We start from the raw sequence: 283,000 nt of genomic DNA on the forward strand, positions 1-283,000 counted from the left end.
CCCACCAACAGTGCAAGAAGTTTCCCTTTTCTCCATGCCCTCTCCAGCATTTGTTATTTGTAGACTTTTTCATGACAGCCATTCTGACAGGTGTGAGGTGATACCTCATTGTAGTTTTGATTAAGCAAGAAGGTTCTTGATGAAAGGGGTAGGACAAAGTCCTGTGGTCTGCTATGAAATGGGCCTTAGGCCAGCCTCAAGTGGACTTTGACTCCTGGAGGGACAGAATATCTGTTCTCCAAGCTGCTATCATCTATAAAATCTGATCGAGCTGCTGGAAGGGGCCACCAACAACTTTTAATGAATTTCATCCTTCAGTTGAATTCAAACCATAGGCATTGTTTCTAGGGTGTTGGTAAGAACTGGTTGCCATGTTCCTTTTTGGTCCATTTATTTGTATCAGCATACACATTATTTATCGGTACTGGGTATTATAAAGAGCATGGGTTTTGGTATCAGATCAGTGTGGCTTTGAGGAAATTGTAACCACTTTGTGCTTTAGTTTCTTCATTTGTTAAACTGAAGTAAAATCATCTAATTCAAGGGATGGTTGTGAGGATTATGTGAGTCAGGAACTATGAAATTACCCAGAATATTCTGCATATTAGGCACTCAATACACATTCTATTTATTTTATTAACACCAACAATAACATGAATGATTCATTTATTAAGTGCCTATTGTGTATGTGCCAGGCGCTGTGCTAGCTTCTACATAAACAGCTGTTCACGTGTCCGTGTTTTAGTATCTGAGAACCACGGAAAACATCTTTACAAATAGATGCTTAATTCTGGCTTTGTGAATTAATGTGGGCTACTTTTCCCACTTAATAGAAACTTGCTGAGTGTCTGGCAAAGGGCTTGGATGGGGGGACAGTGCCAGCAGAAAGTGAATCAATGGCCCTAATTTGGTGATGGTTTCCACTTCCTTCTTTCTTCATTAAAATTCAATTTAATGAGTTTTCTCCACTTTTTTCATACTTTACCTGCCAACTCTGTCTGAGAACATCTGGTATCTCAGAACTGTAAATCTTGAAAGTCCTTAACATTCTCCCTCTCTGAATCATGCTACCTTTGAGACTAGTAGTAGTTTAAATGCCAGCCAGCCACTTACTGGCTGTGTGACCTTGAATAAGTCACTTCCATCTTCTAAACTTCACTTTCCTCATTTATGAAATGAGTATATTAACAAAACCCACTTCATAGGTTTGTTGTGAGGATTGAATGAGACAATGCACGCAAATTGTTTAACATGGTATCTGGCACATAGTAATCAATACATGTTAACTATTTTCGTTAATTCATTCATTCAGTGGGTGTTTATTAAGTGCTAGAAATAAGCTTGGCACTGTGCTTTCCAAAATCTTCCAATTTCACTGGGAAACCAAGACAATATATAACCTGTGAGAACCCTCATATACTGTTGATGGGAATTTAAGTTGGAAAACAGTATGGAGATTCCTCAAAAAATTAAAAATATAACTACCATACAATCCAGCAATTCCACTTCTGGTTATTTAACTGAAGAAAACAAAACACTAATTCAAAAAGATATATGCATTCCTATGTTCATTGCAGCATTATTTACAGTAGCCAAATAAGGAAGCAACCTAAATGCCCATCAACAGATGGATAAAGAGAGGTGGTGTGTGTATATGTATATATATCATGGAATACTATTCAGTCATAAAAACATGAAATTTTGCCATTTGGGACAACATGGATGGACCTTGAGGGTATTACGCTAAGTGAAATAAGTCAGACAGAGAAAGACAAATACCATATGATTTTACTCATATGTGGGATATATTAAAAAATAATAATAATAAATGAGCAAGCCAAACTAAACAAAAGCAAGCACATAGATACAGAGACCAGTGTAATGGTTACCATTGGGAAGGGGGTGGGGGGAGGGCAAAATGGGTAAAGAAGGTCAACTGTATGGTGATGGATGGAAACTAAACTTTTGGTGGAAAGCATGATATAGTGTATACAGAAGTAGAAATATAATGTTGTACAGATGAAACGTATACAATGTTATAAACCAACATTACCTCAATTTAAGAAAAAGATATAACTTATGAAATGTTAAATAAAAAGCTGAATGTGATCCATGACAAACAAAACAAGACAAGATCAGAGGGGACTTCCCTGGTGGTCCAATGTAGGGGACACGGGTGCAATCCCTGGTCTGGGAACTAAGATCCCACATGCTGTGGGACAACTAAGCCACACTAAGCCACCACAACTACTGCGCTCGTGCGCCTCAGCGAGAGAGCCCGTGTGCCACAGACTACAGAGCCCCCGTGCCCTGGAGCCCACATGCCACAACTAGAGAGAGAAAACCTTCATGCCACAACTAAAGAGAAGCCCACCTGCAACAAAGATCCCGCATGCCAAAACTAAGAACTGACACAGCCAAAAAATAAAGAAAAAAATAAATTAAAAAATAAAAAGACAGGGTCAGAGGAGGAAGAGGTAACTGTGGCCCAGAGCAGTATTTTTTAAACTTTCCTGGCTTGAGTTTAATTTCCATCAAACCTTAGAGCCTTTTTATCAGGTCACAATTTGAAAACCAGTGGATGAGAGTGAATAAGATGTGGTTATATAGAGGGGAAGGGACAGGTAGTAATGGAAGAACAGCAGGCTGGGACAGGTCGTGAAGGCCTTGATATGCTCAGACAGAGAATTTGGTCTTGACTGCTTTGGGGAAGGTCCAAATCCAGGGTCTCTTAGCCATCTTTCCCACTACCTAACAATGGCAAACAGCCACTACCACTCTGTCCACTCTCTATAAACCCAACCTTGTCTCTACTGACAAGAAAAAGGAAAAAGAAAACTCAATGCCCACCCACCCAAGCTAGGCCTGTGGGAAGTGTCTTTGAAAATGAGATTGCAGTCCGGACATCTGGAGCAAACTAGGAGGCTCTATTTATTGTATAAAAATTGCTGAACATACTTTTCTTTTCCTTAACCCTAAGTAAAGCTACCCTAGGGTTTCATGTCAGTGGTTTTGAATTTTATTAAACAAAATAAGTATTTAGTTCCTGCTTGATTGAAGTTTGGTGGGCTTTCCAGAATTTTTTTTTCTCCATAACTCTCCCCTTTCTTCTCTGTTTTATCAGGGTTCTTGATTGTAAGTAGAAGAAACCAACTACAGCTAACCTAATCAAACAAAGAAACCAAAAGAAAATTTATTGAAAGGATGTTGGTGTGGCAGGGGGAGCTCCCCAAATCAAGAGGAGGTTAGAGGATCAGGCTTGGAAGATGATATGAATCTTCTTCAATCTTCCAATATGATAAGGGTTCCAGGGGCCACCAAGAAACACGCAACGTTCTTCCAGCAGAAACAGTATGGCTTGGACACTGTGGGTGAGGCTAAGCATTGTCAAGACTACAGTGACGAGATACTAATCATCCCTGTCTCTTGGTCAGTTGCTCCAGATTCTTCGTCCTAGGAATGGGAGTAGAGGGGGAGAAGATCTCTATTCTTCAACTTCTCTAGCTGAGGCAAGATACTTTGTACCAGTATCTCCATCTTAGGAGATCTCCCTTCAAATAGGAAGAGAATGAATGGTGGTCAGCCAACAAGTAAGCTAACAAGCAAAGCAATGGTCTATAGCTTCTCCCACACAATGTTTTTCAAACGGCAGTTGATAACACATTATTGAGTTGTGAGATTAATTTCGTGGATGTTGAATTACATTGACTGATTTTCAAATATTAGACAAGTCTTACATTTCTGAGATAAAGTCTAGCTGGTCATAATGTATTATCCTTTTTTTCATATTATCGGACTCAAATTGTTAAAATTTGGTTTGGAATCTTTGCATCTAGGTTCATGAGGGATATTGTTCTGTAGCTTTCTTTCCTTGTACCAACTTTAGTAGTGCTGTTCTCATAAAATAAGTTTAGAAGGTTTCCCTCCTCTTCAATATTCTGGAAGGGTTTGGGTAGAATATATGTTATTTCTTCTTTAAATGTTTGGTAGAATTCACCAGCAAAGCAATCTGGGCTTAGAATTTCCTTGTGGGAAGGGTTTTAACCACAAATTCAATTTTGTTAATAGATATAGTGCTGTTCATGTTATCTATTTCTTCTTGAGTGAGTTTTCACAGAATGTGTCTTTCATCTAAGGTGTTGACTTTTTAGGAATAAAGTTGTTCATAACATTCCCTTACTTTCCTTTTAATATCTATATTGATGTCAACTCTTTCATTAATTGGTAATTTGTCTCAATTGGTAATTAATTGGTAATTTGGTGTTAGATCCAACTTTTGCCTGTGGATATCCAGTTTTCCTAGCAGCATTTATTGAAAAGACTGTCCTTTCCCCATTGATTGATCTTGGCAATAATCTTTTGACCGTGTATGCAAGGATTTATTTTTGGGATCTCTCTATTCTATTCAACTGATCTCTATGTCTGTCTTATGGCAGTACCACACTGCTTTTGTTTTTGTTTTTTTGCCTTATGATTATGGACTAGAAATTGTTATGAACTTGGGTAAATATTTTGGAATAATTGCTGAAAAGTCTTTTAATATCCTAACATTTTATATTTTTAGTACCACACTGTTTTGATTACTATAGCTTTGTAGTAAAATTTGAAATCAGGAACTGTGAGTCCTCTAGCTTTGTTCCACTTTTTCAACATTGTTTTAGCTATTTGGGTCCCTTGAGATTCCATATGAATTTTAGGACTTTTAAAAAAATCTCTAGATCCTCTCTGGGTAGTATTAACATCTTAAGAATATTAAGTCTTCCAATCATGTTGGGAAAATTGGATAACAACATGCAAAGCAGTGAAACTGGACCCCCATTTTATACCATTCACAAAAAGTAACTCAAGATGGATTAAAGAAATAAATGTAAGACCTGAAACTATAAAATGGCTAGAAAAAAAACATAGAGGAGACTTCCCCAGTGGTCCAGTAGTTAAGACTCCACGCTTCCAATGCAGGGGGCACTGGTTCAATCGCTGGTCAGGGAAATGAGATCCCATATGCAGTGCAGCCATGCAGTGCAGCCAAAACAACAACAAAAAGCCATAGAGGAAAAGCTCCTTGACATTGGTTTGGCAATTATTTTTTTGGATATGACACCAAAAACATAGGCAAAAAAAGCAAAAGTAAACAAGCAGTACTACATCAAAATAAAAATCCTCTGGGCAGCAAAAGAAACCATCAACAAAATGAAAAGGTACCTTACCAAATGGGAGAAAATATTTGCAAACCATATATCTGATAAGGGGTTAATATCTAAAATATATAAAGAACTCATACAACTCAATAGCAAAAAAACAAATAATCTGATTAAAAATAGGCAAAAGGGGGCTTCCCTGGTGGCACAGTGGTTAAGAATCTGCTTGCCAATGCAGGGGACACGGGTTCGAGCCCTGGTCCGGGAAGATCCCACATGCCGCGGAGCAACTAAGCCCGTGCACCACAACTACTGAGCCTGTGCCCTAGAGTCTGTGAGCCACAACTACTGAAGCCTGACCTCCTACAGCCTGTGCTCCACAACGAAGAGTAGCCCCTGCTCACCGTAACTAGAGAAAGCCCACACACAGCAACAAAGACCCAATGCAGCCAAAAAAAAAAAAAAAATAGGCAAAGGATCTGAACAGGCTATTTTTCCAAAGAAGATATACAAATGGGCAACAAGTACACAAAAATGTGCTCAACATTACTAATCATCAGAGAAATGCAAATCAAAACCACAATGAGATATCACCCCACACCTGTTAGAATGGTTATCATAAAAAAGATAAGAGATAACAAATATTGGTAAGGATGTGGAGAAAAGGGAACACTTTTACCCCGCTGGTGGGAATATAAATTGGTGCAGCCATTATGGAAAATAGTATGAAAGTTCCTCAAAAATTTAAAAATAGAACTACCAGATGATCTAGCAATCCCATTTCTGGGTATATATCCATAGGAAATAAAATTAATGTCTTGAAGAGATATCTGAACCCCATGTTCAATGCAGCATTATTCACAATAACCAAGATATATAAACAACCTAAGTGTCCATCATCAGATGAATGGATAAAGGTGTTATATATATCATAGATATATGAATATTATTCAGCCATAAAAGAAGGAAAAAGGAAATTCTGCCATTTGGGGCAACATGGATGAACCCAGAGAGCATTAGGTATGCTACGTTAAATGCATCATACAAAGGAAGAAAGACATACTGTATGATCTCACTTATATGTGAAATCTAAAAAAAGAAAAGAAAAGAAAGTCAAACTCAAAAACAGAGAGTAGAATGGTGTTTGCCAGAGGTGGGAGATGGGGGAAATGGGGACGTGTTGGTCAAAGGATACAAACTTTCAGTTACAAGATGAGTAAGTTTTGAGGATCTAATATTCAGCATGGTGACTATAGTTAATAATAATGTATGGTATAATTGATATTTGCTAAGAGAGTGGCTCCTAAAGCATTCTCACCAAATGGAAAAAAAAAGTAACTATGTGAGGTGATGGATTTGTTAATAAACTTGAGTTTGGTAATCATTTCACAATGTGTACTTGTATCAAATCATCACGTTGTACACTTTAAATATATACAAATTTATTTGTCAATTATATCTCAATAAAGCTGGAAAGGGGGAAGAAAAGAGCTGACACCTGGAGATTGGATCTGTTAAATCTCAGTGCCAACACTTGATAGAACCTTAGTAAATATTCCTGGAATGAAGGATGGGATCCCCAGTGGTAGCTTGAGGACTCCAACATGTATTTGGTGACTGGATGGGGTTTCTTTCAAATGTGACCAGAAGGAATTTCTGAAAAGTTGCCAGCTATTCAAATGACCTGTAAGGTATCTCTCACTTTGAGAATTCCATGATTCCACATTTCAAGTGATGGAAATTGGACTTATTTACACAATGCTGAGATTCTTCTTACATAATGTGCTTTGACTTGCATGACTTCATGAAAGAGAGAACTTCATGAAAGAGAGAACTTCATGAAAAGAGAATTGCTGCCTTGCAGAGAATAGGCAGAAAATTTTCAATATTTCTTAGGGGAAATCTGCAAATGAGAGAAGAAAATGAAAAAAAAAAGCATTTCAGATACAGAAAAAAGAAGACATCCAAAAATGTTCAGTGAAGAGTTAATATGGTAGTTAACTATTCTCAAATTTAGGAAGCTCATTTTTTCAAATAAATATCTGAAGAAAAAAAATATATTGTCTTCCAGTCCATGAACACAGGATATGTTTCTATTTATGTTTTCTTCAATTTCTTTCAGCAATGTTTTAACTTTTGTTTTGTTTCTTTTTTTTAATTGAGGTATAATTGACATATGACATTATATTAGTTTCACATGTAATGAATTCAATATTTGTATATTGTATTTTGCATATTTATATACATAATGTGTACATATATACACATTTGTATACATAATGACAATATTTATGTAATGTATATTGTAAATTGTATATTTGTATACATAATGACTCAATATTTGTATATACTGTGAAATGATTACCACAATAAGTCTAGTTACCAACTGTTGCCATACATAGTTACAAAATTCTTTTTTCTTTTGATGAGAAGCAACGTTTTGTTTTGAAAGATATTTTCACTTGGTATGGAATCTAAGTTGACAATTTTTTCCAGTACATTAAAGATGTTCCTCTACTGTCTTCTCACTTGCAATGTTTCTCATGAAAAACCTGTTGTCGGGCTTCCCTGGTGGTGCAGTGGTTGAGAGCCTGCCGATGCAGGGGACACAGGTTTGTGCCCCGGTCCGGGAAGATCCCACATGCTGCGGAGCGGCTGGGCCCGTGAGCCATGGCAGCTGAGCCTGCACATCCGGAGCCTGTGCTCTGCAACGGGAGAGGCTGCAACAGTGAGAGGCCCACGTACCGCAAAAAAAGAACCCCAAAAACCTGTTGTCTTCCTTATTTTTTGTTTTTCCATATACAACATGTCTTTTTTTCCCTCTGGTTGTGTTTAAGATTTTCTCTTTATCACTGGTTTTGAGCAATTTGATTATGATGTAGTACCTTGGTGTAGTTATCTTTGTCTTTCTTGTGATTGAGGTTAGTAGAGTTTTTGTATCTGTAAGCTTATAGTTTTAATCAAATTTGGAAAATTTGGGGCCATTATTTCTTCAAATGTTTTTTCTCTTCCCACGTCTATTCTCCTTCACCTATCCAATTACATGTGTATTAGGCCACCTGAAGTAGTCCCACAGCTTACTGATGCACCGTCATTTTTTAAAAATTCCTTACTCTCTTTGTGTTTAATTCTGAATAGTTTCTATTGCTGTGATAGTCAGCTTCTAAAATGGCTCCCAATGATTCCCACTTCCTGCTTTTATATTTTGGTGTAATCACTTCCCCTTGAGTGTGGGCTAGAACTAATGGTTTGCATTTAATGAATAGAATAAGTCAAAAGTGGTGGGATGTCTTTCGTAAGATTAGATTATAGAAGACTGACTTCTGTCTTGCTCTCACTCTCTCTTTCTGGCCCTTCTTGCCAGACATACAATTATTATGTCTTCAAGTTTGCAAATTTTTTTCTTCTGCAGTGTCTCTTCTGCTATTAATTCCATTCAGTGTATTTTTCTAGTTTCTCATATATTTCCTTATATGAGTACAAACTCATTTCCCTTATAAATCAATGTGTTACAATCAGTTACTTTCACTGTTTATTCTAATGCAAAAAATGTCCCACTTTGGCCAATGGGAGCCCCTTCCAGCTGGCTTATATTTCTTTTGACATGCCTCTATTATTATTATTTTTTTTTAGTACTTCATTGCCTTTTTTTAAAATAAATTTCTTTCTTATTTTTTGGATGCGTTGGGTCTTCCTTGCTGTGCTTGGGCTTTCTCTAGTTGCGGCAAGCGGGTGCTACTCCTGTTGCAGTGCGCAGGCTTCTCATCGCGGTGGCTTCCCTTGTTGCGGAGCATGGGCTCTAGGTGCACGGGCTTCAGTAGTTGTGGCTCGCGGGCTTCAGTAGTCATGGCTCACAGGATCTAGAGCACAGGTTCAGTAGTTGTGGTGCACAGGCTTAGTTGCTCTGCAGCATGTGGGATCTTCCCGGACCAGGGCTACAACCCGTGTCCCTTGCATTGGCAGGCAGATTCTTAACCACTGTGTCCCCAGGGAAGTCCCTACTTCATTGCTTTTCAAAAGCACAATAAGATTTTTCAGGCTTATCTTGTTCTTTTCTTGCCACAGCGTTGGAATCAACCATTTCTTGAAGGAGCCCCAGCTCTTTTACTGGACAATGGTATTTAGAAGCCAAGATCTGTATGTGCACAGGTATACACACACACACACACACACACACACACACACACACACTTATTTCTATATTTATTTCTATACCTAGCCATGTATATATTTACACTCTGTGTGGTAGGTTGAATATTGACTCCAGATATTCTGAATATGTTCCCTTACCTTGTAAAAGGAAATTTGCTGATGTCATTAAGTTAAGGATGTTGAGATAAGGATACTTCTTGGATTATTTGGGTAGACCCAATATAAGCACAAATGTTTTTACAAGAGGGTAACAGAGGGAGATTTGACTACAGAAAAAAGAGATGTGATAATGGAACCAGAGGTCAGGGTGATGCACTTTGAAGATGGAAGAATGAGACCAAGACAAGGAAAGTAGGCAGCCTCTAGACGCTGAAAAAAGCAAGGAAACAGATTTTTCCCCTGAAGTCTCCCAAAGGAATGCAGCCCTGCTGACACCTTGATTTTAGACTTTTGACCTCCAGAGCTATAAGAGAATAAATATATGTTGTTTTAAAGCCATTAAGTTTGTGGTAATTTGTTACAGCAGGAAATTAATACACTACAAGTTCATATCAATATGTCCAAGTCAAATCCAGTGCCACAAGATTCATTCTAGTCTTATCCTTTTCCTTGTTTTTAACTCCCTTCTCTGACTGTGAGAAACCTCACTCCCTTCATCCTTAATCTTCCTGTACATAGCCAAATGCACTCTCTGCTATCACCATTTCTTTCTGAACAGATTCCCTTCTCAACCCACACATAACAATGTGGATGAATCTCACGAACAATATGTTGAACAAAAGAAATCAGATACCAAAGAATATAAATGGCTTGATTCCTTTTAAATGCAGCTCAAGAATAGGACATAATGGTGATACAAGTCAGAATAATGTTACTTCTGGGGTCAGGGTGTAGGCTGGGAAGTGGCCTGAGGAATTATGCAAGTGTTCCATGTCTCAATCCAGGCATTGATTACACAAGTACATACATACTTAAAAATTCATCAAGCTGTTCACTTATGATTAGGACTTTTTTTAAAAGCCAACCACCATGTTTCTTTTCAGAAGCATGTTCTGTTTATAGAAGGTGGATGTATTTTATTACAGAGTCTTCCTGAAGATTTTGCAACATTCAAAACTCTAATCAATCAAGAATATTCTGAGAAAGTCTAGTAGCAATCTCAGTTTACCAGTTAGAGTCAGAAATCATGTGGCAATGGTTAAGTACACTTTGAAATTCCCTCTACCCGCCATCTTTAAAATTATGTCATCCTTAACAATTTTTATTTGGAGATTATATTACATAAAATTTTGCCCACAAGGTGAGACTTTATAAATGCTTTTATATTTTGCCACCTCAAATGTGTATAATTCAATGTTGAAAATGAGCGAAGAATATTTTTAACATCTTTATTGGAGTATAATTGCTTTACATTGATGTGTTAGTTTCTGCTTTATAACAAAGTGTATCAGCTATATGTATACATGTATCCTCATATCTCCTCCCTCTTGCGTCTCCCTCCCACCCTCCCTATCCCACCCCTCTAGGTGGTCACAAAGCACCGAGCTGATCTCCCTGTGCTCTGTGGCTGCTTCCCACTAGCTATCTATTTTACATTTGGTAGTGTACATATTTCCATGCCACTCTCTCACTTCATCCCAGCTTACCCTTCCCCCTCCCCATGTCCTCAAGTCCTTTCTCCACGTCTGTGTCTTTATTCCTGTCCTGCCCCTATGTTCTTCAGAACCAATTTTTTTAAGATTCCATATATATGTGTTAGCATACAGTATTTGTTTTTCTCTTTCTGACTTACTTCACTCTGTATGACAGACTCTAGGTCCATCCACCTCACTATAAGTAACTCAATTTCGTTTCTTTTTATGGCTGAGTAATATTCCATTGTATATCTGTGCCACATCTTCTTTATCCATTCATCTGTAGATGGACGCTTAGGTTTCTTCCATGCCCTGGCTATTGTAAATAGAGCTGCAATGAACATTGTGGTACATGACTCTTTTTGAACTATGGGCTTCTCAGGGTATATGCCCAGTAGTGGGATTGCTGGGTCATAGGGTAGTTCTATTTTTAGTGTTTTAAGGAACCTCCATACTGTTCTCCATAGTGGCTGTATCAATTTACATTCCCACCAACAGTGCAAGAGGGTTCCCTTTTCTCCACACTCTCTCCAGCATTTATTGTTTGTAGATTTTTTGATGATGGCCATTATGACTGGTATGATACCTCACTGTAGTTTTGATTTGCATCCATCTAATGATTAGTGATGTTGAGCATCCTTACATGTGTTTGTTGGAAATCTGTATCTCTTCTTTGGAGAAATGTCTATTTAGGTCTTCTGCCCATTTTTGGATTGGGTTGTTTGTTTTTTGGATATTGACCTGTTTGTAAATTTTGGAGATTAATCCTTTGTCAGTTGCTTCATTTGCAAATATTTTCTTCCATTCTGAGGGTTGTCCTTTCGTCTTGTTTATGGTTTCCTTTGAGCAAAGAGTTTGAATAAAGATTTCTCCAAAGAAGATATACCAGTGATAAATAAGCACCAAACAAAAGGTGCTCAACATCACTAATCATTAGGGAAATACAAATCAAAACCATAATGAGATACCCCTTCACATTTATGAAGATGGCTATAATTAAAAAGACAGATAATAACAAGTTTTGATGAGGATGTAGAGAAATTGGAATCTTCATACATTGCTGGTGGGAATGTGCAGCCACTTTGTATAACAGCTCGGCAGTTCCTCAAAAAGCTAAATATAGAGTTATCATATGACCCAACAAGTCCACTCCTAGGTATGTACCAAGAGAACTGAAAATATATGTCTACACAAAAACTTGTACATGAATGTTCATAGCAGTAGTATTCAAAATTGCCAAAAATTAGAAATAAACCAGATTTCCATCAACTTATGAATGGGCAAACAAAATGTGATATATCCATACAATGGAATATTATTTGGCCATAAAATGGAATGAAATACTGATTCACACTACAGCATGGGTGAACCTTGAAAAACATTATGTTAAGTGAAAGAAGCCAGACATAATATATCACATATTGCATGGTTCCATTCATATGAAATATCCAGAATAGCCAAATCCATAGACACACCTCTGTATTTTTTTGGTCAAGAAAAATATGCATGTTTGAGATTTCCCATCAGCATTACCGATATACTTCATACTTTTCAACGGTGACATGGCAATCCATTATACAGCTCTGTGGTAATTTATATAATCAGTTCTCTGTTAATAAAAACATGGTTTCTCCCTGTGTGTGAGTGTATATTTTTGTGTACCTCTACAAATGTGAAGAGGTTATTGAGCAATCTGAACACAGGGGGACCAACATGAAATGTTTCCTTCTACATTTAATGTTTTTGATTAGCTCCAATCTCCTTCCCTTCCCTTACATGATATCACGTGGGCATCATCACTGGTTTTCTAGCCAATTTTATATCATATCATGTTCAATCCAGTCTTGTCCTACTTGCAAACTTCAATCCCATTTCAGATTCAGAGCACGTTTTCCCTTGCCCCTCAGCTCAGGCATATCCGGTGGCCAGTGGGTCTTGAACTCTGTCTGTCCTTCAGTCCTTCTCCCCTAATGCTTCTGATTTCTCCAGAATAGGGGCAGTGTGATGTGGTGATTAGAGGAAAGGGATATGGTGATATAGTGTTAGTGGGGCAGATTTGGCCTCTTCTGTCCTCTGTCTGATAGCCATCCAAGTGCCTCATAGGCTCTTACACGTGTCACCCCTCACAAGTGTAATATTCTCCAGCTGGCTTCGCTCAGTTCTTACTTTTGCCTCCTGACCCTAATGGGTCTTTTTCCAATTATTATTATTGTTATTGTTGTTGTTCATAGAATAGGAAATATTAGAGTGAATGAATGTAGAATGTCGAAGTATTATTTCGCACAAATCTTGTGTCAGTGTGCGTGTATGGATGGATTACAGTGTAAAAAGTATGTGTGATCGGGCTTCCCTGGTGGCACAGCGGTTGAGAGTCCGCCTGCCAATGCAGGGGACACGGGTTTGTGCCCTGGTCCGGGAAGATCCCACATGCCGTGGAGCGGCTGGGCCCATGAGCCATGGCCGCTGAGCCTGCACGTCTGGAGCCTGTGCTCCGCAACGGGAGAGGCCGCAACAGTGAGAGGCCCGCGTACCGCAAAAATAAAAAAAAAAAAAAGTATGTGTGATCTAAGAAGTTGGGAAGCCACTCTTCTGAAAAGTTCATCTTGTGTGGTGGGAAGAGTAGAGCACTGAGTTTCTGCTCTGAGCCCTGCTCTGAGCTTGCTGGGGACCTGGAGCACCTGCCTGCTTCTCTCTGCACCTCATGCTCCTTTCCTAGCCAATAAGGGCATTGGACTCTCACGTTCCTTCCAGCTCTTCCTTTTTGTGACAACAGTAACAGCTAACCCCCAGCAAACACTTACAGTGTGCCAGGCACTGTTCTAAATACTTTCTGTGGGGACTTCCCTGGTGGTCCAGTAGTTAAGAATCCACCTTCCAATACAGTGGATGCGGGTTCGATCCCTGGTCAGGGATCCATGGAGCAACTAAGCCCGTGCACCACAACTACTGAGCCCACACGCCACAACTAGAGAGAAGCCTCTGCACCCAGCGGAAGATCCCTCTTGCCACAACTAAGACCCAACATAGCCATAAATAAATAAATAAATAAATAAATAAATAAATGTATGTGAAAGAGAAACCTTTCTGTGCATCAAGTAATTGAATTCTCACCATAGTTCTGTGATGTATGTGATTTTATTATCATCCCTATTTACAAATGAGGAAACTGAGACCCAGAGAAGTAAAGTGGCAGAGCAGGAATTTGGACCCAAGCTTGTTTGGCTCTAGAAGCCACATTCATAATCAGTACTGCTCCCAGTATCCATCTCTGAGTCAGTGGGGCTACACGGCCTTTCCGGCTTCTTTTGAAGGGGAGATGGCAGACTTCCCTGGCCACTCACTCAGTGAGTTTCCAGGAAATTGGGGCTTAGTCACCCTTCTTTGCCGAGTTCACTTGGAGCACACAGACTGGTGTGACATTCGAAGTGTTAGGTTCTGGCTTCCTCGGGTCCCTCCTACATTTCCTCTTATCTCATCAAGGGCATAGTTTTATAAACACCAGATTCCCTTTGTCCTCTTTTGTCAGTCTCTCCCATCAGTTCTCTCTCAACAGAGCTCTCTGCTATCTCTTCCTTCCCAATATTAGTTTAATATTCTTCACATCCAAGGACTTTCTATCCTGACACATAAGAGAGAAATCAGTGTTGGTTTTTCTTTTATTATTATCTCTGGCCAATAATCAATACTAAATTTCCCCCTTTGGGCCATGCCATTCAAAACAAAGTCCAACACACTTTCCATCTCTTGGTGAGTTCTAAGAATTACTGATAGGAACAGTGTGGAATCTGCTTGGTTTCCCGTTCCCAAAGCCCTCCTCTTTCCATAGTTCCCCCTGGAGCCACTTGAACCACAATCTATAGGCCCAGTGAGCTCTGCCCCATCAATGGGGCCAATCTTGCCCTCCAGTGATTTAAGGGCCTCTAATTCAAAGCTCAAGTTGAAGAAAGGTCCTGCCATAACACTGTGGTGATGACTTTTACCTTCGTCCTGAGTTCAAGCCTCCATTGTCTTTCTCTGTTCTGATTCTGGCCTATTGGTCTTGAGCTTCTGTTTGGGCCTTGATAATCCTCTGTAACTGGGAATCTGTTCTGTTCTTTCAAGTCCTTTTCCTCCCCCCTCACGGGAATTGGAATGCTCCAATGGCTGTGGCCTTGAAACCTTGTGACTTACTTCCCTGATGTTGCCTGCCCAGCTGCATCTCTGAATACCAGCTCCTTCTAGAGTTCCCAGTGCCCTGTTGAACACACCTGTCAGGAAATCCCAAGCCTTGGTAACTTGAAATTTTCTCCACATGCTGTAATTAGCCCTTCTGTCTAGACTGTTATATGAAAGGACAGGGGCCAAGTAGATGTTCCTACTTCCTTGAGAGACTGTGTTTACACTAAGACTTTGTTCAACGTGTGGTCCCTAGACCAGCAATACCAGCAGGGTCTCGGTACCCCAGGCCTACTAGGTGGGAATCTGCATTTTTAAAAAAAGATTTGTCCTAGGGCTATCAGCTGATCCACTAGCAATAAATCAAGTCAATGAAACAACATTTAAGTGTCTTTTACTCATAGGATCATTTACTCCAATGGAGTTTAAGCTCCAGGAAGGGCAGAAAATCCATGTCTCTTGTTCACTGCTGTATTTCCAGTGTCTAGAACTGTGCTTGGCAGAGGGTAAGTGCTCAATAAATGTTGAAGGAATGAACAAATGAATGGATGAGAGGATGACTTTTTACCAACTAGGTGGCCTTGAAAATGTTGCTTAAATTCTCTGAGCCTCATCATTTTATTCATCTGAAAATTGATTCATATCCCTGCTTCCAGGTATGAGGATCAGGCATAAAAAGCAAGTGCAGAACTGTCAATATTTCTTCCGATACAAAAGGCTATTCTTCCCTGAGATGTGGATCTGTTTTGTTTTGGGGTGAGCATTTCTTTTCAGCTGCTTTGCCTAAGTATTATTGAGAACTTGTTCTATATGGAAGAGTCTTGGTAGAGAGATTTATTCATCCAGTCACTCATTCATTTAGAAAATATTCATTGAGCTTTTGCATGGGGAACTCTGGTCTGAAGGGCCAGGTGTGACGCCTCTGCATGCAGCATCCTGTGAGCCAGTGAAACTAGACTAAGCACAAAGGAAAGAAAAATGTAAATAGCTCTCGATTGGCTGCTGCATCAGGACAGCAGAGAGCAACAATCGCTGTGGGCTGCTTTTCCATCCATTGGCTCATAGTCAGAATCACAGAAGCACAAAACAAATCAGCCGAGACCTTCAAGATGGTGGAGAAGTAAGAGGTGGAGATCACCTCCCTCCCCACAAATACATCAGAAATACATCTACATGTGGAACAACTCCTACAGAACACCAACTGAACACTGGCAGAAGGCCTCAGACCTCCCAAAAGGCAAGAAACTCCCCACATACCTGGGTAGGGCAAAAGAAAAAGCAGAGACGAAAGAATAGGGATGGGACCTGCACCAGTGAGAGGGAGCCTTGAAGGAGGAAGGTTTCCACACACTAGGAAGCCCCTTCGTGGGCGGAGACTGTGGGTGGCAGAGGGGGAAAGCTTCGGAGCCACGGAGGAGAGCGCAGCAACAGGGGTGCGGAGGGCAAAGTGGAGAGATTCCCGCACAGAGGATCGGTGCCGACCAGCACTCACCAGCCCGAGAGGCTTGTCTACTCACCCGCCGGGGCGGGCGGGGGATGGGAGCTGAGGCTCGGGCTTCAGAGCTTAGATCCCAGGGAGAGGATTGGGGTTGGCCGCGTGAACACAGCCTGAAGGGGGCTAGTGCGCCACAGCTAGCCGTGAGGGAGTCCAGGAAAAAGTCTGGAACTGCCAAAGAGACAAGAGAGCATTGCTTCGGGGTGCGCGAGGAGAGGGGATTCAGAGCACCACCTAAAGGAGCTCCAGACACGGGCGCGAGCTGCGGCTATCAGCATGGACCCCAGAGACGGGCATGAGTCACTAAGGCTGCTGCTGCCGCCACCAAGAAGCCTGTGCGCAAGCACAGGTCACTATCCACACCTCCCATCCTGAGAGCCTGTGCAGCCCGCCACTGCCAGGGTCCCGTGATCCAGGGACAACTTCCCCGGGAGAGCGCACGGCACGCCTCGGGCTGGTGCAATGTCACGCCGGCCTCTGCCTCTGCAGGCTCACCCCGCATCTGTACCCCTCCCTCCCCCCGGCCTGAGTGAGCCAGAGCCCCCGAAGCAGCTGCTCCTTTAACCCCGTCCTATCTGAGCGAAGAACAGACGCCCTCCGGCGACCTACATGCAGAGGCGGGGCCAAATCCAAAGCTGAGACCCGGGAGCTGTGAGAACAAAGAAGGGAAAAGGAAATCTCTCCCAGCAGCCTCAGAAGCAGCAGATTAAAGCTTCACAATCAACTTGATGTACCCTGCATCTGTGGAATACATGAATAGACAACGAATCATCCCAAAATTGAGGCAGTGGACTTTGGGAGCAACTGTAGACTTGGGGTTTGCTGTACGCAACTGACTGGTTTCTGGTTTTATGTTTATCTTAGTTTAGTATTTAGAGTTTATTATCATTGGTGGATTTATTTATTGATTTGGTTACTCTCTTCCTTTTTATATATATACAGATATATTTTTTCCTTTTTCTCTTTTTGTGAGTGTGTATGTGTATGTTTGTTTGTGTGATTTTATCCGTATAGCTTTGCTTTTACCATTTGTCTTAAGCTTCTGTCTGTCCTTTTTTTTTTTCTTTTTTTCAGTATAGTTTTTAGCACTTTTATCATAGGTGGATTTGTTTTTTGGTCTGGTTGCTATCTTCTTTCTTTCTTTTTTTAATTCCTTTTTAATTTTTTTATTTTTAATACATTTTTTAACCTTTTATTTTAATAACTTTATTTCTTTTCTTTTCTTTTTTTCTTTCTTTCTTTCATTTTTTCTCCCTTTTCTTCTGAGGCGTGTGGCTGACAGGGTCTTGGCGCTCCAGCTGGGTGTCAGGCCTGTGCCTCTGAGGTGCGAGAGCAAAGTTCAGGACATTGGTCCGCCAGAGACCTCCCAGCTCCACATAATACCAAATGGCAAAAGCTCTCCCAGCGATCTCCATCTCAACGTTAAGACCCAGCTCCACTCAACAGCCAGCAAGCTACAGCACTGGACACTCTATGCCAAAAAACTAGCAAGACAGGAACACAATGCCACCCATTAGCAGAGAGGCTGCCTAAAATCATACTAAGTTCACAGACACTCCAAAACACACCACCAGACGCAGTCCTGCCGACCAGAAAGACAAGATCCAGTCTCATCCACCAGAACACAAGCACCAGTCTCCTCCACCAGGAAGCCTACACAACCCACTGACCAAATCATACCCACTGGTGGCAAACACCATAAAAAATGGTAACTATGAACCTGCAGCCTGCGAAAAGGAGACTGCAAACACAGTAAGTTAAGCAAAATGAGAAGACAGAGAAATATGCAGCAGAGGAAGGAACAAGGTAAAAACCCACCAGACCAAATAAATGAAGAGGAAATGGGCAGTATACCTGAAAAAGAATTCAGAGTAATGATAGTAAACATGATCTAAAATCTTGGAAATAGAATGGAGAAAATATAAGAAACATTTAACAAGGACCAAGAAGAACTAAAGAGTAAACAAACAATGAGGAACAGCACAATAAATGAAAATAAATACTCTAGAAGGAATCAATAGCAGAATAACTGAGGCAGAAGAACGGATAAGTGACCTGGAAGATAAAATAGTGAAAATAACTACTGCAGAGCAGAATAAAGAAAAAAGAATGAAAAGAATAGAGGACAGTCTCAGAGACCTCTGGGACAACATTAAACGCAGCAACATTCAAATTATAGGGGTCCCAGAAGAAGAAGAGAAAAAGAAAGGGAGTGAGAAAATATTTGAAGAGATTATATTGAAAACTTCCCTAATATGGGAAAGGAAATAGTTAATCAAGTCCAGGAAGTGCAGAGAGTCCCATACAGGATAAATACAAGGAAAAACACGCAAAGACACGTATTAATTAAACTATGAAAAATTCAATACAAAGAAAAAATATTCAAAGCAGCAAGGGAAAAACAACAAATAACACACAAGGGAATCCCCATAAGGTTAACAGCTGATCTCTCAGCAGAAACTCTTCAAGCCAGGAGGGAGTGGCAAGACATATTTAAAATGATGAAAAGGAAAAACCTACAACCAAGATGACTCTACCCAGCAAGGATCTCATTCGGATTCGACGGAGAAATTAAAACCTTTAGAAACAACCAAAAGTTAAGAAAATTCAGCACCACCAAACCAGCTTTACAACAAATGCTAAAGGAACTTCTCTAGGCAGGAAACACAAGAGAAGGAAAAGGCCTACAATAACAAACCCAAAACAATTAAGAAAATGGTAATAGGAACATACATATCAATAACTACCTTAAATGTGAATGGATTAAATGCTCCAACCAAAAGACACAGACTAGCTGAATGGATACAAAAACAATACCCGTATATATTCTGTCTACAAGAGACCCACTTCAGACCTAGGAACACATACAGACTGAAAGTGAAGGGATGGAAAAAGATATTCCATGTAAATTGAAATCAAAATAAAGCTGGAGTAGAAATTCTCAGATCAGACAAAATAGACTTTAACATAAAGACTATAACAAGAGACAAAGAAGGACACTACATAGTGATCAAGGGATGAATCCAAGAACAAGATATAACGATTGTAAATATTTATGCACCCAATATGGGAGTACCTCAATACATAAGGCAAATGTTAACAGCCATAAAAGGGGAAATCGACAGTAACACAGTCATAGTAGGGGACTTGAACACCCCACTTTCACCAATGGACAGATCATCCAAAATGAAAATAAATAAGGAAACACAAGCTTTAAGTGATACATTAAACAAGATGGACTTAATTGATATTTATAGGACATTCCATCCAAAAACAACAGAATACACTTTCTTCTCAAGTGCTCATGGGACATTCTCCAGGACAGATCATATCCTGGGTCACAAATCAAGCCTTGGTAAATTTAAGAAAATTGAAATCATATCAAGCATCCTTTCCGACCACAAGGCTATGAGACTAGCTAGCAATTACAGGAAAAAATCTCTAAAAAATATAAACACATGGAGGCTAAACAATGCACTACTTAATAATAAGAGATCACTGAAGAAATCAAAGAGGAAATCAAAAAATACCTAGAGACAAATGACAATGAAAACACGATGACCCAAAACCTATGGGATTCAGCAAAAGCAGTTCTAAGAGGGAAGTTTATAGCAATACAACCCTACCTCAAGAAACAAGAAGCATCTCAAATAAACAACCTAAAGTTACACCTAAAGCAATTAGAGAAAGAAGAACAGAAAAACCTCAAGTTAGCAGAAGGAAAGAAATCATAAAGATCAGATCAGAAATAAAAGAAAAAGAAATGAAGGAAATGACAGCAAAGATCAATAAAACTAAAAGCTGGTTCTTTGAGAAGATATACAAAATTGATAAATTATTAGCCAAACTCATCAAGAAAAAAAGGGAGAAGACTCAAATCAATAGAATTAGAAATGAAAAAGAAGTAACAACTGACACTGCAGAAATGCAAAGGATCATGAGAGATTACTACAAGCAACTCTATGCCAATAAAATGGACAACCTGGAAGAAATGGACAAATTCTTAGAAAAACACAACCTTCCGAGACTGAACCACAAAGAAATAGAAAATATAAACGGACCAATCACAAACACTGAAATTGAGACTGTGATTAAAAATCTTCCAAGAAACAAAAGCCCAGGGCTAGATGGCTTCACAGGCGAATTCTATCAAACATTTAGAGAAGAGCTAACACCTATCCTTCTCAAACACTTCCAAAATATAGCAGAGGGAGGAACAGTCCCAAACTCATTCTATGAGGCCACCATCACCCTGATAACAAAACCAGATAAAGATGCCACAAAGAAAGAAAACTACAGGCCAATATCACTGAAGAACACAGATGCAAAAATCCTCAACAGGGGCTTCCCTGGTGGCACGGTGGTTGAGTGTCTGCCTGCCGATGCAGGGGAAGCGGGTTCGAGCCCCGCTCTGGGAGGATGCCATATCCCACAGAGCGGCTGGGCTCATGAGCCATGGCCACTGAGCCTGCGTGTCCAGAACCTGAGCTCCACAACGGGAGAGGACACAACAGTGAGAGGTCCGTGTATGCCCCCCCAAAAAATACCTCAACAAAATACTAACAAACAGAATCCAACAGCACATTAAAAGGATCATGCGCCATGATCAAGTGGGGTTTACCCCAGGAATGCAAGGATTCTTCAGTATATGCAAATCAATCAATGTGATACACCATAATAACAAACTGAAGGAGAAAAACCATATGATCATCTCAATACATGCAGAAAAAGCTTTAGACAAAATTCAACACCCATTTATGATAAAAAACCCTCCAGAAAGTAGGCATAGAGGGAACTTACCTCAACATAATAAAGACCATGTATGACAAACCCACAACCAACATCGTTCTCAGTGGTGAAAAACTGAAAGCATTTCCACTAAGATCAGGAACAAGACAATGCTGCCCACTCTCACCACTCTTATTCAACATAGTTTTGGAAGATTTAGCCACAGCAATCAGAGGAGAAAAAGAAACAAAAGGAATCCAAATCGGAAAAGAAGAAATAATGCTGTCACCGTTTGCAGATGACATGACACTATACATAGAGAACCCTAAAGATGCTACCAGAAAACTACTAATGCTAATCAATGAATTTAGTAAAGTAGCAGAATACAAAGTTAATGCACAGAATCTCTTGCATTCCTATACATGAAAGATGTAAATCTGAAAGAGAAATTAAGGAAACACTCCCATTTACCATGCAACAAAAAGAATAAAATACCCAGGAATAAACCTACCTAAGGAGAGAAAAGACTTGTATGAAGAAAGCTGTAAGACACTGATGAAAGTAGTTAAAGTTGATACAAACAGATGGAGAGATATACCATGTTCTTGTATTGGAAGAATCAACATTGTGAAAATGACTGTACTACCTAAAGCAATCTACAGATTCAATGCAATCCCTATCAAACTACCAATGGCATGTTTCACAGAACTAGATCAAAAATTTTTCACAATTTATATGGAAACACAAAAGACCCCTAATAGCCAAAGCAATGTTGAGAAAGAAAAATTGAGCTGGAGGAATCAGGCTCCTGGACTTTAGACTATAGTACAAAGCTACAGTAATCAAGACAGTATGGCACTGGCACAAAAACAGAAATATAGATCGATGGAACAGGGTAGAAAGCCCAGAGATAAACCCATGTACCTATGGTCAACTAATCTATGACAAAGGAGGCAAGGATATAAAGTAGAGAAAAGACAGTCTCTTCAATAAGTGTTGCTGGGAAAACTGGACAGCTACATGTAAAAGAATGAAATTAGAACACTCCCTAACACCGTACACAAAAATAAACTCAAAATGGATTAAAGGCCTAAATGTAAGACTGGACACTGTAAAACTCTTAGAGGAAAACATAGGAAGAACACTCTTTGACACAAATCACAGCAAGATTTTTTTTGACCCACCTCCTAGAGAAATGGAAATAAAAACAAAAATAAACAACTGGGACCTAATGAAACTTAAAACCTTTTGCACAGCAACGGAAACCATAAACAAGACAAAAAGACAATCCCCAGAGTGGGAGAAAATATTTGCTAATGAAGCAACTGACAAAGGATTAATCTCCAAAATTTACAAGCAGCTCATGCAGCTCAATATCCAAAAAACAAACAACCCAATCCAAAAATGAGCAGAAGACCTAAATAGACATTTCTCCAAAGAAGATATACAGATTGCCAACAAACAGATGAAAGGATGCTCAACATCACTAATCATTAGAGAAATGCAAATCAACACTACAGTGAGGTATCACCTCATACCAGTCAGAATGGCCATCATCAAAAAGTCTACAAACAATAAATGCTGGAGAGGGTGTGGAGAAAAGGGAACCCTCTTGCACTGTTGGTGGGAATGTAAATTGATACAGCCACTATGGAGAACAGTATGGAGGTTCCTTAAAACACTAAAAATAGAACTACCCTATGACCCAGCAATCCCAGTACTGGGCATATACCCTGAGAAAACCATAATTCAAAAAGAGTCATATACCACAATATTCCTTGCGGCTCTACTGACAATAGTCAGGACATGGAAGCAACCTAAGTGCCCATTGACAGATGAATGGATAAAGAAGATGTGGCACAGATATACAATGGAATATTACTCAGCCATAAAAAGTAACGAAATTGAGTTATTTGTAGTGAGGTGGATGGACCTAGAGACTGTCATAGAGAGTGAAGTAAGTGAGAAAGAGAAAAGCAAATATAGTATGCTAACACATCTAAAAAAAGAAAGCTTCTGAAGCACCTAGGGTCAGGACAGGAATAAAGACACAGACGTAGAGAATGGACTTGAGGACACAGGGAGGGGGAAACGTAAGCTGGGATGAAGTGAGAGAGTGACATGGACATATATACACTACCAAGTGTAAAATAGATAGCTAGTGAGAAGCAGCCACATAGCACAGGGAGATCAGCTCCTGCTTTGTGACCACCTAGAGAGGTGGGATAGGGAGGGTGTGAGGGAGAGGCAAGAGGGAGGAGATATGGGGATTTATGTATATGTATAGGTGATTCACTTTGTTATAAAGCGGAAACTAACACACCATTGTAAAGCAATTATACTCCAATAAAGATGTTTAAAAAAGAAAAGAAAAAAAGAGAAAATATTCATTGAATATTATGTGCCAGGCTTCATTCCTAGTGCTAATGAGTAGAGCAGTGGATAAAGCAAAGTCCCTGCTCCCAAGAAGTTTACATTGGGAAGAGACAGACATGAATCAAATAAAATTGTAATGTAGCAGATGTTCATATTTGTTGAGAGAAACAGTGAGTAAGCATTCTCTGAGGAGATAGCATTTGTGCAGATACCTTCAGGAAACAAGGGGGCGATCCATGTGGTTGTCCGGGGAGAGAGTTTTCCAGGCAGAGGGGCAGCCAGTGCAATGGCCCAAAAGTGGGAACATGTGTGGCATGAAGGAGGAGGGAGGGTTCATCTCTTTAGAATGCTGATGAAACGTCAAGCAAAATGAGGACTGAGAACTGACCATTTGATTTGACAACACAGAAGTTCATTTGTGACCTTGAGAGGAGCTATTTTGATGGAGTGATAGAGATAAATGTCTAGTTGAAGATGATTCGAGAGAGAAGCAGAGAGGAATTAGAGACAGTGAATATAGACAGCTCTTTCAAGGAATTTTGTTGTAATGGGAAGAGGAGAGGTGGGACGGAAGCTGGAGAGGGATGTGGGGTGAATGGAGGACTTTACTTGGTAGATACAGCAGCATGTAGAGAGGAAGATATTATTGATGTGAGAGGTGAGAATTCCTGGAGTGGTCTTCTTAAGCAGGTGAGAGATGAGTTTAAGGGCACGAGTGGAGCTAGTAAGGGAAGGAGCCAGGATTAACCAGCTGTCCCTTACTTCAGAGCCTCTTACACTCAACCATCATGCTACAGTGCTACTCAGACAACACCCATTAGGTAGCGCCAGGCACTTGGCTCTGTTCTTTTCATCACATACTCAGGCAACTGCCTTACTTGGGATTCAAGCCACCATTTCGACTTGCCTTTGATAAGGGAAACAATTAAATCTATGAAGCATGATAGCTTCAGCTTCTTTTCTGATTGCCTAAAAGCCCTCCCTTCCCCCTTCTGATTTCGTTTGTCACTACAGGAAGGAAAGGGACTCCATAAAAGAAGCCACTTGACAGCTCGGTCTTATGTGTAATACTGGTCTAATGGGCAGAGAAGACCATTTCTCTCCCTTCCATTGTTCCTCTCTCATCCTCTACAGACCTCTAACGTTGCTCTCACTGGTGGTTATAGCAATCTAAGAAGCAATAGTCATTTTTGTAGGTGTTTTTCACCTGCCCAGAGGAATAGGCAAGAATCCTGTCAGGTGAGCCTGAGGAGGGTGGGAAGCAGGGAAATGGCAGAGCAACTGTGCTTCTCTGTAGGGTTGGAGAATAGCCAAGGAAGTCCCCTTAACACAGGCAAGCTCCCCATCCACTAGCCACAAGGCAGCCAGATTCAGATGTGTTACTCTGTGGGCTATTTGGGTGGCTGGGATGTGTCACCCCAGAGATGGAAGCCAACCCAGAGCGGGAGGTGACAAAGATGAGAGATTGATGACGATATCTGCTGAGTTTCCAAGTCAGGTGACACTAGTTGAACATTTTTAGGATGAGTTTTAAAGTTAGTATGATTTTCTGGGACAGGGGAAAAGGAGAGATGGAAGGAGACAGGGTAAGGAAGAGAAAGAAGATCAAAGTAAGAAGGGAGGAGCAGTGAAAGACCTCTGGAGGGGCGTCAGGAGGAATAGGAAGTGAAAACCCAGGCTTGTCCTGCTTAATGGTAGTTATTGGGCCCCTTTAGCCACAGGTGCTGGCTATAACAAAATAGCATTTCCGCCCTCCCTCCTCCCCCCAGCTTGCACAAACACACACTTCAATGTGAAGCTTATGACTTTGAATGTTTATATCAGAACAGGAAGAAAAACCAGAAGTCATTTTTCTGCTCTAAATCTAAGTTATTCTTCTTGTCCTCTTCCTAAGTGTGTGGGGCCTTTGATCCAATATAGTACCAACCATCTGCTTCTAAGAACCACCTTGGCCGGTCGCCACTAAAAATGCCATATATTAGGGACGTTGTGTAGTGCGGTTGCAGCACAGTATTATGTTATTTATTTTTTAATCTAATCCTCTGCCTTTAGATGCTGGAAATGAGAACTAGTCAGACTTTAATCTCTCCAGGGATGCTTTCTTTCCAGGCAAGCCTGGTCTGTCTTCTATAGAAAACAGGATGAAATCCAATCTTTGGATGATGTGATGGGGATGGAAAGAGAGAGAGAGGGAGAAAGAGAGAGAGAAGGAGAAAGAGACAGAGAGGGAGAGAGGCCGATAGGGCTGGGAGAGGCCCAAAGGACGCAAATGGCCCTAGAAGGCTGATAGATCCTTTTTATTTTTATTTTTTTTTAAAGAATCACCATTTGGGGGATATCCCTTCTGTTTAGGGTTGACCTGACCATCCCAATCAGATTATATGACTGCTTTAGTTATTGCGGTGGACACAACTGAGGGGAAAACATCACGTTGAGGGTCACGAAAGAGAATAAGCAACACCATGAGAAGTAGCTCATTCTTCTCTCTATATTTTTTGTTTTCATTTTTCTTCTTTTACCTTTAATCAATTGAATATTAATAAGGTCTTGGTTTCTGCACTCAGAATCAGAGTTTCTTTGATCTTTGAGGGAAACAGAAGTGTTTGGACCTGATTTTCCACTGATCTCTTTCTCTGAGGAACTCCAGACTGAATCCTATATATTAAGATCTTCTTTTCTTTTCTGTTTAAAAGTTACACTTTATTTTGGGATAATTGCAGATTCACATGCAGTTGTAAGAAATGATACAGAGAGACCCTGGGTACCCTCTATCCAGTTATGTTTGCTTTTTGAAAAAAACTTTATTGAGATATGATTGACATACAAAAAAACTGTACATATTTAATGTATGCAACTTGATGACTTCGGAGATAAGTACACACTTGTGAAATCATCACCACGATCAATGCCATAAATATAACCATCACCTCCAAAAGCTTCCTCCTACCCTCTTGATTTATTTATTTTGGGGGAGATAAGAACACAACATAAGACCTACCCTTTCTTTTTTAATAAATTTATTATTTATTTATTTTTTGGCTGTGTTGGGTCTTTGTTGCTGTGCACGGGCTTTCTCTAGTTGTGGTGAGAGGGGGCTACTCTTCGTTGCAGTACGCGGGCTTCTCATTGCGGCGGCTTCTCTTGTTGCAGAGCATGGACTCTAGGGTACACGGGCTTCAGTAGTTGTGGTGTGTGGGCTCAGTAGTTGTGGCTCGCGGGCTCTAGAGCACAGGCTCAGTAGTTGTGGCACACGGGCTTAATTGCTCCCCAGCATATGGGATCTTCCCAGACCAGGGCTTGAACCCATGTCCCCTGCATTGGAAGGCAGATTCTTAACCACTGTGCCACCAGGGAAGTCCCAAGACCTATCCTTTTGGCAAATGTTCACATATACAATACAGGCACTATGTATTAACTGTAGGCACTATGCTGTACTATATTCATTTTTAAAAGTCCGATTAGATTTTTCTTTAGTGGATCCCTTCACTCTTCATCTGCATGATTAAGTTCATATAACATTGTGCTGTACACACCTCTGAAGAACCAGGAAATGCTAAGTCAGAGATGGCCCATTCCAAAGGGGAAAACAGAAAGCTTCCATCTGAGTCTCATGTGGTCACTGCATCTTATTATTCACCTGCCTTAATGACAAATTGTACTTTTCTCTACATATAGTTCCTGTAAATTTCTAAGCCAGAGTAAAGGAAATATCAAATATGGAAAGGAAGAGAATCCATACTTGTGCTGTGGACTAATAGTGTATCATGAGTTGTATGGGTCACGTGCACATCATGCTGGGTATCTCTAACAGGGGAAGGAGGGCATCTGGAGGTGAAATCTGAATGAAAGAATAGGTGGAGAGTTGATGAAGAGAAGGGATGGAGGCAAGGAGCAGGAGGTGGCCCTGAAGTTAAGGCTCTGCCACAAAGGGTAGCTCCAAATGGGGGAGGCTCTGGAAAGAGGCTGGGCTGCATGGGGATAAACTAAGAATCTGAGTATAAAACGTTCATTTTTGGAACCCCTGGTGTAGATAAGCGATTAGCATGCTAGGGGCCAATCCAAGGGCAAAATGGGGTCTCCTCTCTCTTATTCCTTTGTTCTTTCTGTCTGTCTGTTTCCTTAGAAACAAATCCATCAATATCTGGAGAACCCCATCCAAGAGGGAACTGCTCTGAAGATATTCAATCCCCAAGTGTTTTGAAAGCAGATGCCAGTTATGCCAAATGAGTCCTTGAAAGAGCTAAATCACTTCCTGATTTGAAGCAGCAAGTAAAAAGCCTACCAATCTTTAATGGTAGAAGGTATTACCAAGTGCTCAGAAGATTAAAATATTGTGATCACAAGGCTGAGGTCCTGGGCTCAAACCCTATGTGGCTCATTTGCTTCTTGACTCCCCAGTTCCAAACAGTAGTGACTGTGCCCCTGTCCAAAAATGAGTCCTCCAGACCTAGACGGTCATTTTGCAAGAACAAGCCACAGGTCCTATAAAACTCTGGGCAAGAGGGAGGGTGGTGTGGAGTGTAGCTGGTCAGGCTCTGCATTTCGACAGAGCTGGCTTGCAAACTTGCCCTTCTTATTTCCTCCTTATTACCAGTGGAAACTTAAGCCAATTACTTATCCTCTCTCTCTCTCTAAGCCTTGGTTTCCCCACAGGGTTGTGATAATTTAGCACATAACTACTCAATAAATGATGGCTGCTACTATTTTTATTATCACCAATAGCGTTACAATTCTCAGTGTAGATTGAGATCTAAGTGTAAATTAGGAAGTTGATTGCTACTGCCACACTTCCCCTCAAGAATTCTCAGAAGAGATGCAAATTCACCTGGCCCTGGTCACTGTTTAACCTGCTCCAAGAGAGGGTGCTCTTATCAGTACCCCTTAGTAATTTCAAGTAAAATGAAATCAATCTCCTATCCTTAATCTGACTCCACTGCTGGAACAGTGATTCAAAGCTCGTGGGCCTACCCAGGAGGGATGGACAGAATAGCTTTATCTTCTCTGTAACAGGGAGGGAGGAGATAGTGCACTGATTGCTTATCTTACAGAGTACCAGGTTAGGGTAGGGGATTGCATAGAGCTAGGATGAATGCAGCAACAGCTCTCAGAATCCCCCGGAGGTTCCTGAGATTGCTTTCCAAAACTGCTTTTAGCATATTGATTTCTGACAGCTCTGCACTTCAGGAAAAGAGCAACTACAAACTGCCAGCTTGCCCACATCTCCAAATCAATCGCACATGCTTGATTTTCTTTCTTTCCTTTTGTCTTCCTCCCCTGCAGCAAAGTGTGTGGTTTCTAATAACACTCCTGCAATGTTGTGGTGGGACAGGATGTCAGTTTCACCTGAGGCTACAGAAGTAAAAGGGTATTCTAGTCCACAGAAAATCGGCCCACTTGACCAACTTGGGATAGATTTGATTTCTGCTTTAGGATTAAAACATGAATATCTGGAATTGAAAAAGGGGAAAAACCCTAAAGCGAACAGTTATTGAGTGGCTTACTTACCAGACAGCATGTTAGCTACTTTCCATATGTATTACCTCATTGATCCTCACAACCACCCTGCAAGGTGGATACTTTGAATAGCATAACACATATGAGGAAAAAGGCTCTGAGAGGTTAAGTCACTTGCCTGGAGTTGCAAAGGCTCATCAAGGAACGATGGCAAGGAATTGAACCCATGTCTCTCTGATTTCAAGCCTGATTTGTTTGTTTACTTGATTATTCAAATATCGATTCATGAAATAAAGTCAATACTTATTTTTATATTAATTTCAGCATCAGGGACTTAAAATATTTCTCGCACTATTCAACTTCTGCAAAAAAAAAGGGAAGTGCGTTTATGCATTCTAATGTCCGAAATATACATTGTGAAATGTTAGCTGTAAATTACGTGTTTGTACATATTACCTCACACAGAGTGGCCCTCAATACATGTTTACTAAAATGAATGATAAGAGAGCCCACCTGGCTGAGGGGTCAGCAGCCATTTTACACTATGGATTCTGGTCTCAAGAGCCAGGTGTGAGGCCTCTGCCCATGGCACCAAATGAGCGAGTGAAACTAGAAAACACAAAGGGAAAGAAAAGGGAGAATTCTTTGTAAAATATGAAGAAGGAAAACTTCTTGATCCAACAGACTGGAAAACTAACTCAAAGAACAGACTGAAGAAGTTTTGAAGTCATGTGGCTGACAGGGTCTTGGTGCTCCAGCCGGGTGTCAGGCCTGAGCCTCTGAGTGGGAGAGCCGAGTTCAGGACATTGGACAACCAGAGACCTCCCAGATCCACGTAATGTCAATTGGCAAGAGCTCTCCCAGAGCTCTCCGTCTCAACACTTAAACCTGGTTCCACTCAACCACCAGCAAGCTACATTGCTGGACACCCTATGCCAAAAAACTAGCAAGACAGGAACACAACCCCACCCATTAGCAGAGAGGCTGCCTAAAATCATACTAAGTTCACAGACACTCCAAAACACAGCACTGGACGCAGTCCTACCCACCAGAAAGACAAGATCCAGCCTCATCTACCAGAACACAAGCAGCCATCCCCTCCACCAGGAAGCCTACACAACCCACTGAACAAACCTTACCCACTGGGGGCAAACACCAAAAACAATGGGAACTACAAACCAGCAGCCTATGAAAAGGAGACCCCAAACACAGTAAGTTAAGGAAAATGAGAAGACAGAGAAATAAGCAGAAGATGAAGGAACAAGGGAAAAACCCACCAGACCAAACAAGTGAAGAGGAAATGGGCAGTCTACCAGAAAAAAAGAATTCAGAGTAATGATAGTAAAGATGATCCAAAATCTTGGAAATAGAATGGAGAAAATACAAGAAATATTTAACAAGGACCTAGAAGAACTAAAGGGCAAACAAACAATGATGAACAACACAATAAATGAAATTAAAAATCCTCTAGAAGGAATCAATAGCAGAATAACTGAAGCAGAAGAACGGATAAGTGGCTTGGAAAATAAAAGAGTAGAAATACCTACCACAGAGCAGAAAAAAGAAAAAAAGATTGAAAAGAATTGAGGACAGTCTCAGAGACATCTGGGACAACATTAAACATACGAACATTCGAATTATATGGGTCCCAGAAGAAGAAGAGAAAAAGAAAGGGAGTGAGAAAATATTTGAGGAGATTATAGTTGAAAACTTCCCTAATATGGGGAAGGAAATAGTCAATCAAGTCCAGGAAGCACAAAGAGTTGCATACAGGATAAATCCAAGGAGAAACAATGCCAAGACACATATCAATCAAATTATCAAATATTAAATACAAAGAAAAAATATTAAAAGCAGCAAGGGAAAAACAACAAGTAACATACAAGGAAATCCCCATAAGGTTAACAGCTGAACTTTCAGCAGAAAATCTGCAAGCCAGAAGGGAGTGGCAAGACATATTTAAAGTGAAGAAAGGGAAAAACCTACAACCAAGACTACACTACCCGGCAAGGATCTCAGATTCAACGGAGAAATTAAAACCTTTAGAGACAAACAAAAGCTAAGAGAATTCAGCACCACAAAACCAGCTTTACAACAAATGCTAAAGGAACTTCTCTAGGCAGGAAACACAAGAGAAGGAAAAGACCTACAATAACAAACCCAAAACAATTAAGAAAATGGTAGTAGGAACATATATATCAATAATTACCTTAAATGTGAATGGATTAAATGCTCCAACCAAAAGACATAGACTGGCTGAATGGATACAAAAACAAGACTCATATTTATGCTGTCTACAAGAGACCCACTTCAGACCTAGGGACACATACAGACTGAAAGTGAGGGGATGGAAAAAGATATTCCATGCAAATGGAAATCAAAATAAAGCTGGAGTAGCAATTCTCAGATCAGACAAAATAGACTTTAAAATAAAGACTATTATAAGAGCCAAAGAAGCACACTACATAATGATCATGGGATCAAACCAAGAAGAAGATATAACAATTGTAAATATGTATGCACCCAGTATAGGAGCACCTCAATACATAAGGCAAATGCTAACAGCCATAAAAGGGGAAATCGACAGTAACAAAATCATAGTAGGGGACTTTAACACCCCACTTTCACCAGTGGAAAGATCATCCAAAATGAAAATAAATAAGGAAACATAAGCTTCAAACATAAGCTTTAAGCTTTAAAACAAAGCATTAAACAAGATAGACTTAATTGATATTTAAAGGACATTCCATCCAAAAACAACAGAATACACTCTCTTCTTATGTGCTCATGAAACATTCTCCAGAATAAATCATATCTTGGGTCACAAGTCAAGCCATGGTAAATTTAAGAAAATTGAAATCATATCAAGTATCTTTTCCGACCTCAACTCTATAAGACTAGATACCAATTACAGGAAAAAAACTGTAAAAAATACAAACACATGGAGGCTAAACAATACATTACTTAATAACCGAGAGAGCACTGAGGAAATCAAAAAATACCTAGAAACAAATGACAATGAAAACACGATGACCCAAAACCTATGGGATGCAGCAAAAGCACTTTTAAGAGAGAAGTTTATAGCAATACAATCCTACCTCAAGAAACAAGAAAAACCTCAAATAAACAACCGAACCTTACACCTAAAGCAATTAGAGAAAGAAGAACAAAAGAACCCCAAGTTAGCAGAAGGAAAGAAATCATAAAGATCAGATCAGAAATAAATGAAAAAGAAATGAAGGAAACGATAGCAAAGATCAATAAAACTAAAAGCTGGTTCTTTGAGAAGATAAACAAAATTGATAAATTATTAGCCAGACTCATCAAGAAAAAAAGGGAGAAGACTGAAATCATTAGAATTAGAAATGGAAAAGGAGAAGTAACAACTGACACTGCAGAAATACAAGTATCATGAGTGATTACTACAAGCAGCTATATGCCAATAAAATGGACAAACTGGAGAAATGGACAAATTCTTAGAAAATCACACCCTTCAGAGATTGAACCAGGAAGAAATAGAAAATATAAACAGACCAATCACAAGCACTGAAATTGAAACTGTGATTAAAAATCTTCCAACAAACAAACGCCCAGGACCAGATGGCTTCACAGGCGAATTCTATCAAACATTTAGAGAAGAGATAACACCTATCCTTCTCAACTTCCTCCAAAATATAGCAGAGGGAGGAACACTCCCAAACTCATTCTACGAGGCCACCATCACACTGGTACCAAAACCAAAGGTGTTACAAAAAAAGAAAATGACAGACCAATATCACTGATGAACACAGATGCAAAAATCCTCAACAAAATACTAGCAAACAGAATCCATCAGCACATTAAAAGGATCATACATCATGATCAAGTGGGGTTTATCCCAAGAATGCAAGGATTCTTCAGTATATGCAAATCAATCAATGTGATACACCATATTAACAAACTGAAGGAGAAAACCATATGATCATCTCATTAGATGCATAAAAATCTTTCAACAAAATTCAACACCCATTTATGATAAAAAAAAAACTCTCCAGAAAGCAGGCATAGAGGGGACTTACCTCAAGATTATAAAGGCCATATATGACAAACCCACAGGCAACATCATTTTCAATGGTGAAAAACTGAAACCATTTCCACTAAGATCAGGAACGAGAAAAGGTTGCCCACGCTCACCACTATTATTCAAAAGAGTTTTGGAAGTTTTAGCCACCACTATCAGAGACGAAAAAGAACTAAAAGGAATCTAAATCAGAAAAGAAGAAGTAAAGCTGTCACTCTTTGCAGATGACATGATATTATACATAGAGAATCCTAAAGATGCTACCAGAAAACTACTAGAGCTAATCAACGAATTTGGTAAAGTAGCAGGATACAAAATTAATGCACCGAAAGCTCTTGCCTTCCTATACATGAATGATGAAAAATCTGAAATAGAAATTAAGGAAACACTCCCATTTACCATTGCAACAAAAAGAATAAAATACCCAGGAATAAACCTCCCTAAGGAGACAAAAGACCTGTATGCAGAAAACTATAAGACACTGATGAAAGAAATTAAAGATAATACAGACAGATGGAGAGATACACCATGTTCTTGGATTGGAAGAATCAGCATTGTGAAAATGACTGTACTACCCAAAGCAATCTACAGATTCAATGCAATCCCTATCAAACTACCAATGGCATTTTTCACAGAACTAGAACAAAAAATTTCACAATTTGTGTGGAAACACAGAAGACCCTGACTAGCCAAAGCAATCTTGTGAAAGAAAAACGAAGCTCGAGGAATCAGGCTCCTGAACTTCAGACCATACTACAAAGCTACAGTAATCAAGAGAGTATGGTACTGGCACAAAAACAGAAATATAGATCAATGGAACAGGATAGAAAGCCCAGAGATAAACCCATGCAGCTAAGGTCAACTAATCTATGACAAAGGAAGCAAGGATGTACAGTAGAGAAAAGACAGTCTTTTCAATAAGTGTTGCTGGGAAAACTGGACAGCTACATGTAAAAGAATGAAATTAGAACGCTTCCTAACACCATACACAAAAATAAACTCAAAATGGATTAAAGACCTAAATGTAAGGCCAGGCACAATAAAACTCTTAGAGGAAAACATAGGCCGAATATTCTATGACATAAATCACAGCAAGATCCTTTTTGACCCACCTCCTAGAGAAATGGAAAAAAACCCCAAAAATATACAAATGGGACCTAATGAAGCTTAAAAGCTTTTTCACAGCAAAGGAAACCATAAACAAAACAAAAAGACAACCCTCAGAATAGGAGAAAATATTTTCAAATGAATCAACGGACAAGGGATTAATCTCCAAAATATGCAAGCAACTCATGCAGCTCAATATCAAAAAAAAAAAAAAAAAAACCAACCCAATCCAAAAATGAGCAGAAGACCTAAATAGACATTTCTCCAAAGAAGAGATACAGGTTGCTAACAAACACATGAAAGGATGTTCAACATCACTAATCATTAGAGAAATGCAAATCAAAACTACAATGAGGTATCACCTCACACCTGTCCGAATGGTCATCATCAAAAAGTCTACAAACAATATATTCTGGAGAGGGTATGGAGAAAAGGGAACCCTCTTGCACTGTTGGTGGGAATGTAAATTGATGCAGCCACTATGGAGAACAGTATGGAGGTTCCTTAAAAAACTAAAAACAGAACTACCCTATGAGCCAGCAATCCCACTACTGGGCATATACCCTGAGAAAACCATAATTCAAAAAGAGTCATGTACTAAAATGTTCATTGCAGCTCTATTTACAATAGCCAGGACATGGAAGCAACCTAAGTGTCCTTTGACAGATGAATGGATAAAGAAGATATGGCACAGATATACAATGGAATATTACTCAGCCATAAAAAGAAACAAAATTGAGTTATTTGTAGTGAGGTGGATGGACCTAGAGTCTGTCATACAGAGTGAAGTAAGTCAGAAAGAGAAAAATAAATACCGTATGCTAACACATATACATGGAATCTAAAAAAAAAAAGTTCTGAAGCAGGGGCAGGACAGGAATAAAGATGCAGACTTTGATAATGGACTTGAGGACACAGGGAGGGGCAAGGGTAATCTGAGATGAAATGAGAGAGTGGCATGGACATATATACACTACTAAATGTAAAATAGATAGCTAGTGGGAAGCAGCCACATAGCACAGGGAGATCAGCTCAGTGCTTGTTGACCACCTAGAGGGGTGGGATAGGGAGGGTGGGAGGGAAGCTCAAGGGGGAGAGGATAGGGGGATAATGTATACATACAGCTGATTCACTTCGTTATACAGCAGCAACTAACAGCAATGTAAAGCAATTATACTCCAATAATGATGCTTAAAAAAACGTATTACAAAGGACGTGAGGAAATACAACCAGTAGATATGAGCCTCCCTCAGGAAGATGCTGGGTCTGCCATCTTCCATGCACCTGGGACTAGCTTAGCCTGGAATCAACCAGCTTATGTCTCTATTCAATGGAGCAATTTCTTCTTTCCTGCATCGTGGCATAGAAAGAGACAAATGAGCTAGATAGTCAGGATTCCAAACTGCAGCCCATATTTTTAAGGCCTGTTTTTTCACACCAACATTCCTGATTTTTTTTAAGGACTATTAAAGCTAGAAGGGAATTTAGCGATGAGTGACTGAAATCCTTTCGGATTCCAAAAGAGAAAGTAGAGCCCCAGAGAGAAGGAGTGACTAGCCCAAGCTCATCAAATTCAACCCAGGTTTCCTGGCTGCTAGTTCTCTCCTGTGCTTTGAACTATATGACATTTCTGCCAGCCAGCCTTTCCCAGACTGTGTCAAGGACAGAGCAAGCAACCCAAGTCCTGAAGAGTTCCCTGCTCTGCCCAGTATGCCACCGCAAGTTTTTGGCTCTGCCTGAGCCTGTGACATTTAACCACAGACCTTACTTGGAACCCCTGGAAAAAAGACAACTACCTGACTGCTTCATGATTTAAATAGCCGAATAATGCCAAATTGAATTTCTGGTGACACAGTAAGTGGTAACTTAGGACTACAAGCCAAGAAAACATTTTTCCACTGATAGCCAATTAAAGGAATTAAGGCAAAGTTTAAATTTGGAAGCTGGAGGAGTAATTTGTTAATCTTGAACTTTTTCTTCAGCTTGGCTTGGGCTTTCTAGATGATAAATAAAAGGTTTAAGAATGTCAGTTCTGTTCATTTAGTTTACCCCAAAGCAAAGACCTTTTTCGTGTGTGCTGTTCCTAAAATTTTTCTTTCTTTTCTTGGTGTGTACCTGATATATGTACTTCTAACTGGCTTCCCTTGTAAAAGCATGACTTTCCCATTATTTAAGATTTAATGATGGCAATAATCTTTTGAATTTATAGATCAGCCAGATTGCAGAACACCTCAGGTGTATATTCTTTTTTAAATTAATTGATTAATTAATTAATTTAGGCCATGCTGTGTGGCATGCAGGATCTTAGTTCCCTGACCAAAGATCAAACCCTTGCCCCCTGCATTGGAAGCACAGTGTCTTAGCCACGGGACCACCAGGGAAGTCCCCTCAGGTGTATATTCTTATTTGTCCTGTACATATACTTGTGAAAGAAGGAGAGTTTGGAATTTGTACCTTTCTGCCAAATATGAGGAAACCAAAGGGTGAAGTCGGTTAGGTAGGAAGTCAAGGACACAAGGCTAGAACCTGGATCATTTTTGTCTCTGAACACAGTGTTTTTCTCAACTAGTGGGTCAGGTCTCTTATGAAGCGATCCAGTGGAGAGCAAGTGAAAATTGCTGCTAGAGGGGATCAAAGTAGTTTAGAAGTTAGGGAGCCAAACAACAAAGCAAACAATCAAAGAAAAAAATCCATCAGATACTAAGGAACCATATCAAAAAGTTAGCTTGATGTCTGGAGACTCCAGGAGACTTACAAATAAAGTCCAAAGGTCAAAGTTCAAGGTTATAGAAAGGAAACCCTTAAAATAAAGCCAGGAAATAGAGTGCAAGGATTGTGATTCTCTGCCTTTCACAGCCCTGATGAAAGAACTCTGCACATTGTGAGAGTTGGAGTTATTGTTGCCTCATGCTGGAGACCCTGAACAGATAGAGAGTAAAGCTGTGTCCATATGACTAAACCCATTCAAAATAGTTGTATTGTTTCTACCATGAGAAGAAGGGCTAGCACATAGAAATGGACTTAGAAAATCTAGAAATTTGGAATTGCCTACAAAAATAAAGTAGCTGAACACAAGAGGCTGGCATTAGCTTGGGGTGGAAGGATGACGGAAGGAGAGAGAGAGAGTAGCTGTGTCCAATTTGTGTTATTTGGGGATCAGCCATGGCATTCTGGGCTCAGTTCTGATGGGGAGTAGAGGGGAATATAAGGACTTTATTAAACTTTCCTAAGGTGGGGTTGCATCAGAAATGCCCTCCCCACCTCCCACCAAATGTTAATTAATGTTATTTGAGACCTTTCCAAAACTGGGAGGACTGGAAATCTTCCTGGGGCTCCTGGAGTCCAGAGGCCAATTTCTTTGTAGTATATACCTCTCTCTGACTCCAGGAAGCTGGCTTCTACTGCTTCCCAGATTGTATGAGGTTAATGTGTCTTGAACAGTTCAGTAGAAATACAACACGGGGGCCCCACTGTTAATATCAGCAGTGTGAAGATGGCTGGGAACTATAGTGACAGGGGTAGAGAAGGGGCTTCCCAGTTACAACAGTTCCCAGCTTGGCAATGAAAGCCGTGAGCCCTGGTGGGTCCCAAGTGTAATTGGTTTGGCATCTCCTATACTCTTAGTATTTATTTCCTGACATAAGAAGCGATCTGATGAACCTCACAGACAGAAGGGTAAGCAAAATAAGCCAGATACAATAAAGTACATGTTTATGATTCTACTTATATGGCATTCAAATTTAAGCAAAACTAATCTATGATGATAGAAATAACAACAATGGTTGCCTCTGAGGGTGGGGATTGACTGGGTGTGGGACATCAAGATCTGAGTGGTGATTATAGGGGTGTATACATTTGTCAAACTCATGGAGCTGTACACTTAAGACTAATAATGCATCTTAGTGTATGTAAGTTAACTCTCAATAAAAAAAAAAAGAGAACATTTCAAAAGCAATGATCTCTTCATGGACAACCAGCTCGTCTATCAAGAGCATTTGCCTATGCTTCCCCAGTGACATGACTGGCTGCCAGGCAATAGTGTATATGGGTTCAGGCTTTGGGGTGAACAGATCTAGGGTGAAATCCAGCTTTGACACTTATAGGCAGTATGACTTGAGACTCTAGTTTCTCATCTGTAAAATGAGGGTCATAATAATAGTACCTATCTCTCAGGTTTGTCTATCATGAGGCTTAAATGAGATACTGTATACCACTTACTGGTGTTTCATCAGCCTTAGTTAGATATTCTTGCTGTAGTGACCAGATGCATAGTAGTTCTCCACTTTAATTTAAAAAAAAAAGAAAAAAAAACATACTAAGGCCCTATTTCCAGAACTTCTGATTGCATTGGTCTGGAGTGGGCCCCCAGATTCAGTATTTTTAAAAAGCTACTCAGTTGATTCTTAAGTGTAGCTGTTACTGAACTCAAGTTCATGTGCACAATGCACAGTGAAGCCAAACAAACTGAAACATTGGGTTTTGAGCAGAGAAAATTTATTGCAGGGCCAAGCAAGGAGAACAGGTGGGTCATGCTCAAAAAACCCAAACTCCTCAATGGCTTTTGGGGAGAAGTTTTTAATAGGCAAAATTTGAGGTGAGGACCGCAGGGTATGTGACTTTCTTCTGATTGGTTGGTGGTGAGGTAACAGGGTGGTGCTCCAGGAATCTTGTGCTCAGCCTGAAGTTACCATCCTCCACCTGGGTGGGGGGCCTTAGTTCCTGCACAAGAGCTCGAAGATATTGTCATGTGTATCCCTTGGGGAGGAGCCAGGAGGCTGCACTATAGTTTCTTGATTGTTCCTCTTTAGTTTCTGCATCCCCTCCCTTCACTGATTAGCAACTATTTAAATCTGCCCTTTGGTATTCATGAAGGTCTAGGAGGCTGAAGACTTTTTCCTGCAAACAAGAAACAGGGAACACGGAAAGGCTTCTGTACCTTGGAGAGCCCCACAGGGTCCTGCTTGGTTTCATGGACAGAGCTGACAACCACTGGCCTAGATTCATTCACAGCTCCAATTAAACACCACCACTTCCTCCATGAAGAACTTCCTGTCAATTCCTGCTCTAGATGTTTTCTCTCTTCTCTGAATTTTTTTCAAAACTGAGGTATAACTGGTATGTGGTAAAGTGCAAAACTCTCAAGTTTGGGGGTCTATGAATGTTCACATATGTGTGCACCCATGTAACAGCACCCAGATCAAGAAACAAGCATTGCCTACACTCTGGAAGACTTCCTTCACCTTCCCTGTCAGTGCCCCCCAAGAAGAACTGCTGTAGGAGAGGAAAAATAACGTTCCCTCTCCCCTTCTAGGTTCCTGTCTGAGATTCCCTTGCAATAAGACAGATCAACAGGAGAAAAACAAACAGACATTTAATAACATGTATACCTCCTGTATATGTTTCTGGACTGAACTTTGGGTCTGCTCACCCACTGCACAGCAAAGCCAATTTACTGACACCAGGTTGTGAAGGAAAGTCCAGCTTTTATTGCAGGCAACAAGCAAGGAGTATGGGTGGCTCATGCTCAAAAGACCTGAACTGCCCAAAGGCTTTCAGAGAAGGGATTTTAAGGAAAGGGTTGCCTCAAAGGCAACATTTGAGGGGAAGGCTGCAGGATGCATGACTTTCTTCTGATTGGTTGGTGATGAGATAACAGGGTGATGTTTCTGGAATCTTAATCATCAACCTTCTGGTTCCAACCAGTCTGGGGTCTATGTGCTTGTATTCAGTAAGTAGTCACCATCCTCCACCTGAGTGTGTGTGTGTGTGTGTGTGTGTGTGTCTTAGTTCCTGCAGAAAACTCAAAGATATATGTCAGATTGTTATGTATATCTCTTGAGGAGGAACTAGGACTCTGTTTTATCACTGAACTATTGTCATTACTTTTCTTGTTTACCTGCTTTTTCTTTGTTTCTGCATTCCCTCACTGAAACCGAGCAGGACCCTTTGAGGCCCTCCTGGGTACAAATCCTTTCTGTGTCTCCCATTTCTTATTTGTTGGTAAAAGACTTCAGCCTTTATAACTTCCCTGAGTACCAAAGGGCAGGTTTAAACAGTTGCTAATCAGAGAAGTAAGGGAATGTATAAACAAAGGAGGAGCAATTAAGGAACAATAGTGCAGGGTCCTTGTTCCTCCTCAAGGAACATACATAACAATATCTTTGCGTTTGAGTTCTTCTGCAGGAACTAAGGCCCCCCCGCCCAGGTGGAGGATGGTAACTTCAGGCTGAGCACAAGATTTCTGGAGCACCACCCTGTTACTTCACCACCAACCAATCTAGAAGAAAGCCACACACCCTGCAGCCCTCACCCCAAATTTTGCCTATTAAGAACTTCTCCCCAAGAATCTTCAGGGAGTTTGAGTTTTTTTGAGCATGAGCCACCTGTTCTCCTTGCTTGGCCCTGCAATAAACCTTTCTCTGCTCCAAACTCTGACATTTCTGTTTGTTTGGCCTCACTGTGTGCTGGGCGCATGAACTTGTTAGTAACTGCTTGAGTCTGCTCTTTGGAACTCAGGGAAGGCCTAGGAGACTAAAGTCCTTTTCTACAAACAAGAAATGGGGCCACGGAGGGACTTTTGTACTGGGGAGGGCCCCGCAGGGTCCTGCTCAGTTTCAGTCCCCCCATTTCTTTGATACTCCTCAATCCTGAGGGGAACAGGGGGCAGGACAGGAAAGGGAATAAAGTTTTGGATAGAAAGGATAATCATAAACTCAGCATGGAAACAGTTTTAGGGAGACTCAGTTTTGTATACAGTACATGGGAGAGACCCAGGAAAACTGAGTAACTCCCTGAAAGGGCACAAGCCACCACCTTAACTACCATCTTATAAAGACAAGTGATGTTGAGGGTGGAGGGAGCCAGCTATTCAAGGTGAGTGACCAGGAAAACCACAGTAAACAAGGGTAAAGTTGTTATGCAGATTTAAATTGTAGCCTCCTCTGCTGATAAGAGTTTCTAGAGAGCTTCTAGAGTTTTCTTCTCTTCCTTGGACAGAGAGGGAGACACACTTAAAAATGGAGATTTCCCTTATAAATGTAAATATCTCTTACAAAAGGGTAAGTTCTCCTATGTCAGCTGTTTCTTAAAAATAATCAGTCTACAATAATCCTTATGCCAACTAGGCATATTCTGGGGTGACAGATTCTGGTCCCCTTTACCGCTGTGAGTTTTTCCTGGTGTTGAACTACTGAATTCTTACCCTCATTGCCTGTGCAGCTCACTTGAAATATGCAAGATTTGCTCTGGTGGCAGCAGCTCTTACCTGCTTGGTTTGTATTTATACCTCCCTCCTGTATTGTTATCCAGGCTTCTTTGTTTATTTGTCATGTCTCCCTAGCTAGATCTTAAGCTCCTTGAAGGCAGAGATGGCCTACAAGTCTAGGATATTACTATGCAATATGTAATTTTGTAGTAGAGGCTCAGTAAATATTTGTGGAATGAACGTTAGTGTTGAATGAATGAGCGGGAAAAAAGAAGCAGTAACCAGATAGTCAGATCAAGACAAAGGCTTCTCTCTTCCTTCTCCCCCATACACACAGTTTATTTTTACTGATAACATTTTATATAATATGGGGATTGTGCATTGTTTTTTGCTTGTGGGCGATCATGCACGCATTCGACTTTCAGGTTAGGTTGTGCGTAGAAGGACAGGAGTGGATTCAAAGAATATGAACTGCAGGAGGAGAAAGGGTCAGATGGCCAAGTCAATGAGTAAGCTTGCTCTGGCCCGTGCTGTTGAACCCCCAATTCTAGCCCTCGCTCTGCCACAAACTTGTGTGATCTTAGGCAAGTCACTACACCTTTCTGAGCTGCTCGTCCGTGGTATGACAGAGGTAATAATTGGACTCTTTGCATTCCATAGGAGGTCAGCTGAGTTTATAGCTGGGAAGGTACTTTGGACAAAAGAATTTAGGGTACCGTCTCAACAGGCAGAAAGGTGGCTAGGATCACCAAGCCAGTTAGATCAGATTTCTGCCTTAAGGTTCAAACATGACTTGGATGAAAGGCAGCAAGGCTGAGTTCCCAGAATCATAGAATCTTAGAGCCGACAGGCATCTTAGAAACCATTCCAGTCCACCCCACTCATTTTACCTGAGTACATGGAGTCACGGAGAGATGACTTTCCCCAAGGTCCCAGTTCCCTTTTCACTGCGCTTCAAGGTTCTACTTAAAAAACCAAGTTCATGTGCTCTTGTTACGGTTTGGAGACAAGAAGCCAATGGCCTGTTGTCCCAGCAAGGAAATGATCAGGACATTTGTCTGGAGCTTATGAGTTTCCAAAATCTGACCCACCATTTCAGCTCAATCATTGTTTGCCTTTTACCTATGGGGACAACACTCCCCCAGTGTCTGTGCGTAGCGCCTACTATGTTTGCCACTCTGCTAGGTGCTGAGGGGGGTTTAGAAAAGATGAAGACCCATCCCTGCTGTCAAAGATCTGAGTGTGGGAGACAGAACTAACAATGAGAGAACAATGGAAGGCAGTATGTGATTCAGAATAAAATGAGTAGTGCAGGCAATAACTGCTGCTGAAGTTCAGAGGAGGGAGAGAGCTCTGGGAGCTGGAGGTGGGGGGTAGGGAGAGTGCAATTTCACGTGGGCTTTGAAGGCTGGGTAGGATTGTTTATGCAGATGTAGGGGAGGGCACTGAATGTGAGTGTGTCTGCACCCATGCAGGCCTGCCAGCGCAGATGCAGACCTGGATGAGGATAACTAACGAATAGCATTTATCGAGCACTTCTTATGCACCAGATACTACATAATGTGCTGCATAATTCAACTCATTTTAAACGTGCATAATCCTAGGAATTAGATAATAGATCACTGATAACCCTTCGGTTGAGAGGTGGAAACTGAGGCCCAGAGAGGTAAATTGCCCAAGGTGACATAGCAAGTAAATGGCATACTTAGAATGAGAATCCTGGTCGTCAAAACACTTGGCTATTCTACACTTGGCAAGAGAGGAATTTGTACCTCAGGTGAGGAAGTTGGCCTGGCTACAGTCACTAAAGACAGTCATCTTGCAAACACAGGACCCTCTAGGCCAGATTCCCAAGGAAGTTCTGCATGGATTAATGAAGCCTTTTGCTGAGTGCTATAACCTCATTCTTACTTCCTTGAAGATAGGAACTTGAGGTCTCAGGCTGCAGTCATTGCCAGGAGCTCCACAGCTTTATCCTTAATGTTATGGAGCAGAGGATTTAACAAAACACCTACACTGAGCCGCTGAGTCAATCCTCATTTGTTGTTGTTCTTTATTAATTAGCACCTGAAGAGCATCAGGTCTATGGCTGGTGCCGTACAAAGCTTGGAATTAGACAAGGTTACCTGGCTCTGAGGCTACGTGGGGAAAACCAGACTTGGAAGGGATGGGAGGACAGTGGCCTGATAATACAGTAGATTGTATTTTATGTTTTGAGTCTGGCTTGCAGCCAACACCAGAAAGTGTTTCCCAGGCGAGGTGCCTAACTGTGCTTTTCTGGATATTCTCTTTTTTTGAGTTTTCAATAAATATTAAACCAACACGAGGTAGATTCTTAAAAGATCTTTTTCCCGTTTCCTTGCCCAAAGAAAAGCAAACCACAGTCTATGGGTAGGAAGCAGCAGGGAAGAGGGGCTCCTGTTTCAATCAGCAGCCCTTATCCAGTTCTGGGGCCCCTGCACACCCACACCGTCCTGGCAGGCCTTTCCGTGGCAGGTCTCTCAGCCAAGTGCAGGTTGGGAAACAGCTGCTCCGTCGCAGAGAGGGAGGAGGGAAAGAGGTCAGGGGAAGCTTCTTTTCCTCCAGCTAGAATACGATTGAGCTCGAAGGCGTGGCAGGAGAAAGGGGAGACAGAGGGCCTGGAGAGGGAGTGGCAGCGGTGGGCCGTGTGTCCGGAGGTTAGAAGGAGAAACGCTGGAGCGGAGCACGAGGGGGAAGGGCCGGGCAAAGTAGAAAAAGAAGCCTCGTCCTAGTACTGGAGAGTAGGGCTGTGGCTAGAAAGGTGGGAGAAGACGCCTTCCTGGCTCCGCCCGAGTCTGCTATTTCAGGGCGGACTGGAGGAGAGGCGAACAGTAGAAGGTCACACCCAGCAGACCCCCCCAAAGCCAAGCTTAACCAGCTGCTCATCACTAGACAGGCTCATCCATTCCCCCAAGAACTTAGCGAGGGCCGGCTAGGCGCCTACTAGGTGCCCGGTGTACAAAGAAATGCCCTGGAGAACCGGGTCGCAGGAGGTGGAGTCGGTCCAAACGGCTTCGCGGAGGAGGCGAATTCCGTAGACGGTGGTGAAAGAAGGTGGCCGTGCACGCGTGCAGGCTCGGCGAGTGCCGGACGCGAGGCAGGCCGGGGAGGAGGGGAAGGAGGCGGGGATTGAGCCCGGGGGAGGGAGGGGAGGGAGAGGCGCAAAGAGGGAGGGTGGGAGGTGTGAAGGGTGGGAGCGGCAGGGGGAACGAGGGAGGCGGGAGAGGGGAGGAGGCGAGGCGGGGTGGCCGCGGCCCGAGGGGCCGAGCCGAAGCGGAGGGGGCGGCGGCGGCGGCGGCGGCGGCGGCGGCGGCGGCGGCGGCGAGGGGGAGGAGAGAGGGAGGGGAAGAAGGAGGAAGCAAGCGCGGCGGCTGCAGGGGGAGGAAGACGGGGAGGAGGAGCCGTGCGCGGCAGCCGCGGCAGCCGCCGGGGGAGCCGAGTGCCAGGGCGCGGGGAGCGCGGGGATCCAAGCGGGTGCCCAGCTGGAGCCGCAGGCCGACTGCCGGTGAGTGGAGCCCCGAAGGGCGCGGCTGTCAGTCCCTGGGGCCGGGCGGGAGGCACGGGAAGATGCGGCGCCGGGATGGAGGGAGGGGGCCGGCTGGAGCCCAGCCCCCGGCTGGCCCGGCCTCCCGCCCGCCTTCCCTCCCTCCCTTCCTCCCTCCCTCCCGGCTTCCTCCCGCCGCTGCCCGCGTGAAGGGGGCAGGTCCCGGGCGGGCCGCGGGCTGGGGGAGGTGCTGCCCGGAGGGCGGGCGTCTGGGCCGGGGGGTGGAGCTGGGGGCTCGGGGGTGTACCCGGGGGCGGGAGGCTGGACAGGGACGGCTCTAAATTGGCTCGGAGGGGCCAGTCGGCGGCGAAGTTGCTCGCTGCGGGCAGAGACGGCCACGCGGTTGCAGGAGTAAGCGATCCCCCTGTGGCGAGTGCTTGAGACGAGGAGTCCGGCGTCCCCGCCAGCCCCGTCGCCCTCCCCGCCTGCCCGGCCCCGCCAGCTCCCCTCCTGGCCTCCGCGTGTCCCCTCGCCGTCGCCCCCGGTTCGCTCCCGCCGCGCTGCCGGGTCCCCTCGGCCCTCTCCCTGACCCTCCCGGCCTCCGACTTCCCCTGACCCCTGCTTGCTTCGCCACTGCCCCTGTTCTCCTTTTCTTCCCTCGCTAGTTACCCCTCCCCGCCTCGTAAATTCCCGATGCAATTGCCTCTTTGAGACCTTTTTTTTTTTCCTCTCCTTCCTTTTAGATTGGCCAACGGCTCGTTTCCACCCTGCCTCGTTGGTGGCCACTGGAGAAGCGCGGGGGGCTCCCCAGACAGCCGTGGGGAGAAGTTAGAGCCAGCACTTTGCCCCGGGCCTCGCGTGTAGCTTCCCGTCCCCTGCTCTAGGTGCCCTGGTGTCCGGAGGGGGGTGCGGGTGCGGGGGTGTGCCCTCCGTACATGTCCCACCACCCGGGCCACCCTCTGGGCTTGTGTTCCATCTCGCTCTTGCTTCCTGCACGGTGGTCGAGGGGAACCACTTTGCATCATGTCCCGGTATAGCTACCAAAGTCTCCTGGACTGGCTCTATGGGGGCGTGGACCCCAGCTTTGCAGGCAATGGGGGCCCCGACTGTGCTGCCTTCCTCTCTTGGCAGCAGCGGCTGCTGGAAAGTGTGGTGGTCCTGACCCTGGCCCTGTTGGAGATCCTGGTGGCCCTGCGGCACATCCTGAGGCAGACGAAGGAGGACGGTAGGGGTGGCCGTGGCTGCCAGCCAGAGCAGGTGACCCAGCGGCCAGAGGAAGGCAAAGAGAGCCTGAGCAAGAATCTGCTCTTAGTAGCCCTGTGCCTGACCTTCGGGGTGGAGGTGGGCTTTAAGTTCGCCACCAAGACCGTCATCTACCTGCTCAACCCCTGTCACCTGGTCACCATGATGCATGTGAGTCTGTTGACTTCCCCCCCACCCCACCCCGGGCAGCCTCAGCCATCAGAGTCATTTGTGTGCTCAGGACACTTGGCAGTGTAGAGCAACTCATCCCTGCGGGAAGTGGGACCCTCACAAATGATTTTCCAACGAGGCAGTTTGTGTGCGGATTTCAGATGTGGCTCTCTTCTACCTTTGCACAATGCGTCAGCTCCACGGTGGAGGTGGGCACTAGGAAAGACTAGCACTCAGGCCACGACCCCTCCCCTCCCAGGCCTGCCCTGGTCTTTCACAAGCAGGAAGTCCAGCCCCAGCCAGGTGCCCTTTCTGAATCACCTGTGGGGGACCATGGCCCAGTCCCCCATTACCTCTGCCACAGTTAATTTCCCAGAGGCCTGGTGACATTCTTTTCTGGAGGTGGTCGCATAAGGTTACTGGTCTCCACTGTCGTACTTTGGGGAAATCCTTTTACGGGTTTCTCTTAATGACTCTTTCATTTGGGAGTTTACGCTCTTAGGGTGAGGTCTGCCTTTGAGTTCTGCGGTGTTGGAGCGGCACCAAGCTCCTACTAACTGCACTCTGAAGCCGACCCCAGGCAGACTCATGAACTTTTCTCTGTCCATGGTGAGAGGGTATTTATTTCCTGCAGACCTCTCCATCTTACCACTTTTATTCTCTGTCCTGAGGTCACGGTCCAGGGGTGCCCAGGCAGCTGATTTCTTTACCTCCCATTAGCGGCGCTAAGAAAAACAAATGAGATTGAAAAGGAAAGTTGCCAGATGCATAAAAATAATCTGGGTGAGGACTAAGAGCGAGACTGCCTTTCTGTACTCAGCCTGTGTAGAGAGATGTTCTAAAACTATAAAATCATGGAGGAGGAGGAAGAGGAGAAAGGGGAAAAAAATCTTTTTTAGATTTCAGGCTGTGGAAAACCTGGTGTGTTTTATCCAGGGACGGTTTTGAAACCTGTCATTAGCATCTTCATTGCTTTTATATTTGTAGAAGGTTATTCTCAGGAGCCTTGTGATAACCCTGTGTGGGGCAGGAGGTCGAGATGCTTATCTCCGTTTTAAAGGCCTGGTGGAGCCCAAGGATGGGAGGTCGCTCGCCTGCAGCCAAAAGATGAATTAGCTTTCCGGGTTGGAAAGGTAATCCACCCTCTTTGGGGCTGAGGAATGGCAGGGCAGTCTCTGGGGAGAAGCCCATGCTGATCGGCATGGCACCGCCTACTTGTGGCTGGCATGCTTGCTAGCTCTGTGTTCTAGGACTCCTTTGATGGCAGGTTCCTGGCCTCAGTTTCCCAGTCTGTAAAATGTGAATGACCACAAACCCCTTCCAGTCTTGCAGATGTGGCAAGGAGGTGTAGACAACTTTGGAATAAAGCATCTGTTATGGATGGGGTGGCTATAAGCATCCAGCAGGGTTGGAGTGGGTAGCATTTTCCAAAGAGGACTTCTTGGGAAGTGATGCCATTCACAGGAAACCCAGGGCTCTCCCAGCTAGACCTTCTGTGTAAATTTGAGCCCGTCCTCTTTCTTTCTTTTTTTTGATGAATGGGCTTTTTGTTAATGAAAGGAAACAACGCATCTCAGCCGCTGCTATGTGAGGCTCTTGGGACAGGAGAGCTTTTTTTTGGATGGCAGGTGGTGAGGGTCAGAGGGTGCCTTTTCTACAAAGGGGTCTTGAGGCCTCTGACAACCACATACGTAGAAGGTCAACAAAGAACTAAATTCAGCCTGACTGGGGCTGCTGCTGGTGTGATTACATCAAACCTGGCAGCACCACGTTTTTTTTTAAATAAAGTTATTTATTTATTTAGGGCTGTGTTGGGTCTTCGTTGCTGCGCATGGGCTTTCCTCTAGCTGCGGCGAGCGGGGGCTACTCTTCGTTGCAGTGCGCGGGCTTCTCACTGCGGTGGCTTCTCTTGTTGTGGAGCACGGGCTCTAGGCGCGCAGGCTTCAGTAGCTGTGGCACGCGGGCTCAGTAGTTGTGGCTCATGGGCTCTAGAGTGCAGGCTCAGTAGTTGTGGTGCACGGGCTTAGTTGCTCCACGGCATGTGGGATCTTCCCAGACCAGGTCTCGAACCTGTGTCCCCGGCATTGGCAGGCGAATTCTTAACCACTGTGCCACCAGGGAAGGACAGCACCACGGTTTTTTTTTTTTTTTTTTTTTTGTGGTACGCGGGCCTCTCACTGTTGTGGCCTCTCCCGTTACGGAGCACAGGCTCCGGATGCGCAGGCTCAGCAGCCATGGCTCACGGGCCCAGCCGCTCCGCGGCATATGGGATCCTCCCAGACTGGGGCACGAACCCGTATCCCCTGCATCGGCAGGCGGACTCTCAACCACTGCGCCACCAGGGAGGCCCAGCACCACGGTTTTTAGTGCAGAGGGCTTTAGAGGCTTTTAGAAGACGCTGGAGACTTCGTTCTGGCATTAATTAGTTGTGTGACTTTGGGGAAGGTACTTTTCCTGGGTCTCAGTTCTCCCAGCTGCAAAACGAGGCAGAGTTGCATTCCTAGCTCTTGACAGCCTGTGTTCTGTGATTCTTTTCTCCATAAGCAGAGTCCGGGGATGCCACAGAGAGCTATTCTAGAAATGCTTTTGGCCTCCTTTACGATTTCAGGTGGCCTTGTTCATCTTCTCATCTTCGTTCATCTTTTGCTTCCTGTGTCTTCCCTGTAAAGTACACATGACCAGGCCACCCTTAGGGACACACGTAGATGACGTTGGCACTCGGGGCTGACAGCTGCAGAGAGATAGATGTTTGGGGAACTAGGGACTGATTCCTGTTACTTGTGCTTTTGCTGTTGTCCTCTGCTTAGCTTAAACTCTGAAGCTAGAGGGTGGGGAGAAAGAACAGAGTCAGGCTGAGGAATTCTTGAGCCAGAGCAGGATTGTACTGCTTTGTCCTTTACTCCTAAGTCACTGCTTTCTGTCATTTAAATAGTAACTTCCGGCCTAGTGGGGGACTTAGCCTGTGATGAATCCAACATTCTATACCTTACCTGTGGCTCTTCCTGGGAAGCAGAGACGTATGGATTTTTAAAAGTTCATGTGAGTCCTTAAAAGAAATTTAACAACAGATGGTTGGAAACACTTTTCTGACTCGGTTACAGCAATGACTAATGATAGTAAGTATGGTTAGTAATACTTTACATTTATCTAGCTCTTAACTGTTTATGAGACACTTTCACATGCATTATCTTCTTTAGGGTTATGCTAGATAAGCTTGAGCCTGGAGAGAGGTTGTTAAAATGTTTCCTGTGACTGTGTGTATTCCACAGGGGAGATGTTGAGTACAAAGAAATGCTTTGGCAAGTGAATTAGCTGAGTTAGGCCATATTATGGCAGTGAATTCTGTGGAGTTCAGAGGTCCCAATAAGGAAAGGGAGACATTAGCTGAAATGAAAGCGGGAGCTTAGCAGAGACATTTCTGATGTGTGTCTCTCAACAGGCCGACTCAATTATGGCTTTATAGAAAGGCCTTGTTCCTCAGAGCCAGTGTAAGTTTGTAACAAGGACAGTATTGCTTTAGGCCAGGAAATGGAAGAGTTGGAGGGAAAGTGGTTAGTCTCCTTATCTCCCATTTTTCAGTCTGTAAAATATTTATTTCCAAGGCCTTGTTACACAGACCCTCATCATAGCCATGCTGCCTTTGGGTCACCGCCAGCTTTAGAAGCATAAGGAAGGGCAGTTCTTGTATCTGAGGTCTGTTCTGGATTAATATTCCTGCTGTCTGGTTTCTTTTTGGCCTCATCTGATACCTCAAGGGCCCTGGAACCGGGGTCTGGAGGAGGTTTGTATGATTACAGCAGCACCTTCTCACATCTGAACTCAAGCCGGTGATGCTTGAGCGTTCTCGGGATCAGCAAGCACCAGGATTAACGCACTGTTATTAAACCCCTTGCTGAATATCAGTGGTGTTTACCCATTGCACCAGTAAGTATTTCTTCAAGTGTGGCTAGTCCCCTTGTGCATATTATTTTGGCAGGTATGGGTTACAGGGAATGAATTTACTGACTGATTATGCTGTTTACCAAAAAAATCACCCAGCAAGTTAGTGGCAGAGGTGGCTTTAGAACCAAGCTGCCACAGTGGGAATTGGGGCTTTAGCAGGAAGAGATTCTCATAGCTATTTAAGTCCGAAAATCTACAAGTTCTTAGCAGAAGGGTTAAAATGCCAGACAGTTTGACTGATTGTGTCCATAAAGACTGGTGGCCTTTTATCTCCTTTGCATCCAGTTATATTGTCTCTGTCTTAGGAACTTAACGAAAAGATCAAATTTTGGATGTCTTGTCTAATTGTCCACTTCCGGTTGGTTCTGTATGTGTCTGTGTCAATATCTCCTTATTGGGCGCTGAACTGAGTGGGGCACAGCATATGGTGTTTAACCCTCCGTGTCTCTGTGCATAAGGCAGGCTGGATCTCAGCTGGACATTTGCCAAATAATAATTGATGCTATTGACCCCGGAGCACCAAGCCTCTGGTTTTTAGCCTGTAATACCTAGTGAGCCCCATCCTTTTTTCAGAGTTGCCATTGCTATTTTATTTTTCTGTCTTTACGATATATTAGAAGGCTGACTTCCACCAAATATGGCTAACCTGCTTTTGGCTCACTGTTTATTTTCCTACTTCTTCCCTCTTTGCTGAAAGCGTAGAATGGCACATATTCAAAATGGCCCTGAGCTTTTCGTGACACCTTTTGGAGCTCACGGAATATACACGGGTGTATTCCATTTGCTCTGTGATGGATTTGTTTTATAGAAAACCTGATAAATATGAGAACTAGGCTTTTTGTCCCCCGCCTCCTTGACTTCAGACCAACCACACCTCCTCATCCCCATCTGTTGTCTGGAGTGCTGATAACTGCTCCTGCTTGCAACTGACGTTGGTGGGGAATGGGTACAATGAGGGATCCAGCCATCTGCTGACGGGTTATCAGATGGACTGTGTCCTGTGTCATCAGTCCAGGGGGACACAAGGGGATAATGTTTATATGGGCCCCAGCGGTGAGGCATGACATTCCTTTTTAGTTTGTTGTATTTTTCCCCCAAGGAAATTTGCAGAGAATTTTTCCATCTTTCATAATTACAGTCTTTGGGGGGGGGTGTCCATTATAAAGGGAAGTGGTGTGGATTGGTGGATTAAACAACCCACAGACAGCCCTGGGATTTAAAATTATGATGCTAGTTTTGCTCGTGGCTTGCCAGGGAACCTGAGCAAATTATTTAACCTTTTCCTAACTCCATCTTCTTCATGAAACGGGCCACATGGAAACAAAGCATTTTAATCCTCTGAATAACTCTGTGGTCACTTAAACAGAGATTCCAGGTACAGGTGATCAGAGCTGGACGATGACAAATAGATTTTTACCTCCGGCTCAGAAACTGACAAACCTCAACACCTTTTCACCTTTCTTGATAGCTATTAGAATCCATTCCTCTAATCATTTCTGCTGCTTTTCTCTGGATCCTTGCCCGTGCCTGCATACCCTTCTCATGCACAGCCTATAAAACTGGGTGCTGTGACCAGAGGTCCAGCCTACACCCAGCAGAGGGGAAAGCTTTCCTTCTCAGCCTTTTCTCACCATGCACTTGTTAATACAACCCAGCGTGGAGCTTGCTATTAAGTAACAGTATGTGGCTGGCTCCTACTTGGGGTGATCCACAGGATCCCTGGATTTTTGTCCCTTTGCCATAGATGTGTCTCCCTCATCGCTTTCTTCGTGGGATCTGTCGTGAGTTCCTCCCCTCTGCACCCCTGAAGAGTCTCCTCTGTGAAACTTTCCTGTTGACCTTGACTCCACAGTTATTCCACTCATTCCAGTAACAGTTTTTGTCCTCTTTTCCTGACCCTCTGAATATTCCTCAGACTATTTGGCTCTTTAACATATGCCTTTGTATACATGTAGGTAATTCAGTGAGTGTTCGACTGGGTTGCTTGTTTTTGCATGTTTGTTCATTCTCCACCATTAGTGTAAACACTTTTCTTTAAGGAAAGGAGTAGTGTTTTGTTTTGTTTTGTTTCTTCCCTCTGTAACTCCCTGCAGAGCTTAATACAATACATGCACATTAATTTTTTAATGTGTGCCTGGATAATGCTGGCTGACTGACTGACTGACAGAGCTGACTGTTTTCTTCCGCTTTTTCATTTTCCCTCTGGTGGTTCTGTCTGTGTTCCCTTGAGGTCTCCTGGGCACTGTTCCTATGTCTCCTGTACCCATTAAGAGAATCTCCTGTCTGTTTTTTGAAATAGCCAGAGGAGAGAGGTGGTTTTGCCTCCAGCTCACACATCTTTTGGTTCCATCACAAAGAGCTGGTCATTAGGAACTGCAGCCCATTCTCTGCCCCAAGTATCTGCTCCCTTTCATTGCTGTGAGGAAATTACGCTGTTGGATCTTGGTCTGAAATCCCTCAGTTCGACATCTGGAAGTGTCTACTTTCTTCTTTTCCTTCTTTAATATCAGACACATTAAAAAAACGTTATTAGTCTGGTGACTCACTTTCCATCTCTTTCTCTCCCCTTTTGTATTTTTCAGTAGGTAGCTCACTGTCATCATACCTCACTGGAACACCCTCTGCAAGAAGAGCCAGGCTTCTCAACTTCTGGTCTTTCATATCTTTTTTTTTACTTTATTTTTTTTTCAGCTTTGGGAGGTATAATTGACAAAGAAAATTTTAAGATATTTAAAGTGCACAACATGATGATTTGATGTATGTATACATTGTGAAAGGATTCCCCACCCCCCATGGAGATCCATGGTCTTTCATATCTTTTGTTGAATTGAGAGCATCTTCTGCCAGTCACTGGATGAGTGGACCTGAAGAGACTGTGGGTGTGGAATGCAGTGCTTCTCGAACTTTCTTTGTGAAAAATTCCCTTGGGAGCTTGTTCTAATGCAGATGCCTGGCTCTCTACTCAGGGAGTCTGAGTAGGTCTAGGGCCTATAGGGTGAGGATGGGAATCTGCATTTACTACAAGCTCCCGAGTGATTCTGATGCTGGTGAGCATTGGACCCCGCTTGGAGAGACATTCTGTAGCGGCTAAAGTATGAGGTGGGCTGTCGGTTCAAATGCTCCTCCTGACTGGTGTGAATCTGGTGGCCTTTGGGCGGGCCTTTAGTCTTCTGGTAGGACCTCAGTATTTGTGTGGGTGTTAAATAATGTGGCTGAAATTAGAGGTTGAGGGCTCTGAGTTACTGTGAGGTGGATTTTAGGGTAGCTTTAGAGTTCCAGTGGCTTGTTAGGTCCCTAGGGGTTATGTCAGTGGAGGATTTCCAGTCCTCCTACACTCCCTTCCCATCCTTCCAGTGTCTGCGATTTTGGGGAACTAACGAGAGGAAATACTGGCACAGAGTTATTGCATGCTAATTTTCTGCGTGCAGGACTTCTGTTTTAAATGCTCCTGGGAATGTATTCATTCATGTATCCATTCAGCAAACATTTATCCAGTGGCTGTTGTGTGTCAAACATTGTGCCAGGCACTGGAGATTCAAAGATAAACAAGAAACATTCTTTGCCTTCATGTTGCTCACAGTTGAGGTGAGACAGGCAAGAAAAAAGATCAACTAAATTATAACATGACATGTACGGTAACAGATTTGAACAAAGCATAGAGGACAGAGGGTCTTTTTTTTTTTCCTAGTGCAATTAAGGAGAGCTTCCTAGAAGAGGTGACATTTGATTCACAAAGGAGGCATGTTAGCTCCTTGAGAGCAGAGGCCCTTGTTTTCTATTCTAGCGCCTCAGACAGGGCCTGCCTCATAGTAGGTGCTCAGTAAACACGTGTGAATGAATGAATAGGAAGGAAGGGGTGTTGCAGGAAGGAAGGGGATTCCAGGCATAGGAAACAATACATATAAAGGCCCAGAGTTGCTTCCTGTGTCACAGGAGAGCTTCTCAACTCTTACCTGGAGTCATCTGATTGTTATTATCAGGGGAATACAGTTTTTCATGTTTCTCCCTTGGCAAACCAAGGAATGCTCTGTCATTTCTGGCCCGTTGATAAGACAGCTGCAGTTGCCTATGAATCCTTGATAGGGGGCTTGCGAGACAGAGAATTGTGTTCTCTGTGCTGTCCCAAGGAGGGCTCACACGGTCAAGGACAGACGCACAGGACACTGAGGAGAGTGAGCCGACATTAAATACAGGAAATGAGATAGCAGGCATCCCACCAGAAGATGATTTTTAGCGGCTCATGGGGTGCTTGCTGTCCCCACGGATTCCACCGTGGAACTGATGGAATGTGATGCTATCCTTCTACCTTTCTCTTTTCTGTTCTCTTCCCTGTTTCCAAGTCTTTCCCCCCGACTCACTCCATCCAGGTTTGCCTCTTTCCAGAGTGCTCAAAACTCCGAATCAACCCCTTGTATTGATACATTTCAAAATGCCCGTTTCATCAGAGGAGGTCATATCGCCGAGGAAATCAGGAAGAAATCAGTTCCATTTAGGAGGTTCACACTGAAGTGCGAATGGCTCATAGACTCAACTGGGCTGGGGGAGGGCAGGACTTTTTTAAAGGGCCTTGTTACCCTTACTCTAAATGGTAGGGTGTGTCCCAGTGTTTTTGAGCAGGTGGCCTTTCCTGTGTTCCTTACCCAGTTTTTGGCCTCCTTCCTGCTCCACACCCCACCATCCCCCCAAGAACTGGGGTTATCAGTGTCTTGCTACCCTACTTGCTGGACCCCCAGGGTAAGTCTCCCTCCAGGGTGCTCGGATGCAGCAGTTAAATCTGAAGGCCTGGAGAGGATTCCTCCTCTTCTGGGTATGGTCCTTTCTGTTTACTCAGCTCTTTGCCAGGGAAAGAGCTGCCAGCTAAATAGGGCATGGCTTGCATGTCCGTCAGCGTGTGGTGTGTCCAGGGAGGCAGACCTGTTGCGAGCCTGAGATCCTGAACGGGAGGGTTGGGGGGATCTCTCTGTTGGCTGTGCTTCCTTAACAGTAGCTGTTGGAGCAAATGCCAGAGGAGGAAGGGTGGGATGAGTCTGGTCCTGGGCCTGTGGCTCTGCGGAAAGGGAATAGACGGGAGGTTAGAGAGGACTGGCCTGTTGGGCAGAAACAGTTCAAGCCGTGTCCTGTGGGCAGGTGTTTAGGTGGGTAGAAGAGCGAGAAGGGGATTATCTGGAGGAGAAAGGAGGCATGAGCCCATTCTAATTCCATCCGGGTGCCTCCAGTCTCCCTGTCTCCATCACACAGTGGTGGTGTAAACTCAGGGTGTATTTTGCCTGTGAATAGAATCGCATTTGCCAGTCGACCAGCTGTGTTTGCAGAAAGACTCTGTGCTCAGGCTGTTGCTAGCAAAGAGACATTTCATTCAGGTGCTGATTAAATAAGGCGCAGAGCCAGGTTGCACATTAAGGCCCTTAACTACGGCTCTGGGAGCCCCTGGGTAAACACTTATTAGATGTTCTGGGCAGAGTATTAGCAGAGGCTGCTGGACATGAGGTGCTTTCTTCAGAAATCAAGTTAGGGGAAATTGGCTAGGAGAGACAGTGTCTAGAAAGGGTCTTGCTCCTCTTTTCCTAGACTCGTCAGGTCCGAGCTGCTGGCATATACATGGAAGGGCTAGACAGTTTTCCTCATTGGCATTTACTTGTGAAGTTCTCACTGGGACCCAGTAGGTTTGGATTGGGACACAGCAAGGAGACTGGCTAAGTTAAGTAGGGCACTAGAAATGCCTCCTTTTCCTAATGCAAATTAAGCTTAGTGGATTGAGCTTTTGGACCATATTTCCTGGGTATGTTTTTTTTTTTTTTTTTTTTGGTGGTACGCGGGCCTCTCACTGTTGTGGCCTCTCCCGTTGTGGAGCATAGGCTCCAGACGCGCAGGCTCAGCGGCCATGGCTCACGGGCCCAGCCGCTCTGCGGCATGTGGGATCTTCCCGGACGGGAGCACGAACCCGTGTCCCCTGCATCGGCAGGCGGACTCTCAACCACTGCGCCACCAGGGAAGCCCCTGGGTATGTATTTGAGCTCCATCGTCATGTGACCTTAGGCATGTTCCCAAGCATTGTGGGTAAATAGGCAGTTCCTTAGGTTAACTTAACTGCTATCAACTTCAGTTTCACTCATCTGTAAAATGGGAGTAATAATAGTACTGACCTAATGGGGCTGTTGTGAGGATTAAATGAAATAATTTAAATCAAGCATTTAGCAGAAGTTCTGGCTCATTGTCAGCACTCAATAAATGTTAGCAGTTTTTCATAGTACAGTTGGCCATCTGTAACTGTGGGTTCTACTTCTGCAGATTCAACCAACTACAGATTGAAAATATTTAGGAAAAAAAATTTCCAGAAAGTTTGAAAACACAAAACTTGAATCTGCTGTGCACTGGCGACTATTTACATTTCTTTTACATTGTATTTCCAACTATTTATATAGCATTTACATTGTATTAGGTATTATGTCTTTTTATACATTGGATTTCTTTTACATTGTATTTGCAACTATTTACATAGCATTTACGTTGTATTAGATATTATAAGTCATCTAGAGATGATTTAAAGTGTGTAGGAGCATGTGTGAGGTTACATGCAAATACTACACCATTTTATACAAGGGACTTGAGCATCCACAGATTTTGGTATCTGTGGTGGGTCCTGGAACCAATCCCCTGTGGATAGCAAGGGACTATTGTAGTAGTAGCAGTACAATATATTTCAGGGCATACTGGGTAGAAGCCGGCTCTAGGGTGGTAAAGGCCTGGGTTCAAATCCTACCACTAACTGTGTAGCCCCGGGCAAGTTACTTAACCTCTCCAAGCCCTAGTTTCCACATTTGTAAAATGGAATAATAATTATACCTACCCTGCAAAGCTGTTATAAGAATTAAATGAGAAAAAATGAGACAATACTAATAAAGCACTTAAGATAGTAGACAGTCAATAAATTTTTTGCTGGGATGTGATGTGTGATGATGATCACGAGCTTCGTTATCCTTATTATGGCTGCTGCTGCTGTGAGCTTGGATGACTGATGCTGGGATAAGATGATAGAGATTAGATACAGGAAGGCAGCTTTAAGAATCTCACCCCCCCCCCAAAAAAAATCTCACCCAAGAGCAGCTTCCCTAGCATCTTTGTTTCATGTGGCAGGCAACAATATTGGTTCCATGAAAGTGGCACCCACATAATCTCTGCAGGGCAGGGTGCCTCGACTGTTGGAGGCCTAAGGACAGTTTTCTGGGGAATTTGGATGTTACTGTAAATCACCCAGCCCTTCCTGAAGCATTTGGAGGATGGCTGTCATTGGTAGGAAGCTTGGCTTTCCAGGGACCTCTGGGCTTATTTACTGCTGCTCTTCATCAATGGGCTGGCTCTCTGGTGCCAGCTATCTTGAGATTGGTAGCCTAGGAAACCAACAAGTACATGACAGAAGTAGGAAAGGAGTGGTTTGGGTGTGGGCAGAGACAGGTGCGTGGATTTACTTTTTCCTTTTTCATTAATTTCTTTTGACCGAGGGGAGTGCAACTTGCTCAAGTGCTGCCTGTTCCCAGGGTTAAGAAATTATTGGAGGAGAAAGGGCTGCTCCCAGAGCTCCTAGGAGAAAGGCAGGTTAAAAGTAGACCAGTGGGGCTTCCCTGGTGGCGCAGTGGTTGAGAGTCCGCCTGCCAATGCAGGGGATGTGGGTTCGTGCCCCGGTCTGGGAGGATCCCACGTGCCGCGGAGCGGCTAGGCCCGTGAGCCATGGCCACTGAGCCTGCATGTCCGGAGCCTGTGCTCCGCAGCAGGAGAGGCCACAACAGTGAGAGGCCCGTGTACCGCAAAAAAAAAAAAAGTAGACCAGTGCTTTGCCTGACATGTCAGCAAATGAACCAAAAAAAAAAAAAAAAACAAAAAAACAAAAAAAAAGACAAATCAGTATCTCCCAGATATGGGAAACCTCTCTCAGTTTTGAAGAACAGCTACTCTTTCAGAACCGGGACCTCAGCCATGAGTCACTAAAGGGAGGCCCCCTTTAATTAAGTGTAGCCTTCCAGGGCCAAGGCCTGGGTCATGTGATTTCACAACCTTGGGGTTGGAGTGCCCTACCCCACCCAGCAAGGCCATTGGAAGACCCCCAGGCATGTTCCCAAGCATTGTGGGTAAATAGGCAGTTCCTTAGGTTACGGTCATGTTTTAATAATGTAATAATCCTGGTTCCCTGGTTGGAGCTGGCTTGGAGGGCATTCCTAAAACAAAGAGCAACCCTGAGAAATTAGGGGAGACTGTACCAAAGGGTCTCCTTCATATTACCACTTGTTCTTTGTCGCTTTGCATTTGTCAAGAGTTTCCTTTTTTAAGTCCCAGGCACTTGAGCATGTGCGCCTGCCCGTTGCTGCGCTTTATTCCCTGCGCCCTGCAGAAATGTTGCTGGGGTCATGTGCTTAAGTGCCTTATTATCTTCAGCACTTCTACACTTGGCCCCTTGGGCTGCCGCTGCTGCCGGCTGCTGCTTCACGTAGGCCTTTCTCCCCATTTCCCGGGCCCCCAGTCGCAGGAGGACTCACAGGGCCCCTTGAGGAAAGGGCGCCCGGTTTTACCTTTGGATTTCCATTCCCCTCGCGGCCCCGCACTGGACTTTGCAGTTCAGCTCTCCTCAGCATAGCCCTGCAAGCTAGCACCAAGCCAAGGTCATGTTTCCCTGTTTGCTGGTGGGGTTTCTGGCCAGTGAGCAAAGAGAAACAGATTGACCCCCCCAGCCCTGTGGCTGTCCTTCCCCGGGCGGGGCTGTCGGCGGGGAGGGGTGCTGTCTTGGCCCTGGGAAGTCAGGGGTGACCTTTAGGCCAAGGCTGCTTTCGCTTCCTGGGGAAGAATGCAAAGCGTGCCGGGTCACAGGGTCTCCTGCCTGGCTGAACGGTGTTTGGCCATACCTCACAGTCAGGGCTGTGTTTGCTCAGATGGACACACGTGGAAACCAGGCCGGGATCATCTTCCCCAGTTTCTTACTCCCCGCTTTGGGTCTGAACTGAAAAACAATTTGCAAAGTACACTGTGGTCCGCACCTGTTGCTGTTTTTTTTTTTTTTAATCCCCCTTTCCACGGCCAGTTTGCAGCAAACTGAGGATTAAGCCTGGCTCCTCCCACTTACATTTTCTCTTTAGTTTCTCTTGGGGTTGGGTTCTCACTTTCCAGTCATAACTGTCCATCGACATTAAGGACAGTTGGTGCCGCTGCTCATTTAGGGTCCTCCCTCACCCAGACCTTTTAAACACCATAAACCTGGAATAGGGTCAGATGGACAAAAAGGAGTTAAATTTAAGAGAAAGAGCTCGTTATAATTTTTGGTTATCTCTGTACACTTTGAAAGTTAGGAGTAGTAGTGATAATAATACTTGTAACATTCTGAGCCTGTATTATGCTCCAGGCACTGTGCTTAAGTGTATTGCCTATATATTACCTAATTTGCAGCCTTCCACAAAAAGGTCATTTTTGTTTTATCTAATCCTTCTTTCTCTCGGTTCTAGCTGATTTCTCCTTTGGTCAACTTATAGATACTGGAGAAAATATTCGAGCAATACTTTCCTGGGTTGAAATGGCAGAGTGATGCCAGGTCGGAGCTGAAAAAAAGCCTCAGAGATCATCTCCTCCCTCATTTTTCCAGATGAGCAAACTGAGACCCAGAGAGGTGAAGTGACTTGCCCAAAGTCACACAGCTCAATAGAAGCAGAGGTAGATCTCTTGACTCCCGGTTCACTGTCTCTCTCTAGTACCATACATGGCCTCCTTCCACCCCTAACCATTCCAGCGTAAAGGGAGATGGACTTTTGTTCTTGCCAACTAGTAGAGAAACAGAAATCATGTGTTTTTTGAGCATCATTGTCTTACAGCCTTGAAAGTGAGGATCTCACGGCTGCAGGCCACCTCTCTGCCTGACTGCTATAGCAACTGCTTTTTCAATGTGTTTTTCTGCCCTTGCTGCCTCTCTTCCACAGAGGAGCCAGGCTGTAGTGCCACCATTGCTTGCTGCTTGTCCTGGGCAGGTAGTCCAGGGAGTTGTGTACGCTCAGTGAGCCTGTATGTCAAGCCAGTGTGATCTGCTCTGAGATAACTGGTTGTTTGGAAATGGGACCCATTCACTTGGGACTATAACTGAGGTCATCATTTCTTTCCTCTAAATAGAGACCTGCATCCTATCCTAGTGAACAGTTGTATGAGGCTCCACGGCAGGGGAGCAAAATCAGAAACTTTGTCTGGTAGAAGTGAGTGACAAAGGTCAAAGAGGAAAAAGGTCAAAGTAATCTGCCAACCCAGTGGGAGAGGTCAGTTCATCTTGGTAAACAATGTAGAGTAATAGAGAACAGGATTAAGTATTAGACAGACCTGGGCCTTGGATGTAGGTTTCTGGTTGACAGAACCTAATAGTTTTGACCAGTCAGGTAGCCTCTCTGTGCCTGATCTTCTTATATGATACAAAGTGTGGTAGTTAAGAGTTCAGGCTCTGAAGTCAGACTGGCCAGGTTCAAATCTTGGCTCTGCTGCTTTCTAGCTGTGTCGCTTTGGGCAAGTTACTTGACATCTCTGGGCGTGTTTTCCTTCTCTGTAAAATGGGGATAATAGTATCTACTTTGTGGTTTTCTTGTAAGAATTCAATACATGGCTACATGTAAAGTATTTAGATCAGTGTCTGGTGCATAGCAAGTGTAGAGTAAATATGATAAATATGAGTTATGGCAGTTGTATCTGTAAGATAGGGATGATCTTTGCCCTTCATACGTCACAGTCAAGTAAAATAAGATATGTTGAACATGTCTTGTAACTAGAAAGCACTATCTAAATAGGAAAAATCATCTTTTGAGGGCATGAACATTCAAAGGATTATTAGCCCATTGTTTTTAGGATCAGATAATGGTGGATATTTCTTTGACGATCTGGCAAAAGGAAGAATAGTAGGTTTATGTGTGGGGTTATATAAATGCTGGGGCCATCAAGCAATGTATGTCCTGCTTTTTCCCTCCTAGTGTACTTAAGAGTGCTTAAAAGCCAAGTAAAGTGGTTGGAGGATTTGGAATGAAAAGCAAGGATTATGATACTTTTCCCTTATGGCCCCTATCTTAGTAATGGCACTGCAGTCCATCAGTGACCCAAGGTTAAGTCCCTTGAAACCTTGACACATTTCCATTCCTCTCTTCCATCATCATAGTCTCTTGAGTCATTTTGATTCCATCTTCCATTATTTCTTCCATCTGTCTCTTCCTTTTCTTCTTTGATTTCTCTGCCCTAATTCGTCTGGTTGTTTACCATCATCACCACCATCTGGCTTATTAACAGCAGCTTCCTGACTGATCTTCCCTTCTTTAGGGGTCTTTCTGCTCTGTCCATCCCTTACACTGCTGCCAGAAATGATACAAGGAAAATTCATGTTGGGTCCTGCCATTCCCTTGCTCAAAAGCCTTCAATAGCTCCCTATTGCCTTCGGCAAGGATAGTAGATATAGCTAGATAAATACACCTTACGGTGCCCCAGGCCAACCGTGCTAATCAAAGCATGAGCATGCTTTCCCAACATGTGTCTCCATGTAAGTTCAGAATTGCCTTTAGCATAGTATTTTAGGCAGCAACTATTACTCAGTCAGAGAGTGGCAGCTGGAACTCCTTATGATAGGATTCAGGATCTTCTATGATCTTGGTTTCAACCTTCTTCCCAGCTTTGTCCTCTAGTATTTTTTTAAATAAATTTATTCATTTATTTATTTTTGGCTGCATTGGATCTTCATTGCTGCGCGCGGGCTTTCTCTAGTTGCGGCGAGTGGGGGCTACTCTTCGTTGTGGTGTGCGGGCTTCTCATTGCGGGCTTCTCATTGCGGTGGCTTCTCTTTGTTGCAGAGCACAGGCTCTAGGCGCATGGGCTTCAGTAGTTGTGGCGCGCGGGCTCAGTAGTTGTGGCGCACGGGCTCCAGAGAGTAGGCTCAGTAGTTGTGGTGCACAGGCTTAGTTGTTCCGCGGCATGTGGGATCTTCCCGGACCAAGGCTCGAACCCGTGTCCCCTATATTGGCAGGCGGATTCTTAACCACTGTGCCGCCAGGGAAGTCCCTGTCCTCTAGTACTGATACATTCTTTCATATGTGCTCTGATCCAGCCACATGTACCGTGAACTTCCATGCTTCTTTGACTCTGAGTTTATACTTTGTTCATGTTGTACGCTCAGCCAGAAATACTTTCTTTTCTCTTCCTGTTGAGATGCCAGTCATCATTCAAGACTCAGCCTAAACATTCCCTCTTGTGAAGCTTTTTTCAAGCCTTCATGCCAGATTTAGCCATTCTTGTCTATTTTAGCATTTTATTCTGCCTGATATTACATAATCGTTTATGTCTCTCCCCCCACTCCTTAGTTTGTGTGTTCTCTGAATACAAGATCTGTGTTTTATTGATATTTTTTTCTATCCTGCACAGCATCTAGTACATACTAGACTCCTAATTTTTAAAGAAAATTTAATCGAGTCTAGTCCATTCCCTTTGTTTCTTGGATGAGGAAACGGAGGCTTAGAGGAAGAGGTCAGGTGTTCATTCGGGGATTTGTTGAGCCTCAGATGTTTGAGACGTCGAGGCTGGAGTGAACAGCAGGCAACTGAGATGTGGTTGGGCTAGCAACGTGATTTAGAGAAGATGGAGGGGCAGAAGATGCAAACATCATGCAAGCCAGGGGAGAGAAAGAAGAAAAGGATTCTGTGAAATGCCTACTTTTGTGGGCAGAAGAAAAGACTCAGTGAAGCAAAAGTAGAAAGACACCCAAGAGAGGAAGGAGTTTCATGAAGCAGGTCCTCTACTGTCATGTGAGGCAAAGAGGTTGAGACCAAGGAGGACTTGAGGAAAGGCACTTGGAATTGGTGAGTACAGGCTGGTCCTGTGGGCAGCCATCCACCCATTTCTAAATAGCTACCTTAGAAATGTTTGTGTGTGAAGAGTTGTGGGCACGGATGTTATGGCATCAGAGAAGACTGGGAAACAGCCCGCCGGTGGCAGAATGGTAAATCCAGCCAATGTGCAGCTTTTAAAAGGGAGGCTGATCTCTGTGTTCCCTTTGAAAGATATTCACAGTATATTGTTAAAATTAAAAAGAAAAAGATAAACTGCAGAACAGTATGTATGATAGGAACCCATTTCCTAAGAAAACAAACCACAAGCCCTTGTATATGTGCATGTTTCTAAGCACGTTGTAAAAGCCTAGAAGAATGTGTACCCAGTAGTGTTTTACTCCTGAGTGATTAGGGAAAGGGGGGACACCCTCACTTTACACTTAGCACATTTCTGTATTGTTTGAATTTGGTGTGAGTACAAATTTCTTGAGTAATTAAGAAGAAATATTTTTGTAAAGCAAGAAAGGAGTTGGTTGGCAGCCTGGGAGAGCAGTTTCAGTAGAAGAGAGTCAGCGGATGAAGGAAGCCAACTCACGAGAGAAGATCTGGCAACTGAGAAAGCATCATGTGTTTGGGAGGCTGTGCCCACAGGGGCCTTGCTGCCTGTGTGGCTGGCGGGAAAGGAGCAGGGACGCCAGAGTAAGGCAGCAACCCCATGGCCAGGAGGTTCAGCTGAAAGGGGACGGATCAAGTAGAAGAGTAACAAGGTGGCCTAGAGGCAGGCGGAGGCTGATTAAGAAGGAATTAAAAAAGCAAACCAGGGCTTCCCTGGTGGCGCAGTGGTTGAGAGTCCGCCTGCCGATGCAAGGGACACGGGTTCGTGCCCTGGTCCCGAAGGATCCCACATGCCGCGGAGCGGCTGGGCCCGTGAGCCATGGCCGCTGAGCCTGTGCGTCCGGAGCCTGTGCTCCGCAACGGGAGGGGCCGCAACAGTGAGAGGCCCGCGTACCGCAAAAAAAAAAAAAAAAGAGCAAACCAAAGTGGGCGTGTGTATATAAGGGGGGCAAGGGAGAGGATGGGGTCGGGGGAGAGACTGGTGGGGGGCCCAGCTGCAGTGGGAGCAGAGCACACTCATAGCTGTAAGGAAACATCCACTTGAGGCAAAGAGTAGCACAGTTGAGAAGGGACAAATTAAATATCAATTTGAGGAGTAGAGAAGCTTCCCCCAAAAGGATGAGATCTCAGGCCAGTTAAGCCTCCAGTAGAGTGCTTGGGGCAGAGGCTGGACTAGCTAATTGCCTTCTCTGACTAACCAAGGGTTAAGAAAGCCCCTCTTTAAGTTTTGGTGGCCAAAAATGTTTTGGCAGTGGCAGAGTTATCTTAATGGCTCAGAGAATAGTCTGGTGAGTGACCAAAATGGGATTTCTGTGGCTTTGCGGGCCTCCGAGTTGAGTTATCTGCTGGACCTGTCACTAAGCTTGGGACTAAAGGTGGAGATGGAGAAGGCGGAGGCCAGGAGTCCTCAACCCTGGCTGCACCTACAGTCATTAAGCAAGCATTTAAAAATACCAATACCTTCCCGTCACCCCATTCTTATCTAATTGTATGGGCTGGGGGCCTGGACACCAGCAATTTTTCAGGCTCCGAAAGTGATTTTAGTATGCAACTAGGATTAGAAGCCACAAGTGTAGAAGATGGGATTAAATGTGTTCTGAGCCTAGACTGGCCCTCGGAAGCTTGTGTGTTTGTGTGTGTGCGCACGTGTGTGTGTGTGTGTGTGTATTTAACACTATTTCAATACACGTATTTTGTCCTGTGTATTCCCAAAGCCTGTGGGTGCATCACTAGTAAAGCACTCATCCCACTGTGTGCTAGTTAGTTGCTAGCCTATCGGGAGATCTAAGATCTAAGATGTAAAATTCGGGAGTTACTCAATAATAGTAACTGTGCTTACTGGGCCTCGCACTGGGTCAGGTTAACTGACTCCCCCTGACTCATAAAGCTTATAGGACGAGTGCCAGCACTAGGCCCAGGTCTGCCCCTTTTGCAGTACAGAGCAGAGTGCCTGGCACCTACGTGTTCAATCATTGTCACGTGAAGTGACTAGGAGCTTTGTTTTCTTGTGCAATGCTGCTTTTTATTAAAAGCCCGGGAATGGTAAAATCTGACATATTTGAAAAGTCTGGTGGGAGAGAGGCTTGCGAACTGCCTAGCATGTGAAAAGCTTATGATATGCCAGGCACTGTGCGGTGTATCTGTATCACTCAGCATCTATTGTGCAATTACTCTGAGCCGAGCATCATACTTGGGACTGTGAGATACACAAGGAATATCAGATATGGTTTCTGCTCCCCAGGGAGCTTATTATCAAGGCTCATTTATAGTCTAATTGCTACATTTTTTTTTTTTTTTTTTTTTGCGGTATGCAGGCCTCTCACTGTTGTGGCCTCTCCCGTTGCGGAGCACAGCTCTGGATGCGCAGGCTCAGCAGCCATGGCTCACGGGCCTAGCCGCTTCGCGGCATGTGGGATCTTCCCGGACCGGGGCACGAACCTGTGTCCCCTGCATCGGCAGGCAGACTCTCAACCACTGCGCCACCAGGGAAGCCCCTAATTACTGCATTTTTATGTGGAGAACTTACAACAGGAAAATGATAGAGGTCAGAGGGACTTTGAAGATCCTGTAGTTCAAACCCTTCATTTTACAGTGAGGGAAAGAAGCCCAGAGCGAGAAGCTACTTTCCCAAGGTCACACCACTTGGGATGGGTTAGAGCCAGGGCTGGTGTGCCGGGCTGTCTCTCTTTGAGGTCCTGTTACAGTGTTCTGTTGATCAGCTGAAGGACAAGTGAACCTAATGGCCCATGTTAAAACTTTAACTAGAATTCCACTTTGTGCTTTATGCTCCCAGCTTCCTTATGGTTGAGGGAGGGGAGTTGCATTTTAGTCTTTCTTAAAACCTTGCCTGGAGAGGGCCAGCACTGGTTACCACTGGAATTATAGCTCAGGCCCAAGAGGCCTTAAAGATGGTGCATTTTCCCTTTACTGAAACAGCCACTGACTAACCCCCTATGTCTAATTATGGTACTTTTTCTACTCTTTGTAAGGGGCTTTCCCAAGCTTAGTAGGTTTATGACTTTTCTGCCTCAGTCACTCCTTTTTTTTTTTTTTTTGGTGTCTGTGTGTGTGTGAACCTTACCTTAGAGGAAGGAGGTGTTACGTACGGTCCTGAGAATTAGTGCAGTGGGGCGGGTTCCTAGTGGTGCCAGCATCACGCTGTTTCTTTTAGCCCTGTTCCCTGCTGGTTCCCAAGTCCAAAATTCAGTTTCAAGTCTGGGGCTTTCTATGAAGAGTCAGGTGTAATTCAAGGTAGAGATTCTGGGTTGCTCTTCCCCGAGCCCCCTTCCCATACAGACAGGGTTTAGGGAGCTGACAGCTCTGCCTTCCGCTGTGCCAGGTTGTGGTAATAGTCACAACTAATAGTGATTGAACACCCTGTGGGATCAATGCTATTATTGGCATTTCTGTTTTACAGGTGAAGATAATAAGATTCAGAGAGGTTAGGTAACATGCCCAAGGTCATACAGCTAGAAAGTGGCCAAGCTGGTATGGACAGCTAGGTCTGCCTGACTCCAAGGCTGGTCTTGTTAACTATTAGGCTAGTAGAGTTTGTCATTTAAAGAGATTACCAATGACATTCTTCATATCGATGAAGAATTATCTGCCAGTTTTCTGCAAGCCCATTTAAAGAACTAGTCAGATGGGAAGAGTCCCATGTAGTAAAGTTCTGTTCCACTGTGGGGCAGACTGCATTGGGAGACCTGCCAGTCACCAGCACTGCAGGGTCAAGAAAGTCACCTCCCATCTCTGGGATTCACTTTCCACATCTGTAAATGAGAGTTGGACCAGATGATGTGTTAGATCCCTCCCAGCTTATACATTTAATGACACTTGGGTTCATTTCTCACTTCCTGGCAGAATGGAAAAGTCTAGGAATTGGATGTGGGATAGAATGCATCAGAACGGTAAAAGTGGGGAGACTCATAGTGCGCCCAGGAGCTTCCTGGATGGGTCAATTAACCTCAGATGGCTTTATCATGCTTAGGCAGTTACACATTGGTTCTGGTTTTCCTCAGGAATTTATAAAGAAATAATTTCTTTTCAGTTAGCTCCTTCCCCACATCAAAAATTACCAGCTTTCTTAAAGTGGCTGTTATTTTTTTTTTTTTTTTTTTTTTTTTTGCGGTACGCGGGCCTCTCACTGTTGTGGCCTCTCCCGTTGCAGAGCACAGGCTCCGGACGCGCAGGCTCAGCGGCCATGGCTCATGGGCCCAGCTGCTCCGCGGCATGTGGGATCTTCCCAGACCGGGGCACGAACCCGTGTCCCCTGCATCGGCAGGCGGACTCTCAACCACTGCGCCACCAGGGAAGCCCAAAGTGGCTGTTATTTAATTTCAGCCCTTTGTAGTCGCTGAAAGTATTTCTAAAGATCAAGTAAAGACTGGAAGGGTAGCAGGGCACCTAAATCTGGGGTGCTCATATTTTATTGGTCTGAGTTAGAATTACTAGAATTTGTGTTCTGTTTTGCAAGAGGGCTTTGGGAGACGGTGGTTTCTAGAAGAGAAGCAATCTAAACAGAAAGTTGTACGTGCAACTTTTATCTCCCTTCAGAGTTTAAGAGCAGGTAGATCCATAACTAGGTCTAGTGTAGTTGACCTTGCATTTATCTGTTTTGTCATCAAAAATCATCTTGTATTCAAGAACACTTAAGGTTAATAATCTATAAAACCTATGTGATGCTGCAGTTAGAATGGTAACTTTGATCTTAAAAAGTATTTTTATGTTATCCTTGGGGTGTGTGGGCACGTGTGTTCTTGAACCTGGGGGCTCTTATTTTGGATCGTACGGGTATATCAATCAGCTTGCATCAGGCAGGGCTCTGAGGGGCTGCCCCCAAAGCCAGGCTCTGGTCTCCTCTTCTGCCCATTAAGATTAGGTACTGCCATTAGGAGGAACAAAATTATTTACTTGGGGACAGGAAGGGGAAGCCCTGACAGGTGGGCTGTGATGGCACTGGTGCTTGGTGCATAGTGTGACACAGATGTTAGCCTTCTGCTCACTGGTTCCAGGACAAAGCCCTTGGGATATTCATCACTTGTGGGCCATCAGGTCGGTTAGCCTGGCAGTGTTGCCATACAGAAGGAGTTAGGTGCTTTCCTGGTGGCACAGTGGTTAGGAATCCACCTGCCAGTTCAGGGGACACAGGTTCGAGCCCTGGTCTGGGAAGATCCCACATGCTGCAGAGCAACGAAGCCCGTGTACCACAACTACAGAGCCTGCTAGCCACAACTACTGAAGCCCATGCACCTAGACCCCGTGCTCTGCAGCAAGAGAAGCCACTGCAGTGAGAAGCCTGCGCACTGCAATGAAGAGTAGCCCCCGCTCGCTACAACTAGAAAAAGCCCGCACACAGCAACGAAGACCCAACGCAGCCAAAAATAAAAATGAATAAAACAAATAAATTTTAAAAAAGATCTATTAAAAAAACTACAGTAAGGTACAGTGTCACTCATTAGAATGAATAAAATCAAAAAGACTTACCAAAAAAAAAGATACTATTAAGTTAAAAAAAAAAGAAAAAGGAGTTAAAAACCGGGTGGCATCCAAACCCAAGCTGCAGGCACATCATATTCTTCAGCTACCAACCCAATTTTACCTTATTCATGATCACCTGGGTCTGCATGTGCTCATAGGAGTGTATGTTCCGGCCATGAATATCTTGGTTTTCAGAGAAAGAATGGGTAAAATGAGGCCACACAGGGGCAGTATTACTGTGTGTGTTTTTTTCAAAGAGTTACAAACATTATTTTTAAAATTAATTAATTAATTAATTTTTTGGCTGTGTTGGGTCTTCGTTGCTGTGTGCAGGCTGTCTCTAGTTGCAGCGAGCGGGGGCTACTCTTCGTTGTGGTGCGTGGACTTCTCATTGCGTTGGCTTCTCGTTGTGGAGCACGGGTTCTAGGTGTGTGGGCTTCAGTAGTTGTGGCATGCAGGCTCAGTAGTTGTGGCGCACGGGCTTAGTTCCTCCACGGCATATAAGATCTTCTCAGACCAGGGCTCGAACCCGTGTCCCCTGCATTGGCAGGTGGATTCTTAACCACTGTGCCACCAGGGAAGTCCCTTTCTGTGGGTTTTAGAAAAAATATTGCTCAGTCATGCCACAAAATGGCAGCAGCATATTATCTGCTGCCACTTTATATAAACACTAACTTGGATATCCTTCTGTTTTGCTGATTTTTCAGTCTTCTATTCACATAATGATTATTTGCATTCCCATTGGAATTGTGGTCTCTGGTGTCAGAAGGAGAATTGAAATCTATAGCTTCATACACATAGTACCCACTTCCCTCCTTTATTTCTTTCTCTTCTAGCTTGGTGCAGGGCTTTGCAGACAGATCTGGGTTTGAAGCTAATTTCTGTCACTCATGAGCTCTGTGCTTTAAGTAAGTCACCTAATCACTGTCTCATTTGTACAATGAGGCTAAGAATTCTATGTCATCAGGTTATAGAAAGAATTTAAATGAGTTAATATTGGTGAAGCCCTAAGAAGAGTGCATGGAACATAATAGGTGCTCAAAAAATATTAGTTACTGTCTATCCCCTTCCCCCCAAGAAGTGGAGCCAGTAACAAATGACAGCCTTTCTTCGAATATCTCCAGAAGCTCTCCTGGCATTAGTCTGCCCTAAGGGGCTGAGGTTTGCCTTGTCTTTTGATGATGAAGAGTAACCAACCAGAACTCTGGATTTCAACCTCACAGGAAGCTTGAAGTTGTTGACTTTTGCTGCCAGTTAAAAGAGTTGGGAAGATTGGGGTGGAAATCTCCAGAGAAAACGTGTATGCTTTTGCTAATTGAGCTGTAGACAGCAGGGTGTATGAGTAATGAGCTGTATGTTGTATGTGGGAGTTCAGTGCCCAGCCTAAGGGACAACATGGGTGAGTTTCATTGGCTCCTATGACAGGTGGCTCCCTGATTTTTTACTCTTGACATGTCTTGGAATCCAATAGTTTGAACCTTGGGGCTCTTGATAACAGGCCTGTTAACTACTTCTTCGCAGTGATAATAACAGCTTGCATTTATTTAGCTCTTACTTTGTTCCAGGCACCAGGTCTAAGTGCTTTACGTGTGTTAACTCATTTAGTCCTCACAAGAAGTCTAAAAGGTAGGGCACAAAACAGTTGAATACTGAGAGCTTGCCAAAGTCTCACAGCTGGTGGTGGAGCTGCTTTTATAAACTAGGCAGTCTGACACCAGAACCAGGGCCTTCACCAACTCTCCTGTAAAGTCTCTAGTGTTTTTTTTTTCTTTCTCTTTTGTAACTTACACGTTGTAATTGTTAGTTGCGGTGTCCAGAAATGCAGTTGATTTTTGCTCATTTTTTTGTACCCAGCAACATTGCTGAATGCTTTTAAATTAATTATAATTAATTTATCTGAGGATTCTTTTGGGTTCTCTATGTTGGTAATCATAATCTACAATGAATGAGACTTGTCTCTTCCTTTGCAGTCATTTTATTTTTAATATCATTTTCTTTCTTTTTTTTTCTTCTTGAATTATGTCTTGAACTATTCATTCTGTTCTGTTGTTTTCATTTTCATTTTTTTAAACATCTTTATTGGAGTATAATTGCTTTACAATGGTGTGTTAGTTTCTGCTTTATAACAGAGTGAATCAGTTATACATATACATATGTTCCCATATCTCTTCCCTCTTGCGTCTCCCTCCCTCCCACCCTCCCTATCCGACCCCTCATTTTTGTGCCTTACTGTTCTGGTTAAGACCACTAGTATAATGTTCAATAGAAGTGGCAATAGTGGGTACCCTTGTTTTTTCCCCTGTCTTAAAGGATATGCTTTCAGTGTTTCACGGGTAAGTATGGTGTTTGGTGTAAATTATTTTGGCATCTTTTATCAGACAATAGAAATTCCCTTCTATCCTGAGTTTGCTGAGTTGTTTTTTGTTAATCATGAATGGATGTTGCTTTTTATCAAAGGCTTTTTCTTCGTCTATTGAGATGATCATATTGCTTTTGTTCTTTAATCTTTCAGTATGGTAAATTATGTTGATTTTCTAATATTAAACCAACTTTGCATTCCTGAAATCAGATGACCTTGATCATGATGCATTATGTTTCTTGTTCCTGGATATGGTTTGCTAGTACTTGATTTGGTGTTTTTACAGCTATGTTCATGAATGAATATGGCTCTGGTTTTCCTTTCTCATACTGTCCCTGTCAGGTTTTGGTATTTATGCTAGCTTCATAAACTGGGTTGGGTAGTGCTTCCTCTTCTTTCTAAACTCTGGAATAGTTTGCATGAGATTGGAGTTATTTGTTTCTTGAATGCTTGCTAGAACTTGCCAGTAAAACTATCAGGGCTTTGGTGTCTTCCTGTGGAAAGATTTTGGACTACTGATTCAGTTTCTTTCATGATGATAGGAATTTTCAAGTATTCTGTCTTCTTTAATTAGTGTTGGTAGTTTGTTTTTCTAAGAATGTGACCATTTTGCCTAAACTTTCACGTTTATTGGTTAAAAATTGTTAATAGCCTCTTAACTATAAAAACTGCAGATGTTAAAAAGATAACCCCCTTTTCATTCATAACATTACTTATTTTTGAGAAATCAATCTCAACAGAAATTTATAGGTTTTATTTACTGTGTCTTGTAGGAAGCAATTTGGGCTTTGTCAGTCCTCTCTATAGTGTGTTAGTCTTCTGTTTTGTTAATTTATGCTAATTTAAAAATTGTTTTTTTAAACCAATTTAAAATACTTTATATTTTCTTTGAGGTTTTTTTTTTTTTTTTTTCGGTACGTGGGCCTCTCACTGTTGTGGTCTCTCCTGTTGGGAGCACAGACTCCGGACACGCAGGCCCAGTGGCCATGGCTCATGGGCCCAGCCGCTCCGCGACACATGGGATCCTCCCGGACCGGGGCACGAACCCGTGTCCCCTGCATTGGCCGGCGGACTCTCAACCACTGCGCCACCAGGGAAGCCCAAGGCTAATAATTTTGAGCTACCTACTGCTTTAGCTAGATCCCACAGATTTTGGTATGTAGTATTTTGTTGTGTTGTTCAGTTCCAAGTATTTTATAATTTCCATTGTGATTTCTTTTTTTTTTTTTTTTTTTTTTTTTTTTTTTTTTTTTTTTTGTGGTATGCGGGCCTCTCACTGTTGTGGCCTCTCCCGTTGCGGAGCACAGGCTCCGGATGCGCAGGCTCAGCAGCCATGGCTCACGGGCCCAGCCGCTCCGCGGCATATGGGATCCTCCCAGACCGGGGCACGAACCCGTATCCCCTGCATCGGCAGGCGGACTCTCAACCACTGCGCCACCAGGGAGGCCCCCATTGTGATTTCTTAACCCATGGGATGTTTTGAAGGATTTAAAAAAATTTTTCTAAACATTTCTAAAGTTATTTTGTTGCTGATTTCTAACTTAATAACATTGTGATCAGGGAGTGTGGTCTCCCTGGTCTGGTTCTTTGAAATTTGACGAGACTTGCTTTGTGGCCCAGCATGAGGCCAGTGTCCATTAGATCAACCTTGTTAATTTTGCTGCTCTTTGACAGCCTTACCCAATTTTTCATCTGCTTACTCTATCAATTGTTGGGAGAGTTTTTAAAATTTACCACCACAAAGGTGGATTTATCTAGTTCTTCTTTTAGTTCTGTCAACTTTTACTTTATATATTTTGAAGCTATGTTATTAGGGGTAGTTAGTTACCTTTTACATTTCTTTGTTAGGTCCATTGACCAAATGTTCAATATAGACGTTCCCATTGCAACTTAGCCTGTAGATAGATTAGTAAGGGTGACTTGGTGAAAGCAGAAGCATCCCTCTAGGTGGGCTGGGTAAATTGGATTTTGAGCTCCAGGGAAGAAAGACATTTAAAATCAGAATTGCACCTTCCCAGTTATAGAATTAAATTCTTAAAGCAATTTGACTTTGCCAAACAAAATTAACACCCTCATATCCTCAAGTGCCAGAGGCTTTTTGTCATCATTAAAACAGTTTTGAAAGCTGTAATCCTTTTGGGTTGGGCGAGAGGTTGGGAAGGAGAGCTTTATTTCTCTTGGGCCTTATAGACATTGCTATTGGTTGGTCAGACAGTTTTCAGACCCTTAGGCATTCTGCTTCTTATTGCCTAGTGTTTTCTGTGGGACCTGGTTCAAATCCCGTTAACCTCTCTGCCTTTTAGTTTCAGTGGTAATTATGTGGGTAGTACTCATTCCCCTTCCACTTGACAGAGGTGAGGTGTGCAGAAATTGAGATAATAGTTGTATAGGGATTCTAAATAATTAATCAGCTCCTCCGCTCACTCTGCAGAAAGAAAATCAAGTCTGTGGGAGACAAGTGCTCATGAGGACCAAGCAACAGAAATGATGGCGATGACTACACCTTTTATTAGATTTTCGAATAGAATCAGACCACATGAAGCTGGAAGTCATACAGAGAGACAAATTACATTTGGTCACATTTGGGTGGGAATAGAACTTTTCAGCTCCAGCTCTTGAGCCGGTGTAGTTCTGTGAAATCTCATTTTCAGGCTCTGTTAGGGCAGCCCCGTATTCCGATCGTATTTCTGAAATAAACACTCTGAGCTGGTCCTCTTCACTAATGCCTCCTTCCCTCCCAGAGAGTTTCAAAGAAGGGGGAGCAGGTGAACCATTTAGGACCAACTTTCATTATTATGATCTTTTGATTATAGAAGTAACATATCATAAATAAAAAACCTTAAAAACATAGGAATGGATAAAGAAAAAGGGAAATTTCCTGGGAATCCATCTCCTCAACCCCATTTTTTTCTTATTAAAGTCTTTGGCTAATGTCAAAGAATCCCTCCTCCCCACCCTCTGGTCCTTTCCTTCCAATGTGCTTTTATTACCGAAGTTTAGTGCAAAAGAAATTTCAACCTAATTGCGGGGGCAGGGGGAAGGGAGGCTCTAGCTTCTACGGAATATGGCTATATGAAATAAAGGCCAGGGCTTACGAACTGGATTTGGAAACACCAGTTATTCATCCTTATTTAAAAATGGATAAACTGTAAGGCAGGGAATAAGATTTTAGGTACCCACATCCTGATCTAGCTGTGTTTATGTGTCTCAGGGGATGGGTGGACAAGAGGTACAGTCCAAATTAGACCATTTCTGCTTTGTAAACTAACATGCTCTACAAATATGAGATTAGCATGAATGTTGTTGCTGACTCTGGGAGGGGCAGTCTTGTGTGTTTATCTAAACAGTTAATATCTGTCAGTGGGCCATTGCACAAGCAACTAGCAAAATGGTATCCTGTGCCTCAGTTGTTCCTTCTATTTGCAATTCCAAAGCTTATTTAATCGCCCTCAGCAGCTTAATATATACCTCATCAATAGGGTAGAGAAGCAGAACTTGGCCTTAGAGGAGAAAGATCAGAACAAGTGTAACTTACTCCTGATGTGCACAGTTAAATAACCCACTTGATGTAGGGAGTTGAAGAAGCATATAAGAAAGTGTCACCTAGTACTGCCTCAAATACAGTAAAGTGGGTGACAGCACTCTATAAACCGTAAAGCTGGGTAATAATGCAAAGGATTGTTGTCATCATGACTGGGGAGATTGGCTGTCACCCAGCGACTGTGATATGCTCCCAGGCAATTCCACAGGGGTCTTATAAGCCCCTTTCCTATACAGGTGCTAGAAAGTGCCACAGAAATACAGGCTCCTGATGACTGTAAAAGCCAGGCAGCTAAATTTAATAAGACATTTGTCAAGAAGATGGCAGATAATGACCAATTTTTGGTAGACAGATAGTTGTCTGCAGAAATAAAGCCTGTATTGAACTATCTTGGAGTGGGAAGAAGCATTGCTATGACAACAAATTACTTATATTTGATTTAGAAGAAGGAGAGCAGTGCAGCTTAATGGTTCAGAAAGCTCGTGACAACAATTGTTGGCACCGGGTATATGTTAAAATGTAAAATGTTAAGTATGATCTGTTAAATAATTAATCACCTCAGTGCATTCTGTATCCAGTCTCTCTTATGAACCAATAAAATACAACATAATTCAAATTTTAAAAAACTGCTAGCAGAGTTACATGCAAATTGTTCTGTTTTATAAAGTGCCCCAAATGAAATTCCCAACTTTAATATGCTGAAATCCAAAAATTATCATGTGTTTAAAAGGGAAAAAAAACCCAAAACAACCAAAACCCAGAGACCTATTTACTGTGTTTTTATCGCATCCAGACCTGAAATTATGGTAGTTTGGAGTTTCTCATTCTGTAGATGATTAATCTTCTTTGTGATTGGTTGTGTGCTTATTTGCAAGGAAACTAGTCTTCAGACCATTACCATCCTTTCACTGTGTTCATTCCTGAGAGAATGTGTAAACAGTGGTTTGTATGAACTGGTTATTTGCAGTACATCTGGGGAAGTAGGCCTGAGGCAGGTGGTGAGGGCACAGAGAACCTGGAGAAAGCCTGTAGACAGGAGGCTTTCTCTTAGAGAAACAGGTCTTTCCTCTTTCTAAAGATAAAATCAGGTGGACCATATTCCCAGGAGATAGGATTTAGGGCCTTGGCCACATTCTAAGGGTGGGTAGATCTAGGGACTCCTTGAGGGCTTCTAATACTTTTTATTCTTTCCTTTTGTGCCTTTCCCTCCTCCCCCGCTTTACCCAATGTCATCTCCCTGTGTCCTTCTAGAAAAGAAAAGAAAAGTAAGAGACAGGAAAAAGCTTGGAAGATGGAGAACTGACTTCATGAATACAAGATTACCACCCTGAACTTTCAAACTGTCTCTCCAGGCAAAAGTCACAAATTTGCATATGGCCTCGGCCTTTCTGTCTCGGAAAAAATTTGATTGGTCATTACTACAGGGAAGAGACCATTTCGTGGGGTTTATTCAGAGGAGGAAGTTTGAAAACAATGACAAGCCACACCTTAAGTTAACCTTCCCCTTTAAATGAGGAGTGGCCCAGAGTCACAGCTGCTGATGAATCACAGATTTTGCCTGGCATACAGTTTAAATTCCATCCTCTTAAATGATCTGGTGTTCTGTGTTTTACTGGTGGACATCATGTCAGATCATGTCCTGTCCTCCTCAGAAACTTATAGTGCTCCCAGTAACTTGTAGAATAAAATCTGAAGTTGTTAGCCTGTTCCTCTGGCCTTTCACAATGTGGAAATAGACATTTTAGAAAAAGCTTGCAAATGTAATACCTACTCATTTTAGAAAATTTTGAAGATACAAGGGTTGGCAACCTTTTTATGTAAAGGGCCAGATAATAAATAATTTTGTCTTTGTCACTACTACTCAACTCTGCCATTGTAGCACAGAATCAGCCACAGACATGACAATACAGAAATAAACACGTGTGTTTGTGTTCCAATAAAACTATATACAAGTCAGTCAGTGGGTCAGATTTGGTTTGTGGGCCATAGTTTGCTGAGCCCTGGTATGGAGAATAAAAATCGCCCATAATCTTGTTACCAGAGTGTTAACATTTTTGCTTAACTTTCCTCTTTCTACTCATATTGTTTTTTAAAATTTAAATTAATTTATTTTTTATACAGCAGGTTCTTATTCTCTATTTCATACACTGTAGTGTATATATGTCAATCCCAATCTCCCAGTTCATCCCACCCCACCTTCCCCCGCTTGGTACCATACGTTTGTTCTGTATGTCTGTGTCTCTGTTTTGCTTTGCAAATACGTTCATCTGTATCATTTTTCTAGATCCCACATATAAGTGATATTATATAATATTTGTTTTTCTCGTTCTGACTTACTTCACTCTATATGGCAGTCTCGAGTTCCGTCCACGTATCTGCTAATGGCACAATTTTGTTCCTTTTTATGGCTGAGTAATATTCCATTGTATATATGTACCACTTCTTCTTTATCCATTCATCTGTCGATGGGCATTTAGGTTGCTTCCATGACCAGGCTATTGTAAGTAGTGCTGCAATGAACATTGGGGTGCATGTGTCTTTTGAATTATGGTTTTCTCTGGGTATATGCCTAGTGGTGGGATTGCTGGGTCATATGGTAATTCTATTTTTAGTTTTTTAAGGAACCTCCGTACTGTTCTCCATAGTGGCTGTATCCATATACATCCCCACCAACAGTGCAAGAGGGTTCCCTTTTCTCTACACCCTCTCAGCACATGTTGTTTGTAGATTTTGTTGATGCCCATTCTAACTGGTGTGAGTTGATACCTCACTGTAGTTTTGATTTGCATTTCTCTAATAATTAGTGATGTTGAGCAGCTTTTCATGTGCTTCTTGGCCATCTGTATCTCTTCTTTGGAGAAATGTCTATTTTGGTCTTCTGCCCATTTTTTGATTGGGTTGTTTGTTTTCCTGATATTGACCTGCATGAGCTATTTATATATTTTGGAGATTAATCCCTTGTCCGTTGATCCGTTTGCAAATATTTTAACCATTGTGAGGGTTGTCTTTTCATCTTGTTTATGGCTTCCTTTGCTGTGCAAAAGCTTTTAAGTTTCATTAGGTCCCATTTGTTTATTTTTGTTTTTATTTCCATTACTCTAGTAGGTGGGTCAAAAAAAATCTTGCTGTGATTTATGTCAAAGAGTGTTCTTCCTATGTTTTCCTCTAAGAGTTTTATAGTGTGTGGACTTACATTTAGGTCTCTAATCCATTTTGAGTTTATTTTTGTGTATGGTGTTAGGGAGTGTTCTAATTTCATTCTTTTGCATGTAGCTGTCCAGTTTTCTCAGCACCACTTATTGAAGAGACTGTCTTTTCTCCATTGTATATCCTTGTCTCCTTTGTCATAGATGAGTTGACCATAGGTGCATGGGTTTATCTCTGGGCTTTCCATCCTCTTTCATTGATCTGTATTTCTGTTTTTGTGCCAGTACCATATTGTCTTGATTACTGTAGCTTTGTAGTATAGTCAGAAGTAAGGGAGTCTGATTCCTCCAGCTCTGTTTTTTGTTTTTGTTTTGTTTTATTCTCAAGATTGCTTTGGCTATTCGGGGTCTTTTGTGTCTCCATACAAATTTTAAGATATTTTATTCTAGTTCTGTAGAAAATGCCATTGGTAATTTGATAGCAATCTGTAGATTGCTTTGGGTAGCATAGTCATTTTCACAATATTGATTCTTCCAATCAAGAACAAGGTATATCTCTCCATCTGTTTGTGTCACCTTTGATTTCTTTCATCAGTGTCTTATAGTTTTCTGCATAGAGGTCCTTTACCTCCTTAGGAAGGTTTATTCCTAGGTATTTTATTCTTTTTGTTGCAGTGGTGAATGGGATTGTTTCCTTAACTTCTCTTTCTGATTTTTTGTTGTTAGTGTATAGGAATGCCAGATATTTCTGTGCATTAATTTTGTGTCCTGCAACTTTACCAGATTCATTGATTATCTCTAGTAGTTTTCTGTTGGCATCTTTAGGTTTATCTATGTATAGTATCATGTCATCTGCAAACAGTGACAGTTTTACTTCTTCTTTTCCAGTTTGTATTCCTTTTATTTCTTTTTCTTCTCTGGTTGCCGTGGCTAGGACTTCCAAACTATGTTGAATAAGGTGGTGAGAGTGGACATCCTTGTTTAGTTCCTCATCTTAGAGGAAATGCTTTCAGTTTTTCACCATTGAGAATGATGTTTACTGTGGGTTTGTCGTATATGGCCTTTATTATGTTGAGGTAGGTTCCCTCTGTGCCCACTTTCTGGAGAGTTTTTATCATAAATCGGTGTTGAATTTTGTCCAAAGCCTTTTCTGCATCTGTTGAGATGATCATATGGTTTTTATTCTTCAATTTGTTAATATGGCGTATCACATTGATTGATTTGTGTCTATTGAAGAATCCTGCATCCCTGGGATAAGTCCCACTTGATCATGGTGTATGATCCTTTTAATGTGTTGTTGGATTCTGCTTGCTAGTATTTTGTTGAGGATTTTTGCATCTATATTCATCAGTGATATTGGTATGTCATTTTCTTTTTTTATAGTATCATTGTCTGGTTTTGGTATCAGGGTGATGGTTGCCTCATAGAATGAGTTTGGGAGTGTTCCTTCCTCCGCAATTTTTTGGAAGAGTTTGAGAAGGATGGGTGTGAGCTCTTCTCTAAATGTTTGATAGAATTCACCTGTGAAGCCATCTGGTCCTGGACTTTTGTTTGTTGGAAGATTTCTAATCACAGTTTTAATTTCATTACTTGTGATTGGTCTGCTCATATTTTCTATTTCTTCCTGGTTCAGTCTTGGAAGGTTATACCTTTCTAAGGAATTGTCCATTTCTTCCAGGTTGTCCATTTTATTGGCATAGAAGTGGCTTGTAGTAGTCTCTTAGGATGCTTTGTATTTCTGCGGTGTCTGTTGTAACTTCTCCTTTTTCATTTCTAATTTTATTGATTTGCGTCCTCTCCCTCTTTTTCTTGTTGAGTCTGGCTGAAGGTTTATCAGTGTTATCTTCTCGAACCAGCTTTTGGTTTTATTGATCTTTGCTATTGTTTTCTTTGTTTCTATTTCATTTATTTCTGCTCTGATCTTTATGATTTCTTTCCTTCTACTAACTTTGGGTTTTGTTTGTCCTTCTTACTCTAATTCCTTTAGGTGTAAGGTTAGATTGTTTATTTGATATTTTTCTTGTTTCTTGAAGTTGGACTGTATTGCTAGAAACTTCCCTCTTAGAACTGCTTTTGCTGCATCCCATAGGTTTTGGATTGTCGTGTTTTCATTGTAATTTGTCTCTAGATATTTTTCTATTTCCTCTTTGATTTCTTCAGTGATCAGTTGGTTATTTAGTAATGTCTTGTTTAGCCTCCATGTGTTTGTGTTTTTTACGTTTTTTTACTCTAGTTAATTTCTTTTTCTTTTTTTAAATAAATTTATTTATTTTATTTTATTTATTTATTTTCGGCTGCATTGGGTCTTCATTGCTGTGCATGGGCTCTCTATAGTTGCGGCGAGCGGGGGCCCCTCTTCCTTGCGGTGCACGGGCTTCTCATTGTGGTGGCTTCTCTTGTTGTGGAGCATGGGCTCTAGGTGCATGGGCTTTCAGTAGTTGTGGCCTGCCAGCTCAATAGTTGTGGCCCATGGGCTCTAGGGTGCAGGCTCAGTTGTTGTGATGCACGGGCTTAGTTTCTCTGTGGCATGTGGGATCTTTCTGGACCAGGGCTCGGACCTGTGTCCCCTGCATTGGTAGGCAGATTCTTAACCACTGCACCACCCGGGAAGTCCCTCTGTAATTGATTTCTAATCTCATAGCGTTGTGGTTGGAAAAGGTGGTGATATCATTTCAATTTTAAGGTTACTGAGGCTTGATTTGTGACCCAAGGTGTGATCTATACTGGAGAATGTTCCATGTGCACTTGAGAAGAAAGTGTAATCTGCTGTTTTTGGATGGAATGTCCTATAAATATCAATTAAATCTATCTGGTCTATTGTGTCATTTAAAGCTTGTGTTTCCTTATTGTCTATCTAGATGATCTGTCCATTGGTGTAAGTGAGGTGTTAATGTCCCCCAGTATTATTGTGTTAATGTTGACTTCTTCTTTTATATCTGTTAGCAGTTGCGTTATATATTGAGGTGCTCCTATGTTGGGTGCATACATATTCATAATTGTTATATCTTCTTCTTGGATTGATCCCTTGATATTTATGTAGTGTCCTTTTTCTCTTGTAATAGTCTTTATTTTAAAGTGTATATTCTGTCTGATATGAGAATTGCTCCTCCAGCTTTCTTTTGATTTCCATTTGCATGTAATATCTTTTTCCATCCCCTCACTTTCAGTCTGTATGTGTCCCTAGGTCTGAAGTGGGTCTCTTGTAGACAGCATATATAAGGGTCTTGTTTTTGTATCTATTCAGCGAGCCTGTGTCTTTTGGTTGGAGCATTTAATCCATTCACATTTAAGGTAATTATTGATATGTATGTTCCTATTACCATTTTCTTAATGTTTTGGGTTTGTTTTAGTAGGTCCTTTTATTCTCCTGTGTTTCCCACTTAGAGAAGTTCCTTTATCATTTGTTGTAGATCTGGTATGGTAGTGCTGAATTCTCCTAGCTTTTGCTTGTCTGTAAAGCTTTTGATTTCTCCATCGACTCTGAATGTGATCTTTGCTGGGTAGAGTAATCTTGGTTGTAGGTTTTTCCCTTTCATCACTTTAAATATATCATGCCACTCCCTTCTGGCTTGTAGAGTTTCTGCTGAGAAATCAGCTGTTAACCTTATGGGAATTCCCTTGCATGTTATTTGTTGTTTTTCCCTTTTTGCTTTTAATAATTTTTCTTTTTCTTTAATTTTGTCAATTTGATTACTATGTGTCTCGGCATGTTTCTCCTTGGGTTTACCCTGCCTGGGACTCTCTGTGCTTCCTGGACTTGGGTGGCTATTTCCTTTCCCATGTTAGAGAAGTTTTCTACCCTAATCTCTTCAAATTTTTTCTCAGGTTCTTTCTCTCTCTCTTCTCCTTCTGGGACCCCTATAATGCGAATGTTGTTGCATTTAATGTTGTCCCAGAGGTCTCTTAGGCTGTCTTCATTTCTTTTCATTCTTTTTTCTTTATTCTCTTCCACAGCAGTGAATTCCACCCTTCTGTCTTCTAGGTCACTTATCCATTCTTCTGCCTCAGTTATTCTATTGATTCCTTCTAGTGTATTTTCCATTTCAGTTATTGTAGTTTTCATCTCTGTTCGTTTGTTCTTTAATTCTTCTAGGTGTTTGTTAAACCTTTCTTACATCTTCTTCATCTTTGCCTCCATTCTTTTTCTGAGGTCCTGTATCATCTTCAGTATCATTCTGAATTCTTTTTCTGGAAGGTTGCCTATATGCACTTCATTTAGTTGCTTTTCTGGCGCTTTATCTTGTTCATTCATCTGGTACAAAGTTCTCTGCCTTTTCATTTTGTCTATCTTTCTGTGAATGTGGTTTTCCTTCCACAGGCTGCAGAATTGTAGTTCTTCTTGCTTCTGCGGTCCGCCCTCTGGTGGATGAGGCTATCGACTACTCATATTGTTTTACATGGTTGTGACTAAATTTTGTATACTACCAAACTTATACCCTGATTTTTTTTCACATAACATTCTCATAAACATTTTCCATGTCACTTAAAACTTGTCAGAAATATAATTCTTAATGGCTATATCATACTCCATTCTATAACTAGATCATAATTTACTTAATCATTTGCTATTTTCTTAGTTATAAATAACGTTGCAAAAAACTGCTTTGTGCAGAAATCTCTGTATTTCAGATTATTTTGTAGGCCATTTTCCTTCTTGTGGAATTGTTGGATCAGGGGGGATGAATGTTTTTAAGGAGTTTAATATGGGCTCTTCAAAAAAAGTAGTACCCATTTACTTCCCACCATCAGTGTCCAAGAGACCCCTTTTCACCTTGTCCTTGCCAACAGAAATTCTCACTAAAGCAAAATCTTTGTGAAAATGGAATCTAAGTTAATGTATTCTTTGATTATTAGGGTGATCAGGGAAAATTTCAAAGAATTGTTGATCAGTTGTCGTATTTCTTCCTTTGCTCACTCGGCCATAAATGTACCCTGGGCCCTAACTCGCTCCCCCTTTTGCTTATGCAGTTTTCTCCTTTCATCCTCCAAGCTCCTTTTCAAAATTGTAGTCATCCTTTAGGGCCCAACCCAGATCTGAAATCATCTCCCTGTCCATGCAGTCCTCCCTTGTTCCTCCCATTCATTTGAACTCTCTGCCCCATAGTCCCTCTCTTACGGCCTTTATCCCATTCTGCCTCCTTCTGTAGTTTTCTGTATATGGACTTTCTTCCCAGGGCAGGGACTGGGTCATGTACTCTGTACTGGCTTCCAGAACCTAGCAAAGAGCTTAGGATACAGAGGCCTGATTAGTCTATGAATGCTTTGTTGACGGTTTCCTGAGGTCTGCTACATGTGATTTTTAAAAAAAAGATGTTATAATTACCTGTGATGTCTACAGAGCTGGTTGGGATCAGTAATAAGAATGTTTTCCTGGTTACTTAAGATGGGCTGTATCCCTAAGTCCTATGCATTCCTTTATGTTAAATCTGGATCCTCAAGTTTTCCAAGGGGTGGTAAGCAACAATTTTCACACACATTAGGCTACTCTCTTGCATGTATAGTGTAGTACTGCACTATCGAATAGAAGTTTCCATGATGATGGAAATGTTTTATATTTGTACTCTCCAATATAGTAGCCACTAGCCAGGTGCAACTACTGTGCACTTGACATGTGGTTACGGCAACTGAGGAACTGATTTTTTCATTTCATTTAATTTTTTTTTAATAAGGTGTCTTTTAAACATTTATTTATTTTTTTAAATTTTATTTATTTTTGGCTGCTTTGGGTCTTCGTTGCTGCGTGTAGGCTTTCTCTAGTTGCGGTGAGTGGGGGCTACTCTTCGTTGCCGTGCATGGGCTTCTCATTGTGGTGGCTTCTCGTCACAGAGCACAGGCTCTAGGCACGCGGGCTTCAGTAGTTGTGGCACGCAGGCTCAGTAGTTGTGGCTCACGGGCTCTAGAGCACAGGCTCAGTAGTTGTGGCACACGGGCTTAGTTGCATGTGGGATCTTCCTGGACCAGGGCTCAAACCTGTGTCCCCTGCAGGAAGATTCTTAACCACTGTGCCACCAGGCAAGTCCCTTATTTAATTTTAAGTACTTTAAATTGAAATAGCCACGGGTAATAGTGGTTACCATATTGGAAAGTGCAAGATCATACAAAATATTTAAAGGTACAGCCCCTTTTTTGTATGGGTAAGAGAAGCTCAGTGTTTATAGTAATCTAACGTAACCTTGACGTTGTGGCTGCCCAGAATTTTGGTGAGGCAGCCCAGATCCTGATAGAACTGTGGTGAGAGAAGAGGCTGTGAGTTTGGTTCAAAATGGAAACTGCCTCCAGTGGCAGATCTGTGTTGGGAGAGGAGGGAGATGGTGCCAGATTGGTATAGAGTGGAGGCAGAGCATGAAGAGCTGGAACATCCAGAGGAGACATGTGGACTTGATATGGTCGGTAATAGGGAGCCATTAACAATTCATGAGAAGAGGAGAGACGGGAGAGAGTGGTGTTGCAAGGTCGCATCTGCCAGGGGCATGCAAGCTACTGGGAGAGGATGTGAGTTATTAGCTCCTCCTTTATTGGGTAGGGCTGGGCAGTAATGATTCACCAAGGCCCTCAAAACCCAGTCCCATCAGAAAACACAAATGATTTATTTTTGCATTAGCTTCCAGTTATTGTGTGCCTTCCTGTGGCTCAGATCCACGCCAGCATCTAGCAAGGAAGGCTCAGAGTTGGGAGGTGGGAGAGAAAGGCCGCCTGTGTGGTCCTGGTGCCTTGAAAGGTGTGTCTTGGATGGCTCCCTGAGCCTTCAAAACAACCTGGCAGCCCACTCATTCTGTTCCCACTGGCCCGCTTCCTTTAAGGACCAGTGGAAAATTTCTCATGTTTTTTTGTTAGAATATTTTGAATCTCATTGCTTTCCCCACTTCCTACTTTTCAGTTCGGTTGAACATTTGTGTTTCTTCCTTCTATCTGCTCTTTTGCTCCTACCATGTCCCTGACTACTTTGCTTATATTTTCATAACCCTGTCCTGACTTTAGCACACAGGCTTGATGATTGCCTGGCACTGTTCTAAAGATCTGCCTCTGGACTCATTTTTAGGGAAAGGAAAACCACTATCAAAAGGACTCTGCCAGGCTTCCCTGGTGGCACAGTGGTTGGGAGTCCTCCTGCCGATGTGGGGGACACGGGTTCGTGCCCCGGTCCGGGAAGATCCCACATGCCGCGGAGCAACTAGGCCCGTGAGCCATGTCCGCTGACCCTGCGCGTCCGGAGCCTGTGCTCCGCAGCGGGAGAGGCCACAACAGTGAGAGGCCCGCATACCGCAAAAAAAAAAAAAAAAAAAACAAAAACAAACAAACAAAAAACCAAACTGTTGGTGTATGACTGTGTCATGAGATTAAGCATCAATAAGTAACTTTAGGGCTTCCCTGGTGGCGCAGTGGTTGAGAGTCCGCCTGCCGATGCTGGTGATGTGGGTTCATTCTCCGGTCCGGGAAGATCCCACATGCCGCGGAGCAGCTGGACCCGTGAGCCATGGCCGCTGAGCCTGTGCGTCCGGGGCCTGTGCTCCGTGATGGGAGAGGCCACGGCAGTGAGGGGCCCACGTACTACAAAAAAAAAAAAAGACTCTGCGTCTTCACCCTCCCCATTGTGCTCAGCTAAGGCAGCTGTTCCCATCTGCCTCCCAACCTCCAAACCCAGCTTGGCCCAGGGACACAGCCTAGCTCAGAAACGCCCTCCCTTTAGGGAAAAGGTGGTTTAGCAAAGTCAAACCCACAAGCCTGCAGAAACCATTGACCTGAGCAGGCCCTGGAGATGTCTGACAGTTAAATCTCCATGTGTCAGCAGGCCTTGCTACTGAGACCAGAGTGCCCTGTCCACGTCATTCCCGCAAACAGGGGCTAGTTGCTGAGAGTAAAGGTGGTCTGGGTGCGCCTCAGCTCACCTCCTGCTCTCGAGATACAGCTAGAATAACTGTGAGTACCACTCCCCTCGGCAGAGGAAAGCAGCTTCCTCATAGTTGCCCAATTAAAGGAAAAAGTTGAGCTACACAATGTAAGATTTTTGCAAAGATCAGTGGTCTTTTAATGGTTTCTATCCTGATCATGGAGGTGGTATAGTTTATGAAGGAAGGGCATGGATTCTTGTAACACACATTTACTGAGAATGTGCTGTTTGCCAAGCAAGTCTGCTTGGTACTAGAATCTGACACTAGTGGGCTAGAATTTGTGTTCTGCCAGTTGTTAGCTATTTGAGCTTAGGTGAGTTTAACTTCTTTGAACTTCAGTTTACCTGCCTGTAAAATGGGAGTAATAATGCTTATTACCTTGTATGGTTATTGTAAGGATTAGAGAGTATCTGTACAGTACAGTTGCTGGGACCTAGTAAGGACTCAATAAAAGGTAACTGTTGTTATTATTAAGGTGTCCATTTCACTTTGTAATAACCTCAAGGTTAAGCCTGTTGATCCAACGTCCTTTCTCCTTATCCTTCAGCATCCTGGCTTTTACCTTTCTGAAGCTACATACTCAGAATAAGAGACATTGGGTGTGGTGGATTTAATATGATTTTCTTGATGGAAAGAAGGTTCCTAGGTACCAGATGACTGAGCTGGGGAAAGCTCTAGAGTTGCCTTCTCTAAGGAAACCTAAGGTAATTGCCACCTGTCTGAGAGATTTCTGCCCTGTCTGAAGGCCAGGGGGCAGGATATTGATGACAGCGCCTCCTCCTGGCCTTTTCAAGAGTAAGTGCACAAAGTAGAGGCCACTTTCCCAGGAAGTTGAATGGGTGGATGGATAGGGGATATTGTTTTTGAGTCAGGGACACCTTTTGTTCCATACTTGAGTGGTCATGGTCTCCCCACCTTAGGATGCTCTGTTGGTTTGGCTTTAAGGGAAGCTTTCCAGTTGACCTCTTAATCTTCAGAAATAATACCGGAAGTCACTTAGGCTATCACCTTCCATAGAAAACTATGCAGAGTTGTGTTCTAGGGATTCAGTGGGTCTAGATTTTGGTTTTCTGTACTATCTGGGTCAAACTTTCTGAGAGTGATGCACATGGTGTGTGGATGAGTGGCCAGGTGTGCTTCAGAGGGTGAGGGTTGTGTAAGAGTAACACTGAAATCCCTCAGCAAGACTGAGGGGTTGTCCACATCTACTGCCCTAACGGGGGACCCTAGCGAACAGGAACAAGACTGGATCATTGCCACCAGCTCGGAGATATATTCACAGATATCAAAATTAAATGTTAAGAGGACGTCCCTCTAAGAGCTACAAATGTTCTCTCCTTCAAATTCATTCATCTCTGTTGCTGTCTCTTCTGTAAGAATGAGAAAAAAACTGCTTGTGATACAAATCTTTACGTTAAGTCCCGCTTCACGTGCAGAGGGGCAGCTTGCAAAAGTAAGGACTTCCACAGATACCCATTTAGAAAAAATCCTTTGGTAATGTGAATTATAACCTTAGAATTTCTTGGTTGTGAAATCTTGATTTTTAATGTGTTGGGTTTGCTTCAAGCAGTTTGCCTATGCTGTAGGCTACAACCTCCTTTTAGTGAAATGACGAGGTATGTCCCCTTTATAAAATACTCAGGGAAATGGAACTATGTCATGGTCCCCGTTGATCTAGGTCCCTAGAGACTTAAGACCTCAGAGCTGTAACTGCAACTGTTAGTTCTGTTAGAGTGTGACTTCCCAGCAGCCTTTATCTGTCTGTATTTTAAGGAGTTGTCTACAGTCACTTCATGATGACAGAATACAGGGTAATATAATTAAAAAGAAAAGAAAAAGAACAGAATGAAGGCTCTACTTCTTTCTGCTGGTCTTTGCCTTCCCTTGTTTCACTGAACCTCCCTCCCTCTACGCTCAGCCATCCTCTGAGGTTACCTACTGGTTGGGCTCATAACCACGTTGCCTCTGAGGCTAGTGGACATGCCCAAACACTGATATTTGGGTCCTAACTTTCAGCTCGATTTAAAGAGTTGCTACTGTTGAATGTCATCTTTTTTCCTGGATCCTTATGGTAAACTTTGACCCTTTGGATAAAACACCTAGGTGAGCAATGGATTAAATGGGAAATCTTTCCATGAAACAAATTCATTTAATAGTATTGCCTTGTATGACAGATGGTAACTAGACTTATCGTGCTGATCCTTTTGTGATGTATCAAAATATCGAATCACTATGTTGTCAATTGAAACTAACATAATATTATAAGTCAGTTGCACTTCAATTTAAAAAAAGTAGTATTACATTATAAATAAGTAACAAACACGAACAGCTTCCATCCCCTCACCCCTGCTAGCCATACAGCCTGAATGGGAAAGTTGATCAGTGTTTTGTTTCTTCAGTTTTGATTTTACTTGAAGTAAGTTATCAAAATCAGACACATCCCTGACTGTCCAGAAGTCCACAAAATATTTGTTGCAAATTGATCTAATAAACCAATTTGGTTGTCTACAGTTATTCGATTCTATTTTGGTGGGCATCATTCATCTTCAATAGTTAGAGGTAGGTGAGGGCTATAAAGGTTTCCTCCCTGCAACCAGTATATTACAGTGAAAGCAATTCAGATCACATTCTACCACACAAACATTTATTAATAATCAGACACAAAAAAGTCATACAGCCTGATCTGTATGCCCAGAGACATTCCATCTCTTACTGTTGCCAACCACTATCTTGTGTGAAAGGTTCACTGGAGGTAGATGTGACAATAGTCTAGCTATAGGATTCAGCTTACCTTCTAATTAAAGGGCACATCCAAATCCTCCATTAAGTGTCTGAACATAAGATTTGTTGGGACTCCTGAGCCTAATGTGTCATTCCCAAGAGGTGAAGGTCACTGGGCCAGCTGAGTCTTATATCCAATTTATGCAAGGGTGGGAGTGCCTGAATAGTTCTAACTGAGCCACTTGTCTTGAACACCAAGGAGTTCTCTAATGAAATATCATTTCTAGTATCCATTGCTCTAATTAACAAACCACTTGAAGATTTCATAGCTGAAACATTTGAGTGTGGCTTTTTATCCATTAAAAAAAATTAAGGTGTGCTTTACATACAGTAAAATTCACCCTTTTTAGGCTAGAGTTCTATGAGTTTTGACAAATATATACCATAATCGAGATAGAGAATGCTTTCATCACCCCCCTCCCAAAAATTCCCTTATGACTTGCTTGTGAGATTAAAAAAAGCTTTATTGAGATATAATTTATGTACCATACTGTTCACCCATTTTAAGTGTATAATTAATGATTTTTGGTATGTTACATTATTAATTTTTTAAATCGTGGTAAATGTATATATATAATGAAATTTGCCATTTTAACCATTTTTAAGTGCACAATTCAGTGACACTAATTATGTTCACAGTGTTCTGCAACCATTACCACTATTTCCAAAACGTTTTCATCACTCCGAATATAAACTCTGTACCCATTAGGCAGTAAGCAGTAACTCCCTATTTTCCCCTCCCCCAGGCCCTAGGAACCACTGTTCTATCTCTATGAATTTGCCTATCTAGCTACCTCATATAAGTGGAATCATACAATATTTGTCCTTTTGTGTCTGGCTTATTTCACTTAGCACAGTGTTTTTAAGGTTCACCCATGTTGTAACACGTGTCATTCCTTTTTAAGGCTGAATGATAGGGACTTCCCTGGCGGTCCAGTGGTTAAGACTCTGTGCTTCCACTGCAGAGGGCACGGGTTCAATCCCTGATCCCTGGTCAGGGAACTAACATCCCACATGCCACGCAGTGCCCCCCGCCCCCGCACCAAAAAAAGGCTGAATAATATTCTATTTTATAGATACACCACATTTTGTTTGTTCATCTGTCTGTGGACACCTGGGTTGTTTTCCTTTGGCTATTGTGAATAATGCTGTGATTAACAAGTATCTGTTTAGTCTCTTTTCAATTCTTTGAATTGAATTTTTCAATTCAATTTCAATTCTTTGACATTCTTTTCTTTGAAATTCAATTCTTTTAGTCTCTTTTCAATTCTTTGGGGTATGTACCTAGGAGTAGAATTGTTGGGTCACATGGTAATTCTGTGTTTAGCTTTTTGAGGAACTGCAGAACTGTTCCACAGCAGATGAGCCATTTTACATTCCCACCAGTAACGCACGAGGGTTCCAATTTCTCCACATTCTTGCCAGCACTTATTTCCTTTTAAAAAATTATAGCCATCCTAGTAGGCATGAAGTGGTATCTCACTGTGGTTTTGTGTTACATTTTCCTAATAACCAATGTTGTGCTCATTGGCCATTTGTATATCTTCTTTAGAGAAATGTCTGTTCAAGTCCTTTGCCCATTTTTTTAAACTGGATAGTATGTCTTTTTGTTCTTGAGTTCTTGACTGTGGGCTTTGATGAGATTTCAGTTGCTAACTAATCACCCCTGGAGTGTGTATTCTCAGTTAGGATTCTTCAGATGTTAACAGTGGTGTACTGATAAACATTGAAAGCCCTGATTTATAGCATTTGCCAATTCGTGTGGTCCATTTCAAATTACCAGTCTGTCCTCACTAAAGTAACAAAGGCATTGTGAAGGGATGCACAGAATCGACTCTTGCTAGCCAGTGCTACTGGGTTTCCAGCACAGCACTAAATGTTAATGAATGTTAATGAACTGCCCTAGTGTAGAAAACTAATATACACATACATATCACAGTGTCTATGCTGAAAGTGTTTTAAATTGAATTGCAGATATTATAACTAAAATTAAATGAAATAGATTTTCAATTAACAACTCTTTAGGAATAGCTACTATTTGTTGAGCTCATCATACGCTAGACATGTTCCAAGTGTTTGATGCATATTATCAGTCAACAGAGGAGGAAGCTTGAAGCAAGTTCAGAGTAGCCTGAGACTTGAACCTGGACTCCAGAGCCACTGCATTTGACCTCTGTTTACACTACCTTCTGTCCCATTCATGGAATTTACTTACTGAGTGTTGACTCCCATAAACAGAGTGAATGGCTTTCTTCTAACCTCAGAGACCCTTCTGTGTTACTGTTTCACCCTCAGCCTCTCCAAAACCTACAAATTAGAGGTGAAAACCAAAGCCATGTTGGTACTACCTATCAATGAACTGTAGAGGGTTAAAAATATCCTTTTCCTGATTGCAAAACAACCTCCCAAGTTTTGTAAGAAAAATGTCAAAAATAGAAAGTGAAAATCCTCCATAATCCCATCTATCAGAGATAATCATTATTAACAGCTTGCATTTATTCTCTCAGATCTTTTATCTTTTTCTGTACTTTTTTTTTTAACAAAACTGAGATGATTCCTTACAATCTGAAATTTTTCTCCTTGGACAGTAGAGTTGGATGCCAGTGCATGTAGCACAACTTCATTCCTTTTAACACCTACATAATGTCTCTGGTGAGAAAGAAGCGTAAGGGAATTTGAAGGGCTGTTTTGAAGAAGGGATAATAGGTGGCACATGGGCCAAAAAGGTTGATAACCGCTGTTGGGTACCAGAAACAGAGCACCATTCTGTCTGCTCCCTCCTCCAGAGCTACCATAACTTACTTACCTGGAGTGATAAGATACAAATCAATTAATGTTGTTAAGAGTTCTAGGAAAACTCTTCAATAAACTAAGCGACTTGGGCATAAATGTGAGATAAGACTACGTATGAAAATCTTCCACAGGTCTTTAGGGCTTTGCAGCTCTGGTCTTAGAAACCCTATTTGGAATCTTTTTCTAAAACTCCAGTAGGACCTGCTCTGAATTTGAGAAACATTGTTTTCAAAGCAACACAAACTTTTAATTTCTCTTCATCTCCTGCTCATTTTTCAAGATGGCCACCACCAGATTTTCTCATTCTGACCTGTTGGTTCAATGATATTCTCCATGGTTGTCAGTGTTTTTGTTTTCTCCTTGGTCCACGCACTTGTCACTGGCAAAGCTCCTATTGACTTTAGCAGACGTGGCACTTATGATTTTTGCAACTGGGAATTCATGGGAAGAAAGAAGGTTATGGAGGGGAAGGTTTAGCCTGGGAGTAGTAGAAGTGTCTGACAGCCATTATTAGGTGGCTGTCAAAATAGAATGCTTTACTCTCTGGCACGTATCACTCCAGGGAATGAAATAATCCAAGAATGATAAGCTCTCAGTTGCCATCTGTCGGTTTGTGATGCTGCTTGCTTGTTCTAGTTAACATTGAACACTGACCTCACATGCCACTTGGAGAAACTTCGAGGAAGATAAGATGATCATAGGGTGTAAAGCAAGCTGACAGAAGGCCTGTCAAGAGAGATGGGCTAAAGGCCAGAGGTATCCGTTTATCAGGATTTGTCTATCTCATGGTTTCTTCTCTTTCTCTTTCTCTTTGTCTCAAGGAGCTGGCAGCATGCTGTTTTTCCCTTTAATACAACATATTTGCATTCTTTTACCAGTTTAAAGAGGTTAGTTTATAGTAGAGGTGGAGGGCTAAGAGGTCTGTGTTGGGGTCAGATGCTATCTTTTTTCTTAATTACAAAGGTAAAAATATGGGTGTTTGAAGCTCCTGAATGTCATTAACTTTCAAATTACAGGTGAAGCCTCAGGTTTGTGTATATATATTTTACTGTGCCTTCTGGTCCATATCCCCTTCAAAGGCAAACTGCTTCATGCCAGCTGTGCTGGGGGGCAGTAGTCATGAACTGTGCCAGAGACCCTGCCTCCCTGGCTTAGGTTGATTGGACTGGGAGTGGCCCCCTGTCCCCAAAACAGCCTGTTGATCACCTGGTGAGCAGTATGGGCTTGATAAGATGAGCTGGGCCATTCATTTTCCTCTCCTAGGAAATTAGAATTGGGAAGCTGAGAGACTAAATAAGACAGTTTGCAGCCGGGACAAGAGCCAAAAGATGATGGGGAGGAGGGCAGTCATGTCAGGCCAAGTCCAAGCTGGTGCTAGGAGGAGACAGAAGCCATGAGGAAACCGAGAAGCTAGTAAGAGAGAAGGAGAGATGCCCTGAGAGACAGTGTAGCTGTTCCTTACAGCCACCTTGAACCCAGAGCCCCCTTCCAGTTCTCCTGAGGCCAAGCTTTATCCCACACTAGGATTCTCATGGGATACCTGTTTTCTTACCATAAACCTCCCTTTTGTTGAGCCAGCTTGAATAGGACTGCTTTCTTTCAATAAAAATTGTCAGTCCAACACTTGTCTTTCGACTTCTTGATAATAGCAAGAACAAAAAATGTAAGTGTTGGTGAAGATGTAGAGAAATCAGAACCCTTGGACACTGTTGATAGGAATGCAAAATGGTGCAGCTGCTATGGAAAACAGTATGGAGATTCCTCAAAAATAGAACTACCATATGATCAGTAATTCCACTTCTGGGTATTTAGCCGAAGGAATTGAAATCAGAAAATCAAATAGATATTAGCACTCCAGGGTTCATTGTAGCACTGTTCACAATAGCCAAGATGTAGGAACAATCCAAATGCCATCCAAGGATGGATGAATGGATAAAGAAAATGTATATATGCAGCGTGGAATATTATTCAGCCTTAAGAAGGAGGAAATCCTGTCATATGCTATGACATGGATGAACCTTGAGGATATTATGGTAAGTGAAATAAGCCAGTCACAGACGGACAAATACTGCATGATTCCACTTATATGAGGTATTTAAATAGTCAACTTCATAGAATCAGAGTAGAATGAAGGTTGCTAGAAGCTGGGATGGAAGGGTTACCAGGGGCTGGGAAATTGCTAATCAATGGGCCTAAAGTTAACAGTACTTTATTGTACACTTACAAATTTGTTTAGAGGGTAGATCTCATGTTAAATGTTCTTATCATTAAATGTTCTTATCATCTTATCAATAAAATAAAATAAATTGTCAGATGAGATCTAGGTCCACAATTGTAGACTTTGGGGCTCAATTGACAACAGTCGTTTAACATTTAGGGTTAACATTAAGTGTTGAAGACTCTTCTGGGTATTATGGGGGATCAGTGAAAAAACACAGATACCTGATTATTTCTTTCAGGCTCAATGCCGACGTTATGGGCTTTAAATCTGTGTTCCTGGCAAACTGAGAATGAAAAGAGGCAGGGATTCTGACTGTTCATTTATCACCTCACAGCTCTCAACCAACAGGGGGCCTTCTTTATCTTATTTAACCTCTCAGTAGAATATTTGCCTTTCATTTATTCCTCTTTCCAGTCAAATCTTGATTATTCATGTAATCGGGGAGAACATTAATGGGAGTAATAGAAGACCGCCCCACCTTGGCCTCTCTTCTCTGCCACAGCAGCATTAAGTTCCAAAAATGGAAACCAACCCGCAGGAGAGGTAAGGAGGCTGTCTCTGTTGAGTTCCTTTTCTGGTGCCAGTAGGAGATTGCTGGAAAGCCAATGCCATCTGCTTGGATTAAAGTAAAAATAAGGGATTTTGAAAAACGAAAATACAGTTGGGGGCAAGTTGACCAGGATGCCGTTCTTTCTCTTGCATCTATTTCACCCTCTGTCAGTGTCTCACGTCAGCTCACCCAGCTTTCTGACTGGCAACTGATATTCTCAGTTCAAGGTTTGGGACTCAGCCAGCTAAAATTTCCACAGTGGAGTTTCCCAAGGTTTGTTCCTCGAGCCATTTGCATCAGAGTTACCTTGGGCGTTTCTTAAAAATGTTGATTCCTGGGCCATACTCCAGCCCTAGTGAGTCCAGGTAAGGGGGAGAGGAATTGACCTGGGAACATGAATTTTACTGTACTCCTCTCCAGGTGATATTTGTGCATACTGAACTTTGAGAATGACTACTCTGTAAAATGACCTGAGGGGATTCGGAGGGTAGTTCTGGAAAATTACCACCACTTCCATTTCCCTCACTGTTAGTAGACCAAGTGAGTGGGTGGGGAAAAATGGGGCATCCCTGGTGTCAGAGAGTATTTTTCTGAGTGCAAATAGATAGGGCTTCTCTACTGAAATGAAAGTGAAGAAAAATGGAGACTCCACCATGCAAAATTAGATGGCACTTAGCATTCAAATATTTGTTGAATTACTCCCTGAATAATTGACTGTTGATTGAGCAGAGACACAGGAATGTTGTGTATAAGTTACAAACTTGGTTTGCATCTATGTTTCCTTCTAAAGAGACCACCCTCTTCTCCATTTCTGCATTGTCTTTATCTAGAATGAAAGTAGCTGGTCATCTCCAACATATTTGGGGTTTTGTGGTAATTTAAATATATAAATAGATACTGCATGGTGCCGCTCAATGGCTGTACCTAAATATCACCCTACTAATCGAAATGAGGATATTGTGTTTATTTTAAGACAGTGGTTGTAGCGTTCAGTCTTTTTTTTTTCAAACACTGGCTCCATGGAGGAAAGCAAGGTCCTGTGTTTCATTGCTTTCCAAGCATTCCCCAACAACTGTTGAATGGGTTTTGTTCCAAAAGTTTCTTTGGAAGTCTATTTAGAATTCAGATTGCATTGTCCCATGGACACAATATTCTTGGGGGTCTGGTTCCCAGACCAACTGGCAAAAGCCTATTTAATCTGAAATGGAATGGAAGTGCAGTTCCTCAGCCCCTAGCCAGGATTCCTAACAGTGTTTTTATGGGGAAAAAAGCACCAGAGTTTCAGACCTGTGGTCCTCGTTACACATCCGAGTTTCACTCTCTGAGCAGAATCAGAGAGTTAGAGGGAACAATTCAAACTCCTTCACATGGCTTCCTAGACCTTGTGTGCTCACCTCTCCAGCATTGTTTCTTACGGGTTTCCCCTGGCACTCTATATTATCTAGGCAAAAGGAGCTACTTTGAGTTCCCTGAACGTGTCTTTGTAACCTCTGGGCCATTGAAGCCTTTACCCATTGCTATTCCCTCTGCCAGCGACCTCCTTCCCTGCTGCCCAACTGGTGGCTCTGTTACAGGCTCTCAAAACTCTGATCATAGGTTTTATTATGCTGTGATTTGTGGCTTTTATGTCATTTCTCTTTCCTCTTGCCAGACTAAATGCTCCACAAAAGCCAAGACCATGTCTGTGTTAACTCGCTGTTGTTTCCCCAGCACTTAGCATGGTGTCTGGCAGGAGGTAGGTTCTTCATAATACGGCAAGTGAATGAATGATTTAGCCCAGGGGTTCTTAACATTTTCGTAGCTGCTGTACACATGATGGTCTTCGTGTGCTCAACAGACTGAGCTGAGCGCTGCGTCAATAAAAAGGTAATATTTGAGTTACATAGAATTCCCAACCGCTGTATCTGTGACTCACCTCTGCTCTCCGACTCAAGAAAGCATATGAAAGCATCTACATCTGATTCAATTTCTCCTCATAACATGTGGCAAAAAAGCATTTTGCAAGTGAGAAAGAGTGAGCTATCGGAGGGATAAGATAAAAATGAATAGATGTGTAAATAATTTGCAAACTTCAGTCCTCTAACTATTATTCATCATAAATCACTTGCCTCGGGCTTCCCTGGTGGCACAGTGGTTGAGAGTCTGCCTGCCGATGCAGGGGACACGGGTTCGTGCCCCGGTCCGGGAAGATCCCACATGCCGCGGAGCGGCTGGGCCCGTGAGCCATGGCCGCTGAGCCTGTGCGTCCGGAGCCTGTGCTCCGCAACGGGAGAGGCCACAACAGTGAGAGGCCCGCGTACCGCAAAACAACAACAACAACAGCAACAACAAATAAATCACTTGCCTCACCTCTCTCGCCTGATGAGACCTACCCATGGGCTGCTACATGGTTCTGAGAAGCACAAATCTGGTCCAGTCCTGATGTGGGCTTTGAGATTTAGAAAGGACAAGTCTTTTGCCCGAGTCCGTACTTTAGTGAACAGCTGTTCCGGGAATACAGTCTAAGGCTTTTAACTCCCAGGCCATTGTACTTTCTTCCAGAGGTTATACGTTCTATAAATAAAGTCAGCATGCATTGAAAACAACTTAATCCTTCCGTGGATATTCAAGGCAGTCTCAGATCACTTGACCAGGGTCACTACTGGTGATAGATTGCGGGCAACAGGAGGGTGAAGTAATGAAAAAGTACGTTCTCTCATTTAGGTTTGGTTCATTAATGCAAGGCCTGGGGGCAGAGCACAGGGAGTCCAGCTAACCCAAGGCACTGCTTATGGAATTGAGACTTAACAGATGGCTCTTCATTACGCTAGGATTCCACATCTGCACGGAGTGTAGAGCGTGACTGAATGCTCAGTGGGTATTTCTTGATTATGCAATTTACAGAAATCACTCCTCTGGTGTGATGATAATACCAGTTAGAATTTTTTATTCCATTGATCATTTAATTGGTAAGCATGTGATTTGATAAATGAAGTGGTGGCTGTTATTACTATTATTACTTTTAAGGAGCTCCTATAGAGTTAGGAGGACCTTTCTGCCATTTGGTTTGGGACCCTGCATCAGCTATTAAAAAGTACATGGGGGGGCTTCCCTGGTGGCGCAGTGGTTGAGAGTCCGCCTGCCGATGCAGGGGACACGGGTTCGTGCCCCGATCCGGGAGGATCCCACGTGCCGCGGAGCGGCTGGGCCCGTGGGCCGTGGCCTCTGGACCTGCGCGTCCGGAGCACGTGCTCCGCAACGGGAGAGGCCACAGCAGTGAGAGGCCCGTGTACCACAAAACAAACAAACAAACAAACAAACAAAAAGTACATGGGGAACTTAAATACCCGTTGCTTAATGTTATTTGTACTTCTGGTTATGATTCTTATGTGTTTCTTCTGCTCACAACAGAATCTGCCATAGGACTGAATGAATGGAGACAGCCTAATGGGTCACACTAAGTAAACTTTACCTAAGTAAAGTTCACAGGCATTTAGGAGAAGCGCCGATCTGCTGGTCCCTGGAGAGGAAGGGAAAGCAGGGCTTTTCCAGGTGTAAGCCTGTGACCCAAGGTCAGATTCTTGTGGAAGGTATGTGGTTGGCTGGAGAGGACAGCATAGCTCACTTCTCACCTGCCTTTCTGTAGGACACACTCCACGAGTCTCATATCAGGCTGGGTCTTTCTCCCTGTGGTGAAGAAGACAGCCCACAGGTGGCTAATTAAAAGGATCATAAGCCCCAAAGCCAACCTCAAGGGCTTGCGAGAGCTAAGCCTCCTTCCACCAGGCCACCCAAGGTCCTCGGAGACTGGTAGGCCAATAGCATAATGAGTGAGAATGGAAAGCACCATTCCCTACTCCCCTTTAAGAAAAGGTAACCTATGGATTTGTAGTCCTTCAAACTGCCAGTATTTTGCTCCATCCCAGTTTTGCTTCCATGCCACTTTTTTTTTTTTTTTTTTTTGCGGTACGCGGGCCTCTCACTGTTGTGGCCTCTCCCGTTGCAGAGCACAGGCTCTGGACGCGCAGGCTCAGTGGCCATGGCTCACGGGCCCAGCCACTCCGCAGCATGTGGGATCTTCCCGGACTAGGGCATGAACCCGTGTCCCCTGCATCGGCAGGCGGACTCTCAACCACTGCGCCACCAGGGAAGCCCCTATGCCACTTCTTTAATATCACTGAATAAACTCTCATCTGTCTGTCTGTCTGCATTGAGGGAAACAGAATGAACCTAGAAGGGCTATCCTTGAAGTCACGCACCACCAAATTCTGGGCTGTTTGCATCTGCCTCAGTTTCTCCTTGTAACGTGACAAAAAGCATTTTGGTTCTAAGTAACAATACAAAGCTTCCTGGAGTGAACCAAATGTGAAAAGTGTAATTTGAAGCAGTTCTCAGAAAAGAGCCTCTTCTGGTAAATAAAGGCTCCTTTTCCTTATTCTTTCTTTTTTTTTTTTTCATTTATGCCTTATCACATTTTGTCCAATTTCAGCTCATCGCAGGCTGAATTTTCCTTTTGATATCTGCTTTCCAGAATAGTCCTCGACTGTAAAAAGGGAACAAAAGGCCAACTCCTTGGCTTTCAATTTGCAGCATCCCCAGCCCTTTCATCTATCTCAGTGCTCCTCTAGTTGGGAACAAAACCCAAGCTCCAGGGTCAGAACACATATGGAGGAAGAGCGCTTTTTCAAACTCTAAGCCCACACGGATTTCATGTTTCATTGTCATACTGCTTTGCGATACAGGGTCAGCTGCGGGTAGGGAAGGTAGAGAGGGCTTAGAGGAAAAAAATTGGTTCGCCAAAACAGACATTCCCATTTTGGGGGTCAGAAGTTCAATTCAGAAGAAAGCGTGTTCTTAAGGGATTCATTTGCTAATCCCGGGCTGCTCTCCATCTTGAGGGCATGTGTGTCAAGGTACCCAGCCCGGAAGATGAAGCAGGAGTTTGATGTGCTGGCGTTTGGGCGCTCGTTCAGCCACTGTGCCTTTTGTTCTCTAGTTTCCTGTCCATTCTTCAGTGTCTACTTTTCCTCTTCTGCTGCCTTTGGTTGAAAATCACAGAAGACCTATGTCTTTTGTGATCCTAGCTTGTTGTCTTGGTTACAGACTTCTTTGGCCTGCCTTTTTTTTTTTTTTGAGGGGAATATACTGCTTAAAGAAGAGTTTTAAAAATAGCAACTGAGGGCTCTTTCTCAAAGGATACTGGGGTATTCAGCAGTGGGTAGAACTAGGGTTTGCAAACTTGGCTGTAGTTTGAAATCGCCTGGAATGCTCTAAAATACTGCTGCCCAGGCCCCAGGCTCAACCAGTTGAGTCAGGATTTGGGGGAATGGGCCCCAGGAATTGGGATTTTATTTTAAATTAACTGGCTAGGTGATTCTAATGTGCATTCAGCATTTAGAGCCATTGAGGGTTTTTTTTTATTGAAGTATAATTGATTTCCAGTGTTTTAGGTGTACAGCAAAGTGATTCAGTTATACATATGTACGTATTTTTCAGATTGTTTTCCATTATAGATTATTACAAGATATTGAATGTAGTTCCTTGTGTTATATAGTAGGTCCTTGTTGGTGACATATTTTATATATAGTAGTGTATACATTTTAATCCCAAACTCCTAATTTATTCCTCTCTTGCCCATTCCCCTTTGGTAACCATAAGTTTGTTTTCTATGTCTGTGCATCTATTTCTGTGTTGTAAATAAGTTCATTTGTATCATTGGAACCACTGAGTTTTTTTTTTAATAGATCTTTATTGGAGTATAATTGCTTCACAATACTGTGTTAGTTTCTGTTGTACAACAAAGTGAATCGGTCATATGCATACGTAGGTCCCCATATCCCCTCCCTCTTGAACCTCCCTCACAGAACCATTGAGGTTTAACAGCAAAGCCAAACGGTTGGGTTCCGAGCTCTTTGAGACAGGTGAGGAAAATAGGATCAACCTTTTTGTACCTTAGTTTTTCCTGCCTAGAAGATGCAGCCAGCAAAGCTTGAGGAGCTACAGAGTCTCACTGTGACTGCCCTGTCATTGCTGTCACATGCAAAAGAGTGGCACCTTCCCTTCAAAACAAAAATCCAAGTATCCAGCTGGCTTGGTGTCTGGGCTGTAACAGTGGCTTGAGGCAGTCTCAGGGATTAAAATAAATCTTCCAGTTGCTTGAAGAAGGAGCTTATCTATGGGGAGGCACAGCAATTTCACTTGCCCCACTTTGGACAGAGCTTTCCGGGTGTTTGAATCTGTCTCTTCTCATACTGCAGAAAGTTAGCAGGGTCGGGCCCAATATTTTTATTCTTTGTGAAATTTCCTTTTTAATTGTTTTTGTAACATAGAGGCAACGCCAAGCCTATGATCCAAACCTGAAACATTACAAGAATATGACATGTAGCAAATAAAAGTCCCCTACAAGTCTGTCTCTCACCATCAGTGTGTTTTTCCTTCAGGTTTTATGTTTGATTGGTTGTTACTGAAAAACTCAAACAATTTGAAAGGAATAGAAGGGCATGTATAATTCTCTCCAACCCCTTACCCCTAGTCTGTTATTTTTTTCTCCCCAGAAACAAATCAGCATTACCAGTTTCTTGGAAATCTTGAGAGGCATTCTATGCATAAACAAAGCTTGAATATATATATATATATATATATATATATATATATATATATATATATATATATATATATATATATATATATATTTTAAAGAAGATGTTGGGATAGGAGTTTATTAATTAATTTATTTATTTTTGCTGTGTTGGGTCTTCGTTTCTGTGCGAGGGCTTTCTCTAGTTGTGGTGAGCGGGGGCCACTCTTCATCACAGTGCACGGGCCTCTCACTATCGTGGCCTCTCTTGTTGCGGAGCACAGGCTCCAGATGCGCAGGCTCAGTAGTTGTGGCTCACGGGCCCAGTTGTTCCGCAGCATGTGGGATCCTCCCAGACCAGGGCTCGAACCCGTGTCCCCTACCTTAGCAGGCAGGTTCTCAACCACTGAGCCACCAGGGAAGGCTTGAATATTTTTAAGTGACTTTTTGATTAGGTAATCACATCTATCCACCTACAAGAGACATCTGTTTGTTTCATTTATTCGTTCAACAAGTATCTGAGCATCTTGAATGTTCCAGGCATTACGTCAGCTTCTGGATCTCTAATAAGGACCAGTGCACAGCCACTGCCCTCCAGGAGCTTACAGTCTAGCAGGGAAGATTGACATTTAACAAAGACACAGCTACTGTCAAATGAGAAATGGTGATGAGTGTTGTGAAGGAAAAGAATGGAGTTTACATGTGTCACTTCCAAAGCAGTGGTTGGTAGAGTCCCCTTCCCCAATTTTCTAACATGGAGGTGTGCATGGGAGATTGGAGGCAAAGACATAAACTGCAACCTTTATTCTTGCCAGCAGTTTTCTTTTCTGCCAGAATTTTCATCCGACAAAACGGCCTGCTGAGAGTTGGGGTAATAATCTACCAGCCAGCTTTGTACTTGGTTGACAGAGTGCTGGCAGTATGCTAGATCACACCCTTGTCAGACAGACTGAACTTCTTGCAGATAGGAACTATGTCCTGCATCTCTGTGTGTGCCCAGAATGCCAGCAAGGACAAACTGATGCAGTCACTAGGCAATAGGTCCTTTTATTATGTTTTCATTTTATACCTTAGCAGCACTTCAAGAGGTAGGTGTTCTTATTCCCCTTTTTAAAGATGAGAAAACTGAGGATTAATGAAGCAGGTGTGTGTGTGTATGTATGTGTATACATATATATATAGCTCCCTTTATTTTTTTAATTTTTTTTAGAAGATGTTGGGGGTAGGAGTTTATTAACTTATTTTATTTATTTTTGCTGTGTTGGGTCTTCATTTCTGTGTGAGGGCTTTCTCTAATTGTGGGAAGTGGGGGCCACTCTTCGTCGTGGTACGCGGGCCTCTCACTATTGCAGCCTCTCTTGTTGCGGAGCACAGGCTCCAGACGCGCAGGCTCAGTAGTTGTGGCTCACGGGCCTAGCTGCTCTGAGGCATGTGGGATCCTCCCAGACCAGGGCTCGAACCCGTGTCCCCTGCATTGGCAGGCAGATTCTCAACCACTGCGCCACCAGGGAAGCCCTATAGCTCCCTTCTTTAAAAATACTCCTGTTCCCCTCCCCCGCTCCAATTCCATGACCATAGTCATAAAGCTTCTCGGTGGCAGAGCTCTGCAAACATTTGTTGGCCCACGTGGCTGTGACCCTGACACAGTTGGTTCCCTTCCTGCAGGGAACTGGATACCATCCATCCCTCCCACGGGTTGGCCCAGGCTCTGTTCCTTCAGAGTTGTCTGGAAGAGTTTTAAGACAACCAGGTTATCTATCCTGTTCTAAATATTTTTCTGGGATTCAGGTCAAGGTAGCAGCATGATCCTGTCCTAAATGGGCCAGAGGAGGAGGACTCCCGTGGCTCCCCAAAAGGTCATGTGTCTCTGTACTCACTGCCCCTCTTCCCTCCTCTTCCAGCTTGTATCTTGGGCTGGGCTGTAGCCAGGGAACAGAGTCACACTTGCACAGGTTTCCTGGGGAGCGTTTCTGTGTCTGACCCTATGTTAGGGACTATGGGGCGTGGAGGCAGAGGAAGCTTCTCAAAAGACAAATGGGGGAGACAACAGGTAGTATTGGCTACAAACACGTCTTTGCAATCAGACAGTTCTGTGTTCAAGGCCTGACTTACTTAGTCGTGTGACCTTAGGCAAGTTACTTAACCTTTCCTTAGCTCAGTTTCCTCATATGTAAATGGAGGTGAGTTGGGGTGGGGAATAGCACTTACCTCATAGGATTGCTATGAGGAATACATGAATATAGTGCCAGGCACCTAGTGAAGCACTCAATAAATAATAGTTGCTGCTGTTATTATTATTAACATTAATCTCATCATCATCACTACTACTACTGTTATTATTTACAACAGTAAGATGCGATAAGTGTATAGTAGCAATACGTGCAGATGGCGTTCAGAAAAGGAATGATCAGTTGGGGAAGTGTTATCCAGGAACTGTCCAGAGGAGGTAGAAGTGGAATGAAATATGCCGGGTAGAGCAAATATGAAAGTAGGAGGCCGAACTGAACTGGAGTGGGGACGAAAAGTAACAAACCCAACATCTGGCATATTTGGACCCTGTTACTAGCTCACCTGTCTTCACAGCCCATCTTTCCAGCTATGTATGGCTCCCCATAGGAGCCCTACGTTACTGCTTGTGGTTTAGATGTGGTAGTCAGAGGGGTACTTGTTGCTGGCTGCTCTGGCTGGGACTTAGAAGGTGTCTGTGCCATAGTAGAGTTGACGTGGGTCCTAACTCTGCAACGTGGTTTGTGGGTTCAAAGCCTAATTTTTATCAGCTTGCCTAGGGATGTTGGTTTCACACTCCCAACCTTACAAAAGACTGCTTGATTAACCACAAGGTGGATATGAATGGATCAATGATGGGAGAGAGATCTGTATAGACACATAACACTTGTGTCTATGTCAGGCCATACCTTTCCTGATAGCAAGATTTCTGAAGCCAAATTAAACAGGGGCTTATTTGATAACCTAAAATCAGAACCTAATGGAATTGAAGGGTCTTATGAAAGAGACCATGTAGGTATAACACACCTTTGTATTGACAAGAACATGGGTCCTTTTCCGTCTCCACTGCTGGAAAAAACATCAATGACAGTTCTTCTCTTGGATGTTTCTGTTTTCTGTTTCCATGCAAACACTGTGTGTGTTAAGACCATGTTATTCTCCTGAGTTTCTTTTCCATCTTCTTCATAAGATTTGGAAAATACTTCTCAACAACAATATAGTTAGAGTGATTTCTTCTCATTGAGTGCTCTTTTTGGCTTTGTTCCCAAATTCTGATGTTTCCAAGCAGGGCCACCACGAATGGCTATGCACTGCACAACCCTAGGAAAGGGTGCCATTCACATAGACTATAAATGAATGGCGCCACTAGGGTTGTGCAGTGCACAACCTACACAACTATAATCGGCGGCCCTGGCATAATGTAATGTCAGTTTTCTTCATCTTGAGCAGGTTTCTGGGAGAGGTAGAGACTAGCAGTTTGGAACCATTCTCAGGGACTTATTAAGGGGGGTGGGGCTTGAAGCTGTGAGCTGCTGCTGTAGCTAGGAAAGGAAGAGAGAAGTGCAGTTATGGCTTTGAGAGGATTATCATCTGGCAGTGGGAACCATCACATGGGAGGACTACTTATGTTCATTCTTTGAGTAAATAAATTTTTGAGGCCCTCGTAGAGGGTTGAAGAACAGGAAGGATTTGCATAGGAGGGAGCATTTGAACTGGGCCTTGTAAGAGAAGCAGAGTATAAACATGTAAAGATGAATTGTGAGGAGAGAGTTCCAGGGGAAAGGACTAGCAAGAGGAAAGACAAAGATAGGAAACTGCATGGGGTATATGGGTAATGGTAAATAATTCAGTTTGGTTTATGAAAAAGGGTAGTGAGCGATAACACTGGTGGGGAAGATCAAATGATGATGGGGGAGGGGAGGGATTTGGATGCCAAATTAAAGAGTTTGGACTTTATTCAACAAGCAATAAGGAGCCATCTGAAGTTTGGGGTTTTTTTTTAAATAGTTTATTGAGATATAATTCATTACTGTACAATTCACCCACTTAAAGTGTTCAATCATTGGTTTTTAGTGTATTCACAGGTATGTGTAGCCATGACCACAGTCAGTTTAGAACATTTTCATCACCTCAAAAAGAAGCTCCATACCATTTAGCTAACATTCCTCTACCTGTCCTCCCATTCCCCTAGCTCTAAGCACTGACTGCTCTGCTTTCTGCTTCTATAGACTTGCCTATTCTGGACATTTCAGAAATGGAGTCATATAATATATAGGCTATTTTGACTGACTTCTTTTACTTAGTATAATGTTTTTAAGGTTCATTCATGTCATAGTGTGTACAAGAACTTCATCCCTTTTTATGGCCAAATAATATTCCATTGTATAGGTATACCACATTTTGTTTATCCATTCGTCCGTTGATGAGTATTTGGGTTGTTTCCACCTTCTGGCTATTATGAATAATGCTACTATGAACATCCATGTATAAGTTTTTATGAGCATTTCTCTTGGATATATACATAGGAATGGAATTACTGGGTCATATGATAACTCTGTGTTAACTTTAGAGGAACTGCCAAACTGTTTTCCCATATTGCAGCACCATTTTACATCCCTACTAGCAGTGTATGAGGCTTCCAATTTCTCCGCATCATCATGAATACTTGAGATTGTCATTTTATTTTAGCCTTGCTTGTGGGTGTGAAGTGGTATCTCATTGTATATTTGATTTGCATTTCCCAATGACTAATGATATTGAATACCTTTTCATGTGCGTATTGGCCATTCATATTTCTTTTTGGAAAAAATGTCTATTCAAATCCTTAGCCCACTGTTTAACTATCGTCTTTTTATTATTGAGTTTTGAGAGCCACTTATGTATTCTGCATACTAGACCTGTATCAGAGAGAAGATTTGCAAAATTTTTTTCCCATTCTTTGGGTTGTCTTTTTACTTTCTTGATAATATACTTTGAGGCAGAAAATATTTTAATTTTCATGAAGTCCAATTTACCTATATTTTCTTTTGTTGCTCATGCTTTTGGTGTCACATCTAAGAATCCATTGCCAAATTGGGATCATGAAGATTTACCATTATGTTTACTTTTAAGAGTTTTATACTTCTTGCTTTTATATTTAGGTCTTTGATTCATTTTGAGTTAATTTCTGAACACAGTTGTGAGGTAGGGGTCCAAATGTCATTCTTATACATGTGGAAATCCAGTTGTCCCAGCACAATTTTTTTTAAACTGGGATATAGTTGTTTTACAATGCTGTGTTAGTTTCTACTGTACAGTGGAGTTCCCTGTCATACAGCAGGTTCTTATTAGTTATCTATTTTATACATATTATTGTATATATGTCAGTCCCAATCTCCCGGTTCATCCTGCCCGCCCCTTTCCCCCCTTGGCGTCCATATATCTGTGTAGCTATTTCTGCCTTGCAAACTGGTTAATCTGTACCATTTTTCTAGATTCCACATATATGCGTTAATATACGATATTTGTGTTTCTCTTTCTGACTTACTACACTCTGTATGACAGTCTCTAGGTCCATCCACATCTCTACAAATGACCCAATTTCGTTCCTTTTTATGGCTGAATAATATTCCATTGTATATATGTACCACATCTTCTCTATCCATTCGTCTGTCGATGGACATTTAGGTTGCTTCCATGACCTGGCTATTATAAATAGTGCTGCAATGAACATCGAGGTGTCTCTGTCTTTTTGAATTATGGTTTTCTCTGGGTATATGCCCAGTAGTGGGATTGCTGGGTCATATGGTAATTCTATTTTTAGTTTTCTAGGGAACCTCCATACTGTGCTCCATAGTGGCTATATCAGTTTACATTCCCACCAACAGTGCAAGAGGGTTCCCTTTTCTCCACACCCTCTCCAGCATTTGTTGTTTGTAGATTTTCTGATGATGCCCATTCTAACTGGTGTGAGGTGATACCTCATTGTAGTTTTGATTTGCATTTCTCTAATAATTAGTGATGTTCAGCAGCTTTTCATGTGCTTCATGGCCATCTGTATCTCTTCTTTGGAGAAATGTCTATTTAGGTCTTCTGCCCATTTTTTGATTGGGTTATTTGTTTTTTTGATATTGAGCTGCATGAGCTATTTATATATTTTGGGGATTAATCCCTTGTCCATTGATTCATTTGCAAATATTTTAACCATTCTGAGGGTTGTCTTTTCATCTTGTTTATGGTTTCTTTTGCTGTGCAAAAGCTTTGAAGTTTCATTAGGTCCCATTTGTTTATTTTTGTTTTTATTTCCATTACTCTATTAGGTGGGTCAAAAAAGATCTTGCCGTGATTTATGTCAAAGGGTGTTCTTTCTATGTTTTCCTCTAAGAGATTTATAGTGTCCTGTCTTACATTTAGGTCTTTAATCCATTTTGAGCTTATTTTTGTGTATGGTGTTAGTGTTCTAATTTCATTCTTTTGCATGTAGCTGTCCAGTTTTCCCAGTGCCACTTATTGAAGAGACTGTCTTTTCTCCGTTGTATAACCTTCCCTCCTTTGTCATAGATTAGTTGACCATAGATGCATGGGTTTATCGCTGGGCTTTCCATCCTCTTCCATTGATCTATATTTCTGTTTCTGTGCCAGTACCATATTCTCTTGATTACTGTAGCTTTGTAGTATAGTCAGAAGTAAGGGAGTCTGATTCCTCCAGCTCTGTTTTTTGTTTTTGTTTTGTTTTATTCTCAAGATTCCTTTGGCTATTCAGGGTCTTTTGTGTCGCCATACAAGTTTTAAGATTTTTTATTCTAGTTCTGTAAAAAATGCCATTGGTAATTTGATAGGGATTTCATTGAATCTGTAGACTGCTTTGGGTAGCATAGTCATTTTCACAATATTGATTCTTCCAATCCAAGAACATGGTATATCTCTCCATCTGTTTGTGTCACCTTTGATTTCTTTCATCAGTGTCTTATAGTTTTCTGAGTAGAGGTCTTGTACCTCCTTACATAGGTTTATTCCTAGGTATTTTATTCTTTTTGTTGCAGTGGTGAATGGGATTGTTTCCTTAATTTCTCTTTCTGATTTTTCATTGTTAGTTTATAGGAATGCCACAGATTTCTGTGCATTAATTTTGTGTCCTGCAGCTTTACCAAATTCATTTATTAGCTCCAGTAGTTTTCTTTTAGCATCTTTAGGATTATCTATGTATAGTATCATGTCATCTGCAAACAGTGATAGTTTTACTTCTTTTCCAATTTGGATTCATTTTATTTCTTTCTCTCCTCTGGTTGCCGTGGCTAGGACTTCCAAAAGTATGTTGAATAAAGTGGCGAGAGTGGGCATCCTTGTCTAGTTCCTCATCTTAGGGGAAATGCTTTCAGTTTTTCACCATTGAGAATGATGTTTACTGTGGGTTTGTCGTATATGGCCTTTATTATGTTGAGGTAGGTTCCCTCTGTGCCCACTTTCTGGAGAGTTTTTGTCATAAATGGGTGTTGAATTTTGTCCAAAGCTTTTTCTGTACCTATTGAGATGATCATATGGTTTTTATTCTTCAATTTGTTAATATGGTGTATCACATTGATTGATTTGCATATATTGAAGAATCCTTGCATTCCTGGGATAAATCCCACTTGATCATGGTGTATGATCCTTTTAATGTGTTGTTGGATTCTGTTTGCTAGTATTTTGTTGAGGATTTTTGCATCAGTATTCACCAGTGATATTGGTATGTCATTTTCTTTTTTTGTAGTATCTTTGTCTGGTTTTGGTATCAGGGTGATGGTGGCCTCATAGAATGAGTTTGGGAGTGTTCCTTCCTCCACAATATTTTGGAAGAGTTTGAGAAGGATGGGTATTAGCTCTTCTCTAAATGTTTGATGGAATTCACCTGTGAAGCCATCTGGTCCTGGACTTTTGTTTGTTGGAAGATTTCTAATCACAGTTTTAATTTCATTACTTGTGATTGATCTGTTCATATTTTCTATTTCTTCCTGGTTCAGTCTTGGAAGGTTATACCTTTCTAAGAATTTGTCCATTTCTTCCAGGTTGTCCATTTTATTGGCATAGAGTTCCTTGTAGTAGTCGCTTATGATGCTTTGTATTTCTGCGGTATCTGTTGTAACTTCTCCTTTTTCATTTCTAATTTTATTGATCTGAGTCCTCTCCCTCTTTTTCTTGATGAGTCTGGCTGAAGGTTTATCAATTTTGTTTATCTTCTCAAAGAACCAGATTTTATTTTTATTGATCTTTGCTATTGTTTTCTTTGTTTCTATTTATTTCTGCTCTGATCTTTATGATTTCTTTCCTTCTGCTAACTTTGGGTTTTGTGTGTTCTTCTTTCTCTGGCTCCTTTAGGTGTAAGTTTAGATTGTTTATTTGAGATTTTTCCTGTTTCTTTAAGTTGGACTGTATTGCTAGAAACTTCCCTCTTAGAACTGCTTTTGCTGCATCCCATAGGTTTTGGATCGTCGTGTTTTCATTGTCATTTTCTCTAGGTATTTCTTCATTTCCTCTTCGATTTCTGCATTGATCTCTTGGTTATTTAGTAACGTATTGTTTAACCTCCATGTGTTTGTGTTTTTTACATTTTTTTCCTATAATTTATGTCTAATCTCATAGCGTTCTGGTCAGAAAAGATTCTTGTTATGATTTCAATTTTCTTATGTTTACCGAGGCTTGATTTGTGACCCAAGATGTGATCTATCCTGGAGAATGTTCCATGCACACTTGAGAAGAAAGTGTAATCTGCTGTTTTCAGATGGATGTCCTATAAATATCAATTAAATATGTGAGATATATTGTGTCATTTAATGGTTGTTTTTCCTTATTAATTTTCTGTCTGGATGATCTGTCCATTGGTATAAGTGAGGTGTTAAAGTCCTCCATTATTATTGTGTTACTGTTGATTTCGTCTTTTATAGCTGTTGCCTTATGTATTGAGGTGCTCCTGTGTTGGGTGCATATATATTTATGATTGTTATAACTTCTTGGATTTATCCCTTGATCATTATGTAGTATCCTTCCTTGTCTCTTGTAACATTCTTTATTTTAAAGTCTGTTTTATCTGATATGAGTATTGCTACTTCAGCTTTCTTTTGATTTCCATTTGCATGGAATATCTTTTCCCATCCCCTTACTTTCAGTCTTTATGTGTCCCTAGGTCTGAAGTGGGTCTCTTGTAGACAGCATATATATGGGTCTTGTTTTTGTATCCATTCAGCCAGTCTCTGCCTCTTGGTTGGAGCGTTTAATCCATTCACATTTAAGGTAATTATCAATATGTAGTTCCTATTACCATTTTCTTAATTGTTTTGGGTTTGTTTTTTTAGGGCCTTTTCTTCTCTTGTGTTTCCCACTGAGAGAAGTTCCTTTAGCATCTGTTATAGAGCTGGTTAGGTGGTGCTGAATTCTCTTAGGTTCTGCTTGTCTGTAAAGCTTTTGATTTCTCCATCGACTCTGAATGAGATCTTTGTCGGGTAGAGTAATCTTGGTTGTAGGTTCTTCCCTTTCATCACTTTAAATATATCATGCTACTCCCTTCTGGCTTGCAGAGTTTCTGCTGAGAAATCTGCTGTTAACCTTATGGGAGTTCCCTTGTATGTTATTTGTTGTTTTTCCCTGTTGCTTTTAATAATTTTTCTTTGTCTTTAATTTCTGTCAGCTTGATTACTATGTGCCTCAGCATGTTTCTCCTTGGGTTTATCCTGCCTGTGACTCTCTGTGCTTCCTGGACTTGGGTGGCTATTTCCTTTCCCATGTTAAGGAAGTTTCGGACTATAATCTCTTCAAATATTTTCTCGGGTCCTTTCTGTTTCTCTTCTCCTTCTCAGACCCATATAATGCGAATGTTGGTGCGTTTAATGTTGTCCCAGAGGTCTGTTAGGCTGTCTTCATTTCTTTTCATTCTTTTTTCTTTATTCTGTTCCGCGGCTGTGGTTTCCACCATTCTGTCTTCCAGGTCACTTATCTGTTCTTCTGCCTCAGTTATACTGCTATTGATTCCTTCTAATGTATTTTTAATTTTAGTTATTGTATTGTTCATCTCTGTTTGTTGTTTTTTAATTCTTCTAGATCTTTGTTAAATATTTCTTGCATCTTCTCCATCTTTGCTTCCATTCTTTTTCCAAGGGCCTGGATCATCTTCACTGTCATTATTTCTGAATTATTTTTTTGGATGGTTACCTATCTCCACTTCATTTAGTTGTTTTTCTGGGGTTTTATCTTGTTCCTTCATCTGAGACATTGTCATCTACCTTTTCATTTTGTCTATCTTTCTGTGAATGTGGTTTTCGTTCCTCAGGCTGCAGGATTGTAGTTCTTCTTCCTTCTGCTGTCTGCCCTCTGGTGGATGAGGCTCTCTACGAGGCGACACACTGTTGAAGAAACTTTTTTTCTTTGAATGGTCTTGCTCCCCTTGTTGAAAATCAGTTGGGAGGGTTTATTTTTGTACTTCGAATTCTTTCCATTAGCCCATATGCCTATACTTATACCAGCACCACTTTATCTTTATTAGTGTTGCTTTGTAGTAAGTTTTGAAATGTGGCAGTGTGGATCTTCCTACTTATTCTTCTTTTCAAGATTTTTCTGGCTCTTTGGGGTACCTTGCAAATCCATATGAACTTTAGAATTATTAGCTTGCCAGTTTGTATAAAGACATCTGTTGGATTTTTTAAAATTATTTATTTATTTATGTGTACATTGGGTCTTTGTTGCTGTGTGCAGGCTTTCTCTAGTTGTGGCAAGTGGGGGCTACTCTTCGTTGCGGTGCATGGGCTTCTCATTTCAGTGGCTTCTCTTGTTGCAGAGCACGGGCTCTAGGCGCACGGGCTTAAGTAGTTGTGGCGCACGGGCTTAGTTGCTCCGCGGCATGTGGGATCTTCCCGGACCATGGCTCAAACCCCTGTCCCCTGCATTGGCAGGCGGATTCTTAACCACTGTGCCACCTGGGAAGTCCTCATCAGTTGGATTTTGATAGAGATTGTGTTGAATCTATCGTCCAGAATTTGTGAGTTGTATAACATGATCAGAGATCTGTTTTAAGAAGAGGAACCTGGCAGTACTGTATGAACTAGAGTGAAGAAGGGAAGACACTGGAGGCCTTGAGATCAGATTGGAATCTGTTATAGTAGTTGAAGAAAATGAGAGGGAGTGAACTAGGAAAAGATAATGAGGGTGGATTTGAGATATACGAAAAGTTTAAATGTCAAGATGACAGGACTTGGGGACTGACCTACATATGGGGCCTGAGAAAGAGGGGTGGCATCAAAGATAGCTCTGAGGCTTGAAGATAGGCTAATTGATTGGATAACAGTGCTGTTTTTTAGAACTTTGTATTTTATTTTATTAAAATTTTTTTATTGAAGTGTAGTTGATTTGCAATGTTTTGTTAGTTTGAGTTGTACAACAAAGTGATTCACGCGTATATATATATATATATATATATATATATATATATATATATATATTCAGATTCTTTTCCATTATAGGTTATTACAAGGTGTTGAATATAATTCCCTGTGCTATACAGTAGGACCTTGTTGTTTATCTATTTTATACGTAGTAGTTTGCAAAAACTTTGTATGTTAAAATGATTTTCAATTTATAGAAGAGTTGTAAAGATACTACAGAGAATTTCTATATACCCTTCCGTCACCTTCCCCTAGTGTTAACATCTTGTATAACTATGGTGAAATCCTGAAAACTGAGAAATTAGCATTGGTGCTTGAACTAAACTATAGACTTTATTCCGATTTCACCAGTTTTTCCACACACGTCCTTTGTCTGTTCCAGGATCCAGTCCAGGATCCCACATTGCATTTGGTTGTTAGGTCTTCTTAGTCTCCTCCATCCATGACAATTCCTTAGTCTCTTTTATTACCTTGTCAGTATTGAAGAGTACTTGTCAGTTACTTTGTAAAGTGTTCCTTATTTGGACTTAACTTGATTTTTTTTTCATGATTAGATTTGAGTAATTTTGGCAAAAATACCACAGAAGTGATGTTCTCCCCTTCTTGGTGTATCATATCAGGGGGTACATGATGATATATGTTATTTCTGGTGATGTTAACCTTGGTCATTTGCCAGATTTTTCCACCATAAAGTTACTATTTTCCCTTTGTAATTAACAAGTACTTTCCGTACAAAAATGATCTTCTTTCACTACTAATCAGCATCTGTCAATGGTTCTTGCCTACAATTATTGCTGCAGTGTTTGCCTAATGTTAATTTTGCTTCCCTCATGCCTTCTGCCTTTATCAGTGGGAATTCTATTGTTGGAAGAGCTGTCCCTTCTCTCCCATTTTTTTGCGGGAGCAGTTAAGCGAGGGAAGAGTTTAGGGAAAGAAGACGGCAAGTTCAGATTTAGGCATGGTAGGCATGAGATACCTGTATAACATACAGATGGAAATATCCAGAAAGCATTTGTTATCTTCATCAAACAACAGTTGAGTTTAAGATGTTGGAGGCAAGCACTATTATTATTTTCTGTTTTAGAATGTAGAAACTGAGGTTCAGGGTGAAAACCTGAGGCATAGTGGGAAATAAAACTGGCAAGGCAGCTGAGGGCCACATTGTCTAGAGCCTTAATTACCCGACAGATGACTTTGGACTTTGTTCAGTGACTCACCAGTGCCAATTTAAAATTCGCCAGGAGGGAACAATTGATAATCAGATCCTAGCTCTGGATAGCACTGTGTGCAGCCATAGGGAGCCACTTAATATCCCCAATTAAATAAAATCTAAGTACCTAATGAGTTGTATAGGCCATTGGGGAAAAAGAGGTGTTATCTGGAGTTATTGGAGAAGGCTTTGTGCGGGAACTAGAACTTGCTATGGGCCTGGATGGAATTTGCAGTGAGCAGAGAACAGAAAGGGCATCCAAGAAGGATGATGCTATCAATAGCTCATACTTATTTTATTCCTTACAATGTGCCAGGCACTGAACTAAGTGCTTCAAACTAAGTGCTTTAATCTTCACCTCTACCCTATGAGATAGTACTAATGTAATTCTCATCTGACAGACGAGGAAACTGAGCCTCGAGTGTTTAAGGATTCTCTCCTTGTAGGCAGCTGGACAAGGGAAGCCAAGTAATATATTAGCACATTATAGTACAAGCATGGAAATAGAACAAGTGTAGTTAGATGAACTGGAAGTTTAATCTAAGCTCTTGCTGATGCAGCTCACAGTAGGGATGGATTTTCTTTTGAGATCAGAATAATTATAGCTACTATGTATTGAGTGCTAGCTATGTGCTAGACATTGTGCCAAGTGCGTTGCTTGCTTTATCTCATTTGATCCTCTCCAAAACCTCGTGAGACATAGGTGCTATTTTTATCCCTATTTTAGAGATGAAAATTCCTCCAGTCTCTTGTCCAAGGTTACAGTGCTGGTGAGTGGCAGAGCCAGCATGTGGACCCAAGTCTGTCTTAACTCTAAAGCCCATAATCTTAACCACTTAGCAACGCTCCCTATCCTGCTTCCACTCTCTTAATAGGGATGAATTTGGCAATGGGACCAGAAAGCTTGATGTTTTTAAGCTAAGGTTCTCTGGTCCCTGGATAGTGCTTGGATGTGGACATTGCCAAGTATATATGCCTTTGTGACTCTCCTTTTTCTATACCTCATTTGTTGGCCAACCCCGTTCTTTCTTTGGGTATAATTCAAACAGGTTACAACGTGGTCTTTCAAGTCTGGGAACATTCTGGCTTTAAAATGAATTTGCAATCTTTTAAATCTATCTGTGTTGATTTTTGAAGCCTGAGAGTTTGTTAGTAGGTACTCCAATTTCCCTTTTGTCTAAATTCTTGAGAGAAGGCTCTTTGTCAGCTCCTTATACTGACAAAAATGGTAATTTCTCAGAAAGAGGTAAACAGAAGGAATTAATGGGAGGATCGAGGAAATGATGCTTTCTTTTGTTATTTGAAGGGTAAAAAAGAGGTAGCTAAAAGAAGAAAGATGAGAAGGCCATTCTCATGGAAGAGTGACTAGGATTAGCAGTGATACAATTTCTTGATTTGGAGATTTAAAATTTTAAAATATTATGAAAACAATCGGGTACTCTTTTTTTAGTCCCAGGGTTGTAAAAGACTCAAAGCATGGCATCAAAGATAGAAGCCATCAAGGGAATAACGAGTATATCTGATTACATAAAGATATAAAAATTTCCATACGAAACTACCATAACCAGAGCTACTACAATGGCAACATGGGAAAAATATTTGCAGTAAATGTCAAATAGTCTGTATTCAATGTCATTAAAATGTAAATAGCTCTTATAACCCAATAAGAAAAAGAACATACTAGTTGAAAAATAGGCAAGGCCACAGATGGTCACATCCCCAAAGAAGAAATATGGCTGGCCAAAAAACATGTTAGAAAATAGTTTAATATTTCTGGCAATCTGAGACATGCAAATTAAAGCAATAAAGAGTGTGTGTGTGTGTGTTGTAGTGGAGGAAAATTAATTTTCCTTCTACCCTTCTAAATTCGTGGCTGAGATCCCCCTGTAATAAAAGACAGAATAACAAGAGGAAAACAAACAGACATTTAATAACTTGTATACCTCCTGTGTTCATGGGAGAGACCCAGGAAAACTGAGTAACTCTGTCAAAGGGCCCAAGCCACCACCTCAAATATCAACTGCAGCTAAAGACAAAAGGGTGGAGGGAGCCAGTTCCTGAAGGTGACCAGGAAAAGCACAGTAAACAAGGGTAAGGTTGTTATGCAGGTTTAAGTTGCTGCCTTTTCTATTGATAAGAGTTTCTAGAGATTCAGAGTCATCCTTCTCTTCTACAGAGTGAGAGACACCCTTACAAATAGAGATTTCCTTTATAAATGTAAATGTCTCTTACAGAAAGAGTCTTGTATACTTGATTTTCAGGGCTTCTCCTGTATCTGCTTTTTGTTGTTGTTGTTTTAAACCAGCTCAAAATAGTCCTTATGCCAAAGAGACATATTTGGGGGTGGCAAATTCTGCTCCCCTTCAGCGTTTTGCCTTTTAAAAAGTGATAATGACCTATTGGCCAGGCTGTAGCAGAAACACATTCTCATATGTTGCTGGCGGGAGTATAAATTCAAAGACATTTTCTGGAAGGCAGTTTAGAATTATCGGTTAAAAGCCTTAAAATGTATATTCCCTTTGAAGACCTAGAAATTCTTATTCTACAAATGGAGGCTAAATAGAGAAGGATCTGAAAATTTAGACATAACTTACATGTGTGACAGGAGGAGATTGGTTGAGTAAATTGTTGCATATCCATATAATTGAATAAAATGAAGCTATTAGAAAATGAGGTTGTAGAAGCATGTTTATGACATGGAGTATTTCAGGATACAGTTTGGGACAATGCATGAGGCCACCACGCTGGAGAGATCCACAGGGTCCGGAGTAGAGAAAGCCTTGCCTGCCATGCTAAGGAACTTGAGCTTTTCCTGTAGTTACTGGCCAGCCATTAAGGGATTTTAAAGGGTAGATCAGAGCTGCATTTTAGATAGATCCCTCTTGCAGCAATGTGTCTGGAGGCAAGAGGCCAGTGAACATTATTTCAGTGGTCCAGGGAGAGAGAAAATGAGGACCCGAGAGTATAAACATTGGTGAACAGAGCCTAGGAAAGACTTTGGGCAGCCCAAGGAATGGATCTTTGCTATGGTGGGTAATGTTTGTAAGCACTCTTCTTTAGGAACCCCCAAATAGTCGGGTGCCCTCATAGGCGGTGGAGCCAGGAGAACTGGAGCTGCAAGGGCTGGGCCTCGGAAGATTGCGTTGCAGGCCAAACACAACTCTCCTGTCCCTCTCTCACTCGCTTTCCCTTTCATTTCGTTTTCCCATCCCTCTTCACTGTTTAACCTGGCTAGCCCCTCAATTAGGATGGTCTTGATGACTGGCCGTCCTTCCCAACTACATTTCTCATAGTGTTACCGCTTCCTCCTGTGAACAAAAATTATCTTCTTTCCGCGTTATGATCATGGGGGTTTACTGAATCTAATGTTTGGGTAGAGCAGAATTTGACAGGGAGCTGGATATTGATGCCAATGAACTTGGGGCTGATATGACTGTGGAACAGAAACAGGAACAGGAGTGGGTCAAGTGATGCCGAGAGCTTGGGTAGGGAAGGTGGGAACCTGGAACCAGAGTGGTTCAGAGGTAGAGGATGAACTGGAACAGCTGCTGGTGCCTAGATTAGGTGCTTAGGAAAAACCTGAATTTTTGAGTTTGTGGGCAAGATGCTAGAGAGCCACTGTCTCCTGGGGAAGCTGAGAGAGTGGTTTTTGAATGGAACCTGAAGGTTTTTTCCAGGAAAAACCAGCCAAACAAGAGTCCAGTTTTGTAAGGATTCAGGAACTGCCAGCACCCAGCAGATCTGGGAATGAAGCAGGTTGGAGCTAAGATGACCCTGTCTTTAGAGACCGCTGGACTCTGAAATCCATCTGCGTAAATACAATTTGCTGCCCGGGCAGGTTTGTGTTTTGAGATGTCTCGCCTTGTGAGGAGTAGATTTTTGTGTGGTGGTACAGGTGTGGGGCTCCTGCAGTGGCACCATGTGTTCTGTTGGGGGGGTCAAGGGGCAGGGCTAGAGTCTAAAGAAGAGAAGCCCCCATGAGGCTGGGACCATGTCAGGTGTGAGGTGGAAAGTGTGTTGATCCGGGAGTTACGGGACCTGGGTTCTTGCCAGAAACCTTGTCAGAACCTTCCTCCTGGGTTTCTCCATCTGTAAAATGGGATTTCATAGCAACACCCTGCTTACCTCCCAGGCGATGGGTAAGTGGAAGTGCTTTGTAGCATTTCTCTGTGTGCTCCGTGCCCACGTCCTTTTCTTCAGGTGCCTAGCTGGGCAGATGGCAACATGAACACAAAGTGCCAAGTCGGTGCTGGGATGTGCTCAGATGCCTTCTCATCTTCCTGCCATCCTTGTTTGTACTTCCAAGTGTCCTCTCTTCCCACCCTATTTGCAGCTTAAGGGATAGTTTAGCTTTCCGTCTGCTAGGCTGAAACAAACGCCAACAAAATTTGGAGGCAGTTGGCAGCCAATCAAAGAAGAGAGCAGACGTATTGGGGCCAAGGCTGGGGGCCTTTGGGCCTCTGAATTAACATGTTATCTTCACTCCTCTCCTTTGGTTAATGGTGATTATGGATGTGGCTCCAGCATGACAAAGCAGAGAGGTTTAGTGTCATAAATCTATGAAGTTGCCAGAGGAGACTGTGAGTTTACTGGAAAAGGAATAGGATGGAGTTGGGATCTTTTTTCATATAAACTAAAAAAAAATTTTTTTTTTAAAAATTTTGTTTATTTTGGGCTGTGTTGGGTCTTCGTTGCTGAGTGCGGGCTTTCTCTAGTTGTGGTGAGCTGGGGCTACTCTTTATTGTGGTGCGCGGGCTTCTCATTGCGGTGGCTTGTCGTTGCAGAGCACAGGCTCTAGGCGCGCGGGCTTCAGTAGTTGTGGTACACAGGCTGAGTAGTTGTGGTGCATGGGCTTAGTTGCTTTGCAGCATGTGGGATCTTCCTGGACCAGGGCTCGAACCCGTGTCTCCTGCATTGGCGGGCAGATTCTTTTTTTAAATTAATTAATTAATTAATTAATTTTTAATTTTTGGCTGCGTTGGGTCTTCGTTGCTGCATGTGGGCTTTCTCTGGTTGCGGTGAGCGGGGGCTACTCTTCGTTGTGGTGCGTGGGCTTCTCATTGTGGTGGCTTCTCTTCTTGTGGAGCATGGGCTCTAGGCGCTCAGGCTGCAGTAGTTGTGGCACGCGGGCTTCAGTAGTTGTGGCTCGTGGGCTCTAGAGCGCAGGCTCAGTAGTTGTGGCGCACGGGCATAGTTGCTCCGTGGCATGTGGGATCTTCTGGGACCAGGGCTCGAACCCGTGTCCCCTGCATTGGCAGGCAGATTCTTAACCACTGTGGCAGGCGGATTCTTAACCACTGCGCCACTAGGGAAGTCCCTGGGATTATTTTTCAAATCTCATTTTTTGATGTGTCTACATGTATCTGCTTTAAAGGTTGCTTGAAAAAGATAGCCTCTATCCTGGTGTTGGGAATAGACAGGCAAGACAAGGAAGGCCAACGTGCTGATTGGAAATGACATGGCCGCAGGAAAGTAACTGTTGGAAAACTCAGTTACAGTCAAGACTAGCAGAGCTACTTGAAGAGAAATCAGATGCATGAGTGAGTTGGGACTGGAGGCTTGCTTTCTTCAGTAGGTTTCTGGGCCTCTGGCATAGGGCTGTCATGGATCAGAACCAGCCAAATGGAGCAGTTACAGGGAAATCAGCCCCCAAGAATATGCTTATCTCCTCTTGGCTGTGGGTATAGAAAAGTAAGAGTGAACAGTGGGGCCCAGTGTTGCATTTTTGCTTCTCTGTTTTCACATGTTGGAAGTATCTAGGGTATTCCAGAAGCTCAGGAAGACTGCTGGCATGGCTCTTAGGTGACTCCAGAAGTATTCTTTCCAAGGTGATTAGGGGCCCCTGTCTGCTTTCTATATACTGTAGCTTCTGAATGTAGCCTTTGATGGGCCTGATGCTGGGTAACTATGTACAGCCTCCAACTTGGTCCCTTGCCTAAGGTGAGTAACTCTACTGCTGGGTCAGTGGTAAAGAATACCAGCTTTGTTTCTTTCTTGGACTGCTCCTGACACGTGGGGTTGAGGAGTGGGGTTAAGTTCATGTCTGGATGATTGAAATTCCAAGTTGACAATCCTTGTCCCAAACCATTAAGGTCAGATGTATTTCATAAGTCTAAATTTTTTGGATTTTAGAAAGGCAATACAGTGAACGTGTTTTGTTTTTTTTTTTTTTTTTTTTGGCTGCGTTGAGTCTTCGTTGCTGCGTGTAGGCTTTCTTTTCTCTAGTTGTGGCGAGCGGGGGCTATTCTTTGTTGCGGTGCACGGGCTTCTCATTGCGGTGGCTTCACTTGTTGAGGAGCTCGGGCTCTAGGTGCGTGGGCTTCAATAGTTGTGGCATGCGGGCTCTGTGCTTGTGGCTCGTGGGCTGTACAGCTCAGGCTCAGTAGTTGTGGCGCATGGGCTTAGTTGCTCCGTGGCATGTGGGACCTTCCTGGACCAGGGCTTAAACCTGCATCCCCTGCACTGGCAGGCAGATTCTCAACCACTGCACCACCAGGGAAACCCCAGTGAACGTGTTTTACAGACACTCGCAGTGGGGTCTGGGACAGCACCCCGTATTCAAAATACATTCTTTTTGTGGAAAATGTGTGAATACTCACCATAAATGGAATAAAGAAAGTCTGTAAGTAGCCTCAGCTCAGTTCAAGTCATATCTGCTACCAAATTAGTTTTGAAAAAAAAAGAGAGACTTTTGGTTTTTAGAGCTTTTTGGATTTGGCGATTGCAGATAAGGGATTGTGGACCTGCAATTGTCATTGGTTTTGCAGTTTTAATCAAATTGATCCACAGGGGAAAGGCATTTTCTCGATGGATATTTTCTTGGCGGGGTTCTCTGATGAAGTATTGTGTGGGTAATGGACTCCTGGCCGTGTTCCTTTCAAGACCCTTTTTCTTTTCCATTCTTTCTCTTCTTCGTGGCAGGGATTCAAGCAGGTGTCTCTACTTATAGTGATTTTCCTTATAGTACCCTTCTCTCTTAAGTGTAGATTCTGAGAGAACTGAAGGACAGAATATAAAGAATATACTCATGACAAAGCCAAACTAGCCCATAATGCAAATAATGTCTGCTCATAAATGCTCACCACAAGAGAGGGACACATATCAATGATTTTGTAAATCCTCACCATTAAGTCACTGTAGGTAAAGTAACTCCATAAACATGAGTTTCATTCTTTTGTCAATCCTTCTCCTGCTGTCTGTTTTTTTTTTTGTTTGTTTGTTTGTTTTTTTTTTTTGCTGAATGTCTTTGATCAAACCTTCAGCACATCTGGCTGCCTGGAGTGTTTGAATCTCCTGGGGCATTTGTTAAAATGCTCAGATTCCTGGAACCCCGAACTTCTGGAATCAGCATTCCTAATGGGGGGAGCCCAGGAATTTGCACATTTTATAAGTGCTCTGCAGGGCTTTCCTTGTCCCTCTTGAGAACCAGTGCTTTGGTGCAGTCAGACTGCCACGGCTGTAGGTTTTTGAAGGCTGTAACCCAGGCCTAGTTCAAACCAAGTAGCATGGAACTGATGGTCTCTTAGAAGGACCAGGTTCTTTTTGTTTGGTTTGAGCAGAGAGACTAGAAGGGGACCCACTTAGTCATGCTTCGAAACAAACTGATCAAATGTGAGGGAGGAAAATAATAATAATAGAAGAAAAACAATGGAAGTTTAAAAACATGTATACCTCCTGTATACATGAGGGAGACCCAGGAAAAGTGACTAACTCCCTGAAATGGCCCAAGCCACCACCTTAAATACCATCTCCAGCCAAAGATAAAAGAAAGATGTTGAGTGTCGGTTGGTGGGTAGGGGTGGAGGAGAAGGCCATTTCCTGGAGGTGACCAGGAAAAGCACAGTGAACAAGGGTAAGGTTGTTAGGCAGATTTAGGTCCTTGCCTTCTCCATTGTTGAGAGTTTCTAGAGATTTAGAGTCTTCCTTCTTTTCCTAGAGGGAGACACCTTAACAAATGGAGATTTTCCTTATAAATGTAGATGTCTCTTACAGAAGGGTAACTTCTACACAGTTTTCAGAGCTTTTCCTATGTCTGTTGTTTCTTAAAAACAATCAGCCTAAAGTAATCCTTATGCCAAAAAAACAAACTTCGGGTAGCAAATTCTGCTCCTCTTCAAAATCAAAGGGAGGTTAAGAGCCTGGGGGGTGGCAATATTGATAGGATTGCCAGATAAAATACAAGCTGTCCAGTTAAATTTGAATTTCAGATAAACAATGAATAATGTTCTAGTGTATGTACGTTCCATACACTATTAAGGATATACTTATACTAAAACATTGTTCATTGTTTATTTGAAATTCAAATTTAACTTGGCATCCTGTATTTTTCTTTCTAAATCTGGCAAAGCTAGGTATTGATCAACCCACCTTCCCCCATGGGAGGCAAACCAGATGGCATTTGTGTCTCTGTCCTATCTCAGAATCCATTTTTCCTTGTCCTAAGTTAAAAACCTGTCATACTGGCTACTCGTGTCATGCTGAACTTGAAGGACTGAAAAATTGAGTCTTCTAGAGGTTAAGAGGAAGTGCTTTAGAGGCTGAAATGGCTTAAGAAAAGCTCTCCCCATCTCCTACCCCTCCACCAATTACTTCTTCCACTTTTCATCCGTCTCTTTCCCTCTCTCCCCGACCTACCCCTTCCCCATCACACACACACAGCCGGAACAGACAGGCACACATAGATGCATGTGCAAATGCAAACATGTTTGGAACACCACTTGCTTGTCTTTTAAAGTCTTTTATGTTACATTTTCTGTGTAAGAGTTTGGTTATTAATTATTATTATTATTATTATTATTATTATTATTATTATTAAAATACACTGTCTCACTGTGTCCAGCATTTCTCTTGATAACCATACTTAATTTTTTTGCCATTGCAGATCTTTCTCCTGGCCTGCCCTCCGTGTCCGGGAGCTGTCGTCGTCTTCAAGTAAGGGGAGATTGTTTTTCTGTTGCCATTGCTGAACTGCTTTGTCTGTTTGATAACAAAGGATGATGAACACATTGCTTGTGACCACCTTGAACCTGCAATGCTTTGTGTCTGGGCTTCCCAAGGGACAAAAGTCTTCAAGGGTCCAATGAAACAGTCAAATGTTGTATGTGGAGATTTGACCTTTGTGCTTTTGTCAAGCCCTGACAGATCCTTTTTAGCGATTCTTTGTGGTGGTGTTTTATGGCCAAGACATTCCCCCTTGGAAGTTAGCCGACCTCGTAAAGTTTCTCTTGAGTTTGCTGGGGGCCAGACAGGTCCCCTCCTTTAGCGAATCTTTGTACTGTGGTCCTGCTGTTCCACTGAGGATACTTTGAAGGACTTTGTGTTTTTATGGGGGGTTTTTTGTTGTTAAAGTGCAAATTAAAGTGAGGAGAGAAAAATATCGCCTTATTACAAGTCCTGACTTTCTTTAAAATAGAAAGCATCAGATCCATTAAAGTGTATTGCAGGCAAATCATGTTTGTCTGAAGGCAAGTTTGCTTAAATGAAATTCTCAAGAGTCCCAGAAGCCTCATTTTAACCACGAGTTGTGACCATCTCATTTATCAACCTTTTATTAGAGTTGCTAATGAGAAGCTAAATCGACCCAATTAATTTTGTCTCTTTCCCCCTTCTCTGGCCCCCATTTTGGAGCTGTTTCTGAGCAGGGAAATGGCTGCAAGCCAGAGAGAGGGGGCAAAAAGTAGAGTCCAGCAGATCCTTAGATCATTGAGAGTGGAGTAAATGGCTTTCTGATTTAGTTAAGTCTTTAAAGTGTTAGGTAGGGGGAAATATACCCTATTTGCTGCTTCAGATAGCTCCTTGGAATAGCCACTTAGTCTCTTGCCTAGGGTGAATAACTTTCTGGTAGATGAGGGGTAATGGATCCTGATTTCATAAGCTCTTACTTGGACAGCTCCTAAGCGGAAGGTGTATTTAACCCTGTTTTCCCCCCTTGATTTCCCAAAATGGGCTCAATTTTTCAGTGTAATGTTTTAAAAGTAACATTTATTGGTTTTATTTCATTATTATGAGAGTAACAGTTCTCATTATAGAAAATGCAGAAACATAAAGAAGAAAATAAACACCACCCCTAATCCTACCAAGAGATTATTTTGGTTATTTCCTTTCTTTTTTGCTTTTTTTTAAATTTTAACAAGCAGAGACCACATTTAGGTTTTTTTTTTACTGTATCTTTTCTAAATTTAATTCAATTTATGTGTGTTTGTACATATAAAATACATAAATATAGCTGCTGGATTTATTTTTTTATAGTGGTCTTTTACCCTGTCCTTTTCCCTGTTTAGTTTGTCCCTTGCCTCTACCTTTCCACATCATCCCTGTATATTACCAAACCAGTATGTATCCTTCCATATTTTTCTCCATGCTCACAGGTATACACACACACAGACACACACACACACACACACACACACACACACACAGGTTTTGGAATGTTCTGTTGTTTTTGTTAATTGGTTTTTTTTTTTTTGGCGGTACGCGGGCCTCTCCCGTTGCGGAGCACAGCCTCCGGACACACAGGCTCAGCGGCCATGGCTCATGGGCTCAGCCGCTCCGCGGCATGTGGGATCTTCCCGGACCGGGGCACGAACCCGTGTCCCCTGCATTGGCAGGCGGACTCTCAACCACTGCGCCACCAGGGAAGCCCCTTGTTAATTGTTTTACAAAAATAGAATTCTGTATATACTTTAACACATCCTACTTTTTTCATCTCATGAAAATCTATCAAAGCCTCTTGGTATGGCTCTTATTCTTTTAAAAAACTGGAAAATATTTCATGGATGCACAACTTATTTAGCTATTCCCCTACTAATGAACATTTACATTCTTTCCAGATTTTGGCCACTACAGTCAATGCTGAATTAAACATCATTGTGCTTATGCCCTTATATACTGGTGCTTTCAATTTATACACACAGACACAAGTGTTTATATATAAATAAATATTTGTTACCATATTGATTTACAAAAACAGGCTGTTATAATTCACTTTTCCCTTTTATATGTAACATATGAGATTATTGTTTGTTTCACATCCCTGCCAGCATAAGGTTTTATGGTTCTTTTATAATTCTGACAACTTAATGGATGTATTTCCTTGGCTACTAATGCATTTTGGTTTTGTCTCTCTCTCTCTCTCTCTCTCTCTCTCTCTCTCTCTCTCTTTTGGTCCAATTGGATTTTCTCTTTGAATTATCTGTTCATATTATCTGCCCATTTCCTAAGGGTTATTTATATTTTTCTTAACCTGTAAGGCCTCTTCGTATATTTTGGATATTGGCCCTTGGTCTACCATCTTTATTATAGATATCTTTCCCAAATCTGTATGGATTGACTTTACTGATGGTATATATTTCCACATAATTTTTTCATATCCAAATATGATTATTTTCTTATAGCTTCTGGGTTCCCAGTCTTTGTTAAGACTGTTTTCTCAAAGATGGATAACCAGTGACAGTAGCATAATGTGTTAAATAATCCTTACTCTCCCCTGTGAACTGAACTGCTATCTTTGTCATCAAACTTTTTATATACGAGGATCCATTTATGGATTCTCTGTTCTGTTTCATCTGTGTGTTTATTTGTGTACCTAAATCATGTTGATTGGATTACATTAGATTAAATAATATTTTTCTTGGCTATTCTTTGGTATTTTTTCTTTTCTACACATTTTAGTATCACTTATTCAGTCCTCCCAACCCCACCCTATTGGGATTCTAATTAGAATTGCATTAAATTTATATTTCAGTTTTGTAAGAATTGATTTTTTAAAACCTATAGCTCTTTTTGTCTAAGAAATGGCATTTCTTTCCATCTGCTCAGATCTTGTTTTATGCCTTTCTTGATACATTTATTCTTAAAGAATTAAGAACTTTTTTGTTTGTTATGAGTGGAATACTATCCTCCTTTCCATTCCTAAATGCCTCTTGCTTGAATAGAAAAAGGTTATTAATTTTAAAAATAGTTTTTATATCTAGCTATCTTACCTAATTGTTTTGTTAGTTCTGGTAACTTTTATTTTAGTTTTATCTTTTCTTTCCAATGGTTATATCATTTATTTCATTTTCTTCTGTTTTTGCTAGAAACTCAAAGACAATGTTAAATAAAAATGATGCTGGTGGGCCACTCTGTCTATAACTAATTTCAAATAGAAATCGTGTTTCTCCATATTTGCTGTTGGTATTTGTCAAATAGTCTATTATATTTAAATAGTTTCCACATTTACTTGGAGATATTTTAAACGGAAATGGTTCTGTATTTTATCAAATGCTTTTTCAATGTTTTTGATCCTTTTTTTAATTTAAGTTTTTGATATAGTGAATTATGCCATTAGATTTTCTGGTTTTGAACTACTCTTATATTGCTGAAATAATGTAATAATATTACTATTTGTAATATATTGTTGGATTCTATTTGTCAGTCTTTTATTTAGAACCTGGCCTTAGTATTGATAAGTGAGATTGGAGTCATTTTTTAAAATTTTATTTTATTTATTTTTTTAAATTTTTGGCTGCGTTGGGTCTTCGTTCTGCATGTGCACTTTCTCTAGTTGTGGCCAACGGGGGCTACTCTTTGTTGCGGTGTGCGGGCTTCTCGTTGTGGTGGCTTCTCTTGTTGCGGAGCACGGGCTCTAGGTGCACAGGCTTCAGTAGTTGTGGTGTGCAGGCTTAGTTGCTCCGCGGCATGTGGGATTTTCCCAGACCAGGGATTGAACCCATGTCCCCTGCATTGCCAGGTGGATTCTTAACCACTGCACCACCAGGGAAGTCCCTGGAGTCATTTTTTACTGGATTCTTTTCATCAAGTTTAAGGATTAAAATTATGTAAATTATGTAAAATGAACTGCAGAATTTTCCTTCTTATTCTCTGGCCTGGAATACTTTAACTATCCTTAGAAATTGTGTGTGTGTGTTTTTTAAGGTCAGATAAAACTCAACTGTGAAGCCCAAATATGAAGTCTCAATGTCTTTTTCAGTTGGTAGATCCTTAATTACCTTTCCAAGGTTTTATATGGTAATTCATCTATTCAAATCTTTTTGGGTCAGTTTTGGTCATTTGTATTTTGCTAGGAAGATATCTATTTCTTTTAAGTTTTCAAAAATGTTGCCATGAATTTAATTGAGCATATGCTACCCTCTTATTTTATAATTTTAAAAAACCATCTCCTCATTGTAGTCATGTTTTCTTTCTTGGGCTTAACCTTGTCTGGTTTTGTGTTCTGTCTCTTATATTTTATATTTTAGTCAGGTTAGTAAGCACTTTTATCTATTTTTGGTTGTTTTATAGAACCTGGTTTTGGATATATTTATCCTTTTTACCTTATTTTATTTGTGTGTGTGTGTGTGTATATATATACACTTAATTTTCAACTTTTTATCTTTATTGATTTCCTTTTCCTGTTTTTTCCTAATCTCTCAAGATTTATATAATTTATTTCTTTACTTTTTGTCTTCTTTAATTATAGTTTTCTATTCTACTTTGTTCACTTGATATCCCAGGTTTTCCCCCATTTTATCATGAACTCACATTGTCTACAAATTTTTTCAATTAAATTTTGTATTTTGAGATAAATATAAAATATTATATAATAAATATATCATTATAATTTAGAAACACTTGTAAGAAAAACACAGAGATCCCATGTACCCTTTAACTAGTTTCCTCCAGTTGTAAACTACTGCAAAACTGTGGTATGATATCACAGCCGTACAGTCAAGACAAAGAATAGTTTCATCACCATGAGGATCTCTCCTGTTGCCCTTTTAAAGCCACATCCACTACCCTACCACCTGTGCCCTGTCCCTGACCCCTGGCAACTCATCTGTTCTCCACGTCTATAAATTTGTCATTTCAAGAATGTCAATATAAATGGAATCATACAGTATGTCACCTATGGGATTGCCTTTTTAAAAATAAAAATGTAATTGAAAATCAGTGTTTTAAAAAGTAGACAGCTCTTAAAAGAATTACTCCATGTTATATTAGTATAGCTCTGTTTACTGTTTTCAAAGTACTTTGTCTTAAAAGATCTTATCTAATCCTTCAAATAATGTTATGAGATAAGGAATACATTATATCCACACGACAGATAAAGCAGTTGGGGACAAGAGATTTTAAATAACTTAGCTAAAATTACACAGTGGCAGAGTCAGGATTGGCTTTCTTCCTTTTCCTGCTAATGCTCATAATCAGGTTTACTGTGTGTCTAGTCAAGGCGGGAAACATTTAACATGAATCATCTAATTTAATCCTTCCAGCAAACCTATGTGGGAGGTACAGATAGTATCCTCAGTTAGATCAAGATAACAGGCTCTGAAAGTTTATGTGATTTAAGTGGCATGTAAGTGGTATAGGTGGGATTTGATCCAATGTCTCTCTGACTACAGAGCCAGTGCTCCTAATCATTGCCTTATGTCGCTGAAGTGAATATTTTTGGCTCTTCTTGGTACTATTGAAAGGGTTAAAAACCATGACAACATCCTATTTAAAATTTCATAAATTTCAGTGTACACAGACAGGCACTGCTGTGGGTTCATTGACTAGCGCTGTCTTACCCACCTCTTGTTTTTTCTTTCGGCCCTTTGCTGTGCCAGCCACATATGAGTTTGTCTGCTTCCCAGCTAAGCAGGGGCTGGCATGCTCTTCATGGAGGGATGCCCAGTCACTGCAGGAAAGGACTATGGTGCGCCATGGCTGGGCAAGGGCTGGCAGTTCTCTTTAGGGTGGGGAAGGGGTGGGACTGTCCACAGGGTTCCCACGCTGCACTTGACAGTTGGGAATGAGGGTTCCCCAGTGTTCTGGCTGGATCCCAGAGTGCTTCATTTATGTGGCCCACAGTTGACATGTGACTTGCTAAGTCTGCTGCTGTAACTGGCTGCCTAGAGGAAAGGCATGCATCTAGAACGTGGAGCTAAGATTGGAAGGGGTTTCTACCTGGTCCACCACTGCAGCAACTTGGGCATGGTGCTCTTTTGACCTCCAACTCCTAGAATTCCGGCCTGGCAGCCTTTAGACTCTTATCCCCCTCTCCTGTTCCTGGCTCCTTCGTGCTGTGGATGCTCATATAGCAGCACCAGACTTGCTCGTTGTGTTGTGTCTGTACAGGCAGTGTTGTTGGGTGTCTCTGAGTCTGAGCCATTTCCTTTTTATTCATTTGGCTGTTTTGAGTGGTTCTCATCTGAAGAGCTATCTACCATCTTCAGTATCCAAGCCACAGAATTCTTTCTGTCACTCAGGTTTGAGTAAAACCAATATATCCTTAAGAGAACATTCTGTGCTTGTTGTCCTGCTACTAATTTCAAAAAAGGTACCTGTCTCAGTTACCTTTAGGGAAAATACCCCGTCACATAATATGAACCAGCCTGCCTCTTGGATTCTTAATAAATAACATTCCCTTTTGCAACCCAAGGGAAAGGAAAGAGGGCAGGTACTCCCCAGCTCCCTGCCACATCTCACTGGTTGCTTTTCTTTTGCTTTCTCCTTGCCCTTTTCCTCAGTTTTTTTTTTCCCTTCAAATTTCATTATAGAAAATTCCAAATGTATGCATACTATGCTTTATTACTCATTATATATTTTAATTTGTGAATTGTCACATTTGTGTTCTCAGTTTTTTTATGTAAAAGTGTTTCTCCTCTTGATGATCTGCATGAGTTGTCCCCATATAAAGAATATTAATCCTTTATCACCTTTGTAGTAAATGTTTTTCCCAGACTGCCTTCTAACTCGTTGATGATGCTTTTGATGTATATTTTACATTTTTATTGGTCATGGTGATTGGTTTCTGCACCACCTACAGACCATGGTGATTTCTTCAAGTGCTTTTGTGCTTGAAGACTTTTAGCATTCTAAGATAAGATAGACAATCTAGTTTTTTAATGTTTTGTAAATATTTAGCTGTCAGTTTATCTGAAATTCATTTTGTATATAGTATGAGGTAGGGATATAACATTTTTCCCTGAATTGTCATTTATTTGAGCAGTGTTTGTTGATTAACTATTTCCCTGTGATTATTGCTGTCACATTTTTATCCAGCATAAATTCTTATATATGCTAGCATAGGGGAGCAAAATTTGCCACCCCCAAAATGTGTCTCTTTGGCATGAGGATTAATTTCGGCTGATTATTTTTAAGGAACAGAAGACTCAGGAAATCTTTCTTTTTACCTCCCCGTTAGCTGCCTAAAGAATTTAGATAAAGGGCCTATTTCTGAAACCAAGCTATCACCAGAGTTGTCTGCCGAGTATAGGCTAGGTGTGGCAGGGGAAGCTCTAGGCAGACTCTAGAGATCAGAGTCCTCTCTGTGTCCTATTGTCTCTGCATGGCCCAGCAAACATTTGTTTGCCAAACATTTGTTTTCCCATCTTACCCTCCTCAACTTTGAAGTCCCAAGTATCTACTCTCCACATCCTCTTTTGTCTTTAGCTGCAGATGGTATTTAAGCTGAGGGTTCCAGCCATTTTGGCAAGTTACTCAGTTCTCCTGACTCTCTCCCATGTATACATGTTATTAAACTTCCGTATGATTTTCTGTTAGTCTGTCTCACGTCAGTTGAATTCTTAGACCAGCCAGAAGAACCTAGAAGGGCAGAGGAAAATTTCTTCCTCCTCAACACTAGGGTTTATTTGGGTGGCTTGTTATACTATCCCATCGATGTCTCTGTTGAATTTGCCACCAATTTCAGACTCTTGTATTTGTAACAGCCAGCAGGCCAGATTTCTCTTCACCATTCTTCCCAGACTGTTCCTTTACTCACACTTTTTTTCGTAGGTAGTCCAAACCATTTTTTTCCTTCCAAATGAACTTAAAATGTTTTTGTCAGACTCTTCCTTCAAATACTGTTATTTTGATTGGAATTACTTTAAATCTAAAATTTCATTAATGTCATTACCATAGTGAGTCTCTCTATCCAGGAAAAGACATATGGTAGATTTCTTAATTTATTCTAGGGGGTGTGTGTGGATTGTGTATCCCGCAGATTTCTCATCAACGTCATTCCTGGACAGTTTGTAGTTTATGGCATCATTTATTTATTGTATTTTCAAATTAATTATTACTGGTACATAGGAACGATTTTGATTTTTTTATATGTTTATTTTATATTTGGCCACCATGCTTAACTCTTCTAGTAGTTTTTCAGTTGCTTCACTTGGATTATTTTGGAAATTAATAGTATCAACTCTCATATGATAACTTTATCTCCCTTCAAAGAGCAAAACTTTTTTCAAGTCTGATTGTATTAGCTAGAACTTCCAGGACAATGTTAAATAATAGTAGTACTGGCAGGAATTCTTGCCTTGTTTCTGATTTTAGTGTAAATGTTCCTAGTGTTTTCTCTGTTGACTCTCATGTTGGTTGTTGGTTAAGATTAAACATCCTTTATAATGTTAAAGAATTTATTCTTTTTTTTTTTTTTTTTTTTTTTTTTTTTTTTTCCCAAAGAAATATTGCTGGCTTTTATTTTTTTTTTTTTTTTTGCTTTATCACAAATTTAATCAGTTATATGTATACATATGTTCCCATATCCCCTCCCTTTTGCGTCTCCCTCCCACCCTCCCTATCCCACCCCTCCAGGCGGTCACAAAGCACCGAGCTGATCTCCCTGTGCTATGTGGCTGCTTCCCACTAGCTATCTACCTTACGTTTGGTAGTGTATATATGTCCATGCCGCTCTTTCACTTTGTCACAGCTTACCCTTCCCCCTCCCCATATCCTCAAGTCCATTCTCTAGTAGGTCTGTGTCTTTATTCCTGTCTTACCCCTATGTTCTTCATGACCTTTTTTTTTCTTAAATTCCATATATATGTGTCAGCATACAGTATTTGTCTTTCTCTTTCTGACTTACTTCACTCTGTATGACAGACTCTAGGTCCATCCACCTCATTACAAATAGTTCAATTTCATTTCTTTTTATGGCTGAGTAATATTCCATTGTATGTATGTGCCACATCTTCTTTACCCATTCATCCGATGATGGACACTTAGGTTGTTTCCATCTCCGGGCTATTGTAAATAGGGCTGCTATGAACATTTTGGTACATGTCTCTTTTTGAATTATGGTTTTCTCAGGGTATATGCCCAGTAGTGGGATTGCAGGGTCATATGGTAGTTCTATTTGTAGTTTTTTAAGGAACCTCCATACCGTTCTCCATAGTGGCTGTACCAATTCACATTCCCACCAGCAGTGCAAGAGTGTTCCCTTTTTTCCACACCCTCTCCAGCATTTATTGTTTCTAGATTTTTTGATGATGGCCATTCTGACTGGTGTGAGATGATATCTCATTGTAGTTTTGATTTGCATTTCTCTAATTAGTAAAGATGTTGAGCATCCTTTCATGTGTTTGTTGGCAGTCTGTATATCTTCTGTGGAGAAATGTCTATTTAGGTCTTCTGCCCATTTTTGGATTGGGTTGTTTGTTTTTTTGTTATTGAGCTGCATGAGCTGCTTATAAATTTTGGAGATTAATCCTTTGTCAGTTGCTTCATTTGCAAATATTTTTTCCCATTCTGAGGGTTGTCTTTTGGTCTTGTTTATGGTTTCCTTTGCTGTGCAAAAGCTTTTAAGTTTCATTAGGTCCCATGTGTTTATTTTTGTCTTTATTTCCATTTCTCTAGGAGGTGGGTCAAAAAGGATCTTGCTGTGATTTATGTCATAGAGTGTTCTGCCTATGTTGTCCTCTAAGAGTTTGATAGTGTCTGGCCTTACATTTAGGTCTTTAATCCATTTTGAGTTTATTTTTGTGTATGGTGTTAGGGAGTGTTCTAATTTCATTCTTTTACATGTTCCTGTCCAGTTTTCCCAGCACCCCTTATTGAAGAGGCTATCTTTTCTTCATTGTATATTCTTGCTTCCTTTATCAAAAATAAGGTGACCATTTGTGCATGGGTTTATCTCTGGGCTTTCTATCCTGTTCCATTGATCTATATTTCTGTTTTTGTGCCAGTAGCATACTGTCTTGATTACTGTAGCTTTGTAGTATAGTCTGAAGTCCAGGAGCCTGATTCCTCCAGCTCCGTTTTTCGTTCTCAAGATTGCTTTGGCTATTCGGGGTCTTTTGTGTTTCCATACAAATTGTGAATTTTTTGTTCTAGTTCTGTGAAAAATGCCAGTGGTACTTTGATAGGGCTTGCATTGAATCTGTAGATTGCTTTAGGTAGTAAATTATCAACCCCCCCTTTTAAAATCAGGAATAGTTGCTGAGTTTAGCTAATGCTTTTTGAGAATCTATTGAGAGGTTCATTTGGGTTTTCTCCTTTGACCTCCCCATTTGGTGCATTACATTAATAGATTTCCTAATAACAACCTTTGTTGGATTTCTAAGGTCAGCTTTCCTTTTTCTCTGCAGACTTGGAAGAGGTTCAGATTTGACCACCATACTATGAATTTGATAGATTCTTCTCTTTGCCATCTCCAATGTGAAATTTGATTCTGCTGCTACAATATTTCTTTGTAATTCTTCCTTGGTTTGCTGAGCTTTCTCTTCACTCCAGTTTGGTGTCTTTCCTTCTCAATATGTTTTTATTCCAGTGGCTTTCTATACCTGTTTCACAGAGTCCACGTTTTCTTGTGTTCTCTTGAGATGCCATTTTCTAAAATATTTCTTCTGGTTCAGACACTAAATGTAGACTTTTGTGCTTCCTCCAAGTCTTCAGAATGATATGCATTTCCCTTCTGCTGCTAGAGGTTTTCATAGGAAGCATGCTGTCTTTAGGGGTATGTTTATGCATATTAGAAGGAAGATTTATTTATTCTTTGTTAAAGACACAGGGCATGTGGATTTCATTTGAGTATCCTCATATTCTCTTTGGTATTGGTTAGAACCCCTTCTCAGCTCCACTCCTGGTGGCCAGGTTGATGCACAGAGCTTCCAACCCATTTCCCAGTGTCTAGCGGCTTCATCTGGTAGGTTCTGCTAGACGCATATGGAATCACTTAGTCCTACTACTAGATTCTCTGACACGCTGAACATATAAAGTATGTGAAAAACTACAGCCTCCAACATGCATTGGTCCCTGAGTTTTACTTGTGAAGTCTCCCACTCCCAGAATGCAGTGTGACAGTACCAAAGCCATCACTTCACCCTTTTTGCTTTATGGGAGGAGTCTCCAAACGGATATAGACGAGCTTTGGGAGTTGTTGGTTTCCCTTGCAAACAGTAGCCCTGTAGTGGAGGCACGGCTGTCCAGTTTGCTGGTTACTAGATGAACTCTCCATTGCTAAGCCATGAGGCTGACAGTGGTGTAAGGTCTCAGTGTTTTACTATCTTGTTTCAGGTTTCTGCTGCACGAATTGGCCCCAGGTTGTTTTTTTCTCATTTCAGCCTTAGGTTTATTGTTAATGGAGATTTCTTCCAGATTATTGTAACAGGATGACCATCAGTCTAAGTTTTCAGTAATTTGGGGGAGTTTTCTCATTTTCTGTATCTTGATAGGTATTTTAGTGGAAAGCTCGGAGAGGCTGTGTTAGTGGTGGTTAAGCAAATGCTATTTTAAACTAGAAATCCAGTGTGTGTGTATGTATGTATATATGTGTGTGTATATAAATATATATATATATATTTTAATTTTTGGCCATGCTGCGCAGCTTGTGGGATCTTAGTTCCCCGACCAGGGATTGAACCCACACCCTTGAGAGTGAAAGCGCAGAGTCCTAACTACTGGACTGCCAAGGAATTCCCTATACTTTGGTTTAGAGCAGTGGTTGGCAACCTTTTTCTATGAAGGGCCAGACAATAAATGTTTTAGATGTTGTAGGTGATATGATCTGTGTTTTCACTACGTACCTGTTGTTGTAGCATGAAAGCAGCATAGACAGTACTGTATGTATACAAATGAGTTTGGCTGTGTTCCAATAAAACTTTTCAAAAACAGGAGGACTGGTCGAAAAAGTTCTGGAGACGGATGACAGTGATGGTTGCACAACACTGTGAAGGTACTTAATGCCACTGAACTATACACTTAAAAATGGTTAAGAGGGTAAATTTTATCTTATGTGTATTTTACCACACAAATCACCCCCCTCCCAACCCAAACGTAACAGGAGGACCATATTTTGCTGACCCTGCATTTAGAGCCATTCGATCTAGCACACAGAAAGAGAGGAGGAGGGAAGAGGAAATTCCATGTGTACAGGGACTTTGCTCAAAGCTCAAAGGCAGTGAGACAGATTTCTCGAGTATTTAAAAGGAATATCATAGTTGGAGTGGGGTGGGGTTCTGGAAAGCTGCAGTTCATCCCGGTGATATCATCCCATGCTCTTTAGGGATAGAGATACCCAGAGTTTATAGTCACACTTTCTGGCATAACCATCAGAGCAGGGATTTTCTCCTCCCGAGGCTTGGGGAACCTCTGCAGCTGTCACAAGTGTTCATATCAGATGCAACTGAAAAGCCAGCCAATCCCTCCTTCTTGGCAACTGGTGATGCTTCCTGTAGATGATCTGGTCTCTTCGCAAGGCTAGAAACTCCTAGTTTTTTGGTTATTAACCACAACAGGTTCACTGGATAAAAAGGAACAGCCGCTAGCCTGAGTCAGCTGTTGCTGCAACTCCTTTCCAAGATTCTTGTGCCATTAGGATTTACTTGTCCGCTGGAGACCTGGGCCCTTCACCTCTGGAAACAATGCTGCTCTCAGGACCCCAAGCCACATTTCTCTCAGTGGTGTGGAAAACATCCTCCAACTTCCCAGCTCTTGCCTTGGCAGCCCTCAGCGTTTCTAAGACCTGGAAAGAGCCTGAAGTCTAACCGTGGCCTCCCATCTCCCTGGGGGAAGCAGGTCGCTGGTGTGTTTAATGCTGTTCTTAGAGCAGAGTTAGCATATCCAGATCCATTTATATGATCGTGCCCCATCTGAAGAGCTAAGAGCTCTCTATTGCACCTGAAAGGCGGGGCTGGTGCTGAAGGCCCACCAGTCATGTGAACTGCAGGCATGGCCAGGAGCAGCCTTGGGCAGCGCTGGGTAGCTCGGAGTTTCATGCTCTCTGTTGGAAGGAAGAAGTCATCATCACTTGGTAGCTAGCTTTCACTCCCCCTTCTCTGTCTCCATGGATCCCGCCACCATAGAGGGCTCTGAGTGCCAGTAGCCTCTTAGCAGCCAGGATGCCGAAGAGCAAGCTGAAAACTGTCTTTAGAAAAGGATGGGATTCTTGGTTTCACAAGGGCCTAGGAACCTCTTAGAGAAGCCAGCCTTTTGGGACGTTCCTCTCTCTGAGCTGGGGTATTTTGAAGGAATAGATGGAGGAAAAGGGAGTGACTAGCTTTGGGTTGTGATCAGCCAGCTTAGCTGTCTTGTGAGCACCCGTGGCAGAGAACTCTTCCCCTACCCCACCCCAGGTAAGAAAAGTGCATAGCCCAGAGCTGGTTTACATCCTGTGCCACAGGAAGTGTAGGGTACGGGGACCCCCACGTCCCAACGCTGAACCCCTTAAATCTGCTTATTTTCATGTACCCATGGAAGGGAGTGGACCTGTGATGCAAGCAGTATTATTTGGTCATGAGTGTCTGCTGACTCAATCTGGAGAGGCTTTTGAAGGAGATGAGATGAAATTTCATCTGTGCTACAGAGAGCAGGGGTGCATTGCTGGATGGAAAGAGGTCTGGAGGCCGGGTGTGAGCCAAGGTAGGTGAGGGAAGCATGGGGGTGTGTGAGGGCAATTAGGACAGCCTGACATGCGATCTTGGCATTGCAAGATTGATGCCCTGTTGGCCCTGGGGCCACATGGTATTATGAGAGTTCAGTAGACCCATGACCCTCTCTTTTGCTAGATCCCATTTATTATACACTCAATTTTTTTATACACTCAAATTTTTAAACAGCAGTATTCTCCCCAGGGAGACTCATATCTCTAGGACTGTCCTGAGTTCATGAGCTGGGCTCAGGCTGAAGCTGCTGTGTCTTAATGGTTTCACTGTCTCAGCACCCCCTTTCCTAGTGCTCAACAGACCAGCTGCTCTGGAACCCCCAAAGGAGCAGCCTTTTGGCATCTTCACCTCAGAGGTAGCTGCTTTTTGGTCTAGCTTTGGACTCATTACTGAAAAGGGTGTTTGGGAGACTGTCTGTGACCTGAGCAGCTTTATTAAGACTGTTCTTGGCACGGGAGAGGAAGCTGTACATATGAATGTTGTAGATTTCAAAGGGAAAGACACCGGGAACCTAAAATCCGTAGTAAATAAACAGCAATTCAAGGACACTAATTTCCTTTCTGATACGGAAGCTGCTATGGTGTCTGCGGTCCTCTGAGCCACTGCCAGGTTGCTGCCTGCAACTATACATATTCTCCCTTAATGCATAGAAGAGGGAAGAAGCTTTCAGGTTGTTCACAGGCCTCCCCTCCCCTTCCATACACAGCAGAAGCAGCCTTTCTCCCCACGTGTACATATTCAATTTTGTTCTCTGCTGGGAATTTCTGACTTCCACAGTCTTGGACCACAGTTTCTTTTTTTAAAAAATTTTATTTATTTTTGGCTGTGTTGGGTCTTCATTGCTGCACGCGGGCTTTCTCTAGTTGCGGCGAGTGGCTACTCTTCATTGCGGTGTGCGAGCTTCTCATTGTGGTGGTTTCTCTTGTTGTGGAGCATGGGCCCCAGAGTGCACAGGCTTCAGTAGTTGCAGCGCGCAGGCTCAGTAGTTGTGGCGCATGGGCTTAGTTGCTCCGCGGCATGCAGGATCTTCCCAGACCAGGGCTTGAACCTGTGTCCCCTGCATTGGCAGGGAGATTCTTAACCACTGTGCCACCAGGGAAGTCCCTGGCCCACAGATTCTGATTCAGTATTTTCATCTCCCCAAATTCTCTCCTGGAAGTCTCTCTGAAGGTTTTTGGAGCAGGGACTGCTTTTGGTTTTTTTTTTCTCCCTTGTTGGGCTGTTCTGCTTTCAACATGTGCTTGAATGTACACAATTTCCCGGTAAAAGCAAGGCTGGAGATACAGATGACTTTTCCCATCTGGAGAAGCATGAAAAGGAGTTCTCAGCAGAGGAGCGGGGACTGATTGTTTTGGGCCTCTTTGTACTTTGTCAGCACACCTAATCCTTTTGGAAGCCAAGTTCAGAATCTACAGTGCTAATTATTGGGCAAAAAAATAATAATTATTATTATTGGGCAAAAGTAATTCCAGGAGGGAAAAACAGTACAGGATAATAGATAAGGTTTGGGTAAGCTATGTAGGAGCTGTTCAGTGGGTAATGAAAAAGTAGGGGGAATTCCCTGGCGGTCTAGTAGTTAGGATTCTGTGCTTCCATTGCTGGGGGCACGGATTCAATCTCAGGTCGGGGAACTAAGATCCTGCATGCTGCACGGTGCGGCCAAAAAAAAAGAGAGAGAGAGAAAGAAAAAGGAGAAAAAAAAGAAAAGAAAAAATAGACATTTCATTCTCATTATAAAAGTAATCCAGTCACTATAAGGAAAACATCAAGCATTACAGAACAATAAAGACGAAAATAAGAATAAGTGATAATTCCTCCATTAATATGTTGGTATAATTTCCTCCCAATCTTCTGTGTATATATGCCCATTATGAAAAACAAAATTGGGATTATTTTATTCATGCTACTTTGTAATATAGTAAAAGTTAATATGCTATGATTGTTTCCCAGTGTCATTAAATATTCTTCTGAACATGATTTCTAATGACTGCATAGTATTTCATCATCTGAATGGACATAGTATGTATTTAAACTGTGCCCTGTTATTCGACATTTGGTTTGTTGGATAGATATGATTTGTGGAATCTTGAGAGCAGTGGAAGTAGATGGCTTTAGGTTATAGTTCTGCTATTTCTTAAGCCTTCGGAGCAAGGCTTAAATCTTAGCATCTATTTCCTCATTTGTCAAAGAAGGCTATGAATAGTAACTACTTCTTTGGTGGTGACAATTAGATGAGAGATGATCCATGTTAATCTCTTAGCGTGAAACCTAACATAGACTAAGTAATCAATAGGTGTTAATAATATATAGAATTATCCTTGTCTTTACGCTTCACCATCTGTGTACTAACTTAACTGTTAGAATTAGGATCCCAGGGAAGGAAAATTGCTTTCATGCAGATAAGTAGAATTTCAGAATGAAAACTGCCTTTGGAGAAGTAACCCTTTTCATTAGTTGAGCACTTTCCAGATGGGGCCTTTGGCCAACTTCATGAAATTCACAGGAAGAAAGGTTTTGGAGCCCCTGCAGTTGTGTAGCCCCAATTGGTCCAGAACAAGGAAGTGGGAAACCACCAGTTGCAACCAGGAAGTTTATCTTCGTGCCCACAGGCAAAGCCAGCCAAGCCTTCCTGTTGTACTTGTTTGGTTTTCTTTACTTGTTTTTTATTTTCCAACTTTTATTCTGAAATTTTTCAAACCTATGGAAAGGTGAACAGGGCGGTACATCAAGCATGGCTATGACCTCCACCTAGATTCAGCGGGTTTTGGCATGCTTTCTGATAAGTGAGTTCAAAGATGTAAGATCCTAACTGCATTCCCTGCTACATGACAGGCTTGTGCTGTGGGGCCTCACACAGTGGGCAAAACGTATATACTCTGAGACCAAGGGCTTACGGAAACAGAAGTTCAGAGTAGAAGGACCCTAGGCTCTGAGATGATAGAAATATATTTATTGTTTTTATAATACAAATTACAGAAAGCAAATCTTCATGTAGTTCCTAGCTGAAGGGAAAAAAGTCGATCCAGACTTCAATCAAGATGACAATGTATAAATAACTTCTAATATATTCATATAATTGAATAATATACAGCAGTGAAAAACAGACTAAGTGTGTTAACATGGACAATTAGAAGAAGCCATGTTGAATGAAACGTAATTTGCAGAAGGGAATGGATATGCATGTACACACACACTCACAGTATATCATTTATCATTTATTTAATGAGATAGTCATGAAACAACAATGCATATGGTTTGTGGATATATACAAATGTAATAATGTATAAAAACATAGGAAGGACTCCAACTCCTTCAGAATAAAGGCTCCATCTGGTTAGGGAATAGAGGAGATGAATGGTATTCAGGAAGGTTACATGGAACTTCAACTAAATCAGTAATGTTCAAATTTATTAAAGTGGGATGCTGAATGCAAAGGTTCCTTTTGTATTATTTTTATACTTTTCTGTATGTTGGAAAATTTTAGTGTTAAAACTAGAGGGAAAAAGCACTATTTAAAAGGCTTAGAATCTAGGAACACTTATTTTGTAGGTGTAAAAGCTGAGGCTGGGAGAGTTGAGTGTTTTGCTTCTCATATATTTTTGAATTTTATTTAATTATCATACAGTAGAGTTGACTTTTTGGCATACAGTTCTATGAGATCTTTTTTTATTATGATAAAATAGACTTTACATAAAATGTAACATCTTAACCATTTTTAAAGTGTATGGTTCAGTGGCATTAAGTACATTTATGTTGCTGGGTAACCATCACCACCATCCATCTGCAGAACTCTTTTCATTTTGCGAAGACTGAAACTCTGTACCCATTAAGCAATAAATCCCATTACCTCCTATCCCCAGTCCCTGGCAACCAGCATTTCTGTCTTTACGATTCTGACTCCTCTAGATAGGTACCTCATACAAGTGGAATCATACAGTATTTGTTCTTTTGTGACTGGCTTATTTCACTTAGCAAAATGTCCTCAAGGTTCATCCATGTTGTAGCATGTGTCACTATGTCTAAGGCAGAATGGTATTTCATTGTATGTATATAGCATATTTTGTTTATCCGTTCACCTGTTGATGGACACTTGGGTTGCTTCCATGTTTTAGCTATTGTAAATAATGCTGCTATGAACATCAGTGTACAAATATCCCATAGAACCCCTGCTTTCAATTCTTTTGGGTATATGCCCAGAATTGGAATTGCTGGATCATATAGTAATTCTATTTTTAATTTTTTGAAGAACTGCCATACTGTTTTACACAGCAGCTGTACCATTTTACATTCCCACCAACAGTGTATAAGAGCTCCAATTTGTCCATATCTTTGCCAACATTTGTTGTTTTCTGTTTTTGATAGTAGTCATTCTAATGGTGTGAGATAGTATCTCATTATGATTTGGATTTGCATTTTATTTTCTACTTTCCCTTGTGGTTTCTTCTTTGATCCATTGATTGTTTAAGAATGTATTTAATTTTCACAGATTTGTGAATTTTCCCATTTTTCAGTTGACCCTTGAACAGCATGGGTTTGTACTGCATGGGTCCACTTATACACGGATTTTTTTCAATAAATACTACAGTACTGTACAATCTGCTGTTGGTTAAATCTGTGAACATGGAACTTTGGATATGGAGGGCCAACTATAGAGTTATATGCAGATTTCCGCTGCTTGGGATATTGGTGCTCCTAAACCACCCCCCGCCCATGTTGTTCAAGGGTCAACTGTACTTCTGTTAATGATTTCTAACTTCATCCTGTTATGGTTAAAGAAGATATTTTGTGTAATATCTATCTTTTAACATCTGTTGAAGCTTAGTTTGCCACCTAACATATGGTCTATCCGGGAAATGTCCCAAATGCACTTGAGGGAATGTGAATTTTGTTGTTGTTGGGTAAAGTGTTCTCTATATGTTTGTTAGATCTAGTTGGTTTATTGTGCTGTTCAAGTCCTCTAATTTCTTGCTTTTCTTCTGTCTGACTGTTCTATCTGTTACTGAGAGTAGAGTATTGAAGTCTCCAACTATTATTGTAGAACTGTCTATTTCTCCCATCAACTTGGTCAGTTTTTCTTCATATATTTTGATGGTCTGTTATCAGGTACCAACATGTTCATAATTGTCATATCTTCTTGCTGTATTGAACCTTTTACTAGTAAATAATTTTCTTCTTCATCTTATAAACTCTTTTTATTTGGGCAGACATTTATTTATTTATTTATTTATAAATTTTAATTTATTTTTTGGCTGCGTTGGGTCTTCGTTGCAGCATGCAGGCTTTCTCTAGTTGCGGCGAGTGGGGGCTACTCTTTGTTGCGGTGCGTGGGCTTCTCATTGTGGTGGCTTCTGTTGTTGTGGAGCATGGGCTCTAGGTGCACGGGCTTCAGTAGTTGCAGCACGCAGGCTCAGTAGTTGTGGTGTGCGGGCCCTAGAGTGTGCGGGCTTCAGTGGTATTGGTGCATGGGCTCTAGAGTGCAGGCTTAGTAGTTGTAGCACACGGGCTTAGTTGCTCCGTGGCATGTGCGATCTTCCCAGACCAGGGATCAAACCTGTTTCCCTTGCGTTGGCAGGCAGATTGTTAACCACTGCGCCATCAGGGAAGTCCTGTAAACTCTTTTGATTGATGGTTTATTTTGTCTGATATTAGTATAGCCACCTCTGCTCTCTTGGTTACCATTTGCATGGAATATCTTTTTCTATCCTTTCACTTTCAACCTATTTCTGTCTTTGGATCTAAAGTGTGTCTCTTGTAGCCAGCATACAGTTGGATCATATATTTTTTTTAATCCTTTCTGCCAATCTCTGTCTTTCGATTGGAGAGTTTAATCCATTTACATTTAAAGTTAGTACTGATAAGCAGGGGCTTCTGTCATTTTGCTATTTGTTTTCTATATGCTTTATAACTTTCTGTCACTCATTTCCTGCATTACTGTCCTCTTGTGTTTAGCTGATTTTTTTTGGTAGTGTAACAATTTAATACTCTAATCATTTATTTTTGCATATATTCTCCAACAATTTTCTTGGTGGTTATTATAGGGATTACATTTAGCATCCTAAAGTTATAACATTTTACATTGAATTTATTAGCTTAATTTCAATAATATACAAAAACTCTGATCCTTTACAGTTTCATCCCTACCCCTGTCAGTTAGTGATGTCACAAAATTATATCTTTATACATGTATGCCCCCAAACTTAATCTATTTAAATGCATTAGTCTCTTAAATTATGTAGAAAACAAAATGTGGAATTACAAACCAAAGTTACAGTAACACTAGCTTTTAGACTAATAATTGTGTTTTTAAAAATGTATTAATCTCTTAAATCATGTAGAGAAAATTAGAGTTACAAACTGCTGTTACACTAGTACTAGCTTTTATAATTGCCCATGTATTTTCCTTTACTGAGATCTTTATTTCTTCATACAGCTTTGGGTTACTGTCTGGTGTTCTTTCATTTCAACCTGCAGGACTCCCTTTAGCATTTCTTGCAGGGCAGGTCAAGTCATAACAAACTCCCTCAGTTTTTGCTTTTCTGGAAATGTCTTAATTTCTCTCTCAATTTTGAAGGACAGTTTTGTTGGATATAGGATTCTTGGTTGACAGGCAACCCCCCCCCCCACAACACACACCTGTTTAGCACTTTGAATATGTACCTGCCCATTGCCCCACTGCCTTCTGGCCTCCAAATCTGATGAAAAATCAAATTACTCTATCAGTGTGGATCTATTTCTGGGCTATTCTGTTTTGTCATTTGATATGTCTTTTCTTGGCCAGATTGCATTGTTTTGATTGCTATAATTTTATATAGTAAGGCTTACAGTCAGGTAGTGTGATTCTTTCATCTACCTTCTACTTTTTCAAAATTATTTTAGCTATTCTTTCTTTGCCCTTTCATATACATTTTAGAGTCAGTTTGCCTGTATCTACAAAATATCCTGCTGAGATTTTGATCAGAATTGCATTGAATCTATAGATAATTTTGGCGAGAATTGACATCTTTCTTATGATGATCCCTTTAATCCTTGAACATGGTATGTCTTTTTATTTGTTAGATCTCTGATTTCTTTAATCAGCCTTTTGCAGTTCTCAGTGTACGGATTCTGTACATATATTGTTAGATTTATACCTAAGTATTTAAGTTTTGGGGAAGATAATGTAAATAGTATATATTTTAAAAAATTTGGTTTCCAGTTTTACACCACTATTGTGTAGAAATGTTATGATGTTTGTGTGTTGACCTTGCAATCCTGCAACCTTGCTAAAATCGTATATTAGGTTTAGGAACTTTCTTATGATTCCTTGGGATTTTCTACAAATATAATAATTCTTTGCAAACAGAGATAGTATTATTTCTTCCTTTCCAATCTCTATTATTTTTGTTACCTTATTTCACTGGCTAAGACTACTGGCATGGTGTTGAATTGGAGTGCTGAGAGTGGGCACCCTCGTCTTGATCCTGATGTTAATGGGGAGAGCATTCAGTATCATTAAGTATGATTTTGGGCATAGTAATTTTTAGATGTCCTTTATCAGGTTGAGGAAGTTCCCTCCTATTGCTAGTTTGTTGGTATTTTTGTTGTCATAAATAGATGTTGAATTTTGACAAATGCCTTTTCTGTATCAGTTGATATGATCATATACTTTTTTTATTCTTTACACTGTTAATTTGGTAGAATTCATTAATTGAATTTCAGATACTGAGTCAACCTTTCATTACCAGGACAAACCCCACTTAGTTGTAGAGTAGTGTTCTTTTTATACTGCTGCATTAGATTTGCTAACATTTTATTGAGGATTTTAGGGTCTGTGTTCATGAAGGATATTAGTTTAGTTTTAGTTTTCTTCCTCCTCCTCTTCTTCCTCCTCCTCCCACCTCCCCTCCCCGTGCCCCCCAGGTTTTGTATCTGGGTAATAATAGCCTCATAAAATGAGTTGAGAAATGCTTGCTTCTGTTGTATTTTCTGGACCAGGTTGTATAAATACTTGGTAGAATTGATCACTGAAGCCATCTGAGTCTTATTCAGAAGATTTTTGACTACAGATTCTTTTTTATTGAGATATACTTGACATATAACATTATATTACTTTCAGGTATATAACATAATGGTTTGATATTTGTATATATTGTGAAATGATCACCACAATAAGTCTGGTTAATATCCATCACCACAGATAGTTGCATATTTTTTTCTTATGATGAGAATTTTTAAGATATGCCCTCTTAGCAACTTTCAAATAATACAGTACAGTACCTATCATCACCACGCTGTACATTACATCCCCATGACTTATTTATTTTATAACTGGAAGTTTGTACCTTTTGACCACCTTCACCCATTTCACGCACCCCCAACCCCCTGCCGTCTGGCAACCACCAGTCTGTTCTTCGAATCTATGAGTTTGTTGTTTTGTTTATTTGTTTGTTTTAGATTCTACATATAATTGAGATCATGCAGTAATTTGTCTTTCTCTTTCTGACTTACCTCATTCAGCATGATCCCCTCAAGGTCCATCCATGTTGTCACAAATGGCAAGGTTTGGACTGTGCAGGTTATCTATTTCATCTTTGGTGAGTTTTAGTGGTTTGTGGTTTTAGAGGAAATTCTCCATTTTGTTCTAAGTTCTTGAATTATGTGCATAGAAATATTCATAGTATATCCTTATTATCCTTTTAATTCCCGAGGGACTGTAGTGATATCCCTTCTTTCCTTCCTGATATTGATAACTTTTGCATTCTCTCTTTTTATCCATGTCATTCTGCCTAGTGGTTTCTCAATTATATTGCCTTTTTCAAAGGCAAGCTTTTGGTTTCATTGATTTTTCTCTATTGTTTTTGTTTTTACTTTCATTGATTTCTGCTCTTTATTATTTCATTCTTTCTGCTTGTTTTGGGTTTATTTTGCTCTTCTTTTTTTTGGATTCTTAAGGTGGAATCTTAGGTTACTGCTTTGAGACCATACTTTTTTCCTAATATAAGAATTTCATGTTATAAGCATCTCACCCATTTTGGCATATCGTATTTTAATTTTTGTCCAGTTCAAAATATTTTATAATTTCCTTTGAGAATTTCGTTCTATGAATTTTCCTTTCCAGGCACTCAGAGAACTTTATCTGTTCCATGTCTTTTGATTCTTGGTTATAATCAAGTGCTAAATTCAAATATGTCATCTGATGAGGGTTTTTTAATAGCTTCATTTGTCATTGTGAATAATAACGTGATATTCGTTTACCTTGCTTTAATAAGGATTATAATAGTTATCATGTATTGAGTGCTTACTATGTCCTAGGCACTATGTGGATCACTTTACATGGTCTTACCTCATTAAATTCTCTCAACAACTCTTTTAGTTGGTACTGTTATTAGCCCCATTTTATTACTGAGGAGACAGAATCACATATTTTTTTCTTTATTTTTGAAAATTTTATTATTTATTTATTTGGCCATGCCATGGGGCATGCAGGACCTTAGTTCCCTGACCAGGGATTGAACCCGTGCCCCCTGCAGTGGAAGCACAGAGTCTTAACCACTGGACCACCAGGGAAGTCTCTGAATCACAGATTTTAAGTGATTTGTCCAGAGTCAACTCAGCCAGTAAGTGGTAGAGCTGGGATTTGAATGTAGATTTGATTCCAAACCAAGTTCTTAACCATTATACTACATTTCCTCTAGTTAATTTATTTCTTGGCTTCTCAATAAGCTTGTCAGCTTCTTGAAGGCAAATACTAGGTCTTAATTATATTGATCTCCTTTTCTCTATAGCACCAGGAACGATATTAAACACACACTAATGGACTAACGTGTGTGGACTAAATTTAATGAAATTAACTGACCTGAAAGAGAATCAAACCCATAAAACTTGCCATATTGCCCCAGGTTGTTACCAACTAAGGTAACTTAGTACAGTATCCTACACAGAAACAAAAAAAGCTGACAGAATATTTGTGACAGTGGTAATGGCCAAGTGTTCTAACCGGCAAGAAGAAGATTTATAAGTGTGACTAACTGACCTGGAATCCATCTCCAAGCTCTACTCTTTGGTTCTGGCCTTCAGTCTGTCCTTTTGCTCTCTCTCGATCTCCTTCTCACACTTTGAATTTTTAAAACAGTTTGACTTTCCTACATGGTTCATGATCCCTCTCCCCTTTTAATATGAGGCTTTTAGGTGAGCTCTTCACTATGTATTTAAGAAACATGTATCTGAGTCTTACTGTATGCCATGTACTTTTTTTTTTATTTTTTTTTGCGGTACGCAGGCCTCTCACTACTGTGGCCTCTCCTGTTGTGGAGCACAGGCTCCGGACGCGCAGGCTCAGCGGCCATGGCTCACGGGCCCAGCCGCTCCGCGGCATGTGGGATCCGCCCGGACCGGGGTACGAACCCGCGTCCCCTGCATCGGCAGGCAGCCTCCCAACCACTGCGCCACCAGGGAAGCCCTGCCATGTACTTTTTTAAGCACTTTATACATATCAACTCCTTATAATAATTCTGTGAGTTGGTACTGTTATTATTCCCATTGTACAGATGAGGGAACTCTCACTGGATTTTCTAGTGGCTCATTTTCTATTTCCAATACCCAATAGAAATCTGAGTGGCAGGCTGGAGGTGGTATAAAGCAAAAGCAAAAGCCTTTACTTCTGATGTGGTCAGTCATTTACCTGTTGGGCTGTGGCCTGGGTCTGTAGAGGGCAGTGAAGCTGTGTAATTTTGCAACAGAACACATTAGGTGTTCCGTCACTCTTAGGCATGACCTTCCCTGCCCCATGGGCATCCCAGAACCTTTTTTCCTACCTGGTCTGTTGTCTGACACACACACACACACACACACACACACACACACACACACACACATGCACGCACGCAACATGTGTAATGTTCATATCATGGATTTGAAGTGCAGGGTACAGCAGCAAAAACACGGTCTTGAAACTTGGTGAGTGTGACTTCTCCCTCTGCCACTTATTAATTATCTGTTTGATCTTAGGCAAGTCACTTAATCACTTATTGCTTTGGTTTTCTCAGCTGTGAAATTGAAAATGATACTGATTATAATAAAAACTGTGAGGATTAAATAAGGTGATGAATTTGAATACTTAGTCCAGTGATTGGCACATGAAAGTGCTCAATATATGTTAGATATTTTTTATAATTAGTGATATGCAAGACCCTTTTATATATTAAGTATAATTCACCCTTTGGCCCGTATGTAGCTTGTGGAACTGAATTTTGAGGACCCAGAACAAGGCTTGTCTTTATCTAGGAATTTATTGGTTATTTTGAATCTTGATGTTGGCTTCTACCTTCTTTATCTCTGGCCTTCCATGGGCCTTTGGGATCAGTTCCATTATCCTCAAGATTTAACTTTTGTTGCCCAAATATCTACTTGGCCTTGTGTAAATGCCAGCATTCTTTCAAGGTCAGTGGCAAAGCCTAGCACTAGAGTTCAGCTTTACCTCGACTATCAGTGAGATGTTTCCTCTCCCAGGGCGAGTGTTTCTGCTGTGGCTGTCACTTAGGAGGGTCCGGGGGCAGAGTTAGGCCACACGTTACTTCACCTCAGCCCTGGAACGTCTGTTAATGAGCCCTGCTCCAGGCATTGAGGCTTGAGCCAGAGTTTTCAACAGTCACTTTCTGAGAGCATGGGGTGCCCCCTAGAAGGATGCTGTTGTAAAAGCCTGGTAGTCTGGCCAACCCGGGGAGGGACATTGCATTGGTGTGCCTCCAAGGAGGTGGTAAGAGAGACCCCTGTAACCAAAAGGAAAGAAAATGGAGCATCCGTGTGACTCTCTACCTGAGGTCATATTTGCAATGGCGGAAGGGAGGCAGGCTCTGATACAAGACAGTGAGAGGGGTCTGGAGTCAGATAAACCTGGGTTTGCATTGTGGCTCTACTGTCCTCCGTGTGGCACTGACAAAGTCACTTCACTTTTCTGAGCCTGGTTTCCTCATCCGCAAAATGCAAACACTAATTGTACCCGTCTCATAAGATTGCTGTAAAAATTCGGCGAGAGAATTTACTTACAGCAGTTAATTTGGTACTTGCCTGGAATATGTTAAGTGCACATCATCACCATCATCGCAGCATCGGTAACAACAAGCAGCAGAAAGAAACAAACAGCAGCCTTGGGGCTTGTGTGCTGTTCCCTTGGGTCTCCTTATAACATTGTCTCTTAGCCTTAGGCACACGTCTGTGAGCGCCAAGAGAAGAGCTTAACTTCTTCTAGGTCCCAGTCAGGGCATCACAGAGATCCTGGTATCACGAGGCTGCTGTGAGTGTGGGTGTGAGAGAGCGCGAGAGTGAGCTTGAGGTCCAGAAGCCACGTTGACTCAGCGATGGTTGTTCGTGACCCGTCAAATTAGCTTTTCTCCAGGAGGATCAGACTGTCATTCTTTGCTTCCCCCTCAGTAGTAAAGGACCACTTGCCTGGATGAAGGAAGCTGCTTAAATCCCTCCCCACAGCTCGCACAAGCAGAATTTGTTCCTGACTCGCTTGTTCTTGAGCAAGTCAGGAACCCCCTTACAAAGGGTTCCTAGTGTGGGTTTTAACAAGTCTGGACTTGGGAAACGGTATCCCTACCCGATGCTGGAGACCCGTGGTTTTCTTGTCTCTGTCTCTTTTTTCTTTTGTGTTTTGCTTTTAAAGTACAGAACCCAGTATGTAAAATAGATGAAGGAAAGTTTGGAAGGCTGCCACTTCTGCCCTCCCCACCTCCCGCAGCAGCCCCTGAAGGTGTTTCTAAGGTGGGAGAGCGCATTTGCAAATGCTGCAGCTGGCTCCCTGGGTTGTATTAGCTAGCCTTTTTATGCCCAGGTCTCTGTCTAGGGAGAAGCCTTGGGCATGGCTGTGGAAATAAGCAGCCTTGCTCTAAGAAACAGGTCTCTACTGTAATAACACACTAGTGTAATAACACCTGGCTCCCGCAGTTCCCGTTTGTAAGGCTGCCTGAGCCGCAGCAGTTGGAGCTGAGATTGGGACTGACCGCATGTTTAGGGAACCCAGAGCTCATTATGCAATGAAGTGTTGTAACCAAAGCGTGTTCACAAAGTGGTTGGGGGATTTTGAGGTGGCGGTGGTGCTCTTCAGAATATTTCAGTTAATGCAAAATACACTGCTTTTCATTTCTTTATGTGTGTGTGCCAACTCCAGTGCCGTTTTACACAGAGAGCCACTTGTTTACATGCTCTCCCATCTGGCATGGCATAACCTGACAGTTTTGTCTGCCTCTGCATCAGAGTCAGGGTATGACCTGCACTTTATCTCTTTTCCTCTCCAGGCTACAGATGCACATGTTGAATGGAGCTCTTCTTGCCCTGCTGTTTCCTGTGGTAAATACGCGGCTGGTAAGTAACCTCTTCTAGGAACATACCAGCAACATACAAAACGGTATTTGCTTGCTCATCCTTAGCTCATGTGCTCGTGTGAGTTTTAATTTTTTTATATTTTTTTATTAAAGTATAGTTGATTTATGATATTATATCACTTTCAGGTGTACAACATAGTGATTCAATATTTTTATAGATTAATCTCCATTTAAAGTTATTACAAAATATTGGCTATATTCTCTGTGCTGTACAAAGTATCCTTATAGCTTATTTATTTTACACATAGTAGTTTCTACCCCTTACCCCTCCATGTAAGTTTTTAAATATCTACACATTCAATGTTGAGGTTTGATGCAGCTCTGTTTGGATGCAGTGGAGCTTGATGGGGGCTAGAGTATTGTATGGAACTCTAGGGCTTTAATAAGGGTTTAGGTCAGAACCAAAACAGACCAAAAAAGCCTACAGAGGCTCTTGGAAGGGTTTGGTGAAGAGAAAGGGGCCCCACCCATTCGACAGAGGCTTCTAGGTGTTCTAAGGGCCTCTAGTGTGGACTCAGCCACATTGGTCCAGAATAATCTGCTGGGAAGCCTCAAAGCCAATCTGCTTTGCCAAAGGCCCCTTTGGGCAAGAACTGGATTTCTTCCCTGTTCCTCGAAACCCACAGGGCAGTCTGGCCCACACATTCCCCCAGTGGCTAACAGGTAGAATCCCCCTGTGGCAGGTGGCTGGGTGATGAACCAGTGCAGAGGGAAGCAGAAGCTATAGGAGTGGCTGGGCCCCGTCCTCAGACTCCCATATGTGGGGCTGCAGAGGGATTAGCAGGCTGAGTTAGAAAGCTCAGGGAAAGAAATCACCTGTGAAATCCTTCCTACTGCTTTCTGTTTTCATGACTTAAATTTACCTCATGCATTAAGATCATAGTTTAAATCTCATAATGATAACCCTTCCTCTTTGGATAGCATTTTATAGTTTACAAGGTCTTTTCCAATAACAGTTGTGTAACCTAGATATTAAGCTGGATGAGGGTGAGTATTATGGCCTCTGGTTATAGAAGAAGAAACTGACATTCAGGGAGACACACAAATTCTAAGTGGCAGAGTTGGGAGTGGAGACTAAGCCTCAGATCCTACAACCACAGCTACACTTCACTCTCTCTGAGGATTTAGTCACTCCCTCTCCACAAATACTCATGTATACCCTTATGATTGTTATACTTTTCTAGGTGCATATTATATATACATCAGTAGAAATTCTTCCCTCCTTCCCTCCCTCCCTCCCACCCTTCCTTCCTTCCTTCCTTCCTCCCTCCCTCCCTCCCTCCCTTCCTCCCTCCCACCCTTCCTTCCTTCCTCCCTCCCTCCCTCCCTCCCTCTCTTCCTCCCTCCCTTCCTTCCTTCCTTCCCTCCCTCCCTTTCCCTCTCTAATGGCAGATTTGCTATTACATTTGTTATGACACCTAATACTTTCCAAATAAATGTCAAGCTATAGCCAGCCAGCTTATCAAGAATGTCCAAGTAACTTTCCTTAACACTGAAACTTCTTTGATGAGCTCTCTCTTAACTAGCAATTCCAATCACTCTGGTAAATAATCTTGGTCCTCTTTTTCTAAAATGAAGCTGATAAAAGCTCAAGGTGGTGGCTCCATCTGCATATGTCTTGACAATTGGCTTTGGTCTTGGTCTGGTTATTTTAAGTGGTTGGGACCCCTCCTGGGTTACCCTGGCTTTCCAGACTTTTTGCTTTGCAACCCCTTATTTGAACTCAGACCTCTTATTTGACTTAAAATAAGACACAGGAAGGTAGGCAACTCTTCAAGCCTGATGATCCAGTTAGGCAGGAAGTCAGCTTTTGACTTCTCTTTTGCCCTTCCTTCCTTCTTGGCCCTTGATCTTTTTAATCCTTTTTTTTTCTAATTAGCTATAATGAGGAAACAAGGAAAGTAGAATGAACTAATTGGTGTGTATTCCAGTAACACAGACATCATACACTCACACATATAAAGACAGAGAGTGAGGGAGTTGGAGGAAGTTGCCACAGTCAGCTAAAGGATTTGGGTCATCAGTGAATTTCCATGTGCTGTAGTACTCTGTCCTGTGCCTCATTGGCACCGGGGTTTGCAGACCAGCTAGAGAATACCCAGATCCAGCTTCCTCCTGGTTCTTCATCTTAGAAGCTGACACCTTAGAAGAAGGAACGCGTATTCCAATGGCCCATATTACAAGTAAGTGCTCTTTGCCTCCAGGATTTCAGAGTAGGTCTCTTTCTGGCTTCAGATGAAGTGTCTCAAGGGCTATTTCCCTTTTGTTTCTTGGAGGGAAGGAGGGGAAATGCATCATGGAACTATTATTAGATCAGCAGAGAGCTGAAAGCTTGTCTGATCTAATCTTCTAGAGGGGGAACTTAGATGGATAAATGACTTGCCTAAAAAGCCAAGGTGGGTGCCCCTCGAACCCAGGTCTCCTGACTCAGACTTCAGAGCCCTTTTCCTGTTGTCTGATTGAAATTCAGTGTGAGTTTGAATACTAGTGAGTCAAGATGCTGGAGATGCTGCTTAGCTTCTCTCCATCTAAAAGAGTTGGGTCATAGTCTTCTTTGATAAGTTGATGAGGACCATAGAGCCTCTTCCCAGATGCGCAGAGACAAGTTTGCATACAATTTCAGGGGGGATACAGACTGCCACCTCCTGCCCCTTTCGCCCATAAGCCCATCCATGGATCCCATGTTAAGGTCCCCCCAGCCCAAGCTGTCAGTGGTCCATGGCTTGGAGAATAGATGAGCTGCCTATTTTGTGAGCTCCTTGTTATAGCCAGTGGCTTTTTGGTCTGATGGTGATGGGGTTCCTTATCTATGCCTGGGACTTTGCAAAGAATATCATCCATGCCAAGCTAAACCACCTTCTGGAAAGTGCAAGCCAAGAGTTGGGGGGATGGTTAAGTAGGGTGCCCATGGAACTTGGCTGCATATTAGCTTTTCAGTTATACCTCTTACCTTGCAAAGCTGGTGGTCTGGTCCTCAGAATGAGGCACTGGGCCCAAGCTGCATCCCCAGACCTGTGCCTTTTGCCCTGAAATGCCCATGACAGTTTCTTATAAATGCGATGTGTTCTGAGCAAGGGAGATTGGAAACAGAAAAGAAACTTAAGACACTGTATCAGCCCCCTTCTCAGACCAGAGACTCTAGCCTGGCCAGTATTTATGTTTGCGGCCATCTGTCTTCTACTAGAATAATAAGGAGAAGAAGAATAATGATTCTTTTCATCAAGCTCCTTTCTTCTTCAAGGCTCAAAGCCTCAAGTATATTATTATCTCATTATCAAAATTGCCCATTATTGTGTATCCATGTTGATCTGTTACATTAGTTCCTTTATTCCTCCTTTACCACCCCTCCCCTTTTACCCAGTTCTTTTTCTCTGTTAGATGGTTCTCCTGAATGTTCCTAACTCTCAGACTGAGTGGAAGAGGTTAGTAATGATTTTTTCATTACTGGGGTGACTACTCCCCATCCACAATCATTATTATCTCAATGTTCTTGGGATGTAACTGCCGCCGGCACACCTTGTACCCATGTGGGCTTCTGGGAAAACTTTGCTCTCACCAATGCAAATCGGCTCTCACTCTGCTGATTGGCATATTGAAACATGCTAATTGACCTAGAAAAGTTATTTCTGTGAGTGGCAAATTGAGCTATTTTAAAAAGTTATAGTTTGGGTTTTGGACCTGAACTAGGGACAGAATGTCCCTTTGCTTTCTTTCTTTTTTTTTTTTTTGCATTTTTGAGAGTTTATTTTTGAAACAGAAAAATTGTACATTACAAATACAAGACATTCTAGGATAATTTTGAGGGTTTTTTTTTTTTAAAGTAATGTGACCGGTAAGTTAAGGTAATTTTTAGCTATCTGATTTCTTTTTCTTAGTTAAGCTCAAAGAAGTAAAACTATAATTCCCTTTGCTTTCTTAATAGTACTTAAAATAGAAAAAGCTTGTTTTCAAAAGAGGCCTTAGCTTTCTGAAGAATTGATTTGGGCAAAATTGCACCTCAACCTTCTACAAAGACCAGCGTGTTTCTGATTAGATGAATGCCAAGTGTGCAGGGATGCGGAAGGTGTTGAGAAGGCCTGGGCTTCCACCGAATTCTAGGGACTACCCTAGAATATGTCTAATTGCTGCCTGTACTTCAAGATTAACCTTTGAGGGTCTTACATCCTCCATGAATACAGCCCAGCCATACCAGTCAATCCAGGTTTTTATTGAGCACTTTTCTGTGTTAAGTATTGTGCCGTATGCTGCAGGAGATGCAAAAGCAACCAGAATACATTCCTGGCCTTCAAGGAACTTGCAGTTTAGTTGGAAAGATGAGGCATAAATGCCTGAGAGGTGATGGCAATGTTAAAGTCAAAATGGTGAAAAAGGAAAATTGCAAGGCAATTCAGGCTCAATCGCTAAATTGCAGTTGTTCCGACCTCTTAAGAAAATGGGAAGAGGATTAATATTAGCAGCATTTTTTGAGCACCTACCATGTGCCAGGCAATTTATGGTTGTTCTTATTTAATTCTCACAAGAACCCGATTTTACCTATGAGGAAACTGAAGTTCAAAGAAGCTAAATGACTTGCTCAGGGTTACATGGTTTGTAGGTGCTAAAGCTAAACCCGAGGACTTTACACTCTAATGCATTGTCTCCTGGAGAGGTCGTTGGATGCAGTGGTCCAGAAAGGCTTCATGGAGAAGTAAAGTCTGAACCAAACCTTGAAGTGCTATTAGAATGTGCGTGCAAATTGCAGAGGAAGGAGGTAGTTCAACCAAAGGAATGCCAGGGCCAGAGGCATGGAGGTAGGAACCAGTAAACTCCTCATTGAGAGTCTGAAGAGCAGGATGGAGAGTCCTGAACTCCAGTTCGTATATATAGACTTTGCCCCTTATTTGCCAATCACCAGAAGACATCCTGTGACACTGCTTCTGTCACATCTTCTAGCCCTTGTAGTGTTTAGATTTTATGTGTATTTCTTATCTTTTCCACCACTACTAAGAATCCCTTGCAAGTAGATGGGACTTTGCAACCACAAAAGCTTTCACAAATATAAATATGTCACCCTAGTGTAGTTGTTAACAGTATGGACTCAGGGATCAGATTCTGTAGGTTCATACCCTGGCTGTGCTACTCATATGTGTGTGTGTGCCTGTGTGTGTGTGCCTGTGTGTGTGTGTGTGTGTGTAAGAGAGAGGGAGGGAGGAAGGGAACTTGGCCAAGTTACTTAACTTGAATGGGCTTCCGTGCTCTCATCTATGATATGGGGGTGCCTCCCTCCTAAAGCTGTTCCAAGGATTAAATCAGTTAATATGTGTAAAGCATGTAGCAGAGCACCTGGCAGATAGGAAGCCCTCAAGCAGCATTAGTTGTTAATTATTAGTCTTTGATCTTCACAGAAACCCTGCGAGGTGGGTATTAGTGTAACTGAGCCAGGTTCATTTGCCTGATGCACAGCAAGCCAAACGCTGAGATGCTGAGGTTTGCCACAGAGAAAAATTTATTCACAAGGCAGCCAAGCAAGGAGAACAAATCTCAAATCCACCTCCCCCAAGGCGAGGGGCTCAGGATATTTATGGGACAAGGAAGGAGGGTGGTCCGAGGCCTGGGGTAAAATGATTGGTGGCAAGAAGGTGAAGTAATCCGTGTTCTGTGCAAGTGTATCTGAGTTACATGCTTCTTCATGGACTGCATGTTCAGAAAAATGGTGACCTTAGCATGATCTGAGGGTGGAGTTTTGGGCCCTGTGATATCAAAAGGTTATGCATCAGGCACTCTCAGGCCCAGTTGAATGGTTGGTGGTCTCGACCAGTTTGAACTGGGCAAGCCTAGTTCCACGTTCCTGAAAAACAACTTAACACCTCTGTAGGGAGTGGTTAAAGGAGTCTTGTGATATAATCTGTAAGCTTCATGCAGCTTGGAGGGTATACAGTTTGTAAAAACAGTTAAGGCGAGCTTGGTCGGTGAAGGCAGGTTACAGGATATTATTTATTAAGCAAGTTACAGTTTAAGGAATCTAGCTAATGACCGCCCTTGGTTTCATTAGTGTCTCCATTTTACAGACTAAGCCTTAGAAAGTTTAAATAACTTGCCCAGGGACACACAGGAATTGACAGAACTGGCCTGAGAACTTCGTCTTTCTGATACCAAAGCTCATGGGCTTCCTTCCTCCTCTTTCCTAATTGTTTAGATTGATTTTCAAGTATTAAGCCAAGTCAAGTCTTTGCAGAAATTTTATACAATATCCATTAGAGATTTGGAGGATTGATTATACTTTCAAGAATTTTTTTTTGCAAAAATAATATACGCTCCTTGAAATATCATTTAAACATATGAGTATAAAGAGAAAGCCAATCTTTTAACCCCATCAACTTTCAGTCCTGTCCCCCCGTGGGTAAGTTGTATTAAGGGCTTGTATATGTTGCCACATTTTTCTTTTGCTCATAAATGCAGATAAAGATGTTCACATTTCTAGGGTTGTTGGTTTGTTTGGGTCTAGGTTTCTTACACAACTGGCATTGCACTATAAACATCCCTCCAGAGTATTTTCCTTTAACCTAACATTAGAATCTGTAATCTCTTCAGGTATGGATGTAGCTCATTCTTTTCCAATAGCTGCTTAGCATTCCATAGTTTGGTTGGACTGTATATTCAGCCTGTTGCCAGGCTCTCAGCACTTCATCATAACTTGTGTCTTTGGGCAAGGATAGTGTCTTTTGTGGTATCTGTCCCCTGCAGGGCACCCAGCACATGGTAGGTATCCACAGAGAGTGTAAGTGAATTAGTCAATCAACTCGAACCTCTGTCTTGCTCAGAGAAATTCCAGGGATCTTTCACACACATGTCCAGGATAAAATCTTAGGTATGAAGACAGAGGGACGATAGATGATATTTTTCCCAGGTGAATTATTTCTTAAACCACTTAAAATCATGATGTTTTCCTGATTACAGCAGAAGACATATTTACTGAAGAAAATTTGTGAAATACAGAAAAGTAGAAATAAAAAAATAATCACCACCAGTGCAGAAGTGGTTGTTTTTCAACGTATTAACAAGAAAAAAAAAACACCACAAAGCATGAGGCTTTTGTGCCTCTGCCGTTACAATTGTATAAATGTTTTCTTTACAGAAGTAATATATTCATAATGGAAAAAAAAGAAAATACAGAAAAACACCAAAATAGAGCAGAAACCATTGAGCAGTAACAACTGTTCACATTGTTTGCAGCGTATTCTCAAGGTCTTCTCGTCTCTGCCTGGTTGTTAAGAGTTAGCATAATGTAGTGGTCAAGTTGCTGGCCCTGGAGCCAGCCTGTCCTTGCTTTTGTGGCTGGCTCCTCTGCCTTTATTCATGTGTAACTTGGTAAGTTACAAATTTCTGTGACCTCATTTTTTTATGTGTAGATTGGTGCTCAGCTGAATTGAGATATGTGGGGTAAGCACGTAGCCCAGTGTCCGGCACATAGTAAGTGTTTAGTAAGTATCAGATGCTGTCGTTGTTACTACTATTCCTAACATTATCTTAGAAGTTGAGGCGTGTTCCTGTTGGCATGTGCTATTTGATGTTAGCCTTCAGGGCCTTGGCCCCAGCTTCCTGGTTGGGTGATGGTGAAGTGAAGGGGGCTTTGTTTCAGAATTAGCCTTGCCGAGTGAGATTAAAATTCCCTGGCAGGATTTCTTTTCCACATTGACTAATAGCGCCTTTGCTTTTTTTTTTTTTTTTTTTTGCATTTGTTTCCCAGACAGCCTGTTTGATTAGGGAACTGGCCAGCTCTCTCTCCTCCCTTCATGACAGGTGAATTAGGCCCACTCCTGGTGTTTCTTCCCATTTGACTGAAACATCGAGACCTTTGGGTTTGTCAGTGACACCCAAGCCCCCCCAACCCATGGGGAAGGTGGCAGCCGTGAATGAGAATGGCAGGCAGTAGCCTCTGCTTCCAGAGCTTAATAGTTCTTTGCCTTGGTTCTATTCCTAAAAAGTGATTAGAAGGCACAGCCTCTGGTTCGTCCAACCAACACTTCTCGTTCAATCTTGAGCCACTCCCCCAAGCAGTGTTTCTTTATGCAGTAAAAGTCTTAGCTAGTGGGCGAGTTCACTCTCTCCAGTCTGTGGACCAGTGGTTGTCAACCGTGGCTGTACCGTAGAATCACCAGAGTCAATTTCAAGACCAGAGCCAATTTCAAGATGTAAAGCTTTTCAAAAAGCACCCCAGGCAATTCCAGTATGCAGCTGGGGCACTGCTGCTCGGTGCCCTGTCCCACTCCCACGCTACTGCTGACTGGGATTTGGGGCTCTGACCAAGTTCATTTCACCTCATTAAGCATCAGTTTCCCCATGTGTCAAATGGGCTTAGTGACATCTGCTCTCTCTACCTCACAGATGTGTTATGGAAGAAAAGATAGCAGACAACAAAAGATAACAAAGAAGAGTTAGCAAAGAGCTTTGAACATTTAAAAGCACTCCACAAATGAATGCTTGCCTATTTCTTTCTCCCTTTAATCATTTTTTGAGGGGGGTTTAATTGAGATATAATTTACATAATACAAATTTATCCTTTTAAAGTGTACAATTCAATGTTTAATTTTAGTGTATTACAGAGTTGTCAACCATTACCACTATTTAATTTTAGAATATTTTCATCATTCCCCCAAAAAGCATTAGTGACATCTCTCTGCTCTCCCCTCCCTAGACCCTGGCAACAACTAATCTCCTTTCTCTCTCTCAACCACTAATCTCCTGTTCTGGACATCTCATGTAAATGGGATCACATAATATGTAGCCTTTTCTGACTGACTTATTTCACCTAGCATAAAGTTTTCAAGTGCATCCAGGTTGTTGCATGTATCAGTACTTCATTCCTTTTTATGGCTGAATAATATTCCTTTGTACAATATACCACATTTTTAAAAGATTGGAGTATAGATGATTTACAATGTTGTGCTAGCTTCAAGTGTACAGTACAGTGCTTCAGTTTTTCAGATTCTTTTCCTTTATCAGTCATTACAAAATATCGAGTGTAGTTCCTTGTGCTATACTGTAGGTCCTGTTGGTTATCTCACATTTTGTTTATCCATTCATCCACTGATGGACATTTGGGTTGTTTCCACCTTTTGGCTATTGTGAATAGTGCTGCCGTCAATATTTCTGTAAATGTATCTGTTTGACTGCTTTGGGGTATATACCTAGAAGTGGAATTGCTGGGTCATACGGTAACTCCATGTTTAACCTTTTGAGGAACTGCCAAACTATTTCCCAAAGCAGCTGTCCTCCCAGCCTCCCTTTATGTCCCATGCACCTAGGGCCTTGAGTAAAGTGACTGGAGACTTGAAGACAAACTGAGGGTTTATAAGTCCAAGGGGAGGGTGGTCACTTCTGAGTCCCAGTACTGCACTGGTACCAGTTGAGGAAACTTTGATGATAGGAGCCGGCCAGAGGAGCTGACCCAGCAAAGAAGTTTGGGGCAGGGAAAATGTTAAGTCAGGAGGTTCTAAAATGCAGTGGATAGTATGTGTATAATTCTATAGATCTGTAATTTTATATTAAAGAAAATGGAGACATATGTAAAGTAGAAAAAGAAAACTATCCGAGTGCATCCATTACCCAGTTTCAACAATTATCGACTCATAGCCAATGTTTTTTTAATCAATGGACCTTATTCTACCTCAAACTGCTTCTCCCCCATCCTCCCACCACTCACTCTTATACCTGGATGATTTTTAGGGAAATTTCATGTAATTTTAACTATAGATATTTCATTATACATCTTTAAAATATAAGGACATGTATATATATAATCACAATTCCATTATATCTATAATCGTTATCAATAATTCCTTAATATTATCAAATACCCAGTCAGCGGAGCACGGGTTTCTAAGCCAGCCAGAACACAGTTCCAGTCTTGCTTCCACAACATCAATAGCCCTTCTCTGAGCCTGTTTCATATTGTAAAATGAGGACTATCATAATAATTCCTAAATCTTCAATAAGGTAATGCATGTAAAGTGCTTAACACAATGCCTGCTGCACAATAGTAAGTGCTCAAAACTCACCAATCCAGAGCCATACCTGCACTATCTGGCCCTTACCCCCTGGAAGCAATATTCCTCTGCCTTAATCATCCCAGGACCAGGTAGGTACGAGGCAACCAGAGACCAGTCCTATAGCTTAGAGCCTGCTGTAATTATTCAAACTAACCAGTCCTAACTGGTTACCCTGCCCTGCCTTGACTGTCCTGCAGAAATGCAGAAACTAATAAAGGCCATGGCCTAGGCTCTCCCCTCGCTCCTGTCCCTTTGCCTCCTGACCAACACTGGTGCTTCCTCATGTGGCTCTGCATGGCGTGGGTGCCTCCTATTTCTTTTCTTTTTTTTTTTTTTTGCGGCACGCGGGCCTCTCACTGCTGCGGCCTCTCCCGTCGCGGAGCACAGACTCCGGACGCGCAGGCTCAGCGGCCACGGCTCACGGGCCCAGCCGCTCCGCGGCATGTGGGATCTTCCTGGACCGGGGCACGAACCAGTGTCCCCTGCATCGGCAGGCGGACTCTCAACCACTGTGCCACCAGGGAAGCCCCACCTCCTATTTCTGACCTATGAGTATGATGCACTTTGTTTTCCTGAAAAAAAAATAGTAAGTGCTCAATAAAGTTTAGCTAAGATTATTATTTATTAATAATGTAACATATCTGAGTTGCTATTAAGGTACCTTTAAGAATGGTTTTGGCTTAGAATCAAGAAGCAGATTTGGGGCCTTGCCAACAGATTTTTTTTTAGGGGAAAAAAAAAAACCCAAACCAAAAGGTGGCTGAAAAAGCTACAGAACACTGGCATATATAGTTTATTCCCCCTGAGATTCCCGTTCATGGTGGTAGAAGCATGTGCATATTAAAGAGAGAGGTGAGCGGGCTGGGATGTAGGGTGCCAGCTTTGGAACAGGTTCAGGGCAGGGGAGGGGCACTGCCAGCAAGAGGTGGGTGAGGTCCTCAGATTCCTTGCTCAAGAAATGAAGCCCCAAGTAACCTGGGCGGCCACGGGCTTAAAGCTCCACCTTGTGGGGACTGGTGCCCAAGCTACCCTGCGTCTGTGCCTGAGGTCTGGGAATGGAAGGCAGCCTCATCCTGCTGGGTTGCCCTTAGAATCATTCCCCTGCTTCTGGTACGGGCTTGCTCTCTTCTGCCTGTTCCAGGCATCAGCTGACAGCTTTTTAATAAAAATGGAACCCAAAGGAGGGATGATAAGGTATCTGATTTTAACCCAAAGTGAGAGAACACCAGATGTTTCATTCTGTCTGAAGGTTCGAGGGAGGAAAAGCAATTAGCAGCTGCTACTGATTTAGCAACAGACACCTGCTAAATGAAAATCTGTAAAACCGGTCAGGCTTGGCACCAGAAGTGCATACACTGCTTCTCAGGCATTTCTGGGAATTGTAAATTATGTTGGCCCAAAATAGGCGGGGGTGGAGAGATATAGAGGGGGGCTCTAAAGAAGCGGAACATGTCCATATAGACCAAGGAGTATGTTTATTTTAAAGATGACAGCCACTTAGAAATGGCTATTTGGAGGGTGAATGGAGAGGAAGAGAAGACCATGAATCTTCCAGAAGCTGCCTGGTTCCTCCCTGCTTCTGGTCTGACTCACAGGCTGCCCTCTGTGGGGACCATCCCATGGGAGCAGAGGTCCGGCTCACAGGAGGGTGGGGAGAATGCTGCTTCCCTCCCCCTGCTGATCCAGAGCCCACCCCTTGCCTCCTTCCAGGGCAGTGAGTCTCAAAGCAGGAGAAACCCTCAACTCTCAGATTCACAGCAGCTCCCTTCCCTGTGACAGGTACAGACTGGTGGCTCCAGGAGCCACCAGGACATCTTTGGCTGGGAAAGGGGTTTATCCGTAGCTTTCTGATTTCCATTTTCCTGAGGCACACTGAAACGCAGCCAGTGGATACTGTAATTGATGAAGAGGGCTTTAGGGATGTGTGTGTGCGTGCGCATGTGTAGCTGATGACAAAGAGGGCTAGTTTGTAGGTGATCTAGACTGTGTCAGAAGAATTGGGCCACTCCCACTTGGGTGTTGTACCACATTCACTGTATGTAGCTGCTGTTTTCCTGCTCTCCAAGCTAGGCCAGAAGTCAGCTGCAACTTGGGCCAAAGGGATGGGCCGTGTTCTGTTTCCAATCTTGAGCAAAGGGATGGCGACTTGCTCTGCGGAGCAGAGACCAGGGGGGTTGCTGTTGGCAGACGCAGGGCCAGAGCTGTCCATTGTAAAATACGGCCTGGAACTTTATCCTGGCAGGCTGCTTTCATGTGGTTAAAGACTAAACTCTTAGTTCCAAAGGTGGAACCAGAGAAGATTCTTTTTCCTTTAGCTGAGTAGGCCCTTAGGCAAGAAGAGTCGTTCCACATGTGTTTCAGTTTTACTTCCCCTGCCCTGCAATGCCAGCGCAGGAGGGAAGAAGGACCAGAGAGGCAAGGGTAGCGGGAGAGCTAGGATCCCCACTCTCCGGCCAGAACTGGGGGAGCACCCACCTCCTCTGGTCAGGGGCTAGACAGCATTCCCATCAGCCAGCTCCAATACATGGAATAACCACAGCACAAATACGTGTCCTATGACAACAGGCTGACCTAGAGGGAGATGCAGGGACCCTGTCTATGATGGCATACACGAGGTGCACTCATGGCTCTTATTGAAGCAGCCAGGGATTACTGGGCTACGTGTACAAGTCATCCACCCATTACACTCTTTTAACAGTTCAAACTAGTTTGTGTGTCACAATTCAGATGACCTCTCAGCGCAGAATTACTTATTCTCCTTTAGAACCTAAGACCTATGGGCCTCAACTCATTGGAGGAATAATTTTGATCCCTGGTGACCAAAGGAAGCTGTCTCATCCCGAGGTGGTATTTTCTGGGAGGGTCCAGGCCTTCCATAAGGAGTTTGTTTCTCCAGGGACCCTGCTGATGAAGGGGGTTGGGTAGAGCCTCCACTCATCCCAAACTCCAGCACACAGAGGAGAGTCTGCTTCTTAGCACAGATGTGACTGCTGGATGTCACTTGGTCTGCCACCATTTGATACAGGTTGTAAACTCCAGGTTGGAGCATTCTGTCTTTTTTTCTCCCTTCAGTCTAGCCTTTTGGGGGGATTTATTGGATATTTTCCCTTTACTAGTTTAGAAGTTATACACACTATTTCAGTTATTGTTTTTTTAATGTTTATCCTACCAATGTTAACATAAATATCCAGATCTAGAGTCAGTCAGACTTTTTCTCTCAAATAATACAAGGATCTTATAACATTTTTTTGGTCATAATTTTACTGAGTTTATTCACATAACATAAAATTCACTCATTTAAAGTGTAGAATGTAAAGGTTTTTAGTATATTCATAGAGTTGTGCAACCATCACTACAATTAATTTTTAGAACATTTTTATCAACCCCAAAAGGAAAGTGTAACTGCTTAGCTATCATCTCTCTGTCCCCAACCCCTGCCCGCCCCCAGCCCTAAGTAACAACTGATCTAATACCTATCTCTATAGATTAGCCTGTTCTGGACATTTCCTATTAATGGAATCATAAAATATTTGTCCTTCTGTGTCTGGATTCTTTCACTTAGCATAATGTTTTAAAAATTTTTATTGGAGCATAGTTGATTTACAATGTTGTGTTAGTTTCAGGTGTACAGCAAAGTGAATCAGTTATACATATATCCATTAGCATAATGTTTTGAAGATTCATCCATGTTGTAGCATCTATTAATATTCTATTTCTTTATATTGGCTAATAAAATTCAATTGTATGGATATGCCATTTTTTTTTTTATCCATTCACCTGTTGGTAGACATTTGGATTGTTTCCACTTTATGGCTGTTGTGAATAATGCTGCTATGAACATTGATGTGTAACTTTTTGTGTAGACATGTTTTTGTTTTTGTTCTTTTTTACTCTTGGGTATATCCATAGGAGTGTATACGCTGAGAAATGGGGTTACAACCCGATTCTTTTGCATGTGGACCTTATAATATTTTAACCCTATTCGTCACCCTCAACTTATATGCTTATGTTGTCATGTATTTTAATTCTGTATTATTTTAGCTTTTCTTTTAAAAATAATATAAGACATTATTATTTTATGAAAAAAATGTTCATTTAGATTTACCTACATAATTACTGCTTTCTTTGCTCATTATTTTGTATTGTGTCTGTTTGACATTAGTTTGCCTTTGCTGGAATTATATCCTTTAGAATTCCCTTTAGAGATGATCCACTGATGACAAACCCTCTTAGTTTTTCTTTGCCTAAAAATGTTTGTATTCCTTCTTCATTCTTGAAAGATATTTTCACTGGATATAAAATTCTTGGTTCATAATTATTTTTCTCCCCACACAGTGAAGATGTAATTTTACTATATTCTGTCTTCCACTGTTGCCTTGAAAAGTCATTGGTCAGTCTTAACTTTCACTCCTTGGAAAGTAATCTCTTTTCTTTCTGATTGGTTTTAAGATCTTCTCTTTGTCTTTGGCGTTCTGCAGTTTTACTAGGGTTTGTTTCAATGTTTATTTGTTCTGGCTTATTCTGTTTGAGAGTCTGTGGGTACATGTCGTTCTTCAGGTTTCTGAACATTCTTAGCTATTATGCCTTCAGCTATTTTGTCTGTCTCCTCTTCTTCCTCTAGGACTATGTTTAGAGTTTATGTTAGTTCATCTTACTCTGTCTTCCACATCTCTTAATCCTTTTTGTTCCTGTCTTCCACTTCTTTGTCTACTATGTTGCATTTTGGATAATTTCTTCAGCTCTATATTCCACTTATCTCTTTAGCTGTCTAATCAGTAACTAAACATATCAGTTAAAACTATCAATAGAGTTTTTAATTTCAATTATTTTTCCCTTTTCCAAACCTAAACATAGTCTATAACTATTCTGAGGTCCTTAAAGCTCTGTTTTTACTGGCTCTTGGCTTATTTACTTGTGTGTTTAGGTTTTGTTTTAAATATTACTGTTGTTTTTGTTCTTTTATTGTACATTGCTTATTTTCTTTAAAATGTTATTTGTGGGAATTTTTTGAGTCCTGGATTTCTCTAGAGAGGATTTGTCTTTGTTCTTGCCAGGCACTTGAGGGCTACCAGTCTGGAATCATGCTAAATAAAACTCTCAGCCTAACATTTTTGGATTACCCAAGTAGTATAAATTTAGAGTGCAAACCCACACGAGGGCTGGCTTCTGGTTCCAAGATTTTAGTGAACTAACTAGTTTCTTCCCCTACTACCCCAACTCATCGTTAAGATTTGAGACTGGATTTTCCTTGCCATTCTAGGGGTGGGGTAATCTGTGTTTCCAGTACACCTTTACACTGAAGTGTGGCTTTTTGGGGTCATAGATCTCTTTAAGTACTAACTAGCTTTTGTTATTACCAGAAATGGAAGTCTGGGTTTTGTTTCCCAGCCCTTTTATGTCTGCGTCCTTCCTGTTGGGGGCAGTCAGGAGGATGTTCTAATTCTATTCGTTGGTTTGGCCATCTGTCTGTTCTCAGTGCTCTCCTGAAATATCTCTATATAAGTTGATAAATACCTACTATATGTCTGTCTAGTATTGTACTAAAAGTTCTATGAGGTATCTGGTAGCTATTTAACCTGTCATGTAGCTAACAAAACATTAATATTAGAGGTCATGAGCCCTTGGGGCACTGATTTAAACCATCTTTTGATTTCTGAGCCCCTCTAAACCCTAGAAATCAGCATTTAGAGTGAGGTGGGTGTAAGTACATGAAGGCAGTGACCGTTTGTATCTTGTTCATAATAGTTGACACATAATAGGTGCTTAATATATATTTGTTGATTGATTGATTGATTGAATGAATGAATATGTTGGTGTCTGGGAGGTCATGGAGGTAGATTCCAGTGTTGATTAGTTCCCTTGGCAATATAGTTAGAAGATTCCAGGTCTGGGTTCACATAGTGGGGATGGAAGAGAGAGGATAATATTTCAGTAGCAGGGGATCAAACCATCATGGATTTGAGTCATTTGTAAATCAAGGGTTTCCTCTGTACTGTAAAGGGCCTCAGCACATATCAGGGTACTATAATGTAGGTCAGTGGGTAGGAACATGGACTCTGGAGTCACATTGCCTGGCTTATATCCAGGCTCTGTAACTAACCTTGGGCCAGTTATTACTCTCTCTGTGTCTTAATTCCTTCATGCAAAAAAAGGGGATTATAGCATTTATCTTATAGAGTTGTTTTAAGTGTTAGTTAATACAAGTACTTAGGACAATGCCTAGCCAAGAAGTGCTATGTACCAGCAATTATTAACGATTATTATTATATTTATTGTTGTTTTGAACACTAGTCACATCATTATTCTTGTCAGTACATTTTCCTGGGAACTGCCTGTCATTTCTGTGAGAAAATATTCTAATCTCACACCTACCATTTAGACTTCTGGAGGCTGACCTACTGTAGTATTTCCCCAAGTGTAAGTTAAGCACTCCTGCATCCACATTACCTTAGGGAGCCATGTTAAAATATAGAATGCTGGGCCCTATCCTCCTAGTAGGTCGAAAGGATTCTTTCTCTAAAAATTAGTGATGAAAATAAAGATTCTGCACATTCTCTGTGTGTTGGATTAGCCAGGAGCTGCTGTGAGTCTTAAGTTTATCACCCTTCAGGGCTTGTAGAAAACCTGGGAGCAGGCTTGGAGACTGGTAAGAGATTGAGAATGGGAGAGTTAAACAGAAGAGAAGAAAAGAAGTAGAAAGAGAAGTGAGCAGAGTCTACTCATGTCAGGAGGTTGTCAAATACCATCTTTTGGCCTCTTCTCAAGGGTCATGCCTCAAGGGGACATGTGACATTTGCCTCCCCTTGATTTAGGGATTCCTGAACCTGGCTCCAGCTTGTAGCTTGTAGCCTGGTGTTGGAGACAACAGGGTAGGGAGGCCTGCCTTACAAATGGCTGCCTGGTGCAATGGTTGCCTTCAAGCAAGGGCCCCCAATGAGTAGAAGATTAACCAGACTCCATGGTTGGTTGGTTGAGGGAAGTGGGCTGTTTACTGAGTGCCCTTGAGCTGTTTTGACTGGGCTAAGAGCCAAATCTCAGATGTGTTTGTCCCTCCCTTTGCTCTAGTGCTAGTGTGGGGTTGGCCTTATTTCAAGCCATCTGATGCTCAAGTCCTTTGAAGGCGCTAAAATCGAGCCAGATGGCATCACAGACTGCTTGGGCTGATGAGGGACTGGAAGTTTAGTACCTTTCCTCTCATCCCTTCCACTCTACATGGCTCACATTTTCTGTGTGGAATCTGTAACCCAAGGCCGAGGAGAATGAGGCCTTGGTCCTGTCAGTGGTGCAAAAGGCCCTCATGGGTCCCCTTGTCACACACCCTGAGCAGGGAGGCCAGCCGTGGCTCAGTCATTCCGCAGGTGTGGTTTGGCCTCCACACACAAGCTGATTGTCTTTTGACTTGTAGCTGCCCTGGTTCCTCTGTAGGTCTTTTGAACAATCTCTGTCATTAGGCTTTCCCCTGAGTTCTGTGGAGAGAGCCATACAAATATTTACTTTCCCTCCTCGAGTAAAAAGTCAAATAACGTGTTCAGGGCTGGACTTCTATGTCCTGAAGTACCTTCTTGTGTACTCAAAGCTTCTCTCCTTTTTCCACATGAAATTCGAGCTTTGGCTCAGTCTGAAGAAGTAGTAAATCTGGATTTGGTGACTTCGGAGCCCCCCTGGGGTCTTGGATGGCTAGGGCCCATATGGGGGTAGCTGGGTGTAGGGTCAGGCCTTCAGGCTTCATAGTAGACCCTATTTCTGTTCCATCAGGGGAACAGCCTGGTGTTTTGATATATAATAGACAACAGTGGTTAAGATTATGCATTCTGGAGCCAGGTTGCCTGGGTTCACATCCTGGCTCAGCCTTGAGACCTTGGGCAAGTTATTGAGTGAAACCCCTATCGCTTTTTCTTTTTAAACAGACCTTTGGTGCAAAGGTCTGTTTAAATCATAAATCATATTTATAATTCTCTATTCATAACAAGTTTCAGCATTGGTCCACTCATGGCATACTTTAATTTTGTTCATGAGTACATTTATTTATTCATGGAGAGTATTATAAACAACTATGAACTCAACCCAACAACTAGCCACGTTGATAATAACTTACAGATGTAAGCCTGTGTGCTTCCCCCACCCTGCTCCCTACGTCCATGCCCACCACTGTGAACCACTAGCCTCAATTTTGGCTATTATTCCTTTTCTCTTTTTAAAAGTAATCTTAGCCCTCTTCTCATGTACACAGAAAAAAAATATATATATATAATATACATTATGTATAATAAAATATGTAATATTTTATATATGTAAAACAGTCCTAAATAAGGTATTATATAATTGTACTTGCTTTTTGATCCTTATAAAAGGGGTATTACGTTGTATGTAGTCTTCTGGGATTTGCCTATTTTATTCAACATTCTATTTGTAAGATGCATCCCTATTATTGAGTATAAGTGTAGTTATATTTTCACTGTGGTGTAACATTCCATCGTAGAAACATACCACAGTGTCTTTCTTCATTCCCTTTGTGATGGGCATTTGGCTGTTGCCAGTATCTTGCTATTACAAGAAACTGGCCTGTCCTCAATTTCCTCATCTTAAAATTGGAGAATAAAAATAGGAGCTACCTCATAAGTATGTGATGAAGATGAAAGGAGTTAATACTTGTGAAGTGCTTAAAACAGTGCCTGGCTCATAGCACGCGTTTGGCCAGTGTATTCGTTTCCTCGGGCTGCCATCGCCAATACCACAGACTGAGAAGCTTAAACAACAGAAACATTTCTTCACAGTTTTGGAGGCTACAAGTGTAAGGTCAAGGTTTCAGCAGTGTTACTTTCTTCTGAGGGCCTCCCTCTTTGGTCCTAACCTCCTCTTCTTATAAAGACACCAGTCAGACTGGTGTATATGTATATACACCAGTATGTATGTATGTATATATATATATATATATATATATATATATATATATATATATATGTAATAAGGTCCCATATAACCTTATTTTTTTTTTTTTTTTTTTTTTTTTTTTTTTTTTTTTTTTTTTTTGCTGTACGTGGGCCTCTCACTGTTGTGGCCCCTCCCGTTGCGGAGCACAGGCTCCGGACGCGCAGGCTCAACGGCCATGGCCCACGGGCCCAACCGCTCCGCGGCATGTGGGATCCTCCCAGACCGGGGCACGAACCCGTGTCCCCTGCATCGGCAGGCGGACTCTCAACCACTGCGCCACCAGGGAAGCCCCATATAACCTTATTTTATCTTAATTACCTCTGTAAAGAATCTCCAAAGAGTCAAGTTCTGAGGTACTGGGGGTTGGGACTTCAACATATGGATTCTGGGGAGACACAACTCAGCCCATAACGGTCAGTAAGTATAAGCTATTATGACTCTCATTATCTCCATCCTCCTCCTCATCATTACAGCTCAGGAAAATGCAACAGACTTGTTATGACATAACCCCTGGCAGTACTCAAAAGTTAGCTCTCACTACTACTACTGCTACTATTATTATCATCATTATTATTATTTGGTCAGAAGCCCGGAGTTTTCTTCCCTGCCTTTTCAGAAATTACTTTTGATACCAGCAACAGTACTAAAGAATGGCACTTTGTGGTTTCCCAGGATGATAGACAGCAGTGCCTAAGTCTGTTAGAGGTGAGAGGAGAGGAGCTACGAGGTTTCATTGTCACCTTGGTTAAAGGAAACTAACCAAGCAAAGGGAGGCCTTGCAGGCGAGCCAGTGGCTGACTGCCCCGAAATTGCCACTCAGTAAAGTTCTGTGGGCTTGCCAGGCCTGGCCTGCTGTACCAGGAAATACACTTACACAAGTCACTGCACCACCAGAGCAAACAACGTCTTTCTTGGGCTCGGAATATTTTGTTTGACATTAGGGAGCTGGCTAGCAGCCACAACTCTGCTCTCCTGCTCTCCTTCTGGAAGGCTCTGAGCACCGAGGAGGAAGTCAGGAGTAGGCCTGATAGGATCTGGACTCCAAAAGGAAGGAGCAGTTCCCCCGTGCCAGTTGCCCACCCCTCCCTCCCTCCACATCAGACCTTGAGTGTAAGATGGAATTCCATGTGCCTGGTAGGACTGTGGGCATCTGTCTGTACTGGGGCTTGGGAGTGGGCTCACAAAGGAAGATACAGTGAGAACAAGGGACTTGGGAGGGGGTCTGTAATGTGCTCAGATTAAAAAGTAGAAAAAATTCACACTAATCATCCTTAATAGCTTAATGCATCCTCTTGGTTAAGGATGCCTGCAATACAGAGATAAGAAGAATATAACACGAAAGTTCTCCTCCACCCACTCCCCAGAGATAATTGCTGCTAAGGTGTACATTCCTCTTGTGACCTTTTTTTTTTTTGACTTTTAAACTTTCGGCTACATGATTAATAAATTAATGCATTAATTTATCATAAAAATCCAACTATACAAATATATAGAATCCAACTCTCCCCTTCCCTATCCCAACCTGTCCTCCCCAGTCCTATTCCCCCACCCAGTTTGGTAAATATCATTCCAGTCCTTTTCCTGTGCATTTATAGTCATCTAAAAGTACAAAGACTAATTTGGCCTTTTTCTTCTACAAAAAGGATCATGCTGTGTTCGATATAGATTTGTTCTGTTTTACCTACAAATGGTTGTACCTCCTTTTTTGTAAATGGTTGCAGAGATAATCTTCCAGAGTATTTTTTGATGACTCTCCTGCCAGTGGACATTCAGCTAGCTTTTTTGTTATTAGATATTTTTTTGTTATTACAAATAATGTTGCAGTGAACATCTTTATACATATAGCTTTGTTCATACATGCAAGTGTCTCTGTTGGTATAAATTTCTAGAAGTGAAATTAGTGAGTCGAAGTGAAATTAGTCAGTCAAAGTGAACGGGTATTTAACATTTTTTATAAATATTGACAAATTGTTCTCCAAAATGATTGCACCACCTAAGTGGCTATCGACATATGAATGGATAAAGAAGCTGTGGCACATATATACAATGGAATGTTACTCAGCCATAAAAAGAAACAAAAGTGAGTTATTAATAGTGAGGTGGATGGACCTAGAGTCTGTCATACAGAGTGAAGTAAGTCAGAAAGAGAAAGACAAATACCGTATGCTAACACACATATATATGGAGTCTTAAAAAAAATCGTTCTGAAGAACCTAGGGGCAGGACAGGAATAAAGATGCAGACGTAGAGAATGGACTTGAGGACACGGGGAGGGGGAAGGGTAAGCTGGGACGAAGTGAGAGAGTGCTATGGACATATATACACTACCAAATGTAAAAGAGATAGCTAGTGGGAAGCAGCCACATAGCACAGGGAGATCTGCTCGGTGCTTTGTGACCGCCTGGAGGGGTGGGATAGGGAGGGTGGGATAGGGAGGGTGGGAGGGAGACACAAGAGGGAAGAGATATGGGGATATATGTATATGTATAACTGATTCACTTTGTTATAAAGCAGAAACTAACACACCATTGTAAAGCAATTGTACTCCAATAAAGATGCTAAAAAAAAACAAAAACAAGCAAAAAAACCAAAATGATTGCACCTTGTTTTTTCTTCCAGTTAATTATACCTTAAGATTTTGCCATATTAGTTCATATAGATTTACCTTCTTTAAATTTATTTACATTTTAAAAACTTCCCAACTTCTTATAAAAATTTTCAAACATCCCGAAGAGTTGAAATGAAAGTATAGTGAACAATGACTGTATACCCTCAAGCTAGATTCAACAGTTACTGTTTTTCCCTATTCACTTTCTTTCTCTCTTTCTCTAAGTTTGCTGAATCATTTCCCCTCAAATTGCAGACATCTTGACACTTCAGTTCTAAATACTTCCGGCCTACAGCTCCTAGGGAAAAGGACATTCTCTTGTATATCCACAATACCATAATCACACTCAAGATAATTATCAACAATCCTCTAATACTGTCTTCTTTATCTAATAATCTGTTTATATTCAAATTTTCCCAGTTATCCTAGGAATGTGGTTTTTAAGTTTTTTTTTTTTTAAATCAGGATCCAGTCAGGTTTCAAGATTGCTTTTGTTCTCTGTCTTCAGGTTTTGTTTATTCACTTTTTAAAAGCTAGGAGCAGTTCCCCCACCCTCTCATTCATGACATTGACATTTTGGTGAATCCAGGCCGGTTGTTTTGCAGAATGTTCCACATCTGGGATTTGTCTGTTTTCCGTGGCACCTTGTTGTTTTTCATGGCAGCATGGTATTCTGGTCTGTGAATGTATTGCAGTTGATTTTTAGGTTGCGGGCATTCCTTTTGTGGCTCCTCTAACAAGTGGTATTTAGTCCCAAAGAGTTTGAGGCACCGGTAGCCACAGTAGAAGTCTGTGGTCAATTAATGAAAATAAAGTGTTCCAAAGCTAAACTTGGTTGGCAGGAGAATTACCAAAGGCTGCATCCTTTCCCCTTGAAGGGAGATAGATTATTGTTTTAGTCTGTTCAGGTTCCTATAACAAAATACCATAAACTGTGTGGCTTATAAACCTCAGAAATCGATTTCTCACACTTCTGGAGGCTGGAAGTCTGATCAGGGTACCAGCAGGGTCAAGTGCAGCCCCTTTTCCGGGTCACAGGGCAGGAGGGGCTAGGGAGCTCTCTGAGGCCTCCGATTTCATCAGGACCTAATCTCCTCCTAAAGGCCCCACCTCCTAATACCATCCCATCGGACATGAATTTGAGGGAGACTCAAGCATTCAGACCATAGCAATAATCTGTTTTGATTCTCTGATTTCTTTGGAGAGGCTACAGTCTGGGGCTCAGCTGAGAGCAAGGTCCTCTCTTTGTAACCACCCATCCTGACTTTGCACTTCATCAGCAGCTGTGGACCCTTTTGGTAACACAAGTCCCCAGCTGGCTAGGGGAATCTCCTGGGTTGTGAACTTCCCCCACTCCCAGCACACCCCTCCCCCATGCAGCTGTTCTCACTTCAGCTCGTCCTTCCCTCCTCATTTCCTGGAGCCCAAGGCTAACGCTTGTCTATGTGCTCTGGCTCCCAGCCTTCCTGTCCGCTTCACGACCTCTCACCATCCAGTGCCTCCTGGCCCTCTTGCTTCTTCAGCCTCCTTCTCCCCACTGGCTCCTTCCCTCCATTTATAACTATGTTCAAGTCTCTCCCAATTCTATCAATACTCTCCTTGAGCTACGACTTCCATCTCTCGCCATCCATTCACTCTTGAAAGAGTACCATGGACAGGGGTCTGCAAAGTGGGCTGCATAAGGTGTTCTATTTGGGTGCATAAAGAGAATATCAGCATTTCTAAGCCTTTTAGAATTTCATCCATTTACTTTTCTCTGTTTGCATTTCATATACATGTATATCATTTGCCTTTCAACTCTTCTCATCTTCTCCAGCCTCCTTGAGATCCAGACCCCCATTCCCACTGATTTATGGGCATCTCTGCGAGGTTCTCACACTGGGCTCACAAACTCAGCCCGGTCTCAGCTTTTCTTATGCCCCTCGTCCTCCAACCTGCTTCCTTGACTGTCGACCCCAACTTAGGGAGGAGTCCCAACATCCCACCAGCCACCTAGGCCATCAGCCTGGGGGTCATCTTTGACCTGTCCTGTCACTCCTGCTTACCCCCCCCACCGTCTGTGTCAGTTACTCAGTCCTGGTGATTCAACTTCCTCAGGTTCTCTCAAACCTGCACATCCTCTGTTCTCTCGCTGCCTCTGCCTTCAAGCTTGATTTAGATATTTCTATCCCCAGTCCCTGACACACAGCCACCAGCTGGAGCTCTGCACAACTGTACATCGTACAGGACCATCCCTACTTTTAAAGAAGAATCAAACCAAATCCAGTGCTTGATATACAGGTCCTTCCATGCTCTTTTGCTGCGCTGATGCTATCCCTTTATCTGTTAGCTTTCTCAACCAGACTATGAGCTCTTGTAGGGCAGGGACTGTGTCTTCATCACTGCCGTGTACCCAGAGCCGGACACGTTACCTGCCACCTAGGAGTGTCTCAGTAAATGATTTTTTTTAATTGGTTGGCCGAGAGTAAGAATGAGACTGTCATGGGTGAGAAGAGGAGAGCAGTGTTGATACTCCTTTGAGAACTAAAGAAGTGTCCAGGAGAAACTCTCTCTTGGATTGAGCTGGGAAGCTAAAGTTATCCTAGTAGTCGTCTGATAAAATAGTGATTTGTGACTTAGGGCTGTGGGCAGGCCCAGGTGCCACCATCTCTTGCTGGAGGCTCTTGCTAGGGCAGAATAGTGAGGTGAAATGAGGTCCAGCTTTTGACCCAGAGAGGCCTGGTATTAGTCTTGATGGCTGGAGTTGAAGTCCTGGCTTTACCACTCACTGGCTGCATTGATGTTGAAGAGGAGGATGATAATAACAGCTAGCATTTATTGAGTACATGTTATATGCCAGCACTGGGCCAGGAACTCTACACGAATCATTTCACCTAATTTCATCACAACTTGATGAGATAGCTTCTATTATCATTCCCACTTTACAAATGAGCCAACCGAAGCTCAGCAAGATTGTGATTTGCCCGAAGTTGCATAGCAACTAGATGATGGAGCTAGAATTTCAGTCTTAACAGCCTGACTCTAGGCTGGAGATATTCATTTGGGAGTCATCAGTATATAGATGGTATTTAGAGCCAGGAGCCTGGATAAGATTATCTAGTGAGTGACAGTAGATAGAAAAGAAAGCCAAGGACTTGGTTCTGGGCCCCTCCAATATGTAGAGGAATTAGGAGCATGGAGGTCATTGGTAACGTCAATCAAAACTATTTCGGGGGTTGGGGTGTAGTAGGTATGAAAATTTGATTGGAGCAGATGGAAGGATAATTCAGAGGAGAAGAAATGATGGCAGTGAGGAGAGACAAACCATTTGAGGAGTTTCTCTATAAAGGGAAGCAGAGATATGGGGGTGATAGCTGGAGGGTGCAGTGGGATCAAGAATTTTTGTCTCTTAGGGAGGGTGAGAGGGAGACGTAAGAAGGAGGAGATATGGGGATATGTGTATATGTATAGCTGATTCACTTTGTTATACAGCAGAAACTAACACCATTGTAAAGCAATTATACTCCAATAAAGAAGTTTAAAAAAAAAGAACTTTTGTCTCTAGATGAATGACTTTGTAGCTTGTTTTCTGATGGGAATGATCCAGTGAAAAAGGAGACAAATTTCTGGTGGTGCGTCCCCGAGTAGATCTAGTGCAGGAATGGGGACTAGCCTTAGCCAGCAGCATGGGTGGGGACGGTGCAGGGAGGAGGGCGATGTGGAGGTGGGAGCTTGTTGATGTTCTCTTCCGGTTGCCCCCTTTTCCCCAATGAACTAGAAAGCCATGCCACCAGCCGAGGGGGAGGATGGGGGAACGTTTGAGGAACACAGGAGAAGTTGTGAAATAGTGATAGGAATCATCCAGGAGAGAGGAGAGTGAACGGACTTGAATGTAGTTGGATTATAAGGTTGCATTAAGGGCCCGCTCAAAGTTTGCAGTCATGAATTTCAAGGGTTAACAGCATAGCTTCACGTTTTTCTCCAGCCGTGCTTACTTGCATGGTAGAGGCACGGAAAAGGGTTGAAAATGTATGGAAGGGAGTGATGGGCAAGTATAGAAGTGAGGACATGAGGTAGGTGAGGGCCAGCAAAACAGTGGAGGGTCAGGAGATGTGGGTCCTAGTGAAGGTGGAGGTTTATTAGTCGAGATGTGAGGGGTGCGGAGTGATTGGGTAGATAGGAGGTGGTGGTTGGAGAGTGGGGTGCATGACAGAGTTTATGGAAGCGTTGGAGGTGTTGGCAGGACAGGTATGACCATGGGGATAAAGGGCTGAGGTGAGATGGAGGTGAGACCCTCGCGGGGAATGGAGTTCAAGGCATTAGAAACCGGTGTGTGCTAAATATTGAAAACACGGGAATTTTGACAAAGGCATGTTGGACGGCAGTGACAGGGAGGGTCCAGAATTCTACAAGGAGAGTAGCGGGTGGGAGGGACTGACAACATAAGGTTCACATCAGGGCAGCAGTTAGGAAGGAGACAGCATTGAGGGGCAGACAAGACCCCTCCTGGCCCAGGGGTACAAGGTGACATGGGAGGGAAAGCACCCACCACTTGAGAGGGCTGTAGGGATAGCTGTGTCCTCAGAGGGGTGACCAGGTTTTCATCAAAGTAAGAAGGTCAAGGGACCGCTCAGAGAAGAGTTTGAAGATGGAGGGGATTTTTCAAATGATAGTGGGTTCCAGAGGATAGAGGGGAAGGGTTTCCAGTGTTGGGGAGCAGTGGAAGGCGGTCTCAGATTCGGACTTGTAGAGAGCCATATGGAGGTTAGAGTTCAGCTGTTGGGCGGGGATCTGGGAGTCTTGGGCTTCTCATGGTAACGGAAGTAACCAGGGACATACGGCACACTGGGATAGGCGGTCTTCACAGCAGAGTGTGGTGGTGTGGCTGTCAGAGGGCGGAGGGTCGGTAGGAAGGAGGTCGGGGATCTCGCCATGGATGGAACCTGTGTGCTTCATATTTCAGCCAGTCCGATTCCAGAGGCCTGGAGAACTTTACCAGTCTACTCTTTTGATTCTGGAAAAAGATGTTGACTTGGACGTGGGAAGGAAGTTATGACTTATGTAGCTTAAAATGTTTTTATTGCCTTTGGCTTTCAATTGCAGTGATGTAGGACTTTCTGTCTAAAGCCTCGGGAATCCCCCAGCTGAAAAGGAGCCCAGATATGTACATTAGACTCGAGTTCCAGATGCGCGCGTTCTGGAGGGCAGAGACGAATTAGCCAAGTGGAACTTCTTCTGGGGGAAGTAAGACACTTTACGGATAGTGTTTATGGAACGGGTATCTTGCAATAATTAAGTGAGATAAGACACATGAAAGTATTTAACGCAATGCGTGGTACATAAGTACCTTCTAAATATTCTTTGTTATTAAATGTCCACTGGTAGGTTCTTGCTCGCGTTCAGCTCCCTTCCCTGCCACTTGTGTGGTTTTCTTATATTGCCCTCCTTCTCCTTCATCCCTTTCCCTTCCTCTCCCTGGCCTTAGCTGTCATCGGTGCCCACACCTAGTTGAACACTCTCTGTATCCTTCTGAGGTAGAGAACTCTTGGAATAGGGGGAGAGGCCGCCCTCAGAGGAAAGACGCTGCTGATGGGGCCCATCTCCTGGCCACCCCAGCTGAGATCTGTGACTGAGGTGTCTCCAGAGTCCCGGTGGGAGCTGAGAGACCTGTATTGCAGGCCAAGCTTGGCCACTGTGAGGGCGGGGATCATGTAAACAGGGAGGAACTGGGCCCAGTCCCCAGGTGGAGGGCAATTGCTGATCCTGTTGTTGCTAATGTGCTTCTGTTACCACTTCCCTTGTTAACAGGGGCTCAGCTCCACTGCGCATCTCCCCTGTGCATCTCCCAGGTGTCAGGATTTTGTGGGAGGGAAGGAGCGGGGCATGGGGTAGGGGAGGGTACAAGCTAAGAGTATAAACTCTAGAGCCAGACTGCCTGGGTTTGAATCCTGGCTCTGTCACCAGATGAGGCGTGTGCCCTTGGGTAAGTTATGTAACTTCTCTGTGCCTCAATTTCTCATCTGTAAAGTGGAGTTAATGGGAACAGTACAGGTGAATTAATAGGTGAACTGATAGTTAACAAAATGCTTAATAGTTCCTGGCATGCAATAAGGATTCTACAAATGTTTGTTTTAGTAAAATTTTTTTAAAATGTTTTTACAGCAATCTTATAGGAGCATAACTGTTTTAATTTTACTGGTGCCAAAACTGGGATGGAGAGGTTAAGTGACTTGCCCGAGGCCACGGGGATATTAACGGACAGAATCAAATCTAGAATAGGAATTTGGCAGACTTGAAAGTCCTTGCTTGGGGCCGCAATGCTGAACTGCCTCCCTGGACCTGCCGGGTGGGGAGTTTGCTTTCTAGAAGGGCTGTGAGGGAAGGGAAAGCAAGTGGGCACCGTGAGTCTAGGTGGGGTCTGAGACTTCAGCAAGGGGGATACTGCTTGGGGACCTGGCTGGGACCCGGGTGAGCCCAGTTCTCTGCTCCCTGCTGTGGGAGAGCAGCCTGGGTCCCCAGGCCCCGTTTCAAGGAGAGGTCTAGTCCCTTAGGCGCCAGAGAGCTGAGCCTTCCCGAGACCTTTGCCTTCTTGTCTGCTTTCTGTGTGACCGCAGTCCAGTCAGTTAATTTAAGATAGTAGAGTGGTCCCAGACCACGTTACTCTGAGGGTCCCCGTGGGCCTCTCAGGCCTCCAAAGTTACCTCCTGCTGGTGGTTTCCTCCACTGTGAAACCCCATGACCCCTTGAAGCTACTCCAGCGAGGTCTACAGAGACGCTTGCAACCTCATTTCTCTTTCTGGGATTTTACATTTCCTTCTGCGAGCATAAACTAATAGTCAAGCATCATCTGGGTCCTTGGGAAATTTTCCTTCTGCGTGGGTTTTTATTTTCAAGAGCCAAACCGGTGACTCTGTCCAGGGTCTGCAGTCATCTCAGCTCCCATTCTGGGAGCTGTGCCATCTTTTGGTTTGGGCCCTTGGGTTCCTGGGTGTCGGGAGCCCAGAACTGGGTCCTCTCACGAGCTCACAGGTTTGGTTCTGCGCTCACCCTGCTGGGCACAGTGAGGCAGCTGACCCTTGCCCTGGGTGTCCTTGTTTCTCTGGGCTTCCCCTTGGCGGTGTGGGGGGGGAGGTGTGTGGGTGTGCGTCTGTGTATCTGTGTGTGTGTGTCTGTGTAGGGCTGTGTAAGCCCCGGAGGCCAGGCCTCTTGCCAGCAGCTGCAGTTCTTTTCCCAAAATTGAGTTAGCCGCTCAGCTGTTTCCACTCTCCCCCCACTGCCAAGCGCTGCAGCACGGTCCCCGTGCCAGGTTGAAAGCGCGCTCTGCTTTGGTAATTTAGAGCTTCCATTTTGAGAGAGATGGGAAACAGGAGTGAATGAGTGGGCACGTTGGATGGAAGGAGGGTGGGGACATTCTTCTTGGCAAGCCACGCCAGAACTGGCCCAGCTGCTTGGTCTTCACCCAAAATTAGGGCTAACCCTGGACTGACCCCAAGTATCCAGTGGAGAAACTCTTATTCTTGGATCTAGACCTAACCAGACCTGGCAATCAATATTTTTTAATCTGCAAAATGGGAATAATAAATCCTACCCCATATGTTCTTCATGTCAAATGAGAAATGAGCTTTTAAGTAGTCCATCAGCTACTCACCAGGAGCAGGAAGTGATGCAAGCTTGTGTTTCTTCAAGTATATTTCTGCAGAACATTAAGTGCTATTTTTTTACAAAGGCACTGGCTAAATAAGTTTGGGCCACACTTATTTGGATAAACAGTGTTAAGCAGCGTTTTTTTTTCTTTTTTTTTTTTTTTTTGGCAGTATGCGGGCCTCTCACTGTTGGGGCCTCTCCCTTTGCGGAGCACAGGCTCCGGACGCGCAGGCTCAGCGGCCATGGCTCACGGGCCCAGCCGCTCCACGGTATGTGGGATCTTCCCAGACCGGGGCACGAACCCACGTCCCCTGCATCGGCAGGCGGACTCTCAACCACTGCGCCACCAGAGAAGCCCAAGCAGCCTTCTTCTTTGCACAGACCCCACAGGTCCTTAATCTACCACTAATATACATGGTGAATCTCCAAGGGGATAGATTGTAGGTAACGTTTCTTAAATTTTTCGCCAAACTTTCTCAGTGGAGCAGTTTTCAAGTACCATCTCTGCAAAATACACTTTGGAAGATGCCAGCGTAGGTCATAGGTATATTCATTTCATTCTTTTTTCTCTAATTGCGAAGGGAGTTGAACTGGTTGAAGTGCGTGGGGTTGCTAAGATGTGGGTCCTTGGGAGCGAGCGCATTCAACTTCAGAATCTGTTGGAATGAGTGCTTCCTGCTCTGAAACACCTCTCTCTCTCCTGTCCTTACAGCTCCCCTTTGAATTGGAGATTTACTACATTCAGCATGTTATGCTCTACGTGGTACCCATCTACCTGCTCTGGAAAGGAGGTAAGGCCAGCAAGCCCCGCCCCTGTGCCATCCCGACACCTAGCCTCACCCTTCTGTTTGGGGCCCTCACAACCTCTTGGGTGCCTATCAGGATCTTGAGGTGCTGCCTGGCTGTGTCTGTGCAGACACCAGGCAGTGGGAAAACAGGCACAGATGAGGCCCGCAAAGAGCCTGGTGGCTTTCCAGAACCATCCTTTGTGTGGGTGAGCTCGGTGCCACTGACAGCCTGTCCTAGGGCCGAGGCCTTGGGCTCTTCGTCCGTGGTGGCGTTGGGTTTTCGCGGAGCCTCACACACTCTGTCACTCGCTTCTGCTTGTGCCTTCTCCCGGCCTCAGTGTGCAGCATAGGGTAGAAGAAGAGAAGGACCTTGTGCTTTTGCTCATTATACCCATCCTCTCAGAACTAAAAAAGTTATTGAAAGGGGCAAGAAGTCCAGAAACTGGGATTATGGGATTGAGGGAAGAGGCAGGTGAAAGAGTAGTGACCTTCATGTAAAACAAAGCATCGAAAATCTTCATTTGATCATGAGGGGAGAGACCACCAACCTGGTCAGGAAGCTGATCTCTTTGTGACCTCACAATGACCCTTAAATTATCCCCTCCCTCTACTGTGTAGGAGACAAATGAGAAGGGGAAACTGGCTGTGAGAGCCCCCTTCTCGATGTTCTGACCTTCCCGGAAGGCCCTGTGCTATCCTCTTCTAGTCATAGCCACCAGCCTCTCTATCTTGGTTGCTGGGACTTTTCTGGGAGACCAACCTCACCCCAGGCAGCAAGAGTTTCATTTCTATCACGTGAAGCCACATGGACCCTAAAACCCACTGGGAGATCGTTTGGAAGTTGTGCTTCCTCTAACTCAGGAATTCTAGCAAATCTTAAGAACTTCTGGCACGAGGGAGCCTCAAGGACCAGTCAACCGGGGGACATGCTGGAGGATGGGAACTGTTGCTCTCCATGGAGTCTACTTACAGTCAAGGGTCCCTGGTTTCTGTCAGTTAGGACTCTTCCTAGGACCTGTCTCTAAATATTCTTTGAGGCTGTCTTTACCCTGTATAGCCACTTGGGGTCGCACACTGTCAAAGAGCACTGCCTTTTAATTTGCACTAAACACACTCTTTTTCCCCACTGAGCTTTAAGAGAGGTCTGACGTTCCAATATCTAGGTGACCTGTGCCATTTCTCAGGTCTGTCCCCTGTGGCACAGGAAATAGCTTCCTAATAATAGGTTAAGTCTCAGAGATACACTCATTCGGAAGGGAACCAGGCAGGAAGCTGTCCCAGGGCTCCAGAGCCCCACCACTCATGGTTCCTGGTTTCTGAGGTGTGGGATGCAAGTTCTGGCCAAATGTGCATGGCTATTAGTTAAACCTATTTGTGCTCTGAGGTGCCATAAAAGTCTGTCAGTTGGCCGAGCCAGAGTGGTCTGACACGGAAATTACCCAGGAGCCTCTACGTCCCCCGCCTCTTCAAAAAATCTCACCATCTGGGAAGCTACACTTTCTAGAAGTGGCTGATTCCACTGCAGCCTTCTGTTGAATCTGTTGCTGCACTGTTTGGGGGAACTGAGCTAAGGAAGTAGGGATTCCAGAGTCTTAGTTCCAGTTTACTTATTTGTTTACTGTGAGTGAGTCTTTCCCCTCTCGTCTGGTGCCTGGCCTTGAAAAGAGGCTGTAATAGTAGTAACACTAATGGCAACCACAGTGTAACTATCAATGCCTACTTTTTATTGACCGTTTTCTGTGCAGGATACTGTGCTAGGCATGTTTTGTGTATGTCCCCATCACAGCTAACCTGGTGAAAAATCCTCCTTCTACAGAGGGAAAAAAAAAATCAAGGCTCAGGAAGGTTAGGTACCTTGCCCCACAGCTTGGATTCAAAGCCTGGCCTTGATTCTCTCACACACCATGTTGTCCTAAAAGACAGATGTGTGTCTCCTGACCACATCAGGCTGGGAATCAGCCCTCCAGCCCACCCTGCTTCAGCCAGTCACTCAACACAGACAGGCGTACCTCATTTTATTGCACTTTGCTTTATCGTGGTTTTGTTTTGTTTTTGTTTTTGTTTTTTTTACAAATTAAAGGTTTGTGTCAGCCCTGCATTGTCAGAGGATGGTTAGCATTTTTTAGCAATAAAGTATTTTCTAATGAAGGTATGTACTTTGTTTTTTTAGCCATAATGCTGTTGCACACTTAATAGACTACAGTATAATGTAAATGTAACTTTGATATGTGCTGGGAAACCAAAAAAATCATGTGGCTCACTTTATTGCGCTATTCGCTTTATGGCCGTGGTCTGCAACCAAACCCGCAGTAACTCCGAGGTGTGCCGGGATTTGTTCAACACCTACTATGTGCAGAGCATTTGTGCTAGGGAATCAGAGATGAACCAGAAAGGCCCAGTCCTTCCACAGGGAGTCCCTGTCTGAGAGAGAAGACAGACAGATGTAATACAGCGTGACAGGTGCAACTGTGAGAGCGTGATAGGATTTCCGAAGCCTTGTTCGCCTTCCCTGCTTTACCGTTTCTGGGCTCTTGTGTGCTCTTGGCTTCCTTTCCGGCTCTTTGCTGTCATCTGCTGTTCACTTAGGGGAAATTATGAGCATATAGAGGAAAAAAAAAATCTGGATTTCCTGAGGTTGGTTTTACCTTCACGTGAGCCTTGGATGTAGGCCTTGCAGAGGGGGCGTGGATCTGGAGTGAACAGTGGGAAGAGTATTCCCTGAAAACCAAAAAGCTGAGAGTTTGGGGCTTCTCTTCCCTAATAAAAAAAGTCTTGTGATTTTCCAGAGATAGCTGGCTCAGGAGTTTTTACCCAAGGCCAGACAGCTCTCCTTGAGGTACCTCCCATGCCTGGGAACCCTGTTTCCCTGAAAGGCAAGGTCCCGCTTCTCCTGTGGTTTGGGGGTGCCTGGGGGGTGCTGAGTGGGAATCTCATTCCCCCCTCATTTCTGCAGCCCTTCGGCACCACCACAGTAAACGTGACCTCCCCTGTCCACACTGCTCTTTTCTTCCTCCAGCCGGGCTCTTTATTTCTCTTTCCTTTCCTCCCAGCTCTGACTTTGGCCGTGGGCAACTGCACCCTTACCCCCAGCTCTTCACAGAACACAAAGTCCTCCCAGCTCTTGCCTGAAACTCCCTTTAACGGAGGCTGTTCTCTCCGCTTGGCCCTGTGTGCCGCTTGGCTGTCCACTGTCTCTTCCAGACCACTGTTCCATCTCTGCCTTCTGTGACAGTGCTTTCTCCTCTACCATCTCTCTTTTTCACTACCACCACCGCCACCTAAACCTCTTGGTCACTTCTCCCACATCCCGCCATGCCTTTGGCCCATGGCTCTCTCACTGTCTTCATTACAACTCTAGCCAGCATCCTGAGAGCCTTCCGGTGAGGGGCACTCATCCCACCCCCAGTTTCTCAAGGTTTGGGCTTCTTAATTGCAGTGACTTCTGCATCCCCTTTAGCCACCTGGCCCTTGCTTTCCACTAAAGCTCTTCTATCTGAGATCATAAGCCTTTATGTCCTTTTCTTTGACCCAAATATCTACTCCTTTCAACCTCCCCTTTTCCCCAGTCAGCTTGTGCCACTATGACCAATTACTGGAACTTTCCCTTCACCAGCTCCTGAGACTGTCGCACTCCCTTGTCCCATCCACTGGGATTAGTGTCTAATCCCAGTGTCCAGTCTTGGTCTACTGAGAAAATCTCTCAGATCACTCAGATTTGGGCTGCAGAAATCCCATGGTCTCTGTTACATAATTGTGCTGTCAACAGCATCGCTCGCTTATTTTCTTTCACCGGCTCCTCCACACACTGCCCTCAGAAGTCATATGCGAAAGCTTTACCGCCCTCCCCAAACTTCCTGTCCAGTCTATTCAAACTTCCAGTCCTCGCCACTTTCAGTAGATGTTCTCCCAACAAATGACTGGGGAAATAGACTTGCTGATGTGAATTTTCCCTCAACTACCTCTCTCCACTTGATAAGCTTCTTTAACCACACCCATCCTTAGGTTCCTCCCTCCCGTCTAGGAGGGAGTGGTGTTCCTCCTGCACATGGCTGGTCCCACACCCTGGTGTGGTTGCCTCGCATCCCTTCCACCTCCTCTGGAACCTCATCCCATCAATAAGTCCCTTGTTTATCTGGATTTTCAATGCTTCACTACTGGCTTTTCAGTCTTCCCTATTCTAAAAAACTTTAACTCCACACAACTCCATCTTTCATCCTCCCTGTCAGCTAAGCATCTTTAAAAAATAGTCCAAACAATATTTCCTGAATTTCAGTTCTTTGGACATAATAAGTTTTGCCTTATTCATTGTAATCACCTATATTATTATGTATGTAATATTTGATCTGTTGATTTTTCTTCCTAAGATATATTTGTTTTTAAGAGAAGCCTTATACTCTCTGTGAAATCCTGGATTCAGTACACTGGTTATCTATTTTAATACACCTTAAATATATAACGTTTAAATTAAAAACAAAATGTTTATCTGTTTATTACCTGAAATCACCTCATGAATAGGACATAACTTTTTTTTTTTTGAACATCTTTATTGGAGTATAATTGCTTTACAATGGTGTGTTAGTTTCTGCTGTATAACAAAGTGAATCAGTTATACATATACATATGTTCCCATATCTCTTCCCTCTTGCGTCTCCCTCCCTCCCACCCTCCCTATCCCACCCCTCTAGGTGGTCACAGAGCACCGAGCTGATCTCCCTGTGCTATGCGGCTGCTTCCCACTAGCTATCGGTTTTACGTGTGGTAGTGTATAAATGTCCATGCCACTCTCTCACTTTGTAGGACGTAACTTTGAGTGACTCTTGTCTGCATCTGATGAGCCCTCTTTTTAGTTACGTTTCATTCATCAGAATGTTGCCATCTGATGTCTACCCACACTGCCCACCTCTTCGTGGAAACAGCACTTCTAAAGATTACCAACAACTGTGTGACCAAATCTAATGGCCGTCTCTCAGGCTTCATCCTGCCTGCACTCTTTGCTACACTGGATGTTGTTGAACACTCCTTTTTGGAATGTTCTACTCTCAGGGCTTCCAACATCCCCCCCCCTCCCGGCTTGCCCACCTCACCAACCATGCCTTCCCAAGTCTCCTGCAGAAGTTCTTTTTCCTCTGTCCTCCGAGTTGTTATTTCCCCCAGAGTTCTCTTCTGGCCTCACCTCTCGCTCTGCTACTCCCGGCATGGTCTCATGTGCTTACACAATTTAGCCACCAGTCTGTGCAGCGATGGCCACCACATTGCCCTCTGCAGCCTGGAATCGTAGGAGATTCCTTTTCATGTTGTTAACTCAAGCATCTCCACCTGAATATCTCAAGCATACTCAAGATATGCCTGATACTCAAGATATCATATCAAGATAGTCAAGATATCATAAGCTCATCTTGTCTGTGTGCACTCATTATCTTCCCCATCAGCTCTGCTTCTCTTCCTGTGGCTTTTGACAGGTAGCACCACCAGTCACCCCAGGTAGAACCTGGGAATCATCCCTACCCTCGCATCTATTTCATCCATTCATCTAACACATACGTCTTCATCCATTTGGGCTGCCATAGCCAGATACTACTGACTGGGTAGCTTTTAAACAACAGAAATGTATTGCTCACAGTTCTGGAGGCTGGGAATTCTGAGATCAAGTCACCAGCATGGTCACCTTCTTCTGAGGCCCCTCTTCCTGGTTCCTAGCTGGCTCCTTCTCACTGTGCCCTCACATGGTGGACGGGATGAGGGATCCCTCTAGAGTGTCTTTTATAAGGGCACTAATCCCATTCATGAGGGCTTCACCCTCATGGCCTACGCACCTCCCAAAGCCCCCACCTCCTAATACGTTCACATTGGGGGTTATAATTTTACCACATGAATTTTGGGGGACACAAACATTCAAACCATAGCGACATATTTACACGTGCCCTCTTTCTGCTATCCTCTGTGCTGGTCATTGGGGGACCCTGATGAGTGAAAATCAGACCCCACCCCTTCCCTCATAGAATTCATAATGTAGTGGGGGGGAGCCAGATGTGAATTCAGTAATCACACAAATGGACGTATAGTTAGAACTGAGCTAAGTACTCTGAAGGAAAGGAACATGCTTTTATGAGAGCCTAGAACAAAACAAGCTGACTTAGTATGGAAGTTCTGGGGAGAGTTCCCTGAGGAAGTGACATTTCAACTGAGATCTCAAGGATGAGTAGGAGTTTACTAGGTATGTGTAGGGTTAAGGGAGGTGAACCCTTGTAACTGGACAGAATGGCAGATATGCCGGCACCTCAGCAGGAGGGAGAACTGGAGGGAGGGCAGATGACCCTGGGCCTGAGGGGCAGATATGGAGAGCTTTGTGGTCAGGGGTTTGGCCTTTATTCTAAGAGCTGTAGAAAGCCAGTTAAAGTTTTAAGAAGGGGCATAGCATCAGCTTGTTTTTCCTATTGATTCTTTTCTTGTGTAATTCATTTATATAGCTCTGTATCTAAGATACAGAAAGCCATTCCGTGAAAAAACACCTTCCCACCCCTTCCCCCATTCACAGCAACAAGTCCACAGGTTACCACCATTGTTGTTTTTTGCATATCCTCCCAGAATTTCTCTTTTTTTGTATATATAAGTAAGTTTTTAAAATATTTTATTTTCTTCTTAACACACACATCCCCAACTAGCATACCACACAACTGTTTTGTTGCTGTTACTATTTTGCTTAGCACTGTGTCTTAAAGAGCTTTCCAAGTAAGCCCATAGGAAGCTTTCTCATTCACAGCAGCATGTGTTCTGTTGGGTGGATGATAAGATACAGGGTAATAAAAATGGCAACACTTTATGTAGCACTGTGATGTGCCATTGTTTCAAGCTCTTCCCATACATTAACTCATTGAATCCCCACCACAGTCCTCTCAGGTAGGTGTTACTGTCACCTCCGTTTTACAGATGAGGAAACTGATGCTCAGATAGCAAGTAGCCGAACCAGGATTTGAACTCGGTGGTGCAGCTTTTAGACACAACACAAGGCTACAACACTCTACTGTAATTTATTTATCCCATCTCCTCTTGATAGACATTTAGGTTGTTTCCAATCTCTCACTAATATAAATAACACTGCACTGAACGACCTTGAACCTATGCCATTTTGCAGGTGTGCAAGTGTGTCTAAAGGATAAATCCCCCTAAGTGGAATTGCTGAATCAAAGAGTATATGCATTTGTAAATTTGATGGATATTTCCAAACTCAGAAAAGTCATACCAATTTAAATGCTCCTTAGCAATGTGGAAGAGTGTCTGTTTCCACACAGCCTCGCCAAAAGAGGCTTTTGGCTTATTTCCAACCTTTCCACTTTTTGCCCATCTGATGGGTAAAACTAATGGTTTATTGATCTAGTTTTAATTTGAATTTCTCTTACTTTGAGTGAGGCTGAGCCTCTTTTTACATGTTTAAATTGGCGTTTGATTTCCTTGTCCTTGAATTATGTGTTCCTCTCATGTGCTCATTCTTCTCATTGTTGTCTTTGTTTTTTACAAAATTAAATCCTGGGAGCTCTTTATATAAATAGGAGTTGGCCCTTTGTGATACGACCTGCAGATATCTTCCCCACTTATGTCATTTGTTTTGTAACTTTGCTCATGATTTATTTTTGCCAGGTAGGAGGTTTACATTTCCATGTAATGTATCTATTATTTTACAGCATCTGAATTTTGAGTCATGGGTAGAAGGCCCTTCCCTACTCCAACGTCATAAAAAAATATATCCCATATTTTCTTCTGCTGTGTTAGTAGTTCCACTTATTTATTTTTTATTATTAATTTTTTACCTTTAAGTCTTTTATCCACTTGGAATTTATCCTGGTATTAAAGGGACCAGCTTTATTTCCAGATGGTCTCTCATTTGTCCCAACACTGTTTATCAAATAGTCCGGCCTGATCAGATCTGCTTGTGGAAAAGATCGTGCCGGTGCTGTGTACAGAGACCACCATGTTCTAAACTTTTACCTCCTAGATGGCTCTCACGGCCATCCCCTTCCTGCCATCTCTAGGGCCACAACCTTGGGCTGAGACACCATGGCAGTTGGCTCTGTGTGATCTCCCTGCCCCCAGCCTCCCCCGCTCCTCCTAACAGCCCTTCGGTCCTGGCAACCCCCAAAGCTGTTTCTAAAGCCCACATTGGCTCATAGCACTTCCCTGTTCGGAAACCTTCAGTGATTCCCCCTTGTCCCCAGAGCACTGTGCGTCCTCCCAGGGGCACACAAGACCCTGTGTGCCCTGGCCCTGCCCCTTTCCCTTCGTGTTCCTCCTTTCCTTGTTCTCTGCACTCTGGTGATACCCAAATCCTTAGGGTCCCCTGAGTTTACTGTGCAACTTTCATGGCTCTGTGCCCTTGAAAATGCCATGACTTCTGGCAGGAATCCCCATGTCTAGCTTGTTGGCCAGGAAAGCATGCCTTCTTCAAAACTCACCTCTGTAGTCACCTTCTCCAGGCAGCCCTCTGAAACTATTCTGTGGCTGAACTTGTCACACTGCAGTGCAGGTGTCTGTTTACATGCCCGTCACTCTAAGGACAGGAATTTTTCTTTTGTTCTCGATATCTGAGGGATGAATGAATGAATGACTATATATCCATACACTATGCATTGCACATATCCTGTTATACATCTTACAAGCTAACATTTATTGTGCACTTTCCATGAAGTGGGCACTGGGTAAGAGTTTTACAAGGTGATCTTGATCTCACTGAATCCGCACAAAGTTCACTAGACTTACGGGACCCATGACGTTGGATGTGGGGGAAAAAAATCACGTTTTCATTTGCATTAACTCCAACTGAAATACAGCATTTCCTTCAGTTCTGAATCGCAGACAGCAACCCACAGTTGCATTTGCAGTACTTGGCATGTTGTCGTTAATATAAATCACAGATATTTTCTACTGATTACAGCTGCTACAGATAATCTTGAAAAATCATTTTCACTTCATCATCACCTCAATATTTAAAGACATTTATTATTTAAAAGTATTCTACTAACTGTATTTTGATAGTATTTTTTTATAACCCTGTATCTTTTTAGATATTTATATTTAAAATATAGTTACTTAATATATAAATATAATATATTTAATATGTAATATATTTTATATATTTATATTTTAAAAGCTTTATTCTGAGAAAGGGCCCCAAACAGCCCAAGGGATCCAAGGCACCCAAAGGTTAGGCACCCCTGCACTAGAGTTTAAACTGGCATTTGAAACCAGGCAGGCAGGCGTCATGACCACACTGCATGTAGTTGCTGGATTTGACAGACTATGGGTTCGAATCCTGGTTCTGGCACTTGGGCTAGTGCCTTCATCTCTCTGTGTCTGTTTTCTCGTTTGTTAAATGAGGATTAGTAGGTGTGTTGTGAGGGGTCAGAGAGCTCATATATGTAGAGTGTATAGAACAGTGCCTGACGCATGGTAAGTGGTGTGTATTGTTTTTCTTATTATTAGCCACTTATACTGCTTCTCGTTAATTTCACATCTGTCTTCCAACTAGACCGTGGGCTCTTGGGGTCAGGGTTGTACCTTGCTGACTTCTAAAGCCACAGGCTTGCAGATACAAAGTGCATGTTTGTCAGTGGATTTAACACTGCTGACACCCCTCCTCTTAGACGCCCGTTTCTCCTTTGAGCCCCATGACACCCCTGTCTCCAGGTTCTCCTCCTCCTCCGGCTGTTTCTCCTTGGGCTCCTCTGCCCTGCCTGCCCCAGAGATCCTGGCATTCCCCATCTATAGATGCAGGCCCGAGAAACGCCACAGGTACTTTAGATTAAACATCTGCAATCAGCTTCCTCAATTCCATGCTCCTCCCTCCAACCTGCTGTTCTTCCTCTTCCTCTGTTTCTTATCTTAGTGGCTCCACCAACCATCCAGTGCCAAAATCCAAGGCAGCTTCGTGGACCCCTTCCTCTGCCTCATCCCCTATACCAATCGGCTCAGAAGTTCTGAGGATCCAAATTCTCAAAATGCTTGCCAGTTTGGCCGCCACCCCCCTGTCCTAGTCCAGGCTCTCAGCGTCCATTGCTGGGACTAGTACTTTGATTCTTCTCTCATCTCCCTGCCCCCTGATTGCCCCTACCTCCCATCCAGTCTCTCCTGCATCCAGTCTCCAAAATACCTTTCTAAAGAAAGCAAATCTGATCAGAATTCACTCCGCTGCTTAAAATTCCCATACAGGATGAAGACCAAACTCCTTTATGTGGCATTCAAGACTGTTCACAATCTGACCCTTGCCTTTCTCTTGGACCCAATTTCCCATCACTTAAGAGTTCAACTCCCATTGCTTTTACCTTCAAAGTCATACCTGCGCCCCCCCGCCCCCCGTCCCCCGCCCAATACACAAACCAGCTTCTCTACTTGAACCTGGCAAACTCAGCGTCCTCCTCTACAAGTTAGCTCAAAGGTGCTACCTCCTCTCTGGATCTGTGTCTGACTTTCCTAGGCAGCCTAAGGCATATTTTCCTGGAAGTTCCTTATACTTTTTATATTCCATATCTAATTGTTTATCTGTGCTTCGCCACTAGGTGGCAGTCTCGTCGTTTCATCTTTTCAGGAGATGAAGCTGTATTGGGTTGGCCAAAAGGTGTGTTCAGGTTTCGTTCGGGTTTTTCTACAACATCTTAGGGGAAAACCCGAACGAACTTTTTGGCCAACCCAGTAGAATTAAAATCATATTTTATTGTAATTTAAATTAATAATGAATCATTAAATTAATAATAGTGTTTATTATAATTAAGATGCTATAGGAGCAAGGGAGAGGATGAAGTCTTCTGAGGCCACACGATTTTGGTCTGGGTAGCCATGGGCGGGGGGATTGACTGCCCCTAATGCATAGGGAGCACAGAAGGAAGGAGCATATTTTAAGGAGGAAGGTGATTTTACTTGAGTTTAAGGCAATTCTAGGCTCTCCAGGTTGAGATGTCCAGGAGGCCATTGAATGGAATATTCTGGAGCTGTTCAGGGGATTCTGGGCTAGAGGCTGACTTTGATAGCTTTGGTATAAAGGTGATGCTTATAAACATGGAAATGATGAGATGATCCAGGGTAACTGTGTAGGTGGGGAGGAAACAGAACTTTGAAAAAGGCCTTATGGGACATGAACCTGTAAATAATAGACAGGAAGAAGAAGGTAAGGAAATTGTAGGAATGGTCAGAGCAACAGAGGAGTGGCTAGTTGTTCTGGAAGCGAAGGCACTAGAAATTGTCATCAAAGGACTAGTGATCCAGAGCGCCACATTGTTTCAGAGGGTTCCAGGAAAGTGAGGTCATTGGAGATGTGAGGATGGGACGGAAGCACTTAAGGGCATTAAGGAAGGAGGGGTGAAGGGCCTTGCAGAGTCAAGGGAGGGGTTTCTCTCCCCTGCTTTCCCCTCTTGCCCCTCCCTCTCTGCCCATGGCTTGGGGCACGTTCAGGTGCTAAGATGAAGGCCGGTCATGAGAGGGCACATTGAAGGCCCTGGGAGAAAGGGGAGGGAATGACTTAGGTGATGACAACCGCTGAGAGTGAAAGGGCTTGATGGTAGACTGAGAAGGGTAATGACAAGAGGAGTAAGTGCTGTGGGAAATGAGAGAAGGAGATACGTCTAGACTGTTCCAGTGCTGTCCAATGGAATGCTCTGTGATGCCAGAGGTATTCTATATCTGCTCTGTTCATCATGGCAGCCATGAGCTCCAGGTGGCTCCTGAGCAGATGAAATGTGGCTCGTGCGGTCGAAGCACTAGGACTGGGGAATTTCGAATTTAACTTTAAGGAACTTGAATTGCAGTTGAAATAGCTGCTGCTGTGATGGACAGCGTAGCTCTTCTTCAACCTTCTGGTTGGTGGCTAGCACTGAGGGGACCCCTCCTGAAACGGATTTCCTTGCATTCTTCCAGTACTGGTCTATCTGGTTACCCCATTTTCTCCAGGAGGGCTCAGCAGCCTGAGTGCAGAAGCAGAACATCTGGCTTGAGGGATCCATTCAAGGTTGGGGCTTTGGAAGTAAGGTCAGTGGTGTTGAAGATCCAGAAGGCAAGGGATGTTCGGGACAGACTTTTGGTAACCGTGCCTTTGGTTTCTGACCAAGGGTGGGTCACCCAAGGAACAGTAAGAATGAGAAACAGAGTGCCGCTTCCATATTAGCTGAGCAGGCACCCAGGACCTCAGTGTAGGCAGGGCTGGGCTAGAGCTTGCAGCTTTGGTCTGGACACCTAAGTGAGCTTCCTCCTCTGGATCCTAAGAATCTAAGGTGGCCAGATCTGTAGAGCAGGCCTCAACTTATTTCCCACCCAGTCAGAGGAGCTGAGAAGCTAGGGTAGAGAGGAAGGTGAACAGGCCTGGGTGCCCAGAGAGACAGGTTCTTCTGAGATGTGCATGATGAAAAGTACGTGCTGCCCATTATGAAGCTAGACTACCTGGTTTCAAATCTTGGTTCTGTCGCTTAGTAGCTGTGTGACCTTGGCTCAGTTCCTTAACTTCTCTGTGCTTCAGTCTCCTCATCTGTAAAATAAGAATAATAGTACAGGTGACTCTTGAACAACACGGAGGTTAGGGGTGCCGATGCCCTGCACAGTCAAAAGTATAATTTTTGACTCCCCCCCATACTTTAACTGCTAATTGCCTGCTGTTGACTGGAAGCCTTGCCGATAACATAGTCTATTAACACATATTTTATATGTTATATATGTGATATACTGTATTTTTACAATAAAGTAAGCTAGAGAAGAGAAAATGTTATTAAGAAAATCATCAGGGAAGAGAAAATACATTTACAGTGCGTATATACGTATTTATTGAACAAATCCACGTATAAGTGGATCTGCACAGTTCAAACCCGTGTTGTTTCCGGTTCGGCTGTACTTCCTCAGAGGGTCGTAATGCGCATTAAATGTCTTAATGTATGTAAAGCGCTTCTAAAAGTGCCTGCCCCTTAGTTCTTACTACATAAGTTTGCTGTTGTTAGCATGATTTTTTCTTGCTAATGTGTCAGGACTCAGCCTACAAACCTATGAAACGTGGTCTGCGCGGTTTCTTCTCACATTAGCAAGCTAGGGGATGAGCTAGTGAGTGGGGAGGTAGAAGTGTGGGGCGGGAGGGATGAAGAGTGCCCTATGCCCAGCAGGGAAGAAATCCTTGGGGGGAGGAAAGGGACACCAAGGGGTCGGAGGTCACGAGGAAGTCCACGGGCACGTGCACGGTAGGAATGAGGATGTGACAGCTGAAACTCTGGGCAGCTGTGGTCAGATGCTCCTGTGTGAGGTGGGGCAGTTGGCGGTGTTGACCGAAGCCAGTTGTGGGGAGCGAGGTTTAGTAGAGGCGCAGGTCGGCAGGCAGAGTCCCTGCTCAGAACGGCCAGAGGGAGAAGCAGTGTCCTCAGAGGAGAGTCAGGTCTCCTTAGGGTGAGGAGGTGGAAGGGCCATTCTGTGCAAGGGCAGCAGGTACAGAGGGATTTGTTGCTGGTAGGGTCGCCATCGTGGGTTTCCAACGGGGTGGCTTGGACGGCAGCCAACTTGAGGACCTGCAGGGCTGGTGGTGCAACTCCCCACTCTGGGAACTCCCTTTTCTCCATCCCTGTGGGGTTTTTTTTGGTTGGCTTTTATTTAAGCACGGTTTCTTAACCTGGGGTCCACAAATAGGAATTAAGGGGTCCATTAACTTGGATGAGAAAAATAATCACATGTTTGTTTTCACTAACCTCTAGCAGAAACGCAGCACATGAATGTAGGTATGAGCCATACCTGCGGATTTGTTGTCAGTAGCAATCGCAGATGGCTTCCTATCACGTTACAGTCGTGGCAGACAACTCAGAATACTGTTTATGCTCATCACTGCTTTGAAATTACGGTAGTTGCCTAGCTCTTATTATTAAACACATTAATAAAGAAACATAAGTACTATATTACAAATCTGTTTAAATATTTTGATAACCGTGTTTTAACGTCATTGCCTTCATTTATAACCCTTTGCCTTTTATTTTATGCATATAAAACCTTGTTCTAAGAAGGGATTCACCAGTGTCCTCATGTTTCCTGAGGGGTCCCTGCCAGGCACAGGAAGGCTAACAAGCCCCACCTCCAGGCTGCTTGGAAACCCCTTTAGGTTTCACTAGAGGGCGCTCTTGTTTCAGACTTGGAGAACAGTGGACTCTCAGGCTTGACCCAGGTGACAAGGTTGTTCTGAAGTCCAAGCAAATCATATGTCCTTTGGGGACACCTCAGGAAACTGGGGTGTAAGAACCCCAGTGTTGTTTGATCTGGGCAAGCCACTTCTCTCTCTCTTTTTTTTTTTTTTTTAGCGGTACGCGGGCCTCTCACTCTTGTTGTGGCCTCTCCCGCTGCGGAGCACAGGCTCCGGAGGTGCAGGCTCAGCGGCCATGGCTCATGGGCCCAACCGCTCCGCGGCACGTGGCGTCCTCCCGGACCGGGGCACGAACCCGCGTCCCCTGCATCGGCAGGCGGACTCTCAACCACTGCGCCACCCGGGAAGCCCGCCACTTCTCTCTTGAGTGGGCTTTACACTTATCTCCTGCAGAATGAGGGCTGGGATACAGCCCCTGTGCTAGCTTCTAGGACAGTTAAAGCCAGAGCACTTTGGCCTGTGATGTCCCCAAGTTTTCATACCGACCTCAGTTCTAGGTGGTGCCCCTGTTTCTCTCCCACCCAATGTTAGCCCACTGACCCACTTGTCTGTCTAGCTTTAGGATGCTGGGAAGGTTCTCTTTCACTGGCTTCCCAGTTCCACTTTGCTGGTCAGGCGAGGGGCAGGAGAAAGGATAAGGGACTCAGGTAGATCCTGAAGGCTCCTGTTGGGTTAGGGGGTTAGAGGGAAAAGCTGGGGAATTTGAGAAATTGGCCCAGGGCTGATCCCTGTGCAGGAGGGTGGGTAGGCGAGTTTCTGAAGACTGTGGGATTTTCGCTGCTGAAGAGGAAGTATTTGGAGCTCAGGAGTGCTTTGTGGGAGCAGGGAATTAATTAATTCAAGGAGCAGTATCTGCCCCTCTACCGGTAGCTTTCCCCGGACCTCTTGGTACCTCTTGCAACTCCAGAATTCCCCCTAAGGCAGTGTGGTTGGAGGACCTCGCATCGATCACCTGAGGTGCTTGTTACTAAGATGGAAATTCCGGGGTCCACCCAGATCTCCTGGATTCTAGTCTCTGGTGCAGGGCCCAGGAATGTACATTTTCCATAGGTTCTCTAGGGTAAAGGTTCTCAAAGTCTGGTCCTTGGACCAGCGGCAGCAGCCTAACCAGGGAACCTGTTAGAAATGAAAATTCTCAGGTTCCTGATTCTAAGCCCCCCTTCAGACCTACTGAATCAGAAATTCTTGGGTGGGACCCAGCAAAGATGCCTTTTAACAAGCCCTCCAGGGGATTCTGATGCCAGCTCATGCTTGCGAGCCACCCGCCAGGGGATTCTGATACAGACTGAAGGTTTAGCCTCATTGCCTCAAATGATCCAAGAGCTGGCTCCCCCTTGCTGAAAGCTCACCAGAGACCCAGCAAGTACTAACTGTAAAACATGTGTGAGGCACGGGGCGGGTTATGTTTAGTAGCACTTTCCCCTGGAGTATCTCTGTGCTCCTTTAGCTCTTCTGTCCCTACAGTGCTCCCGCAAGGAGCAGAGAGCCTGAGAATTCCCTGCCAGCAGGACTCTGACGCTTAGAGGGGTTTTGATTCACACAGGTGGTCACACAGCAACTTGAGAAGAGCAGAAGCTGGGACCTGGGTCTCTGGACTGCAGTGCTTGTTTGCTAGGCCAGGTCCACCTCTTGGAGTCTTTGCCAGCTCAGGGTCCTCACTCTGTGTGCTTTTGGCAGAGGACTGGCTCTCCAATCCTCATGGATGAAGGTGGGTCTTTACGTTGCCTTAGCCATAGGCTGGGTGGCCCAGTCAGCCTCCACTAGGAAGTTCGAGGGTGAAGCCTGGCCTGAGTGGGCTCCCCAGCCGCTCAGGATAGAAGGTCAACCAGGTGGACCTTCCACATGGACACCCAACTTGGGACAGCTTTGTACATTAAGCAGACTAGAGGGTACAGTTCATTTGATCCAATGCCTGGATGAAAAGCAGCCTGACTTGGGCCTGCACTCAGCAGCTGAGGATGGGAAATCACACATCTGTGGTCGTGTTGGGCTTGCACCACCTAGAGCTCTGTCTTCCGGGTAAATGAGGGTGTCTCATTTAGAGGGCACCAAAGATGGGATGGCATTGTTGTCAGGAACTAGACTTGTCATTCTCCCCCCATACCCAAACCTGCACCTTCTCCGATGCTCCCCATCCCACCGACTGGTACCACCATTCACTCATTATCCAGGCCAGAAATCTTAAGATAACCATTGGCTCTTCACCACTCCCACCACATCCAGTCAATCTGATCTCCTGATCATTTCTCAAATTCATTCCTACTACTCCTATTTTATTTAGCTCACGTCTGATCATCCCTGACTTGGTCTACTCCAATAGCTTCAATACTGGCCTCCCTGCCTCTAGTCTTGCCCTATTTCAATCAGCAGCCAGATGGGGAGCTTTATCCCTTACAATGTAAAGTGTGGTCTGAGGACCCCCAGCACCTGGGAGCTAGTTAGAAATGCAGACGCTCTGGCCCCCACCCCAGACCTACTGCATCAGAGCCCACCTTTTAACAAGATCTCAAGATGATTTGTAAAGTCCAAAATATCTAATGTTGCAAACAGTTTTCTTAAAGAACTGGCCCTCGTCTCTTGTTTATCCCTTTCTCCCACATGATAGTCCACTGCTACTGAACTGTATAAAGTTCTCAAACATACTGGGCTGCTCACTTCATTCTTTCAGCAAATATGTATTGAACCCCTCCTCTGTGTCAGGCACTTGCTGGGGATAAAGCAGCGAGTAAAGCGGATACGTATTTTTGCTTTCATGGAGCTTACATTCTTTTGTGGCAGGAGACAGTAAAGAAATAAGTACATAGAAATAAGTAAACTATAGAGTAAGTCAGATGATGCTAAGTGTATAAAGGAAGAGAAAAAGCAGGGCAGCGGGTATAGTGTTGCTGAATGGGTGGAGAGAGTAAAGGAAGGCCTCACTGAGAATGTGACATCTGAGCGAATGCTTGCCGGCTTCTGGATATCTGGGGGAAGAATATGCCAAGCAGAGAAAATAACGAGTGTAAAGGCCCTGAGACAGAAGTGTTTCTAGAATATTCTAGCAATAGCAAGTATGTCAGTGTGTCTAGAGCCATGTGAAGGAAGGGGAAAGTGGTAGCAGATGAAGTCAGAGAGGTGTGATATAGGTGAGGGGCAGATCATATATAGGGCCTCATAGACCATTGTAAGGACTTGACATTTTCTTTTTAGGGAGATGGGAGGCCATTGGAGGCTCTTGAGCGGAGGACTGACATGATCTGAGTTAATCTTTCAAGGGATCACCCAGTTGCTATGCTGAAATTAGACTGTACGGGCACAGGCTAGAAATAGGGACACCTATAAGTAATGTTTGCAATAAAAGAGGAAGGAGATGCTAGTGGCTTGGGCTTGGGTACTAACAGTAGCAGCAGAGAAATGCCATTGGATTCTGGATACAAGCTGAAGGCACAGCCAGCAGGAGTTGCTGATGGATCAGATGTGGGATGTGACAGAGAGGAGTCAGGGATGACTCTAAGGTTTTTGACCTTAGTAACTTAAATGAGTTACCATTTATTGAGATAAGGAAGACTAGGAGAAGGGGTTTTGTTCTTGTTTATTGCTTTTTTGTTGGGTCGGGGGAGGAAGTGCTCTTTCAGTTATCTAATGTTGTATAACATCCCCAAAACTCAGTAGCTTAAAACAATGACTTATTATTTTTCACAGCTGTGTCAGTTGACTGGGTCATTCTTTGTCGTGGACTGAATGTTTGTCTCCTCTCCTGAAATTCCTATGTTGAAGTCCTGACAACCCCCACCCCCCCGCATGTGATGATGTTTGGAGGTGGGGTCTTTGGAACGTAATTAGGGTTGGATGAGGTCGTGGGGGTGGGGCTTTTGTGAATGGGGTTAGTGCCCGTATAAGAAGAGGCCATAGAGTTCCCTAGCCCCTTCTACCATGTGAGAACATGGCAAAAAGATGTCTGTCTGTGGACAAGGACGTGGGTTCTCACCCAACACCAAGTCTACCAGTACCTTGATCTTGGACTTCCCAGCCTCCAGAACTGTGAGAAATAAGTTTCTGTTGTTTAAGCCGCCCAGCTTATGGTATTTTGTTATGGCTGCCTGAGCTAAGACATTTTTTTTTTTTTCTACTTACTGGTCCTGCTTGGGTTCAACTGGTACAGCTGGGATAGCTGGGCCTCTCTATCCACAAGGCCTTTCATGGCATGGGGGTCTCAGGGCAGCATTCCAAGAGGGCAAGCCCCAATTCATAAGTGCTAAGTGCTTATGAAGCCTCTGATTGCATCTTTTTGATGAAGTCCCATTGACCAAAGCAAGTTCCCTGGCTGAACCAGATGGGCCACATGGCCAAATCATCGTGGGAGAGGAATACATGAGGGTGTGGATACTGGGAAGGTGTGATTCACTGGGAGCCAGTACTGTAACAGTCTACCATAGGAGACAAAATCAAAAGCTGCGTTGAAGGATGAGATGCCCACTTAGATATGCAAGTGCAGATATTGAGTAGACTGTGAGCTATGTGAGCCTGGAGTTCAAGGCAGAGGTCCAGGCTGAGATGTAAATGTTGGAGTCGTCAGCATGCAGATTGTGTTAAAGCCATGAGATTGGTTGAAATCACCTAGGGAATGAAAGTATTTAGAGAAGAGAAAAGCTCTGAGTTCTGCAACCTGATCCTCTCCATCATTTAGCAGTCAAGGAGATGAGGAGGAAGCAGTAAAGGAGACCGAGAAGAAGCAGGCTGTGAGGCAGGAGGAGAACTAAGACAGCAGCATCCCAGAAGCCAAGTAAAGAACGTTTCAAGACAGAAAGGGTGCATAAGATGAGGCCTGGGAATTGGCCACTGGATTTAGCAATGAAAAGATTATTTGTGACCTTGATGGGAGTTGTTTTGGTGGAGGGAGGGGTGGGGAGGTAGGCATGGAAGCCTGATTAGCCCGTGTTGAGAGAGAATGGGAAGAGAGGAATTGTAGACAGCGGAATATAGACAAGTGCTGTCCAATAAAAACATGTAAGCCACATATGTAATTTCAAATGTCCTGGTAGTCACACTAAAAAAAAGGTAAAAGAAATGGGTGAAATTAATTTTAATAATATATCTGATATTTAACCCACTATATTTAAAATATTATCACCCCCAAATAATATAAAATTATTACCAGGGTATTTTACATCCTTTGAAATACAGTAGTGTAGTTTATACTAGTAGCACATCTCAATGTTAAACAGCCACGTATGGAAGTGGCTACCATATTAGACAGGGCAGGTATAGACATTTCTCTCAAGGAGTTTTGCTGTGAAGATGAGCAGAGGATGAGGTGCTTGCAGGGGCGAAGTGAGGTCAAGTGTGTGTGTGTGTGTTTGTTTTACAATGGAAGCTGTTACAGTATGTTTAGTTTATATGCTAATGGGAATAATCCAGTAGAGAAGAAGAACTCCTCGATGTAAGAGAAAGAGAAACCGTTTCTGGAGTGATACTGAGTAGGTGAGAGCGGATGGGATTGGGATACAAAAGGGAAGGCCTGCCTTGGCTGGGGTCCTGGGCAGTTCATCCATGGGAACAGGGTGAAGGCAGAGCACATTGGGCACCGATGCAGATAAGTGGTTAGATGTGATCATGAGAGCTCCTGGAAGTTTTTGATTCCTTTTTTCTCAGTGAAGTAGGAATCAGGGTCATCATCTGAGAGTGAGGATGGGATAGAAGTGTTGAAGATCTGAGAAGACAGAAGACAATATTAAATTGTGGCCTGAGAGAGTGAACGGGCTGGGGAAGTGTAGTATGACTGTCTGGCAACATGAAAGATGCACTTGAGGTTTGTCATCACGAATCTGATGTGAGAACAGTCAGCACAGATGTTTTTCTCCAGCCGTGTTCAACTGTAAGCAAGGCGGGGGAGGAGGTTGGGACTTAACCAGGGCTGGGGTTTTTTCCAACATGAGTACGGGGATAATGAGAGCCATGAAGTCAAAGGTGTATGCCAGGGATAATTCGAGTGATGGGCCATGGAATTGAAGGAGAGAAGAGGGAGCCATGAGGGACAGCAAAAAAGATGGGAGGACCAATGGATCACAGATTCCAGGGCGGGTCAAAGAAGTGTTGGGGTCAGGGTTAGAGGGCGTCAGCTGGAAAGATAGACATGGTGGGTGAAGAGGGAATGCTTGACTTAACGAGGGGCTGCAGATATTCATAATTATAAGGTCTCAGGCACAAGCTTGAGAATGACTGGCTGAAGTGAGACGGGGACAAAATCATTGAGGAGAGGAGGCCAGGGAGCTGAGAGGCCAGGGTACTGGAGGGTTCATGTTAGGCATATGTTGAAAAGATCAAGAGATAAGATGGGGGTATTTTTGGAGAGAAAGGTACCGAGCCAGGTACTAATATCCCTGAGGAATATTAAGGACCATGACCCATAGCCTGTAGACAACTGTGAAACGGAAGGGTAGTAGGTTGGAAATGGCAAGGCAAAGAAAGAAGTTCCCTACTCTCCCTATATGGGCCCAGGGGGAAAATAAACCAGTGACTACTTCAGAGGGCTAGAGGTGAAGCAGGCTCCTTGTGGGGAGAGGTAGGTCAGGGAAGAGCATAAAGGATGAAGGGAACATTCAGAGAAGTGATCGAAACATTGGGAATTTGGCTAACGATTGCTCTGTGACTTTGCATATCCTGTTCCCTTTTCCCTGGCATTCCCTTCCTTACCTTGTGCACCTGGAAAGCTTTTCTTCAGTTGTTTACAACCCAGCTCCTGCATCGCTACTTTCCTGAAATTGCTACAGCAAAGATCACCAGTGATCAGCATGTTGCCAAAACCAGTGGAAGTATTTGTCTTTACTGTACCTCTCCAAAGAAGCGTGTTCCCAGTGGAGTTTTCTGTGATGATGGGAATGTTCTTTCTCCGCCCTGTCCAATATGGTAGCCACTAGCTGTGTGTGGTTATCGAACACTTGAGATGTGATGGGCTACTGAGGAACCAGATTTCTAATTTTATTTCATCTTAACCCATTTAAATGTAAATTGCCACGTGTGGCTCGTGGCAGTCTTCAACCTTGTCTTTCTCCTGGCAACTATTGCTGTTTTCCAGGCTCTGTCCTTGGTCCTTTAATCTCATTCTGTGGACTCTTCTGTGTTGATCTTATCCATACCCCAAGCTCTGTTTCTGGGACATCTCCCTCTTCTGAGCTCTAGACCTGGACTTGCACAGCCTATTGGAGACGTCCGTGTGGGTATCCTATAGGCATTCAGTGTCAGCACACCCCCAACCTGAACTCTCCTCTCCCCTGAATCGACTGCCCTCAGTCACTGAACTCATAGACCTGGGAGTCACCCTAGGTGCCTCCTCTGTGTCCTACGAATTGCCAAGTCATCCACTTCTGCAGAAGCATCCGAACTGGTCTTCAACCTTATCCCTCTCCTGTCCATCACCCACACTGCTGCCAGAGCAGTCGAGCTAGCTGAAACAGAAACCTGACCTTGCACTCCCCTGTTTCAAACCTCTCAATGGCTTCTCGTTGTGAAGAGGATAAAGGCCAAGGTCCCGGGCACGGCAGACAAGGCTCTTCATGACCTGAGCCGGTCTCTCCAGCTTCATCTCTGGGCACGTGTCCCCTCCCACTTGATGCTCCAGTTACACAGACCTGCTTGGGATTACATGCAAATGGCATGCTGTTTCATGCCTCCACACCTTTTCCCAGGCTGTACCCTGCCGCCCGGAATGTCCTTTCCTTCCTTTAAGCTCCTGCTGCCATCTCCTTCTTGTTCTTCAAAACTCACCCAAACTGTCATGTTCTTCAGCTCTCCTTCCTCAGTGTCTCCATTACTTAGCGCGCTTACCTTATCACACCATCTCATTGCTCACGGGTAAGCTGCAGGGTAGTTCCGAAGGGCAGGGCCTGTCTTGACCTCCGTCTCCCCGCTGTCTAGCATGGAGTCTGCCCAGCGTGCAGCCAGTCCGTGTTGAGTGAATGGGTAATATGTAAAAGTGAATGACTTGAAGGGAGCAGGAAGAAGATTGGAGAATAGGATGCCGTCCTGCCCAGTCTCATCTCCTCGGTGTAAGCCCTTCTCGAGTGGGATTAGAGGATGAGAGAAAGGGCCCTTGGGAGAGGCCTCTGGGGATCGGTCTTGGCTGCCGGTGGCACAGTTGATGTCTCTCCCAGCACTCATAAAACTTCCTTCTGGCAGAAATCAATTTCAGAAAAAGCTATTATCTCGGTTTCCCCCTACCTTTAGAGCTGAAATGCTTCTATCCTCCTGGGGTAGAAGATGCTAGCAGAAAATGTCACATTTATTTTTTTCTTAAAGTAAAAAAAAGTTTTATGTGTTTAATTTTTCTGAAAGTGCTTAAGTTTCTATTTTCTCTTAAAAGAAAACTGGTTTTTCACTGAGATTTTCCCAAGGGCCACATCCAGGTATATAAAAAAAGAATGATGTGCATTTGCATACAATTTGCATATATCTGTGTAGACTGGGTCGTCTATTCTCATGGTGCTTTCTTTTTTTTCTTTATTTTTTCAAAGAGATTGAATATTTGATCACCTTTGCAATGAAAAGAACCAACAGCAGTGAAAAGGCAGAGGAAACCACAAAGTCCCCTTTCATAGAAAAAGATCATCTCTTTATGAGATTCCTTGTCATCTTCCAGTCTTCTATGAGATTTTGGATGGCTGTGGTTGCCATGATAAAAATAGCAGCTGCCGTCTGTATGCCAGGCTAGCTGCTGTATTTACTTTTTTTTATATCTCTTATTCCACTCAGCAGCCCTGAGAGATAGACGTTGCTACAGGAAACAGGCTTAGAGGGGTGGCACAGTTTGCCCAAGGTCACCCCTCTAGGCAGTGGCAGAGGCAGGACTCAAACCCAAGGCTGTCTGACCCCAAGGCCTTTGTTTTAAACCACTAAGCTGTATTTTCCATCACTGATGTACTGTTTGGTGTTCTGTCATTTACACTTGCCATCACGAGCCAGGGACTTTGCCACACAGGGATATAGTCTGTCTAGTTGTTATTTGAATGGCAGTGGACTGTTGCATAATACTGAGGGACCAGAGTTTACTTAACTTATCTCCCCAATTGGTTTGTTTCCAGTGTTTCAATATAGTAGGTAGTGCAGGTGTAAATATATTTGTGCAAATAAGGGCCATGTGTTGGGTGTTTGAGGTATTGGACGGTAGTCCTCAAAGTAGCATTGTTGAGCCAGAGGGCTATAGTGTTATAGATGCTCCAGAAAGCCTGTCCCATTCATCTCCCAAGCAGTGATGATTTTTTGAGTGCCTACCGTGCATCCGGTGCTGGAGGTGAAGAGGTGATTCAGAAATGGCCCCTCCCTCAGAGAACTAATTGTCTTGACGTGGGACGGGTGATGTAACAGAATGAATGGTCCTGAGGTGGCAGTGAGAGAAATGTGCCCCTTGGCAGTGCCTGAGCGTTCCTTTCCCCCCATATATAGGGCAGGACAGGGTTCAGGGGCTTTAGGGGAGGGTGGGGGAGGGCTGCTGAAGTCTGGCTGAGGATACTTCCCCCTCTGGTCCTTTTTTCCCCCTGCAGCCACCACCAGGCCCATGGGGTCTGTCACTACTGCCCGGCTGCCACCAGGGGGAGCCAAGCAGAGGCTGGAGGGAAGGGACACCTGGGGAAAACTGCTCAGGGCTCTAAGCACCTGTCGGTCCTCCAGGTGCCCTCTTCCCCTTTATGTCCCCAGCAGTCAGGGTGACAACATGGTACCCAATTCCCACTCATCCAGCAGACAGGCAAGTGCACACAGTATAAGCGCATTCCAAGTTCTGTGCTAGATACCTGCTAGGAACACAGAAACGAATCCCACGCAGTCCTCGACCCGAGGCACTCGTCTAGACGGGTAGAGAGACAAAGAGCTGGTACAACGTGGTGTGATGGAGGTCTGCGACAAGTGGCAGCGGGGGCATTGAGCAGTGAGTCCTTTGGCATTGTGTCTGAGAGCCCAGTGCTCTGCTGTTGACTTCGGCTGTGGTACTGCCCATCTCCCAGCCTCGGTTTGTCCATCTACAAAGTGGACGGGTGAGTCCAATCCCTGCAAAGGGCCTTCTGACTCAGATGTGCGGTGAGCCCGCCTCTTGTTCACAGAGCAAGCCTGAGCTTCTCCCCCAGAAGACCCAGGGGGGCTTCAGTCACCCCCATCTCACTGCTCTCCTTCCCTCTACACTCCCCACCATGGTGTTCCTTGTTCTGCCTCTGGCCTTCTTCCTCACTCGGTCTGCATATGCTCCTGTGACTTCAGTTACTGTCCTGTGCCGATGACACCTATATATGGACGCTCGGCCCCGTCCTTTTCACTGAGTTTGTGATTCATATGATAATGAAAATAATCAGCATTTCTTAGATCCCAGATATGGCACTCCAATCATGGCTTAAATGATCTTATCTACCCGACGACCTTGTGAAGTAGGCGGCGGCACCCCATTCTGCAGACGAGTGAAACTGAGTTCAAGAGATACTGAGGCTTGCCCAAGGCCCTGAGGTCGCTAAGCAACAAGAGCCAGGATTTGAGAACCTGTGTCTGCCCGGCTCCAGTGCCCACACTGTCACCCATCACGCTGTATTTCCCAGAGTGCAGGCAGCCACCTAAGAGACAGTTCTACTTGGATAGTTCGCGGACACCTCAACTTCAACATGTCTAAAATTGGCCTCCTTTCTCCACCTTCTGTCCCAAATCTGCCTTTTCCTCTCTTCTCCATCTCAGTAAATGGCACCATCCACCCAGTGATGCCCAGCTAGAACCCAGGGCCACCGCCATTATCTTCAGAGCTATCCATCCTCCTCTGTCATCGGGTTCCTGAAGCAGTCTCCGTCTCAGTCCCCCGCCTCGACTCTCTCTGCTCCAGCCCACACCCCACACCCCGGCCAGGCTGATCTTTCTCAAGCACACGTCTGATCACATCACTTTCCCACTTCAGACCCCTCTGCCGCTTTCTGTGGCTCTGCGGCAGAGCTCGAAGCTGGCCACCAATGAGCTGAAAGCCATCCAAGAAGACATGTTTTGTGTGGTCCGTTGAGCGTTCTTAAAACAATTTGAATTATTTGCCAACGTTTAAAAATCAGGAAATTCCATATGAAAGTTCCCATTTCTGGCTTCTCTTGCAAAAGTGAAAACACTGGCAACTCTAGGCCCACGTCCCCATAGGGCGATGATTGGGTGGAACTGAGTGGTGGCTGACCTCTTCAGAAGGGGCCTGGGCTTTCCAGTTGGCCCATCTCCAGCATCCCTGTTGTCTGGTCAACCCCCTGCTCCCAGTTACCTGCCTGCCTGAGGCTTGAGGCATCTGGGGTCATGACCCTGTGGCACAAGATGAAGCCCAAAGCCCTCAGCCTGGCTCCTAAGGTCCTACCTGACCCAGCTGGGAGCAGCGTAGCCCTGCCAACCTCAGAGTCCTATTCCTGCTCACTGCCCCATCACAGTGTCCCCTGTGGTTTCAACTCTTACCCATAGTTCTGTGAATTGGCTCGTTCCCACGGATGTCTGCCTTCCTGCAGGCTGCTGCTCTGGAATGCCTAGGCCCCTCTTTTAGTCCCATTTGTCCTTTAGGACTCTGCTCAGTGCCCCCTCCACCAAAAATCATCAGTCTCCCCCCCTGCCCCCCAAGCTGAGTTCCGTCCTCCCATAATATGTGGCACAGACCTGGGTCATCACACCCATCATACCGGTTCTCATTGTTAGCAGCTTGCCTGCCTCCTCTGCCAGATTGTGCAACTGAGGCTGCAGGGAGCCTGTCTTCTTTATGTTCCTATCCCCAAAGTTTGGCACAGGGCTTGGAATATAATAGGTGCCTAATAACTGGTGAATGAATGGATGAATCTGTGAAAGACTGACTTGGGAAAACACTACTCCAGGATGTCCCGTTGCCGCCTACTTGCTTGAGGGGGAGGGTTCCAGCTTCCTTCCATTCCAGAGCACCCCCATTGATGTATGCACCCATCGCATCCTATAAGCCACTCCCCTGCTCTACACGGTCTAGGATACATCCAAGCCTGCTGGGATAGGAGTTCCTGAGTGACGATAGAGGGAAAGTACATCATTCTTGCTGTTCCAAGGGGAGAGAGTTGTCTAATGGTTGGGAAATGGCACAACAACTGGATATGGCACATTCTTTAGTTACTTGAATGATGATAACGATGTGGTGACGACAGCACCCAACACGCATTGAACACTTTGATTGTACCAGATCCCGTACTGAGAGTTCTCAATACACTCTTTCCTTTACTCCTCACAACAGCTCTCAGAAGTAGCCCCATTTTACAGACAAGGAAGCTGAGGTTCAGGGAGTTGAAACAACTTTTCCAGGGTCACACACAGCCAGTAAGTGGTAGAATCCAGGTTTGAAACCAAATCTGTGTGACATCTCAACCACCACGCCATACTTCCTCAGTGACGTTTCTCTTTAGAAACATGAGGGAATGATTAACATAAATGTGGAAATGAAGGCTATACAATTATATATACAGTAAGATTGCAATTAGTAATCAAAAGAAGAAAGAAAAGAAACTCCCAAGGCATACAGCAACCAAGGAGACACACCCACGTGCTAGCAGTGGTCACATTCAGCTAGTAGAGTGCTGGGGGTGTTTTCTTCGTTTCCTCCATCTCATTTCTACCTTTTAACATTTTCTAAATTTCCTTTAGTGAGCACGTGCAGTCATCCCTCACTGTCCGAGGGGGACTGGTTCCAGGACCCCTGTGGGGACCAAAATCCGAGGCTGATCAAGCCCCTTATAGAAAACGGTGTAGTACAGTCCGCCGTCTGGATCCGTGGATTCCGCATCCACAAGTTCAACTAACCATGGACCGATCCGGTTAGTTGAACCCGTGGATGTGGAACCTGCAGATACAGAGGGCCAACTGTATTACTTTTATAATAACAGTAAAAAAAAAAATCCCTCTTTGTAATGGCCCCAGCATTATGTGGCAGAACAGACTTTGGAAGGGGTGATAGGAGTACCCAGCTAATCGGTTGGGGCTGTCTCTTGAGCAGCCATGGCAGGGCAGCAGAAGGGGGTAAACAGCAGGCGGTAGCTGTGGCCGCAGCGCCCGCACCCTCGTGGGACAAAGGAGGAGAAGTGGGTCACCAAACATGCTGTCTCACTGTCTCCACTTTTCCTCCAGGTGCTTATACCCCGGAGCCCCTCAGCAGTTTCCGCTGGGCCCTTCTCTCGACTGGCCTCATGTTCTTTTATCACTTCAGCGTCTTGCAGATCCTGGGCCTGGTAAGTTTGGTTCTATCCCCTTCTATCCCTTCTGTTTGGCGTTCTTCATAAATCTTGATAATCCTGGTTGGCGCTGGTGTATCGTTTTGTTTTGAAAATACAAGATGCCAAAGGCCAGGCTGTCAGAGTGTTGTGTCTGGGCTGCTGATTTATGATCCGCAGCCTTGGCCTCTCCAAAGAGTTTTCTGAATCCTTCAGTAATGACTGTTTCTTTCGTCCCTGGGGAGGCAAGGAGGCCCTTCACTCACGGCCGCTTGGATCGGAGGTAGAGAGCTGTGCTGGGAAGTGGTTTGCTGTGGACCCCATGTGAGGCAGGATGCTAGCCCTGGCCCTGGGCCTGGGGGAGGCTTCTGACCTTGGGTCCATTCCGGGTCTACTACCGGGCCCTGAGCTGTGTGTCCAGTGAAAGTGTGGTGTCGGGTGACCCCCGTGGCATTCTGGGATGTTCAGTAGTCGAGTTATCCAGAGCCCAGGGTTGCTGAGTGCGTGGGCGGTGTGTCTAGTGGTGGTGAAGTGAGTAGCCAGAGCTTGGGGCTGGGGCTGGGGTCGGGAGACACAAGTTCAAGTCCTGGCCTTGCCCCTGCTCTGGGTGAGTCACCTCATTCTCTAGTGCAGTGCGCTCTCCACCCTCCGTGACACGGCACAGGCCTGCAACCCCGACCCTGAGAGGTGGTGAGGACTTGTCTTTAACGAGAACGTGCTTAAAGGGCTTTGGAAGGCAGGGACCGTGGCCGTGCTCGAGGCTGGAGCGGCGTGCCGGGTTTTGTGTGCCAGCTGCACTGATGTAGCGTTAGCCGCGTGGACCTGGCAGGACTAGGGCGTGTAACCGATGTCACCAGCGCCTTTGTTGAAGCACTCAGTCACTTTGTCTTCCCCATCCCGGCGTGTTGCTCTGCTCTGGTTGGCCTGGGGGCTAGTTTGAGCTCCTTGCCAATAGCATGAATGCTTCCTGTGCTCTAGGGAGGGAGCAGTATGACCTTCACACCTGCTCTCCACCGGGACTCCTCAATTCCAGAGGAGTCAGTGTGCTCATGTCACCATATATACCGTGCTCGGTCTCACCTCTGGGCCTCCTACAAGGAAAGGCTCCGTTCACTCCATTCCTCGCCATGACCCCCATCCATCCTTCATGAGTCCATTCAGGTGTCACTGCCCTCGTGAAATCTTCTCCGAGAACTCGGCCCCCATCCTGTACACCCCTCAGTTCCCATGGTGGGCAAGAGCTGGTGAGCACCGTCTGCTTTGAGGTCACACGTGGTAGACCGATCACCCCACCTTGATGCAGGCAGGGGCCATGCCGTGGACTGCCTTTATCCCATGACACCCCTCCGGGTCTAGGCACCTAGTAAATGCTTAGGAATGGCAACGGGCACTGGGCCCAACCGGAAGGCAAGACTGAGCAAAACCGACCAGCTTTTCCACTGGACGGCCTCCCCCGTCACCTCCAAAGGGCTCTAGCCTTGACCCACTCAGAAAACCTAGGGGAGAAAGATCCCACTATGAACAGGTGGGGATTTGTCAATCCCTCCTTGTCTAGTCCCCATTAGGTAGACACGGCTGAACTGGCAGAAGCCAGAGAAAGCCTAAGGATGGTGAACGCTCACTCTGCCTCCCTTGTCCCTGCAGGTCACCGAAGTGAATTTGAACAACATGCTGTGTCCGGCCATCTCAGACCCATTCTACGGCCCCTGGTATCGCATCTGGGCCTCGGGACACCAGACTCTCATGACCATGACCCACGGGAAGCTGGTCATCCTGTTCTCATACATGGCTGGGCCCTTGTGTAAATATCTGCTGGATTTGCTCCGGCTTCCAGCCAAGAAAATAGACTGAAGGTGCTTGTGATTTTTTGTTTTGTTTTGTTTTGGGGTTTTTTTTTCTTCTGCCCCTGAGGAAACAAGTCCTGACTCCACTTGGAGGACACCCAGCTCTTGATGACATCATGGGAGAGGGCAGGAGGACGTTTGGTGTGTTTCTTTTTCCTTCCTCTCTGTCCCTTTCTTCCACCACTCTTCCTTCCCCGGCTCTTCCCCCAGGACGGCTCCTGGAGCGTGGGCTGTAGTCCTGGAGCCTGGGCTGTAGTGCTGGAGCCTGGGCTGTAGTCCTGGAGCGTGGGCTGTAGTCCTGGAGCCTGGGCGGTAGTCCTGGAGCCTGGGCGGTAGTCCTGGAGCCTGGGCGGTAGTGCTGGAGCCTGGGCGGTAGTGCTGGAGCCTGGGCGGTAGTCCTGGAGCCTGGGCTGTAGTCCTGGAGCCTGGGCGGTAGTGCTGGAGCCTGGGCTGTAGTCCTGGAGCCTGGGCTGTAGTCCTGGAGCCAGGGCTGTAGTGCTGGAGCCTGGGCTGTAGTTCTGGAGCCTGGGCTGTAGTCCTGGAGCCTGGGCGGTAGTCCTGGAGCATGGGCGGTAGCCCTGGAGCCTGGGCGGTAGCGCTGGAGCCTGGGCGGTAGTCCTGGAGCCTGGGCGGTAGTCCTGGAGCCTGGGCGGTAGTCCTGGAGCCTGGGCGGTAGTGCTGGAGCCTGGGCTGTAGTCCTGGAGCATGGGCTGTAGTCCTGGAGCATGGGCTGTAGTGCTGAGGGCCGTTTGTTTCCTCCTTCCCTTCGCCACTCTCTCCCTGCTCCTCGTGGCCTTAAATGGCGAGACAGTAGTCAGTGGCTTTCACTCTGCTTGTTGCTGCTTTAACAACGTCTGGTTGAGGAGAAAGGGAACAACAAGCAGTAGTTGTTTTGGCATCCAAGCGATGAGATTGGGCTGTGTTTCATTCCTCCACTGCCAGGGACCTCCAGGCTTATGCTGGGGTCCCCTTTTGTCTCCAGCACAGCCCTCACCATAAGGGGACTGAGGCCTTGTTTCTATACCAGCGGCAAGCCGAGAGCCAAGGGATTTCCCAGTTCATGGCCAAAAGAGAGCTGGCCAGATTCTTCCCACTGGTGTCCCATGACTCAAAGCAAGCAGCCAACCAGCCACTCCCTCCAGGATGCTGCCAGAGGTGGGAGGTGTGGGGCGCTACCCAGCCCAGGGGCTAGATTCCACTATTGCAATGGCAAATCCAAAGTGCACAAGGTTGAAATGTCCACAACTAATGCTAGGCAGGACCTTGGGTAAATTCTGCTTGAGAGCTGAGAACTGACCCATATCCCAACCAGAAGTGAGCATAGAAATTAGTCAACAGCAGTGGTAACTTGAGAAAACTGTGATTTGAATCACATGCTTGCTTTTAGTTTAATGTTGACAATAGATGACACTTTAATTTTGAGTGCCCCTTAAATGTTCTCTCTCTCTTTTTTAAAGGCAGCTTCAGGGAAGGATGAGCTAGAGTTGGGTTTTTTGGCTCTTGGGGTTTTGTGTATTCGTCCGTCCATTTGCTTTTGGATGTTTGAGTTCGGAGAATCCTTGCGTTAGGGCCTGTCTCTGGAGGGACACCTGTCGATCCGTTTCGTGGTTTTACAGCATGTACTGGCATCCTAGGTTTGGGAAGATACAGATCCTGCAGTGCTGTTTCCCTAGGGCCAGGTGTCGTCACTGTGGCCAGACTCAGAGCTGAATTGTTTAGCGTGGGGGGCATCACATGGTCCCCACCCCGAAAGCCCACGTCTGGGTTGAAAGGGAGGTACCAAACAATCAGGTCCCCGTGGGTGGAGGTTCAGGTGCTCTGAAAGGGAGACATTTTGTTGCAAGGCAGCCTCAGTCATACATGGACCTCAAGAAGGGAGGTGGTGCCCTTTGCTGGCTCCTTGTTGGCTCTCATTACTTAACAACAGAAAAGGTATTTCTGTGACCTCCTCTGATGGGCCCTCCTCCCTCTCCCACTCTAGGCAACCCAGTTGCCCTGGGCCCATTCAATATTTCAGGTATTACTGTATCAGACCTAGATTGAGTTTCAGTGACTCAGTGGTCATAAGCTTAGCAAGTGGACCTACAGGAGGCAGCAGGATGGGGAAGTCTCTCCTAGCAAGGCGAGGCCCAGGGAAGCAACCACGGCGGGGCCCATCCCTTTGCAGAGGTATGCTGGCAGTGAGGTCATCAGTCCCCAGGGTGTGGGGTTGCAGGAAGGGGGAACACCGAATGCTCTGGCTCCCCGTGAGCTCCTCAAGATGCGTGACCTTCATTTTCTGCCATCTTTGAGGGTTTGGCCGAATTTTTCTTAGTGCCTCTCAGCCCTGGGTTGCCCTCCGGAAGAGGCAGCTCTTGAGGGGCTGGGTTCGCCCCGCCCACTGGCTGCATGTAGGCGTGGCTGATGAGGCAAGACCTCAGTGCCCCTTGGCCTCTTTGCAAAAGGTAAGGGGCTCTCTTCCTCCCTGTCTCCGTGGCCTGGTGCGGGGTGCCAGTCAGCTCGAGCTTCCCTTGCACTGGCGTACCTCTAAAAGTTCACCACGCTGGCTGGCACCTTTCTGCTGCTTAGAGGGAAAGAAAGTGGAAGCTATGTGCCTGGCTTGGCCAGGCCAGAGGCAGGTGCACCTGTCCAGGGGAGGGGGATGAGAAGGGGAGATGCAGGGCTTCTGGGGGCCAGGTTGGCTCAGAAACATGTAGGGGGAAGGAACAGAGAGCAAGTCCCATCCACGGGTTGCACAGGGAGTCATGGCCCGTGTTGGAGGCGTTGGGCAGCAGCGGGCATCTGAATTGGTCTCTACCTGACTCTTTCCTTGGGCCAGGCCCATGCGGAGAGGTTACCTGGCCAGACCCTCGGCGGCCTGCCTTGGAGGGTGGCCCCTGCAGCGGTGGGCCCGGGCTGCCCAGCACATCCCCTGGGCTTTCCTGTCAGTGCCAAGGAGCTTCCCCAGCCATCCTGGCCAAGTTTCCATATGCCATTTGCCAGCATGTGAGAGCTCCGTGTGTGTCTGGGAGAGTGTTTGTGGAAGTGGACGGTTTCTTTTAAAATGGCCCCGGGAAGGCAAAGGAGTGTTCCCTCCAGCCCCCAGGTAGCCTTGGCTAAGGATTGGCCCAGTGAGATCAGTGTGTTCAGCTGGCCAACTTGGGGCATCAGCTCAGAATAACAGATGGTCGTGCCTGCTCGTAGGCCCCCATCTCTTCTCCATTCCCCGTGGTATTGGCTTCTATACACCAAAGATGATCTGGCCCATCTTCTTCCCGGAGGCCCAGTGATGTGTTCTCTGTCAGCTTGCGAGGAAGCCACGGCTTCTGTCCCCCAAAGTCAGCCTTCTCTCTTTCTCCTGGGACTTCTCAGCATTCACAGAAGCTGCTTGCAGCGTGGCCAGGATATGTGGGGCGTCAGGGCCCTTTCCCATCTGGTACCTCACGTCCAGCTCTCAGATCATGCCTTCGGCTGCAGCCTCCATCGGGGTTTTGCTGTTAGTGCTCGTCGATACTTCAGTGTTTAGCGGAGCGGGCACAGCTGCCCACGGAGAGCAGGTTGGCAGCATGTCTCTGCGCGCTGGTGTTGGGGGGAGGCTGGCAGAAGACCCTTCCTCCCCCTCCCTTGGCCAAAAAAAAAAAAAAAAAAGACTTCCATGGCTGTGTACGTGTTGATCCCGAGTCATCTGAAGGGGAGATGGGGAGGCGGGCCAGGGGAGAAGGGCCAGTGTGGCCCCTACAAGACAAGACACCGGTGCAGGTTTTGGTAAATCGGGAGCCAGGCGTAAGGGAGGATGTCTGTCCCGCAGGCCCTCGCGTGCTCCTTGGACTACCGGGAAGGGGCGTCCTCACTGCATACCCTGCCCCGCCCTCTGGGGGGGGGGTGGGTAGGGTCCATGAGAGGGAGCGAACCTTCCTCTTCTGTATATAGAGCGAGCCACTCGTGCTCAGGAAAACCTAGTCGCTTGTTGCTGCTCTTGTGACATTTTTGTACACTGGTTTGCTACTCGTGGCACGAAACAAACACAACAAAAGAAGTCATTTCAAGCCGAGCTGTTGTTTGGGAAACCCGCTTTCTTTCAGTGTCAGTGTTGTGTTGTATTTGGAGGAATTCTTCATTTCTGTTGGTGTTACTGTGGTAGAGAGAATAAGGTAGTCCGACTTGTAATTCTTTCTGCCGGGGAAATTGGCAGTGCCTCTGTCGTCGCCCCGACCCCGGTCCTTCCTCATGCCCAGGGTGGGATTGCTATGCGCTGGGCACACCCCTCCCTGGCACCCGCCCCCGCAGTGGCTCCCTTTAGAACCGGTCTTTGTCATCCCCCTAAACAGCTGCAGGATGAGTATTTTTGCCAAGCTGGTTCTTGGGTCCTCTGTGCCCCTACCAGTTTGCTTGCCTCTTGGGGCATTTTGTAATGTTTTCTGTGTTTTGTAAAACCTTTTGATTGTACCACAGTGGTTTCTGCCGTCACCTTTGGAAATAAATGGTCATTAATTTGTGTACTTAGCACTCTGAATTTTACTCTGAGGCGTTTCTGTTGTTGAAGATCCTTGAATGAAAAGGAACCCTCACCATGGGACTCACTGTTAAATGTTTCCTTCATTTACTGCTATTAAAAGGTTTATGAGAACCCAGGAGTCTTGGCCTTGCTTCCCAGAACCCTCTCAGAAGGGCTTCTGCTTTGAAAAGTAGACAAAAGGGGCCGACGGTCGTCCAGGCCGTGGAGGACCACCAAGGGGCAGCTGGCGCACTCAGCACAGCTCTGCCCTGGGAGTCGCGTGGCCGGACGTGAGGCCACGAATCCCCACGGATTCCCCCACGCTGTTGCCTGCTTCCACCAGTGCTGCCAGGGACCGAGCAGGCCTTGTGCTCTTAGCAGGGCTTGTCTGCTGGGGGCATCTGCTGGGCTCGCGGGGCCCCATGTGCGCTGGGCCGGGCTGGAGGACTGAGCTAGAGGTGGCAGCTCTAAAACCAGACGTGATCAGGCTCGCTCATCCCAGGTTTCCCGAGGGCGGGCTCTGTTCAGCAGAGGTGCGAGGCTGACACAGGTCAGACCGTCCCGTGTGGAGGTAACCCTGCCCCTGGGGAACAGTTGGACCCGGCTGTCCAGGGCTCCCCACTGAGCAGCCCGTGGTGACTGTGACCAGCCCAGCCCGCCTTTACACCAGACAAGAGGCCCTACTCAGACTTTTGCCGCTGTGGCTGCTTCTAGAAGGGATACAGCTAGCCATAGCTGTCCCCAGTGCAGGTGGATTTCCTCATTGGCCAGTAGTTGGGCACCCGGGCTATCGGAGAGGCTGGGCCCTGCCATCCTGGGCCACAAAACCACCAGCTTGGGCAAGTCACTCGTTTGCCTGTGACCCCAGCTTCTCCATCAGTAAAGCTATAGCTACAGCCGTGTGCCAGGCATGGTGCTAGGTCCCTCCATGTGCATTACAGGATGTAATCCCCTCAAAAACACGGTGAGCTGATTGCTCATGCTGTCCCTGTGGAACAGGCAGAAAGTGAGAAGAGGCTCAGATCTAATCAATCAATGGAAGAGCTGGCCTGGGAAGCCAGCTTGGTGAGGCTCCAGAGCCTCGGTGCTCAGCACTTTCCCCTTGACTCTGCTGCCTGTCTGGGTGCTGGCATGACTGGGCAGACCCTCGCCCAGGGCCCCCAGGCCTGAGGGGAACGGGAGGAGAACGGGGCAGTGAGGTGGAAGGCGAGAGAGAGGAGGGCGGGCCCCGCGACTGCCGAGGCAGGGGGTCAAGCCCATCTTTTCTTCTGCTGCCAGCAAACCTGACCCTGCAGAGCTGGGAGCTGCAGAGCAGAGCTGAAAGGCCTACAAGTAAACGGGATGGAGCTGCAAGGGGCCAGGCAAAGGCCGGCCCTTGGGGGGAGAAGCTGCCGGAAGGATGTGCGGCAAGTTGGTCCTGTGGCCTTTCTGTGTGTCTCCCGTTTCAGAAGGAGCTAAACACCCATGACCTAGGCCATGGCCCCCTGTCCCCTGGGCTTGTGTATCTGCCCCTGCTGAAGGTCTCTGCTCCAGTCTGTACCCTCTACTGCAGGCAAGTTTCCAGTGGAGACCTGACTGCCTCACTGCCCCGGGGAACTGTAAACATCTCCTCACCCTCACGTCCCACAAAGACCCATCCATAGCAGACCGTTTGCTCCAGCCATATTGAACTCCACTTGTTCAATGCCCTGCCATTTCCCGCTTCTTTGCCTCGTTCTTCGCGCTGTTTTCTCGGCTACCCCGCTCCCCCTGCTTGTCCGGAGGTCTCAGCTCAAGTGTCAGCTCCTGCACGCAGTCTTCCCTGAGCCCCAGTATGCGTTAGGTACCCCTCCACTCGGCTCCTACTGTCCCCGGTGCTCACTCTGGGGCCCCCATTTGCCTCCTAGGAAGTCATCAGGGCGCTGTCTCCCTCTGTAGACGTTGAGCAGTTTGAGGGCAGAGAGGGGTCTGATGCATCCTTTAGCCCCTGGCCCAGGACCTGGTCCTTGGAAGGTGTTCACTGAACGATGCTCTTATCCCAGAGTCCTGCAAAATGGTGGGAGGCCACACAAGCTGTCGCCCGTCCCCTGAGTTCTCCTGCATGGGGCCCCGTGCCTTTGATGGCCCGGGCACCTCGAGCTCCAGCCGGTGGGCCTCCATCCTCTTTCTCTGCGGGACCCTGGGTAGCTGGGATCCAGGGTGAGGAGGCGTGTTGTGAGGAAAGAGAACACAGACAGACAGCATCTGTTCCGCCTGACCCTTCCCTAGACCTCTGGGCAGGGTGTGGGTGAGGCAGCCAACTGCTTTTCTGCATCCCTGGTAGCTGTTTATCCCCTCCAGGGTCCCCCTTCCGCTCCCCGGGGCACACAGGCAGAGTTGGTGTTTACGTGGCAAAAGCCCCACCAGCCCATGGAATGTGTCACCTACCCCTCTGAGGCGTAGGGAGCAGCTGATGGTTACAACCTGATCCCCCAGTGAGTTTTCCCCTTGTCCTGGTTTGCCAAGGCCAGTGGGGGGACAGAGATCCACAGATGTCAGGCTGACAAATGCAGTGGCTTACTCAAAGGCCATGTGGTTTACTAACCTTGGCAACAAGTAAGGCCAGCCTAGTCCAAAGTCAAGGACTCTGTTACTGCCTGTACCTGCCTCTCTCCCAGTCAGCGTTCGCCTAGCATCTACACTGCATATCTATCTGGGGTGTCTCAGCTGTGCGACGGAGGGGCTGAAGCGTCTCCCAGGAAGGCAGTAGCGAAGGCTACTCCTGTTGCTGACGGATGACCCAAAGGGCTCCGCCCTCCGCAGCTGGCTTCCTAGCTTCAGTGGGGCTCTGCCTGCATCGCGGCCGGCGGGTGGCCTCGGAGTCTCACTACACAGCAGGTCGTAGCATGGAGGGTAGATGCTTCCTTAACAAAGCTCTGATAGGCGACAGAGCCAATAGCATGGGCCGCGTCGGTTTTCTGCTTTCCAACGACCCATCCCCAGCTGTACCACTGTTCCAGCCGCTGGTGCTCCCTGGTCTCCGCCGCCGTTCCCCTCCCCCTTCCCTCTCCATCCAGGGACCAGTAAGAGGTGCTGCCTGCTGTACTCTCCCTTCAGCTGCTCCTTCCCTAGTCGCCAAGAGTCCCCAGTCTCCTTACATTTTTAGAAAGACCCTGGGCTCTCCAGTTTTTCTCCCTCTGAGAATGGAGGGGCCTCCCTCAGATTTCTAGAGTGTTGGAGATGACAGGATGCCGCTGATACAGGGGCTTGTAAATTTTCCTGCGTATTAGAATCACCTGGGGAACTTTACAAAGACTCTCAATGCCCAGGCCTCACCCCAGCTCATAATTCAAAGCAAACTTCTTGTTTGATTTTGTTTTGACTTTAAGCTTCCAGGTTGGAAGTCATGTCTTTGACCTGCCCATCTACACCAAGTGCCGTTTTCTAATGAAAGTTTTAAGACATACCCAAAGGTATGAAGAATAATATCTAAGTCCAGCTTCGAGAAAAGAATGTTACCAAGAGAGTTGAAGCCCCCTTACTCCAGATTGTTCCTCAGAGCTTCAGGGAGTCTGGGGAGGTGTCTGAGGGGCCACCTCAGGATGAGGGATGGGTAGAGGCGGAGTGGCTGAGGTTCCGGCCTTTCCCCTTGCTCCACCCAAAACAACTCCAATTTTATTCCACTTTGTACACTGAGGTTCTGTAAATAGTTTCATTGGGAAAAGGGTTTAAAAGCCACTTAATTCCACCCTCACTAGTCTGTCTCTACCCTCTCTGAGATAGTGGTCGTCCTGCAGTCGTTGGAAAAGCCTTGCGGTAGGACTCAGCAGATGAGGCCCGTGGTCCCAGCCCTCCGTCCGCTCTTAGGTCCCAGGTGTGCTTGACAAAGTCAGACCTCTCTGAACTCTGGGGCAGTGGGAGACATCCAGTGAGATAAATGGGTGTGAGAGGGCTTTATAAGCTGCGAAGTCCTATCCAATGTAAGGGGGTCCTATTTCCAGAGAGTGTGGTTACTAGGCTTGTTCTCCGAGCACAGGAGTTGGTCGGGGTTTTGACTACACTCACACACTGCGCCTTCCTGTGCCCTGTGTGGTTGAGGTGTGTGAGAGAGGTGCTAACCTCAGATTTAAGGCATTTTTCTGTATTTCATTGACTCTAAGACACTTTTTAAAGAAGATTTTAGGGCTTCCCTGGTGGCGCAGTGGTTGAGTCCGCCTGCCGATGCAGGGGAGACGGGTTCGTGCCCCAGTCTGGGAAGATCCCACATGCCGCAGAGCGGCTGGGCCCATGAGCCATGGCCACTGAGCCTGCACGTCCGGAGCCTGTGCCCCGCAACGGGAGAGGCCACAACAGTGAGAGGCCCACGTACTGCAGAAAAAAAAAAAGATTTTAATATCTCCAAATTTGGATAGCGAGGGTGGGAGGGAGACGCAAGAGGGAGGAGATATGGGGATATATGTATATGTATAGCTGATGCACTTTGTTCTAAAGCAGAAACTAACACACCACTGTAAAGCAATTCTACTCCAACAAAGGTGTTATAAAAAAAAAATCCCCAAATTTGAGAGGCACCTTACCAGTCAGTGGCATGACAATTGAATCGGCAACTGTTTTTTTCTTTTTCAGCAGTACATAAAATAGCAGACGTCTTCCAATCTGAGGTGTCTTAGAGTCACTGAAGGGCCGTCATTGTTAATTTTGATTCTTCCTCTTCTCCACGAGAGTCACCCTCCTGGTAGAGAACAGCCATTCGAAAAAACTTCTAAACTTTTAGCATGTAGTCTCCTTCTAACACTCGTCCTCTCTTTCTTCCCTGCCAGCATCTACCCAGGCCAGGCAAGCTTTCTGCTTCCTGACCAGAGGGAGCCCCCTTTGTTGGGCTGTCTCTTGGGGCAGATGTCCCGTGGGATGTGAGAGAAAGGAAGCCGAGTGCACCTGCGCAGGGAAGCCCACCGTGCCAACTGACAGGGAGGGAGCCACACAAGCCAGGCCAGCTGCCCCCAGCAGCTCTGGTTTATTTTCCAACCAGAGCCTGGCCAGAAGGCTTAGCCTGCTGCCCTGGGGAGCTCCCAGGGCTGCTCATTGCCAGAGATGAGCTGGTAGGGCTGGGGCAGGGGAAGGGAGCGCAGCCTGTCCTGAGCTCCCTGGGTTGATGTAAGCGGCTGTCTGGCCCACGCAGGGGGCGACGATGACTTCCTCACCTCGTCCAACAAGGTGGAACAAGGGTTAGGCGGTGGGCCTTTCGGGGAAAAGCAGCACCTAGGGTAGCCTAAGCCATGCACATTCACTGTGGTTGGAAATTGCCACCAACCTTCCCTCTAGTCCTGGCAGCCACTCTAATTAAGCTCGGCCCTTGTAGACTTGAGGCCAGGCTCTTCCAGAAGGGGAAGGAGTGTCTGCAGTGAGATCCAGGGATACTTGGGCACAGGAAGCAGTTTTGGGACATTCCCGTCCCGCACCGCCCCCCGAGGGAGCTTAGCAAGACATGATCAGCCCGGATTACAGCCGTCCTCATGTAACTGGGTTAAAGTGTTGGCCTACTTAGGCCCCTCCTGCAGTGGCCTCCTTCAAAGCTGATGAGGCCGATTAGGGGGCTATTTCTGAGCGCTAGTTGTGTACCCAGAAGCCTGGGGTCAGTCCTCCTGTGACAAGAAAGACAATAACTAAGGCTGGACAGCCAAGGGCAGAGTCTGCCCTGCCCGTGGGAGAGCAGTGCTGTCAGACCTCATGTGTCCTTGGAAAAGAAAGAGCCCAGGAACGTCAAGTCTAAGTCCCTGGATTTTGAACTTTAAAGACCAAGCCAACCAATTTTCGGGGAAAGACCTTGTCCTATGTTTTTGCCATCTTCAGCCCTAGAGATGGCGGATAGGCAAAACGAAGTCTTCAGTCATAGTCACTAGCCTCTACTTAGTAGGTTCTATGCATTTGAGGGAGATTGCTATTTAACCTGAGCCTCAGTTTGCTCGTCTATAAAATGGCAATAATAATAATAATAAATATAATAACTACTTCACAGAGCAGGTGTGAAGAGTGAATAGATAAGACACTTGGCACGGTGCCTGGCACACTGTAAGCACTACTTCCATAAATGTTAGATGCCCTCATTACTACCATTTCCACCACTACTGCCACCACCATTGTCACCATCATCTTCATCTTCATTAAGACAGCAGAGTGAATGATGGAAAGCTGTCTCTGGAGCCTGAAAAACATAGTCTGAATCCTGGCTCTGCCACTTTGTAGCTAGGTGGCCTTGGGTAACTGATAACATCTTTGATCTAGAGTCTGTAAAATCGAAAATTCATAAGGCTGTTGAAAAGTGTATAACCTGGTCCTTTTTGTGCAGTAAGCACTCCATAAATATTGGCCATTATAATTGTTAAAAAGGAGTGATCAAGATCAGTGGTTACCAGGAGGAGTTGGGGGGAGGGATGAATATGTGAAGCCCAGAGGATTTTTAGGACAGTGAAACTACTCTGTATGATACTATAATGGTAGATACATTTCATTAGACATTTGTCAAAACCCATAGAATGTACGGCATCAAGAGTGAACCCTAATGTAAACTCTGGACTTTGGTATCAATGCAGGTTCGTCAGTTGCAACCAATGTACCACCCTGGTGTGGGATGCCGATAGTAGGAGAGGCTGTGTGTGTGTGAGGCGGAGGAGGTGGGGCAGGCAGTATATGGGTGGTCTCTGTACTTTCTGCTCAACTTTGCTGTGAACCTAAAACTACTCTAAAATTATAGTCTATTTAAAAGGAAAAGAAAAAGTTGATCAAACTAGATTGTTGTAAATTTAGGATGTTAACTCTATCCCCATGGTAACCACTAAGAAAATAAAAGATACAGAAAAGGAAATGAAGAGGGAATCAACATGGTACACTAGAAAATAGTCCATCAAACACAAATGAAAGCTGTACTGGAGGAATTGAGGAAAAAAAGAGATATGACATGTAGAAAACAAATAGCACAATGGCAGGAAAAAAATTCTTCATTATCAGTAATCACTTTACATGTAAATGGGTTAAACTCACCAAATACAAGACAGATACTGGCAAAATGGATTTTAAAAAGACATGATCTAACTATATGCTACTTACAAGAGACTCAATTTAGACCCAGAGACAAATAAAATTGATAAAAGGATCAGTTCATCAAGAAGCTACAACAATTATATACATATACACACCAAACAACGGAGCTCCATAAGATATGAAGGAAACATTGACAGAATTGAAAAGAGAAACAGGCAGTTCTACAATAATAGGTGGAGACTTCTATATCCCACTTTAAATAACGGATAAAGCACTTAGACAATACATATGTAAGAAATAGAAGACTTGAACAACACTATAAACCAGTTAGACCTAAAAGACACATACAGAGTACTCTACCCAACAAGAGCAGAACACACATTCTTCTCAAGTGTACCTGGAACATTCTGCAGGATAGATCATGTTTTAGGCCATAAAACAATTATCACTAAATTTTTAAAGATTGGAATTAAACAAAGTATCTTCTTTGACCAAATGGAATAAAGCTAGAAATCAAAAACAGAAGGAAAACTGTTAATATTGCAAGTATGTGGAAATCGAACAACATACTTAACCAATGGGCTAAAGAAGAAATCACTAGGGAGATTAGAAAATGCTTCGGGATCAATGAAAAGGGAAATACAATGTACCATTTCAAAACTTTTTCTGCATATATTTCTTGCAATATGCTTTACTTTTATTTTTTATTAATTTTTATCAGAGTATAGTGGATTTATGATGTTGTGTTAGTTTCTGCTGTACAGCAAAGTGAATTAGTTATACATATCCACTGTCTCCTAGATTCTGTTCCCATGTAGGTCATTACAGAGTATTGAGTAGAGTTCCCTTACAGTAGGTTCTTATTAGTTATCTATTTTATATATAGTAGTGCGTATATGTCAATCCCAATCTCCCCAACGTACCAAACCTTTGGGATACAGTGAGAGCAGTGGTCAGAGTTAAGTTTATAGCTTTAAACACCTGTATTAAAAAGGGATCTCTGAAGTCAACATCCTAACTTTACACCTTGAGGAACTAGAAAAAGGAACAAACTACACCTAAAGCCAACAGAAGGAAAGAAATAATAAAGGTTAGAGCAGAGTTAAATGAAATAGAGAATAGAAGAAAAATAGAATCAATGAAACCAATAGTTGGTTCTTTAAAAAGATCAACAAAATTGACAAATCTTTAGCTAGACTCATTAAGAAAAAACAGACACAACTAAAATTGGGAATGAAAGCAAGGATGTTACCACCAACCTTACAAAAATTTAAAGGATTATAAGAGAATACTATAAGCAGTTGTATGCCAACAAATTAGTCTTGATGAAATGGAAAAGTTCCTAGAAACATGGAAATTACCAAAACTGACTCAAGAAGAAATAGAAAACATGAACAGATCTAGAACAAGTAAAGAGATGATTGAATCAGTAATCAAAAACCTCCCAACTTAAAACAAAGAAAAAAAAAACAGGCCTCACTGGTGAATTCTACCAAACATTTAAACCTTTAACACTAATCCTATACAAACTCTTTCAAAAAATAGAAGAGGAAGGAACACTTCCTGACACATTCTATAAGGCCGACATTACCCTGATACCAAAGCAAGGAAAGATACCACAAGAAAACCACAGACCAGTATCCTTATGAATACAGACACAAAAATCCTCAACAAAATACCAGCAAAGCAAATCCAATGACACATTGAGAGGATTATACACCATGACCAAGCGGGATTTACCCCAGGAATACAAGGGTGGTTCAACATAAGAAAATCAACCATTGGAGTACACCACCATGTAGGAAAATTAACTCAAAATAGACCAACAACCTAAATATAAGGCTAAAATTGTTAGAAGAAAACATAGGGATAAACCTTCATGACATAGGATTTGGCAATGGATTCATAGATTTGCCACCAAAAACATTAGCAACAAAATTAAAATTAATTAAATTAAAAATAGATAAATTGGACTTTATAAAAATTTAAAAAATTTTGTCCACCAAAGGGCACTATCAAGAATGTGAAAAAGACAACCTACAAAATGGGAGAAAATATTTTCAAATCATATATCTGATAAGGGCTTAATATCCTGAATACATGAAGAACTCTTAAAGCTTAAAGACAACACAATTACAAATTGGGCAAAGGACTCGAATAGACATCTCTCCAAAGAACATATACAAATGACCAATAAGCACATGAAAAGGTGTTCAACATCACTGGTCATTAAGGAAATGCAAATCAAAACCACAATGATATACTACTTCATACCCACTAGAGTGGCTATAATCAAAAAGACAGATAATAACAGGTATTGGTGAGGATGTGGAGAAATTGGAACCTTCATACTGGTGGGAATGTAAAATGGTACAGCCACCGTGGAAAACAGTTTGACTGTTTCTCAAAAGGCTTAACGTAGAATTACCATATGACCTGGTGATTCCATCCTTAAGTATCTACCCAAGAGAAATGAAAACATAATGTCCACACAGAAACTTAGACACACATGTTTGTAGCAGCTTTATTTGTAAGAGCCAAATGATTGAAACAGCCCAAATGTCCATCAGTGGACGAATGGATAAACAAATTGTGGTCTGTACATACAATGAGATATTATTCAGCCATCAAAAGAAACGAAGTACTGAAACATGCAGCAACTTGGATTAACCTCGAAAACATTATGCTAAGTAAAAGAAGACGGTGACAAAAGGTCACACGTTGTATGACTCCATTTATATGATATGTCCAGAATAAGCAAATTCAGAGAGAAGATTAGAGGTTACTTAGGTGATGGCCAAAGGAGAATGGGGAATGACCTCTTAATAGAGATGGAGCGTTTTATGGAGTGATGAAAAAATTTTAAAACTAGAGAGAGCCGGTGGTTGCACAACATTGCAAATACACTAAATACCACTGAACTGTGTGCTTTCAAGTGGTTAATTGTGTCATGTGGATTTCACCGCAATTCAAAAAAAGTCAACAAAAGGTGAAAAGAATTTCTTTTTAACTCTCAAGTGCCCTGTGCACCCTGCTCACAGGACTCACTGGGTAACCTTCCCAAGAGCAAATGTGTTGCCTGCACTTTCCCAGCCTAGGGCTGACCATTAGCAATTTCTATTTGATCTTCTCCAAGGCCACAGATTCTTCTGGAGTGGTACAAAACCAAAGGGGGGAGGAGGGGCCCAACATACCCTGCAGGAGCAGTCCCAACCTATTTGAACAACTGGATTAACCCCGTGTTTCTCTTCTCAACCCATGATTCATGAGCACCATGGACCACATAGGCTAGGCACTGAGGGGCATGGCTTCATGTACAGAGGTCACTATGGCCACCCACCACTGTCCCCCACCACAATTCTGGGAAAGGGGCCTTTGCTGAGGCCTGTGCCAGCGGGGCGGCAATATCTCCATGCAGAGTTCCTGGAATTCATGTGAATGTTTAAGTAGAGAAAGTTAAGGGAAATGTTTGCGTTACTCACACTAATACTGTCCTTCAAACAAGATGGGGGTTTTCTGCTCTTTCCAATCCAAGACCCCCTTTCTACCCTGCCAGGCTGTGTGTGAGTGGGGACTCTGATTGCCCCATCCAATGGTCTGGCCAGCCCCTGTCTCCTGTGCTGATGCACACAAATCCACTTACACATGTTGACACATACGCTAACGTTGGATCATTCCAGAATATGGTGGAGATGGAAATGCTAGTTTGATGAAAAGTGACGATAGCAACTCCTAGTTTCAAAACTGCCTGGTGTTCAGGCAATGACTGTGCGTCTCCGCAGCTTCCTGTCAGTTAAAATGTGATTTAAACATTCTATTGTGTACCAGTTGTGTTTCCTGTTTTATAATATCCAAATTTAATATTGCCTTCCTGCCCTTTCTATGTAGCGGGTGATTCAGAAAGTGACTCTGATTTCCCTCTCTGGGTGGGTTACCCTCACTATCTTATCTCTCCTCCTGCCTCATGAATGGGTTTTTCCATTAGTCAGCATACTATAACCTTTCTTCAGGCCTCAGGGCAGCCTCGTAGAGCAAACAGCATAGTCTCTCTCTGTGCTGCTCTCTCCTGGTCATGGGAAGGGCCTGATACCTTTCAGAGGGCAGATCTGTGGTAAAAAAACAAAACTTTGAGCCACCAAATGCCACTCTGCATGTACACAGACCTGTTTCTTATACGGTCATGTATTGATCATTTCTCTCCCAACCACCGTGGCATTCCTGCTAGGGAGCAAGATAGCCTCACTGTGGGAACAAATCCTCACCTCCGCTCAAGGAACCATGACCGTGCCCGGTTTCTGGGTGGTCTCTGCTGCTAACACGTTGGAGGGCCAAAGAAATGCCATTTCCCAACAGGGCCGCTACAACTCTGCTCATTGATGCCACTCTGAGGTGGGAGCTATTTAAGGGAAACACTGTAAATCCAGCCCAGTGTCACCTGGGCCCCAGTCTGAATGACTTTTGCCAGCTAGACCAAACTTGTACGCCACTCACAACTCTTAGCTCAGAGTGAACTGTTAATTTGTCTTACAAAATGATACTATCTTTATTCTGAAACCAAGCACGGTGCCATGCCTCTGGGGGGACGGGCACTCCGTAAATATTGATGGATCACGTTGAGCCTGACATTTGGGAGGAAAAGGCCAAATGGAAAAGGAGATGAAATGATGCTTTGCCAAAGGCTCTCAAAATAACTGGGCACGTTGGGGCGGCAGCAGTGGTTTTCAGATTGTCCCGCAGGACCCGGCATTCTGTTGGAACTGATTGAAGTTTCCATAAACATTTGATTCAGAAAACGTGTGTGTTTAAATGTATAATATTTAAACACTGTAATAAAAACTGAAAAAAATAAACCAAAACATCTAATGTGTTACATTCAGAATGGCAATTGAAGACCACCCAGTGGGTCAGCAGGAACCATCAAGTTGGCACATTCTGTTCAAACCTCAGGCGTGATGCTTCTCCTGCCTGAACTTCTTGCAGGCCTCCCTTGTCAGGCCTGGTTCAGAAGGTTGTGACTGCACCGGGGTTTTATAATTTAGGCCAATATGTACTCACTTTTCATAAAACTATATTAAGATACCACCTCTTTCTCTTTGCAAATCAGGACCTTCTTGCTGCTCTACAGCCAAAACAATATAGAAATCAATGGAGCGCTGAGACTATAACTACAACTGTCATCTGTCACCCCAATTACAAATTTTTAGTCACCCAAACAGCCTCGTCATTCTCATTAACTTTATAAGTAACTGGTATGCATTCGTACTTTATAACAGTGAAACACTGTTTTTAGTCTCATACTTGTAACTTAATGAGGTGCCAGCTAAGACTCTGATTAAAAAGCAAAGAGGTTCTTCCAGCATGGAGGGAAACTAAAGGCTAAACAAATTACCAGCCCCTTGTGACTTGGCTGCATCCTTTTAGAGTGGGAGCAGGAACTCAAGGACGCCAGGGCAGTTGTGAGCACAGAGGCACGTAATGCAGCCACCACCCAGCGCACACTCCAGACTTAGTGCATCCTACATCTAACCTCTATCGAGCTAATGTGGTCATCCGTCATGATGGAAATCGGCAAGTGCAGGTCAGTGTTTCTTTATATAACGCGTATGCCCTCACCAGCCCTCTGGGTGGGTCCATTGAAACCATTTGAGATACATAGTCCATCTACTCGGAACATAATATATTAAGTGTCATTTTAAACATGGTTATAACCAAGTTCTTGGAATGAGGAGGTGGACTGGCTTGGGCCCTAAGGCAGTTTCTTTTCCGATTCTTGAAAAGATTTCTTCCAACAGGCTGGGGGTTCGGAACGGGATTGTACCATGTGCTAAAGGGATCAAGGAAGGCCGCTGAATATAGTAGCCAAAGCAGTATACCCAGGGCCTGCCTCAGTTTCATCCTCCCATTCAGCTATTCCTCTGGCAGGTGAAAAGCCTGGGCAGACAGATGGGAAGCCATGAGAGCTTGGTCCAAACTCACACTTGTCTCGGCTCCTGTGGTCAGAGCTGCAGAAAGTGGGAAAGCCATTCTCTGAATGGCAGTCATTCACTGGGCGCTCCTGACTGGCAGCTCTGAGACCAGGTGTGGTTTCCTCACAGCAGACTTCCCCCCAGCTCACAGTGATGGTACCCCTTGGATATGACAGTATTTTCCAACAACAGAGAGGAACTGCCACAACTCACACAGTCACACTTGCCCTCTGAAGCAGTGGAGCTATTTAAAAGGTGCCCAGTGGGGCATGAAGTCTAAAGAGGAAATGCTGAAACTCTGGGGAGAATTTAGGTAGGTGGAGTGTGATTCCTGAAGTTGAAATCTGTCCAGACCACTGAGTTAACCACTAATGCTATAAAAAGAGAATGCTGTGGGCTCATTAAATTACTTCATTCTACCTGAACCTATTAATATCGTCTAAATCATTAAAAAATCCTGTGTACCATTAAACATGAATGATGAAACTGGCCCTGAGCAGATGGCTGCCTTAATGGAGCACTATTCCAAACCACAATAGTCCTGTAGAGCCGAGATGGCTGTTTTTAGCCACTGTGATTGACATTAGCACGTGTCATCAAATTCACATGGGGAGTGGGGTTTTGGGGCAACGTAACAGAAAATTGTCCTGCATATATTCATTAGAAATTAATCCTGAAATATGCATGATGAAACTGAGACAGCAAATGATTTAGAAAGAGCCAGAGGTATGTCAGCAATGTCCCTGATGACCTTTCCATAGAGGAAGAGGTAAGGCAACAGCTGATAGAGGTAGCACACCGAGAGATCCCTTGCTTGAAGCAAGCTCCCATCTGGCCCTTGGAAGGCAGTAGCACTAGTCGCCTTGCCCGATACTCAAGACATTCTCCCCAAGTTCAAGTGGTGAATAGGGTTCACCTCATACCACTCTGGAACTGGAAAACTGGAAATACGTTTACGTGTGTGATGTGCCCAGTGTGTGTACGAGGAGTGTGGACAAGCTCCGAGTGGCCACATCTTGGGCATGTTCAGTTTCTGTCCGGTACTGAGAAAATGGCAAAGCCTTGATGGCAGAAGAAAGCCTTCCCACCTCACCAGATGATTGTGCTGGATGGCACTGCTACTGCCCCCTACCAGCTCACAAAGGGAAACACCCAGTAATACACTGATCTGGAAGAAATTTGGAGCGGGCTTAAGTATAGCCATGCCACCACTGGAATTCAAGTCTGCTGCTTGCCTCAGATCCGTGGCCAGGGTAGGGTGCCCGATAAAGGCCAGACTACTGTATCACCAGGCCAGGATTCACGGCTGGGTAGAAGAATGACATAGGTAAATCATACGGTAGGGAGCAACTGTAAGCAGATGAGGTTTCCCAAGTGCCAGTTTGGAGAGAAATCCGTATCAGTTCCTAAGTATAGTATTTCAAAGGCTTCAACTGTTTGTTAGCTTTTAGTAAGAAGTACCCATGAGCCCCAAATCCTCTGATGAGGCCCCTTAAAGAAAGAAACCACAAATGGTAACTCAGTTTTAACATTTTATTGGGTAAATGATTTTAAAGGTAATAACAATAGTGTCAAAACTACTACAATATCTTTCCACAGCCATACCTTACAGACCCACATAAACCTTCCCATTTTTCTTTTTCTTCATTTGTAATATTTTAAAGCCATACACGTCATATAAAATGCCCATTTCCAATAGTTTCTTCAAACTATTAAGCAATTAAATGTGGAAGGAAGGAGGATCTAGTTATACTTGAAGGGGTTTCAGGTAATCTGTGATGTCTTACTGTAATCAAAAAACAGGGTACTAAGAAAGGGACGAGGAGAAGAGCTACTCCAGGTAGCTTTGCTCATTACAAGTCTCAACCACTGCATCACCAAGAATTCATTATGCTGGTGACTGATTCAAAGTAATTTTGGGGAACATATAAAACACAAAAATAACTTAGAAACTAGATCCAAATATTTCAAAAGTAATCAACTTTCATATACAAAAACAGTCAGAGGTGGTTACAAAAGTTTGTTTTCTCAGTGCGTCTATGTACCAGCGCAGTTACTGGGTCCAGAGCAAAATAAAAGGTTTATTTTCTTCTGAAACAGTAATAAAAAACAAGGAAAACATATCTTTGTATATAAAGGATCAATGCTGGTCTTAAGAATAATGTAATCAGAAACCCTTAAATCGAGAGGCACACAACGGGTTTCTGCTTTTATAAAATAAAAGGAAAGTCACCAGTTTATTTAAATGGAGGAGGTGTGAGCACCTCCTCCATTTAAATAAACTTAATTCAATTTAACTTAATTCAATTTAACATCACTAGCAAAAATCACTTAGAAACTGTACAAAAATAAAAAAGTTAACACATTTAATCCTGCAAGGTTTTTGTAAGGACTGGAAGGCAGGCTTTTGGAGCAGCATTTGGGCATGGCTGGGGGCTTCTTTGGTTTGATCTAACACACACAAGAGATGGAGCCTATTCCAGATGACAGTTTCGGATTTCCTGCACATTTGAAGACATGAACAGAGGCCAGTATACAAACTTCCGGTGTGCTGCACACTGGGGCTGTATGCTCTGGACTGAAACTCTTATAACTGCCTTAAGTGGGGCGGGGCGGGGGTAAAGAGCAAGCCTTGCACTTCCTCCATCAATCACACCGGAGACTGGAGCGGGCAGGGCAGTAGCACATTTTCTCGTGCAGTCAGAAGGCCACTTAATGGGGGGGAGGGGGAGGGGCAATTGTTCTTCTAGAATCTGGTACCTGGCTGACCTTTTTTAAGAACAAGAAAACCCTTCCAGAAATGGAAGCCTGTTGCTACATACCAAAGTAAAATACGTACTATTTTCCAAGAGGAAAAAAATACCCAGTTGCATCTGAAAACGGAAAACATAAATGGAACTAATTAACATTTAAAAGGGGGGCTATGTAAACTTTGTGCTACTCAAATGAAGTTCAAGTATTACTTCTGAGCTGTTTAGAGATCACTGAACTTACACAATATTCTGGTGACAAGAGTGCAATTCACATTTGTGTTTCTGCACAAATAAACCACAACTGGCTAGAACACAACCTGTGCAGTCAGAATCTTCGTCTGAGTTAAAAACACATGCTACATATTTCAACATGTTCAAAGTTAATTCAAACTACATATTTAACAGCTTTGTAATATACGACAAAGGTGAAAGGGTCTAGCATTTGTTTGAAGCACACCATTACAAGTTTGTATAACACCCTTTACACTACAAAGTCTTTTAGTCAACAGCTACTTAGACACAAAAATGCACTGTGCATTAATTTGAACACAAAAGGAGACAAAACTATCCTTTTCCCCCAAGCCACGGTGGGAAATATTGCTGACCTCGTCCTCTGAAGCCTGCAGGATGGTTATTTCTTCAGTATAACATTATTACACTGGTAAGAAAATCTGTGTAACATCTGCATATATCAAGAATTTTTAAAAATCTGACACGATTTTAGAGTCCGCATGACCAGTCACGTGACCTGCTCAAAATTGATTAGCACCGTTAAATACATAAACACACACATATGTATGTATTGTAAGTATACACACACACGTATGGAATAGATCTTTTCTTTAAAAACAAAAAAACTTCTAACCATGAGCTCACCCAGGACGAGGAGCCTGTTGAACTGATGAGATGATAGATAAGATGGATCAATATTGGTCTATTTTGTCTCTCTTCGGTTTGCTTGTTTTATTTACTTTTTTTTTTCTTGCAGCAGACAATATCATTCAGCTTGTGCTCAGTTTCCCTATAAGGGCAAGAAAAAATTTCCATCAGGTAGCCACTTGTTTTTATACTGAAAGACTAATCTGCTCCAAAATGCTCCCAAGTAGAAATGAAAGGACTCAAAATCCCTTTCTAAAGCCCAGCAGCTAGCTTTCTCTGACTAATCTCTAGGTTCAGTGGAACTAGCTACCGAGATTCCATTTCAGGCTAACAATTGGCTTCTTGGTTAAGGCATCACGACTGAAAATGGTTATTCCAACAACAGATGCTGCGGACGAAGGAATACCAACAAACTTCTGAGAACTCTCATCAAAAACAAAAGCAGTTTGCTTTGCCATAAGGACAAGCAGAAGGAATTCAGCCAATTAATCTCACAAACTAGACAAGGGTTTTCAAATTCTGAACTAGCAGTCTGTCACTTGTCACAGCAACTACATGTATAAGCTATGCCATCTTGATATTCAGTGACATCTCATAGTTTTAGACTATATATTCTGCACCACACTTATATTCATCACTTGAAATATTTCCTGTTTGAAAAAAATTTTACACACACACACACACACACACATATATATATATTTACTACCATAAAATGAAGGTAATCTTTCTCCAGAATCATCTGTCATTTTTCCTGGGGATATACATACGGACCTCCTGTTGACATTAGGAAGTTCTCTGCATATGCATCATGGGAAGACTAGCCCTGCAAATGAGCTGGGCTCTAACAACTATATCATATCTAAATGCCAACTCCGTTTTTACAGGGGTAACATAACATCTTATCGATATAGTAAATGTGTTTCTATCAAAAGTATGTAGTGCAGAAAGAGATTCAAGCAATTTTATAGTATTTCTAAAACTCCAGTATTGTCCCCATGACAAACATGTCTGAAATCACGACATGTATTAACTTTTGTTTCACTAGATTATCTTTACTATTTCTTTAAATGGTAGCTAAAATTGTCTCTGGCCAATCATGACTTATTGAAACCTAAAGCTAACAAATTTAAATTAATATATAATAGACACATGTCTCTTTTTGGTTATTTGCTCAAAATAAATTTTTTTCAGCTTAAAAAAATACTTAAGAGTAAGCAATTTGTCTAATCTGTTGTTTCACATATAGAAACAATAAAATTTTTAAGAATATTTCTCTAAATTGCCTTTCTTCTAACCCCTCTTAATTCCACTTAATTATATTCTTCTCAAAGGCACTAAATTCTGTATCTGCTCTCTTCCTGATATTCGCTGCTTTTCAAAATAATTTCTGTAGCATATTTCAAAGGTAGCTTGTACTTTCTTAAAACAGTGTTTTAGTTTGTAAGTTGGTTCTATAAAGTGATGAGGCAGTTTTTCCTGTGATAACCAGCACAATAGGCATAAATGATTTCTCACTCTCTGTGACAAGTCCTATCATGGACCTTCGAATGTTCTACACTAGAACGAAAGTTCATCTATTCTAACCATGGGAAAAACATATACTTAAACAGTGAAGACCCACATACTAAGCTGTCATAGCAAAATGAATTTCAGACAAATTCAAGAGTAATATACAAATACCTGAATCTGATATGAATTACTCCCAAACACAGCTATCAAAAATTACCTATCTTACTGAGGAAAATGAAAGAAACACCTAAATGAAATCCTTAGAAACTGCATGATTTCTTCCATCCACAGTCAACAGAAGGAAGGAAGAGAAGAAAGAAAGAAGGAAAGAAGACAGGAAGGAAGGCAAGAAGGACAGAAAGACAAACCTGACTGAGATAGCAAAGCAAAATTCCATATAATATTGTAAGGAAAGAAAACCCCAAAATTCATATATGCTGCAAAAAAAAATCAATGATCTAAAATAATAAAACACGATCATCTTAATAAATGCCATTTTCCTACCCGTTACCATGATGATCTTAACTGACGATGTCGAAGCTTCACCATGGCAACGGAAACTATCATCATAAAATGGTACAGTAAAAGAGATAGCTAGACCAAGAAGGGGTAGGGTCTCCTGGTAAGAGGTCTGCAGAGAGGCCCAGTGACTGGTTGTGTGGCTCAGTGTCAGGAATAATGGTTGTATGGCGGAAGGGGATGCCCAATGCCATTTTGGAAATGATGATGCTGGCGATGAGCAAGGTATTCAGCATAGCTCAAGGTCATCTTTTCACTACGGTACCTGAAAGAAAGTTAGGGAAGAGACAAAGTTAACATCACGAAATAGGTGACGTGAATGTCAGAGCTAGGAGGGACCCTTAGAGATAATTTTCTAGATCAGGAAACAGAGGCCTAGAGAGAAGAAGTGACTTGCCCACTGTCACACAGCTAATAAGCAGCAAAGCTGAGATCAGAACCCAGGAATCCAGAGTCTGAGTCCGGTGCTCTTTGCACTCTACTACTCCTTGTTTAAATTGTTCTAGAAATTGTATTGCCCCCTCAGCTCCGGTTTGCTAACAGGAAAGAACGGAGGAAAGCCAGCCTATTACTGTCATGTATGCATTGCATTTACTTGACTACTTTTTCTTCCGGGATCTTCCGTTGCTTCCTCTTTAACCATTCCTTTCCTTCTGTCCACACGTCTCAGGTCTTGCCATTAATGGAAAACAGTAGCAACAAAAAACTTGTCTTGATCGTGGTATCTCAATCCTCTTTCCCCCCATCTTCAGGTTTCTTTTCATTGCCACACTTCTCAGGAGAGTAACGTGTATTTTCTACCTTCGATCCCTCATCTCACACCGCTCCTCGGCCCTGTGCCTCTTGGCTTCTACTGCCGCGCTTCCGCAGAAACTGCTCTTTCAGAAGCCACTGCTCCCCATCTCTCTGACTACTCATCCTACCCTCGCCTTGTAGGAGTTTCCTACATTTCTACCTTCAGTTCTTCTGCCCCTACGCTCTGTCCCGGCTCAGTGAACTCTTGCCTCACAGCTTCAACTATGTCCTCTTTACAGATGATCCCAAATCACCATCTCTAGCCATGAGCTCTACACACGTACATTTTCAGTGACCTATTGGACATTTCTATACAGATAGCCTAGGAAGCACTTCAAATCCAGAATCAATACATTAATGTGACTCTCCCCAACGTGGTCCCTCTCTTGGTGAAAGGGACTGCCTTGGTCCCTTTTACTGAGATGAAAGCCTTGACTGGCTCCTCTTCCCTACTTCCGAATGATGACTAAGTCCTTTCATTTATCCCACAGTATGTTTTTTCCTTCCTTTCTTCCCATCCCACTGCCACAGCTCATGTTAAGGCTCCCATTTCACCTTCTTTGGATTGCTGCCACAGATTCTTAGATAATAACAGTGTCTCCTAATTATTTTTCCTGTTTCCAATTGTAATCTTACACTTCCCCAAATCCATCTGTTCAGAACCCTTCAATGGCTACCAATTGCCTATGGCATCAGGTTTAAACTTCTTACTCTCTACCTTTTGGGCCATATTTTCTCCAGTGACCACCTTCTCTATGTACACTGAGAGACCAACCAAATCAGACTATTGAAGATTCCTTAGAACTTGCCCCATACTTCGCCACCTACATGCCTTGACTCACCAAGTTCTGTTTAAGTTAATCCCTTTCCTCCCCCACTCTCCACCTGTCAAATATTCTACTCATTCTTCAAGCCCAGCCTCACATCTACCTCCTCTTTGAAATTTTCTGTTATCCTCAACCCCCTCCTGGAATTCCTCTTTCCCTGCTCTATGATCTCATATCATCTATCACATTCTGCTGTATATTAATAATTATTTTTGTACATGCCCTTCTATTCTCCTAGAATATGAACTCAGAGAGGGCAGCAATGCAGGCATTTTCAAATTTGTAACTCCTCAGAGCTGAGAATAGTCCATTTTTAGACTATAGGCATTCAATGTGGTTTTGTGGAATTAAAAGAAGCGGAAACAGCAACCCATTTTCCCAAAATGTTTGATATTTTCCTTTTTAAATAAGTACCCCTAGGAGCCCATGCAGAAATTCATTTAGCATTTGTGAGTCTAGCTCAATTGTGTTTTTCTGCAAGCTTTCTATCACTGCCAAAATTCTAAGGTGAAATTCAAATTTGAGGACTGCTTATCAGGATCCTGGGGTTCTGCTAAGCAATGTCAAAAGCTGGCCAATTTCTAATTCAGGCAACTTTCTTCAATAATGTAGTCTAAAGGCTCAGAGGGCTTGCTTTAACAAAGCCAGAGTAAGCCCACAGAGCTACGATGTGAAGGATGGGCTCATACATCATATGGGCTTTACTGCCAAGCAGAGTTCATTGTATTCACCCTCAGTACAGCCCTGCCATTCATTTCCACTCTGTTTCAGAAAAGAGAAGCAAGTATAGTTAGAGAGACCAAAGAAATCAAAAGGTTATAGGTATACGCATCAAAATGTACTGTGAACAGCCTTGCACTAGGAAATGCCTTCTGTACCTGGTCAGTTTTATGGTTTTCCTGAATTCATTAGTAATCGGAGCTTTGTATCCTCCTTTCCTCAGTAAGGAGTCTATGGTCTGAATATGGTCCCATCCTGTGGAGAGCAGACCAGATAAAATACCAGTCAAGCACATGTAACAAGCACCTTTGGTTAAATACAAAGTGACTGTAGAGGTCAGCGATCATTGTCACTGACCCCTTTGGTCCTAAAAACAGTCACACAGAAGAGCTAAGATTTCATCCTGTACAGAAGCAGGGACACCACAGCACACCTTAAATTCTAGCTATCCCTGCTGGCTAGCAACATTGGCTACTTTATCTCAACCGCATTCGAAGGCAAGGAGCCTAAGAGGCTGGCTGGCAGTAACTGCTTGGTCGTGTCTCAGTAACAAGCCACAAACATTGTACTCTCCTCTAACGGTGACATTTTTAAAAGGGAAGGAAAAGCCTCACTGAGCCAACTCAGTAGTACTTAGGACTCCCACACTAACTCACGGTAATCACCATTTCTAACCGTATCTTCTGCAGGCTATCAAGTGCATCTGTGTGCAGCGTTCAAAGGCATTTTTATGGGTTCTGACACAGGATGCACACTCATACCCGAGGCCCTCGACCTCTTATGTATGTTTTACAGAGTCAGTAGAACTACAGAATTAAGAAATTTTCGAAAGCAACCCAAATAAATCTGCAGATAGCTGCTTTAAAGACTAACGCTCTCATTTGGGGGTTTAATGATATTCAATTTTGTAGTTATATATCATATTTATATGAAACAGATATGGGAAAACCAAATTACCAATGCTTTCTGATGAGAAGAAAAGCTCCATGAGATAAAGAAGGGGTATTCATTTCAACTAACATGAAACTATAATTTAGCAGTGGCTAGAAAGGACAAGATACCACAGAGTGAAACGTTATTTTGTGTTACACTGGTAGTTCATAAAGGTTTGTGCTATATCTGTAAAATCGAAAAACGTTTGTTGACTAGGAACATATAAAACACGAATAGCTCATGTATTCTCAATGCTCCTTTTCTTCATGGGACACTTACAATCTTAATAGTAGCAGAAGGAGTAATGGCAACCACCTAAAAAGGAAACATTTGATACTGACAATGAACAGTGTGGCTGATCGTCCAACTAAAGGCTTGTTTATGCCACAAGGCTACAGCCCAGTGGAATATGGGAAAATGGCACTTAAAATTCATAGCAAACCATTGCCTAAAATAAAGCCCAACTTTTACAAATCTACGCTTTTTTTGAAAGCATACTTTTATATGTTTTTGCTGCCAAACTTCAGTGCAGAGAGTCAACTTCTGTGTAATTCACCGATTTCATACAGACATTGCAGTGGCAGCGATGGAAGAGTCATTTCTTATAATCTGACAGTAATCAATTACCAGATATAACTGCAAGGTCAGATAGCGCATTTCAATATGTATTATTTGTTTAAATTCTTCACTAGATCATATGAAATAAAGTACAACAGTGACCTTGCTCCTTTGCAACCTCCGGTAGGTAGGTGGCGGTGCGTTTTGATCCTTTTTCATTGATGAATTCTATTCTAATGCCATGTACACCCACCTGAAAGAAATTGGCAGATTTATTAGTACAGTCTTCTTCATAGAAACAAAAAGAAAAAGTTATAATTTAACTTTCAGAGAATGCAGTTCTTCCTTTCCCCTTGCTTTTGGAAGGGCATATCTGTTTTCTCTTTCCGAAACACTGACTTTGAGGATTGAAGGCCATTATGATGGCCATGGAGACTTGAAAACACTGATTTTTGCATGTGCCCAGCATGCACCGGGTTATGCCATTCTGTTTGGAACCAGGATCACCATTCTGGGGCTGTGTGTAGAATAAGACCATCGATGATGGCAAGAGTCCTGCCCCCGCCCCCAAATTGTGGCTCATGACAATGAGGAACTAGACCAAGGGAACCGACTTCAGAGAGATAGCAAGCAACCATCCTGCTTTCAGGGATAATCACCATTTCAGATTGAGTTCCAAAACTTCTGGGACTGCTGACTCTCTTCCCAAACTGTCTAGTCTCTTTGAAACCTTGAATTATATGTAGATAAACAAACACAGATAAGCCTGAAAAAAATCTAACAATCAGATCCTGCATCGTCACCCATTACGGTATTTCTAAAAAAATGTATTATGGCTTAAAGTGCGCAGGTGGCAAACCCTCACTGTATATCTACAACACTGCTGCCAAATCCGAGAGCAATAAAGATTTCAAATGACTTTGGGGCAGGGCATTTTTACACAGTTTCTTATATACTAACCCAGAGACCACTATAACTTTATTATGTGAAAGACAAACTTTTGATGGTACCCTAAAAAAGGTGGTCTCCTAAGTAAGTGTGGGCAATTTCTTGCTAATGTTTTAAGAAAGTAATCTACTTTTTCTTTGATTAGCATTCAATCAAAAGGAATCTGTCCTTTCCCGTCAGGTCTCACATAGAATAGTGTATAGTGCTAAAGATCACAAAAAGTTCTTGTCTTCTTTATATACATTGATAACAAAAATGACATTTCAAAAGTATAACAACTCCATTCTGCTCTCCCAAATCTATGGTTGCCTTAGATCAAGGGTTCCCAGGTGGAGTTTAAGGTTGTCCAAGGTCCAGGAGGGAAGATGTTAAGACCAGGTAAACATTTTTACCAGAGAAAGGGGCTTCTTTTCAGAGCAGGTGGCTATATCCATTCATCTGTATGGAGGTAATAAAGGTCTAGAAGAGGAAAAGGGGTCCATGAAAACTTCTTTTGTTTCTTCTGTGCTTAGCCTGAAATTTCCCAGTTTTTCAGGGAATAAGAAGTCCTCTGGAAAATCCATTTTATTTTGTCCCCAGGTCTTCACACATCCATCCATTAGAGTCTGTCAGATTTTCTGAGCAGTTGATGTTTTTTTTTATTAAAGCCTATCTCTGTGGCTATTTCTTCTACCTAATATCAGTATTCTTATGAATATCCTTCTGCTGAAAATGCAATAAGGGCAGCTGTTTAAAAACTAACACAGTAAGGCCTCTCATACCCTGTGGGAAATGACTATGGACAGCTGAGAAGAAATATGAATGCTTAGCTATCAGGCATTTCCAGGATAAAGGACGTCTACTAATCTCCCTAGTGCCTGACACGTTATGGAGACAATGACAAATTTGCAACAGTTTCTGTATACTGACTTTCTGATCAGTGACTTTGAAATTTTTTCCTTCAACAATATTAGATCCTTCATAATTTGTTTTTAAAAACATATGGCATAAATAATTTATGCTCCCATCATTCACTGAGGTGAATTCTGCAACTTCAACTCAATGTATCAAAAATCTGTCATGTTAAAATTGAAAAGAGTTTTGGTGTTTATTAAGGTGTCTCATCAAAACTGTGAGAGGAAGACTGTTTCCCTGTCTGTGAGATGAGAATGTTAGACTCAATCAGTGCTGTTTAGTTGGTATGGGGTCGGGGTGAGGGCTGCGAAGGTTATCAGAATTTCAGGTTTCCTGCTTCAGCAAGTATAGTTTGTAAAAAGAATAACTCCCCAGGTGATCTTTATTCCGGGTTAACTAGATAACCTCTAATAATCAGTCTAGCTCTGACAAACTGTGGCTAAGTATTGGGGGAAAAAAAGTGATTTAGGCAAATTGGAGGTGATTTAGACATAAATCCTTTCTTCATAGGAGTACATTCTGTGCTATTCAACAAAAATGACAGAGATTTTGAAGCCTAGTAATTTAAAAACGAAAAGAGGTAAGACCAATTGCATGGTATGCAAATAATATCTTAATAAAGATATATGCATATGAAGAGGTTAAGACCAAACTGGAAGGACATGTTGACCAAAATAAAAATTACTCATGGATAAAACTGATTTACTGTTGTATTTTGAGAAGGCCCCACCATCAAATTTGACATGAAAAAAATTACCCAAATTCCCCCATTTTGAATTAGTACCACATTTATAATTTTTAATTCTTTTCTGTGTTCCTACGATTCTGAACAATCGAAAGCCCCTGTAAATTGCACTGCAGGTATGGTGATATTCAAGTGATTCCTTTGTGAGAAATAACTTATTTCGTAGGTCAAAAATATACTCCACAGAGATATAAAGCCAAAGCCAGAGTGACTCATTTTTTTTTCAACTAGTGGAATCAGGAGAATGGTAATAATGTTCTGAACAGAATCAAAGTATAATAGCCTTTTGTCACCTGTTGAGCAACAGCATCTTGCTCCCAGAACCACAGACGCCACCAAGTAGTCATACTGCGCAATCAAAACAGGAGAGTGGAAAATGGCCTGCTGTGGAGACTGACCCAATCTGGCCAACCTGTGGAAATCACTGGCTTTGCAAATTAAGTCATCTCCACTGAAATGAGCACCAAAACTAATTCTGCACTGTTGGAGGGAGGCATCTGTCACAGCTGCAACTCCAAAATGGAACCCTCGTGTATAATAATTGAATCCTCCCTTCAACAGACTGGAGAATCCTTCGGGCCAGCAGCATCCCAAGAGACAAAGGCTCTAGCTGCAATGATCAGCTAGTAAGAGATCAGCTAACCAGGGGTCTGGGATTCCTTGAAGCAAACTTGCTAGAAAACTCTATCGCAGTAACTTTCCATTTCTCAGGATGGATAAGGAGTTAGCATATGGGAAAACTATGTCACCAAACACCCCTAACCACCACTGCCCAAAGTACAGCCAGGTGAGCAAAAGCTGGAGACGTGCAAATCTAGCCTTATCGGAGTCTTCAGGTCATTTTCAAAATTATTAGAAGGTCTGGGGAGAAAAATGCTTTCAAGGTCCATCAGCTGTGATAATGTCCTTTTAATCAAGACTGTACTTTTGCTAAGCAAAGCTATAAATCAACTCAAATGGTAGCAAATTAAATGTAGGACTTATAGATAAGAGGATATGGAATTAAACAGAGCTGTATCTGTGTGTGCTGTGAGCGAACATTAAGAGCAGTTCAACAGATTCCTATTTCATGTTAAAAAGAAAGCCATATTTATTCTGAACCTTTCCAAAGCAAGTGATTTTTATTAATGCTATTATACAATCTTTTGTTTTTAACATCACCCAGAATGATTAAATATCAAGATTAATGTTAGGACCCTAAAATATATCTTGATTATTCTGGAGTTGATTATTCAGTGTGGGGATTATGCATCCCCAACTCCCCCTGGCCTCGGCCTCATCCTCTTTCCTCTCTTGTCCATCTCTCTATTTGTTCACTGCTCTATCAGAGAGCATGTGGGCACAGGGAAGAGATACACGCAAATTAATCAATTTTGCTACATAGTAAAAAGGTTTGGTAGGAGAAGAGATTATAAATAATGGCTAAAATGAAGCTTCTAGACTGTCTGCAGATTTCATTTATCCTTGTTATCTGGTCCCTTGTTAGAAATGTGGCTTCATTTAAAACTATTACCCCCTAATGCAGTGACTCTCAACGCAGGAACATTAAAAATAAGTGCCCTCTCCCTCCTCATTATAATACATAGTCCATATTATGCTCTGCTCAATTGCACAAAGTTTAAAACACCCTAGTCTGTCTATAAGGCAAGTGTTAGTCCTATAATTCACTAGCAGCACTACAAAAGGGTCTCGCTTTTACTTGTGAGCCTAATCAGCAAGCCAACAATCTGGATATGCTGAAACATGAAAATGTCATCTGGCTAAAAGCATCAGTGAGTATAAAATGTGCTCTGGTTAAGTGGAGTAGGATCCATGCAAGCCTTGGACCATTTGGGTCCCCAATTACCTACACAGTCCTGACCCTCAAAGCTAAATCTGCCCCTGATCACATCCTGGCCAATAAAACCAATTTACTTCCTCAGGTTCATCCTGTCTTAGCAATGTCACAGTTAGTCCCACTCATCCCCATTTTCAGAACCAAATGTTGGGTTTCCCTGTAACGGTATGGCCATAGCTCACTCCACTGATTTTCAGTGGGTTCACCTTGAATAAAATAAAAAATATCAGGAGGTCAAAGAATCGAAGGTTTGTCTGACATGGCTTTGTTGCTGATATCATTTGGCAAAACAGGCTTTGCAATTAACAAAGCAGCCAGTCGCTGGTCATTCATGTAAGACTGACCTGCCAGGCTCAGTATGCCAGTTCCATTGAATTGAATGGAAGGACTCTGTTTCTAAGGAGAGGACACCCCCTAACTTCTAGAGGCTGGCATCATAGGAGACACACATGCTCTCTCACAAAACAGCCTGTGGTACCATGGACAGAAACAAACACTGCATTGGACAACCCATGGGTCTGACCCAGAGTCTGGTGTTTCTAATATTTGTAGGAGGACAAAGCCACAAGTGATATTTTTGCCTGAAAGCACAAAACCCATAACGCAGCACCTTCAACTCATTCACTCATAGCCCCACGGTACCTTCTGCCCCATCCCCAGCTCAGCCTTCTGCAGACTGACTCTTCCTCTTCCCAATGAAAGCAAATTCCACATAAAAGAAGAAAATACTCCAAACTTGGGTCTCCACCAAGAAGAGTTCTTATTTGAGCAAGAAAAATTAGCATTTTCATCATAAAGGCTGATGACAATTTGCACAGATCCTAATGAAACACTTCCCCCAATCCTGATAATGTCGACTACACAAAAATAATGTCGACTATGTATTAATTGTCCAGATCTGCCCATCAAATCCTCAAAGTTGTGATTCCTCATCACTTTAATCCACCCATCAACTTCAGAAGTAAGTCTGAAGTTTTGAAAGTGCCCATCTGATTAACAATTAACACTTAACAATTAACAATGGTTAACAATTAACACTTCAGAATCTGGCCAAATAATAAATTTTAAAAACAGTGTTGCTGCAATTCAGGGTTTTTTTCTCAGTAATTTTTACTTTTGTAAACCTTAAAAATTATAAACATGGATTTTTTTGTTTATAAAAATAGTACATGCATATTACAAAAAAAATCCCTTTTGAAAAGTATAAAGGAGAAAATAAAGATGACGTGTAATCCTAGTACCATCTAGAGACAACTCTTGCCTTCGTGACTTAAAAAATAATCTTCTCTTGAACCAAATGAGATGTCGCCAAGGACTATACTGTTAGGCTGTTTTTATCCATTATCTGACCAGTTCCTGTAGCTGTACTTGCTTTCAAATCTCCTTCAAGTGAGAAGCTCTTAAAAGCACAAGAAATACTACAAAAATAAATCAAAAAGGGTAATTGACTGCAAAACCATCACTTGGGCACAAGTAACCTTTTAATATATTCTACTATAAAAACTCCACTTCACCATCTACCTCAGCTGAGGTTTTTTTTCCCCCTGTTGTTATTTTGTGAAAACAACTGCAAAGGTCTCCTTGACCAAAATACATATAAGCTGCTCTTCTCTAAAATCCCTGCAAATCAGACACCTTTAGCTTAGAAATTAGTTTGGTCTCCATGGACCAATTCTTGGCTTTTGCAGAGCTTACCAAAAGACCAATTAGTGCCAATTTTGATTCATGTACGAGATGTAGGAGACTTAGACATCTTGTCTATCAGGGACATAAGGCCACCAATTTATTTCACAAAGGCCACTGAACAACAATCTGAAAACTTGTATTTTAACTAATAGACGTGCAGCTCTAAAATACCTGGACTAGCTAATAATCACCCCCATGAACTCTGAAAGAATTAGTTAAGATTTTAAAATAAAGCATGGCTAATGAAGAGGTACCCTGAAAAGCTATGAAGCCAAACGTGTTTATATATCATTTGCAGTGAAAGAAACTGTTCTTACTCTAAGGTTTTGCAGGGAACAAGAGACAGCTCAGAATGCAATTAAGGAAAAAAAAACCCTATTCTCTGTAATGATTAATTATAATGAGCATTCCTTAAAAATTGAACATCCTGAAGCTTTCCAAGGAAAGTTCAGGCAACACAGGTGACCTTTAAATAAAAAGCCTGCTTTTTGTCAAAAGTTAGAAAAGTGCATTCCTACCATTTTTTAAAAGGGAATGAGGAAGGGGGTGACTTTACAGACAAGGAAACTAAAGTAATAAAATTTTCTTAAAACCTAGAGATGTGATTTAGTTTGCTTTTCAAAGGCTGGGGGAAAAACACCTCTTGCAAATGTACCCAATATAAAAATAATGTTTGCCTGATAAGAAACTGAGAAAAATCTTATACACATTACAACTGTACATTGAGTATCTGACTCAATACGGTGTTACTCAGTCTACAAAAGAGATTTGTTCCTAAAAAGTTCCATATGGGTTGAACTTATGTAAATGAATTAATCTTCAAGTCATGAGGAGGATAGTAAAGAAACCCTATAGTGTGTCCTTCTGCAAAGGAAAATATCTATTTGTAAAGTGAATAATCACTCCCTAATATGTTTGCTTAATTTAGATTTATACATATAATGTTGACTTAGAGGATGATGCAGTAATATAATAGAAGCATATATGGTTTAGAATAGAGTATTTTTCTTCCTAAAGAAAATCCTTCTGTGAAAAAGAAATCTAGAATGTAAAATTTTTAAAACTGAACTATCTTTCACTTTGTTGCCTACATTTAAGTTGGCAATGGCCATTTTAAAAGTTAGGGACCTCTTATGACTTCTAAACGGCTAGCAGTGATTGATTCCCTGGAAGTAAAACGAAACAAGCCATTTTTAAATCGGGAGTCACAGTGTCACACTGTGTCAGCATCCAGAGAAACCCTAGGAATTATCTAGTCCAACTTTTCCAGCTTCCTGGTGAGGAAACGGAGATCCAGAAAGGTCACCAAGCTGGGTAGTGGCCGTTAGGAAGAGAACCCGAGTCCCCTCATTCCCACAATTCAGTACTCTTTTTATCAAATGCCAGGGATACACACACAGAGTCAAACTGTACAGGAAAGAGTAGACTGGAATGCAACTACTAGGGAAAGGGGTGGAAGAGTTTATGGATTTGGGGGAAGAAGCAGGAAAACGTTCCCACCACCAAACAACACACTGGGAGGGAAGCAGGAAGCGGCTGGAGGAGGCCTGAGAATGGACTACAGCAGCCCATTTCACTAAGAGTATCAATAGCCAATGGAAATTTTTATGCATTAAATCACCTTCTAGAAGTCACTTTACTTTGTTCGGCTTGCTTCCTCACTAGGCTTCTGATACATTGAATTGTTGATTCACAGCAAATTCTTTCTAGATGGCCAGGAAGCGTGAAGCATTCCTTTCCCAATGTTCCACAGCACTTGAAAAAACATTTAAAGTAGAGCATCAGGACAAAGACTAAATTATCATAATGATAGTGACATCTTATACAACAACCTCAAGGTCCCTGAGAAAATACTGTGAAAAACATTTTCTTGGATATATGAAGCCTATGTATTTTTTTTAAAAGGCAGAAATCTTCAGTTAGAATAGAAGCAAAACATAGTGTATATCACAGCTGGGAAAAAATAACCAAGGATTGGGGGTTGACAGAACATGTACCACTAGAAGTCATTTCACTTGGTGACTTTGTGCATCATGCTAATCATCTGTGTATGAATGGGAACACTGTTTTCAGTGGGACATTAAAAGGAGCTAGAAAAAGGTAAACCTTTAAGTGGGGAGAGAGGTGAAAAGAAGAACATGAACTTCTAAAATATGTGCAAGATAATGATGGCAGCTGACTTATTCATCTCATCTGTTTACTCATGAAGGTTGCTACAAAAGCGCCCTATTATTAACTGCAACTGACCACGTCAGAAATCAGCTGTGATCATTCAAGAGGTGTGCTTTCAAAGTGAAGTGCAGCTCTCTGAGTACCAGCAGTCCAGTAAGCTTGCATGCTTTAGGGACAGAGTGAGACTGGGGGCTTGAGGTCTAGCTTTATAGTCTGGGGACAGATTTTTGGCATCACGTAAGGATGATGCTGGCCAGCCCCACCCAGAATGGGTTTATTCCATGTAAGTGTTGGGTGCTAAAAAGGAACCGTCTGCCTTAGGACCACAAGTGACAGCTGTATACACAGGTGAGATCTCAGTGATTTGGGGAGCTAGATATAGCAAAAAGTACCTTATGGTTTGTGAAAATGTCAGTAATCTATTGAAATATGATCTGAAGGTCGACTTCAGAATACAAAAAATATTTCTTCCTCATACCTTCAAAATGATCTTGTCTCTAAAGCAGAGATAAAAGATGCCTGACTACAATTTATAAAATATTTTGACGTCTGTCAGCAAATTGCTACATCGGTTCCCCACAGGATCACTGGTAGCATACTTGCTATACAAGTTCTTCTACAAACAAAAAGCTTATTCATTTATATCTTCCTGAAAATGAGCAGCTAGTAGATGATACACCTAGAATCATCCCACGAGTCAAACTCCAGGGATTGTGATGTCATTGGTTTTATCTTCTTTCAGATCTTTAAAAGGAAACATAGCTCCCAAATAGTGTAACTATACAAGTTCTAGGCTCTGTATCATTTTAGAGGACTCCAACATGCTGCATGAGCTTTTCTTTCTTTCTAAAGCGCCATGTCTGTCAGCCATGCTGCCATTCAGAATTAAGAGAGTGTTGTCGATTGAAGAACACAGAACAATGGTGATAAGTTTCTGTGTTCAAACACAAGGCAGATCACTTCAGATTTCTCCCTAGGGGAGCAATTTTCCTCATTTAACAATCATTTTAGTCTTGCAGGTAGATATTTCTACTTATCAGCAATGAATTCTTTCCCCCAGTTCAATCACTCCTCATTCTTCTCATGCCTACCAGGGCAATAAGTAGATCATGATGCGGGCAATGATAAGGGAGGGACCACTGTTCCAATTTGTCTTTACAGCCTTTTGTGGCTGGCTTTTTTGTTTTTAATGACTACCCAGGCTCCTTGAGAGGCTACCTACAGACACTCATTTTAAATGTATAATTACTTCTTTGAGGAAATATAACAGATGGAAGCACTACTGATCATTCTGTCAATTCAACAGTGACTTGAAATTAATTACATCCACTTGTGAAATCATTTATCAAACATTCTTCACATTATCAAATAGAAGCATTCTAGCCTCTAAAACAAAGTCTGATGTAGATCCTATTTTCCTACTAACTGCCATCATAAAATTAAAGACATGTTACCAGAAGACAGCTCCCAAACAAGCTGAGTTAAAAACCTTGGATGGAGAGTAACTGCCAGCCCTGTGGCAGTTCACTTGTCATTTGAAAATTAGGTGTCTATTACCACTGGTCACGTCCCTCATCCTCATGACCACAGGGATGTCTTTCTTGTTGCTGAAGTTACCTAACTCTACCCTTGGGGACTTCTAGACTTTGCCCTCTCCCTGCATTGATCTGGGCATTTTTGTCCCTTTAATTAGGAATTCTACTGCAGTAACACGCTGCACCAGTGGGGGTCAACTCTCAAACTGTACTTCCACCAGAAAAGCCCTATGTTAGAGGCTTCTGCTCATATAAAACATACTCATTACCAATCCCTGACTTAAAACTTGTCTATTGAAATTCTATAATCATCTCCTGTTTCCCCCTCTGGCATAAACATATATAGCACCTTGCATTTCCGGTTAAAATGAGATACTTATGGTGAAAAGGATATTTCATTCTTGGAAGAAAAGGTGTATCTATTTGACAGTGTGAAATTTCTCAAAATGAAACGTATACCTTCATAATATAGACTGACTCCTCATAGAGGAAATCCACAATATAAATAATTAACTTATATACAAAGGTAAACCATAAATGAAGACTTCCCCATAGTCCTCTTTTTAATAGTGACTGTAAATTTAATATGATCTCAGTTACATAAACAAACATGCAGTTTTATTGATACAAAGACACAGAAAAAGAAGAGAAATAATTCCAAACTATTAACAGTGGTTATCTCAGAATGGTGTGACCGCAAATGGCTTGCATTTCTTTATATTTTTTGAATTTTTAAAGTTTTCTTCTTCTTAGAATTACTATATTATTATGGACAGTAGGTTTACATACATACATATATATGCATATGTTCCTTTTTATTGTGGTAAAATACACATAACATAAAATTTACCATTTTAACCACTTTAAAGTGTACAATTCAGTGGCATTAAGTACATTCACAATGTTATACAACCATCACTACTATCCAGTTCCAGAACGTTGTCATCACCCCCAATGGAAACCCTGTACCCATTAAGCAGTCACTTCCCATTCACCCTGGCAACCACTAATCTGCTGTCTATCTTTATGGATTTGCCTACTCTGGATATTTCATATAAATAGAATCATACAGTATGTGGCCTTTGTGTCTGGCTCTTTTCACTTAGCATAATGTTTTCAAGGCTTATTCCTGTTGTAGCATGTATCAGTACTTCATTTCTTTTTATGGCTGAATAATACTCAATTGTATGGCTATAATGCATTTTGTTTATCCAGTCATCTGTTGATAGACATTTGGGTTGTTTCCACCTTTTGGCTATTGTGAATAGTGCTGTTATGAACATTCATGTATAAGTTTTTGTTTCAACATCTGTTTTCATTTCTTTGGGGTATATACCTAGGAGAGGAATGCTATTGACATATGCTTTTTTAAAAATGTCTTTAATTCTACTTTGGCATTCTGTGTTTAAAGTAGCAATGCTTTTTCAGAATTATTAAGGATAACCCTAATAATATCATTCTTACAATAATACCATTCCATTTTCAATCACTGATTATGGCACATTTTTTTTAAAAGGCCAAATCACGTTCTTTTCAAAAATGTAATTTTCATCCTTATTCTTTGGGAACAAATTTCTTTTATGCTAAACGCTTTAAACTATGATGAACTAACTGAAAAGGACAGTCTTTTCCTCTTAGCATAGCCATTCTAGCAGTACCTAAATCACTTTCAAATGCTTATATATTAAAAGTACAAAAATATATGTATTTTGTTGTTGTTGTTTCTTTAAAAGAAAAGTATCACTAAATAGACATCAATATTTAAACCTTAAGGGATGTATTAAATATACAATACCAAGTAGAAGCATACAGAATCTTCCAGAAATTCAAATGGTGATCAGAGAGGATAAGTACACCCTCAAAGAGTACACAGTACCAATTCTTAGATGTTCTACCTCCCACCCTCCCAACAGAAAGATGATACGTCTCATGAACATAAAAGCCCAATAATATCAAGGTTCATTTTAGCTGTAGACAGTACTTGATGGGGGCTAAAGAAGATGATGGTGTGCTTACCCGCACCTACTTAACAACTTTCCCCAGAACACATGCACACACGTTTATGCAATAAACATTCATGTACATGCCACACGTGCACACTTATGCACACATGAATGCACACCCTCCCCCCAGAACCATACTTCCAACTCAGTGGCTGCAAGTAAGGGAAGAAGTGTTTTTGTAGCTCAATCATCCCTTAGGTCTCAGGCTTTTTCTGTTATTATCACTCCCATCCCCACCAATACACACACAGCACCCTGCAATTCAGAAAGCAGAAATAAAATTCTAGCTGGAGAAGAGGAAGTAGTCCCCTTAAAACAGTCAAAGAACCACCCAAACTGTAATATTTGTTAATAAGTAAGGGATATGATTTGGGATCATTTAAAAATAAAGTACTGGGAATATTTCTATAATAGCGGTGGACTTCTCTTTAAGAAAAATTCAAATAGGAACAATAAAACTTATAGAAAACAATCAGTTAGGAAATTTTAATCCCATAAAAGATTTCACACACTCCAACTTTCCCAGGATCAACACTATCAACAAATTTTATTTTTTCCTTTAGAAAAAAAATCTTAAGATGCTTTCGTATTCTAATAATGCTCCCAAAAAACCCTACCACAAAATGCAGAAAGGAACTCTTTCATCCTACTCTCTGCAGAATTTTTTAAATAGCTCTGACATAAAAACAATGTTTATATCACAGAGATTTTTTTCAATGAAGATTACGAACTTTATAAATGTCTTTTTCTCTGTGTGGAAAAACTGAATCGCAGTGGAGTAAGTTGTCCAAAGTCTCACAAGGAATGAGGGGAAAGCCAAAAATAAAATTAACTGTCAAGAAAGTGGTCTGTCCACAAAGCAAAAAATCTCAGTTATCATGGGGGACAGTCATTCTAAAAGGGCAGTAGAATTAAACATGTTATATCATGATGATAGTCATGTCATTTATGAGTATGTGTACACACAAGAATGCCCTGTATATCACTGAATTCCCATTGTTTAATTCTTACAGCACTTACTTCTTCGTGATTGTGTATACTCCTTTTCTCTGCTATTAGACTCTAAGATGTTTATGGCAGGGACCAAATTTTAACACTTTTGTACATGTAGCACATGCCTTGAATACAGTAAGCAGTCAGGTAACATGGGTATGTTTGCGTGTAAAATTTCATAGACATACACTCAACTAACTCCCCCCAACCACCAAAACAAATCATGGTGAGAAACTTTGAACTTTCTTAACAACTCAACCCCACATACTAACGAAGAACAAAACTATGATCAATATAGGCTACTCTGATAATCCCAACGCACAGAGACACCCTAGATATATACCTTTATGTGTTAGTGTGTGTAAATACACAGATTAAGGTAGCCAAGAATGAATTCGCATGGTTTACCTGTAGTTAACCAACATCCTGTTATTATCCATGAGCTGAATTCCCCAACTGGTGTATTATCCTAACCCTTTTACTCCTTGTTTCTGTGATGTATCCTCTGACTACCTTAACTGCTTCGTGGCAGTCACACCAGAGTGCATTGGAATGGAAATAAGAGGAGAAATAAATTCCAATCAGTCCTGCCTACTACTTGTTAACAGCTTTTATGAGGTGTTGTAGTGAAGTAATAGGATAAAAATGAAGAGCAAATTCAGTTTGGGGGATTAAAACAACACAGGGTACTTTGCCTTTAAAAAAAAAAGAAAGAAAAACTCCTTTGCTTACAATCTCATTGATCAGCTATGAGGTTTATCCAAGTTACGCTCCACCTCCATTACAATAGGAAATGGGCTGAAAGAGTTATTTTCTGGGCCTAATTTTTAAACAATTACTCAGGAGTTACTTTCATTTTTCTTTAAAAATTCTCTATAGCCTTACCTCCCAGTCCAAATAATCACAGACGTCTTCGAAGTTAGTGAGCAGAGACACTGAGCAGAACAGCCGCGGCAGCTCATCCCTTGTCATTGGGGGAAAACGGCTATCTTTAAGGGCGCTGTTGAAAACAAAGCAAATATTAAAGCAATCACTAGATATGGGAGTTCTTAGTTTCAAAGGCAGGCAATCATTTGAAAAAGGTATGAGATGAAAAAAAAAATCTCATGGGCCTCCCTGGTGGCGCAGTGGTTGAGAGTCCGCCTGCCGATGCAGGGGACACGGGTTCTTGCCCCAGTCCAGGAGGATCCCACATGCTGCAGAGCGGCTGGGCCCATGAGCCATGGCCGCTGGGCCTGCGCATCCGGAGCCTGTGCTCCGCAACGGGAGAGGCCACAACAGTGGGAGGCCCACGTACCGCAAAAAAAAAAAAAAAAATCTCAGGTGAGAAAGGTGCCCAAATCTTCAAATGTATTCACAGGCTCCAAAGATTTTAGAAGTCGTTATTTTTGTTCATTTAGTAGATTGTGTTTACTGGCCAATCCTGTGACCAATTCAGTTGTAAAGAGTGAATGATCAATTATATTTCCTGTACAGTTATTTCCTTGTATGTTTCCCTGTTACTTGTAGAACCTGACAATGTTTTATTTTACTTTTGAGGAGAATAAAAACCAGAGTAGTGGAAACTTGTGGGAAGACTTCTGGATCTACCACTGTTGCAAAAAATATATACATATTTCATGTTGTTAAAAAAAAAAGGTTCGGGGGCTTCCCTGGTGGTGCAGTGGTTGAGAGTCCCCCTGCTGATGCGGGGGACACGGGTTCGTGCCGCGGTCCGGGAAGATGCCACATGCCGCGGAGCGGCTGGGCCCGTGAGCCATGGCCGCTGAGCCTGCGCATCCGGAGCCTGTGCTCCACAACGGGAGAGGCCACAACAGTGAGAGGCCCGCATACCGCAAAAAAAAAACAAAAAAAGGTTCATACTAGGTTGACCAGTTACCATAGAATAGCATCTAAAGAGTTCAAAAAAAGAAAAAAAATTTATTTTCTTCAAGCAAAAGAAATCAAAGAAAATGAAAATAATCATGCAAAGTACACACTAAAACTACAAGGATTTCAGGCCCCCCTATAAAGGATAATTCAAGATATGACTCAAAAATTGTGGAACTTCAGGAAATAGGGCTAATCTTAGGAAATAAAATTATGATTAGGAGACCATTAATCACATCAATGGATTTCTGAGTACATCAAGTCTGACTGGACCCTGTAATCAAGGGTAGTGTACCACAGTGCCTAACTCTAGAAAAACCCAACTGTAAAGGACAAAAACATTGGAAGATTGTAATTCTTCCTGCAACAGTAGAACAGACAGAAAATACAAAGACACACACACCACACACACAGGCACTGTGTGTTCCTTGTACTTTTAAAAGAAACCACTTCCTGGTCAAGAAAACAAACACACCTCTGATTACACACTATATTAATGGCACTGCTGGCATTTGCGCCATCGCTCTTCAAATGTCCTATAAAGCAGAGCCAGGCTTAGAAAATGTTTTCACAGATTAATGCTTAGAGGTTAAAAACTTAGAGCCTACAAACTGCTTGGGTCATAACAAAGTTCCATGACCTTCAGAAATAATTCCTTTTTCAGTGAGTTCCTCATTGTTGGATTTTCTTTTTTCCATCCCTTCCTTTGCATTCAGAAACTCACTCACTCTACTGTACAAATATACCCCTATGTTTGTAAGTATTTTCAATACATTTTGGTGTTCATTCTATCCTGCTATACAGAGGAAAATGCTTACAGAAAGATAGAGATGTTATATATAAAGCATACATGTTTTTCCCCATTCGAGGAGCCAAGATTAACCAAGAAAATCAGGAAATCTGTGATAATTCATACTCTGAGAACAGCACTTCACTACTTTATAATTTAACAACATAAATTTCCTATGGCTTGGCTTCTTTTATTTTCCAACTGGCAAATAAAGTTTTAAAAAATATTTTCAAGTTCTCATTCAAAGCCAAGATAAAGACATATATGGTGTGTGTGTAACGTCCCCCCAGCCCCAGACCTGCCACAGGAGAGAAGTTCTAAAACAGAGACCAGAAGAATCCCATGCATAAAAACCCAAAGGCCGGGCTTCCCTGGTGGCGCAGTGGTTGAGAGTCCACCTCCAATGCAGGGGACACGGGTTCGTGCCCCAGTCCGAGAGGATCCCACATGCCACGGAGTGGCTGGGCCCGTGAGCCGTGGCTGCTGAGCCTGTGCATCTGGAGCCTGTGTTCCGCAACGGGAGAGGCCACAGCAGTGAGAGGCCTGCGTACCGCCAAAAAAAAAAAAAAAAAAAAAAGCCCAAAGGCCAATCACACTTTCAGTTTTCCTTGTGAAAAGCAAAAAAGGGGAAAAGAGCCTTACACATTAGAATAACATAAAATATAATTTTTAGGGTTATAGATTTTTATTGTGGTAATATACATGACATAAAAATTACCGTTTTAACCATTTTTAAGTATACATTTCTGTGGGATTAAATATATTCACATTGCTGTACAACCACCATCACCAACCATCTCCAGAACGTTTTTTATCTTGCCCAACTGAAACACGGCACCCATTACACACCAGCTCCCCATTCCTCCCTCCTCCCAGCCCTTGGCAAAAATGTTGTAATTTAAATACACTTTTATAATTTCAAATAATTATAGTAATATAGTCGCAAATGTTTTTCATATATAACAGCTTTATTGACATATAATTCACATACCATAAAATTCACCCTTTTAATGTACACAATTCAATGGTTTTTTGTATATTCAGAATTGTACAATCATTACCCCATCCAATTTTAAAACATTTCATCACACCAAAAAGAAACCCTATACCCATTAGGAGTCAGTCCCTATTCTCCCCTCCCCCCAGATCCTGGCAAGCACTAATCTCCTTTCCGTCTCTATGGATTTGCCTGTTCTGGACATTTTATGTAAGTGGAGTCATACAATATGTGGCCATTTGTGTCTGGCTTCTTTCACTTAGCATAATGTTTCTGAGATTTTATCCATGTTGTAACATGTATCAGTACTTCATCCTTTTTTAATATATTTTTTTCTGTTTGATAAATTTGACATGTTACATTTTGTAAAAGTATATCATCTTTTTAATTACCCAATAATATTCAATTCTATGGATGTATCACATTTTGTTATCCATTTATCTGTTGAAGGACATTTGAGTTATTTCCACTTTTGCGCTACTATGAATAATGCTGCTATGAACATTCATGTATGAGTTTTTGTGTGGACAATAATGTTTTCATTTCTCTTGGGTAGATACCTAGGAGTGGAATTGCTGGGTCATGTGGTAATTCTATGTTTAACTTTTTGAGGAACCATCAAACAGTTTCCCATAGTAGCTGTACCATTCTACATTCCCAACAGCAATGTACGAGGGTTCCAATTTCCCTGCATCCTTGCCAACACCTGTTACTGTCTGGTTTTTTCATTATAGTGCTAGGCCTCCTTTAATGAAAAGGTTTTTGTATCTAGCTCTAGCTTTTACATTAAAAAAATACACATGTTGAAGTTGTCATGCAGTTAATTTCTCAACACTTTGAGGCAAGTTATTATTTTGTTTATTTCCTAGCAAACCAGTGAAAGGTATATTTTAGCTCAGTGCAATTCAAACTATTATTTCAAATCAATGAAATTTTCAAGTACCTAAAATGTAACTGAGGATCAGGCTAGCAAGCTTTCCTCGTGATATGGGGCTGGTTGCTCAATCATTTGGGGCTTTTAAAAAAAGAATGTTTAGAACAAAGAGTGAGTGGGAGAGGGCTAGTATGGCTAATAACATAAATAACAATCATGCCTCGCCATACCAACACTCAAATGTTTTAACTTCAAAACTCTGAAATAGTGAAGGTACATTAATCATGATGGAAACAGTCTGATTTTACAGAAACACTCATTCAAACAAGACTTTTAATTCTTGCATTTTTCATCAACTCTAAGTAACTTTTCATTAAATTCATGAACACAGACAAATTCTAAAAGGCAGGAAGCCCTCAATATCTCTAAATGCAAATTCCTCGGGAAAAGAACTAGCAATGAAAGCCTAGCAAGGATTTAAGGGATTATAAGAAAAAGATGAAAAATGTGGCTGGAGACTGACCTCAGAACTGCTAGGCTGGTGTGGATGGCTGACAAACAAGAGGATTCAGCTTCCCTTAGCCCCATTCTCTTTAGTATATAGAATATGTGATGTGGAAGCTGAGCCTTTAGAGAGGCTATGCTGTCTGGAGTCGGGCCGTGACTTGCTCAAGGTGACCCAGCTAGTTAGTGACACAGGTAGGGGTACAACCCAGATTCTCTGACTCAAGTCCACAATTCTTTCTAGTATCTGTACCTTAGTTGCCACCTTTCACTGGATTATGGGTTTCTAAAAAAAATTTTAAATGAAATGCTTGCTTTACTAGGCAATTCTGATCTCATACCTTCAGTGCCTCTGCCTAAAGAAGATAAATAATAATTTAATAGCATTCATTAGTAGCCGAAGGGTAGATAGAGCTAGACTTCCTGTCTACTGGAAATCTGCAGGAGCAAAAAGGACTTTAAAATATTAATATTGTCCATGGAAAGCATTTTATACCAGAGTAGTGTCTGCCAATTTAAATTCTAGGCAGTCTAAGGAACTGACAAAGAAAGAGATCTTGTAATAAACTCGTATGAAGTTCTCTTTGCTACAATAGGAAGCCATTTTCTAGCCATTTTAAATATTGCTAGGAAAAAAAAGAACACTTATGTACAAAAACCTGTGGGCTGCTCCATCACCCATATGATGGATGGCTAAGGTTTAAACAACAGTTTAATTCAATACCAAATTCAAATATATTCAAATTCAAATTGGCATCCTCCCAAGAATATATTTCACCTAATTGAGAAGCAGCATTAACATCTGTCAAAGTTAATATCTAATGTTAAATAGCACTTTAATGAAAATGAACATTAAAAAAGGAATTAACTATCAAAGAATCAAAGGGTTTGTGACAGTACCTGGAAACTATGAGGGAAAAAAAAAACAGCTGAAAAGAGACAAAGCCTTAGATATTGTAAGGCTCATCACAAACAATATAGCATGCAACAGAAATTATTTAAGAATCTAGCCAGCTAGCCATTCACTCACTCATCCATTCATTCCTTTGCTTTCTAAAACACTGATGACCTTAATTGGTTAAACAGTGGAAAGTTACCAAACTGCCGAAGGGCTTCATAATTACAGGCAATCATTTTTCAGGACAAGGAAGTAATTAAAACCAAAATTAAAAATCCTTGTTTGGATAGGTGAAGAAAAGCAAATCAAGCATACATTAGTCTAAAATTAAGACCAAATCCCCCCCCAAAACAGCTTTTTCACAAGGGGTTTCAATCATCTGGAAATTCTGCCATTCCTCATGTGACATGTCTGAATTCCAGGAACTTAGAATACTAGAATCCTAAACCCAAACCTGAAAAGTTATCTATATCCTCTCTTTCACATTAAGTAGCAATGTTAGCTTCTCACTGTTAAAAAAATAACAGACACAAAACAGAATACAAAAAAGTTAAGTGACTGTTCATCAAACCTAAGGGTAGAGAAGAGCAACAAAGGACATGGTCATGGTTAAGGAGGGAGGAACGGAACCTTATTTTGGTGAGAGCTGTGACCCAAAAAAGGGAAATTTTCAATTGTAAGCCATATGTAAAGTGTTACTTAATTGGGAGATGTTTTTCCCCTTTAGAGTAATGAGTACAACCTACCTGCTGCTTGATGAACATTAACATTAAAATTTATTCATTGTAATATATATTTTTAAACATGATATGATGGGTAATTAACAGGGAATAGAGGAAAGAACTAAGGCATGGAACAAAAGGAAGAGAAAGTAGGAAGATGGGAAAGAAAAAGAAAAAGGAAATATATGCAAGGAAAGATGGATAGGGAGAGAAAACAAGAAGCAGGAAAAGGAAGTGGGAAGCAAAGAAACTTAAACAAATAGAGACACACAAAGGGGCAGAGAGAGAACACAAGGAAGGAAGAGTGGAAGGGTAAGAGGGAGAGGGAAATCCAGTGGAATGGGTGCTGGAGGTTTTCATATGTTATTTGGCTCCTATCCTACAGGATTCCCTTAGGCTTTAGAGTGTTATCACCTGTTGCCCTCCAATTGGCTTAAAGTTCTTGAATTGCTCTAATCTCGAATTCTTAAAAGCCTCTACTCTCTGAGATGGCTACAGCTGCCCACCAGGAGCGAAAAATACTCCGTGGGCTACATGCTCTGATGACCAGAGCAATAGTGTCAAGAATCTGCCTCCTAGCCACAAGTTCCTCACCTTTAAATTAGGAGACAAGGTTGTGAATTTGATTTAGTGGAGTGGAACTACAACTGGAAAATACAAGATACATGAAGAAACATACGGCTAAATGTTTGGTGTATATGGGGGGTATTCCTCATCTCCCTCCATGTAACAATGTCCACATAATGCTTTCCCTGCAGAGTTTCTGGATTTACTCGATAAAGTTTTTAGAAACGAACTGCTAGAAACTGGTTTTTGTTTTAGTTATTTTTCTGATGAAATCTTTTAAAATATATTCTACCAGAGTGTAATGGACATAATGACTCAGGTTCATCTTTAAGACTCAATATGACTTGGGTCATTCATTACTATATGGTATTGAAACAGTGCTCTCAATACAGTCTTGGCAATAAAAAAAAATCTTTGGGTATGGAAAACAGATCAACAGTATGACCACCAGCAAGTTCCATCTGGGGAAATCTGAAAGCATGAGATAATCTCTACTTTTAAGAGAAGGTAACACAAAAATAACCTGTCATAGACTTTCAAAGTTTCTAGGGATCTTGTCTCTGTGTTCCCTAAGTTAGGATACTATAAAACTGAACTACCTCTCGAATTGGATTAAATGTAAATTTTATTGCCTTTTCTCGTAGAATCTAGAAAAACTTCCACAACGCTGAACAAGTATTATTTCCCCAGGGTCATCAAAAGCACTTCTCCAAGGTGTAATAACTGTGTCTTACCGCCAATAAATGTAGCTCCTAAAAATGAAAACATGAAGTCATCATTAACACATGAGCCTTATTTCACAGTCCTATAGAACACAGCAGAGGAGAATGGCTAAGAGCTTGGATTCTAGAGTCAGACATAACTACATTTGGATCCTGGCTCCATTGCACACTAACTGTGTGACATCTGGGCAAGTCTCTTAACCTGTGCCAGCCTCCATGTCCTCATCTATAAAATGGGGATAACACTAGTACCTTCCTCACAGAGCTACTGTGGCAAGTGGACAAAATAATAATACCTGCAGAAGTGCCTTACATACACCAGGTGCTCAATAAGTAGTAGCTGTCAAAGAACTTTGGTCATCGGCATATTTGTTAAGTTTATGCCCACAGGGCTGCCTCCATATCATGGTTCTGGTGAAAGGAATGGAGCCCCAGGACTAAGATTGACCCTTCAACCTTAAGATGAGAAGGTCTAAGCAAGTAATCTGCTCTAGCAATTTACTGTGACCATCTAAAGGGGATAATGGCTACCCTTTCAGGTTCTGGTGTTTCTGAGAAGCCTTCATTTCATTTTCTTTCATTTTCAAAATATTTATTAAGGCTATATGCCTTTTATTAAGTGAAGAGCCACAGAGGATATAAGAATAGTAGATTACAAAATAACATATGAATATGTGTAAAAGACTTCGACAGGAAGGCTGAGAGGAATGGTCAGACAAGGTTAGCGTCTTTCCTGGAAGGATCTGTTTTACACTCTCTGCTACTGGTTTACTTGTTACCAAGTGACCCAGAATTGCAGGTAAATTTACAGAAATTAAATGTATACACATTTTTTTTCTAGTAAGAAATCTACTACATCAAGCGAGGTACTTCTTCATCAAGAATTTCCATTATCCTGCAGCCATGCATTCACAAGTTGCTTTGTAATGTAACTCTTAGATTTCCTGAGCTAGGTTTTAAAAAATCTCCAGGGCACGGATTGGCTTTTTACTTCCATACAAAAAAAAAAAAATGTTTACCAAGAGATGTAGTTCCCTGAACGGTACTCGATTTGTCTTCAATGGATTTAGATATGTTATTCTCTATCCTACTGGTTATGCTCCAGCAAAATCCTTCAGAAAAACAAAACAAAAATACTCTCTAAGCAGCAGACAGAGAATGAGAGCTGAGAAGCTCCATGCTTTCCTCATCTAACCCAATGGTCTCCAAACTGTTTTGACTGAGCATTCTTATCAGTAGAAGTCTGAGCACACATCCTCAATATGTATATTTATTTATAAAATACATACATGTACTACTGTCATGTATAGCTAATATATCCAAAGCATAGTATAGACTTAGAATAAGCTTTGTTGTTAAAAGAAACAGTGGGTATAAATACATATTTCAAATAATGTTCTTGATAATTTCCTTCTTATTTGGGGGCTGACATCTTGTCAGGTCTGATTAGATTATCTTCATTTTTACTTGATGACTTGGCCGACCAAGTTACAAGGTGACTTGCAGGAGAAGTGGCAGCTAGCTCCCCCTTTTTCTTGTCCTTGCCTTGTGCTTGTAGTATGACTATTATCATCATTCCATTGTTCCTTTGCAGGAATCTTCTTAAGCCACTTGTCCATCCTGAGTGGCTTTATCTAGCTTGAGCTAACCTATGCACAATGGTCAAATGGTTTAAGAAGATTCCTACAAAGAAACCACAAGCTGAAAATAATACTACTTCAGTACTTTCTTATATTTTAGATAAAAAGATCATAACTAGAATTTCTAATCTTTTCTTCCTGCCCCACAATGGATCATCTGGGTGCACCCCTCTTAGGAGACTGCTAATCTAAAGCTCTTAATCAAGTTCTAAGAAACTGGTCCTCCTAATATACTTAGACATGACACTATGAGCAAAAAGAGCTTTAAATACAAAAGAGCCAATATCTGTGGAGCGCCTGCCGTGAGCCAGGTGTTAGACATGTATTATCTTGTTGAGTCCTCAAAACGACCCCATTTTGTAGATGAGGAAACCGAGGTTCACTGAGTTCAGCGAGATTAAGCAACTTGCCCAAGGTCACAAAAACAGGTAAGAGAGTTGACATTTGAACTCTGGGCTGCCTGCCTCTATGGCCCATTCTCTTTTCACAGCACCGCCTCCAGAATGTTAGCAAATCAATTTCAGTATATGCACATTCAGTCAGTTTTAAGGAATTTTCCCCCCAATTAATGCTTCTTCTCCTGGGGTTTAACTGGATGCTTTAGGTTATAAGTGTGGGCAAGTTCTGCAATGGAGATAAGTGGTACTTTTTTAGTGAAAGTTTTGGCTTGTTTTTGTTCTCTGCTTTCTCCATTTTGATCTTGGTGACTCAGAGCTGCTGTCATTGAAAAACATCTGTTTTATCTAAATTTAATAAGCCCTATTAGTGGGACACTAAGCCTTCCCTTATTCTGAAGCCTTTCCACAATTTGAAATTTAATCTACTGGAAGTCTTAATAGCGTTACCAAAGTACTAGTTTCGGACATATCTAGGCTGGCGGGCCTGTTTCTGATTTTTAACTTTGCTTTTCCAACGCGAATGAATAAGCCTTCTCATACTCACCACAAGAGTCATGCAATTTTTTTTCCTTCCCTCTTTCCATGGTAATCAAATCTATAAATTAAACTCTGTAAACTGCAAAACATATGGTGTCACTCTAACTTGTGTGCCGTGTGAAGGTGGCTTGGTCTTACCCACGGGTTTACTGTCGTTTCTTAAACTCTTGTCAGTCCTAGATGGTGCAGGCCTGCTGAGAGCTAGCATGCTGGTTCTTACTGTGGGGCCTGTCTCTGATTTTCTCAGATGTCTCTGACAGAGGACTAAAGGTAACAAAGGAAAAGGGTTCAGTCTTGAAGATGAGGTCCAAAATCAACTTATCAACTCGGTCCTGCTGAGGAAGGGGGAGCGAAGGACTCCAGTCCTCTCCACTGCCTCAACCGAGATGTTTTTCATCTTTATTTTCCTTCTCTTCTTCCCCTCCCCTACCTTCTGGATGTTTTCCTCCTTCTCTTCCTCTTCTTCCTCTACCAAGGAAAGGAAGAAAGAATTGTAAAATGTCACAAGAAGGAGATGAAAGAGAAGAACGGGGGTGGGGGAGGGATGGGAACATTAAGTAAGGCAGCTGCCATTGGGTCAAGATGACCCATTCCATTCTGTACTGGTTTTAATGTTCTTTTTCAGCCTTCGGGGAGTAGATGAGTGATGGTGACAGAGGAAGGTACACAATCCACTGCCTGTTTCTTTATGGGGTTTTTAGGATACCCTTGAAGAGCAGAAGGATGGGGGTTGGGATGAAAAGTCAAGGGCCTCACCCCCAGAAGCTGAGCTGCTTAACCACACAATGGTTACAGAATCAGTTTCTTTGATCTGTGTAATTTCCAATGACATATATCTCTACAATGAAGCATAACTACATGCTTGCTTTTAAGGTCTCTGTAACTTTCCTTACATTCGTTTAAATGGAACTACCCTAATTTTTATCACTATGTGGTATCTTTGGGGGAAAGTTTCCTTTAAATCATTCATATCACCTTTGTTTTATATGATTCTTCATAGAATTTCTAAAGGGTCTTCACATCTTCTATCCTAACTGACGCTCAAAACAGCCTCATGAAGTTGACAAGCTAATGCTACATTATATTAGAAACCATAATAGGTGTTCCTCCAAGAACAAGACCCCTATAGTCACAGAGTCACGTAATGTCAGAGCTGCAAGCACTTAGAGACCATCTAGTCCACACCCTTCACTTGACATCTGGGGGAACTGGAGCAGAAAGTGATGTGCCCAAAGTCACACAGCTACTGAGTAGTGGAGTCGGGACTCATCTGCTGCATCTCCCGACTTCCCTTGTGCCCCCGCCATCCACTCATCTTTCCTGTATTCTTTCACGTTTGTTGACCAACTCTGTCCTAATCCAGTAATATTCTACCAGGGATGTACGGAGTAGGGAGAAGAAAATGATGCCAAAGGCACTGGGGAACAGCTAGAACAATAAAGCAGTGAGCTTCCCAACACTGCCAGGCCCCTGGGACTTGCCAGCATGCTGAAGTCACGCAGAATCTACAAAATGAACAGATAAGGGTGAGGGAGCAGCAGAGCGCAAATGCTGTGCTGTGAGGGCAGCGAACGCAGTCATCACTACTGCCCTCCTCTGCGTTTCTAATCCATTCCCTCATCACCTCTCTTTATAGTAGGTGTTGCTCTCTCCTTGTTGTGCTTTCCCCTTGTTCTTTTCGCCCTTGCAGTCCGGGCCATCCATTCTGGCCTGTCATTTCTCCCTAGCTGCTGAGCTACATAGAAGAATCGCACAACAGAAAAGTTATACATTTTTAAAATAAGGTATTTAATTCCCTTTTATCAAGCTCTCGCAACTAGAGAATCTGTCCTTGTTGTAAATGCCACACTGTGTTCTGATTGTGTGTATATAAATATGTCAGACTATAAGCTCGTCAGGGCAAGGTAACCTCAATGCCCATTTTCCAGTAAATAGCACACCACCATGCATGGATCCGGCACAGGAGAAATATATCGTTCTTCATGTACTACTAAAGCCCTCGGACTTTAATCCAACCTACCTTCCTGTCTCTTAACTTGGAACAGATTTTTACTTTATTCCTTCCAACAAATGTTTAAAGTGAGCCTGGTCGAAGAGAAAAGGATATTTTAACGCTTCATCTCGTTTGGTTTATATCTTGATAAATCTAATTTTCAAAGGCAAAGAAAAATTTCACATGTATAGTTTCCCATTCTATTACCATTAAAAATTACTTAGTTCTCCCATGGAAGAGGTCCTACTTTGATTTTGTTTCCATGAGACGAGCACATGGGGTAATGAAATATGTTGGAAAAGCTTCGCAATATGCTGCTGAAATAACAACAATTGCTGATTCTGTACTGCAGTACATATTAGGAAAACCACAATAGATACTAAAAGGAAACTGCATCATTTGGGGATGGAAAAAATGCAATGGATAAAAGCCATGCAATTTAAATTACAGTCATGTGACAATAGCTCTGTCCCCCACAGCAGCAAAACTTGCAGTGAATAAGTGGCAGTCCTAATGATTGCTGATGGAAGAGAATATCTATAACCGTGAACTAATTAATGCAGCAAATATTTGAGTGCTTGCTATATGCCAAGTACAAGTCTACACATAAGGGCATAGTCTGTTCAACTGCAGTCCTGTGGAACACCTTCCCTCATAGAAGTTTCACTATGGTACAACTGGCGTTCACATGAGCAACTCATAGTACCTAACGATAAGTACAAGTCTCAAACTAAGTCATGTGTTAGAGACATTAAAAAGAGAGAGAGAGAGAGAGAGAGAGAGAAAGAGAACAGCACTTAAACTCACAGGGCCTTACTACTTTTACCTTTATGGATACTAGGCTACGTATAGAGAATCTACTAGGCTAAGAAAAACCCTACAGAAACTCAAAAACTAGGTTTTTGACTACTTACACCTATGCGTGTGTTATATGTATACTTTTATTGGACCGTCAGCTCCTTGAGTGTGATGATGATGATGTGCCCACTTCTGCCCACCACTGTATACCCGGTGCCCAGCATTCAGTAGCTAGTGAGTCAATATTTAATGAGTGAAAGAAAGAATATAGGAAGGTAGTCTCACATCACTGCATATTTAATAAACATCTATTGACAATATAATAAACATTAAATGGCCCCACTGGTTATAGTTTATTAAACAGTCAACGTTCCCCTATACTCTAAATATCCTTTTATCCATCAACTTAAAAACCGTCCACTAAAGTGTGCTTTCCTCTGCTTAGTATCTATTAAATGCTGTTCATTTAGAAGGTGGTAACTGGTGTTTTGAGTCTTTAGTTAGATAACCGTGCATTCACAGTGCAGCACAGTTTGGTGACATTTTTCAATCTAGAACTCATAGACTGCTATAAATAGATAATAATCTACTTCCATGATAGAGTTACAGAGTTGCTTTGATCTCACAGGCCTTCCCTCCCCCCCCACCCCACCCCCCATGGAAAACACAGATGCTTTGCAACCTGGAAGAGCTCAGTGGCCTCTTATGTTTGTACAGTGATTATTACTACTATTTTGCTGTAGTTTGGAACACATAGGGACCCATATTACTCATCTATTTTTTTATGCCTTTCACACCTTCTTATAAAGGAAAATCTTATGAACTGGGTGAATCACAAGTCAGCAAGGGCAGGCACAGAAAAAAGAAGCACAAGATAACAGTCTCTCTAAATGAACATGGGTCTAAAAGAAATCAGATGTCAGTTCACAAATTTAAAAAAAATCCTCTGCCTACTCTTCCGGTTCTCTGTGGGATTTCAGGTGAGTAAGCGTCTAAGGGGGAAAGGGGACTTGTTGGAAATCAACCCTCAGAGGCAATGAGAATGATCTAGAAGGAGAAGAGCTGACTCTGGAGAAGATGGGTGGAACTGTGATGCCCCCCTGGTGGGGCTGGCAGAATGCTTGTCAACTGAGACGTTCTGATAACCCACCGGGCTTATGGGGGTTAAAGAAGTAGTACGCACCAGCACAGATTCCCTCAATCACATTAGACTTTAACATTCCCAGGTCTGGTTTGCCTTTTACAAGAAATGATGGTTTAGAATGCTGCTCAGAGCCTGCTCCACACATCTGAGAGGCCAGGTTGTAGCACCTCATTTTCCTTTGCTCTCCCTCCCCCATGTAACTAAAAGCCACTTCTTAGACTTTGGTAAACAAAGTGAAGGAAACTGAGAGAATATTTTCTGTGGACTTAACTTTCCTGGAAATAATTATCAGTGATGGAAAACAAACTCTTCGTAGCAGAATAAAACGTCATTAATTTGAGCTCCACTAATTCAAAATCTGTGCTAATTCAAACAGACCTAGGCTGGCAGGAAAAGAAGGGTCTGCTCCGCTAAGCAAATCAACTTTGTAATTAAGGTTGGAAGAGAAGTACAGGACTTGCTGAAAGAGAAACTATTTTCAGAACTTTAGAATTAACCATCTACGTGCACTGTAACATCATAATTACACATTTGTGTGTGTGTATGTGTGTGTGTGTGTGTGTGTGTGTGTGTGTATGAAAAAGCAGATCTCTGGAAGACTTCTATTTAATAACACTCAGCCCATTTGGAGTTACCTGTGTCACTAAACCAAGCAGAACTATTTTTAAAAGAAATATTGCATTCATTCCTTATTGATCATTCTGGACTTCCTGCAATTATTTTGAATTTGGGAGCTCTGACTTCTACTTTGGTGTTGCTAGGCTACTCGCCTACAGTTGTGGTCACGCTCAAAGACCTCTGAGTACAAGTCTTATGGGAGATCACTAGTAACTGAATCAGAAATATGGCCCAAGCCTCCTGACTGAGTTCAATCACTTCCTTACTGTCTGACCTAAAGAAGTCACAAACTTTTAATACCTTGGGTTACATTTAGCTATAAAATAGGGGGGGAGAGAGAACAACAACAACAAAAAGAAGGCTTATATCCCTTAGATTAGAGGCCTACACACCAGAACAAACAAAATCAAAGGGAAAGCAACAAAGTCCTTGAGAAACCTAAATATTCAGTCATTATGAAACAAATATCAAGTGAAAGTCCAACAAAGTAGCATCACTCTCCAAAGGAAGTACTCCTGAGGCTGTTACTCCTCACACCTCCATACTGGCTCTAACTTCACTAGCACAGGGCAGACTTCCAGCTCCCTCTGTGAACATGGCTCACTGCCTGAGAGGCCTGGTTACCTTGTCACAAGTTTAGGTATGACCACTCTAATAATACTGTAAGCTCCTGGATTCCTACCAGTTTCCCTTAAGCACAAGACACGCAGAACTAGCACATCATGGGTGGCTACACTACTAATTTCACTTGGGTTGAGGTGATAAGACTCCCTCTTTTCATATACAGAACTGTAAATCAGAGCAGTAGGATTTTTTTTTAAAAAAAGGTTCCCAAATTTCTAGTTTCTATAGAAACTCTGAAAATACCAGAACCACGAAATGTGTTTGCTTAAGAAAATTTGGGACACTAAAATTGATAGGTGTCCCACAAGAATACTGAATAAAATAATCATAGGTCAATGTTCCAACAAAAGTGAAATGCTAGCCAGTAAATTTTATAGGGAAAAAAGTTCTTTGAAATGGTTTTGGGCAAGAAAGTCTATACTCTCTTTTTTAAAACAAATTTTATTTTATGTTAGAGTATAGTTGATTTACGATGTTGTGTTAGTTTTAGGTGTACAGCAAAGTGGTTCAGTTATACATATATCCATTCTTTCTCAGATTCTTTTTCCATATAGGTTATTACAGAATACTGAGTAGAGTTCCCTGTGCTATACAGTAGGTCCTTGTTGATTATCTATTTTTTATATAGTAGTCTGTATATGTTAATCCCAAACTCCTAATTTATATACTCTCTTTTAAAACACAGGTCTCTTAATGCAAATCAAAACTACAATGAGGTTTCACCTCACTCTGGTCAGAATGGCCATCATTACAAATGGCCACTACAGAATGGCCATCTACAAATAACAAATGCTGGAGAGGGTGTGGAGAAAAGGGAACCCTCCTACACTGCTGGTGGGAATGTAAATTGGTACAGCTACTATGGAAAATAGTTTGGAGGTTCCTTTAAAAACTAAAAATAGAGTTGCCATATGATCCTACAATCCCACTCCTGGCTATATATCCAGAGAAAACTGTAATTTGAAAAGATACATGCACCCCAATGTTCATAGTAGCACTATTTACAATAGCCAAGACAGGGAAGCAACCTAAATGTCCATCGACAGAAGAATGGATAAAGAAGATGTGCTATATATATACAATGGAATACTACTCAGCCATAAAAAAGAATGAAATAATGCCATTTGCAGCAACATGGATGGCCCTAGAGATTATCATACTAAGTGAAGTAAGTCAGACAGAGGAAGATAAATATCATATGATATCACTTATATGTGGAATCTAAAAAAATGATACAAATGAACTTATTTACAAAACAGAAACAGACTCACAGACATAGGAAACAAACTTGTGGTTACCAAAGGGGAATGGGGATGGGGAGGGATAAATTAGGAGTTTGGGATTAGCAAATACAAACTACTATATATGAAATAAACAACAAGGTCCTACTGTATAGCACAGGGAACTATATTCAATATCCTGTAACAAGCCATAATGGAAAAGAATATGAAGAAGAATATGTATATATATGTATAAGTGAATCACTCTGCTGTACACCAGAAACACAACATTGTAAATCAACTATAGTTCAATTTAAACAAAAAACAAACAATCAAACAAACAAAAAACCATAGGTCTCTTTTATCTACTGGGTTGATCATCTGTGTCAATCTCTGTATCAGTGTTAAAATGAGAGCTATGAGAGGGTCCACAGTCTCAAAATCATCTACATCTGGACACCATAAGCTTGTGACTTTTTTTTCTATTTATAAAATCAATTTATTCATATACAGGTTTTTTTGGTAACATCTTTATTGGAGTATAATTGCTTTACATGGTTGTGTTAGTTTCTGCTGTATAACAAAGTGAATCAGCTATATGTATACATATATCCCCATATCCTCTCCCTCTTGAGCCTCCCTCCCACCCTCCCTATCCCACCCCTCTAGGTGGTCACAAAGCACCGAGCTGATCTCCCTGTGCTATGCGGTTGCTTCCCACTAGCTATCTATTTTACATTTGGTAGTGTATATATGTCCATGCCACTCTCTCGCTTCGTCCCAGCTTACCCTTCCCCCTCCCCGTGTCCTCAAGTCCATTCTCTACATCTGCGTCTTTATTCCTGTCCTGACCCTAGGTTCTTCAGAACCATTTTTTTTCAGATGGGAATTTTACTTTTGAAATTATGCCTGGTATAGGCAAATATTTAAGGTGGTCAGCAAACATAAGACACAAGCCAACTGCTGGGCCGAGTGAGGTAGCTCCGAGTTGTTCTGATCTGGGAGGGTTTTTCCGTGGAGGATCATAGAAGGCATAATCCATACCCAGATAAAACTAAGCACTGGCGATTAATTTTCTAAAGAAATATTAAAAATAAATGTAGTCATAATACAGATTGGACACTTGTCTAAGATTTTTCACTACTTAATGCTGGACTATTATAATGCATTAGCATTAAAATTAATGTTTGCAATCTTTTATTTGAAGGTGGTTCTTTTAACCATATATACAACAGCAACCATCCTGTGATTTTCACTACATTTCAGGGCTTCTCTTCCTTTTGGAAAATACAAGTCGACATTTGTACCTAAGGAACCATCTAAATAATCTTGTGGGATTAGCTGTTCATGTTCACTGTACTATACGAACACTGCTCAAAACTCAGTGACCCTGGCTGATACCTGGAAATGTTATTTTCTTTGTTAATGGAAATTACTGCAATAGGGGCTGGATTCATTGACTCCAGGAAACTGCCCCCATAGGCAGCTTTGACAGTCTAGGCCAGTCGAGGAAGCCGAAGTGTCACAGGGCACTCCTACACGTACTGCAGAGGACACCTTGGATAGAATTACACCAGTCTAAGAGTTTCAGAGTTAGGACATCAGTCAGCTACAATATAAAAACAATTCTTCTAAATTGGAATCATGTTCACAAAACATCTGGAAAGTTCCCCAAAGGAGAAGAGATTACCCAGAAGTATTGCTAAATAGATGGAAGAGAAGATGCTGACTTTTATCATAATACAAAATTCAGTCAGTTTCCATCGTCCTAGACAAATTAACAGATGTGCTGTTTACCTTTAAGGAAGCCTGGAATCTATTTTAATTCAGCCTTGAAACCCAGACGTTCTTAGGTAATAAGTACAGATATTTAAATCCCATAACAACCATCCAGTGTTTACAAACATTTATTTCTTTATAGATTTCTCATCCACAAAATGTATATTTAGTTAGAAAAGGAATTTTGAGGGTTTAGTTGTACATTAACAAATGTTTCAATATCAATGTTTTTTCAAGCAAGTGTAGCCTATAAAAATTATATTTTATTTTCTGAGTTTTGCTTTGTGGCATGGGCTAAAAGAAAATAATGATATCAAGGATCTTGTTCCCCTATTTTCCTTATTCTGCCTTTATATAAAATAATATATTAAATAATAATACTATCCGATAAAATAATATATATATATTTTTAAAGTGAAGGAGACTAAGAAGTATCAATACAAACTTCCAGTTGCAAGATAAATGAGTCACGGGAATGAAATGTACAGTGTGGGGAATATAGTCAATAATTACCTAATATCTTTGCATGGTGACAGATGGTAACTAGAGTTATCATGGTGATCATTTTGAAATGTATAGAAATATCAAATCACTACGTTGTGCAACAGGAACTAACACACTGTTGTAGGACAACTGTACTTCAAAAACAAACTCATAGGAAAGGAGATGAGATTTGTGGCTACCAGAGGTGGGGGGGAGGGGAGGGGGAATTGGATGAAGGCGGTCAAAGGCACAAACTTCCAGTTATAAGATAAATAAGGACGAGGGATGTAATGTACAACATGATAAAGATAATTAGCACCGCTGCATGTTATATATGAAAGCTGTTAAGAGAGTAAATCCTAAGAGTTCTCGTCAAAGGAAAAACTTTTTTTCTTCTCCTTTTATCTATATGAGACGATGGATGTTTACTAAACTTACTGTGGTCACCATTTCATGATATGTGTAAGTCAAGTCATGATGCTGCACACCTTAAACTTAAAAAGTGCTGTATGGCAATTATACCTCAGCAAAACTGGAGGAAAACAGAAGTGAAATAAGACAATAACACATTAAAGAGGATACTTCACTCTCACTACCGTTGAAAGGAAACAATTTTCAATAAAATTTTAATTTAAAAAATCTTCAAGGCTGAAATTCAGAAAAAAAGATAACCTAAGATTAAGGCCAAAATTGCTTTGACATTAAAAATGACTCTTCTACAAGCAATGTGTCAAACGTGTACCTCTTCCCGTGTTGCCTATCACTTGTAATTGTGCCATCTCCCCGTCACATAAGAAAGAACCTTTGGAGCCACTGTCAAGTCTTCCCTTTACCTTACTCCCCACACACAGTCTCATCTTGTTCTATAACTACCATGTCTCTGTTATATGTCTCTTTACATCCTTCCTGCTACTAATCTAATTCAGGCCTGTAGCATCTCTCATTTGGAATATTTAAAATTAGCCTCTGCACTGTTTTGTCTCTCATCTCTATCCTTTTCACTCCATCCGATGTACAAGCAGCCAGAGTCATCCCTAATGATCTTCTTTGCTGAAAATCTTTCAACACCAATTTAATGCCATTAGAAAAAAAAAAAATCCAGCCCCAGTCTATCATTTTCTCTCCCACTGTTCTCACTGGAGCTCAAGCCACACAGGGTTACTTACTGCTCTCCCCAAAACAACATACACTGTTCTGCCTCCTTGCATTTGGCTCAGGAAGTTTTTTGGACACATAATGCATACCCTCTCCACATCCTCACATTTCAATGTTGAAATGGAGTCTTAAATGTCCACAGAGGTTCAGCTTAAATGTTAGTTCTTCTGTAAAACCTTCTACAGTCTGTCCAACCACAGCTAATTCCTCTAACTTCCAGTAGTGTTGTTTACACATCTAAATAGCACTTATACTTTCTTCCTCATGGTTCTTTTGTGTGTCCATCCATCTCTCTTACAAGACTACAAGCTCATGGAGGGTAGATATCATGCATTGTTCATCTTTGTAGCTCCACAGTACCTGGTACAGTATCATGCTGAGTTAAGTGCTCAATAAATGTGGAATTGAACTGAATAAACCTTATTTCAGCCTGGTGTAATTGAGAAGCACGACTGTCAGGATTCATAATAAATTCTATCTTTAACTACAGCTGTGCTGTTATAATTGCTGCTTATTTAGAGAAAATACTGAATGCATCTTTCAATCAAGCTTTGAAACTACAGTAACTATTCTAAGTTTGAATTACCTTATTAAGAAAATAAGTAGAACAGTAAGAACACTGAAATCTGTAGTAAAATAACACCAATGAAGAAAGACCTTTAACTGTAGATTCAGCTGTACAAGTTCAACCAGTAAACCACAAAGACAGTCTTTTTTTTTTTTTTTTACCCAGAATATAAAAAGGGCAATATTAAGCATTGCCCTTAATAGCATGAAAACTAGCGAACAGACACTGGGTACAGCCTTAGTTCTTAATCAGTAAACTGCTCCTTACTGCAGCTGGATTTGGATCTTCTCCCACTGAAGGGCTGAGTAGATTTGATCCCACTTAATTTCCAAGTCTGACAAAATCACAACTTGGAAGTGGCCTGACTACTGGCAATTGTTAAGCACAGTAAATCCCTTCTCCTTCCACAACTCCCTCAGATGTCCTGCATTCACAACGTTTTTTTATACCAGATGTTTTGTTGAAATTAACACATTCCTATCAAATGCATATCAAAAGGACTTCTTTTTTTCCACTGCATTCTATTTAATCCCCAAACTGTTTATTTGTTACACAGACAAGTATTGCACAGTATTAATTGCAGGGGGAATGACAAGGAAAGTCGGGCTCACAGTAGGGTAGGATCCACTCCCTGAGCGAATATTCCCACAGATAATCACAAACGGGAGGCTTTAAGTCATCTCTCAAGGGGACTTTTTTGAACTTGCTAATAAATACAATGATCAAAATGTTGTCGCAATCCCTAGCCCAGATCTTCTTCATTGGGAAAGAGGGGGTGAAGTACTGTTTTGTTTGTTGAATTCAAGTTTTATTTCTATGTCAACACAGCCTTTCTGTGTGGTTTCATCCACTAACAGATTCAAGCATAGTTAACTAGACACTAATAAATGGCACAACAACATGAAGACATTACCTGGGATTGCTCACCTCAAACTTTGATCCCCCCAAGGTGTCTGGCCATCACAGAAAGATCATTTCTGACAAACCATCACCCACTAACCCAAACCTTTTTAAGACTAGGAAGTACATGTAAAACTTCCCAGAAATGACCATCTCCGAGGACTTAAAAAAAATACCTGGACAGTAGTGCCACTGTGAATAAAATGTCCCTCGTGAAACAATTCTAATAATCAGCCTTGTGGCACCAAATGCTTATAAGTTGCAATTGTGCACTACAGGTAATATATAGGACGTTAAATATCACTCTCATTTCCTTTCTTCAGGCTATTTCTGTTTCTCATTCATCACATTTGTAGAATTAGTATATATAGGCTTTGCCATGGAAGCACATGTTAAACTTTTATTTCAGTTGTTTCACTTTATAATAGCAAAACTTAGCAGCTGCAACTAGGATGCTGAAATATTTTGTCAACCTTGAAAAGCCTCTCATAAGAACTGTGTTCCCGTCCTTCATTATATGACAACTGATGCAACTGTAAAGCAAATAAGGTGTTAAAAAACTCCTTGACTTAAAATTATAAATAGAAAACAAAATACAGATATGTCTCACCTTAGGTTATATCTAGGTTCCTAAAAATGAAAGTAAATTGCCTTTGTAAAATAATTTTATTGTCCTATGGTTTACATGTTCAGAGATGCTTTAATCTTCATTTCCCACTTCCCTTGCATAGGGTCCTAACATTTTCTTTAATTACCTTACTTACCTAAGTAAACAATTATTTAAGTATACTAAGGGAACTCTCTTATTCAAACATTTACTTTGATCTATGCCTAATCCCCCACAGCTACTTAAGGGGTGCAAAGATGTGAAAAATTTAGCCCAGGTCCTCAAGGGACTATCCATCTAGGTAGGGAAGAAAATCATGTAAGAAACTAAGGACACTGCAAGGCAAGATAAAGCAAGTGCTGTAACAGAGGCACCAAGCAGTGTGTAATGAGCACACAAAAAAAGCAGCAGTAACTCTGGGGGTTTGGGGAAAACCCTGGGTGAATCCTTTGGGAAACAGAAGATGGAATCTGCAACGTGAAACTCAACAGCCACGAGCGTTTACTAATTTATTTGCTTTGAAATTTTTCAATTTTCTTTCTGGAAGGTTTTCTTAGTCTTGAACTTAAAATGGGATACACCTAAGGCAAGAGACAGAACAGCAGCAATCAACTCTGACATTAAACAATTCCACAGAATTTCTGCTCTACCAGGGCCCCATCACCCTTTCCTCCCACCTCTTTGGCCTATGACGTAAGCCTACAAATAACTCTTAAGTGCCTTGTTTAGCCTCACTGGCATCCCAAAGACTAAATATGTTACTAATTTCTGGGCTAGCATCCCCAAGCCATTTGCTGGTTTCTCCTCCACTGCATCATTAATTTGCCATGTTGCCATGATTGAGTCTCTGGTATGTGGGACCTTGAATATATGAAATGACTTCTTATACTGGCAAAATTCTTGAAAGCCTATTAAGAAACATGTGACATGGACAATGTACCAACCAACATTGCTATTAAGTTTACAATAATTAACAGGCAGTATATGAATATAAATTTTGAAAGCTATTTTCCTGTCAGATTTTAAAATAACTCTCCTGAAAATAGACTTCCAACGATGTATTACTTGTTTTAGACATAGAAAATTTTTAAAATGGATCAGGGGCAAAAACAGAAGATATTCACAAAGCCTATGGTTCTAAAGTTTTTATTACCACTCACCTCAAAATTTTAAAAAAGATAACGTACCCATAAAAGAGTTGCATACGATTTTTAAAAATACATTTAAAAAATCTTCCCTGTCTTCCAAATACTCAGATCCCTGAATCCCAGCTGCAGTAAGAGAGAGACAAAAACTGGATCGTTTTATTTTTTTAAACCCTATGATTGTAAGAAATCGAAGTTTGGTAAAACCGACATAGTCCGTGACCAAATGCATACAATTCTTTCCTGAAATTCCTTTTTTATTACTATAAGAAAAATGTCCATCATGGATATATTTGTCCTCCATTTATATAGCTGTTTCTTGTTTTATAAGTTGCCCTAAGGAACTTCAAGTTGTAAAAATGAAAACTAAGGCAATAAATTTGGCCTGAATCACCTAGATATTTGGAATATGTTTCCTTAATTATAATTTCCAAGGAACAGGCTGATTTCTGCCCCCCGAAATGATGTCTCCCTTTTGACTGACTGTTGAGAAGAGCAGAGCCCCTGAAAAGTCACAGTAGATTTCAGTGGGTTATGCCTGACTAGAAACCTAAAGGCTGAACTGGTATTCCATGGAAACTTGCTGATATTAAATGCAAAAATTGCACAGAGAGAAATCAAAGCTTGGGAAGTGTGTATCCCTGAGAGACTGATCAATTCTGATGGGACTATGGGAGTTTAGAACACCAAACTGGACTGACAGGATAGCTGTGAAGAAAAAAGGCACATGAGGGAGACATTGCACCACAGGATTCTAAAAGGAAAGAGAACTCAGGAGAAGTTGAGTAAGACTGGGATGAACAGGCTGAGGGTGTAAGGGAGATTCCTGGATTCCTGAGTTAAGAAACTGAGTCCCCGAATGAAAAGTTATTCAATGTTTGTTTGTTTTTCCTGTGAGCTGAGACCAGGGGATACCAGTTGAGTTAGCAGAACAAATACCTGTAAGAAGCTTTCATGGGAGAAGCGGGAGCGATGTTACTGGAGGGGAGCAGTATAGCAATGTGGTTGGGAACACAGACTTTGACAGAATCAGGTGCAAATTCAGGTACTGTCATGTAAATATGAGCTGTCATTCAGCAAGTCAGTCAACCTCTCTAAGCCCCGGTTTTCCCTAACTGTAATATGTGAAATACCCTCAACTTCACGTTGTTGAAAAGATTAAATGAGGTAACTTATATAAAATACTTAGGACAGGTCCAGCACACCCACAAAAATAGAAGTTATTATTGTGCTTAGGAAATATAACTAGTAGTATGTTGGAGGCATGTTTGGTAAAAAAAAAAAATGGAAATCTAAGATATGAGTAAACTTCATATATATATGAAGTGTGTGTGTGTGTGTGTGTGTGTGTGTGTGTGTGTGTGTATGTTTTGCTTCGGGCCTCTCAATACACATATCCTATTACACCTGTAGTTTTAGTTGAATAGCTTCAAGGGCATTCTTTACTTTACGGAAATATCCCAAAAACTTGACCCAAGGCAGATAACTTGATGGTGAGATGTTACATTACAAAATGATTATTTTATTACAGGGTGCCTTGAAACTGTATGCTTCTTAACATAAAACTAAAATAAATAAATTTACATACTTTTATGGATCCCTTCTATTGTGGAAATTGTAGTGACAGTCTCCCTGGTGATGTCAGAGGACCTGTGTTCTAACTCCAACACAATTTTGTGTGATAAATTGTTGGGGGTACTAAAAGTTCTAGTGCCAGTTCTATCTCAGAATCTGTGGACTCTCTGGCCCAGCCAATCCAGAAGTCTAATGTAGGCAGTGAGAGAAGATGCGGTGGCAGCAGCTTCAAAGGTTTCAATAAGGGGCCAGTTAAAATTGTTATGGGTGGGTGGATGGGAGTCAGTTGTAAAGCTGTGTATCTTACCACTCCTAAACTTCTAAAGACTCAGCCATTACTCAGAGGGCAAGTTTAACCACTGCTGGTTAATGTGGCTTTCTATAAAGGATAAAGTGCTAAACACAGGCAATCTTTGACTTCTGGCACTTCAACTATAGCTATGTGGTAACTGGAGCTGTGGTGGTGGGTTTAGAGGTGTTTGAGAATGAAATGACTACTTAACTGGTAGTGAGTTCCAAGTCAGTGGAGAGATTCAGATAGAAGCTAGATGCTCATTTCTTGGGAGACTTTAAGAGAGATTAAAGTACCTGATAGGGGTTGGACTAAGATGACTTCTAAGGATGTCTTCCAGCTATATGGTTCCATGGTGAGCATCAATTCAATCACTTATAGCACTTATAACAAGAGATTGACCTTATGTTAACCTGCTTTCTAAAGTGTACTGGGTACACTGTCCCCTGGCTCAGTCTAACTCCAAGTGGCCTTAAACTACCCTTCTCACTACCAATCAGCATCGGCAACTCCTACCAGCTCAAGCACGCTGGCAGCAAGAGAAGGTGACAAACCTAAGCTAACAGAAGTAGACAGAAAGGGAAAAGAGTGAAAATGGTTCTCAGGATCGAGGAAAGTTGCTACAAAGTCATGAGCCTGGTTTCTGTTGATTTACTTTGATGTGGCTTGCTAAACTACTGCTGAGAGCAATTTCAAAAGGGAGAAACAAACATGTAAAGCTAATCATTACAATCCAATATATTAAGTGTTATAATAGAGGCCTGAACAAAGTGCTACGAGAACACAGAGATGGACCAGCTTTTCTGGGGAGTGTCTAGGAAATCTCACAGAGGAAGTAATGAGCAAGCTGAGTCTTGAAGGATGAGTAGGAGTTGACTGGCTGGAAATGGAGAGAGGTGTGGTTAGCAGAGGAAAAAAAATGTTCAAAGCCAGAGAGACACAAAAGACTACATTTGGGAAGTGGCGAATAACTGTGCATGGCTGGAGTGTGAGGTTAGGGCCTCTGATGCTGTGCTTTTTTAAGAAGGATGGGAATAGGAGATGGGGGGAGAGGCAGGGGCAGACAAAGGATGGTGGCACTTTAGAACATTAACTTTATTCTGAGTGAAATACAGGCTTTGGAATGACTCTAATTTTACTCTAGACAAGGTGGGTAGACAGAGGGAGGGCTTCTTGTCTCGGGTATAAGGATTAACAATAACTGAGGAGAGTTTAGTCATGCCAGTGGGTACGTCTGTGCCCATTTTGGTTGATGGGGTAAGTGAGCTGCTCTGAGCAGTAACAAAAGCTATGAAGAGGATGATGCAACAGCATGGGAGGGCACAGATGCTTAGACAGTAGACACATACCTTAGTGAGCTGATACATGAGGCACAGGAACATCTCAATACACCAGAGATGACAACCTTAAAAGGCAGCCTTTTCAAAAAATGTCTTTTAAAAAGAGCAATTACATTTTATAACATGTCTTTGTAACCTTATGAATTTAACAGTCATCCTTTCACCACTGAAGTGCTTAGGAGTTGCTTTAGCTGAAATCCACTGTTATCTGGGATGACTCCCATCCCTAGCCACTACTCTTTATTAGAGGTGGAAATTCAGGAAAAAGGAACTAATACACAATTTCTCCAGGCTTCTCTGAGGCCAGGGATCCAACCAGAGATCTCCCCTTTTGTCCACAGCATTTTCAGGCCTGTTGAAACCCAACCTGTGTTCTCGGTCCCACCACTACTCCAAAGAGCTCTTTTTCCAATGTCACATTGGCTCTCTTCAGAGAGCTTGTGAAATGAAAGTAACATTTTTAACATTCTCTTTTTTTTTTCTTTGAGATTCAAAGCAATTATTATTAGACTTACTATTAACTACTTCTGAGACAGCTCAGTCTGGGGTACTCCAAATGTAGCATGTTTCATATGCTGAGACAATGCTGAGGTTTGGGGTGTGGAACCGGATCATCCACATGCTCTTACCTGAGGCCCCTTATAATGCACTGCCCAGGGTCTAGGGTGCAGGCTGTGAGTCAGAGCAAAACAAAGTGAAGTGGTCCAAATGGGGATTAAACCTGTGACCTCATTAGCAGTGGAAGTCTAACTGCAGTGTATGGTTATTTACTGCTGTTCATAATATTGCAATGCAGCTCCACTCATTTAAAAGGCTTAGCAGCCTTCTCCCTACCTAGGTAAGCAAATCAATCCCCCTTAGACAAAGAGCAACAGAAGGCCATCTTAGAAGAATGGCTTAGGGTTAAAGCAGCCTGAAGAATTTAAGAGAGATCCTCTTTCCTCCCATCTTTAGTGAAGTGGTAACCTTTTAAATCAGCTTTGTGGAACATATAAGTCAGTACTGAAAGTAGCCGGGTATAGGAACGGGAAGTTGAGTTCTGGGCAATCCCTTTAATTAAAGCCTCTGAAGGATTTGTTTTATGGCTTTTTCTGATCTTCTCTTTCACCACTAGAAAGGACACAAGAGTTGGCACTTCAATGTATAAATGTTAAAAATGAGGCTTAAATATGGGATATAACCTGCTAACCGAATTTGAATGATGAAGCCTATACTTTCGATATATTTATTTACAAGATAGCTTCGTGAGCTGAAGTAAAATTGTAAAACTAATAGAAAAGTTTTCTGAACAGGAGACCAACTGTAAATCTATACTTTATGAATCTAATGTATTCTCTTCACTTTTAAATTTTAACATACTAAAAATGTACATTTGATATTAACAATAATTAGAGCTGGGGCCTCCCTGGTGGCGCAGTGGTTGAGAGTCCGCCTGCCGATGCAGGGGATACGGGTTCGTGCCCCGGTCCGGGAGGATCCCATGTGCCGCGGGGCGGCTGGGCCCGTGAGCCGTGGCCGCTGAGCCTGCGCACCCGGAGCCTGTGCTTCGCAACGGGAGAGGCCGCGACAGTGAGAGGCCCGCATACCGCAAAAAAAAAAAAAAAAAAAAAAAAAAAAAAAAAAAAAAAAAAAATTAGAGCTACATTCTCAATAGAAGGTGTTAAATACCAATTTTCACCTTTAAAAATCCTTAGCACCTATGAAATTCTTATTCCAGTAGAACTTTTTTTAAGTTACCATTTGTCCATGCCTACATTATTTGTTATATAGTATGGGTGTTTTAATTTACTTCGTTAACAAGAAGCAGCTCAGAAAATGTAGCTCTTTAGAACAAGACATATTGAATGTTTGCTCTTTATTTAAAAAGTGAGAGAGAACGTAAAAAAATCTGGAAATTGTTTCTAAGACAAATATATTTATAATGCAAGATAAAGGGCTAACAATAAGTGTTTAGGCTTTAAAGAACACCAAATTGTTATCAATAATGAAAAGGAAATGTTTTCCAAAGTCTACTACTTTGGATATCCACATATGAGGTACTTGAAAGTTTGGGGGAAGGGCAAAGATCACAGAGGAGGGCTGTTTCTTTTGCCTTTTAAGGAGATCTTTTAAAAAGCATTTGCTCATGCTCATAAGATAATAGCTGAAAATTTAATATTAAATTGCTGCACAAAAACCTCAACATTCAATTATTTTAGAGTACTCAAATTACTAGCAACATTGTCCCCTAGAGTGGTAAGAGTATATTATTTGCATGATATTCTAGAATGAACAGTCACCTTGAGCATACATTGGTGTGAGCATCTTATTCTTCCAGCAACACTAAGATACAAATCTGTTCTCTTGTTCCTTCAGGCCCTAATGACTCAAATACTTCAGACATTTATAAGTAGACCCAATATTTATTTTTTAAATGTTTAGACAAAAGTAAATACATTGTTAAATGCCTATGGTATGATTTTAGACCACATCTAATATGATACTAATTTCATACAATATTTGTGCTCTGACTTATCTTTACCACTTCATCTTTCATCAGAAAAAATGAAGAATATCTCAAGCAATGATTCTCAGGAAAGGAGGTAGATATCAGTTTACTGGACTGACACAAAATATGAATTTATTTTAATGGGACAAGAGGAAAGTGGAATCTAAACTGTTAACTTTTAATTTTCTTCATTTGCCAAACATCAGGCTATAATCCAACTGGTTCTAGATATTCTTTGGTGAAGAGTGTGTGTGTGGGTACTCTGTTTCTGAGGTTTTATTGTTTTCCATAGCAAGTTCATTCTGCCTCCCTTCAAAATATGTGTTAGTAAAATCTCTCAAAACACCCAATACCTTGTATGTGGTCACTTTGATAATAATAATTTACACACATCCCTATAATCTGGACTTTTTTTTGTCCACGTAGGATAAAAACAAACCAAAAAGTGGTATAAAGTGTTCTGCTTTTACTCAAAGTGAAGTAGGGATGGACCAAATAAAATAATTTCATAAATTGCTTTAAATATATTTCTGCTTTTATTACAGATGTAGAATATCCGTTCATCCATTATCACCGCCTCTTTGGCAAAAGTCACTTTCTACCTAGGACTGTAATTATTTATATAGCTTATCTCTCCTACTACATTATAAACTCCTAAAGCAAAATTTAGACTAGATTTACAGGATGAACTGTTTAAACATAATTAAAGGGAGAAAGAGCAAAGGGGTAAGGTTTAGAGTTAGATGTAAGAATAGGGTCAATTTCCTGTAGTTTACCCTCTCCTCATGAAACAGAAACCAAGAGCTCTGACAAGGCAAAAACCCATTTTCAGCTTCTCTCACACCTTCACCTTTTTCAGATGGCTTTTTCTGATTTTCTACCCAAAGGCATTGTGCCTGTGGCTCTTAATCAAAGCAGCACAGGGATTCCAAGTAGAGACTCTGAAGGTCTGAAGGATGTGATAAGGAATTAGAATCTGATATACTCACTACACTTAATTTCTGTGGCAGTAGGTGCTATATGAATTCAGATAATTCTCTGTAACTCAGGAGTCATCACCCATACTGGGAATGGTTCTTGCTCTTTGGTTTCTCCTGGCCAGTTTTTGGCCACATCTCCGCACATTAGCACAACCACGGGATAATGAAGGAGTATATTAAGCTAGCGGCTAAAATCAAGATTCCAGAACTCCACAGATTTTATTTAGCTGTGCTATTCTATGGATAATTTCGAGTAAAAGGCATGTAACAATCTAGGTTCCAAACTACACCTCAAATTAAATGCTTATGAAATCTGACAAACACTTAATTTCTCATTTGGTAATTTATACACTGAAACTAACAAATTAGGTATACCTTTTAGGACTCAAGCCATGCCACCTTTTGTAAAAGGCAACAAAATGTAGATTGTAAATTAAGATAATTAATTTTGCATAGTGTTTTTGATAGATCTAATTTCTCTCTCCAAATAGCATATTTTAGCCAGGAGCCTTGCCCCAGACACTTGCCAAAAATAGTCTGGCCTTAACATCTCCAGAATGAGCTTTGCTGACAAGAGTGTACAGTCAGAAGTGACTCATGTACAGCTTTTCTTTTCATAAGAAAAATCAATCCGGCTGATATTACCGTGAGGAGTGGGGGGAGCTTGCTTAAACTAATTATTCACAGTGAGCCAAGTCTAGTTACCTAAAATAATCAAGAAAAAGAATGATCACAAATAGTCCGCCCTAAGGCAGAAAATATAATTATGCTGCTTTCAATGGTTTTAAACTCATACTGCTTTAGAAAAATGCCAGATTACAATACCAAAATATAAAAGCAAACTTGGTTTACAATGAATCTAGTTACCCAAAAGTACCCAATCTAGCCAGGACCTTTGAAAGTAATAAAGTAGGTCTGTTAGCTATTTGCAGTATCCCAAAAAGCCTAATAGTAAGTGAACATTTGTAACATGTAAACAAACAATCATCCTCTCTCCCTCATCCCCCCCTACACACACACACACACACACACACACACACACACACACACACACACACACACCCTTACCTCACTCTCACACACACAAAAAAACACATCACCTTTTATGTGGTCACCCTATTCCCTAGAAAGAACAAACCTCCCTTGCTATTTTCCCAGAATTAAGCAGTGCAAAAAAGTGGCATAGTTCTGGATCAAGCTCCAAACACTGCCTGCACCTGCATAATTATTTCACTGCCAAGATGTCTAAGAACAACCAAGTAAAGGGGAAGAAAGGAAAGACAGTCTTTTAAGCATGATGATAGGCCGTATTCCTGTTTGATGAAATAAGAACACATCTATTAATCACTTACATATTCTAGAAAAATTATTATCAACTTGAATTTACATAAAGAAATAGACCTAATACAATGGAATATTACTCAGCCATAAAAAGAAACGAAACTGAGATATTTGTAGTGAGGTGGATGGACCTAGAGTCTGTCATACAGAGTGAAGTAAGTCAGAAAGAGAAAAACAAATACCGTATGCTAACACATATACAGGGAATCTAAGAAAAGGTCATGAAGAACCTAGGGGTAAGATGGGAATAAAGACACAGACCTACTAGAGAATGGACTTGAGGATATGGGGAGGGGGAAGGGTAAGCTGTGACAAAGTGAGAGAGTGGCATGGACATATATACATACATATATACACTACCAAACGTAAAAGAGATAGCTAGTGGGAAGCAGCCGTATAGCACAGGGAGATCAGCTTGGTGCTTTGTGACCACCTAGAGGGATGGGATAGGGAGGGTGGGAGGGAGGGAGACGCAAGAGGGAAGAGTTATGGGAACATATGTATATGTATAACTGATTCACTCTGTTATAAAGCAGAAACTAACACACCATTGTAAAGTAATTATACTCCAATAAAGATGTTAAAAAAAAAGAAATAGACCTACACTTCACTGGAAAATTATTAACCAAGATTTTAAGGAATTTTCTTTGACTGAGATGTTGTGTTCAGCTATATTAATTGTAATTCTCCTCTTTATAAAACTATATAATCTAAGTACTAGAAAAGAGGAAACAAATTTGTCTTTGCTTTCTAACATGTAAAAGCCACTAATGCAACTAGCTTGATAAGTACTAGAAATTATTCTTTTTCAAGTGGGACAAAGAATATTTCTACCTTGAAGTTTTGACCACTAATAAATACACTAATCTGTGAACTTTAATTTCACCATGGGTAAACTTCTATCAATAATTCTGAGCTCTCCATCCTGCTTCTTATTTGCTATAATCTTTCCTGCATTTACTCAGGTCAAGGAAATAATAGTCTATTTAATAGTTCAATGTTGTAATTCTCACAAAGTTTTCCTGCTACCTACACAGAAACTATGTATTTTTACAATTGGGAGAAATCCTCAGCCTACTTATAAGGTCTTATTCCAGTCTACAATAAATCAAAATTTCAATTAGGAGAACATAAAACTTGACTATGACAAGTATTTTAATTTTAAAACAGTATATTTATACATAAAACTTAATCCAGGATAGGCATTTCATTTAAAAAGTACCTGGTCATTTTTTACATTTAGGTTTTAGAGATTAAGGGACCACAAACAAACTAGATCATTATCCTCTATAAAATGGTTAGCTTTTTAAAAAGGAAAGGGTACTCATACGGATTTTTTGCGTGCCCATGTTCATAGTAGCTTTATGTGCAATAGTCAAAAAGTAGAAGCCACCCAAGTTTCCATGCATGGATGAATGGACAAACAAAATGTGGTAGATACATACAATGGAATATTATTCAGCCTTAAAAAGGAAGGGAATTCTAACACATGCTACAACATGGATGCACCTTGAAGACATTATGCCAAATGAAATGAGCCAGTCACAAAAGGACAAGTACTGTATGATTCCACTTATGTGAAGTACCTAGAAGAATCAAATTCATAGAGACAAAGTAGAATGATGGCTGTCAGGGGCTGGGGGAAGGGGAAATGGGAAGTTAGTGTTTAGTGGGTACAGAGTTTCGGTTGGGGAAGATGAAAAAGTTCTGGAGATTTATGGTGGATGGTTGCACATCAATGTGAATGTACTTAAGGCCACAGAATTATACACTTAAAATTGGTTAAAGTGGTAAATGTTATGTTACGCATATTTTACAATAAAAAATAAAGAGTAGGGGGCTTCCCTGGTGGCGCAGTGGTTGAGAGTCCGCCTGCCGATACAGGGGACACGGGTTCGTGCCCCGGTCCGGGAAGATCCCACATGCCGCGGAGTGGCTGGGCCCGTGAGCCATGGCCGCTGGGCCTGCACATCCGGAGCCTGTGCTCCGCAGCGGGAGAGGCCACAACAGTGAGAGGCCCGCGAACCGCAATAAAAAAAAATAATAATAATAAATAAATAAATAAAGAGTATAGCTGGATAACATTATGAAAACTGAATAATAATCTATCTAGTCACAGATGAAGACAGTGAGTAACCAGATATCCTAATTTTTTTTAAAAAGATACCTATGCCTGATGAGTCTTTAATTTCACTGTTTATTTTTTGTTTTGCTCTCTCCTTCCCTTTTATCCCAAATACCCTAAGTTCATTTGATTCCATTTAAAAGTTTTATGATTTATAGGTTTTAAGACCAGACTCCAAGAATCACCAACTATTATGTTCAGAAGAACTGTATTCCTCTTGAAGTCTAATCCATTATTTATATGTAGCCAAAGAACACAATTTCATAACACACAGTAGTACATTTTTGTAATAAGCATTATCCTTTTCTACAGTATTAATCCAAGTCAATTTTCTTCTGACTAGTCTATGCAACCCTGAGTTATATACTTTTTATGATCCCATCTATGGATTTTCTGGAATTTAAAATAATGTTCTAAATTTTCAGTCTTAACTGCTAATTAGAATTTTTTTTAGGTTTTTTTTTTATTAGTTTCTGCTTTATAACAAAGTGAATCAGTCATACATATACATCTGTTCCCACATCCCTTCCCTCATGCATCTCCCTCCCTCCCACCCTCCCCATCCCACCCCTCCAGGCGGTCACAAAGCACCGAGCTGATCTCCCTGTGCTCTGCGGCTGCTTCCCACTATCTATCTACCTTACGTTTGGTAGTGTATATATGTCCATGCCTCTCTTTCGCTTTGTCACAGCTTACCCTTCCCCCTCCCCATATCCTCAAGTCCATTCTCAAGTAGTTCTGTGTCTTTACTCCTGTTTTACCCCTAGGTTCTTCATGACATTTTTTTAAATTCCACATATATGTGTTAGCGTACGGTATTTGTCTTTCTCTTTCTGACTTACGTCACTCTGTATGACAGACTCTAGGTCTAGAATTTTTGAAGAATTATTGACCCATGATTAAACAATTTATAGGAACCTGCTTTCAAGTTCATTATTTTCACCATGAAGCTACAAAACATATATTCTCAGAAAATTTTATTTTATCTTATCTTAAATGTAGTAGTTAAGAGCTTGGACTTTGCAGTCAGATGGCCTGGGTTTTAATCCTGTTTCTACCACTTACTAGATGTGTGAGTGGGTATATTAGTTAAATTCTCTAAATCTCAGTTTCCTCATTTTTAAAATGTGGATATTAATACCTAAGAGTTGTTGTGAGGACCATGCATATAAAGTTCCTCTGCAGTGTCTGACATGTAGTAACTTCTTA

General features: G+C 42.5%; 2 protein-coding genes across 3 annotated transcripts in view; one reads left to right on the forward strand and one right to left on the reverse strand.

Annotated features, from left to right (window-relative positions):
- Positions 1-46,031: 46,031 nt before the first annotated feature.
- Positions 46,032-208,360, forward strand: TMEM164 (transmembrane protein 164; the record flags this gene model as incomplete). Of its 2 annotated transcripts, XM_079727482.1 has the most annotated exons (6): positions 46,032-46,421; positions 122,091-122,140; positions 149,118-149,184; positions 179,107-179,185; positions 206,427-206,527; positions 208,154-208,360. In XM_079727482.1, 6 exons carry the CDS (start codon positions 46,032-46,034, stop codon positions 208,358-208,360), a joined length of 894 nt encoding a protein of 297 aa, XP_079583608.1. The 2 variants fall into 2 exon arrangements, with proteins under 2 accessions (XP_079583608.1, XP_079583609.1); XM_079727483.1 differs by lacking the exons at positions 122,091-122,140; positions 149,118-149,184.
- Positions 208,361-231,602: 23,242 nt separating this feature from the next.
- AMMECR1 (AMMECR nuclear protein 1) overlaps positions 231,603-283,000 on the reverse strand; it is a gene marked incomplete at its 3' end in the record, with an annotated part of 73,120 nt that continues 21,722 nt past the window's right edge. The window contains exons 2-5 of the mRNA XM_079728286.1: positions 248,984-249,098; positions 235,448-235,538; positions 233,953-234,049; positions 231,603-231,717 (exon numbers count right to left, since the gene is read on the reverse strand). Of these exons, the coding sequence (XP_079584412.1) occupies positions 231,603-231,717; positions 233,953-234,049; positions 235,448-235,538; positions 248,984-249,098 (418 nt within the window). The remainder of the gene's footprint in view (positions 231,718-233,952; positions 234,050-235,447; positions 235,539-248,983; positions 249,099-283,000) is intronic.

The sequence above is a fragment of the Hyperoodon ampullatus genome, assembly GCF_949752795.1.
Source record: "Hyperoodon ampullatus genome assembly, chromosome: X".
NCBI classification, from domain to species: Eukaryota; Metazoa; Chordata; class Mammalia; order Artiodactyla; family Ziphiidae; genus Hyperoodon; species Hyperoodon ampullatus.